Genomic DNA, 274,531 nt, shown 5'->3' with positions numbered 1-274,531 from the left:
ATTTTTTTTGTTTCTACCAGACCTGCTTGATAACTTTTCCAATGTGCTTGTTAAATTACAGAAAATAACATAATTAACACGGGATATGAGAAGTCATATTATCATCCACAATTGAATATGGCACAGAAAATGGCTGGAAAGCTACATATTTAATCAAAGGGAGACAGAAGGATTTGCAAATTGAAGAGTAATCTTGGCTTCAGATAAAATTACTGAAATCCATCATCCGAAGGTCTAAGTAGGACAAACTACAGAATAGATTTAGCTTTATCTATATTTCACACTACTGAGGAACATGAAATTGCAATTTGGATGGACTATGTTGAAACAAAAATTTGGATGGCATGTTAAATCAAGCTCTGTTGGATTACAGAAAAGAGCATAATCAACACATAGGACATGAGAAGTCATATTATCATCCACAATTGAAATAGGGCACTGAAAATGGCTGGAAAACTACAAATTTAATCAAAGGAAGACACAAGGATTGACAAACTAAATAGGAATCTTGGCTTCAGATAAAATTACTGAAATCTTAAGCCCTCATCTGAGGGTGTGAGTAGGACAAGCTACAGAAAAGATCTAGTTTTATCTATATTCCACATTGCTGAGGAACATTAAGTTGCAATTTAAATGGACCATGTTGAAAAGAAAATTTGGAAGACATGATGAATTAAGTTCATAAAAGTGGAAGGAATCTGGAAGATTATACAAGGGAGAGGAAGAGAACCAACATGGCACTAAAAGATCAATATGTATAGTTTCTTCAGATTTGACAATGATATAGCTTTTCCTGGGGTGACACACTCACTACCAGCAGTCATATATTAACAATATATTAAGATAAATTAAATATTAACCTACCTTATCTCAGTTGGCTGAGCGGAGGAGACTGTAGTTGGACAATCAATATAATTTACATATAATTTTTTTGTTATAATCTTATATATTTAGTTATAATCTTATGGTTTCCAAAGTCAATATTCTACACTGAAGGCCTGAGAGTCAGTAGATGATAAAAACTGGGCAGACAAACTTGTGGGAGTGGCATCAAAGTAGAAATCTTAGCACTAACAAATTATAAGTGGGGATGGGAGCTCATCTAATTAGATATCATAAGTGAAAACAAAAGGTAAACACAGGTGAAATATTTTTCACCAGATTATCTCATCTCATGAGTACTTCACAGATCAAAATCTCTAATCAACAGTTCAACCCTAAGTGCTGAACCAAACACCATCTTAGTTTCTTGTTTGCAGCAAGCTACATGTTAGCTTGTTGTCATTGGATGCTGAAAGAGAACTAGCCAGGTTTACAATCTGTGGTTTCAGTGTATTCCTCAGTATACATATATCCACTATGGTCAAGTATGCTATAAACATTACTTTTGTGAAATGGCCTTTACCTTCTTCACAACAGGTGCATAAATCCATAGGCACTAGATTAAGAATAAGAAATATTCCAATCAATTACAACAACACTTGGATTATTATCAGGAATACTGCAAGCAAGCTAAAACACCATCTGCTTCTCATTGTAAAAGCAGACAAGAAAAGAAGAAAAAAAAAAAGCAAAATAAAAGATAAGCAATCCCACCAATCATAATTAACTGATGGTGATCTTTCAAAGAGGACCTTCGAGTTGCCATCACAACGATGATGAAATAACTAATTAGTCAACGATACTGTGTGCCAAAAGATCTATAAAGGATGATATCACACAGAGACACGACACAGGCAGACCGACGGGAGCGACCGAGACTTGATGGGTGGTTGGGTGCGTCCCAACACTTCATTACCTGAACAAAAACAGAGCAATAGCAGATGCATCAAGCGACTGCTATGTTGAGGACATACCCCAACGTTGCAGTAGCCGACGCCACAACGACAGTAGTAAACATGAGGACATACCACAACGACAGTTCGGTTGACTGATGGCGAGTCCCTGAGTCCGATGTTACGGACAAGGAGATAGAGCACCAGGACGGCGTCGAAGATGGAGGTGATCCACATGGCGAAATCATACATCTTTGAGGCCAGCTGCTGCATGCGGGGGGGGGGGGGGGGGGGGGGGTTTCCTCCTGCTTCCTGCTGCAGATCTCGGGTCCAGGGGTCTTGGTGGCGACAGAAACGCTGAATTGGAGGACAAAAGGGGCTCCCGTCTGGACCAAGCTGCCACGAGGAGGATTGGCCGAGGCCGAGCGGTAGAGGAGGAGGCAGTGGCAACATTTAATTTAGATTAGCTGTGGCGGGTGGCAACTGCATGCTTGTGCGTTTTGTGTTGGGGGTGTGTGGGGGGTGGGGGGACGGCGGTGTTCCGGGTTTAGTGCGCGCGGGGAAGTGTTTGTTGTCTTGGTGGTTCGTGCGGGGAAGTGTTTGTTGTCTTACAAACTTTATCTATTCTAACTTTTTTAACGGTCAAATTAGCTGTTTCATTGCATTTCCGGAAGCAATGTTGTCTTTTGTAAGACGACAAATACTTCCCCGCGCGCACCACCAAGACAACAAACGCTTCTCCGCGTGCACCACCAAGACAGCAAATACTTCCCCACCGAGCGTGCTTAATCCACTTAATACATACAATTTTTTGATTTTATAGATTTTTATACATCAATCTTCGCATCATATCTTTCTTTTTTTTTTACGAAAAATTTTAAAATTTTATTTTTTATTCTTCTGTTGCACATGTGAGATTGCTGATTGAGTTGGTCGATTCGAGATCGTACATAGAGATGTCACCGATGACCTAAGAATGTATGCTTGATCGAGTCTCTCGAGGGTATATCATTGAATTAGACTCATTTTATAATGATGGTAATGATTTAATCGAACATCATGATTTGTTAAGTCCCTTGAGGTCATGATGGTTCTGTTGGATTGAATAGGTCTAACTTATTGTCCTATGTAAGTTTCCCTTTTCTCCATTCTAATGAGTGATCTAAACTCATAATTTTAATTAAATCTCTTTTGAAACAAAGAATTAAAAGAGCCTATTGTCATTAGAAAATATATATATATATATATATAATTTTTTAATTAAAAATAATAATAATAAATAATGGTTCGAATCATAACCATCTGAACTAGAATTGGAACCGAAACTAAAGAACTGTCGGTTATGATTTCAATTCTAGAACTAATCTTATGTGATTGGTTTCCAAGATTTTGCGAAACGAGCATCGATAATTTCGGAATCGAAATCGAACGGTTCTGGAACTAATTTGTGCAACAATATTGATGATAAAAGACTTACCCTTTATCTTATTTGGGCTATATGAGAATGATGCTATTGGGCCTTTTGTTTCCACATATTAATTCGCAATAGGAGCCAACGCATCACGTAATCTAATGCACGAACAGCCCCCGCACCTTATGTTAAAGTTGCGGCAGCAAAATTACAGTGGTGCAATTTCGCGTAGAAGCGATGGATGACAATTTAATTTATGTTGGGATTACGCATCGCATCAAGCGTATTGACATCGTTCCTTCCATCAACAAACGATGATGCGAGCCCCATCATGGAAGTGGACGTCAACACCTGCGCGCCGGTTCGACTCTACACCTCAGCTGCCATCAGTGACGTCAACATCCGCACACCCAGTTCAAAATGGCAACAAATATCGACCCATTCACACCCCATATCGATCGCCCGCAGCAGCAGCATCCTGATCTCAACGAAATGCTGCCACTGTCTCTTCCACCTCACGGCGGCTCGGTCGATACCGGGGTCGCTCTTATCCTCGAACTCCGTCTATCGGACATACTCCTCCTCCTCCTCCTCCACATGACAGCTTGGTCGAGACCGGGGTCCCTTTTGTCTTCCAACTCCCCAAAGTAACAGAAGATGCATCTAGCGACTGCTTTGTTGAGTATATACCCCGAAGTTGCAGTAGCCAATGCCACAAAGGCAGTAGTAGCTAGCTAACATGAGGTACATTGCAGTTCGGTTGACTGATGGTGAGTCCATGAGTCCGATGTAACGGACAAGGACATAAAGCACCAGGACGGCATCGAAGATGAAGGTGATCCACATGGCGGAATCATACAACTTGAAGTCCAGCTGCTGCTTGAGGGGTCCTCCTGATCCTGCTGCAGATCTCGGGCCCAGGGTCTTGGTGGCGGCCGAAAGGCTCGGTTGGAGGACAAAAGGGACTCCCGTCTCGACCGAGCTGCCGTGAGGAGGAGGAGTGGCCGATAGACCGAGTTCGAGTATAAGAGGGACCCCGGTCTCGACCAAGCTTTCGTGAGGTGGAGGAGGCAGTGGCAGCCATTTTAAACCGGGGGTGCGCATGTTGACATCACTGATGGCAGGTGAGGTTTCGAGTTGAACCGGCGCGCAGGTGTTGACGTCAACTTGCATGATGGGGCTTTCCTCATGCGTGTGGGTGTGCCAACCCCAAACTGCCTTCTTCGGGACTTATATCCACCTTGATGAGTGGGCTTTCCTCTCTTGGGCTGGCTCGACTGCAACGTATAGTCATGTGTCTTTACCCGACAACAAAGTCTCCTATCCTCCCACCACGGCGTATAAGTTCACGATCTTTTGGTCAATGGAAGGCTAAAGAGACCAAAGTCCTATTCTCAGATAGCTTAAGGCTGGCGAGGTCTCGACCTCCCCCTTCGGAGGTGTTTATCCCAGTGAACTTAAGGGTTCTTCGAGCCTTAAGAATCAAGTATTCCATCCTAATCAACTTTGAACTGCAAGTGCTTCGGTCAAAGCGACTACTTCATGGATGAGAGGCTCCACCACTCAACTAGTTAATCCATCGCTTGCGCCACATATGACCTTGTTATGTCGCTATGATGAGATATCCTATAAACGGGTAAGGCTTTAGATTAGATGTGGTGGGTGCTCCTACATGCTTGAGGTGCGAAATGACTTCTATGGTGGGGTGTTTGGGTTTATGGGGCTCACATCAACGATCCATCAACAAACACTGATGCCCCATCATGGTGTTACAAATCCATCGACAAACGACAGATGGAATTGTATCAGCATGATGGGAAATCATTGTTTGTTGATGTGATGGTACGTCACATTCAACTTATGGTCAGAGCAATCCCTTCATGGATGAAAGGCTCCAATACTCACCCAGTTAATCCATCGCCTATGCCACGTCGTGGTCATCCGTGGCGTAGGCGACAGATTAACTGGGTGAATGATGGAACCTCTCGTCCATGAAGAGGTCATTCCGACCTTAAGTTGACGTGACATATCATCACATCAATAAATGATGATTCCTCGTTGTGTCGATACAACAATGGAGTTGTACTAATATGATGAGGCATTATCGTTTGTTGATAGAACGATGATGCAAGCCTCTTAATTAATTATATATATATATATATATAATAAAAATATTAAATGATATAATGTTATTAATATTGATGTTATAATGCATGCATGAACTCAACATTTGGGTCGCAAAAGAAATAAAGAAATAAATATCGAGTCAAAAAATAAATAGATTTCCACACAAGAACTATGATAAGATTAAGAAACTAAAGAAATAAGGAAAATGGTGTCAATGATATAGTAGAAAAATTCATATATAATGTGAAATAGAGAAAATCGAAAAAGCTGATTGCATATATTTCCTAAGATAAAATTAGCATCGACTCGCACTTCCCCGCGCGGGCTTCAAAGAATGCAACAAACACGTACCCGCGCGCACCACCAAGACAACAAACAATACCATTAAAGAGCACGCACACGCCCACGCCCATGCACAAGCATGCAGTGCCACCCGCCACAGCTAATCTAAATTAAATGTTGCCACTGCCTCCTCCTCTACCTCTCGGCCTCGGCCATTCCTCCTCCTCATGGCAGCTTGGTCCAGACCGGAGTCCCTCTTGTTCTCCAATTCAGTCTTTCTGTCGCCAACACGACCCTGGGCCCGAGATCCGCATGCAGCAGCTGGCCTCAAAGATGTATGATTTCGCCATGTGGATCACCTCCATCTTCGACGCCGTCTATCTCCTTGTCCGTAACATCGGACTCAGGGACTCGCCATCAGTCAACCGAACTGTAAGGTACCTCATGTTTCCTACTGTCGTTGTGGCGTCGGCTACTGCAACGTTGGGGTATGTCCTCAACATAGCAGTCGCTTGATGCATCTGCTACTGCTCCGTTTTGTTCAGGTAATAAAGTGTTGGGACGCACCCAACCTCCCATCGAGTCTCGGTCCCGTCTGTCTGCCTGTGTCGTGTTTCTGTGTCGGTGTTGTATATTTAAAGCCCCTCACCATCTTTACAATGATGATATCACAAAAACATAGGATAGGATATCATCCTCTATAGATCTTTTGGCACACAGTATCGTCATCATCACGTTGTGGTGTTAAAGGTTCAGTCATTTTGGTGTTCGCCTTCAGAACTTGCTTGAAATAATATAATCAAAGAAGAAGAAGATAGGACTGATTTGATGTCCGTTTTGAAATTTATTCTTTGCTGATTAAAAATGTTGACGGTCTCCGTTTACATCATGAAGTGATATATCTTTCGCAACACGAAACATCCTCGAGAATTATAACCTTTTACGTCGCAAATGTTTCTGTCCATGTAACTGTGCTCTACTTTGTTTTAAAGAGGAAAGACAATTTTGCAGCTCGAGATAAAAATAATAATAAAAAGTTTAAAACTACTACTGAATATATGATAATTAATTAATAAAAAAGATTAATATATATATGATAATTAATTTAAAAATAAAAAATATTAAAATGATATAATGTTATTAATATTGATGTTATAATGAATGCATGAACTCAACATTTGGGCCACAAAAGAAATAAAGAAATAAATATTGAGTCAAAAAATAAATAGATTTCCACACAAGAACTACGATAAGATTAAGAAAACAAAGAAATAAGGAAAACGGTGTCAATGATATATTAAAAAATTCATATATAATGTGAAATAGAGAAAATCGAAAAAGCTGATTGCATATATTTCCTAAGATAAAATTAGCATCGACTCATACTTGAAAAGAAAACAGAACACGAATAAATATTGAAATGCAAAGAATGCCGTGTGGGCTTCAAAGTTAGAGGTTCACCACACAACTTGAAGCAAATTCTTTAAGAGTGGCACTAGAAACTAAGAACACCAAAATGAGCTTCTTCATACGGAGATATACAGGGAAAGCTTGCTCGGTGGTGGGCTACCCGGAGTCAGATCAAGTGGTATTTATAGGGAACAATCGGCTTCCTGTTTTTCTTCCCCCACCCCTAGTGATTAATTAATATAAATTATCCTGCTTTGAAATGAGGGGATGAACTAGGATCAATTTTGTGAGGATACATCACTCCAATTATATGATCTTCCTTGGTCTTTAAGGAATATGATATCATAATGCAAAAAGGTTAAGAAAATAATTATTTCAAAAAATATTCTTCATTATAGGCTTGGAGATTTCACCTTAATATATTGTGAAAAAATTTAGAAACATAAATTTTGATTAAGAAAATTGATGAATATTAAAATAATATTTTCAAAGATAAAATTTATAGATAACTCGATAGTGTGTAAATGTTATTCAAATACTCACGTGGGATTCGTTATAGATTCAATCGATACATATTTTTTCTCATACGAATATGATCCTAGAGTGACTTAATTAAAAATCGAATAATAAAATAAAATTTAAATAGTATAATAAATATAAAATAAAATAAAAATATTAATTTATTCATTGATATTTAAAGTAATGAATTAATATTATTTAGTATTCTATTTATAAAGCCTAAAAAGTGCCTCATATGTCACTTTGAAATGGTAATGTCCTAAGGTATATATCAGGGTTGTTAGCATATAACTATACTAAAATATTTTTTATAAAATTTTAAATTTTTTTAAAATAATTCTATATGTCTAATTTGGGATAAGATTTTACTCAATACATGGGCGGAATGATATGATCGAGGATATGTTAAAGGATGGTTTCACATCATGTGATCCTCTCAACGACAACATACAATCTTATAAGATACACTTGATATGGAGTATTGCATGAATCAGACATACAGGAAAAGCTCATATTATTTTGAGTAGTAATTTCCTCTGTGTTAGTAATGAAGTCGGTTAGATCCATGTTAGCCCGATGTGATTCGAATTCATGTGCGCAAGGAAAGAAAATCATCGAGGGGTTTTCTGGGTTCTCCGAGGTCCTAAGGTTGAGGTAGATTTTCTTATCCCTTTAATAGTTAAGTTAATGGAGGTGATGAATAGCACAAAAGGTAAGGATGGTCACCATTACCTCGATCTGTGAACCTAAAGTGGCTTTTATACCTAGTACAAAAAAGAGGAAATGGGAGCGCCCTAGAATATTCCTTGCGGAATAACCTATAATCATCTCTCTTGAGCTCTTGCTCCTGAAGTTGGTCTAGTACAGAAAAAAAAAATAGAATATTCTTTGAGGAACAATCTATAATCACATCTTTTGGACTCTTATTCACATGAACCATAAGAAGGAACCGTCCAAACCCTCTCCTTTTGGACTTATATCTAGCTCGATAAAGAATGGCCTTCTTGTCTTGGTGAGTTGCCACGGCCACATGCCAGTCCAGCAGGTACCCGACCGCACGCCTCCTATTACTTTGCATGCATGACAATCATTGGACGCATTGCTAACCCAATCATACACTCGATAGAAAGAAAACCAAGTAGAAAGAGTAATATTATGAGCTCATATCATGTTTTTCCACCTCTTTCCTAGGGTTCAAGCATATCTATATGATCTATAAGATTTGTTGAAGGAGATGATCTAGTTGGGAAACTATAAGGTTAACAATAGTTGCAATCTTTGTAGACATGGAATGTAGGTGCGAGAGGCAACTACAGAGAGGTGCCCTTTTCACCTCACCAAGAGGCTGTTTCGTCTCTTAATATATTTTCCTACATCAACCATGATTGCTTCTATCGGCACCTTTATGATAGGTAAGTCTTTTTCCACTGACTTCTCTTCCACTATTGGTTTTGTTGACATTGCTTTAATAGAGAAATTTTCTGCCTCTATTGTCTACGGTTCTTGTCGACACCTTTTCAATAATATAGTCTTCTACCTCTGACTTCTCCACTATGACGTCTCCTTCCTACTTAGAACTACATGCAAAGAGGCACGAAGAAAGAGGAAGGAACTAAAAAAATCAGAGTGGTATTTATAAGGGCAATTGCTTACTGGTAAGGGACCAACGTAATTGGTATAGTAGGCTTCCCCACATATTCTTAGAGAATGAGAAAAAGGATTCTCTTGCGAGGATGGAGTGTTAGGGCAAATAAAAAGTTCTTCGACTACACTTTTCTCAAATGGCCAATCCACAAGAAATACACAATAATTTAAGTAAAGAATTCTTTCTTCTCGATAATATAGTCACTCAAGTTCATGCACACCATAATCCACCCCCAATTTTCCATCAAAAAAATTTAGCAATGCAACCAACAACTTATTCTCCTTGAACCCTCCTTCCTGTGCATGAACATATGTGGATAGCCCACTATATTGATTACACTAGTCCGCCACCATCTAGTAAACTTTCTCAAGCATTGTCCCAATAACATAAGAAGTCTGCAGCCAAGCAAAAAAATTTATTTTATTTTATTTTATTTTTTAATTTTTACTTATTTTCAATTTATGCAGACTGTGGTATACTATTTTTATTTTCATGATAAATTTTTAAGAGGGTTAGTGCAGTATTTGACAATAGATAAATAAGGAACCAATGACTCACAATAGTCCAAATATCAACATCCAATTAATTGCCTTCATCATCATCATAAACCAAACCACCATTTGATTCAACGCAGCAACAACTTATCGAGCTGGTGTTGTTGGTTTCTCTTCTTTCATCTCCTCCCTTTATCACTCGACAAAGGAGTACCTTTGGAGTCATTGAGGCCTCAAATCCCACTACTGTAGCAAATACACAACTGACCTTTATATTATATGTGCAAGTACGTTGTGTTCACCTTCGCAACCCTCTTGATCCTCTATTATGACATTTACTATGTGGCCCTCATCGACCTACCATTAGTCAATCGAGGTGTCAAGTACCTCATAATAACTTCTTTTTTCATGATGTTTTCAACTGTTATTTTCGTTACTATCCTCAACATATGAATCATATGGTTGCTCGATATGCCTGAGATAGCCAAATAAAAGTATATGAGATGTATTTTATTTTTTTGATTTATTTTTTTTATTACAAGTTTGTTAAGAGAATAAGTTGTTGGTTACATTTCTAATTCTTGTAGTGTGCAAGAATTCGAGAGATTATATTATTCACAAAAAGGAAGAATGCATTGGTCATTTGAAAAGAGTGAAGTCGAAGAATTTTTTATTTAGGAATATTCTAATTTTCCTATTTTGTATGACAAAGTTAGTATTCTCACACTAGAATAGGAGGAGCTTCAATCAAGATGATTAATAAATTCAATCTAATTTGAAGCCTTTTGGTCTATAAACCTTTATACACTAATTAATAGTAAGGTTTTCGAGTATATTCTCCGAAAATAAATTTCAATATTATTTTCTAATTTCTTTTTAAAATTTTAAGGATCAAGTTACGGTTTCGTTTGTTTGGAGATTTGTTCTCAATTTCATCAAGAAGATAGAGAGAGGTGGATGGGAAGGGAGAAAGCAAGAACATTTTATAGTTGCTTGATGCATCGGGGGCAACCGTGGACTATTATATTGCACATTAATTAAAAGGGCAAGAATAAGAGAAAAAATCTTAGTTTAGATATCTATTTATAGAGCCTTAAAAATATCTCAATGGTCCCTTCCAGAGAGCATCATCCCAAAGGATATTTTTTTTATGAGGGTAGTAATATAAAATATTTTTTTAATTAAATTTTACTTTTATAAAAATATTTTCAGTGATCTATATACTTAATCTAGCATAAGCTTTTTACCTCATACTTGCCCTAGAATAATTGGATTCTAACACCTAACCAATTCTCATGGGAGGATTGATGTGAACGAGGATAAGTTGAAGGAAGATTCTATCACTTGATCATCTTAACAAGAACAACATATGGCCTCACGTAACACGCTTTGAGATAGAACGGTGCATGTATCGGATACACACAGGAAAAGCTCCCTTTATCGTATGAGTAGCGGTATCCTTTGCATGAATGGCAATCAATGGGCACACTAATGACCAAGTCATGGACCAGATAAAAATAAGACCAAATACAAAGAAGAATACTATGAGTTTGTCTCATATTGTTCTTCTCCTCTCTCTCCATAGGTGTCAACCATATCTATAAGATTTGCTAAAGGAGAGGATCTGATTAAGATATTTATAAAGTCGTGGCTAAAAGCTTTGCAGATATGTAGGTTGGACATGGAGCACCGGTGCAGTAAGCATCTGACGCATAGACAAGCTGAAGGGGTATGCCCCTATTGCCTCACCGAGCGATTGTCTCATCTCTTGGCATCTTCTTCTGCATCAACCATGGGTGCTTATGCTAACACCTCTTCAATAGGGGAATCTTTTGCCTCAGACTTCACTTCCGTTGTTACTTCCGTTGACGCCTCTTCAATAGGGAAGTCTTTTGCCTCCGATCACTCATCTGGAGTTGCTTTGGTTGATGCTTCTTCATTAAGGAGGTCTTCTATCTCCGGCTATTTGTCCGCAATTGTTTCCGCTGATGATTCTTCAACTGGGAAATCCTCTGACTTTGACTTCGTGCCCTCAAAGGACACCAAGAACGATAAAGGCAAGGAAAAAAAGTACAAGAAGAAGAATGAGAATGATAAAGACGATAAGTACAAGAAGAAAGGCAAAGAAGAAAAATACAAGAAGAAGAAGAAGAGGTGGGATTGTTGGACTAAGTTGTGTGGTCCTACGACTAGTAGGACTAGTTAAGGTTAACATGCAATAGATGGAGTATTAGTACGATTCAAAAAGCTTATGCTATTAATTTATAGGTCAAATTTGTTCTAAGATTATTCTTTTAATCTATCATTTTTATTATGCATATTAATATTTATAATATTTTATGGATTGATTATATATTTTTTTATTTTTAAAAGCTAAAATCTTCTCTATATTATTTTTAACATTATGTAGTGGTTCACTCGTTTATATTAGTTTACTCATGCATCTGTCAATTATGGTATGATCCATCTTTATTCAGTTAATTATAAATTATCATCATATATCTAGCTAATTTTGTTTTAATCTCTTTTAGAAAAATGGTGGGCTTCAATAAAGCATAGAAAATGAATGATAGGAGGAGGGAAAAAAAAAGATATATTAAAAATTATTTATTCATATTAATCACATATAATGGTTTCAATAAGGCATTGAGAATAAATATTGGGTGGGGTGGAATAAGAGATACTGAAAATTACTTATTCATATCAATCACATATAATTTATCAATCTTTCAAGCCCCATATATCTTAGTTTTTTCTAGTATGTCTTTCTCTCTTAAATACTCAATGCATTGCATTATATTATCTCGTAAAGGCCAAATCAAGATGTTGAATTTTATTAAAATTATATTTTATAATTCAATTAATTTCAAATATTTTTTATTTAATTATAAATTTTAATTTAATATTTTAACAGAAACGGAAGAATGATTTAGAGGGGAAAGAGAGGTGGATAAGAATTGGCTATGCTCTTATACTCGAGAGGGAAGTGAGGGACCTTGTAGGGTTATATGATTTTGATGTATGATTTTATTAGAATTGACAAGTATTTTAGATTTTTTTAGCTGAAAAGGAAAATGAGGGACATTATAGGGTTACTTTTATTTTGATTCTATTGAGATTGACAAGTATTTAGAATTTCTAGAGCTAGTATCCTAGTGGAATAAAGAATCCTAATATAAGAGGAAGTTCTCATGAAAGAAAAAATAATATTGATAATTATGGTTTGATTCTTTTATAAATATCTGATATATCTATGGGTTTTAGTGTGGAGAAAACAAATGTGAAGAATACTTTTGATACTCATAAGTTTCTCTCTACGGTATTTAGAGAGGTTGTCCTTTGGGGTTTCTAAAGAGGGTGAAAGAAAATGTATAAATTCTTTGAGGGTTTTTGTGAGAGGATGTGCAAGAAAATTTGTGTTTAAGTGAGAATAACTCAAGGCTTTATAACTGATCTCACATGGTGAAAATTTTAATTTTCTATATGGATATAGGGAAAGATTTATCGAACCATGTTAATCTTATATTAACTTTTCAGTATACTTTTGATTATTGATCTCTAAGTTTTCTTTTAGTTTTTGAAATTCTGCTCTCCCTCTCTAATAAATGGTATTAGAGCCCAAAAGATTAGGTGGTTAGAGATTCAATAAAAATAAGCGACAAAGATCGAAAGGAGCATAAAGTAAAAATATTTTCTTTTTAGGAGGTACGGAATAGATAGAATAGTTACCGAAGAAGAGATAATTATAATTAACAAGTATTTGAGATTTCTGGAGCTAGTGTCCCATGGGATAAGGAATCTAAGTATAAGAAAGAGATTTCGTAAATAAAGGAAACTCGAGTAATTAGGATTTAATTCTTCTATAAATATTTTATGTATCTTTAGATTTTGATACACGAAGAACAAAATATAAGAAATAGTTTTGATACTCATGAGTTTCTTTTTATGGTATTTAAAGATGTTACTCTGTTTCTAAGGAGAGTGTGAGAAAATGTATAAATTCTTTGAGAATATATGACAAGGTATATATATAAAAAAATTATACTTGAGTGGAGATAACTCAAGACCTTATAATTGATCTTACATCTCATAGAATTTTATTTTCTCAAGTAGAAATTTGTTGGACCATATTAATCTTTGATACGTCTTTGATTATTGTTTTATTATGATTTTTGAAATTCTTGTCTCTCTTCCCAAAAGATTCAACCCATTTCCCTCTCTTCTCTGAATTTTTGTATATTATATACATGTAAATAATATTTAATGTTTGGCTTATAATCCCCCTTTATTCATCAAAATTTATAAAAATGTCAAGCAGTTTGTATTATTTATGTGGAGGAAAAGTCTTGAGAGTGGGAGAAAGGTATGTGTTTAGCATACAGTTTCATTTTCCGAAACAATAAAAATTAAAAAAAATTCAACTCAAATAATGATTTTCTCGCATGTAATGACAACGCACATATATTCAACTTCATTTTGTCCTCAAATGAAATTGTGAGATGGTAAACAACTTCATTCCTCGCATGTATGACAATACACATGTATTCAATGCACAGATAATTTTCATCAATATTGTAATGACTGACATTAAACCATAAGAATTGTGAGATGACAAACAATAGTTTTATATAGATCAAAAGTAGTTAGAGATAGAATTTATGAGCATATATAATGTAAAATAATGATCATTTAAATTATTATATGTATAAGATATTTTGGAAAGTATCTTTCGACTGATATGATCGTCATGAGCTAGTCATAAGTTAAATAAGAATGTATGTATTTTATAAATATAAAAAAATAAATTATAATAAAAATATCTTATATGCATGCATATATAATGATGTGCGATATGAGAGTGCATGTGTTTTCTATGATGTAAGGTGTGAGTGTGCATATAAGCATTTGAATTATTTCAATATATAATTTTATTTCCTTATTGCACATATACTATGTTGTAAAACTATGTTTACTAAAGAAGTTGAGATGTCTATCATTAAATGTCTTATGCTAATGATTTTGAAATATTATATAAATGACATGATACATGCTCATCTAAATAAAACTATAAATGTTTATAATTTTTGAGTAACTTTTCACTATAAATCTTATTTTAGATACTAGTAACTCACATAAGTGATTGGGTAGGGAAGTGAGCACGTATAAGCCTATGAAAGTATGGATATGGACGATGACATATAAGCATTTTGTGTGTATAAATTTTGGACAAGTTATGTTTGTATATTCTTTTGACTATAGACTATAACTATAGGTGTCAAAAACAATATATACAGTATAAATTCTATTATTTTATTTAGTAAGTTAATAATTTTAATTTTAAATATAATATTTAAGTCTATCTAAGAGTTTTATAGATGTACGATATTCAGAAGGATTAATTACCCAATCAAGTTGTATCGTAATAAATCAAAATATTTAAGTCTGAACCTTAATGATAGTACACCTATCCAGTCTTTAGCCAATTCAGATGTGCGACTAAGTTTAAATGTGTCATATAAAAGATAACACAGAATATAAGAAAAATTGCAAGAAGACGATTGGCATATCAACATTTTTCACGAATACATATATAGTTTCAGAAATTAGGATGAAGCACAAGTTCTATACATCTAAGCCACAACGAATATTGGTATAGGTGATGCATCAGAACCTGGCTAAACAGCTTCAAGGTCTGTGTGGAAGAACACTGACTAAGGTTGAAATCAGAGCAAGCTACAAAACAAAGAAAGGGTTTTCCATGCAGCAGAGCCACTGAGATGATCCACAAGAAGACTAATCAAGGATGATGGTGGGCCTGTAATGGGCCTTTCATCAGGAGAAGTCAATTAGTGTCAAATGAGGCCCACCATGTTCTCATATTTATGTTTCGACTGCATCTCTCAGATTTCCTATTGAGGGGGTCTTCACCAGAAGAGTAAAATATTAATTTAAGAGATATGGGAAAACTAAAAATGATGCAGTGATATATATTTTTTGTCTGTTCGAAGAACATTTTCAAAAGAAAGGATTTTGTAACCTTTTTTTCCTTGTAAGGTTTAAGAAATAATTTCTTGCTCTCTTGTTGTCAGACAAACTCCGAAAAAACTGTGTGCAGCCCACCGATACCTCCAGCAGCAATGAAGGCTCGGAGATTTCCTGTATCGGAGACTGAGTGCACCGCATGTGTGTGTGCGTGCATGCACCCACCCATCGAACGAGGACGTGATGAGACAAGAAAACACAGGTTCCATTGTTCTTACACTTCACAGCACTGAACTTAGTTTATGTCGAATAGGTTGACTTCAGGAGGCCAATCTAAGAGAGCTGTAGAATGTCTTACTCTTGGATTTCACGTGGCTGTTTCATCGACAAACCTGCGGTCGGTCTCATCCCGCCGTGTGTTGGTGGTGTGCCACATCAAAAGGCTTCATTAATTGTCACACCTACATGATGTTGATGATCGCATTTACATAGATTTAGGTCAGAACATGAACAGTAACGATCTGTGATGTTAAAACTGTTCAGTGTGGGTTATATCATCTTTGGTCTTCCAAGATAAAGAGAATAAAATCATAGAGTCTATGGTGAGGATAAACTTTGAGAATTTGTGGCTCATTTTCCATGTCTCATTGCCATTAGATCAATTAGAAAGATTTAGACAATGATAATTTCAGATGGAACGTCGCAGGTTGGTTACAGCAAGAGTGAGGTTGACTACGTGTTCTCTTCCGAGTACAAAAAGCTGAGACTTCGTGTTCTCTTCTGAGAACAAAAAGCTGAGCCACTCCCGTCTCTTTCCCTCGGTATCCCGTCATGGGGAGAGAGAGAGAGAGAGAGGTACAAAGCGACAAATACGATGGAAATCTCGGACGGTGCTGAGGACCCTCAGTTGGGCACAGCACAGTAGCGGAAGCAGCAGCATGAAACACAGCTGTTCTCCCATGACCTCTGCTCCTCTCTCTCTCTCTCTCTCTCTGTTTAATTGCCCGTGTCACATGAAGAGGGCAATCGCTTGTGCAACTTGGAATGGGACGTCACGAGAGTGGCGCAGGAGAATGCAAGGAATAACATCCCATTATTACCTTCTTTTCTCTCTCTTTTAATGGATCCCTTGAGCTGCATCTAAAGGTAGATTACAGCTCTAAGTTGTGGTGAGATGGATGATGATGCGTGCTGTGACAATGACGAGGATGATAGACGAGTTTTACGTGTGAGAAAGTTCTCGACATAACCAGTTATAACTACAATCGTGGCAGAGAAAAGACACATCTATAATTCTTGAAGATGAGGTACTGATGGACACTTGCAACAACCAGTTAAATGGGACCAAAATAAATTCCACCAAAACACTCTTGATCTTACAAGTACACCTTGAACAAGCATTAGTGTTAGAATGGCCATCGTAAATCGATCAAAACAGATGTAATTCTCACCTTTCTGCTTGTAAAGTAAGACCAAAATATATTTGTTGTTCAGTAACCACAGCAAAATTCCTCGGAGAAAACAAGCAAAGAGGAAAAGGCAGCACTTTGCTCATTGTCACCCTGGAATGGAGCATTAATTTCCGGAAGAAATTTGAGCAAACCTTGGACTGAGAAGGACATGCAAAGGATGAAGAAGTCAGCATTTGCTAGCTGTAAGTCATAGATTCTTGACCATTTGTGACCGAATTGAATGAATGTGGCCATGATAGTTCAGTCTACCTAAGTCTACTCTCTATGATCTATCTATTCATGGCAGAGTAGTCTTATTCTATTCTGCACTTAGAACCACACATCTCAGTGTATACACCGACTTACAGTAGTCAAAACTTGCCCAGGAGCAAGAAGAAGAGCTAACCTGTTGAGCTAATTTCCATTTCAAGAGATGAGGATGCTGCCTGCACACGAAGGCCACATGCACCAATCGAACATTACAGATAACAAGGAAGCAGATCGAATGTTATCAGCCGGATTACCAGGAGATCTTCTATTAATGTCCCTCAAAATCTTTCTTAATTAGTTTAATCAGTTAAACCAACACTAAATGCTTTGATGTTGTCCTTTATGCTTAGATCTACCTCAACGTCTGGCCATTCTCGTCCATCTCTTCTATAGAAGAGCACGCTTTCTCATACTCTGTACATAAAGAAAGCCAAAGTAAATGACCGAGGGAAAAGAAGGGGACAAAGAGACATTAAGAATGGAGAAGAATTAGACTTGCGGTGCTGCAGAGAACTCTTTTCAGTGATCACGTTTCAAGGAATTTAAGATTACTTCTAGACATTGCAAGTGTACATAGGAATGCAATTATTAAGAAGACAGTGTAATGATATCATTGCAGGAGAAAGAAAGACCAAACAAAGGGAAAAAGTGAACGCAAAGATAGAAAAGAAATACAAGGAAATTGCAGAGCCGTTTTGATGGCTAATATATATACAATAAATGTGGAATTTAAAGCTTCGGAATTCTGTGGAAGGAAATGATGCCTTCGTATTCTTCTGACTGCATTGAAGGTGGCGATCTTGGCGAACAGTACTAGGCTACTATGGGAACAAGAATGGGTCTGTGGAGGGGCACTGTGGGAAGAGAAGTGTAGCGGTGCTGCCATCGAACGGGGACAGTTGGAAAGCCTTTCTTGTCACCTCCCATTCACACTCTCCCATTCATTCACATTCATTCTCCTCGTTGCTTTCCTGCGGTCTGCTTCCTTCCTCCGTTTGCTTCTTCCTCTGCCTCCTTCCTTTCGCTTTACAGATAGTAGGCGGCGTAGAGACAAAGCGCGTGAAAGGGAGAGGATGCAGCGGCGCAGGTCGACGCCGGCCGGCATCTCGACGCTGCGGTGGGCGCTAACGTGCGCCATCGGAGCTGTCGCTGTCGGTGCGCTGGTGGCCGTCCACGTGTTCCTCCTCCCCTCCGCCGCCGTCCCCGACGCCTTCAAGCTCCCCAAGGCATCTCCTCCTCCTCTATTCTTTTTCTTTTGGTTTCCCCTCCTCAAAGGAGGCTTCTTTACGTTGCTCCAAACCTAAACATTCCCACATTTCTGGCTTTCTTGATTCTTGAAAGGAGATTAGGTGACGATTTCTTGATTCTGTTCTGTGACATTTGGCCGCCTACACCGGTTATGTAGGCGTATATTTATGTATTCTTTAATCAATGACTGAATATTTTGATACGCAAAAGCGGAAAAAGATCCAATTTTTAGGACTTGGATTTATGATCCTTTGCCCACATCTATGATATGACCCGATTTTGTGGTGGCGGTGGTGATGTTTAGCAACGTGAGATTGGATACCGGCGAACGGCTAACGAGCTCGGCTGGACCCAGGAAATCGCGCATCCCCAACTCGCCAAGCTTCGGATTTCCACTCAGAAGGTAATCTTGTACTACGTGTCACGGAATGTTGCTTTAGTTATTGATGGGTTACAGCTGTTGTTGTTGTTGCATTTGGCAAATTATTATGCTCTTGTATCCCTTTTTGAGTTTTTGTTTTTTGTTTTTCGGTGTATAATGGGTCATTTATGGTCAAGAATGTGTTTTTGGCTCCTCTAATTGGTTTCACTCTCTCTATACTTTGCAGGTGGGCATCACGGTGTCAGATTCTTGGTTCGCGAAGTTGTGGAAGCCTCCGGCAAATCGTAATTTTGTGCCCTGTGTCGCTCCCAGTTCATCTTTTCTGCGTAAGGGAGCACGATAGGATTATGTCGATCTTTTGGTTTTTGTACTGTATTTTTTTCCTGCTTTACTTCATGTGATCCACTAACATTTTATTCAATTTGATATTTTTCAGCTCCTTCTCAATCGAGGGGCTACTTGCTAGTTCATGCCAATGGTGGGTTAAACCAAATGCGAGCTGGGGTATGCAGTGGTTGCTCTCTCTCTCTCCCTCTCTCTCTCTCTCTCTCTCTCTCTCACTTGACCATTTTTTTATGTTGTAACCCCTCATTGTCTACAAACAAGTTATGAGAAAGCAGCAAAGTACACCCACACAAACCTTATTAGAAAAATGTAGCAGCATGAAAAAGATATTGATGTCAATCTAGTACTTGCCCTACATCTTGGTAAAAGTATATTGAATATGTAGTTGCATGGGCCTAAACCTGTTTGCTTGCTGCATTTCCAATGTCAAGTTTCAAACTAGTATGAACAGGAGAACTTAGCATGTATGTTTCATTGTTGAGTAAAGAATTTAGCTGAAGACTCTGGTACCTTGAGCTTTGGAAACTAAAAAACGTATCCTGGAGAATGCTTAAGTCAGGTCTGTAGATAGAAGAGTATATGCTCATAAGTTAGATTATGGGGGATGGGAACAGTAAATAATTTGCAAGAAGAAAGAAATCATCGTATCATTTTCCAATTCCATATTAGTAATTATCAAAGTCGAGGAAACTCTTTTTCATTCATTAGGATGTCTAGTGCTTCTAAGACAGTCTTCTTTCTTGCTAATTTTTGATGCTTTGTTACCTAACTATGCTATTACCCAAACCTTTCTCCAAAAGATTGATGAATTGACCTAACTTGGTGATAGTCTCTGGCAAATCCAAGTAGCCCAACCGATTTCCCATGCTACCAGTGATCTTTCCTAGTGCCCACTTTCCAGCAGATCTCAAATCTATTCCAACCCATCTAATAAACTATGAGTTCTGGTTCCGTATCCCAATTACATCAACTAACCCAGAAACTGATATGTGTACCTTCATTCATGTCATCGATGCCATTACCTCCATGTTGGCTACGTTTTTTTTTTTATGGCCTCTAAATAATTTGATTGAACATAGTAAGTTTTTGTGCTAAATTTGTTATTGATGTTTTACAGGCAATCAGGTCATGATTGATGGACCTTTAGTTAATTTTGTTTGCCACTTCTTTCTTTTTCAAATGCATCAAATGAGATTCTTGGTTGTGTATCCTATTCCTTAATTAATAATATAATCTATAGCTTACACAGATACCTGTTGTATTTACAGAAAGCTATTTTGCATCGTGTAAAACTTATGATGTCTATCCTTTATGGTTTTTATTTATTTAATATATTACTGGTTGAAACCTCATGAGTATTGTCATTATGAATGGCAGATATGTGACATGGTAGCCGTTGCACGATTGATTAATGCCACACTTGTTATTCCTCAACTTGATAAAAGATCGTTTTGGCAAGATTCTAGGTACGAGTTTTTTCTTGTTTGTTTTTTATTATGTAGTAGAAGCACTTGAATTACATAGATGTTGTTGGTAAAAATCATCCACATGTGTTTGTGCTAAGAACTGTCTCTCATACATGTTCCTAAAGCTACTATAAGCATATAACTAGAAGTCACCGTCATGTGGTAGGTTCCAAACTAGTCTTTGTTATGTTTCTAATACAGTGATAAAGTACTGCTATTTAATTCAGTTCATATAGGTGAATTTGCATATGCTTAGGTGCCTCTGATGCTTTTCATGTTTATGTGCCAGCAATTTCTCTGACGTTTTTGATGAAGAACATTTCATCCACACCTTGGCTGATGATGTCGAAGTTGTAAAGAAACTACCAAAAGAACTGATGACAGCTGCAAAAGCAGTAATACATTTTCGAAGCTGGTCAGGACTAGATTACTATCAAGATGAGATATCACACGTGTGGGATAAATATCAGGTATATTTGCTGATATCTTGAAGTTCATCTCGTATCCTTCTACTAATATACAATAGTCATAAGTGATAATATTTCTAATCTAGGTCTTCTCTTGGCAGGTTATCAAAGCTGCCAAGTCAGATTCACGTCTTGCAAACAATAACCTTCCTCCTGACATTCAAAAACTTCGTTGCCGTGCTTTTTATGAGGCTCTCAGATTTGCTCCACGGATTGAGGCACTAGGAAAAGTATGTCTTTTATACTATCTGTTTGCTGCTAATTAATTCTTGTCCTACAACCATGATTTTTTTTTCTTCTTAATCTGTAGTTATTGGTGGAGAGAATGAGGTCTTACGGTCGATATATTGCTTTGCACTTGCGTTATGAAAAGGACATGCTTGCTTTTAGTGGGTGCACGTATGGCTTGTCTTCGGTTGAATCTGATGAATTGGCAAGAATTAGGTATTTTACAAAATACCAATTCTGGATTCTGGGTAGAAGTCGAATGTTTGTTTTATTCCATTAAACATGTTTCTTCTTTCTTCAGAGAGAACATTTCATATTGGAAGGTTAAAGAAATTGATCCCCAAGAACAAAGGGCCAAAGGGTATTGTCCATTGACCCCAAAGGAGGTTGGAATCTTTCTTTCTTCTCTTGGGTATCCATCGAATACTCCAATATATGTTGCAGCAGGGGCGATATATGGAGGCGGCTCTCATTTGTCTGATCTAGAATCTCGCTTTCCCATTTTATTAAGCAAGGTATGAAATGCATGGCTTCGCAAAATTCAAGAGGTAGCTTATTATGAGACTTGCTTTGGTTTAAACTCTTTTATGTTCAGGAACCTTTTCCTATGGTGGTCATATTTTGTACTAGTACACTGTTCCTTTCTACCCTTCTTCCACAAACACACAAACAATAATTTTTCAATTTCCCGCTAACATTGGCAATTATGTAACTTACGTCTGCGTTATTCAAAACTAGTCATCACAGATGAATATAAATTGTCTTTATGGATTGTCAATAACCATTAGAGCTGCACTTTGGTGGTACTTCCTACTTGCCTGAATTAGACTGACCAAACAAAAAGGTGGTTAAACATAAAGGTCTCAATTCTCTACTTCCTCTCCATTTGTAAAGTTATTTAGATCCCTCCAATATCAGTTATGAAGTGAATATTTGAACTCATCATCCTTATTCTCTTATAGAAGAATATTAGGAACTACTCAGCCCTCTAAAATTTTGTTATTAACTTCTCTACCATATTATTTTATCTTGTTAAATTTTGATGGAAGGAAATCGTTTGGCGATATATCTGAGTTAGATTAAGACATCTATCATGTTTGACTATTAGATTGTACAGCCATCAATTAATAAAAGAGTCAAGAACCACATTTGGTGGATATGCCACCAACTCTTATATTTGTAGAGATGTGTATGTTCTAAATACAACCGTGATGTTTCTGTCTAAATCTCCATTTGGCTAACACAGTAAGTGTCCTCAAAATCCTAGGTTAGACAATGTAGAGAATGTTTAAGTTAATCTACCTGAAGTTTGGATCTGAGATTCCACAAAAATGCAATACTACTAATCGGTATTGTTATAGTGACTAAACAATGCGGTGCTGTTAGATTACCATTTTCATAAAGTGCCACATGCATCTCTCTTGCTTGTCTGTCTTTGCAATGCTGGGCCATGAGGAACATGGCATGTTGTTCAGTATTGTCTTAACTCTGAAGCCCTATCGGCATGACCTGATCTTCTGATTTGGTCTTAAATTACAAACTTTGTTGCAGGAGAAATTGGCATCTGCAGAAGAGCTTGAACCTTTCAAAGATTATGCCTCACAAATGGCCGCACTTGACTACATTGTATCGGTGGAAAGCGACGTATTTGTCCCCTCATATTTAGGGAATATGGCAAGGGCAGTTGAGGGTCACCGCCGCTTCCTTGGCCACAGGAAAACAATTAATCCTAACAGGTAATATTAGGGTATGTGCGAGTGTTCCCCTCCTTATCCATGAAAGGCTTTCGAGTTTATGGAACCTTTTGTCTACCTTGCATGCAGAAAGGATCTTGTTCAGCTGTTTGATAAGATCAATCGAGGATCTCTCAAAGAGGGGAAGAAGTTATCAAATATTATTGTAGAGATTCATAAGAGACGGTAGGTGACAGTGTGAACATTATGTTTCTGTTTTCTTCAATATGGTGTTACCTAAACTATAATTTTTTGACGACAGGCAAGGTTCTCCCCGCAAAAGGAAAGGTCCCATTCCTGGCACGAGGGGTGTGGAAAGGTTTCGGTCCGAAGAAGCATTCTATGAGAACCCTCTGCCAGATTGTTTGTGCCAGCAGGAACACGAAGAGTTCGATAACTCACCTGTGCATAGATAAATTGGTATACACCGAAGCCCCATATGGAGCATCATGTCCTACACCTGATGGCTTGGCAAAAGATTGATACCCTCCAGCTAACATCCGATGAGGTGTTGGAATCTCGACATGCTTGACCCTATTGTTGGGATGAACCGATGAAGTCGATCTCTTGTTTTGCAGACTTAAAAGAGAAGCTGATGAGAAGGATTCGGAAAGCAACTACTGGAACAACTGCTGTAACAGCATGCATAAAGCAAGCATATTGGAAATAAGATGACTCATAGCACTAGTTTTCATGTTCCTATATATATATACAATTGAACAAAAATCAGCAGGGGGTGTCTCAAATCTGTACATCAACCACATGATGATCTTTCATATTTTATTGAAAAGTTCAGTTAAAACTTGATTCAATTGTTCTAATTAGTAATTATGGAGAAATCAAACCTTTGTATTTGGTTTCTCCGTTTCTTGTGATTCTATCTCTGGTTCAATTTACGCGACAAAGAGTGGTTTTCTTTAGTGTTTCATATATTGTGTACACTGTGAAAGACAAGATCTTCCACTCAAGTGACATGGCAGAACAATGTAAAACCCTTTTTTTCTGTTTCTACCAGACCTGCTTGATAACTTTTCCAATGTGCTTGTTAAATTACAGAAAATAACATAATTAACACGGGATATGAGAAGTCATATTATCATCCACAATTAAATATGGCACAGAAAATGGCTGGAAAGCTACATATTTAAATCAAAGGAAGACAGAAGGATTTGCAAATTGAAGAGTAATCTTGGCTTCAGATAAAATTACTGAAAGCCATCATCCGAAGGTCTAAGTAGGACAAACTAAGATTTAGCTTTGTCTATATATCACACTACTGAGGAACATGAAATTGCAATTTGGATGGACCATGTTGAAACAAAAATTTGGAAGACATGTTAAATCAAGTTGTGTTGGATTACAGAAAAGAGCATAATCAACACATAGGACATGAGAAGTCATATTATCATCCACAATTGAAATATGGCACTGAAAATGGCTGGAAAACTACATATTTAAACAAAGGAAGACACAAGGATTTACAAACAAAATAGGAATCTCGGCTTCAGATAAAATTACTGAAATCTTAAGCCATCTTCTGAGGGTGTGAGTAGGACAAGCTACAGAAAAGACCTAGTTTTATCTATATTTCACATTGCTGAGGAACATTAAGTTGCAATTTGGATGGACCATGTTGAAAAGAAAATTTGGAAGAAATGATGAATTAAGTTCATAAAAGTGGAAGGCATCTGGAAGATTATAAAAGGGCGAAGAAGAGAACCAGCAGGGCACTAAAAGTAGATAATAAAAACTGGGCAGACAAACTTGTGGTAGTGGCATCAAAGTAAAAATGTTAACAATAACAAATTATAAGTGGGGATGGGAGCTCATCTAATTAGATATCATAAGTGAAAACAAAAGGTAAACACAGGTGAAATATTTTTCACCAGATTATCTCATCTCATGAGTACTTCACAGATCAAAATCTCTAATCAACAGTTCAACACTAAGTACTGAATCAAACACTATCGTAGTTTCTTGTTTGCAGCAAGCTACATGTTAGCATATTGTCATTGGATGCTGAAAGAGAACTAGCCAGGTTTACATCTGTGGTTTCAGTGTATTCCTCAGTATACATATATCCAATATGGTCAAGTTTGCTATAAACATTATTTTTGTGAAATGGCCTTTACCTTCTTCACAACAGGTGCATAAATCCATAGGCACTAGATTAAGAATAAGAAATATGCCAATCAATTACAACAACACTTGGATTATTATCAGGAATACTGCAAGCAAGCTAAAACACCATCTGCTTCTCATTGTAAAAGCAGACAAGAAAAAAAGAAAAAAAAAAAGCAAAATAAAAGATAAGCAATCCCACCAATCATAATTAACTGATGGTGATCTTTCAAAGAGGACCTGCTGAGTTGCCATGCTACTTAAGAAGAGGGATTCTTCTGATTACCACACGAAATCATATAGTATCACACTCACCACAATTGCAAAGGCATTTACAGCGGATATCGAATGGCAAGAGTGGCACCTGTCTCATGTTTTGTAGCGGAAGGCCGAAATTCTTGGTGCTTTCAACTTGAGGATGCCCTTATGAAACTAAATTAATGACCTCTTCAATGATCCAAATTTCTGATCACTGTCAACTGAAGGAGTAAGCATTCTTTATGCTCTTAGTCGCACAACAATACAAGATATGTCATCTTTGCTGTCTCTGTTCAGTGCCTCAGCGGTCAGCTGCCTTGCTGCTGCTTGTGGATCTTTAAACCTTCTAGCAATATTAACTGCCTCTTCATTGCTCATAACCTAAATTATTTCATGGCAGCAACATAGTTAATTTTTATAACTGTCTGAAACTATCAAAACAATAACACAAAAGTGCTTCGGGATTAAAGAAGAAACCTTCCATATACCATCACTAGCAAGGATGAGTAGCTCGGTCTCCCCAGTAACATTTTCACAACGTATATCAGGATCTGACCGCAAATGTGATTTAAGACTCTTGTCCCCAAAGGCACGGGAAACAGCTAACTGGCCATTAACTCTTGGGACATCTCCTGATAAAAGAGGGGAAGAAAGAAGATTTACACGTAATTTCCATCCTTGCATAATTCATTGCTGAATGGCTTAAGAACACAGGTATTTCACAAACAAGAGGGGCATCTCCATTAACAAAGCTTAACTATATGAGTCTGAAGCATGAATATCCAAACTCAGATAGAGTACGAACATCCATGCTTTCGACGAGGCACGGTGGCATGAAACCAGAAGTACAGAGTATCCCTTTCTGAATAATGGAAGACGTATATGACATATGATGAATTTAAAGGAGAATAGAATGACAAAGTTAGTCAATTGTGAAAGGTTATTGATAGTTTGATACCATTACAGATGTAAATTAAACAAGCTGAGTCTGAGGACAATAAGGATTATGATGGAAAATGTATAACCAGAGGAAACTGTTCAATTAACAACAAACTTATGTCTACTGGAAATTGTTCAATAGTCAAAATTATAAATAATAGCCTAATCTATTACATGTAAACACAAGCCAAGACAGATGAATACTGTTCTGCTCAAGATCAAGTCCATTGCTCGGAAATCATGTTCAACTTCACCTCAAGCTTAAAATGAGATCATGAACAAAGACAAGCCAAGCTTAGGCTTAAATAACAATCCATCGAGTATTTGAATTCAGCTTATCTTACAAGCAAGGTCTATAAAGATTACTAAAATTGGTTTGTTTTGTCAGATGATGTGCAATTTTTCCAGAACTCGAGCTATTTTATGTGGACTCACATTTGCAATGCCAAGTTTCACAAAATGCTATTCCAAAGAAGGTTACATATTGTTGGGTATTCTATTTTGGGTTGTTCAATAAATATTTTCAGAAACTGTGTAACTGAATTTATATATGAGTCAGGATTCCTTCATTTTTTTACTTTGATGCTCTCTGGAAACATATTACCAATGTTCTAAAGCAACTGATCCTGATCTGGATTGGATCAATTGGTCTGTCTAATAACCCCCTGATATTAGGGATAGTGTCAGCCAACTAGTCCAATGTTGGGTGAGGACTAACTCGAGTCAGAGAAACAAATGTCCCAACTTTAATCTTGTTCTAATGGGAACAGTCACCTGTGACTCAAGTCTTTGGCATGTGGATAGGAAGATTAGGAGAGAAGGTTACATTCCCACCCGTTCTTCTACATGCCTCATATGACAAGCAACAAAGAGGAGGTGGGGAAGAGACGAGGAGTTTTTTTTATCTACTTTTTCTATAAATTTCTGATATCTTCGTTCTTTAGTATCAGTTCATATTTGCAGAATCTCTGATCTCACATTCTAAATAAGTGATCCAGCTAACCTTGAGAATCTTTTATTCTTCTTTTGAAATGTTGATATGTTCTTAGTCCTGAAACTCAAAACCTTATTTACTACATCAAGCTATATTTTCACATCAGCTGGTTACACTAACAAGTCAAAAATACATATTAATGCACAAGGTTGGAGGGAGATAGCACATTAGCATGTAACTGAACGTTCATAGCAAGAAAAGGACAAAACTAATGCACAAAGCTTCCCCAGTGCGGGGTCTAGGAGAATCAATGTACATAGCCTTATCCTTACAAAGAGAGAGACTATTTCTGTGACTAGAACCCTAGTCAGCCAGGCTGCCAGTCTGCAAAGGAGCATCCGTACCATAGTATCAAAGGTAAAAAGCATTATCAAAATGTTACTAAAGCATAGGCTGCCAATAAGTACCTGGCATGTTTGAGACAAAGCCACCTTTATTCTCGATACTTCCTCGTTCAGTACTGGGATCGTGATCAATTGTCAATTGTAATACCTGTTGACCTTTTGCAAGAACTGCTCGTGAGTCACCAATATTAGCAACCCACAATTTCCTGCCATTAATGAGAATTGCAGTAACCGCAGTTGAACCACCTCGCCCAAGATCAGGACTGTGTGAAAGAATTGCCTTGTCTGTTTTTTCATAGGCATTTGCAATGGCCACATCCGGATTGGTCCAAAATTGTTCCTATATCATGGGGAACAAAACATAAGGATATGCCTTTTATTTGCTTGAAGTTGTTTATAACCATGACAATAAGATATACATATTTGGCTTGAAAGCTAATGCAAAAGGTAGAAAATAATGGATAATGCACCTCTTTTAAAATATTAGTAAATAGATGCTTCTGTAAATAGGCAGGCACAATATTTCCCAAATGACCATCAAATATAGCAAATAAACCGAGCTCCTGTCCTCTCATATTAATGAACTTGGCAACATGATAATCCTCCATTGGATGATTGGTTTTCCCTTTTACAAGGTTAAATCCATAAGTAACTTTTGTGCGACCTTGAGAACTTCTCCCTTTACCGGCATCAGATGAGGAACCTGCAAACTACATAGAAAAACTTTAAGCCTAAAGAACCTGCACCAGTATGGCCCTTTTAGTAGAAGATCGTTATGGCTTGCAAGTTAAAAGTCCAGCAGAAAAGATACCAAACTAGGAACCGGAAAACCAAGGTATGGTATGAGTACACAGGCCATCAACATGAACACAAAAACACACCCAATATGCAAGTTACATCCTACAGCATATAGATAACTTCAGTTGGGACTTACGGCTTTGTTGCTGTTGTTATTGTTGTAATAAAAACTTTAACTATCCTCACATATTGGTTTCAGAGTTCAAATCATGCAGTAAGGTAGCTGAAAAATCAAAACAAGATTATCCATTGAAAGCTAATGTTTTAAAGCTTGTTTAGTGCCTATATCCTTTTTATGCACATAACAAACTTTCTCCTTATCGTGGCAGTGTTGTTCAACTTTACAGTTGGTTTTAACGTTATATCATTTGTGAAAGTAGATTAAAGCTAATAATGGATAGGCATATTTGATGAAGTAGATTATATGTGAGCCTCAACAGAGGCCTTAACATGTAAGTGAACATTCATCACTTTTATGTATATACTCAAGTTTTAGAATAGATGCATAGTCCTACAGGTGACAAGATTAAGGAGCCAGTTATTTTCTAGAAATCTAAAGGCAACAATAAATATAACTGTTGTTATTTTGTATAACTTTCTCATTTTCCACTTAAATAGATTGCATTTGGCAAATTCTCTTTGTATTCAGCTGTAGATGTGATTTGATCCAATGTTTGTAGTTTAAAGCATTATTTTAGTTTTTTCCAAGCATTGTGTATTGTTTATGTGGTGGTAAGAATGGCTAGGAGTGTGGGAACTAGAAAGAATATATATATATATAACATAAAAGAATGGACCTGCCTAACTAAATGGTTCTTGAAAGTTGAAACTATAAACCTCGAAAAAAAAATATTTTGCAATATGCAAAAGCCACTAGGCAAAAGAAAAAATAGTGGTATTGATGTCATTTTTTTTGTTTTAAAATAACATCCTAACTAAAATTCCGACAAGGCAAATCGCCTATTTCCACCTTAAGATCCTTTTTGAGCTACAATAGCCATATATAAAAAAGAGAGAATTCCACAAATGAGAGACACAAAAATGGTTGACCAGGAAGTCAAACAGTCCACATTTGGGTTTGCAAACATAACCAGCAAAAACAAACCTCTTTATCCAGATATTATCATACAACCACAGCAGTGCATTAATATATGAGGAGATAAACTGAGAAATCAGGAACATAAGAAGTAAACAAAAACAACCCACAAATAACAGAGAAAAGAAACGAAACAACACATTGTCCTTCATGTATAATTACGAATATATGACTTGAAAAAGGCATCCAGTAATCATTCTAACACATTTGCTTGGACTCTATTTTACCATTAATATGATTGAAGGACTTAGATTAAATAGAAATAGATCATCAATTCAGATGAACCAACTCTTAGCCGGACTGCTTCTAATCAAATGATCAGGGGCTTTGATACAAAGTGATTAGAGGAGTCTATCCAGCTGCTTAATCCAGTTTAAACTTCCTAAACTCCAAATCAGAAATATATTGACTAGTCTCCAAGTTAAACCCCAGAATGAAGTTTCAGTTCTAAAGAATTAAATCTGATCAATACATTGGACAACTCCAGCCCTAGACAAGCCTAGATCTGCAGCATAAAGGTTTCTTCACAAGAAAGAAGGAAATAACTTTTCAAATGAAAGCCACCAACAAAGGACAAAGCACCATGAAAAACACTGTAAAAGACTCAAAATTGTATATATATGTTTCTGGAAGGATAGAATTTATCAACTGAAATAATGAAACCATCTAAACGTTACAAACAGGACACTCTGATCACTCCATCTTTAATGCAAATCGCCAGAGATTTGTAATTTCATTAAAGATTTACATGTTTATTATCATCGGAGAAAACCTTTTGCTGTTTCAGTTGAATGCACAAATTCCACCATGAAGGTAAGCTAATTGATCATTTCAAAGGGTTTTTATACTTTTGACTTTTATATTTATTAAAAAGACCCCTTTTTTCCCGGAACAGTCAAGATTACTCTGAGCCTCGAAACTTTTGATTATATGTAGCGCCACCAACTTCGGTGACAATAACAAGAAACACCAAGCCTAACCAAAAATCAGCCACTAAGAGAGAACGAAACGAGAGGGGAAAAAGTACTTAAAACTGTTATACAACATATCGAAAGTTGTACATAGACAAATCTTTGCTCACCAACCTTTGAAACTTCAACATTTTCCTCAATAACAACAGCAAAAGGAAAACGAAGGGATACGATCGAACTAAAACCCAGAATTCCACTAACAAGGTTAAGAAAAAAAAAAAGAACGTGTACCAATTAGAAACAAGGGTTAGGGCCAAAAAGAAGAGGAGCACAACAAGAAGAAATCAGTCTGTACCAACCAGGGAGAGCAGAAACTGAAGCGATCAAGGCGAAAATATTTGCTTAGATAAGCAAATAACAAGATACAGGACTAGGTCTAAGTCTATCTCACCTGAGAGGAGGAACCTCTGAAGCAGCAAAATCTATCCATAAAACCCCAACTACCGCAGCCCGCCCCGCTAAATTCTCAACATCAAATCTCTCGCCGCTCCCAAGATTCGATTGTGGCCTCACCGCACTGACAAAAGTTTCAACTTTTTCTAAAAAGAATCCGCTCCGCGTCGCGAAAACGCGCCAAGATCGAATCTTTACTAAAGATCCGATCGCCACTACGAGAGACTGAAGGGGAGACGAGGTTTGGGGAAGATGAACTGCAGTGCAGGCATGAGAATAGTCTGAACCGGGAAGGAAAAAGAAATAAATAAAGAAAGGCGGAGAGCAGTAACAACAATAAATAAAATAAATGATAGCATGCAGCGAAATGTTGACTTTGCTGGCTGCTAATAATACGCATGCTACGTGTCCGACCCAGTGACTATGGAAAATATTTATTACTTTTTAGATAAAATAATGCACCTATACTTTTAGATTCTGGTGATAATTCACGACGTAAACTTAAAGAGTTAGGGAGATAATTGAAAGAAAGAGAATTGTTATCTTTTTGCGTATGCTTGGCTTTCAAAGTTTTCTTTCCTCGTCTTGGACCTTCAGATGAGAGTTCTCGCGTTGGTTGCCTACTCTCTCTCTCTCGTGAAGCCTCATTTCCTGGTGTGAAGTCCTAAGTGGTCGTCGATCGCAATGCTTGTGTCCGGTCCATATGGCGAAGTGGTACTACCGGTGAAGGACAGCGTTAGCCATTCCGGTTCACATATTTGCTCCACAGCGGCTAACTCAGGTTCGACTCTCATTCAGTCCCTGTAGATCCAAAAAATTAACCCATCAGTTTATTTACAGAACAGAAACTTTACAATTTAGTTTGATCAGATCTGATCAACCTATTGGATTTAAACTCACACAAAAAGTATGTACGTGTATATGCATGTATTTTAAAAACTTATTAAGATATATTGAAGGAGGCACTAGCTGAGATAACTAGTAAATAAATCATTGATGCAATGTCAACAATCTATGAAGGGGGGCATAAACAAAAGAAGAGTCACGAACTAATGATCCTGTGGCATTTGATTGAATATGTTTGATGCAGCAAAGACATGTCGGCAGTGGTATATGTTTATATTGTATACAATTTTACACCTTTCTTAATCCAATCTCAGGTGCCATTGCCTTCAATCACTTGTTTCCATGTCGATTTGTTAGTATAAGTATTGGTATTGGGTCAAAGTAGTGGATTAGGTGACTTGAGAAGTGTGTGGGGGTAAAATACTTGCTGCCATTCAATGTCTGCATTGCTTTGGAGACATTTTTTGGCAGCTTTTCCCCATATAATATTGTAGTATGCAGTAACAAAATGCATGGAAGGAAGCACTGTTTACACAGGCCACGAGATGCTGCCACATGAGAGCCTTACTGAAGTTTTCTTTGTAGTAATGGATTGAACAGATCCGATTCTCTTCTCAAAAGCTCAAGGCAAATCTGGTGCAAAACAGGCTTTAAGACGACAGAACTATCACGAATGCCTTTGAAATAGTACCAGTTCCAGGGTTCTGCAAGTTCTGCATGTGAGCAACAGACGAGAACATGAGTCACTGTGAACATGAGAGACTGGCCGTCCTCTTTCATTCTTGGATTTAAGATTCCTCTGAAGCATTTGCAATAATGGCGTGAACACCTCAGCCCTGGGAGATCTGGATTCCCTGCTGCGCCATGTGCCAGTCATATACTGAAAGCAAAAAGATGTTGATGTGTTCAGATAAAAACTCATTCTTCAGATTGTATAATTTTCTAGATAGATGACAGTGAGAGTCTATGGCGAATCTGGATGTATCACAAAGCCCTAACACAGTAGCTACAGCATGCTCAGAGCCTTCAGCTATGAACAACATGCAATCAAAAAATATAACTGAATACACAGTTTACACGATTTTTTGGAGAAGATGAAGCTCAATGAAAGAATATGCAAGAAACATATGAATAACAGCATCGTTATTAGCAGTAGAATAGAAGCTTAATAACTCATGATATGATGTTGAGAGAACAACAAGCTTGACTCAAGCATCTGCACAAACAAAGCAAGCTTACAAGTGGAAATGATGGTGCTTAGGCTGCTTAAAAGAGCAAAATAGGTTTGTGCACTGCTCATGAAAACAATATCTTATTGGAGACATTTTAGAAACAGGAGCTTTCTGAAGGTCTAAAGGAAATTAACAAAGTAAAAATTGTGGCATTGATCTGGGAAGTTTAGACTTATCATCTGTCTACTGACCAAGGCAGCACAGGACATTCATTTGGCCATTTTTGTCTACTTCACATCACAAGCATAAACAAAGAGCAACCAGAATCCTGTCTATATTAGATCTATTGTTCATGATGTCTCTATTAGAAAGCCTTGTCCACTAGTTAAGAGAAACAGATGATACAGAAAGTCAGTATGGTGGGTAAATGAGCACACAAGTAGGTCTAAGGCATTGTTAGCTTAACCAGGGATGATACAAGGCAGAAGTGGAAGAATAATCTATCTGTGCTCGCTCATTCAACAAGAAAAAGGAAGTAGAGTCTGTTCCAAACATGTACCTTTTGGATCACTTGCTACTTCATATGGATGGATCTGCAAATTGTGGCACCTCATTTTTCAGAATAGCAGAATTCCATGACTTTTATCTGATCTGTCCTTTAAGCAGGTGCTATGTTTTCTTTTTCTCTTCAATGTATTTAATAAAAGGTTACACAGAACTTCAATAAGATTTGTAAACAATAAAGAGATTAATGCCCTCTGTGGATTAAACGATGATAAGCAATTTGACCCTATGATGAATTTGCAACATGTAACACAAAGACAATAATGTAAAGCTCAAAACCTCATTCGATAATCATAAGTGGTAAACAGCAAACAAAAGAAGAAAGGAAAAGAAAAATAAAGAAACAATTTGTCCCTCCAGATGAGCCATAGCCCCTCCTATGTGCTGAGTTTGCAGCGAGTTTATTAGTTAGTGCTCATTCGACCCTCAGCGCTATCTTCATAAGCTCATATACGAAATAACTAATGGAAGCAGATGGCAGAACCTGAGAAAGAAAGAACACTCGATTATTACAGATCACTAATTAAAATATAACGAAAGAATTCCAAAGAGGATGGAAGCAATGAATGGTTCTAAGAACCACTCAGTGTGAAGTACCTGTAACAAGCTGGGAATCATGCCAGCATACAGTGCAGAGACACCACCTTGCTCAACTATTTTCATAAATGTTGCAAAAGCATTCAGTTTGTTTGCTTGAACCTGCATTTGCAAGTGTCTCCGGACTACTTCAAAGGGATATGTGGTAACTTCAGCACAAGCACCAGCTATGGCCCCATACAATAATGTCCTTACGGGGCCCAGCTCCAGTTGATCTAAGGCATTCACTTCTTCACCTTCTTGTTGTTTCATTAAAGCCAACCTTTTCATCCCTTCGGGTGAATGCAGATAAGCTGACTTCAAAATATCATACACACTATAAAAAACTGCAGCTGAAGGTGCCATGCTAACAAGTGATGGCACAAGTCCCTTGTAAAGAGAAAAGAAGCCTTCAGTTTCGACCATGTGACGAAAAACACCTATAACACCACCTAAGGCTTCCCCTCCAGGTGCTATCATCTTCGTTCGTATCTGAAATTACAAAGCTTGAGTGTAAGACATATGCATCAAGGAGAAAGCACTTCAGAACTGCCTTTTATATTTTTCAGAAATAGACTGGTTTCATGTAGATCATGACATTATCCAATGGGTAAGATATTTCTATATCAAAAGTTAAATGCAATTGCATACAAAATCAAGGCGCAACACTAAAATTAGTTTAAATCTAAGAAATAAGAATTGAACAACTTAAACATACTGTGTCCATTGGTATGCAAAGCATAGTTGCAGTAATGCCAGCTGCAGCACCCGCAAGAAACCTTTCAAAGTTTGTTGTTTCTTCATTTCCAGATATTTTAAGTAGCTGCTTTCTATATGTATCATATGCATAGAAGTTAACTGCCTTGAAAGGAGCAGTACGAAGAATGTTGACAAAATTTCCTTTCCAGAAACCCTTCAACCCTTGTGCTGTTGCAATTTTGTGAATGAGAACAAAGAGGTTGCTCTGTTCACCACGAACTATATATTCCAACTTCAATCTCTCAAGAGGCGCAACAAAGGTTCTAATCACCAAAATGAAAAAGTAATGAGATATTATAATAGAAAAGCTAACTTATTCACAGAAGTTAGCTTGTAAGATTTAAGGAAATAAAATTATTCAAGCAATTTATGGTTGAATTCAACAACTATGAGACTGGATATGTGGCTTGCCAATTGTTAAAGCTCAAACCTAAAGTGAAGATCCTCCTGAACAAGTAGATGTTCTAACAGTTCATCTATCACATTATTTGAGATGTTAATCTAGGATAAGAAAAGCTAATTCAGCAATTTCTTTCCACATAAATATGAGCGACAAATCTCTGAATTCACTAAAATTTTTAACAAATCAGCAGGGAGAAAAAAACTAAAGAAAAACTAAAGCAAAATAACTCTTCTTAGCATTGTCAATAATCAACGTATTTTTCCACCAAGAAAATTATTTACCTCTTTTATTGAAAAAGAAAAAAAATGCAAAATTCGGTCAGCAAATGATTCCACATGATAGATCCTGACAGAAAGCATACCACACAAACATTGACTTGATCAATGAGATCAGTGAAAGAACCTTCTGATGAGGGGGGCATAGACATGAACTGCCGCTAGAGTATTTACATTGTGCCAACTAATTGCCCAAGTACCCATAGAAAATTTAAAACTAGCAAGAAAAATGATATTCAATAGAAAAAATTAACATTTTGTGGGGCTATTTTCAACATTTTAGTTATCTAGCAACAAACTCTTATCAAAGAGGTCACGCCTAGACCACAATAAACATGTGACAATGTATTTGCTGGTTTTACAGTTCCCCCAAGTTACATTTATATATGTCTTTTAATGTCATACAGAAATGACATTGCTAGTTATTGGACCATGAATATAATATATAGTGCAATCGTTTTGTAAGCTTAGAATTAAACACATTATATCTGCTATGTATTTGCAATTTTGAATATGTATATATCTACTGAGAACAACTAGTTGCTACCAGAAAATGCAACCAATCAATTAAACCAGATGAGAAAGAGAAATATTTTCAAACTTAAATGCATTTTCTTTTGCAGTAAAACCATCAAAAAAGGTTCTATTGGGAAAACTCTTGGTAACCACTAAAGCTTCAAAAACGGGCTAAAAGACCAATTCATTTTGCATAAAGCAAATGAACGAAGCTATTCTCACGGGATTAAAGCTCAAGTGTTCGATATGTATAAAACATTTCCTGGTGTACCTTTGCTATCCAAAAGGATCTCAAAATATTAGAAAAATACTGTTTCTATTAGTGTTTGATGTACCACCCGAAATGGTACGAAGCGGACAGTACATACTGGTCTGTCTACCAGTCAGCCCGTTTTGGACCAGTATGTGAAACAGGCCATGTATCGGTCAGTATGGGTGATGTATCGATTGCTACGATCGAAACTTATGTTGTATCGATATATGCAGGTTGTTACAAGAATTTGACCAATACCGATCCAAACTAGGTCGAGTTTCACCCCAGTAGTCAAATTGACCATTGGGGTCTTTTTTAGGCTTTAAATCCCCCTCCCTCCCTCCCTCCCTTTCACTCGCTCTTTCTCTCTCTCACTCTTATTCACTATCTCATTCTTATAATCTAGAATTCCTATTCATGTATGCCTCATATACACTCTATGCTTATTTAAATACAATTAAATTAGGATAAAAATCCTAAATAAGATTTTTTTTAATTCTTATCATTTTCTGCCCTTTTCTAAGAATCGGTGCTGACCAGTACATATCCGTCTGTGCATGGTCCGATACCACCAGTCAGCATTGCACGGTGATCCATGGTTTCTATATGGGTTCAATTGAATAGAGTAAAGGAGTGTAACTCATGAATTATGAACTAGGTCCAAAAATCTTATGCCAAATGATCAGACAATAAATGAAAATTGGAGAGGATCTGAGTCAATATTTAATATACAAGGCAAAGTTAAAAATCTTGACAAGACACTGGTTTTGCGACTATGCCAGACAACATTGTATCGATCTGTAAGACAGAAGGTCACTACTTATACTGATTCAACTTTTACAAGCCCATCTTCTCTATGAACTGGCACATGCCTCTATTGGAACAGTTGGAAGATTATACACAGATCAAGACTTAGAAAGAAAGATACAGTACATAAAATTTATGAGTGAATCTAAAGACAAAGAAATTTGAACAATTTAAAAGATCAATGTGCAATACGGAGCCAAATATGTTCCTAAATTCCTCAGATCTGAAAAATCATAGAATGGCCATCACCTACTAGTTGATTGTTTTAGAAATTCTGTATAAAGATCAATTGCGAGCTTCTCTAACACAACAAAGCAGAAAAGTTATAAGCACAATTTTTAGAATACTAGAATGCATATTCATACTGTGATTCTCAGTGCTTCCAATTGTTAGAATTTGTTAGTATCCTTAACTTCCTTCTGGTTCTCCACAGTATAACCCCTCTGGTTCAAGCTTATGAAAAGGAATCAAAACACTCAAGAAATACACATGTTTGTAGCACCACTAAGTCTGCTAATAACATTCTTTTACAAGAAGGAAAAATAATAGTCATCTCAACTTACTGAAACATATCAGAACACATTAGTTCAGTGAATCTTAAAAAAAAAAATTCAATAACAATGCGGATAAGAACAGAACAAACAAAAAAATAAAACTTTTCAATGAAGAATAAAGAAATGAAGCATATAGAAGTCATATTAACTGCTTCAATATCACTTTTATAGAAGAGTGAAACCATTTACTTGATTAAATAAAAAGATAAATTAATGAGGCAAACTAAAAATAGAGAAATTCTCTCCTAAGTACCTTGAAACCATAGCGGCTATGGCTCCAGCCCAGAGATGCTTGGTGGTGTTCATCGCACCTGCTCCCGCCCCCTTCACTCTACTCTTATTCTTGAACTTGTTCTTCTTCTCCTCCTCCAAAACCACCACCACGCCATCCTCCTCCTTCCCTTCCAATGCTGTCTCCTCCGACCTTCTCACCTCCTTTCCCAGTAACCCCGTCGATTCCCTCACGAAACCCTCGCCCCCTTTCACCGACAAGCTCACTGACAAAAGATCATCCCCACCGGCGCCTCCCCACCTGATTTGGCCGAACGGAGCCGCCTTTCCGCGGGAACGACCCCATCTGACCGTCGGCGCGGCAGCGGAATCCGAAGCACAGGGTTCGAGAACGAAGGGGCCACCGCCGGAGAAGAGAGGCAGATCGGATGGTTCATCCGTGAAGCGGATGAGAGGGAGGATGGAGGCGTGGAAACGGACCTCCAAGCCGCGCATCGCGATGAGATGGAATACTCAGAAGGGAAGCTTACGGGGTCCGGAGGGGATTTCCAGACGAAGGGTTCAAGTTGGTGGAGAGGATGAAGCGGGAAACCATGGGATTGGAGAGCGACGGAAGGATTCGGGAAGAAGAAGAATAAAATGTGGGGGATATCCTTTGGTTAAATAGGCTTTGGACGTTCGATTCCACTGGTTTTTTAGGGGACGAACATTACATGTGGGATTGGTTTTTGTTTTTATCTTTTGTTTTCTTATGGCTTTGGAGTCTGGCGGCTTAAACTCTAAAAAGACTTTTTATTTGTTCCGATGAGAAATGAGTCTGTCGTGTATGTTTTTATGATCAAAGAGTTAGCTGATCCATTACAGAGACTGATCATCGCAATATGCAATGCAGTGAGAACTGGAATGAGTACATGTAGGTAACAAATGGAACGCAGAGTCAAAGAAGACTGAGTCAAAGAATGTATTAGGATCACCATGGTTTTGACCTTGTGATTCACGTTTCGAGAGTATGAATTTTAAGATGAGATGGGGTGGGTGTGTTGTTGTTGTCCTTTTAGAAAGGAACAAGATCTTATGCCTGCAACAATAGAACAATGGAAAGGAAGCCGGCAAAAGATCTTTTGCGCTTGTAGTTTCTACCTATTTGCAGATTAAGATGTTATCAGATAGTGTGCATAAATTAAACATGTGCATATACTTGAGAAATATGGCTACAAAAATAAAATAAAATAAAAACCGTCGAGCTATTCAACATAACATGAACTTTAAAGCCATTATCAAAAGATCAATATCTGAAGTCTAAAGGCTTAAAAAAAACTGTAGCTGAATGATGACAATTTCTAGAGCTCAAATATGTGTCCGGAGAGAAAGTACCTGTCATTCAGCATGAGGACTTTGGAGTGCAATTTGATCAACTGGAATGAGAACCTTGCGCTGATTCCACTGCAATCCCTATAGCTATAAATAAAATCACAAAATGGTATAAACTAATAGTATAAAGAACCTACTATAGGACTAATTAAACATTAGCAGCTAGCACCGTGCTATTGAACTCACAACATTTAAATAACATTAGTGGAAAAAAAATAAAGTTACAGTAGAAGCTAGTTACAAGAAAGTACATAAATTGAATAGCTTAACTTCTTACAAGCAGCAGAGCCAGGGTTTGGAAAGCATATTAAGGATTGTAAGAAAGCCACCACATAGAAGAGGCTTCAGAACCAACTAACAAAATTATTAGATTTTCTTAAATATTTACATGTTAAATTGTAAATTTATCTGAGTAGAAATTTACATCATCTATGATCTAAAAATGTAATGATTAGTCTCTCATAATAAATAGATAAAGATTAAAATTAACTTATAAAGATATGATGGATATATTACTATTCACTATAACTTAGTCAATAATTTAATCTTGATGAAATTAACAAATCAATTATCCCATTATATCAATTTGTAATAATTAATATTAGAGCCGACATAATACATTTAAGCACAATGAAATTAATAGATCAGTCTTCCCATCAAATTATGTTATAATAATAAAAAGGACACATACTATAAACAATATAGTCATAAATAAATTAAAATGCTATCAACAAGCTGTGTCAACCAGCACGAGTTGCATGGCAAAGCTAATTGTTCTGTTTGAAATATAATCAAGCTTATAAGAAATAAACCTTAATTTTCATTTTTTATAGCAGGAATAGGAAAGCAGCATAAGTTACATGGTCACTGTTGTGATCTCCAGTTGCAGGTTGCCAAATAAGAAACCTGGTTGTCATTTTCTTTATAATAAATTATGAAAGAATGATTTGTCAATGCCAGTACTTTCTCCATTTGCTCTATCATAGAAACAATGCAGTGATTCCCTCTTGCAAAACTCATAAGCCACCTTAATGAAAATAAACTTCGTGTGGAACAGATGATGTAATCCTGCAACTCCTCTACTCTTTTCAGTGCCTTAGTGGCATGAATTACTGAAACATCAAAGCTAAATCGACTTCTCAAATACTTTGTAGCATCTTTCATTCCTACTCCTACAACTGACTGTAATGTTTATGTTAGTTGGAACAGATCCAATCTCAGAGAAAACTTTTAATTTCTACCATTGTCTGCTTGCAATATGAATCAATTAAGGTGGGAAATTCATATGTCAGGACCATCTCTAACCATCTTCAAACAATTAAAGAACTCAAAGAAAATGACCTTGGTAGAAATGTTCACTTGCAAGAATGAAAAATGTGTCAATGTCCATTGTCAATTAGCCTCCTGAATCATTCCCATCATAGAAAACATTAAATAGCGGCAATACGTGTGGTCAAACATTTGGAAGATAACTATCACTTTTAACTTCGATCCTCAGTTCAGCTGTCTGATATGTCCGATCATGGCGAACATGATTTCAACCTTACATCCGTACCTTGACCCTGCCAATCGACCCTCAGTTCCTATGCTTCATTCAATTAGATTCAATCGAAAATAAGGATTACCTCCGTCCCTCCAAGGGAATCCAATTCTAATCCGCAGCTGATCCCCGCGACTTCTCCCTTTCCTGCACGAAATCACGAACAAGAACCAACCATCAGATGATAGGGTTTTCAGAGAGCACATCAAAATCGGAAGAAAGGGCGAACCACGAGGCGATCCACCTCGTGCGGCAAAGCCCTCGTAGGCGATAGATCGTGGATGAACGTGGTGGCGATGACCCAAGGGAGGAAACTTGTAGTGCGGCTCGCTCGCATGGGGTGGCGGCAGCGATTGAGGGCTCCAGAGAGGGAAGGGCATCGAGTTCCTTTCCTCTCGACACTGGTGCTGTTCTCCCGTCGGACTCCTTACATAGGAAAATGCTTTATCGGCTACGACTTCGCACACGACTCCCAAACGGTCGCAGTTGAAGCACTCGAAGAAGACAGCTAAGTCGTAGAAGACGCGTAGCTCTCTTTCATGGGACGCTTTTGTTTCCCTCTTAATTTCGAATCCTCATCGTTTTGTTATCACCTAATTTAGTTGCGAACTAATTGGGTCATATTTTATGGGCCAAACATGTTGGAACAAAGGCCTAATAACATCATTCTCATATAGCCCAAATAAGATAATGGGTAAATGCATTATGATGAAATTGAGTCGTATAGTTTCTCATTTAGTATGATTTGGGCCTCTTAAGAAGAATATTGATGTACTGACTCTTCTTTTTTATATTTTTAGAGAAAAAATAATATATGATTTCTTCGAAATCATCATAGGTAAATGAATACGAATGATGCATAATTATTTTCGTATCTCAGGAGTATAGTTGTCGATCTACCTTATATCTAGATAGGTAAATATTTATATTTTTATGATTTGCGTTTAATTCAAATACATAAACAGTTAGTTGGACTCAAATAAATTTTTTTATTTTTTTTGTTTAATAAAAAGATTAGAAGATAATTATCCACCGAAAAAAGAAAAAACAGCAAAAAAATCAAAAGAAGAAATTACATAAAAGAGATGAAAAAAAAAAAAGCTTTCTAAAATGCCAAAGACTTCCAAGAAAACATCCTAATAATTGAGAGATAGTGTGCCTATGATTGCAAGCAGCAGATGCAGGATAAGACCAATCTCTTGGTCAGAGCTTGGACATTTGTGCTACTTGTTCTTCCTCCTCTTCAATCCAGTTTTGGCACTACACTGGAATTAATTTGGTTGTGTAGGCATGAAAACCAACATTTCTGGGCTATAAAGATGAGCTCCTTTCCCCTTTTTCTTCTTTAATCTGGTCCAACGAAACCTCATCTCCACTGCACCAACCATTGTTGCTAAAGCAAGTGTTCTCTTTCCTTCAGGTAACGTGTTTGTTTGAGGTTTCATGGTCAGCAGGTTGGCGAGGGTGACTTGCTGCCATGGGAGGTTCTCTGCATCCAATAATTCAAGTTCCCATGGCTTGACAGCGGCGGGCACCATCTTTCCACGCATGAAATGCCTGGCAAAGACGGCGACGACGATGCCTGTCAGCGACACCACTTGAGAGCCAGGTGTTGCGCCATCCAAAGGCGTTAAAGTGGATTCCAACTCCTCCCTCAACCATGGATTGAAGTGCTCCAGTGGTGACTGTCGTGTCCTTCCCTTTCATGGCCCAGTAACCAGGGTTCTCCCAGCTCCAAAGGAAGGCTTCTGCAATGTGTCAAGCGTCAGCCTCTCCTGCGGGGTTACCTGAGATTAAAGGTGGAGCAGCTCTTGTTGACTGGATCAACAATGGCTGTTCTAATCCTAGAATAAGTGACTTGAGTTGCACATCCTCTTGGTATGCAGCCATAGGTTCAACTCCTAAGCCATGATGTGGTAGTATGTTTTGGATCTTTGGAAATTTGCAGTGTGATTTGGTGTCTTAGGGGAATGATACATTTCTCAGTTCATGACATATATAGTTATGATATGTTGCAGTAAAATGTGTATGCTATCACAGTGAGGAGGACACGGAGTTCGATTGTTCATGTAATTAGTTCCTCTGCTTTTCCCTTGGCCTGATATGATAGAGATCATAAGCTCATTGACAAAAGATCCATGCACGAATCTGCTGTTATTTTTAACATTTTCTTTTCTTTTTCAAAGGAAGATGCCATGACAATATTAAATCTGCAAATGTCAATCAACATCTCCTTTGACACCACATTCTATTCTAGATGAAGAGAACATTTAAGTGAGTAAAGCCTTGAGTCATGCATCAATTATTTCGCCTGCTGGAAATCTGAAAAGGAACAGATTTGATAATTAGCATTAACAAGTGAATTAAGCTGCTTAGAGAGAGTGCATTTGCAAGGAATCTAGAGTTAAGACTTGGTGATGGTGATTTTTGCCTCCATGGATCACCAGATTTATTTTGGGTGTTACACTGCCAAAGATTGGAAGCTCTCTCATTCTTGAAAGCACTTTTGATATATCCTGTTGTTAACAGTGACTCCACATTGATTCAGCCCACATTTATAGCAGTTGATTTCCTATGTAGAATGATAATGCTGCTCAGAGCATGAACACAGTGGGAGTAATCCTGTGCTTTCATCTCAAAGATGGCTGCAGGATTCCCCTTCAGCAACAATAGTTACAAGATGTGGCAAGAAATCCAGTGAATAATGATTTCAAGCCTTCTCCCAGAAGAGGAGACAACACTAGAAATGATAGGGAAGGAAAACAAAAAAGAGAAAAACTGCTCTGCCTTGAGATAATATTTTTGTCCTTGATCATGGAGAGTAAAAGATTCATCCATGATAACTGCTTGTTCATTGAGCTTCACCATCCTGGGAGGATTGCTTCCACTCCTCCAGGCGACGCAAAAACTTCAGAACCTACTCAGAACAGCAGTATTAGAATTGCTGTCATTTAGAGGAAGACAAAATGACAGCCTAAATTTCACATCACACTACTCACCTCAGCTGGTTCTCGAAGAGAAAAAGAGGCATTTGTTTCCTTTGCAATCTTGGTGACAAGAATGCCAAGGCCTTGTCCTCTATCACGCAACACCTAGGAATACAATTCAAGCAGATACATCAACCGGTTGACGTGCCTGATGCATAATCTAATGAAGACAACGAACAGTAAGATACCTTGAAAGCATCTTCGTCGGTTCGATCGTCCCCTATGTAGAATGGAAATACATCATGGCAGCCATCAAATCCTGGATGGCGAAAGGTTGATGAGCAACTCGAGTAAAATGAATGATGTCTTTTTCACTACAGCTTACCAAGAGATTCCAGTAAAAACTCGAGAGCCTTCCCCTTGTCCCATTTGATAGTTGGGCGGATCTCCAAAACCTGGAAGAAGAAAACAAGTCAAGTCATACTCAGCAAGTACACAAGTCACAGAAACAGAGCTCACAGACATGAACTACAGCACAAATGATGAACTTAGTTCTGTACCTTTCTTCCATGGGTTAGTCGCAGTTTAGGGTAATCCATGATCACTGACCGGACTTTCTCAGCTAGTAAACACCATTTCTGTCATCAAGGATGGCAAGGATTAAACTACTATATGTTTGCTTTATGGCATAAGCATATTTTGGCTTCCTATATTTTTCGGATGCTTACCTTTTCATCAACACACCGAAAGTGAACTGATAGACAGAACTTGTTGTTCTCCACTCTAGAGCCAGGGATGCTCTTTGTTGTCTCTACTAAAGACTTGTAGACCTTCAGGAAATAAAAAATGCTTAGATAACTAGGAATGTAAACCAACTTCACAGCTTCAGGAGTTAGAACAGTGGAAGATTGCAGATACTTAGAGAAATGGAGGATGATGCTTAAGAACAAATCCTTGTTGTGGAATGCAAGACATAATGGAAATCAATCTTTCCTTGAAGAGGGACTATGGGGATGGGATTCACCTCATGGATCATGGGAAGGAACTCACTGGCTGGCTGAAATAGAACATTTTGTGCCTGTATCACCAAAGATGACCATGAGGCTAAGTGAGATACCAAGATGGATTGTGGCACTGGTACATCTATTGAGCTTGTGATAAGAGAAAGGAAGACCCACCATTGCTTTTGGATGCTTAGGCCCATTGTTGGGACCTTTTATGTCCATGCCATGGCTTCCAGCATAGTGCAGTTCCGACAGCTTTACAAAGCTGGAGACCTGATCATTAACAAAAGGAAACCACCAAAAGCAGTTGTTATAGGGAAAAAGATAATGGAAGAGTCTGATCTCATTCTGATGGTTGGGTAAAAGCAGGAATGTACCTTCTCTGTGCACCTCCCACTCACGATAGCTGTTGGAAAATGGCTGGCCACCTCTCTTACTGCCTCTCTCATCTGCTTCAAGACATGGAGTTCCTTATTACCTCCATTCCAGAGAGGAGAAGAAGAGACGGTATAAAGAGTAGATGGAGCAGAGGGACGTAATCCGAGAAACTCACCTCATCGGACATGAAGGCGCGGTCGGGGTCGTCGACAATCGGCGACAGTGTCCCATCATAGTCTAAGAACATCACGATCTGCTTTCCTTTAGCTGCGGTCATGACTTCCTCGAAGTTGTCCAACGCCGAAGGGTGCAGCATCTGCGTGCGAATTCTCAGATGTTTGTTCAGAAGCCATAATAAGATCAAGCAGAAGCGCACACTCACCATCCAACTGTCATAGTCTTCTTCTTCGCGGGAGGCAAGCGAGGGGACTTCGCGCGGCGCCGCTGACTTGGCCTGGGTAGGAGACAAGGCCTTCATGGATTCGATCCATGAATTAGCCGCCCTGCCACCGCCACCGCAGCTCGCGAGGTCGAGCCGGCACGACAGCTTCGTGTACCGGGTGTAGTTAGTGCCGGAGCCAACCGCACGAGGCGGCGGATACGAAAAGCAAGGGGACGGCTCAGCGATCGCCGCTGATGTGGGCACCGCGACGGCTAGCTCCTCCTGCATGACCACATTCTGCTTCGTCATCTGGTCGTCGGAGCCGAGGGGTCTTCTGTTGCTCTGCTTTTTGTGAGGCGGCGTTGTTAGGAGAAGTGTAAGAATGGAGATTTGAAGAAAGAAGCTTGGAAAGATGAAGGATCAAAATCTTTCGCTCTTCTTCTTAGTACATGGATAACAGGAGAGAAGAGTCTGAAGTGCCTCTTCTATGGAGATGGCGAGGAGGAACGCGAGGCGAGGTTTATATAAGGATTTGAGACCAGAAACGGACAAAGAACGCGGAAACGGAGGCCAACTCAGCTTCGAACATCGAAGGGCCGGACGAGTGCCTGCCACATCATCCGGCAACAACCACGACCGCAGCTCCAGGTGGCGGACGGTGCCGCGAGGAGGACGGAGCTTGGGCCCGAGTCTAGTTTGTAAGAACCCGCCGCGTCACCACCCGTGGATTATGACAGGCGAGCTCAATCTCGCGAACACAGGGGACCTCTTCTTCCGATCCCGACTACGACCACGGGTTCCGCTACCATATAATGACGTGGCGTGCATCAGGACGCTGAATCGGGTTAGTCATGCCCTGATTCAGTCAATTGTTCCGTAAGTCGTGTCCTAATACTCTGTCACGAAGATCCTGCAGCGGTGGGAGGCAGGCCGGGTGGTGTCGCGACCGTGAGACCTTTTGCAAGTCGGTGGGACACTATTTTACCAACGCCTCCTTTTCGGTGGCAAAATTATCTAGTTTCAATGGTTATATATATATATATATATATATATATATATATATATATATATATATATATATATTGTGCCCAATAAAAAAAATAAAAAATTGGATTAGACCAATATTTACCATGATTTTATAAACCCTGCAAAATAAAATAAAAAAATAAATGATGATTTTCCTAAAAATATACCCTCATTTTTTATTTTTCGTTTAATATCTTCATTTTTTTTAATCCTAAATGCCTCTTATTGTTGCTTGTTACCCGTTATTTCTGTATCATTGTGATCACCTTCGGCTCATCACAAGATTCTATTGTTTTAGTCTTATCATTTCAACCTTCTCACTTTCACTTTATCATTTCAATCCTACCACTTATATTTTGTCGTTATCTAATAAAAAAAGAAATGAGGCGAATAATATTGGGTCAAAGTGGTAAACATGAAAGGTGAGAGAGAGAGAGAGAGAGAGAGAAAGAAAGCAACCACGATGGATGAAAGCAATAGGGTTGAAGCTATGAGACGAGACAAAAGCAACACACGATGAATGATGACAAATGATATTTAGAGTATTAAAAATTAGAAGGATCAAATGTGTAAATAAAAAAATAAGGATATCATCCCCAAAAAAAAAGGTTCAGGTTTTTTTAGGAAATTGCCCAAAAATAAAATGCACTTATGTTAAAGGGAATTTAAATATACAGGCTCTTCAGTATTTTGCAATATATTTTTTATTACCATGAAATAATTTGAATGAGCGGGTCAGGCGAAGGGAAGATTTGATTGAAGATCTACTAATCACGACCGTGTGGTCCTTGAAAGAATATTACATTAAATTCAAGACACTAGTTGATAGGTGGAAACATTAATCTTTCTTATTGCACTTTTGTATGGTACCATGCATTGGATTTAAGTCCAAAGTACTAAATGGGACCTCTCTATAGTCCCTACCTGTTTGTTGATCTCTGCACGTACTCATGTCTTTAATCTTTTGCCATATATTTAGCAACATAAATGTGGATTTATGGTCAGCCCTAGTCTAGGAAATGACATATATGAGAAGTATATATGCTCACATTTAGGGACCATAAGGTACACACATATGGGGACCATATACTTTTATGATTTGCTAGAATAAACGCTTAGGTCTTCTAATTCTAATCTTATTTTCCTAATGATAACCAAAATTTACTCTTCCATTCTCTTCTTTTCTTGAATTAAAGATGAAGTTTTGTCGCAAAGCAGCATCGGAAGCTTTGTATTCTGCCTTGAGATAATCAAAAGGCATATAAGCAACCATCACTAGAAAACCCCACACACCAAGTAGTGGTAGTACGATGAAGCTATAGTCCAATGACAACAGGTGGTGTGCAAAGCCATATATATGTATCAAAACATCTTCCATTACCGCAAGCTATACTTTGGCTTTCAGTTGATTGTGTCTTCATCTTTCACTAACCCTCTCCTTGTACCTTCTTCTGATTGCCATACCTACTTAGTGGTTGGAGGTCTCTTTCCTCAATTTCTATCACATAGGTTCTTAATTGATTACAAGCAATGCCCTGCGTAAACTATTATATCAGGATTATACGCTTTAGATTCTGATGCATTAAGTGAGTCCCTGTCATTAAACATCAGTTGCCCATGATACTGACCAGCCAAACATTAGGAGACTCGCAAGAAACTGGATAAGGAGTTATCCTGCATTTTTCGGTGTCTGTCTTTTCTCCTTTGCTAAAACCTTCCTACCTAATTACCTACTGTGATATGATAAACTTTGTTCTTCTTCCTCCTCCTCCTCCTCCTCCTCTCTCTCTCTCACTCTCTCTCTCTCTCTGAGAGGCGTTTGCTGCAGCCACACATGGCCAGGCACACCTCATCTTTTGAAGCCTCGCGAAGTTATCAGAGAGGCATCGGCACTCAGGACATGGGACCATTCATCTTCTCCAGAGCTTTTGAGTGCATGCACTCATTCTCTACATTGACTATATCAGCTACGTGGAGTATATATATGCATGTGGTCACAGCTTTATGAAGGTCACTGACCACTATGAGCCCCAAGCACATGATCACAGATGGAAAGGAAAACCATGTCAGATTAGCATGGTGTGTTAGATCCATTAACTTAGGGGGCAAGTAATGAAGACATGGCCGCAACTCAGCTACGCATATCGACCATGTCAGACTTACGTGCATGGGTTTGACCGGCCTCAGTTCATAGACTTTCCATGTGCTTATTTTGTCGATATCATTAAGTTGTATCCCTTTGGGCACTTCTTCCTTCATCTGCTTAAAATCATTGTGCACTTTATTCTACTGCCATACTTTATAGGGTTGTTGCACCAAAGTAAGGTGGTGTGCCAACTTTCGATTCGCAGTTTAATATGCTATCACGGTGGTCAAAAGCCATAGTCGGAAGTGACAGACGAAGACAAACATGCCACATCAACTCACGCGCGCCTCTAGAAGACAAATCACCTCTATATCGATGAACATGAACTTTAAAGTTCATATGGACGTCTCCTCTGCCGACTATCTCCTCGATTAAGACTTCAACCCCATGTTTGGTGTCAGGTCTGATATGAAGCCAATTGTATGTAATAAAAGTGTCAAAGATGAAGGCTTGTAGCATTATTATATCTGTTTCAATCTCTCCTGTTGATCATAATTTTGCTGGTTTCTCTTATTTAGAGACAAATCAGATACTACTTTGAGACAGTAAATCCAATGGCATATTCAGTAATCCATTATCAAATCTTTTACTTCTTATGCCTCCATGTTAGCTAGCTTTCAAGTCCGTGACTAAGGAAAACCTTTTGTATTGTCATTTGGTAAACTGCGATTATCAAGTGCATGGACTGACTACATCATATATAGTGACATGCCACTGTTCACAGCAAAGAGGCAAAGACTGGATAGAGAGCCCTAAATGTATCTTAAATATACGTTCTATTTGTTGATCATATATTTCGAGCCTACCTTTCAAAACTTGTGTATGGACCTATAAACAAAGCTTCACATATATTCCTGAAATTTCCAGAAATTAGCACTGTGGAAGAAAGAAAGAAAGAAAAGAGTTCTATTTTTGCACGAGCTTTGTCATCCCACCGAGTGTGTGCATGGGAACCGCACACAGATTCAAGGTTGCAGCCGGTGGGAGACACGCAGAAAACAGATGGAACCGAGGTGGACTTTTAGCTTCCAGATTCAATGGTGCAAACTTCTGCGAAGGTGGTCAATCAACCAAGCCATTGTGTGTTTCTGTCCGCTGTCCTAGTTTTGTTTCTTCTACGTGTAAAGCAAAAGAAGAGGGAGGAATCTGACAACCTTTCCGAGTCCTTTAAGCGTGCATTTCTCTTTTCAAAAGGTTAGGTGGGATTCGTTGCGACTCCTTTGCACATGAGAACGAGGCACAATTTGCATCAGGATGTGGAAAGTTAGGTTAAGTCTCGGTCCATTACTTACAGTGATTGACGCGTATGTGTGTGTGTGTGTGCAACTTCTGCCGAAGGTTGATTCTTAATCATTTTTTCCAGTCTCAACTCAGAAAGGGAGACTGCCGACGTGCTGTCAAGTGCTTCGCTGAGTTACACTTGGTGTTGAGTCCACTGATGCAAGTTTCTGCATGCAGCATTCACCCACCACAAAATTTATGTTGGGATGAGATCGATTTCTTCATCGATAGGCATATGACTTTAACCTAATGTTGCTACCGATGCCAAGCTCTGCGTGAAACCAGCCATCGCTAAACTCTCTCCTTCCACTCTGAATGCGGAAACTATCTGAATGCCTTGGTTCATCATTGTACATGGTTGCTTGTGCTTACCTAACCCTCACAAAACTCACAAGTGATGTTTCTACATGATCGTTTCGCTTATTTCCTGCAACATATTGACTATCTACTGTGTTTTGTGATAAATATTTTGGCATAATATTGATCACAAGCTATGCAGTGGTACTTGATTTCAGAATAACACTACGTCTCCTTTCTGGTGGTATCAGTGATCTTAATCTAGCTGCACCTGTAATGTGATCATGACCTAACAATTTAAAGGTAATAAGATCATGATATTATGTTGAGATCATGGATTCTCTGGACCACTTATGATCAACTTAATTCTCTTCATATTTCTCTCAAAAGCATCCTATAAATTCTTCCATGAGAAACATATCAATGGGAGCATGTTCCATGGCTTTATTGATGCTTATTTCCTTTAGCAAGTTCTAGACTCTATCTTCCTGCATAGGTAATTACTAGTGCATGATCTGAAGGGAAGAGAAGCATCTGTGTAACTTGAAGCCTGTCATCCATTTCTGCATCAAGCTCTCGGACAAGATTCACCATCTTGAATGCCTTATTCTCAAGTCACTTGTTATGAGAACTTCAATGTCTGTTTTTGATATGCACTTGGATTCTGAGAACCAACTTGTATGACACCAGCTGATGAAACTATTCCTACTTGTAACCAGAACTCAGACAAAGTTAATGATCTTGAAATGCTTGATCCAAAATGATTTCCTTGTTGGTGAACCAAGTTTCATGTTTTAGAAAACATATCCTAATTAAACAACTAGTGATAGAGCTATAGAGCGTTGTGATTGTCAAAACTAGCGCGCATCTCACCTTTTTCGGTCTTCAAGAATATTAAATAAAGATCATTCGAAGAAGGCTGTATAAAAGTAGTCAAAGTATATATAGCTTTGGTCAAAAGTACTTCAAGTTTGTTATGTATTGACTAATCGTAGACACCAGATCTAAATTCCCACTAATGATTAAGCTAATGAATTAGAATCTAGCAAAAGATTAGTACTAAATCCAAACAAGATCTTTCTTCTTCCTGGCGGTCCATGGAATCTTCTTCTGCATCATTGCTCTATGCTTCCATTCAAGTGTCCAATATGCAAGACTAAGAGTAATGCAATGAAGAGGAGTCTACAGGAAACCTCCTACAATTGTTCAAGTCATGATTACATGGATTCCTCTTCCTTTAACACTTACTGTAAGCATATCTAAGATGGTGAATAAGGCAGTAAGGTGATCATAGAAAGCAAAGTGTCATTTGATTCTACATGTTTTTGATGAGAAAGTAGTGGTACTTGATTCTCATCAAAGCAGCACAACTAGTCGTCCTGCTTTGAATCTTTTGACAGAAAAAAACTTATGAATTCACGAGCCATGCAAGTTAAAATCTTGACATTTCCACAAGGAACTCAGTGCTCGGAAACAAGGTCTATTTAGGTTCTATATTCCCATGCTTAGTTGTGCCCATTCCACCATCAAATCTGATTTAGGGTTTTGATTCTTCATGGCTTTATTTCCCTTTCTCGTTCTTATGAATTCACATGTCAGCTGGGGACTACCTCGTGATGTTTTGATGACAAGAGCATCAAAAGGATGACTTTATTCGATTTGGTGATGGAAAGAACAGCCATTTTTGACAGTCAGAAGCTTCAGAGTCAGCAATGGAGATCTTGAAATGGTGCAGAAGGAATTAGTTTGCATTAGAAAAGAAAAAGCATAAAAAGGGCGGTTTTCGCGTTGCTTATTGCTCAAGCTCAGAATATATCAGTATTATAGATGTAGAAGAAATCTAATTCTGACCTTTTGTGTGACTTGAATGTAATTCGAAGCCTTTGCATCAGTGTTTTGCATCTTATTCTTCTAATTCCTGATGCAATAATTTTCACATGCTTAAGAACATGGAGGAGTTGAAGTTTCAGAGAAAATTAAGATGCTCAAGTCAGGTCAAAAGCATCCATGGTGATAATGCAATCAGAGGTGCAAGAGATATGATCAGTTTACAGATCTTATTGAGGAGTCTTAAGTACATATTTAACACATCAAAATTCTTTCTGCAAAGAAAGACATGAAAAAGAAAATGACAGCAAAAAAGTATCATCTCAAGTGACAACACTTCTTCCATTGTTCAAACACTTGGATGCCAAAACCTACTTTTTAGGAAATAAGATTTGGTCCCTAAATTTGCTCATGCTTTGTGCATATGACAATTGTTTCACGTCATCATGGCTCCAAATGGGCTGGGCTTTTAGGTGCACATAAAATGAGAATATGTGGCCTGGGCTGTGTGTGTGTGTGTCTATATATATATATATATATATATATATATATATATATATATATATATAATTCTATGCATTTACTTTAGAATAAGTTATCATTTCTCAGATGTACCTTAAGATAACAATTGGCACAAGGCGAAACAGATTAACACAATAAGTGTCATTAGTGACATAACCAAGTTGGATTACTTTAGTTTGAAGAAGGTTTGGACATTTGACCCTCTCCAACCCACCCTTTAAAATCGCCTTTTTTGAACTTCAAATTGAAGTAATTAATTAGTAATAAAAAACTTAGTTGTAGAATATGAAAGGCATTAAGTGCACTTCTAAAATAAATGTAAATTAGTGTCGGTAAAAAAGTGTCATGCACAAAGCTACCGTTTGTAGCGGTAACGATAAATGTTATAACGGGAGTTGTATCGGATATACGATGCCGGTATAATATAACGGCCGTTACGCCTCGTGATACAATAACATCCGTTCCCATTTGGCGAACGCGATCCGGTTTTGGGAGTTCGAGAGGGGCGACGCGATGCAGCGGTCTCGCCTCCTCCTCTTCGGCAACATCGCCGCCCGATCCTTCTCCGGCATCCGGCCTCTCTCCTCCGCCGCTGCCGAGCCTCCGGTACAGACCGTACGCTCCTTGCAGCCACCCCCCGCCCGGACCCTCGCCGACCTCCGCCGGCGCCTCGCCGAGGAGGCACCCGCCCTTGCCGACTTCGTCTACTCCGTGGAGGTCGGGACCAAGAAGCGGCCTCTCCCCAAGCCCAAGTGGATGAAGGAGACCATCCCCGGGGGCGCCAAGTACGCCGCAATCAAGGCTAAGCTCCGGGAGCTCAAGCTCCACACGGTGTGCGAGGAGGCCAGGTGCCCAAACCTCGGTGAGTGCTGGTCCGGCGGCGAGACCGGCACTGCCACTGCCACCATCATGATCCTCGGGGATACTTGTACTCGCGGATGCAGGTCGGATTCTATGCGATTTATTTCCCCCTGTTTTCGCGTCATCTTCTCCGCAGTCAAAATTGTTCTTTTCGTCAAAAGAAAACAATTAGTGGCGTCTGCCTGTCAATTCAAAAATAGGTAGTGAAGAAATTAATTTGTGATAATAATTAATGAGAATGTGGAGATTCCCTTGTCCTAACACCAGGTTTCGTTTTTGATCAAAAACTGACAATTATGAGATGGCAATTATTGACTTGGTGGTTCTTTAATTCTTTTCTTTTTTGTGATCAGTCGGTGATTGGTTATGCCAAGCTTTAAGAAGTTTAGAACATATCTGTCTATTAGGTTTTAAGAATGAGAGCTGAGATGCAACATTCAGCTTAAAATATGATTTTGTGTTAATGATGTTTGGAAAACAGCGTGCCAGTGCACAAAGCTCCGGACAATCAGTGATCTGGGCATGATCAGATGTTCATAGCCTTATCTCCGCCAAGCAGAAAGGTTGTAGTATCTGATAAATTACCCTAAAACTGAAGGAAATATTTGGAGAGTAGAGGGCCACAATATTGCCTAAAATTTATGGAGTCATTCGTAGTAGTACAATTCTAAAATGTGGATAATAAAAATTGAGTTATCAATTAGATTATGTTTATTGGCTTTGTTTCTAGATATTGGAGAAGCTTACAGAACTGTTGAGGCACAATTAGTTGATTAGTCTAGGTGTACTGAATCAAAGTTGACAAGAACATAATTAATTTCGAGACTGGATGTGGTCTTTGGGATCATCATCACACTGAATCAGGTGACCTGATTGAATTTTTGTATCAGAATCTGTCAAAAATGGTTTAGATGCTGAAAAGAATTAAAATAAATTGGGAAGTTGCTGGAGGAAAAATTATCAAATGCACAAGAAAACCAGGAAAAAGAGAAGCCACAAATTCAAGGTAAAGATTATTGCAAGGAAAGTAAAACATTAACTTATACAATTTTTGTGTTTACATGCAAAAGGGTCAAATCATTATGCATTTGACATTAATAAACAAGAACAATGAAACGTAACATGCTTACATGCAAAGAGTTGAGATATGTGGCTTATGTCAGGTGGTATTGTAATCGGATGCAAAATATTGGAGGGGAAATTTACATTGTGGAGAACCTATAGGACCACAAAAGCCAATTCCAAGTTAGTATCTGTAAGTGGTACTTGATAATGCAAGTGGAACCTTTGGAGAAGAATTATTGATGATTTTCTGCCCAATTTTAGCTACTTATATGTCTGTCAGTTTTGGTTTGAATTCAATATATCTATTAGTTTGTTGGATTAGATCAGTCTTATGGTTCACTTTGGTTCAAGTTTGGTTTATACTATCCAATATATCTATAAATTGAATGGCCGTTTCATAAATTAACAGCATAATGATTGGTCTAAGTATTCAACACAACTGTTTTTTATGGACCTATTGGATATCCAGGTCAGAGAATCAGAAAGAAAAATACTTAGAAATCAAAGATGTAATTGAGGAGTCTGTAGCTTGTTATCCATTACCATTGTAACATTCATTGTAATTTGATCAACATTTGATATCCCTCGTAAAGTTACCTTTGCATATAAATATTTGATGTTTCTTTGATGGTTCAAAGGTGCAACACTACTCCATGGCATTTTTGTGGAGTATAACTTTAATTACCAAATAAGTCTCTCACCATATCCTTTTCAGCAATGTTAATGGCGAGTTCAATGCCGTGTAACACCTTATTAAGTCATGTTAATGGTTATTGATGTGAAATTCATTAATGACTTTGGAAACTGGTTATAACTTGTGGAAAATCTTGTTTTCATTTCAATGTAGTTAGTTTGTGTTTATGCTTAACTTCAATGAAGTTTGATCATGTTGTTATCTGTCTCCTTGTTGCCATTCTTAACTAAAATGCAGTATGGATGAGTTTTTGATCAGGAAGTCGCCATCGTCTCTATATCAATGTATTTCCTCCCGTAAACAAGGGTTAATGTTATGACCTCTTGCCTCTTCAGATTCTGTAATGTAAAAACATCACGCACTCCTCCTCCTCCAGACCCAAATGAACCTTCTAATGTTGCTGAAGCAATTGCCTCATGGGGTTTGGATTATGTGGTGATTACTAGTGTTGATCGTGATGACTTGCCTGATCAGGGGAGCAGCCATTTTACTGAAACTGTGCAAAAGTTGAAGGCATTGAAACCTGAAATGCTGATAGAAGCACTAGGTATTATTTATACTGTTCAGTGTTTGCCATGCTTTTTTTTCTAGTTTTGTTTGTTCTTGTTTATTTAGATTTCTTCCAATATCAGACGTGTGGGCATCTAGTAAGAGTATGGCATTTCTTTTTCTGTCATTGGTTAGAAAACTTATAACAGAACAACCCAAGCTTTATCACCTGTCCCAATTCGAGTTTGGAGAGGAGAGGGCTAGTCAAGATCTTGCACTAAGTTCTAGTGGACACAGGTTTATATTTCTCAGATTTGTAATAACTTTAGATATATTTTCATCAGTAATATTTAGTTGATGTTTTACAGAGTTCCTAAGTCAAATTTTGATCATGTTTGGTGTTTAAGAGTCATGATATGATTATAATACAGATTAGGTAATTTCTTTAGCTCTTGGGAGCCATATTTGGAAAATTCTAGAGGTTTTTTTCTGTATAAATGATTCCTTGTTACGAGGGATGTCAACAGAATTACAAGTGGGTGGGAATATGATGATTAATGCCACAGATAAGATTTGCAGGAAAGTGTCCTATATTTCAGAATTTTATTGGTGCAGTTTGTTATTATGCATTTACTCATGAAAAATATTTTCAAATTTATACTGAATTTTGGCCTGTAGGATATGCAAACTATGTACTAGTACTCAATTTTGGTAGGGTGTGAATATATAAATTGACTGCATTTGTTTTTTTATCTCTTGGCTCTTATAACTGATCTGATTACTGAATCCTTGATTTTCTATTTGGTAGCTCCTTGGAATTCCTGAAGCCTTAAATTTGTTATTTGCATTAATGACTATGCAGTTCCTGATTTTCGTGGAGATCCCGGCTGCGTGGAGAAAGTTGCAAAATCTGGTTTAGATGTGTTTGCTCACAACATTGAGACAGTTGAAGAGCTGCAGAACATGGTCCGAGATCACCGTGCTAACTTCAAACAATCAATTGACGTCCTTAAATTGGCAAAAGAGCATGCTCCCGCTGGCACTCTTACAAAGACGTCAATTATGTTGGGTTGTGGTGAGACACCTGACCAGGTAATCAGCACAATGGAGAAGGTGAGGGCGGCAGGAGTTGATGTTATGACATTTGGTCAGTATATGAGACCATCAAAAAGGCATATGCCAGTCTCTGAGTATGTTACACCAGAAGCTTTCGAGAAGTATCGATCTCTTGGAATGGAAATGGTACTACCTTGAAACATATATATCTCCCTTTTTCTCAGATCATATTAACTTAATAACCATTGGTAAAGATAGCTTGCCCTATTAATTCTTCGACAAGATGGTAGTCCTCTTTATCGTGCTAGATTCTCCTTGTTCTTCTAGTATATCATTTTTTTGTCTAGATCAACCTAGAGATTTTAAGGATAATGATGAAAAATACTTGTCTTAGCCATAATGTCTCCACTTATCGAAGTTACACGATGAACTTACATACAGTACTGATGTGGTATGATGCTTTGGCAGGGATTCCGGTATGTTGCGTCTGGTCCTATGGTCCGATCATCATATAAAGCCGGTGAATTTTACATCAAGTCGATGATTGAAGCTGATCGAGCTACGGCTTCCTCCACACCAAGTGATGGATCTTGAATCACAATAACATTTCACACCTGTTATCACAAAATTGAATTCCATTTTCTCTTGGCTATAAACACCATAGCTTCTATTGAAGTGCATTGTTAACATTGTTGCTGCACTTGGTTGTTGAGCAGATGCCAAACTTTGATCTCTGTAACTTCGATAATGGTTTATACTGATGTATTTTGTTGTATGTGGAAATAATACAGTGAATCTTTCTTCCTGAACTAGCACTAGTAATATGATTCTCTATCCAATCCATCGTTCGTTGACGCAATATATGCCCCCACTGTGATATCTGGTTGATTCAGAACTGGAAATTTTCCCTTTCTTCCGAACCCATATATAGCAGAAAAAGCATGAACTCGAGGCACTGAGACCAGAGATCTGTTTTAGGTTATGGGAGGGAGAATGATGATTCCGAAGCAACTAAGATCAGGATATATCACTATTTATAAGCCTGATTAATCACCAATAATAAACCATATTTTTATTAGCTTTTCAAATGATACATCAACACTTTGGAGGCTACTAAATGTCATCATTGACATCAAACAAGTTGCTGTAAACATAAATAGTGATTGGCTCACTGATTTAGATTATTCCTATTACCATAACATCCATACAGAAATGCAAACAGAATAATAGGCTGCAATATGATGCCAAATTAACGCATTAATTTTATAGTGAGAGAAAATGAGCCCAAATAAGACTCAAGCCAATCATCTACAGAAACGAATTTAATGGAACTCCGCAAAACCATCTATGCTGTGAGCTTATTGCTGCAGTAAATAAGCTGGAAATTATGAGAACGTAGCGGCAGTATGAGATATACCACCTCACCTACCAAAACCATGACACACTGCATCAAGATCACATGCAAACCAAGACACTAGCGAACGCAACGAAGAGTCCTACGGCCGACGTCGCAAGCTTTAATGCGTCGGACGATGTGGGAGCTGCAGCAGGCGCCGTCTCCGGCGGATGACCAGGAGAGTACGGTGATAAAGATGGTGCAGTTGCCCGTGATGGTGGCGCTGCAACCGATGGCGTAGGTGGGTTCGACGGTGGCGCTGAAATTGAACCCGGCGGAGGATTCGTCGGTGGCGCTGCAGTTGAAACTGACGGCGGATTCGACGGCGGCTCCGGAATTGGAGTCGCTGGGGGATTGGATGGTGGTGTTGAGATTGAAGACGAAGGCGGATTCGCGGGTGGCGATGAAACCGAAGTTGGCGGGGGAGTTGGTGGCGGATGTGCGACCGGAGGAGGAGAACGTCGTGGCACAGGGGATGATGATGGCTCCGGAGATGCCTTCGGCGGTAGTGCTGCATTGCATGGACAGGTGTCAGGTTTCTGCTATCCATCGATCACAAACATATCATAATTCTATAGGACGTGTAATCTAAAGGAAGATCTACGGAACGTATCATGTCAAGGAACACACTCCAAACCATGATCTAACGAGACACTTACACGAACGTTCGCGGGCAGCACTTACTGTGGCTGCAAGCGCAAACAACACAAAGGTTCAGGAAGAGAAAGAAGGAGAGTGTTCAGAGATGTCATCAGAGGAAGGGGAGGTCGTCGAGGTACCATTGCAATGAAGGGCTCCATTGGGAAGGTGGCAGAGACTGGGGAGGCGGGAAACGCGACTGGCGTTCACAGGCACGCCCAGGGAGGACGGCTTGACGACGTCACAGAAGCACTCTGGTGCGACGAGGTAGATGCTGAGGGCAACGAAGCAGCAGGTCCTGCCGGGACGAAGGGTTCGGTTGCCCATGTGCAGGTACGGCCGGCAGAACTTGATGTTTGTTTCAGCAAACGTGCAGTTGGTGGACGAGTGACCGTGCGACGCCATGTCGGCGGAGGCGATCGAGAGCCAGAAGGTCATGGCTGCCACGAAGAAGCGTAGCCTGGCCATCGTAGGAGGAGGAGATGAGGAGAAGTGGCGTTGGGGAAATGAGACGTGGGGTCGAGGTATATAGGAATAAGTAGGGGCGATGCGGCGACACGTGAAGATTTGAGATGAGCGTGCGGTTGAGGATGCCGGCGGAATGCTCTTCTCTCAGCTCTATCAACTCTTATCTCATCTAACGATGCTGTTTTTGGTTCTTCGACTTCCTAGCCTACAAATAATGTTCATAAGAATGATTATATTACAGTATTTGCTTCATAAAAATAAATCAAAATACAACAAAGAATTATATCATATTATCTGCGTCATAAAAATATTAAAAAAAAAAAAGAAAAATTCCGACCTGCCGGATTCGAACCAGCGACCTAAGGATATCTGTAAGTACTCCAACTACAGTCCTCCGCTCTACCAACTGAGCTAAGGTCGGCTGTTGTTATTATGGATTGTAGACCATACTTAAAATAAGGTAATCTTTAGAATCCCAAGCAATGTTAATTCCTGCATCACCAACTGAAGATTGATATGGTAGTGTTGCATCTCTGCAAATTAGCTCCTTTGTATGGTGGTGTTGCCGTGACCGACTTCTGGCACCACGTCGTGTGAAGTCCCTGTCAAGAACATGAGGTGATGATGATGAAGGAAGAAGGGAAAGCAGGTGAATCCATCGACTATTTTATAGGGTTCGACTTCTCGAGCTGCATACGGGATGCCAACGTGCAAGAACAAGATTCATCTTCTCCTTTCATTACCTCATGAACTGCAACAAGTTACAAATCCAGTTCGTTGCATTTTATTCTTAATATTATCAGAAAAGTTCGTCAAAGATAACATCATCATACAGCAGTCTTACAGCGTAGCACTGTTCGAAACGAGCCAAGCATTCCGTGATACTCCATGAGGTGACTCGAGGGACCGTCCATCATCCAACAATGTCTACAGGTCTGTATCCCTGATCGATCGAGGCTTTCACCGCGTCCAGAACCAGCTGCGTCTTCTTACTGATGGTAGGCCATTTGTCATCTGGCTTCCCGGTAGAATCTCTGATGCTTCCTGCCAACCTTGAGAACTCCTGTACCATAAGAGCCTCCTGTGGTAGACTAGCCGTGACGATATGCGTGCTGGGAAGAGGTTGCCATCCGGTTACCAATTCGTTGAAGAACAAGCCTGAACCAAATGTAAACGGAGCTTTCTCCTCCTCGAACGGAATCACAAAGTCACTGAGACGAAGGGATCCATGTGTCCCCCCAACTATGAGTTCCATCATCAAATCAGCCATGAAAGAGCACTGGAAGGTTGCCACCTTGCCGTCTTCCCAGAGAAGAGATGATCCACACGAGAGAATGACACCAGCTTCATTCTTCACTGTACCTTGGAGTGCAATTGCTTTTGTTGGCAGTTCATAATCCGCAGCCCACAGGATAGAGCGAATGCAGTACCACCCGACATCACCGAGAGCCCCGAGTGCATCGAGATCGGGCTTCACACGGATGTCATTCTGAAGGAAAGCAGGGTTTCCAGCAAACGAGAAACAGCTATGAATCTGCCATAGCAACCCACACAAGAGTTAGATCCATAGTCATAATAAAATCTCTTAATAATAATAGCAGCATGTACAGAACATAAACAGGCATGTCCGAGTTGCTGGCAGATTCATCTATTTGCAGAAAGGAACATCACATGCTATAACTCATCAGCAGACTCATCTTCCCCTCCAAGAAAAAAGCGCTTATTGACTTGTTTCACAAATTTTTTTTCCACATGACAGATAATTAAAGTAGTTCGTAGTTCAGGATTGGTACGGAGCCCCATATGACCTAGCATTTTATTTAGCCAACACGAGCCACTCACAATATACAAACACGATCATCTCAACACACCATGATAAGAAGCATGCATAGGATAGATGAATAATATGAAATTTAACTGCAATCATCTTTCTGGAAGGTCAAACAAGAGAAATATCTACAAAATTGTTTTGTGATTATAACTATAGTTGAAGCAATTTCCATTAGATAGCCTTGAAAATATGATGGGAAGGATTAAGAGTACATGGGCTTAAAAGCGGCATATAACAATGCTATCATGCAAAAACCAGGCAACCTAGATGTCTCTTCTTCAGCCCTGATACCAACCAAAAGGGTGTCAAAAGATCACATTCCAACCTATTCGGGCTGGTCTAAATCCTGATAGAGCTGATTAAACATTGAGTCAAAGGAGCCAAAAGCATGGATGGGGACATCCCAAGCACTTGAGCAACCAAGAGGAAGACCTGAAGGTTGAGAGTGTTACTTTAGACATCGAGCTAAGTTAGGAAGAGTAAAAGGATTCATTGCTCTATGAAAGAAAGAAATGTGAAAATATATACATATATATGTATTTATGTATATGAAAGAATTTAGCAGGGCATAGATAACATTTAGATATGGAAATTCTCTCTCTTTTCGGATATGTATTACACTAAACATAAGGGGTGCTCCATCAAAAGATAATCCTAGGATCCAATAATTATCAAAGAAAGAACCAAAGCAGAACATCGCCCTTTTAATCCTAATAGTCAATGCTTAACACTTTTAATCTTGAATAGGTGATTCTAATTAGATCAGGTGAAAAACTAGCATCTATCATAATACCATTATCGGATCTGTAATAATTTTAGCCTCATCTCTGTACTCCCATAGATACATTCCAAAATCCAGATACCTGTGAACCCACTAACTTTAAATTGATAGATCTGGAGATCAATGTAATCCGTTGATGAGATGAGAAATGGATCATCTTCCATGAGCAAAGTTCTCAGATTACCAGGAACAGAACAGTAGAAGACTTCAATACTAGACCCATTGCCTTGGGCCATGTAAAATATAGATTGCTAAACATACTCTCTATTGTTAGTTTGTTATGATCACTTTGCTTTGTCCACACAATATAAGTTTCAGTTTCTTTTAGGGTGAGGGGAATGCTAGGAATTAACTTAGTGAAGTCCTTGCCCCACAACTTCCAATGAGGCCCATATGCTTATGAATTGCCTCTTCCATCGGCAGAAATTGGATAGTCAGGAACCTTTTGTGCCAAAGACTGTAACTTACCAAAATGGGATTTCAGCAGATGCACACAATTGTTCATCTGACAAGTAAAGATCAAATAGGACCCCTTATCAAAAGCACCATATTTCTTTATTCATTTCATGACGATTCTCTTTGAAAGCTTTTGAAGTTGCAATTATTGAGTGTAGCATGTGGATGTAACTTGATCTGTAGTGCTTGTGAAGGGTCCTACAGCTGTGGATAACAGTTGGTGAGAAAAAATACATACTAGCTATGATGATCGGTCACCATCACTGAAACCATTTTCCGACACCCGACAGAGGCCCAAATTGACATTTTTTCCTAACAAAAAGCAGAAAATACCAGCCTAGGCAACATCAATCGGGAGAACGATCGATCCAATTAATTATAACTAGTATGTGCCATATGGAATCAAAGAATCTTTTCTTCAGCAAACAAGAAAAAGTCGAACAAAGGAATAGAAATCCACATAGGCAAATGGAACAGTCCTAAGATAAACAAGCATTCGCCATCCATGAACTACTGGCATGATGCATCAGGATTATAACCAATTTACAAGCATCAGCAAAAAAAGACTGTTTTTTGGGGATGAATAAAGATGAAAACGATCGATTGCACGATGTCTAAGCAAAGCTAGGGATTTACCGTCTTTAGCTGTCCAAAACGAGCCGAATCGGACAACAGCTCCCGCATCTTGGCGGTCCGGGGGTGGTGCATCCACATGGTGCTGTCCATGAACTGCACGCCGTGGGAGCGGCAGGCGCCGAGGATCCGGTCGAGTTCGGCGGCGCAGAGCGCGGTGGGCTTCTCCAGCAGCAGGTGCTTGCCGCGCTCGGCGGCGGCGACGGCCCATCGGAGGTGGAGGCTGGTGGGAAGAGGCACGTAGACGGCGTCGACGCCGGGGTCTTCGAGAACGGCCTCGTAGGAGCCGAAGGCGCGGACGGCGTCGGCGTTGAGTCCGTTGTCGGCGATAAAGCGGCGGGCCTTGTCGAGGGAGCGGCTACCGACGGCGACGATGACGGCATTAGGTGCCAGCCCGATTGCGCGGGCGACCTTGCGTGCGATCTCCGCGCACCCCAAGATGCCGAACCCGATCGGGTTGCTCTTCGTCGTCTCCGCCGCCATACCTCACTCTATTTCTCTGAGGAAACGTCTTGGTACGACACACGTACATACATATGTTATAGATATGTTAGTGACACTATATAAGTCACGACTTGTTCACACGTTTAAGCAGTAATTACCGAGAGAGAGAGAGAGCACCATGTGAACATATAAAATTATCCTATATATCAATTATGTTGATTGTTGATTTGAAGGAATTAAAAGAAATGCACACAAAATAATTCATTCCATCACTTGACATCTATGCCGATCAACATCACCATTATTTCGGGGTACGCTCATGAGAAGACACTGTTACGAGTGGCTATCGCTTGGCGCCACAACCGACAAAGATGCCTACCACGGAGGTTCCGGAACCACTGGTTCGGTTCCGGAACCGTCCGGCTTCTCTAAATATCCAAAATCGAACCGTTCAGATTGATCCTAAAACGAAAATCAGAACCGTTAGTTTTATCTTCGATTTTGATTTGGTTTAAATTGTTATTTTTTATTATTTTTAAAGTAAAAAATATTTTAATTTATTTTTTAATTTAAAAAATGTATAATTATAATTAGTGTAATAACTTTAAGAATATAAATAAAATTATAAAATTATAAGATTTTTAATCATACTAAATGACTCTTTCAAGATTTAAATCCAAACTAACTAACTTAATTGATTTTAAACCAAAGAATTTAACCATTAATTCATAGATCTTATTTATAGCGCCTCTAGTCGATTCCATTTCGATTTAGAGCCAATAAACTATTGGATCAGTTTGGTTTCAGTTTCAATTCGATTTAATTTTGATTTGAATAGAGTCATGATCAAAGTTAATTTATATTAAAATAACATAAAAATGATTTTTGCAATGGTCTTTACAACATATAATTACAGGACACTATTTATATCAAAAATATTTATAACCCAACACATGACGGAGTTAGCGAGGGCCAATCAACAACTAAGCCACATACTAAATCGGTATAATATAAAATATTTATTTCAATTAAATTAAATTATAAAAGATTCAATTGTTTACTCTCGACTTTCACTAACTACTTAATGTTGAATGAATTGTATCAGCAAATTAATTCGATGTTAATCTTTTTTATATGAGCATCAAATTGGACAGGTGATACCCTTTTAATCGTACCGGAAGATCCGACTATCACTGACATTTGGTAGTAACAATTATGTGTTTATCAGGATAATAGTGATTGATTGTGTGTGTGTATATTTCACACTGATATGTACTTGAACTAAACTGCATATCTCAGCAGTGGAAAAAAGATACTATGGTGTGTTGCTCGATTCTTTCTCTGTCTTGTGTGTTTGTAAACATTGGAGTAGAGTGCAGCTTTTCAGCAAGCTTTAAAAAGACTGATCAGCTTTTACTTCTGAAATGTGATGTTGAAACTTCATGGAATAGTGGATGCATCACTAGCAACATTCTTTCTTCTTCAGCTATTGGGTCACAACATATTATGAGTCTGCTGGTGATTGAAAGGAATGGATGACTGTAGCATCTATTTTGTATGCCCAAGAAGCCCATAACAGACCTCGAGATCAGACTACTGTCCAGAATATTTATATTGACATGTGTAGAATTATTGAAATATTTAATAGAATGAAATATACATGAAGATAATGTATTGTCATACTCATACTAGATTTATTAGCTTAACTGTTAAGCATTGTTCTGGAGTGGTAATACTGAGCTACTTTATTTACTGATTCAAGCATTGAACACTTTCACAAACTGCAGTAATGTCCTAAGTAGATTATAGAATGTAAATGTGACTATATGTATATAGGTGCAGTTTCCACCATGCAGTGTGCATCAAAATTCACAGTGCTTTTTCTTCCTTCTATATATATCTTCTACCACACAGGAGAAGTACGTAAGTGCATGGTTATGTCACTGATCAAACACCTCATGTGGGTATTGTCTGCGGCACAGAGAAAAAGAAAGAGAGAGGAATCACATGCAGTGCTAACAATTGTTTAGTTTAATCAAGTGTGGAGATGACTTCTATTTTGACTTGAAGCTGCTTCATTAAAATGACAGGTACACCTCTCGCTCTGGAATGATTACCATGCTAATGGTACCATAATCGACCAATATCCATTAATCAAATGGGGATTGACACTGTTCATGTACAGCTTCTTTAGCCTTTCCAAGAAGCCACTGAAGGCTCCATCACAAGAGACTTCCGCGTGACGTTTCTTCGGTATCATCATCGTCGTCGTGTCTTTGTGTCGAGCTCAAAGCACTGACCTCCTCTGTGATCAATCTGTACCACGTTGAATAGGTTATGGTTTGCTCGGAGAAGAAAGGTGGACACGGAATGAGCACGAGAAGGTGCAGGTACGTGTTACCATCGAAGCACTGACCTCCTCTCCCACGTTTTGAGGTCTTCGAGATCGCCTTAGGAAGCATGTTCCAGGTGTTCGACCGAATGCAAAGAAGGCCGGTGCCTTTGTGTCGAGCGTGGTGAGTAGTAGGGATGTCCATGAGATCCCAAAACTTGAATATGACTTGTAATTTCGAACGTGAATCTTCATTTTAGATCCATTATTGTTAGGAAATTATAGATGCCGATCCATATACATGCATGTATAATAGTGGGAGGGAGAAGTGTTCCCTCTTGAAGTAGTGTCATCAACCATGGTTGATGTAGAAGAAGCTTCAGAGAGACGAGATTCTCTCAATGAGGCAGAAGGGGCATATGCCCCTTGTACGTCCATGCGTCTCCGACACCTGCCCTTATACTGCCGACGTGTCAGTATGGTTTGAACCATCCCGAATGTCGATTTTTGAGCTGCAGTGTGTTAACCCGAGACTGACTGAGGGAGCATAGATCTCGTTCTCTCAAAGTGAAAGCCGAAGATTATTCATTTAGTTATCTGTCAGGTGCTTGCACATAGATCGAAATCGAAAAGAATTCTTAACTCGATCACTCCGATAGTTAAATTAGTAAGAATTGAAAATAAAAGAGTTGAAATATATGTGCATGAGATCCGACCCTCAGCGTTGTTTCTGGGGTGACTTTTATACATGTTGCTGTGTGTTGATGTTACATAGTTATAAATGATCATCAACATCTTTATACATAGGTATTTAAAGATCATCGTCACTATAGGTGGTCACCTCGTATGCTTGGACATGAGCACGGTATGATCTGTCCAACCCTGCTTCATTCGATATTACTTTACACCTTTCAAGTAGCTCAGGATGAGACTATGTCGCTCGATACGGTCTCTCGAGTGTTATTGGTGTAGCGTGCTGGCGACATAAATGGCAGGCGGCTATCTCATTTGATGCACGGCGTTGACCTCAGAATGCCAGGTCTCTCACGGCCTACTCTTATCCTTTTCCAACGAGATCATCTCCTTCCACGGATCGTATAGGCGGGCTTGCTACAATCCCACGGAAAGAGGAGGAAAAACATGAGACGTGCTCATAGTATTCTTCTACTACTTGTCGTCTTTCAATTTAGTTCATGATTGCGCGGCAATTAATGCACCCAATAAATGTCGTGCATGTGATGGAGACTGCTATTCTTGAAACAATGGACCTGTGTGTGCTTGATTCATGCACCGTTCCACCTCAAGCATTTCACTTTGAGATCACATCCGTCATTGAGATGATCGCGTGATTTGTAATCATCTTTTGACTTGTAGTATTAAGTAAAATCTTATCCCAACAAAAATAAATAAATTACTAAAATTATTTTTATAAAACTTAAATTTTTATAAAAAATATTTTAGTATAGTTATATTAACACCCTCATTAAAGGATATATCCAATTGGAAGAGCACTTTTAGGTTCTATATATAGAGTCATTGACAACTCTAGTTCATTCATTCAAATATTAATGAAAGAATAAATGTTTCTCTTTTTACTCCTATTTTATTTTTATTTTTATTTTTATTTTTATTTTTCTGATCATACTCATATGAGAGATAATCGACTTTTTTTATAGTATTTTTTTTTCCTAGGCTCCATAATTCGTGGCCTAATATTATAGCAAATAGGCCTAATTGATAATCGACTTTCACTATAAGGAAAATAATCATTGGGCATGAAAAAATGTTATCACTAAAACTTAAAAAGGTCACTAAAATAATTATTGATGAAATGATCTGTCACCAATTTTAGTTGACCAAGGTCTCGCGATTAAAAGCTTTAATGATGAGAAGAGTAATTAAGTATGTCACTAAGGCCTGATTAATGAAAAGAGTGATGGTAACATGATGACTAGGTTAGCATTGGTAAAATGAAAAGATTAGTGAAAAGAGTAATGGTAAAAGTTTTAGTGACAACATATTTTTCATGTAAGGGAAAAGATTGTGTTTCCCAATTCATTCATAATCTACTGCTTTGCACAGGTTACTAGGTTTTGAATAGATCTCACAAACTTAGTTTAGTAACTGAAACAATATTATCAAGAAAAGAATTTGATGACTACTTGAAGATAGCCATGTTGACTCCATTATTTTTGCAACCTCTAAATAATTTGAATGGCCATAAAGTGAATCTTTTAAGCTAAAATTGTTGCTGATGTTTTACTGGCAATTTGGACAGTTTCCACTATGACTTATCTCTCTCATACATGTTAATATATCTACAATAAGCATACATATTGCTACAAGTCACTGCCATGTGTGGTATGTTCCAAACTAGTCTTAATTTGTTCTGTCTCTCTCTGACACATGTTATTCCTACTATTTAATGCAGTTCATATATATAGGTGAATTGGCATCATCTTTTATCTTTCATCCACATTTTGTATTTAACTTGTATCCAAATTTATTTGATCTTTGTACAACAGAAATTCTTCAAGTTTACTCTTCACTCTTCTCAAATGACGAATGCATAAGAAAGACCTGTGAACTCATGTTGCATCATAATCCACTCCCAGCTTTCCAACAAGGAGATTTAGCAACGTAACCAATAACTTATTCTCCTAGCAAACTTGGAATCAAGAATCAGATTAGAAAAAGGGAATAATACATCTCATATAATTTTATTTGGTGCACAAATATAATAATTCATGATTCCCCAGGAGTACTAGGTTGAGGCTAGTGGCGTAAGAGAGAGTAGCAAAGGCCATGCAAAGAGCAACTGTTATGAGGCTAACGATGGATCGAGGAGAGTCATGTAATAAGTGACGTAATAGAGAATCAAGAGGGTGAGGATCAAGAGGGTGGCGACCGTAAAGGTGACGTAGTTGGCGCACACAGACACTTTAAAGGTCGGATGCGTATGTGATGTATTTGGATCCACGAGTGAGTTGAAAGGACCGGAGGCACTCCATTGTCGAACAAGCCAGTGGTAAGGGGGAGGAGGAGGAGGAGGAGACGGAGGAAGCAATGATACCAGCTCAACGTCCTATTGCATTAAATAATTATATGGTGGGCTGGTTTGTGATGTTGATGTAGGCAGTTGAATGATGATATCATGGTGATTGTGAACCATTTGTTCCTACGTCAAATCTTCTATTACTTTCAAAAATCATTCCATAAAATAAGAATTATACATCATAATTTATAAAAATTAAAAATAGATTAAAAAAAATAAAGATGAAAAAGAATCCTTTTAGTTGGCTTTAGGTTTCTAACTTCACCCGTACATCATAATGTATGGGTGGACAATTAAATGATAGGTTCTCTCCTAGAGCCTTCACCCTCTTTCTATCACCTCTTTCCTTGCTCCTTCTGCTGTGCCACCCCCTTTTTTTGCTTCTTCCATAAATCCACCTGCTTTTTCTTATCCTCCTATGCCCCCTCCCCCTGACTCCTTTACCTTAGCTGTAAATGTTCCTTCAAGACTCCTTCCATTTTCTATCTAAAGTATGTTTACCTCCTCTAGTGGTTCTCGTGTTGTGGCCTCCCTATCATCAGACTCCTCTCTACCTTAGATCTTTGGAGAATCGTGGGAGGAGGCAAATACACTTAAGACGAAAAATGGAAAAAAACTTGAAGGGGCGTTTACAATTAGGGTAAAGGAGTTAAGGGGAGGGGGCACAAGGAGGACAAAAAAGAGTAGATGGATCTATGGAAGGAGCAGGAGAAGGGAGAAATCATGCAACTCTTTTTCAAATAATAGTAATAAGATATTACTAGCTGAAAATCAAATCAAATAGAAAAAAAAAAATCAAGATGGAAGTAAAAAAGAAAAGTTATATTAAACTAATCAAGAGAAAAAATACTTACAGGATCTTGAGCTACTCTTTGTCCTATAGACCTGAACACTTAAGACTTTGATAGATCTACATGTTAGATGTCATCTATTTATAGATATTAAATAATAATTTAAATTAAGAGATCCTTATTTCTAAGATCCTGTCTAATCAATTTATTTAAAAGATAAATAATAAGAATATCAAATCTTTCAAAAAAAATAATCCTTTAGCACTCCCCCTTTAAATATTTTTTTAGAAGTAAATCTCAACTTGCTTTGAAGATCTTCAAACAATTCTCTAGAGAGAGATTTAGTAAAGATATTTATTAAATTATCTCAATGACCTCAATGACTCCTTGAAGCACATTCTCCTAAATAAAATGATGACAAATTAGATTTAAAGTTAATTTTAAAGTACTTTAATTATAACATCACAAAATAATCGATTTGTTAATTTTATGGTAGACATCCTCAATTAAACATCTTAACTATATACATTCTTCAACAGCAACTGATGAAACCTTATATTCTACCTCTGTCGTAAAAAGAGAGATTAATTATTATTTCTTACATGAGATACAAACATAACTATAAAAAAAAAGAGAGAGATTAATTGTTATTTCTTATATACTATGAGATACAAACAGAACTATATAAAAAAGATATAGTTAGAAATAGAACTATAATTATCTAAATCACCTCCCACGTAAATATTTACATAACAATACAATATGTACGTCTTTCTTATTAAATAATTCCAAATTAATGGTATAATTTATATATTAAAAAAATACTACAACAAGATATAGCTTGCTTAAAGATTAGATAAAATGACCTACAAAACTAATTAAAATAGTAATATTTAATCTTATAATTATTAAGCAGATAAGACTAAGTACATGAAAAGATCAAGAGGGTTAGAAATAACCTTGTCATTATTATAACTTAGCTTTATATTTATGGAGTAGAAACCTTCTTACTTTTATTAATTTCAAACTATTTTAATAATTTTCTTAGTTGTTTGAGAAATAAATATACGTTCTTTTATATTCATTACCTCTAGACTATAAAAAATATTAAGCTCCCCTAAGACTTTCATTTCAAACTATAAAAGAACAATAACATATAGACTTCTTTATTTTTTAATAAATAAGTTAGGATTTGAATAAAAAAAATAATCATAGAAATATAAGTATTAAGTAGCTTTTTCAAACTATGTTCTTCGAGCTTACTTTTAACCTATAAAGGATCTTCTTGAGCTTGCAAACATAATTTAATTTAAAAATAAAAGAATACCTTAGTAGTTATTCTATATAAATGTTTTTGTCAATTTCATCTATAGGAAAGCATTTTTCACATTAAGTTGTCAAACTTTTAATTTAAGATTAACTGCTACAGCAATCACTATCATAATAGATGTCATCTTGATCATAGGACTAAATGTTTCCTCAAAATCTTCTTCATATTTTCTCATAATCTTCTTCGTATTTTTTAGAATACCCTATTATAACAAGTCTAGTCATAAAGCGATATATACTTCTATTTAACTTATGTTTTATCTTATAAACTAATTTACAAGTAGTTAGATTTGTATTTGTAGGCTTTGGAATAAAATCCTAAGTTTTATTTGTACGAAGAGCCTTCATTTTGTCATTCATATACTCTCGCACTCTTTAATACCTTTGGTTTTATCAAAGTAATCTTAAAATCATCAATTGATTTAGAAAATAAACAATGATGTGTGCTTATATTGTTTCCAACTCTAAATATGCTGGTTTGATAATTATTATTTTTTTATTTTTTCATTCTTAGAATATTTTCTTTGGACATCATTATTTTTTTTATCATTTTACTCCATCATTAATGATGAAGAAATAATAGTGTTAGATATTGATAAAAAAATAAAAGCTAAAATCCATAGGAGCACTCGATGACAAAGAAAACTCAATCATAAATTTTGAACGTATATCATTTTCACTGTTGTGATTGATATTTTTGAAAAAAAAAATATTTGTAAAGAATAATAAGAAGAAATTTTATCTCTCACAATACCATGTATCTATGTATTTATAGATATATATATTTTTAATATTTTTTCTTTCATTATAACCAATAAAGATACGACCTTAAGCTTGCTTCTCTTTGAGTCTAATATATAAACATAACATTAGTGAATCAAATATTTTAAAATATTTAATATTTAATTTCTCACCAAACATTAACTCATATGGAGATTTTAATTTGATTAAATAAAAAATTAATTAATAATATAAGTTGTACATATCATATCTTCTGTTCATGAGTTTTTGAATAAATCTTTATACAAAGCTAATATTTACGAGTATCCATGAGATATCGAATCTTGAAGTGAGTTTACATTTGTGATTTCCTTTTTGATGGTATTCTTTTGGAGAAAAATTTATGCGAAAGAAAATCTTTACTTAATTTTTTTTTTAAGAATACTTTCATCTGTTAACTTGAACTCTTAAAATTTTGACTTTTTTTTTTAATATTTTCTTCACGATATAGATCTAAGTGAATCTTATAAAATTATTAATAAAGATAAGCATATAACGAGAAGATGAATAAAATGAAATTTGAGTTACGCCCATTAGATTATTATAAACAAGCTTTAAAGAAAAGTTATATGATGAAAATAATCGATCAAAAGGTTGCAAGTGCTTCACTATATTGACAACTTTCATAAACTTTATTATTACTAAAAGGAATAATAAAGTGGTCAGGTTCGACAACATGTAGAGAGATCGAGTTTAATCAGGACACAGATTAACTCAATCATGAGTCATCTATAGGTTCAATACTGATTTGGCTACGGGACTTAGCTGGACAATTCCAGATTAATCCACCTAGATACCATGCAGACTCACATAGAGTAAGCTGTGTCAACAGCCATGCCGATGTGGCAGTAAGCATTGCTGATATGGCAACAAACCAACTATAGTGATAATGAAATGTCCTGACGTGGCAGTAGGCATCATTGACATAGCAGATCGGTGACTACGTGCTACTCTTCGCTGATGTAACATAGACTGCTGGGGTGGTATTTGCGATGTGGCAGATCTGTGTGCACAGCAATGCAGTCTTCTGTGTCAGCAGCATCACTGACTGTACACAGCTGGTGGTGACGTGGTAGTGCTTATAGTAAGCCACGTCAATTTATCATGATGTGGCAACTGTGCTGATGTGGGAAGTGGCAAGGCAGATGTGAGCTGCAATACAGTCTTCGGTGTCAGCAGGCATCGTTGACTGTCTGCTACATCAGCAGACACAGCTGATAGGATACAAACTGATACTGATGTGGCATAAGTAACGCTGACGTGTCAGTAATCAGCGCCGCTGATGCAGACATGTGCTGATGTGGAATCTGATTTATCACAGATCAGACTGGTAGATTGCCATACGGTCTGCTGTGCAGCAGTCATGCTGAGTCGACACAGGCAAGTGCTGACATGGCAGAAGTCACCGCTGATATGGTCTAATCAGCGCTGACACGACAAGTGACATGGATCGCTTACGTGGCAGTGGATTCGAATTTCACAATAAATTCCTTAGAAAATATTCCTCATATAATAACATTAAGATCAAACAAAATAACTGATTAAAGAGTTTAATTCGAATAAAAACCATGGAATAGATCATGGTGTGAAATCAAGATCGGATATGACGCTAACATCGATCCTGTCAGCGATGTCCCTCCTCCGTCTTCCTCAATCTATAAAGCTTGATTTGAACCGGAAACATGGGCTAGATTGAGACGCCAACCTAATGCTTTCGACGATGTCCCTCTCCGATGAAACTCTCGACGAAGCGTAGGGTCGGTTCCATCCGCTCTCGCACAATCTTCTCCATCCTATCAAATCACTTGCCGTTGATGACAAATCTCAACAAAAGGTCTAAAGTTCCCTTCCAACCAAAGACATGCTTCAGACTGTTTGCAGCTGAAGATGCAGTGCAGCAAAAGATGTGGAGGATCGATTCATGATGGGTCGAGCCATCCATGTATGTGGGAGTGCATGTGAGTATCCCATCTCAGTTGAATCCATGTACGATAGCAAAAGATGTGCTTACTGTTTCCCTTGTTTCGGCCCATTCTCAGCTACTGAGGATTGGAATGATGGAGGCTCTCTTGTCAGTGAAGATTACAATCACTGTCATGTTTTTAGGAGCTTTTCTTGAGATCAGAACAGCAGTAGTCGTCTTCTAAGTTGCTAACAGAGAATGCATGTGACTGGTGGAAATAGAAGTGGTAGATGCTGTGATTGGAAGGCAATGCCTAACCTCTTGTTGCCATCGAAGACCACTGTCTTGTCTTCCTTCCTCTCACATGGGGCGTGCAGATGCTGCCAACACCTCAGTTTAACACATCCAATGTGATGAATTATAATTCATATACTAATGGAAACTTCACAGTGATCGTTACATCCTCTGTCTTCCCCGCATCTTTAATGGCCTTCACCCTCAAAACCTAGTGGTCTTAATAATGCTGATTCTAAAAACGAATGAATGATTGATCCATCCTCGATCCTTGCACACTAGTGAGAGACCGACACCCTATTATCGATCATCTTTATCTTGATCTCCCATCAATGATAAGACATGTATGATAAGTTCCAAAGCTAATGTTGGCTTTGGTATTTACCTCGAGATCACAAACTAGGCGCTGTGAAGGCTTTGCATGTTTCACTCAGGTGAAGGCTTTGCCACAAGCAAAGGAGAATGTGATGTGTGCTTGCAACATATTCTCCTTCTCCAATTCTTTTCTGATGCTGTTTAATTCTTGCTACCTCACTGGTGCTAAAAACCAAGCAATTATTTCCCTTAGAAGGATTACTTCGAACAGTTTTTGTTGCTAAAGATATGCTGGCATCATGATTTAGTCCAAAGGAAGCTGAACTGCACTATTGATTTGTTCAGTCTCAAGCCTTCTTGTCATGATAAAGACAACAGTCTCAACAAGGCATTCTGTTCATCATTCAAATGCTCTACTGCTTTGCAAGTGAATAATTATTGACATTTGCTTTCCTACAAGTGTAGGTTAGGCAGGAACATAAGTAGCCCTCTTTTGAAAATGGCATAGACTACTTGATTTGCAAGAAGGAGATGCTGCAGAACTCAATCAAGTGTCTCTTATGAAAAAGCTTAAAACAAGAGACAAAAATGGATTGAAGTATAAGTTGGGATGTGCATCAAGTTTTAATTGAGACTTGCCTTCTTCCATGATGTCATGAACAGAGAGTTCAATCTTTTGTGTTCTGGGAGAAGCATTTATTCAAATCATGATCTTTAACTTTGAGGAGTGTTTTATCAGCTGAGATAACTATAACTGCTACATGGAATTTGATTGCTTAATCATAACTGAGTCCTAATAGAACACTCAAAGCAACAACAACAACAAAAAAACCAGAATATTTGCACTTTGGATTGCCAAACTTTAGACATTGATGAACTCTGAGTAGTCTCAGCTGCAGTAAAATGGAGAATGATTCCTGAATATTGTAGAAGCAACAGTCAGTTTTAATATGCCCCAATGTTCCCTAAGACTTTCTCTAATCTCTGACAACAGACACCAATCTGCTCCAACATATCTGAAAAAATCTTTCTGATGAACATAAGTAGAATGATTTGATGAAGAAGCAGATAACATTTTTTTTCCTTATATTTAATTTGGCATATGAACATGACTAGATGATGACCTTATAATTTTATCAACATTCTTTGATAAGTTCTCCACTCTAACATCATCTTTTTATCTTCTTACAGCTTTCTTTGATCAGGCAGCACAAGAAGCCATTAGGATAACCATTTTTCCTAGCTAGCCATCACCATCATCACAAGCTAAAATACAAATCTGCAAACAAAGATTGGTTAATTGCTGTTTAAAGAGTCAACAAAGATACACATTGTCATCTTGCAGCACAAATTTCCACAAAGCCGTCCAATCCATCATCTGAAGCAGGTGTTAATTTGCCTACTGGCTTCGACAGGGAAAGGTAGAACAAACCGTACCAGCAAGATCGGGAACATTATGAACAATCAACAGAATAAAACACCAAAACAAATACAAATTCAGAAGTAATGGATACAATTCGACACAGTAGAAATTAAATTCTTCAATAATAAGATTCCATTTTAATCCCAAACGAAATCCACATTAAAACTCTGTCTTTTCCTGAATTCAATTTGCTTATTCTTGAAGCAATCCTGACAACCTTGGTAGTCTTATCAACGCATGCTTCTCTACCTTCCACAGTTCGCTCCCATGGTATCTTGCTTGACCAGCTCTTGTAGGTCCTTTTGGCTGCGACCAAGATAGATTTGCTCTGCTCGCTTTAGGTCATGTCATATGCTGTAGATAAGCATGCGTGAACTATCAGATTACCTTCTTCTTTTTCAGTTCCACCAGTAGAAACTTTCGCATGATGGGCGGAAGTTTTGGCTTTTGGGACTCTTCCCGGCGGTGCTATCTTTTATTGATCCACTTTGGTTTCTGTGAACTCCAAATGTTGGAGTTGTCTTCTACTTCAACAACTGCGGCGTTTAAGGCTCTTCTTCCGTCCATGTGTTCAACACCCGTTAAACTTCATGTCGTTTTAGGACAATGGCTCACGTCTCCACATTCAACTAAAGACAGAGAGAACGCTCTGTAATCCTTGACCCTTAGCTGCAAAGTTTGCTTGAAGAAGTCATCATTAGTACTATTATTGATGAGAATTAGGATACAGACAGGAAGAGATAAGATTTATATAATGCACCAACTAAATTTGATTGAATCTCATCTTATATCATGCAAATTTTCTTTTTCACAAAGCAAAATAACTACATTAATTCAAATATCTGATATAACATTTTCCTTGTTCCTCAGAATTGAAATATGCCTCCAAAGAAAGCTACATCTACTATTTTTGGAATACTCTCCCACCCATTTAGCACTCTTTTATTACCTTATATATATATGAAAAATTATAATAATTTTAAAATGGCAGGAGGATATATATCTATAACTCGAAACCTAATTTCCTATTAATTGAAGAAGCAAATACCTAAAAATAATTTGGCAATGAGAATATCAATGTCGAATTCGGTTAACTATCTTAGCACATCTATCTATTTTTCTAACTCATCTAAAACATGATTAAAGAGTATGATTTTTTTTAAATTTTAGATGGGAAATAAATGTTTTTTTGAGTGAGAATGAAATTAATAAGTATGATTGAGAGGAGAAGATATTTATGCACTAAGAGATTTTTTTTTTGTTTGTTCTTTGTGTCAGTGTATACTCTTGATAAAATCATAGTCATTGTAGACAAGCATGCAGCTTAGTGGGGGCATGCCATATACTAGCAATTAATTAGCCATTAGATGATGAAGACATTGAACCCTTTAAATCTCTTGAATTAAGATGTATATTTATTTATATTTGTCCATGATGATCATATATTGAGCTAATACAATCCTACTGCGAGAATTGAAGTCTTAACCCTCTTACCTCAAAGTCAAGAATTGATCTCTGAATGTTCTTTGAATATTATTCTATAAATTTTCTTGAAGAAATTTTTACATCATGCATCATATCAATCAATTCCTTTCTTGGGATTGGACATTTCACCATCCAATCCTATATAAACAACAAGTGTTGTCACACTCACTCAATGGAAGGCTTTGGATTCAACCCATCATGGACTAAGTGGTGTTGTCAAGACAGCTCAAGGAGACCATCTCATTGGTTTGGGTCCACCGAGCCCTCAAAAAATAGAAGAACACCTACCGATCTTTGAGCATTTGATGATAGTTTGTGTACTGAAATGAAGTAAAATAATCCAATTTGATGCCTCTAATATTGAGAAAAGGTAGAGAAGACAAACGTAAAGGGCTGTGAGAGAGTTTTCTTTCTCTTTGGAGGAGACGTATTTTATAGCGTAAAGACCGACTCAATTAATATACAATGATCTAAGAAAATATTTTCCATACCAATTTAGTGATGTAACAATCAAGTTAAACTATATATATTAGAATCCGTTTAATATAGATCCATAATGATTCGCACTTCACGTATCACAATATAATTGTGTAGCATAATTCCTCATGTCATTTGTCCTATGTTATAGAGCCATATATTTCATATTTCTTTAAGAAATATTGTCTATTTTTTAAGGTCAGTTTGTCTTTTTTATATTCAATTCATCTTTAGGTATGTAATATGTTATTTTTTATATTTAATTTGGACCTAATTTATAAAATATCTCTCAAATAATTTTAGAGTTTCCCCATTCGTAAAACTCATATTTTGAGGGTGTATTTATAATTTTAATATTTACATGGATATTTTTAAACATAGTTAAATTTATGAGATTTTTATTGAGAATCTTGTTTTGCTATTTACATCCTTCTAAAATGGACATATATGAACCATAAAAGATGCATATTTCGAGACACATACACGTCTTACTCATCCTTCGAATCAGCTCACCTGATGGGATTCGATCGATAGGTGACAAACATGCCTTTTGTAGGGGTCGACGGAGATCGATTTAGGGTTACCTCTATGTCGGGTCATCGACGAGGTGACAAAGTGATGTCAAACAATGAAGTGGCATTGAGCGACATCGAGTGATGACAAATGGTGTTTCTATCCATGTGTGTTAGATCGTTGAGTTGCATCTATCGAGTGGCCACTCATATCGAGTCAATGAGTGATGTTGTCGGTATTGTCATTGTCACCCTTAAGTAATGTTCTTCAAACAACACTAGATAATGTCGAGCAATGAGGAGGCATCGAGCAATGTTGGTCGATCGTACGAAACAAAAGGTAAGATTAGTAATTAAGATGTTATAAATAATAAAATTATATATATATATATATATATATATATATATATATATATAGGGTAGGAAACAAAATGGCTTCTAAATTTAATCGTAATTATTTTCTATTGGTTAACCGTGACATCTCAGGGCATGCGCTAGTCACGTTTTCGATACGCTGTCCCAACGACGCACCAACCTCGAAATCTTTTTATTCTTTTCAACTTATTTTCTCAAGAATTATCGAAAAAATGTATATTCTCACAAATAAAGAAGTGAAAAAACAAGAAGAAAGAATTAAACTTTGGAATAAGAAATTTAAAGAAACTGAGAATTTAGTAGACAAAGTAATTAAGAAAGGAGTAAGGAAGAAATTATTAAGAGTTAAAATGCCAGGTGAAGTAGAGGCCCAAAAAGGGGTCCCACTTCCCATCTTTGGAACAAAATCCATTCAATGGAATTATTAGTATATTATACCCATAATTAAGATTAAAAAAAAAAGGAGATTAATGACCTTAAATTTTGGTCTATAACGAAGCCTATAGGTGAAAGGGGAGATTGAGCGAGAAGTGGAAGAAGCGGAAGTCGAAGGGGAATAGGAAAATGGAGGGGATGTGGTAGGAAGAAGAAGAAGAAGAAGACGAGAGAGAAGTTTATTTTCCGAAAAGGGCCTCTCCTTTCATCTATTTACTCGTCTTTCCGTTCCCTCGCCTCTTGATTCCCCAAACCGATCCGTGAGTTCCCTTCCTTCCTTCGATATCTCCATCTCCCTCGATCCTCTTTGCCTCTACCAAAAAAACCAAGTTTTTTTCTATTTGTTTTTGGATAAAGAAATACGAGGATACCAAAAATTGGGTTTTTCTTGTGTTTTTTCGATCTCAGGGCTGGGAATCCGAGTGAAGTTAGGATCTTTTAGCTAATTTCTTCGTTCCCGTCGGCTAATTTCTGTCATGAGTTTCGTTGTTCTGAGATTTTGGTCTCTGGGTTCTTTCCTTCTCTTTTCCTTTTGCGTATAGAGCCTTTGTGGAATCGCGCTGATTCTATCCAGGGTTCGCATTTTTTTCGCCTCTCAGATCGGTGATTCGCCGCTTCTGTTGGTGAGCATACTGGAACGCACAAAAAGATTGGATTTTTATGGTTTTTATTTTTTTTGGTTCTTATCCTTGTAACCGATCTATGCGCAAGTATTCTAGATCACTTAGCACAGGAGACTACACAAAATCTAATTTTTCCTATCTATTTCGTTCTTACTCTTTCTTTGTGGTCCAAGTCAAGTCAGATTATACTTCGGGGAGGACAGAAGGAGGTATTTCATGGCCACTAATTGAAAATTTCAGGCTTTGATTGGGTTTGAGCTTTGGAGTTATGTTGGACGGCCGCTCTTATTTGATATCGAGGTCGTTCAGAAGCTCCCGTGAACAAGAATCAAATTGGCATTGCATGGATTACTATTTCCATGAGTCATCGGGCAACAAGAAACGTCGACTGGATGAGAAATTTGAAGAACGACAGCTAGAAGGTCAGGTTAAAATAAATAGATCACCACAGCAGCCTGAAACCCCTGATATCAAAGATATGGAGCTGCCTCTGGACGGTCCATATCACCACAGAAGCGATGGGAAGTATAGCGATTCAAACATTGTCAGCAGGCTTGGCCGGGAGCTGATAATTAGCTGCCTTCTTCACCTTTCTCGGTCAGATTATGGTGCTGTCGCATCACTCAATCGTATGTTCCGATCATTGATTCATAGCGGAGAGCTCTACCAACTACGTCGCAAGATGGATATCATTGAGCATTGGGTCTATTTCTCCTGCAGCATCCATGAATGGGATGCTTATGATCCATATCGTGAGCGCTGGATTACGGTTCCTAAGATGCCCCCTACCGAGAGCTTCATGTGCTCTGATAAGGAGTCCCTTGCAGTGGGCACTGAGCTCCTTGTTTTTGGTAAGGAGGTGAATTCCCATATTGTGCTGAGATATAGCATTTTGACTAACTCCTGGTCTCCTGGTGTGGTTATGAACTCACCTAGGTGCTTGTTTGGCTCTGCTAGCCTGGGAGTTAAAGCAATTATAGCTGGAGGAATCAATGCTCAGGGTGACATAGTAAGCACTGCAGAGATTTACAATTCCGAGACCCATACCTGGGAGACCTTACCTAGTATGAACCGAGCAAGAAAGATGTGCTCGGGGGTATTCATGGATGGGAAATTTTATGTCATTGGTGGAATGGCCAGTAACACAAAGGTCCTGACATGTGGGGAAGAGTATGATCTGGAGCGACGTTCTTGGAGGGTGATCCCTGACATGTCTTCAGGACTCAACGGTGCGAGTGGTGCACCTCCACTTGTAGCCGTGGTGAACAACGAGCTTTATGCAGCTCATTATGCTGATAAGGAGTTGAGGAAGTACAATAAAGTGAATAATACATGGGTCGGATTGGGAAGGTTGCCCGAAAGCTGTGTCTCAATGAATGGCTGGGGGCTTGCATTCCGTGCCTGTGGCGAACGACTAATAGTGATTGGTGGAACCAGAGATTCCTTTGGAGGAATGATTGAGCTCAACTCCTGGATTCCAAATGGGGAACCACCAGTATGGAACATGATTGCGAGCAAGCATTCGGGCAACTTTGTTTATAATTGTGCTGTGATGGGCTGCTGATTGATCCAATCTATTGAGACCTGTATTTTACTTTCCCTGGAGGGATTTACAAGTTCAGCTTGTTAGTGGGTGCAAAGTAATAATTCTGCCTAATGGGTGATAACTGGCTTTTCTGAAATTCCAATTGGACTGAAGACTCAGTATCTCTTGTCTGTGTAACTCCTGATCTTCATTATTTGTCTACTTTTCTCACCCTTTCATTTATTTCGCATTTGGAGGCCAATCAACAATTATACAGATATGGAATCATGCAGGATAAATTTTGTTAATAAGTTAAATCTTTGGAGTAATTTGAACTCTCGATGAATGGTAGGTTTATATGCATTGAAGGTATTGATTGCGGTTTAGTCTGTGCATTTTACACTTCCTGGTTTTGTTATATTGCATAAGATCTACAACATGGGTTGAACATCTCAACTTGCCTTCACAATCACCTGCACATATTTTATTTCTCTGGTTGGTTTAATTTTTAAACCGTGTAACCTAGTTTTAGCCATTGCATGTAATTTGTAAAATGTCATGCTATCACATGAAAATTATCATTTTCAAGTTGATAATGATTAGTAGACACAGCCAAAGAGAGGGGAATTATGATTTTAGTTGATAATGATTCTTAGTATATGTCATTGGCATAGCTAACCGAGAACATAACTAGTTAAATTATCATTTCTGTAAACTTATCAAGGAAACTTTTTGCTCTTTCTTTTGTTTGATTTGAAATATCATGGTCCATGAACATCTTTTTATTATTTGATGAATAATACAAAACTTCAAGATGCCACTTCTAGAATTTGCTACATGCCCAAAGGGTTTCCTTTTGTTCTATCATGCTTGCCTTATTGGATAAGTATTGGTTTGCTTAATTTTCATGTGTATAATGATATCTTGGGCTGTAGAGTCAACCTGAAGAGGATTAGGGAATTGCTCTGAATACATTGAAACAATGATCGAGCTTAGCTGCTATTACCCTGCTTTTGGTGTGTGTTTAGTTGTTACAAAATTGGCATTGATTTGTATTGCTACTCTTCATCAATGTGGATATGGTTGTTCTCCCGGTCGAGTGAATACACTTTGATGGTCTTTTATTGTGGTTAAACTTTCTGACCTGCGTGTTTTAAAGAAAAAATACCGTAACTTTGTTTTTTGGATGTTTTAAATATTTTATCTTGCTCAGTATACTACCAACTTGTACGGGTATTGTTTCGGTCTTTTCGGCTCTTAAATTATCATCATCAGTTTCTGCATCTCTTTAAACTAATAATGCACAGAAGCAACTAAAATACAAATAGGATGCCTAAGAAAGATCAAGTTGCATGGATTAGTATATGTGCTATGCTTGGCTTATATTATCTGCTTTTTATCTTCATTTGCCAGCCAGACTTGCAAATTTGATCAAAGAAATGAAACCATCTCTATATGCTGCAATGCACTATGAACAGATCTTTGTAACAGTGCTATTTGATCTTTGTAGTTTCCTTGTCATTGAAAAGAGGTCTTCTCTGAACATTATGGATGGTGCATTCACAATTCAAGTTGCTGCATAAGCTTAATGCAGCACATACGAAATGTAATGTGCCATCTTTAACAGCAGTTTTCTCCTTAAACTGATCTAGTAAATAAAAAATGCTGAACATTGTCATGTTGAAATGATTTTTTTGATCAGCCAAGTAAAAAAAAAATCCACCTTTACTTTTCAGCATTTGATTAAAAGACACAGGAACTTTTACCCATAAATTTGCCATTTCTTCAACTGCCTGTAGACAAGGAGATTGGGTACGGCGGTACCATCCACTGTGCCAGTCAACCAGGCGCAGTAGTATCGTACACTGTCAACCTCGTCTTCTTCGTCAACCAGACCAATCTGAGCCCTTCGGATCAATGATGAGGTGCTCCAAAAGTACATACAGCAGCACCCGGAGTTTGACGGTGGCTTTTCCCTGCACCTGCTGTGGTGAGCTCACTCTTTGGTGCTCTGCTGTAGCCTTTTCTCTGTCTCTCATGGACTCCATGAATCCAGGACCTTCGACCCTGTCATGTCACAGAGGAGACGTATCTTTGATAGCTATGACAGAAAACACACACAAAAGAAAAAGCCTTTCCTGTTACCACAGCCCATTGGCTGGTGGATTTGCTGTTGTTACAGTAACTCCTAGTCTAGTTATCTGAATCCTTAAGACTACAGAAGTTTCGAGGGAAAGAGACCTACAGATCAATGGGCACAATAGTTGTTGCCATGTGACCACTGGTTTAAGCTGAAAAAAGAGGTGCTTTGCGTTTACAAAGGAAGAGCTCTTTCTTGTGGGAGATCTCAACAACACTTGTCAGATAGAATCGAGTGCAACTCTCTGCTTAAAAGAGTACACAGTGCATGGAAGTGGAAGATATGCATTTGATGATGGAGATGTATTCATCCATAGGCTGTTCTGAGAAGAAGAGAAATGGAATTCCACTTATTCCTAACAAAGAGAGCCAGCACACTTGCAGACCATGAACTGAGGAAGTCGAAAGCAACTACTATTTTGTGTTCCCTGACCACTGTTCCGAAGAAAGATTCCATGTCCCTTGTTCATAGGTAGTTCTCATAAACCAGTGTCACTCATGCTTGGAAGATGGCTGCACTCAGCGTCCGATACAGAGTTGTCAGGTGATCCACTGTTTCCGGACGAAGATGAAGCCCAGTTCCTGCATTCATGGCCACCTGGAAATGCGGGCCTCAGATGGAAGCTGGTGTAGGATTTGATTCGTGGGTCGAGCCATCCATGTCTGTGGATTGAATTGGCCACCCTTTTGTTGGGCAGTGCTCTGATCACACCCAGCTTTGGGCTGCACCTAATCAGCGACGCATGCGAGTATCCCATCCACCCTTATTGTTGCTTTCCCCTGTTTCAGCTCATTCTCAGGTTGCTGATGCATAAACAGAGCCCGAATCATGATTGCAACTCTGTACCCTTTGGGGTCCAAATTTAGTGTTTTTTGTGTTCAGATTCAATCTAAATAATGTCTACAAACAATGTTAAAAGTTCAAACAAGAGAGAACCAAGCATACGATAAGCCTTTTGAAATTGTTCGATGCTCTGTCTGTCTCTCTCTCTCTCTCTCTCTCTCTCTCTCTCTCTCTCTCTCTCTCTCTCTCATCATCAATTCATTTTCTGATTACTAATTAACGAGTTATCCTTTCTTAACCTGAAACCCCTAACTATTCTCAAGGGGAAATCTTTCCATTTGCATGAGTGTGTCACTCAGATAGGACCTTAATACAAATGCCCATAAATCGAATGGTGGAAGATAACCTGTTGCTAAGGATTGGAGAGATGGAGGCTCTCATGTCAGTGAAGATTACTATCACTGTCTTGATTTTTAGGATCGGACAGCAGTAGTTGTCTTCTAAGTTGCTAATGACGATTGCATGTGAATGGTGGCAATAAAAGTGGCTGGTAGCGGACTTAATATGTAAGCTGTGATGGGAAAACTATGGCCTTCCTTCCACTATGGGTATGTGGGCATAAAAATTGCTACTGTTATATTTTTAATATTAAAAAATTAAAATTAAATAATAATAAATTAAAATTATAATATATACATTTTAATATCATTCAGAAAATCATTATTTGATTTATAGATGCATCATCATCAAATTCGAAAGCAACAATATCGATACCCAAAAATAATTATATTTGTATTATCCTCTTTTTCTATCCTTCATAAAACTACAAAGAGCTACCCTTTTAAGACAAGAGCGAAGGTCCAAGATGATAATCATGAGAGTCTCTCTTATCACGATCATCTCCTAAGGAATTCTATCATTGAACTTTATATTTATTGATCGATAAGCATAATTAGAATGTAATCAAATCTATAATATATATTTTCTAATTAGATAAAGCCACGTAATCTAATATTCTCCCACTTGGCCACTTAATCGATAAGATATAAAAAATTTAAAATTAAATTTTAAAATTAAAATAGAAAATTAAATTTTTATTTAAAAATAATTTTACTTAATTATATTCTAAAATTTTTAAAAAATATTTTATACATGATCATAAATTTTAAAATAAGCCAATAAATCCAATGAGTATAATAATAATAATTTATTTTGATGTACTTGAAACTACTAGAATAATTATAATTCTTAGAAAACAAAACTGCTATAATATTATTACAAAATATCTTCAACGACTTGATAATTGACTTGAACATACCAAGTCCTGAGATGAAATTATGTAGTCATAAAATTTAATTTGTGGCCTTAAGGCATATTATAAATTCAACTTTCATTATTGATAATGTAATAAGCAATTGCTTTGTACTTTTCTAAGAAATTATCTCTCCAGTTAATGTGTATATAAATCTTGAATATTCAATCACTTGAAGCTATTCTAACATGAGCATATAATCTTTCTCCCTTTATAGATATCTCATTATTTTCATTATAGCTTTTCAATGTTCCATTCTTGGATTGCTTCGATATCTATCCAGCATTTCAATTATAAAACTGATATATAATATTCTACAAGCTTAGGCATATAATAAACTTCCAACTATATATAAGAATATCCTTCATTTGATTTTTTTCTAAGTTATTTTTAGTATACTGGCTTTGATTAAATCTTTCACCTCTAGTAATTGGTGTATCATTAGTGGAATAAAATTGTATACAAAATCTCTCCAAAACTTAGTTAATATATTATTTCTAATATTATCTTAGTAATCCTTGACATCTATCTATAAATATCTCAATATCAATAATATAAATTATTTCATTCGTATCAATCATTTTAAAATTCTTCGTGAGAAACATCTTGGTTTCATATAGTAAACTAAAATCATTGCTAATAAGCAAAATATCATTCATATATAAGACCAATATTATAAATTTACTCACATTGACTTTTAGATATATACACTGATCAATAGAATTTTAAATAATACCTTTATGTGATAAATAAATATTATTTTATAAATTTAAATAATACATTTGAATAACTAAATAAATATCTAAAAAGAATAATTAGAATTTAACTATCACATGCAAAATTTTATCAATATGTCATATGAGAAAACTATAAAAAAAATTAAAATATATATTTTTTTAGGCATAAAATTAGGCTAAACATCAGTCCAACTAATTAAATTAAAATTAACCAAAGTCAAATTTTGATTAAAGTATCGAATATAAATCCAGTCAAGCGATTACAATATAGTCAAGATTAAGTTCGATCAAAATATTTGATTAAATAAATCAAATTAGTCAGTTTTATAATTAAAGACATAAGTTAGAACTATTTAATTTTGAAGGGGTAAAACTATAATTTTATTTGAGATATATAATAAAAATATTTAAAATTAAAAAAGTAGAACTATTAAAAGGTCATGAATTAGAATTAAAAGGTTTATAAGGCAAAACTATCATTTTAACGGTGAAACCCTAATTTTTTTCTCATCTTGATCGTCTCACACATCCAACCAATGACCTCACTGATCATCGGGCTCATGCACGGTTGTTCTCATTGGGCATGTGTTCCTCACTAGCAAAACAACTTTGCGGCCATGCACCACTGATGGAGTGCTGCCAATCGTCGTCCCACCATACAACTGTGCATATGCGTGAACTGGTGACCCCACACGATGGCCACAACAAGTGGCTTTGCTCATGCGTTCACAAGATGACCCTATCGGTCATTGCAATTGTTCTTGTTCACTGCACAACTAATGAGAACTCTGGCCTTCGGCATCTATTCAATGTTGGTCATGACCAACAAACATAGTAGTAGTGGCATTACTATATATATTAATCAAAGGCAATGCTGCAACCGTCGCAAGTAGCGACACTACTGTAGTCACCTACGATGAAGGCAAGTCGGCCATTGTAAAGCTGCTGCACACAAGCAATCAAGCATGTGATCGCCCCCGATTATTGCACCCCACCGTACTTTCATTGTGTAAAATAACACCTATATGCAACTGTTGCCACAATGACTATTGGAGGTTGGCGCTCTCAATAATATTATCACTAATAACAAGCTGTCAATGGTAGTCCAATAATCAAATTCACAGAATACCGCAATGCCCATAATTAAGTGACCAAACGGATGAGATAAGAAAGCAAATCAACAAAACGATAGATTATTCAAACATCATAAATAAAGATCGAATAATACCTTTTTAAAGTAAATAGTACTAATAAACAAGTCTAAATATAAAACAAATTTGATGTACATTTATAATCTAATATATTTGATCTCAAAATATGATTTTTTTTTATAAATTATGAGCATAAAATCATAATTATGCTACTATAGAATACTTTAATACCATAAATTGAAATTGAAGAATAATAGATCACATTTACGATGTATACTCTTTGATATCATTCTGAAAGCTTTTATCTGGTCTGCAAGCATAATGTCGTCGAATCCGAAAGCTACAGTGATATCAATATATAAGGAGAACTATACATACATTCTTGTTTCTTTCTACCTTTCATTGGACCTCGATTCATAGACCATGTCACCCAACTCCAATTATTCAAGAAGTTTTTTCAGTTAGAACATCATGTGACTTTAAGCGTAGGGATTTGATTTTATTCGAATAAAAAGACTAAGACTAAATAAATAAGAGCTCCTCAAAAAGAGGGGTAATAACCTTTTCTTAGGATTCGGATAATTTGTAGTGGCCCCTATAAGTCAAAGAAAATAGGATCAGGGCTAAGAGAGATTGATGATAGATTTATATCTCCATATTTCATTCCTAGGAAGTACTATTATAGGCGAGGGCATATAAAATTGATAATTATGAGAATTTCTCATGTCAAGATTATCTTCTAAAAGATCTTAGTACGATGAAATTTTATTTTTATTAATCGATAATCTTAATTAAAATCCAGATATATAATATAATATACGTTACCCAACGTATAGCTAGCAGTTTAACTCATCCAACGTGGAGAATTATAATTCGTTGCCAATCGAAACTTAACAGTTACTGTTACATCATCTGTCTTCCCCGCAGGTTTAATGGCCTTCACCCTTGAAACCTAGTGGCCCTATGCTTTAATGCGTCCTGCAACTACCAAGCCAACTACCAACTGACCAACCTACCTCCATTTGTGACATCAGTACAAGGTAAACCGGACCTATTTAATGGTCTGTGAGCCTCAACTCCGGCCGGCCGAGTGAAGCGGGCCACTGACGTCGCCTCTCCGCCGTCCACCTCCATATGGAGAGGTCATCATGTGGGCTACCAAAGCTTGCATGATATCTTTCCCTGTGTCCTTGATCGCCATTATTCCCTGTAGTGTAGCACCGAGTTGTGCTCACGTTGGATTGTTTGATGTCTGAGGACAGGGACAATCCTGCAGATCCACAAGACATGGCGGCTACTGTAAGAACATGGAAAGGAGGAGGCGTGCATTCAAAGCAAAAGGGACATAGAGCATCTTCCAGGTACAAAGTGAAATGGTTAAACAGCCAGCACTGCCGCCATGCTTCATAGGGGTTGAGGTTTCTCTTGTTTTACCTGAGTCGTAAGGAATGCATCTGTTCGACAAGTGAGGGTGGGAACACTTCCTGCCTCCATCGGCCACCATGGGCCAGTGTTAAAGAAGATGGACCCTGTTTCGTTGACATGGTGATCAGACGTGTAGGCCATGGAGCCTTTCCTACTAATACTCTAACGAGCTTGGCTTCCTGAGATCTTCCTAGCTACATTTCTTCTTCCCTCCCTAGCGAGACCATAGCTAGAGAAGAAGAGATACAGCAACATGTCGAGCCGCAGATCGAGGATCACCGGCAAGGAGATCAATGAGCTCGCCTCTAAGCTGCGGTCTCTGCTCCCGGAGTCTCGCCGCAGGAACATGAGCCGGGTAATCGATCAAGACCCAAAACGCCACCTCGGCCTCCTTTATGTTTGCCTGCCTTTGACGTAACAACGCATGCATGCATGCATGCACGCAGGTGTCGGCGTCCAAGTTGCTGAAGGAGACATGCAGCTACATCAAGAGCTTGCACCGCGAGGTGGACGACCTCAGTAGCCGCCTCTCCGACCTGATGTCGACGATGGAGACCGACAGCCCTCAGGCCGAGATCATTAGGAGCATCCTCGGCTCCTAAGTTTAGCCGATCTAGTGTTGTATTATGTAGACGATCTCAGGGACTTCCCTGGCTGTGCCTGTCACCCTCTGTAATATGTATTAACAGCATCCAGTAGCATTGCTTGTGCTTGATGGCGTTTAATGGTCTGGTTTGAGTTGCTTTTGATAAGATAGCAAACACTACTAAGATCAAAGCTACTTTGGCCTAAAGATGTGAAGATGACGAAGGCAAGAAGCATGGCGAGCTCAAGCTGGTGGCAGTACTGGAAGAGACGATAGCTCGACGGGGAGGGGCCGGCCGGTCCCACCTATACTGGACGACCGTCACGTCTGGAGGACGTACGTCAAGTGAATGGAGAAGTCAGCATGCAGGGAGACAGGAGAATTGAAGACGCTCGTTCGATCAACATCAACATCACTCCTTCCTTGGTGGAGGAATTAATGACGTCCCCAGTCGCGTGATCTTTGCTCCTTTGGCTCCTCAATGGATTCAGTAGGGTGAAGCGCGCAGCAGCAGAAACAGGTACCAGTTCGCAGGTAAACGCAGTTGCGCCATCAATTACCTACGTAGATGTCAAAGAATATTCACGCGTGAAGGAGATTAAAAACAACACTAAAAATAATTTGGTGTTTTTAAAATATTTATTGAGTGCAATATATAATTTAATACTTTAGATTTTAGGATTGAATTGGTATGATCTTATATACGAAGTGCTACTAATTTAATTCAGACTATATATATATATGTGTGTGTGTATGTGTGTGCGCGCGTGTGGTGCGTGTGTGTGTTTGTGTGAGGGAGAGAGAGAGAGGAGATTACATTTCTATGAAGTTCCATGTATTGATATGGCAGAATTTATCATGGATCACTGTGGGGGGAGAGGTGGAAGGAGAAAGAAGAGGAAACGTAGGAAGTACGAAGAAGATCTAAGTCCATTTTGAAGTAGCAAGTGATCAGGAGAACTGGACAGATGATGAAGGATGTCTCGGACGCATGTCTTCTTGTTCTTCCTACCATGATAGTACACTCCATTACTCTGACCCTGATAGACAGTAAACAATACAGAAGAGAAGACTGTAGCAAGCCGTTCATTGTTCTTCTTCCTTGTTGAGACAAAGGAGAAGACCAAATCAAGGGCCTTCTACACAAGAGTCTGCCATATTACAATTTGGATTCTCTTCCATGGACTCAAGTTGGACCCAAGTATCATTGGTTTGATGTTGGTCCAAACTAAGAAGACCCACCAAGAATTTTGAGGTCTAAGATCAGAGGTCAAAATATATCTTTTATTAAATAATTAGTTTACCTTAAGAAAAATCAAATTTTCAACTACACTATTTTGACCTTTAGCAAGTGTTTTTGTGATCAATGGGCTCACTCATTTGTGAACTTTATAATATATTGATTTGCTTTCCTATATCCTCCATTTTTACTCTCACAAAAAACAAAAAGAACCCATTGGTCACCTAATCTCAATGTGATAGGTGCATTGTCTGTTTATTGTAATAAAAAAAAGTTAAAAATAAAAATAAAAATATTTTTCTTGAGATTTGATCGATTGTATTTATAAGAAAAATGCTGTAAGCTTTCTTGTGGTTTCAAATGCTTATAAATGGTCCCAACCCCTCGTATTAATTTGTCGAAAAATATTCATGTATGAGATGATCAAATGGGGAGAGTTCAAATTCGTAAGCATCTTGTGGTGCGATTCATCTCCATTCGGTCGAGTCACAGCTTGATCTAAATAACCTATTTCATCTATCCTAAACACTTTCCTGATTAATTCTCATTCATTCAAATCAATTTTGATGAGATCCTGAGTTCCAATGGTGTTTTGCATCTAAACCTGAGGAGGAGGAGGAGGAGGAGGAGGAGCAGCAGCAGCAGCAGCATTTTTTCCCCTAAACTTGCTGCTTTAATGTGCATCACCGGCAAACAGTGGGTGCTCAATCAATGTCTGCCAACCTGCATTGAGATGTGTCCACTATTTCCATGTTTGCAGAATTATTGAGGAACATCTACTCCCTGTACAATCCTCCAACCCCCATCAGCTTATTATGCACATAATTATTATCATCATTACTTCCAAGAATTATCCACCGCTTCTTTAGGTTGATAGAATTGCTGTCTCTTTCATCATCCTCAACGTTACAAGCTGTTCAATCATACATGTACACACATACTCCACATTTGTTCTGCTACTGCTCACATCTTCTTCATTACTTGGCTGATTTCAACGTGCACAGGCAGTAGGATATGAGAAGGAACATCATCTGTCCTTTGTTCTATATAGACCACCATGTACTACCTCGATCTCCCCTTGACACACACGCACAATACATGTCCTACCTCACCCACCAGCGTTCGTGCGAGTCATTCTGCAACTCCTTGTGAGCTTCCACTGCCGCTGCAATGGAGCGCTTCCTTCCTTCCGACGAGATCTTGGCCACTGTAGTGCCCGTCGTGGTTTACTGGGCGTATTCCGGGGTGTATGTGATGCTCGGCTCCGTCGACAGGTACCGCTTGCACTCGAGAAAGGATGAGGACGTCAAGAACTTGGTCTCCAAGCGCGACGTCGTCAAAGGGGTTCTTCTGCAGCAGCTCGTGCAGGTTGCTGTCGCAGTCCTCACCTTTAAGGTAGTCGTAGTAATAGCACACAGCATGACTGCATCGTCCGTGTGTGTCCGCTTCATGGCGAGCTGGGTGTTGTTTCTGTAGATCAGCGGAGATGTTCACGGTGCAGGCGGCGCGAACGGTGGCTCCAGTTCATGGCTTGTGCTCGCGAGGCAGTTCGTCGTCGGCATGTTCGTCCTCGACACATGGCAGTACTTCTGGCATCGGTTCATGCACCGCAATAGGTTCCTGTACCGCCACATCCATTCATGGCACCACCGCCTCGTCGTGCCCTACTCCTTCGGAAGCCAGTACAACCACCCAGTGGAGGGCTTGCTCCTGGACACCTGCGGCGGCGCGCTGGCGTTCGTCGTCTCCGGCATGTCGCCGAGAACCTCCATCTTCTTCTTCTCCTTCAGCGCCATCAAGGGCATAGACGACCACTGCGGGCTGTGGCTCCCCGGGAACATCCTGCACCTGTGCTTTTGGAACAACACGGCGTACCACGACGTCCACCATCAGTTCTACGGCAACAGGTACAACTTCTCGCAACCGTTCTTCATCACATGGGACAAGATCTGCGGAACTCACATGCCTTACAAGCTGGAGAAGAGGCCCGGCGGTGGTCTCCAAGCCCGGCCGGCGATGCCTTACACGAGATCGAAGAGTTCAGTGCGATAACGCACTGTAGCTATCACTTACTCTCGTCATCGTCTTCATGCTTGTCGATATGATCGCGGGTGATTCCTCGTGCAGTCAGTAGCACATCAGTCCAATGACTGCTTATATTGTTTCTCTTAGAAAGAATAATTCCAGTGTGCTTGACACATCTTACGTCAATTTTCACTGTTTGGACCACCATTACCGCTGACTGAATGCAGAAACACCGTCATGGAGGGCACAAGGCGATGTTCTAACATTCTGCAGTACTTCATGCACCTACCTCGTTCTCTGCAAGAATAAGCCCTGCTGATGATGGCTGTCATGGAGGAGAATGCACTTATCCGGGAACAGGTTCCTTCAGAAAAGATGGGTGTTGTCTAATTCTCTATCATAATTGAAGATCTAAGAGGAACTTTAATATTTCCTGACTTGTCAACTACAAAGATCTTTGTTTCGATCTGGAAAGGACTAGCACACTACATATATATATACATAGTTTGCAAGGACATAGCAGCTCAAGAGGCTACTCTGTCTCCTGCCTTACCGTGAAGGCAGATCCACCTATTGGCTGCAACCATCACCAAATCCAACATCTTACTGCATGAAACCCAGCATTATGATTTCTCATGGAAGTGAACAAGATGTTGCCAAATTGCACGCAGTCTATATTCTTAGGCAATTTACTGTGAAGTGCATTACATTCAGCTTTTTACTGCATGAGTGTCAATCTTTCTTAGATATTAAGGATCAATCTTTCTTCTTTTCATTTGGTATATATATAATCAAGTATTAGTGTCAGAACAGAAGTTTAAGAACACATAAGGGCGCAGAGTATTGTTTACCTCTTGTATGATCCCCCTCCAAACTCTCTCATTCTAAGTAGCTAACCCTAATCTAAGAGACCATAGTTGATGTTGACATGACCTAACTGGTGGACCCCACATTTCGGGTTGGTGAGCGAGAACCTACGGCAGAAACCTGTGGGGCACAACATTTCCATGCAAACATACTTCATATCAGTGATAAGATCCACATGGAATGGAGACAATACTCATGGCATCAGGTTTCTATTTATTTCTTCATATACAAAGTTACCAAAAAAAAACAAGAATGACCTTTCACAATAGAAGTACAATCCCTTCTTGAAACAATAACAGTTCATTACTAGAGAGCAATAAAGAATGTAATATAAATAACCGTGCACAAGAACTGTGATTTCTCAACGGACATGTAAGAGCACTGTGTACACTGGCCAACCCTTATGGTTTCCAATTCTATGGAAGAGCTCACGTTTGGTAAGACTAAAGTTATATTAGATAAGCCCTTGGTAATTGGCATCATTAACTGGCACGGGTAATTATGTAATGACCTTTCTCCAAGTCGTATATAGTCTTCATTCGGGGACGCCTCCATTTGGACACCAACCAAGCAGTCAAAACCAGCAAAGCAGAAGCCACAAGAAGCAGCAACACTAAGTCGCCATGGATCATGGCTGTCACCCAGCCCGCATTTTCTGAACTCTTTGTCATACTCTGCACAATATAAGCTCCCAAAGCCCAATTGATTTCCACGTCTCCCACCTGATTTGTGTACTCAATCCTGCAGGAGATTTGAGAGCATCAAGATGTTTGCAAATTGATAAAGTGGGTCTACTACACGAGACACTGTAGATAACACGTGGTTAGACTTAAGTGCTCTTGTAGATAATATTTTAACACATACAGCACAGTTTGTATTCTTTTCCTGCTTCCATTTTGTCTTCAAAAGGAAGATTTTTATCCTCAATAATTTTTTGTGTGACAATGTTGCTATCTTTTAATATTTAATCAAGAAGCCAAAAGCATTTTGTTGAATTAGAACATCAGAATACATCCTGAAGATGGAGCTTCTTTCAACATAAATTGCAGCATATGGACTATTTGCGGCAGAGAATTTCAAGTCAAATGACATAAATCATACAGCCAAATAGTTCTAGTATAATTGTGTCGATTCACCTAGAATTCTAGAAACATGGAAAATGAAAATTCTAGAAACACTCGAGACTGTGCATACCTCTTATCATCCAGAGGAATACCAAAACTGTCATGTAGTAGCGCCACTATATATGCTGCAGAGAAACAATACTGAGACAGGTCTTCCTCATCTGCAGAATGATACTTCTTTTTAGTCTTTGACCAGTCTTGTTCACAATATTCCTCCCCAGCATGCATCATTTCGGATAGTGATGACGTTGGACTCAGACCAAAAAACTAAAATCATTTAAATGAAAAAACAATTAGATTTTTCAGATCAGAGACTCCAAGTGCAAAATCAGGCTTCCTAAGTGCCCTACAGGACATCTCTAGTTTTTGCCAGTCCTAAACCTTATATACAAATGGTAGAACACCAGTGTGCAAGCAGGTCTTGGATGACTAAATTATGATAAAGTCTGATACATAACAAAAATATAATTTTTGAAGAGCTACAAACCTTTGAAGTGTAAAAGAAATTTTCAGTTGCTATGAAGTTCCCTTGCATCTTAGGTATGAAAGTTGATCCCAAGTGGCACAGCTGATAGAGGCAATTATCTGAAGATCACAAAGATAATCTAGCAGTCTAGCTTAAAAATTGAAATAAGGAAGTACCAAAATATGTCCAGATCATACAAGACTGAATAAAAATTCATCATAAATACTTTTACGTGGTGTTGTTACAAGTGTACAAATTTTCTAAAGTAAAAATATAACTATGGTGATTTCAAAAGCAAAAATTTGATTGGAAAAGGCAAGGTGAATGAGGCTAAGGATATAATTGTCCCCATCATCGCCCGGTTTGACCAAGTGAATGACAGGTATTTATTGATCCCTTGACATGGTAAATAAAGGTCCTGCTAGCTCAAGAAAAGCGACAGAGAACTGGAAAATAATCAAACAACTTGGCTCTTCCAACCCTGATTTCTTTTCTCTAGCTTCCCCCCCTCTTCTCCTTTGTCCTCCTTTCCGACAACCTATGGTGGCAAGACAATGGAGGAGGTAAAACAATTGACTGAAGCTCAAACCTTTAAAGCCCTAATTTGAACCTGAGTTTAGGGGCTCAGAATCACAAGCAACATTTCTAGAGTAATGACAGAATTTATAGCACGAAGCAGCTCATTAGACAAAGGCATGTCACGGATATAGAACTGTTAGTGTTAAAGTCAGTATAGGGGCCAATAAATGCCATGCAGTGGCTGTCTTTGCACAGGTGGCTTCACAGCATAAGGTCCCCATCATATGCCATGGTAGTCACAAGTGCCCTCTTCATTCTAGCACTGCCACAGCTGCTTAATACATTTCCAAAATAGATTCTCAAATATAAGTGTAAACTTTCACCACATAATCAAGACCGTGGCCCACTGCTACTTCATTCCCGTCAAACAAATCTTGATTGGTTATTATCTGTATTTATATGAATTTCACTTTTCAATAGCCAAAAATATGAACCACATATGTGGGTGCATACTAATATGCATAACTCTGTAGAACAGTCTACAAGGATTCTGAAGACATGAAAGATGTTAGAAAGGAACAACAATGTGGCACAGGATTTTAAAATCTGAGTTATTTATAATCAATCACCATATGCATGTTACCTCAGGTGAAAGGAAAGGAGAAAAAATACTTCATATAAAACACATGCATTGGACATGATATAGAAGAAGCAAGAGCAATCTTGCTACCTTTTTCCTTTTGCAGCAGACTTAATGCAGTGGACCTACATTCTGAAAAGTTGCCCCCTGCATGTAAAACCAGTTTATGGTCCAGATATGTATTGATGACATCAGGGAAAAATGCTAATGATCACTCACCATGAGAATATCCTTTAGGGGAGCAGGGATCGACAAGAGTTCCCTCCTGTCTAGACACGTCAGCTGCACAGAGAAAAAATATGCACCATTCAACATAATTTAATCGAGTCTTTTTTAACATCAGTGGGACCTTGCTGAATGTTGTGTTGGCAGTTAAATGAGAGTTCCTCTTTTCACATTCCCTAGAAGCTACATATTCTTTGTTAATCAATCTTATAAAGCTAAAGGTACTTCCTTGGATTTACTAGAAAAAAAATAATCTTTTCAGCTGTTAAATTGCAGAAGAGTGAATTTTTTTCAATTTTTTGACTCACATGTTTAATATTATACGCCTCTTGATTCAATAAAAGCCTCATAATCAAAAGTTCAGCACATAGAAAGAAATAGAGTGCAGCCAAAGAGATTGCTCTTACCTATCTACATTAACTCAACATTATGCACTGGAGAAACTAGTCATATCAATAGCATTAAGTTAGGCAGAAATAAAGTTTCGTATGCCACTGCAAACAATTGCTAACTGCTACCTAATTGCTAATCGATTTTATCAAGAAACATCAATGTAGATTTCAAAGGCACCAGTAAACTTTGTCCCTACTGAAGTGTGTGAGGTTTACCAAAAAAAAGAAAAGAAAAAGAAACCCATGTTATCCAAGTTCCTTAGCCAATTATTTTATCTTGATGCACTCATTTTCACTTCGGACAGAAGATTACCTGTGTTAGTTAGTCCTTGGGCTACATCTACACCACTTTAGTGTAAAGAATACTGAGATAGCTAAAAACTTACATGTTTTTATGTCCCTTGAGTTAAGCAATTTTCGTAGTGACTCATGAGCAGCATTCTGCAAAATGCATGAATCAGATATAAATTTATGTCAAAAAATCAACAAGATAACCATCATTTGGGTTTGTCTGGAACTCAATTATGGAGCCAACCATCATGCATTTATACATCATTGATATTTTCCTCAACCTCTACTGAGACATTATAGTAGTTAGTGCACCATTGCACAGTTGATAGATCTCATGTTCAAGTCCATATGAAAGTGTCTTATACATTATTTAATGTAATGAATGAAAATTATTTTTATCAAAAAGATTAGTATTTTCCTCAGAATCACAGCAGAGAAAGAAAATGGAAAGTGACTTATAATGATCTAAATCATGCAAAATGAGTTAACTATTATAGATTTCTTGTGATATTGCATATAGGATTCATAAATACTTTCATGAAGGGGAATAAATACTTTGGCATGTCACCTGTCCAAAATGGAGAAAGCTGTTACTGTAGAGATTATATGTGGTTTTCCCAAAAGTCAGCATGCGGGAGAACTCAGAAGGCAATGTTTCACTTGAAACAAATGTCACCTGAAACAAAACAATTTTTTAGCAATAAAGATTTCCATCTCCAATAGAGAAAACTAGATCAAACATGACAGTTCCACGTCTAAAATAACAACAATGTTCTCAGAAATATGCCCTTGCACAATTATATTTGACTACCAATATATTAGAGACTCAATTAACCACTCACTCAGCTATTAAGAGAGGAATATGCATAATCAGTTTTCATAATGCCTCTTGAGTGATACCTCGATTCTAGCTCGTTAGCATCCTACTTATAACAACATATTTTATGACATGGAAAAGGAATCCCCAAGATGTCAACATTTGCAATCGTCAGTTACATCAATTTATACTTAATTAACATTTCTTTATTTGAAGCTGAAATTATTGTGCAGTTAAACATTTAAGAGTTTGTAGATAGCCCATTTAGTTTAGATTGTTTGATTCTAAAAAGAAATTAATCAAATCACAAAAGATTAAGGTTGAGGTTAGATCTCTTCACAGGATGATTTCTGCAAGTTGGTTGCAATCTATCATATCATTAACGTATTCTCAATAACTCCACAATCTGCATGACTTCATATGACAAAAAGTTCCAAACATTGAAAAATAACACCAAGATGATTACAAAAAATTCCAAAAGTTTAACCTGTGCAGAAGCTCCGCCGAGTTCCATTATGCCAGTTGTCTTTTCAGGATCACCACCTAAACTACCAAGTGCATAATTTGCAGCAACCCAAGCATATGTTCCTTCATCAGACCCTGTGACATATATTTACGTGGATCATAATGACATGAATTTGTTACTTGAATTCAATAGAATAGCCAGATGAAGAAACCAACAATAAATGTCCTTTGAGAAGACAAAATGTATAACGTATCAAGATCTAAAAATTCATATTTGCTGCATAACAATTGAGAGCATATGAGGAAAACATCCCGTCCGAAGAAATTGATCAAATACCTGGTATCACAGTTGCCCATTCATTTTTGAATCGGAAACCCGATAGCCGCAAGACCCGCCTGCAAGACTCCAGAATCCTCTCCCTCGGCCCCATGTCGACCATTCTCAAGCCCGCGGTCGCCATTAGCCTGACTTCCGTATGCCTCCACCGGTCCTTCGCCACTTTCCCCTTGGCGAACTCCAACAGCTCCTCCAACAACGCCCCGGCTCGCTCCGGATCCCCCGAGAACGCCGACAGCCCCGGGGTCACCCTCATCACCGCCGTCGACCCGGGAACGAGTGACGGAATGGCACCCGACTCCCCCTTCGATCCGAAGACGTGGATCCGAGTGCCAGAACTCCCGGCGTCTATGATGATCCCAAATCGAAGAGGAGGAGGCGGGCTCCGGGAGGCAGCGGCGAGGTACACGAGCACGACGAAGACCACCGACGAGGCGATCGAGAGCCATAGGCTCCGGCTGTGGGGCTTTTGGGCAGAGGACGGGTTCTTGGCCGGGAATGAGAAGAAACGGGCGGCGGGAGGGCGGGTCGGGAACTTTGGTGCGTCCATGATGGGCACCACCAACCAGGGATCGGGTGGCGGAGGCAGGAGGCAGATCTAGGCTTCCCCTTCCACCGCCTGGAGGTCCAGCTCCGCCGCCACCACGAACACCACCTCGACCCCCTCCTTTCGCCGGCGAGGAGAAGAGGCCGTCGGGACTTTGGAAAAGGTCTTGTTTAATGCTGCTCCTCCGTCCGCCTTTCTTTCATATGGCCCGGTCCACACAGGCCCAGTGGTTCATTGTATCTAATTACATTTATGCCATAAACTTAGAAAAGGATTTATTATCATCAAAACAGGTATATATACGTATATATAACAATTGCATGACTTCCCTATAAATATTATATATATATATATATATAAATATAATTAAAGTTTGGATGTGCCCTAAAAAACCCAAATCTTTTCTTTTGCATAGGGCTCCATGTTTCCCTTTTTTTCAATAAAATAAATTTATAATGATAAAAGTATCTCATATTATATATATATATATATATATATATATATATATATATATATATATATATATATATATATATTCACAACCGATATGAGCTTGATGGTGGTGTATTTTATTCATTTATTTAGATAGAAAATTCAAACCTCACCTTATACATTTTCACGTAGGTGTTAGTTAACTAATTGGTAAAAATCTTATTATATTATTATAAAATTCTTAAAGCTTTAATTTTTTGACATGGTTATAAAACTTGTAATTATATTAATCATGATAATTGAAACTTCAAATTTTGTGCTTATTTCATTTCTGAATGCTATATTTTCCGAACACAATAATAAAAACTTAATGTATCTCTCGATGTTCTTGGACCGAACACAATAATATTTTCCGAACACCAGGAGCGAATTGTTAGGCCGAGAGACTTTACCTGAGTCATTGGTTCTTATACTCCTCAATCAATGTGAGACTAAATGATCTTATTACAGTAGCTAATAGATTAATAGTTTAGATAGCATAGTAACTAGTACTTTAAATTTAAAATTTTGATGGAGTAATTAAATTTTTATTATTTTTATCAATTAAAATCGACAGATTAAGAACCAAACGGACAGTTCCTAAAAGAGAACAACAGTAGCATCAGATGAGCATTCAATCTCCACTGGACTAGCAGTAATGTTTCTTCAGCAAAACTCACTAAAAGCCACATAAATTCACTGTTACAGCAGAAGACAGATGATGGGCAGAAATCTCTGCAGGTTCTCTAACCCCCGATTGTTTGAATGATGGTGTTGTGCCACGGGTCTGAAAGATGCTGCAGGAGGTTCTCAAACGGGCCTTTGCCGGTCAAGTTGTGCTGAATGATAAACGCCAGGAAGGCCAACATCGCCAGTCTCCCTGCAGAAGAAACAGGACAAGAATCAGCAGCTGAATCCTCGATCACTGCTATGTTGTTGCAGTGGCGAGCAACACTGTTACCATTTGCGAGCTCCTTCTCCTTGGCCTCAAGCGTGGGAGCGAAGTTGAGGGGGTTGAAGATGCCTCCGGGATAGCCAACCTCGTTTGGCGGCAAGCTGTAGCTCTTGAATATGGGGTCCTGGTTGACGCTTCCTGGGTACTTGATGTCCTGCCACCTTCTGATCTCCACGTAGTGGAACAAAATGAACTCGATGACGAAGAGAGTGGAGGAGGACGCGAAGTACTCGGCCTTGCCGGCGTCGTACCACTCCGGCGCGTTGATGATGCCGATCTTGGTCAAGACCTCCGGCAGTAACATCCCGGCCACGCCGAGCATCGCCCAGCGCCCGTTGACGAGCTCCGCCTGCACGAACCACTTGAGGTTCTCGGGGTCCTCGGCAAGCCCCAAGGGGTCGAATCCATTGTCACCTGCCAAGCTGCGTCATGGAATCGCCACGAGATCATCAGTCTAATCTACATCAGCAAGAGCATGAAACCATCATCGGAAGTTGTATGGAAGAGCAACCTGCCGTCGAGATAAGCCGGCGAGGCGAGGCCCGGCAGCCATTCACCCTTCTTGGCTTCCACTTTGACGGACCTGAAGGCGGAGGACGGCAAGGATTTGGCCGCAAGTTCTCTGCTCAGTTTGCCGGAAGACCCTGTCAGGAATCCTGTTCTCAAGCTGCAGGGCCGGCGCAAGGCGGCAACCGAAGCCTGAGTTGAGACTGTGGCCATCTTTAAACCAGTAAAACTCCGGCAGCCTGATGGTTTGGCGTTCGTGTTGCTGGTGGAGTGCCTACTCCATTGCTATGTATACCACAGGAGAGATTTCCTATGGCCGTAATCCGGCTTTGTAGGATTGCGTGATTGAGCTGGCCAATGAGAAATTGAAGCATTATCCCTCCTTATCTGATGGCCAAATCCAAGAGATCTATTGGTGGAAAGACATTGGTCAAGAGAAAGATGTTGGTGTTGGCCCCATCTGATGCCACTTCTGTGATCCATCTTTGCTGCTACAGTGTGCGCATGACACCATTAGAAGCCACAGAACATCTCAAATTCTTTGGTAGAAATGAGCAATCTTCTTATCGATCATCTGTTCTTCGTGAGTCAAATAAAGCTTTCTATCAAATATATAACAACACTAATAAGAACAATGATATGTACTTGAATGAGACCACTGGAAAAAAGACACATACACTCGACATGTAGACAACAATGTCGAACCTCACATGCCAGGGGTGAAGGGAACTCCGGTTTTTGGTAGCCACAAATTGCCACCAACGAACGGAGTTACTGTGAACTCGTTAGCTTGCGCTGCCGTCATAGTTTTCACCCCCTTCCACTTGACTCTGTTCTTGGTGGACGATCCCGGCCCGGTGTTTCGGTACTCGGAGTAGAAGATGGTGTCCGGCGCCGAGTTCCCGCTCCACGGCAGCCACCCCTTGGGATCGATGATCCCCGCCATCGCCGACTTCATGTACACCGTCACCGCGTACGGCTTCCATGGCCGGCCGAGGTATATTCTCACTCCCGCGACGTTCCCGTTGGGCTTGATGCTGCAGCTGTGGATGGAGATGCCGGTGTTCTGGTTCGGGTCGACCCTGCCCTGGGCGGTGATGGTGTCCGGCTGCCCCGCCATGGGGGCCCTCGGGAGGATGTTGCACCTCTGGTAGACGACGGCGGCGTTGCCGAAGATGAAGTCGACGGTGCCGGTGATGTCGCACTCCTGGAAGAACTGCCGGAGAGAGTGCGAGTACAGCGTGTCCTGGAACGCGTCGAAGGAGCAGAGGTAGAACACAGACTGGTCCGACTTCGACATCATGGCCACCGCCTGGTGCTTCACCGCCCCGGCCGTGTTCCGGATTCCCATGTCTCGAGCTATGAATCCCTTCCCGAACACGGCTGCGCAAGCCAAAAGAATCGGTGTGAATCGAAGTTTGGACTACACATTAATATATGCTTGCGTACCCAAGGTTGCCGTCTGGAACGTAGGCGTTCCGTCGACGACGTTGCGGCTTCCGGTGATGATGGTCGCCGCCTTGCCATCGCCGACCATCATGACGTTCCACAAGGTCTTGTCGACCTTGACATTCTCCTTGTACACCCCCTTCTTCACGTAAATCACGGTCCTCTTTCTGCTCTTCTTTGGCACCGCCGCCAGCGCAGCCTTGATGGTCTTGTATCTGCCCGAGCAGTCTTTCGCGACGACGATGTCCGCGTCCTTCCGCACGTCAGTGCTCCAGAGCAGCTTACGGTCTTTCGACGACAGCCACGCAGGAAACGCATCCCGATCGTCGTTCAAAAAGCTCATCAGTCTTCGTAGCTTGAAGCGTCTGAAGAAATTGGTGAACTCGGTGAAGATCGCAAGCGCATTGCTTGCGAACTTGGTGGAGTTCGCCAGGCTTTCAACTACAACAGTCTTGACAGCCGGTAAGGCGCCCTCCATGTCTTCGATGCACGTGTACTGATCTGTAATGGCGGCGCTCAGCCATGTCTTGAGGTCATCGACGGTGTCTTTGGCCGTGAAGTTGGTGACAGACAAGGTGTCGTTGAGGTGGTCGATGGCGAACCCCATGAGGTCCTTGCATTCGGTAAGAGCGGCAGCAGTGTAACTGTCGAGGGACTCGTTATGCGCGACAGAGTCGAGAGCGGCGGAAACCTTCGAAAGCTCGTCGATGGTGATTTGCACGGCCAGCTGGAAGATCTTCACCGGGTCGAGCGTGCTGCCGTTGGCCAACGGGCCAAGGGAGCGGACGCACTGCTCCTGGTACAATGTGGCGCCGCAGGCGGCCTTGATGGACGAAGAGAACGTGTTACCAGTGTCGTCAGGGCCGCGATCGTCGGACCTACGACTGGCCGCGGAGACCGTGGCTGCCACAAAAACGGCGATCAGGATGAGGGCCGAAACGCCGATGACGGCCATGCGGCGCGCGGTGGCCCGGCGGGCTTGGAGGGCGGCCGCATCGATGCTGTCATCAGCCCGGCCATAGCTTCTGAACCAAGCCATGAAGGAGCTCGATTTGTGGGAGTAGTAGGAGGTGGGATGTGAGGACTTAAACATCACCATGGATATATATATACCTGCAGGCCAGTACCAAGGATCAAAGATCCATCGATCATTGATGGGGTGTCATCAACCAGAACAAAGTGTGGGGAAACGACAGGTTCGGATTCAGGTGGGCGGTGCTCGCTCACGATGATGGAGAGAATGAAGCATTTCGCAGAGCCGCTGTTTTCATGTTCCATCTGCCCAAAGAATAAGACTGTGAGCTGATCCAAAGAAAGATTTCAGTTGGATTTAGTTGCATGAAAAGAGAGACAAATATGTTAGAACCTGTTCAGATTTCTTATTCAATGCTGCATGCTTGGCTGGTGGTCAACCCAGAAAAAAGTTCAAGAATGTGAGATAGCAGCAAGAAAGAGACTGGTCTGCTTCAAATCCATTGGAAAGCTAAAGGAATTAGCTCACATCTAGCTGGATAACGCAACGTGGAAAACACTATGAGAGGTGGAAATAATGTGGATCATGCTCTTAAATCCATGGGTACACTTGAACCCATGGAAGCTGATACAATTGGTGCTGTATCACATACAGCTAAGTGTACGCTCACGGGCGTAGAAGAAGAGTTCAAAGTTGCTGTGCATTTGTGAGCATCTGGTCAAACCTTCACACTCACTATCATATAAAATCATATTGAAAACTTACGGAGAATTACTGAAGTGAGAGATGTGGATGCAAGGTGGCAGGAGTGTTGCCCTGTGAACCATATCTGAAGACCAAACAAGAAATCTGACAAGGATTCAAAGTGTTCATCTTGCTGACAATAAAATTTAGAGAAACAAATATACAATATTGAAACTGTAAAAGGATTGACAATGCAAAAGTTTTAGATTGAAATTAAAAAAAGAAAAAAAATGAAAATATTATAGAAATTTCTCAGCCCAAAAGAACTTGCAGCCCATTAAGTTGGCCCGAGGGCCCAATAAACCGGTTCCTGAGGCTCATCGAAGGCCATCCGATTGCCTCAAGATTCGCTTCCCAAAACCCTAACCCCTATTTCAATTCTCTCTCGCTCTTTCTCTCTCGAGTCGCGCCAGACTTCCGTCGTTAAAGCTCCCCGAAACCCTAATCGGTTGGTTGGTGATCGGGTGTTTCTCCATCTTCTTCTCGACGAAGAAGACCTAATTGACGCTTCGTCCGGTATGTTCTTGGTCCGCAGAAGCGTGGTCTTTCGTGTGATTCCTGTGTCATTGACGAACTCGGCAAGGACTTGTAGACATATTGCTTAAAAGGAAAATTCGAATTTGTTTTTGTTCTTTGATCCACCTTTTCTCATATGCGAGCGGTTCCGCTTTTTGATCTATGTCGTTGTTCACCTATTCGTTCTTGTTATATCAAAATTAGAGATTGTAGGTGAATGATTTTTTCCCCCTTGTTTGCTTTCCCTTTTTGTTCTGCTTTGATCTTATTGATTGTATTTGCGCATGCCAGTTCAGTTTATATGGGGAAGAAGCGTAAGCACGCTGAGGCATCTGAAGCTCCCAAGGAGGAAGTAGCCCAAGAGAGACCCAAGCGCACCCTTTTAGGATGGAAGGATGGTGTTCCTGAGAAGCAGAATAGTTCTCCAGTCTTTAGGAACAGAGAGAAGGTCCTTGTCACATGCTCACGCCGCATAACGTATAGGTAAACTGTTACGTTTGCTTCTTTGTTTGTCGAAGTTACTGTGTATTTATACGAGATTTTGTTAATTCGGCATGATGGTGCTGAAAGGTATCGGCATTTGATGTTGAACGTGGTGTCCCTCTTGCCTCACTGCAAGAAAGACAGCAAGGTGGAGTCCAAAGAGAGCAAGGGGGCTACTCTCAATGAGTTGATTGAGCTTAGGAACTGTTCCAGCTGCTTGTTTTTTGAGGTAGAAGCCATATCACATTCAGCAACTTTATTAACCTGTCAATTCTGCTCCTGAACTGTCCGCCCAAAGATTTAATGATATATAGTGTGTTACTAATACCTCATTTCAGACCTTGATTATCCGCTTATATGAGCAACCGTGTTACCAATCTAGAATTGTATACAATTCCTGCTTGCTGAATCGTGTTGCATTTGTTAAAGAAGAAACTAAGGAGCACAGTCTAAGTTGACTGGATCTGGATCTCACTCTTTGTCTTTTATAAATAACAACATTTCCATGTTATTGGCTGACCATTGTCATATTTTTCTGTATATAGCCTATTGTGGATAGAAGTTGGTTCTGTTTCTTTAATATACCTTGTGTTCAAGTTTCTTTTTTAATTATTGTATTTTCTCATTAAACATGAAATACATTTAGGATCATCATTCTATTTCCTTTTATCACACTTGCAGTATTTCCTATCTAATTTCTGCTTTATTCGTATATGCCAGTGCAGAAAGCAGAAAGATCTTTATCTTTGGATGGTGAAGTGTCCAAGTGGACCTTCAGTGAAGTTCTTGGTTAATGCTGGTAAACAGACACTGATCTCTTATAATCCTTACTGATAATTTATGTAAAACCTCTAAACATCTACTTTTTATTTTATGTCATATGATCATTTTGCTATGGACTTTTACAAATCTCTTTCGTCTTTCTTGAAGTTCATACAATGGAGGAGCTGAAGCTTACCGGAAATCATTTGAAAGGATCACGCCCACTTTTGACATTTACCTCGAATTTTGACAAAGAACCTCGCTGGAAGCTTATCAAGGAAATGATAGTCCAGGTTTGCTTTGTTTCTTCTGATGGAACTTTTTTAATTTTGGACAGCTCATATTTTACTGTCTTCTTGCCTTTACATACTGTGAGATTTATAAATATGTGATTTAGAGCACACTCTAATTGATGGTAGCAAATGTTTCTTGTATCCATGTAGCTTTTTTTTTTTAACCAAGAAATTTGTATGTAGCTGAATGAAAACTTTTGTGTGCTTAAGGATAGATAGAGCAGCTGCCATTTTCAACTGCTACTCATCTGTATATAGTGGACGGTTATATATCTCGTTGCTAATGTTGTAACTTGGTACTGTTTGAGTTGTATCGCTATTTCTGTTTCAGACTGTACGTATGGTTTTGTTCTATTTCTCCGTGAAGCTACTGTTAAGCTTTGTAGCTCCAAGAATGGTCAAGAGTCCTGTCCTACTGATCATGCATCCAAGTGACAGTGCTACAAAAATTACTCTCATGTTAATGATAATCAATTGGTGGAGACATTTCTTTATGAAATCATAATGATATTGGTCAATACTTAGAGCACATCAAACTGTGGTGGTTCTGTACTAAGAGTTTGCTATAACCTTGTATTCAGCAGGAAAAGAGGATCATTTTCATGATACTTAATATGTAGAAAATTTCCAAAAATTGGTCGAGGAGAGATGGCCATAGATACAACTTAGGAGCACATTATGGAGAGTGTAGCACAATATGGAGAAGTAGTTGGAATTTTTTGTTTGAGTTCTTCTTGTTATAAACTGCAAGGAATTATATTCTATAGTGATTTTGTTTCTTCTGACAATTGTGGTCGTTTAATTTTGTTTTTGTTGTTGATAAATTACTTCTCTATTTTTGTTATCTTGATGGTATTTTATTTTAATTGCAGATATTTGGTACTCCAAAGGACCAGAGAAAAGTAAAACCTTTCCATGACCATGTCTTTGTCTTTTCAATTGTGGATGGCCACATTTGGTTTCGCAATTACCAGGTAATACGTTGTAATGGGGATATATAGGAGACCTTAAGACATTTCCATTATGGTTTATGCACTTATGACAATGTTATCATCCTCTTGCAATCTATATTGATAGTTGGTTTTAGATTGACACAGCTATTCCACGATGAAGCGTTGCTTAATTATCTTCTCCTAGAAAATGTTTTTCTGTTAGCACAAAACCTTCTTCTGAACACCAACTTAAATCTTTTTGTTTATTAATGAAGCTATTAGTTGATTTATGATATACTATCCAGAGAAGGTTACCTTATTTGGAGGCAATTCTAACATTATTGTTTAATCTAGGTATCTACATTATAGTTGCATTCCTTTATCTGATATTATTTAGATAATTTAGTTTGTTCGATGTACTTGTTGCCATTGGATGGTCCTGTTTGTAGTATTTAAATTTTGGTGTGATTTATGGCTTTATTCTAATTTAAGTGGTAGTAACAAAACTATAAAATGCTCATATCAAGCTGGTCATTCTAAATTCTATAAAACACAGGCGGCTAACTACCGTATCTTAGTTGTAATATGTAAATTCATATGCAATGGCAAATGGAACACTATCTTTAAAGCTTTATTTAAGCTACAAGCTTTGAGTGACTTTGGCCTGCAGAAGGTTATATGTTTTTTTGCCCCCTTTTTTACACACAGATTTCTGTACCCCATAATGAGACAGATAAGGTTGATCGTGGAGGTCTGGACAAATTGACACTTGTGGAGGTATATAATTGCTTTTATGTTTTAAAGTATGCAACAGAACTTGCATATTTTCATCAGTGATGACATGACAATGATTGGAAGCAGGTTGGCCCAAGATTTTGTTTGAACCCAATCAAGATATTTGGCAGCAGTTTTGGTGGTCCAACATTTTATGAAAACCCATTCTACATTTCACCGAATCAGGTAGTTATTGTTTTCACCCTTGCCTTGTGGTAAAAGTACTTGTTCTTCATGTTTCTTTGCTGAATATGTCTGAAAATTTTGAGGAAAATCCAACATCAGAATTCTTTCCCCTCATCTGGATTATAGTTTTGTGCTATCATGGCTAAACTAGGAAATAGTTCCGAGAAATTAAATACGAATATTCTGAAATTTTCACTTCTTTCACCCAAAAGAATAATGACCTTTGTTTTTTAAACCCATTTCTTTGTGAGTCATGGTTCGTTGGTGTCTCCCATTATAATATCCTTGCTTCATGTCATTGTCATAGTCTAATATAGCAGCTACGTTTCTTGTTGATGATCAATTATGTAATTCCTAAATAAAAATTTTGTTCCCCTTTAATGGTGATCTCATTGAAATATCTTACCTAATTGTTGCAATAGAACATTTGAAACATGAGTTTTCTACTTGTCTTTTGCATCAATTTTTTAAGTTCTTATGGAAGACATTGGACAATCTTTTTACTACCGTGCTAAATTTGCCCCTTCTGGATTTAATGATACCATGATATATTTTGGTTCCTGAATCTTCTGTTATTATTAGCTTCCTATATGTAGAACCGACTGACTAGCATGTTGTATATGCAGATAATTAGTTCCTTATTTATATCAAGAAAGCTGAAATATCCCAAGATATAGAAATTATTGTCAAGCTAGATTTGTTAGATTTCACATCTTTGATCGACTCGTGCCAGTTCTTTGCTTACGTTTGTAAGCTTTATCTTTGATCTCCACCTAGTTTTGCAGCAGTGACATAAATATAGATGCTCATAATCACCAAAATGATACCAACCACAATGTCTGTACAAAATCAGGAAAATTGCCTTCAGTCCATCTTGTTTTGGTTTTCATTGTGGCTTCTTAGGTTTGTGTTTTTACTTTTTCTTAGTAGAGGTCTGAACTTTGAGCTATCTAAATCTGTTCCAATTCTTATATCATAGTTTTGCTTGGTATTCACTGAGTTGCTTCGTTCTGCAACTAGATCCGTGCACTAGAGAAGAAGAAGAAAGCTGGAAAGTATTCGAAGAAGGTGAAGGCCAAGAAGAGGAGAAAGATGCATGAGCTCTCCAACCCATTAGAGCCTGATGAGTTCGCAGATCTATGGAAGGATTGATAAATGCACGCGTCCATGTCACTGTGCACTAGGAATCCAAATCCTGAGTTGTTTTTTCTGCTGCAATAACTTGCAAAAAGATGGTTTGTTTTAATTTTGTGGAATTCTACTATTAATTGGTTGAATTCTGAGGGTGTGAAAATGCAGCAAAAAAAAAAAATCCAGATCAAGGCAACATTATTTATTTCTCTAATGTTGTTTCCATTATCTTCTTTTGCAAAAATTTTGGTAATAGTATATTTATCGCAGCAAATTTTAGTGTTTCCTCTACATTCTATTTCCTGATTTGGACAATGGCATCTAATTAAACTGCATACAATAAAGAGATTATTGTCTTAAGAGCCAGTTATGAATGAATCTGTAAGCATTACATTTACTGGGCATATTTAGGAAGAAGAACATGTCATATTTAGGAAGAAGAAGATGTCATATACATGGCAGAGAGAGAGAGAGAGAGAGAATTCTGTAAGGATTTTCTTTATTGTTACTACAGATTATCAAATTATAAAATGGAGAACCAAAAATGGAACCAAAAGCCGAAAACCTCCTTTTTTCTTTCATGTTCATAAAAATATGGACAAAACAGTATCTGTTGATCAACGAAGCTGTCATTTGCAGCACAAGATTTTGAGAACCATAACATGACAAATGGAGAACTAAAATGGAACAAAGCAACACTGTCATACCTTTTGTTTTCTTTTCATGTTGATAAAGATATGGCCAAAACAGTGGTTGTTCACATTAACAAGGCTGAGTCAGAATTCAATATCATTGATCTATCAGCAATTCTGATAAATGGAAGCTAACACACTTCTATTTTAAGATGACTATAACCAGAAGAACAATGATTGGAACATGTCTTTTATTCAATACTTGTGGAACATTAAATTTTGGGTGTGATAGATTGGATGATCATTTTAAATATATAGAAGAGTTTGAAGACTGACAAAGATACCTACTTTCCATAAACCAACTCTTTGTCGGCCAATTGGTGGAATTAGGTGCAGCACTTCATGAACAAAATAATATATTTTTTCATAAAGCGTAAGCTAAAATACAATACATAATGTAAAAAAAATTAAAAGAAAATAAAATTTCCCTAAATGATATTTTTTCTATACTTTATGGCCCATGTGAACAAGCTAATAATTCTTTAAAAGAAAATAAGATAAATTGCAGTAAATGATGACACATACACTTTAGCAAACAAAAATAATATAGATGATGAAAAAATAATATAATATAAATATAAAAATTTAAATTTTATGGTGCACTTTAATAAATAAAATAATATTTTTATATTTAAAATAAATATTTAATGAATAATAAGAAATTGCTTTAAAACAATTTTTATTAAAAAATTTTTATGTATGGCCCATGCAGGTCTCGAACCTGCGACCTTCGCGTTATTAGCACGACGCTCTAACCAACTGAGCTAATAGGCCAGTTGAAAATTTATTTGACTTATAGATTATTACTTTAAAGACTATGCCTTGGACAAATATATTTAATTTTTTGAAAAATAAGTAAGTAAATTTGATAAAAACAATCAAATAAATTGGACAACTCTCAGTGTCACAGACATGATTCTGATTCTCTTCAAATAAATCAACATCTGCAGTGGAAATGCCATACACAATTCTCTATCCAACAAAGAGCACAATAATACCGAGCAGAGATGACAAGGTAACACCCTCAACTTATCATAAATTTCATGCAAATACTTAGAAATGGAACATTACTTTCTTGCAACAAATCAATGGCATGTGCCATCATCATAGTCCCAACCTAAGACCACAAACCTTCACCTCCTTACAACAATTCCTTGCGATCATAAGTCAAATTTTCATCAATGTTCTTTGTCAACATCTACTTCATCTTTAACTTCAGCATTGCACTTTCTCCCTACCTCAACAGAAGAATTAAAGCTTTCTGCTGCAAACTCCAATCTCATATGAAAGAGAAGAATTCGAGGATTTGAATACATTCATATCCAAATTCTCCCAAGTCTTATTTCATATATTAGAATAGATGATGAATTACAGTCCTTATTTCACCATCATATTTAATTTAAATTATTTCACCCAAAGCTAATAAAATACATTGAATCCTTTCTCAAAGTCTTCTTTCGGAATATCAGAACACATCATGAATTAGGATCCTTGTTTCAGCCAATATTTAATTAAAAATATTTCACCCAATCCTTTCCTAAGAGTAAGCTTTTGATACTAATGATCAACCAATCAAAAATTTTTATCTTAAGGTCCCTCCTCATGACCTATTGCAGTTGTAAATTCCCTTCTCACTAGAAAGAGATGACTTCTTGAATCTGAAATCAAATACTTTTCTCAAATTTTCTTTCACAATATTAAACCCTATTTCACCCAATATTTAATTTAAAATATTTCACCGAATCTTTTTCAAAGGGTTTAAGGTTTTTTGGGATTAATGATCAACCAATAAAAAATCTTTATCATAAGGGCCCGCCCTCCACTTGTTATTCGATCAGCAAGGGTGATCAAGAATCATCAATTCCTCACCGAATCCACATTCCCTAAAGATTTCCCTGGACGACTTGTCGTCCCCATCAATTTTGGTGAGATCAGATTCTTCAGCTCGATCAGTGCCAAGAACCATATCACCAGGACATGCCATTGTGATCCATCTAACTAAATCTCACACACAATTACATAAGGATGGGAAGAAACAACTCCTGAAGAACTAATGTTAAAAATCTTGCGAAACCGTGATAGGCACAAATTCCTCAGGTTCAGTCGTCATTCGAGAGAAGATTTCTTGGGTTCTGAAGATCCAAAAGCTACCTGTTGTTCCACTCTAAACCCCCTTTCAAGATGCTCATTTCGAACACTACTTCGCCCTTTCGTTTGAGAAGATGACGGAACAAAGATCCAATCAAGGTTCGTTGATGTAGAAAAAGATACCAATTTTCACAAACGAAACCCATTCACAAGCAACGTAGCCAGAGACGATGCAGAAATGGGAAGCATTACCTTCGAATCCATCGTAGAAGGGAGGATGACCGATCGAGATCGCTGGATTTCTTGACGGGTTCAACCATCGCTTCACCTGAGACGATGATGTGATGGGCAGAGAGAGAAAAGGAGGAGAAGGCTCATATATATATATATATCATTAACATCTCACATCGGACGGCTGATGTTATCTCATCAGACCCGATGGAAGATTAGACCGTCCGATCGAGATTCGCCCATAATTGTTCCCGCCAGTCTCACATCTTCGCCGCAACTCGGCCGAGTTGGGACGGGTCAAAAGACAACAACACAGGGCCGCAACTCGGCCGGTTCGAAGGCCATTATTAGGCCTTAAAAGCTCCTTAGTTTTAAGAAAGTAGTAAATACCAAAAAAAGACAAATTATGATATAAGGTTTTACTTTTCCTGAAAACTATTTCCTCATGTTTGCAAGGTGTTCTTGCTATATTCCATAGCCACAAAGCTGGAATGTGAATGTGACCACAACAATGGGTAGACAAACCTTAATGGTTACTGATGAGAATTGAACTGCATTCGGATTCTGCTTGATACTAGAATGTGTTGCATCTAATGTTGGATTCCTTTGGCAATGTCGTTTCCTATGTTTGGGTGTTCAGCATAGCAAATCTTCATAGAAGATATTTTGTCAAAACCACTAAGCAATTAAGTGGGTAGCTAATCAAGGTTCAATGGTTGTGGCAATTTGTAATCTTCCTGCTCCATGGAAGATACAAGAAGGGTGTTCATGGTTTATGGTATGGTCAGTTACATCATAATACAGTGAAGCAGATTCTTACTCAAATGATTAGCAAGTGGAAGCTGCAAGGGAGCAAACTACATGTTCCCAACTTTTCAAATAATTAAAATATATATCTGATATCAATTTCGGTATTCCATCAAATTGGCAGTACCAATTTAAAGCAGTATTTGCCAAAAGTATGCTTGTTCAGAACCATAAAATACCAATCAGTTACATCTTATGGTGAGACTTCTACTGCCACATTTTTCATGATCTATAAGCTAGTAGTAGAATAAAGCTTGAGAACCATGAATAGAAGATGCAGAAGCTAGATTGCAGAGAACAAATGATTAATTAGAATATTTTTGGAAAGTATCAATCAACTGAATCCAAGTAAACTTTAACTTGCAAGTATACAAACACTCACCACCTCTCTCTGACAATTCACAGAAAACTAAGTTGCTAGCACCACAAATTGGTGAATGTAGAGTTAAAAACTTGTCTGTAACTCTATCGGCAATCTTAAGAACAAATGAGGCAACCTTCACAGATCCAACAAACTGTTGGTAAAGCTCTCAACTAACAGCGGCTGCAACCATGTTTGTTTGTCGCAACTGAAGAAAGAAAGAGCAAATCAATCACTTGTCTAACCAGATATCAAGGTGTCTATTCTAAATACTGCCATGAGATGTTAGTCAGATATCAAGTACAAACAAATGCAATTAAGAAAAAACATCATAAGTTTTTTCATGTAATATGTAAAGATTGGGAAAAGAATATGACAGATAGACTATAACTTGAAGGATAAAATTACAATCATGTTCATAGATCGATCAAAACACCCTTATCCACTATTTCCTATCTTCATCTTACACGATACTTTCTCCCTACCGTACTATACCATGAGTCACCTCTTCCTCTTGTCCCTCTCAATCCCCAATTTGAGTTAACTGTATATAACAATAATAATAACAATAACAACAACAACAATAAAATTGTAAGTCTCAACTATTTAAGATCAGCTACATGGATATTTTACCGTCATTGAAATTTATAAAAAAAATCATATATTTATTTTAGTTCAAAGTACTTTGATTTTTATTTAGAGTCTCTATTAAAATCTTTTTAGATCTTCCTCTATCTTTCTTCGTACCATTAGTATTAATTATTTCATTTCTTCTCACTATCATATTCGGAGGGCTCCTAAGCACATGCTTATATCATCTTAAACAATTTCCTCTTATCTTATCCTCTATCGAAACAATACCTAATCTTTTATAAATAAAAATATTTCTTTTTCATCTCAACAACAACCAAGAAAAATGAGAAAATAATACAAAATCAACCAAGAAAAAGATGGCTGAATAATTTAATAAAAAATTTACATCTGAGTGAAAAAATAATAAAATTAATGATCTATGCTGATCATAACATTTATAATAAATGTATACACAAAACAACTTTGTCAGAGAAAGCAATATAGCCAGTCATAAGCCACCAAAGTTACCAAAGTAACTCTTTCGAGGGAGCTGGTTCATATCATAGCTCCAATGCTTATGAATGTGAAAGGCTGTTGTACATAATAAATTTCTATTTGGAAAGATTGACAGTATATCCGTCAACCCCATCTCTCCAAGAAAAAAAAAAAGTGGGTTTCAGAGGAGGATATCATTCTGTTCACCAGAGAAAATCAAGTATATAGTGTCTTTTTCAATGCTGATTTTGTTTATTGAATGAATACCACAACTATCTACCAAGTTGAGAAAAGCATTGAAACACCAAAAGTTCTTCCCCGTCTACTTTCAGATAACAAATTCTGGTCATGAAGACCAACATCAAAACCAAAATAGAGAAATCATATTTAACAATTTGGGCCTTCAAGTGCAGAAATAGTAAGGCACAATGAAGGAAATATGCTGGAACAATGGTTTCCTTAAAGAAATAGTTCACATATACCTTTGTGCAGTTAGCCAGTTACAACTTTTGTCCAATCAATCCAAAAGCTTCAGGTGGCCAGACCTAACATTAACAAAGAATTTGTAGGTGCAAATTCAATAAGTCTTGAGTGCAGAATGCAGAGGATGGCAGAGGAAAATCAAGATTCTAGTGATTAAATCCATGTTTGTACAACCTGTAACAGTTTCTTTTCATACTCATGATATTATGTTTAAAGATATCATATCTTCAGTCCAAATAGATGAAGACTTGCTAATGAGAATAATATCACCACTACAAGATTCACTATGCAACTCAATATGAGACAAAACAAAGCAGTGGTCATATTTAAAATTCAAACCATTATGTTATGAGCAAAAAATTTATCAACTCCTCATATCCTACCATTTCACTTACAGTATGTTAACTGCTACAACAATAAGTATGTTAACTATTGGCACCCTATGTTGGAATAACTCAGGTGTTTGCATTAGGTTCAGTCTGCTTTTAACATCCAAGAATTTCCTCTTCTCAATATATGCCCAAGTTTCATACTTAGGCATCGAGCAAAGTTATTATTCTTCAACTGTTAGACCATTTTAGACCAGATTTGTTTATGGCTTGCCATTGTTACAATGATATAAACCTGATTCAGCAATCCATCTTAGGAAACACAAAATACCATGGACAACAATAAGAAATCCATCCTGTCTATGATAAGTGGTCCACGAAAGAAGAAAGGTCCATTGAATATGGCTACATTACATTTCAATCTTTATGTTTGTTCCAAAGGTACATAATATGGTCATTAATTGTGTCCCTACTTAACTGATGAGATTTGGCACTAACTCAATGAAAATATTCTATAATATATGGTTAACAATTACCAAGTTAGAATGTAGTATGATAATAGACCAAGTTAGTTCTGAAATGATAAAACCCCTTACTAGGAAAAGTGTTCCCATTCCTATCCTATTTTACACTTCAATCATTTAAAGGAAGATTGAAATATTTACTAAATGATTGTTTGTGTGACATCTCGGCAAACTACTAAAAAATGAGTTCTTGCGAGTCTAGTGTGATCATTTCCTTGAATATCTCCTTTATAAAGTATAAATGAAATCGATTCTGCATCAACGGACAAGTGAACAAGGAAATTTAGTCAACGATTATACCAAACATAAGTTAATTAGCATGCTGATAAAATCTCAAATCCAACCAGATAAAGCAACGAATATGCTACAGACTTAACAAAGCCATTTCTAGCCTAATATAGTTAACCTGAAAAACCATAAATAACTTTGGGTAGGACAGATCATTTGTAGCGCTCACCTTACAAAAAGCTCTCCCTTGGATAAGCCCGTAAGGTACAGGACCGAATTGCCTCGAATCTCTTGAAGAATATATGTTATCTCCCTGCACCCATACATGGCCTCCCGGTACCTGCAGCAGATAGACGAGCACCACCTAAAAAATTAGATCTTTGTACCCAAATGACAAAACCCCTGGGCAGATAAACAGTAGAACCCAGTAAAATTCATGGCTTTAGACACTAAAGTTCAAGGAGAAACCCATAAAAATCGCAACTATATACCCACCACGACTGTCTGAGACGCGCTCCCGCGAGCGGGATCGATGAGGAAAGTGACGGCGTCGCCTTCGAGCCCCAGCACCCGCTTGGCGACGGTCTTCCTCGGATTCTCCGGCGACAAGAGGATGACCACGTCCCCAACGGCCAGAGATCCCCAGCGTGGCGAGACGCGCTCCACGGCAACGACGTCGCCGGTGAGATTGATGGTGGGCAGCATACTCGGGCCGCGCACCTGCCACCCAATAAGCCAAGTGGACGGTGACGAAGACGAGCGCAAAAAAAATACGGCGAGAGGGAGACGGTCGAGGAGGGACTCACGAAGGCGATGCCGACGACGTAGGTGTTGACGACGTGGACGAAGCAGGCGGCCTTGAGGACGAGGACGGCACGGTCGAAGGCCTCCTCCCGGATCTCCCGCCAGGGCACCTTCCCGAATCGGGCGGCGGCGCCGCCGAGGAAGGAAGCGATGCGGCTCCCCGCGGTCGACATTGGGCGCGGGCCACGACGGCGCTGCGGGAGCTGTGATACGCAAGGGCACGCCGTCTTCCCCATTCTTATCATCATCATAATATCGTAATCGCACGAATCTCGATGCATGTCACGAGCTGTGCACCTGCTACCCATTTCCGAACCACAAGTAAATATTGGGCCATAAATGGGCTCACATTCAACCGCACTCTCAACCAACTATATATGAGCCCATATTTGTGGCCCATAGGCTTCTAATCTATTCGCTAATAAGCCCATATTTTCCTATTTCATCGCTTTGTCGCCTAAAATTCCAATTCTCCCTCTAATCCAAAAGTCAGAGCTGAAGAGCTAAAGCGGATTAAACTATAAGATGCAAAGCTCTCGATAATGTTTAATTACATGCATGTCATTCATCCATTAACTTCGAGAACAAGGAGGAAAGGCATCTGCATCAATTATTCGTATATTTGTTTGACTTATCCATAATGGCAATGTGGTTAGAACATGCTGCTGCTCCTGTCTTGATGTTCATAACGTGGGAAGATTTGATTCCTGCAATCAAATGATTTGTGATTAAGGCCGAGACAGATGATGTTAATGCCGCTAATTAGGTAATTAAATTGACAGCGTCGGAGGCGTTATCGTGCTTTGTCTCGTCGTCGTCGACATTGTTTAATTGTTGAGATTACATTAACATTAGTAAACAATAAGAGTGATCAAACTCAGAAGAAGAAAAGGTTATCTCTAAGCAAAACAACAAATGTAGGGTCGTCACCTACCCTATGATTTTGGCATCTCAACTATAATATTATAAATCTATTTAAAACACTATAACGAAGATAAATGAAATCGAAACCCAATGAAAATTATATAGGATTTTAAATATGTATCCTAATTGGTTTAGTAAATATTTTTAAATAAATTTATGGGCGTGCTAAAAATTATTTTAAACTTATTCAGATATACGATAGTCGATAATCTAAATCTTCTAAACGAGTGATTGAACTGATTCATAACACAATAACAAATGAACGTAACGTCTAAAGAGGTAATGTTTTGATTATCTTATCAAAGAAAAATTATAAATGAGGAAAGGAATGAATTATTTTTTGAAAAAAAAGAAGAAAAGGGCACCTTAATACCAAAAGTAAATAAAAAGGGACAAAATTCGCCTCATTTTATAGTCCCAGCAGAAGGTAGTAAACATTTCGGAAGGTGATCAGACCTCCCACAGCAACGGCAGTACGGTGACCGACGGTGATGTTAAGAAAGATTTTAAGGTGTTTTCTCATCAATTTCCGTCGGCTTCATCCTTATGGTGATGGGTAAGCGTAACTAGTAGGGGCTCGGACCCACCGGAGTACGGTGACTACGGTCGTCGTTAGAGTTCCCACCTCGAAAGTTTTCCCCTGGATTGAATCATCTTCGAATCCTTCTATCTTCCCAATGGCATGCGGTAGGCATACCGGAAAAGAAACCCATCCAGATGACTATCCTACTGTCCTCCGACTCTCGTCTTATATTATATACAATCAAAACAAATGGCATAAATTATGCACATAAAAATATTGCACGATCGTTGCAAACCTGAGGAAACTGCTGTTCCAACCACTAACATGTATGAACGTGGGAAGAACTCCTGATACATGACAACAACCAAGTTAATCCTTATCTTATCCTATACTATGATGCTTTTATAACATTAATATTAAGGCAAGTAACCTTTGAATTCATCTAAGAGAATTAGCAACCATCTGGATTGCACAAACAAGACAAAATCACATTTTATCAGTATTATAAAGGAAGAAACAAAATATGGCCCATACACATCAGTCAGAGAAAATAGAATGTTAGGGACAATAGTTACATCTCCCAACAGATGGAATAATTCCATTTACTTGATCAAGCTGGTCCATCTTGTGAAAGGTGAAGCATTTTGGAAGGATATGTGCATGCAACCACAACTCTGATGTGGGTGCACATGAAGACTTAGCCCCATTCATCTCTAAGATCTCTATATATACAGGGAGGAGTCTTCCTCTCTCCTTCCTCGCTCTTTCTCGTATTCAGACAACTCTATATATATTGCATGCATGTCAAGCAAATGGCAGGGAAGCTCGGCAAGCTCAAATGCATGCTGAAGAGATGGCATTCCCGCAGCCGCCTCCACGCAGGCAGCCCCTCTGCGGCGGTGCGGTCCCACGACGACGAGAACTCTCCGACCGACCTCCACCCTGTCTACGTCGGTAAGTCCCGCCGGCGATACCTAATCAGCTCCGACCTCGTCGGCCACCCTCTCTTCCAGGTCCTCGCGCAGCGATCCGTTAACCCAGACGGTGGAAAGGTCGTCGTCGATTGCGAGGTCGTGCTGTTTGAGCACCTCCTCTGGATGCTTGAGAACGCTGAGCCGCCGCCCGAGTCCATCGACGAGCTGGTGGAGTTCTACGCCTGCTGCTGATCGGCTGATCCATCCATGCATGACCGCTGTCGAGTGCTATCCGCATTAGCCATTTCAGTCTAATGCGAGATGATGATGAGAGTTGTAGGGTCTGGAGACTTGTGAGAGGACATGATCCACCACGACCACGTCTCCTGTTCATGGCTTTGTACATCTTCTGATGTAATGTTCCCCTACAGATAATAAACTTAGTATATCAATCTGTGATGTCACACACAATCTTCTTTGACGTTAATCTATGTAATCTTTATTTACTTGACTCTTACATAACTTTGAAGTGATACACATGTCGATAGCAGTTATGCAAAAGGTTCACAAGAAGAACAGAACACAAATGATCCAAGAAATCAAAGACTAATATATATATATATATATATATATATATCCAAGCAGCTTATAAATATGTTCATGTGATAACTTCAATTAATTGTCAATTAGCAAGGATTTAAGGAAGTATTTTGAAAGGTATTAGATAGACTTGGATAGCATGAAAGAAAATATGGTCCAACAATAGCATCAAGAGACCTACTAATGGATAGACATCTTCAAATTGTTCTATGAGCAGTTCATGTGGAATTTTAATAGAGACCTCCAAAGCATCTAAAAATCTACCAAAGACAAGGAAGTAGATGTTGGAATTTTAATAGAGTCCATGTGGAACCACAAAAGTTCATTGCGACCACTTAGCTTTCAACATCTTCATGGAGGTGCTGCACATGGTCTCTGGTGGCTCCGTGTCTCTGCCCTACCAAATGCTATGTTCCTTGCCACTTATCCACTTCATGAGCTGAATCTGGAGAACACACTTGGTGGTGGCACAGAAGATTGCAGTCTGATCTTTGTTGTTTCTGCAATGGGAGAGGAACGAGACATGAGTAAGCGTGCAGCAGAAACTGGTAGGAAGTATGTGCTGATATTGATAAGTTACATTCTGAAGGATACAAAAGACTGCAAAATTTCCCAAATGAAAATAACAACTTTTTTCATAGAAAACGATGACGCACAAGAGAACGACCAAGTTGTTCCAACTGGATCAGTCGGTGAAAGTTCATGCTTCTCTAGTGAATCCAGTCAAATCTATCTGTAGTTTCACCTGAACACTAGATCAGATAGATTAAATGTTCTAGAAATCAATGCGATCTAAAGTAGGGAGTAGTTCAATCCAGTAACAAGAGCAATTAAATCAGATTTGCAAATAACTTTGATATTTGCCGCCGATGGCAAAACCCAAATAGGAGAGCTCACTAATCTATATAATGACCAGTCGAATGCCAAGATTGGATGCCATATACATGTTCCTCTGATTCAGAGTATGGCTGACTATTTAACAGAAAATGCACACAGCATACAGCCAAATTATGACCTTACTCTCCATGACAACATGAATGATAACCATAATAGAGGTAGTCTACCTAGAATTTGCATGAACTCATTGTACCATCTTACTTTACCCAAACAATAGTTGCTTATGATACAAAAATTTTCTCAATGCCTATCTCAAGGCACTTATAAGGAAATTCTTCTTGCTACCTAAGACCTTGGTCCATGAGCTTATGACACAACCTGAACAGAAAAAACAAATTATAAAAGATATGCCAGTTGATACTCTTTTGGAGAAAAGGCAACTCATCATCTGAATTTGGATAACTGGCTTAAATCATTTTATATAAGAATTTTAAACTACTAAAACAAGCAAAGCAAACTCAGATGATCCAGGTGGTGGGAGTTGTCTGTGTCTCGATGGACTTGATCACTGATCTGATTGATTGTTCACATGGGACCACTCACCACTGAAATAATGGTTGGGACTGCATGTTTGCAGCTGATTCCAACATAATGATATCAGAACAAGATTGCTCATAATATACAATCTGAATCATAGGCATCCATAAATTTAGAATACAAACAGTCACTATTAAAGTGCGATTGAGTAAATTTCACGCTGACATTTTTATAAAGCATCTGTCTTAAATGTTGGATTTGGTTATGGATTCTAGTACCAGCTCCAAAATAATCCAAATTGTTTGACATGCTTTATGAATCCAAATTGCTACTGAATGATTGGCTCTTTTTCAATAATCGATCCATCCTCTCTGGTTTGCTTGGATAGTAAGAACCAACATGCAATTTGAGAAGCTGAGATTGCAATCTGCTTATTCAAGCAAGTTTCTGGTGCAGATCTGTTTACCAAACACAAACTCAGTTCACTGGTCCCAACAACTGCTCTAATTAAGCTTTCTTCTGAATTTTCTATTATTACTAAAACTGCAACTCTACTGATTAGAAAGTGTCAATCACCAATTGAGTTAATCAAATTTGAACTTTCAATAATTTCTTCATTTGCTGTCTGTTCTGTTTTGACTGTAACAAATTATCATAATATAAAGATTGATTTTAATATTTGTAAAACAGTTTCTGCAAATTAGGAGTTGCCTTTTGGGCACTTTTGTTGTCGACTAATTAAGTCAATTTCTTCCCATTATTTCATCTCTTTGGCCCCTGAGAACATTCTTTTCAGGTCTGTAATAGCTTTGGCAGGTCATCCTCTTTGGTCCTGCAACATGTACTAAAGGGTAATATGGTGCCGATTGCAGGTTTAGCCTCACTGGCAAGTTAAACTGTAGATGTCAGTTATAGTGCTTTAAATCCCAAGTAAGATCTTGCATACACATGGATTTAACACATCTTTGAGGTTCTACTTCGTCAAGGGCAATGACAAAAAAAGATCAAGGGATTCAAGAAGAAACATTTATGTTTGTAAAACATAATGTTGACAAAAGAAGATCATCCAAAAACTTAAACCAGAACAATTTTAAAGCAAGAAAGGGTATAATTGAAGTACCTACCTTCGTCCGAGCAATCCCACATGCATTACAAAGAGTCCTTGGTCCTTCAGGTCCGCGGTGCATATGTGGTGTTGCATTCACACCGATGCCACACCGAACAAAGCTGAACAAGTGAAAATACAGCTCATTGTTATATCATATTGACTTCACAGTAAAAAGGGACAATCAGAGTGTGAAAATCTGCAACATGATAATGGCTTCTGCCAATAGTTGTTTCCTCAATGGAATCAAGTTACAAACCAGCGATGGTGCAGTGAACAGATATCTAACAACCATAATAAATGGATCTATAAGCTACCTTCAGAAACAGCTAGCCACAATTATACACTGCACATATCATCAAAGTACTGGCACTTGCTGTAGCATTCATGCTTTGTCTTGGAACATTTCTCTCACAGAGGAGACCTAGCCAAGAATTTTTGTAGTTCATAGTTGTCATACAATGTGCTAAAAATATTATGGATAATAGCTTGATCCACAAAACTATTATAAATTGGAAAGAGAAAATGTGGATATTTAAAATAACACCCATTATAAACTATTACAATACCAATAACACCTATGGAATGTGGATACTTCAAATTTCTTACTGTGCCTAATGATTTTGCAGGATAGCTTTTGGATGTGGCAGCTACTTCCATGAAGTATCTGGTTTCTTTATATAATTATTACAAGGTTCAGGTACTAACATACTTGGGAAATACTTTGTGTATACTTCCTGGAAGAAGTTTGTTATTAAGATGTTTGTCTTCAATATCGTCTGTTATTGTTTATTGACTATGATTAATGAAGCTAAAGTAATGTTCTCTACCATAAAAAAGTTTTAGCTTCCTTTTCTATATTGTCAAAGTATTTACCACTAGTCAAAGTTTCATTCATGATGAATATGTTGGGGATGATAATTAATTACTATATAAAGATTAGGTAATCCAACTAGAAAAGAACATCAAGATTTGTCAATATATCTACAAGTATTTTTCAACTGGCCTCAAACTCACTCATGTTGTTAAGGAAAATTCTCGCTAAGATATGCAAGAAAGCAGCTCTGAAATTAAATTGCATGCCAATGCAAAGCTCAAAAGGAAAAAAAATAAAATAAGAAAGTCGTATTTATCAAATATTTCCAACATGCAATTCCTCAAAAGTTATATCAACAGTCATCAACAAGGTCCATCTTCAAGCTTCAAAAACTCAAGAGAAACCAATATACATCTTCAAGCTTCCAACGAGAATCAGAATCAAATGCTCCAAGATCATATTTTTATGCACCTGGGGGGACCCTCGGACGGATCATCGCCGGTATTGTAATGCGCCTCAAGAACCTGCTCCTGCTCGAACTGCATCCGGAGATCCCCGCGGTAAGGCTTCACCAGATCATCCGGCGGCCAATCATCAAGGACTCATGTCACTTCTCTCTCACGCGATCCATCATTGGGATAAACAGAAACAAAAGGGAGGAATTTTAATCTAAACCCTCTTGGAGCAAGATTCCGTATGAAGAGATTCCTCCGGGGGAATCGAAATCCCACGTCGTAATCGGGTCCTAACACGACGTAAAGACGCTTCGATCCGACGGAATTAAGCGTTATGGTGCAAAAACCCCGAGGAGGAGGAGGAGGAGGCGGAGGGGAGGGCGGAAATGGATCAGCTGAGAGGCGTCGCCCAGCGAGACGCCAATACCACAGCAATGGGACCCTTAGGGACTGAAACGTGGCTCTCCGTTCTCTTTCCACGAATGAAATGTGGACGCGTGTCGAGCACTTCTGAGAGGGTTATAAGGGTTTTAGGTTTGGCCAAAGGATTCGGAGCGCGAATTGGATCAGCGGCAGAGATGAGCGTGATGAAGTTCTGCCGCGGATGGTTAGTTCTTCCCATCTAAATCATCACCATTGTCGTCGTCATCTCGCTACTACGATCTTTCCTGTACTTCTGTTCTTTTTCTCCAGCAACAATGTTCTGTATCCGAAGGAGGACAGGGAGCAAAGGATCCTCCTCTTCGCCTGCCGGAACTGCGATCACCAGGTGGGTCTGCCCTCACCTCCTCTTTAATCACTGTTTTCCCGGCCAATTTGGATTCGAAAGGTTCCAAGGGGCGAAGAAGTTGACTGGCCTTCTTCCCTAGCTTTTCGTCATAATCGTATCCACCCATCCATCCTAATGCTTTAATTGTCTTTTCTCTTCGTTGATAGGCTGACGAATCCTATTGACCTGGTGACTTTTAGATTTAATACGAGATGTTCGTGCCTGCCTACCCTTAGTTTTTTTCTCTATTAGAGAAACTAGTGGATGATCCGCATGCCAGATGATAACCTACATGAAAAGAGTGCTCTGTTTTTGACAAGCCATGTGTCTATGAGAAAATTTAATCCTTTTTTGCCAGGGAAGAAGGTCTCTGATGGTATAAATTTGAAATAAAACTCTCTTTTACATGTAGCAAATAGCATGTAGGTTGTGGAGAAATACATTTGAACATTCAAGTTGAACTACTGCTAATATATAAGACAGTTGCTATTGGCAACTTATTAGTTCATTTTTGAACTTTTGATATAGATTTTAGAACCGCTTTCTGGTTCAGTCTGACATAAGCATATTATGTTTTTCTTGCAATGTGCCTGAAAAATGCTATTTTTACTTTATCATGCCATGGTTGTGGTTCTCACTTACAGAAAAAAGAATATGGCTTCATCTGTTCATGCTTTGGTATTTGCTATATTTAGCAAAATGAATTTCACACTGTAAGGAAGCTTAAATTTGTAGTAATCAGATAAAAGGCAGAAGGCTGGGATGATAATTAGGACTACAAGAAACACTTGCTGTTAAAGGTTTCCAAAAACAATGATACAACTTGGATGCGTCTTGTACTTGCCGTGAAATGTAATGAAAGGTGTTTGTTGAAATATAGCAGGAAATTATGACAAAGACACCAGAAAACCTCATCAAAATGAGGATATAGCCCTTTATTAGTTTGTCCACATCAAAACTTAAGCCTTTAGTTTGCCTTCGGACAATGGCTTTTTTTGTTGTTTTGGAGCAGTTGTGCATGTCTGCTTGGCTTGTGATTAAATAAAGTAGTATGGTTCATATCTTTGATAAATTGTTCGATGACCTAACTATGTTGGTAGAGCCATGTAATAAAACTATTTTTATTCAAAAGTGTAACCTAAGCATCACGAGTTTCAGCATCGAGCATGCATTAGCTTTGTTATGTGAGTATGTGTGCAGCTAGACACAGTTGTGTTATGCTGTCGCTTCTTGCCATTGGGAAAACAAGGGTTACTCATGGGGCTGATCGATGTCTAAAGGGATGAGTTTGGTTTGCGGACGAAGTAATTATGGTTGCAGAGAGAATGAATCTACTCCAAAACGCGTCTTTCTTTTCCTCTTTGTTAGGCATCCCACAGGAAAAAAGAAGTTTCTTTCTTTTTCTGTTTCTGCATAGATACTCAGAACGTCTTGAATATTGTTACTTGTGTCCAAATTTCCAAGGTCTTCTTCATGATTATAGCATTTCCCATTATATAGCCGTTGCTCCATGATATCCCAATTAAAGGTTAGAACCAACATCATTCTCAGTGTTATGATAACATAGAAAGCATGGATATGTCATCATTTTCTGCCAATATCTTGGCAATCTAGTTAATATTGAAATTATCTTTGACTTTGCTGGCATCTTGGTAGAATTTCTGACCAAGTATTTGTTGTATTCCTCCAAAGGTATCTTCTCTGTTGGCCAAAATGACCATGAAAGCCACTAGCACAATGCCCCAATATCATATCATTTTTCCATGCAACTTATTTCATTTTGGAGAAGCAACCATCATGCAACAGAATGTCCCTTGCTTTTTGTCATTTTATTCTTCATAAAATGAAACAAAGAAATAAAGTAAAGCAATAAACCCTTTAAGGAAACAAATTCCACTACTACATTGCACACAGTGACCATCAATAGGGCTGTACATCTAAGAACATCTGCCACATGAAATGTTGTTTATGCTTCATATTATAGTTGATGCCTACTGTACCCCAAAATAATGAATTTACTCTATGATTATAGTGAGATTGGCAAAGGTAGAGGTTCCTTCAATCTACGTGGGTCAACTTTTAGTTAATATGATGAGCCATTGGATTTTCCGATGCATTTAGACTTTGAACATAATGCATATCGAATGATGAGTAGAAAAGGACAATCTATTTGCTTCAGTTCCAGTTTCTTTTAACTGCAGGCTAGGAATTGAAATTGTCATGCTATTATAGAGTTACTTCTGATTCTTGTCTCTCCCTTGCTAATCTTTCTATGTCCTAAATTTGCATTATTTGTAGCTGATGGAATATGTGAACTGATAGCCCAATTGGTTATTATCAGTCAATCTTCTGTCGGTCAGATTTTCTTTGTCTGTACTGTACAAATTTCTGTTTTAACACCATAATCATTGTTTTCATAAGTGCTTATTTCAGTCAGTCTTCTGTTTGTTGAATTTTATATCTGCATTGTACAAAATTGCATTTAAATGTCATTAATCATATTTTTTGTAAGTGCTTATCTCTCCTTGGGGATTGTTTTCCTCGATGTTTCCTTGCCACAGGAGGTTGCCGATGACTGTATCGCCTATAGAATGGAGATAAATCATTCTGTTGGTGAACGCTCTCAAGTGCTACAGGATGTAGCAGCTGATCCAGCTCTCCCTCGCACAAGGAATGTCAGATGCGCAAATTGCAATCACCCAGAAGCTGTATTCTTTCAGGTTAGATATCTAATAGTTTGTTGCTTAAATTATTGCAAGTGATGGCATCTATTCTGCTTATTGGACATTACTGCTAGTAACCTGCTGAAGAGAACACGAGGATGGGCAAACCATGCTCCTACATGTCGTTTGCTTATAACTGAAAAAAGTTATGCTCCTAGTAAACTTTAATAGATCATTAATGCATGATCTGATTTAACTAATATTTTCTTTGGCATTATGTGTTTTCTGGGATACATGTTTGCAGTGCTGTAACTACATAGGCCGTCTATTTTCTTTGTTTGATTTTGTTAAGGATAGAGAATTTAGTGTTGTTGCAGCCTACAGTTCAATATAAAGAACAATACCAATTTAAAAGTTGGGCTACTAATTGTTTCTCAATCTTGCTTTTGTTAATTTTGAATCTCTATCAGATAATAAGATGGCTAAAATGTCTTTATATCAAGATCATTGAAGAGAAATAAGTACATCCCTTGTGAAGAAAAATTAGACATTTGAACCGTACTCAATATTAGTGGCATAGGTTGATATGTGCACATGTTATTTGCTTGCTGTATATATATCATGAAGTCACTAAACCTAAAGCTCTTCAAGCTATTCATTGATTCTGTTTGACCTTCTATTGTATACTTTGTGTCACATTCAACAATTAAAGGAGGCATTTCTATAATTGATGTTTCAATATGACACTTCAGCTGCTGGCAAAAACACTGAAATTGTTTGGTATGTTGTTTCATCTCACTGTGATCTGCTTCTGTTATTATGTCCAATTAGTTCGAGTTGGGGTCTTCCAGCATAAAGCACTTTCTTTTTTCCGTACCTTGCGTAAATAGATGATGTCAAATATTTTGGAACATGTGGTAGTTAGAAATGACCTGGACGTAATATGAGGTACACCAAGTAAGAAATTGTTCTTGTTTCAACTTTGGACTTTTGAGAAGCGGACAACAAGGTAACTTGGTATTTGGTGTAGAAGTACCAGTTCTAAGAAGTTTGATTTTTCATTGTTTATCATTAATATCTTTTATCTGCATCTATGGGTTGCTGATGCTTGATACTCATAGTGCATTCTATAAAATGACTGTTTGCCTCCACTTATCTGCATTGTTTGCCTCCATTAGATTGTCCTTTAAAATAAAATGACTCTCTCCATTAGATTTGTCATATTAAGTTGCATTCTACATCCACTTATCTGTATGTCTGAAATTCTCACAAACTGGAATATGTCCACTTTTCATCAAGGTCATGAAAAACAATGGAAGATTCATCATTGCCTTATGTTATAATCTTTTATTTTCTTTTCACTGTCAATCTATCATCATGTTCATCAATTTTCTTTTTATCGAATTTCCATCATCTTTCTACACGTTTTCCTCGCCCATCAATAAGTACACGTTCTTGTATTTCACTGTATCTGCAGATGTATCATGGCTTCAGTATACAACTTTTGGACTTTTTTCATGAACATGTTTGGTTGTTCTCGCATGTTGTCATTAAACAGTTGCTTCAGCCGTGATTATGGTTAGACATGGAGATGTAAACAAGGCTGCCACAATAGTATGTTGTCACTCTGATCCTTAAACTTATAGGATATATGTGATTTACTTTGCTCTGGGAGTTCTATGTGCTCTTAGTTAATAAGTGCTTCCATGGCTCCTATCTTATGACAGTTAATGTAAAGCTTGGTTATTTTGTAGGCACCATCAAAGGCGGAGGTGGGCATGGCACTGTTCTTCATTTGCTGCAACCCAAACTGCGGGCATAGGTGGAGAGATTGATGAGGTCGAAACCAACCTGCCGTTACTGCTTGTGCTAACTCAACCCCAGATTGGATAATTGGATCAAATTTGCTATCCTATTCTGGTTTGCATATGAGGTTTTCTTCTGAACATGCATCTACCAGGACATAGAAACTTGGATGGTTTTACTACTGCTAAAAGAGTATATATGCAGAACCAGCATCTGTAGCTGTCTACATTCTCTTATCTTGCATGGGATGGCCTTTCTGTGCTCTTAGTTTTACCAGGTTGGATTCACTTTGGATCCGAACTTTTTGGATTTGGGTTCGGATTCGTGATTGTTGTAGCTTATCGGATCAAAAATCGAGGATCCGAGATGGACTTTTGGATTATCGAGCTCCATTTTTTTGAATCATAGCCAACTCCATTACTCAACTTAAAATGTTTTTTTTTCTCATCCTAATGTGTATTTATTGATGTTCTATGTACGTTTGGTATTAGGAATGAAGTATTTTATTGCACCATAACGCAACTACACACATGTTTAGATTGCAGAACTTTCGCGTTGACGGAGTCAATGGACCAATTATGAATGCGTTCATGACTTCTACATGGGTCCGCGTGATCGATACATGAACAATAAATCTGTGTGCCTCATGTTGTGTCATCATGATCCCTTAGCAAATAATATGTGCCTTACGTACTTCGATGGCTGAGGGTAATAATATCACTTAGCATGGCTTAACAAACCATGTCACTTAACATGGTTGAAGAATAGATGTGTATGCTCTTTGTGGGGGTGGCTGTGTTGTTCGGGGGGTATCAACCATGCTAAACCGACCGTGGCTTGGCCAGTCATGCTAAATAACATTGGTCCTGTCACTGTTCGACGGCAGCGGCGTCCGCGATCTCCCCGATGAGCACCGCCACATCCGCCATCTCCGGCCTCTGCTCCGGGTCCGGGTCGACGCACGCGGCGCCGACCCTGAGGAGCCGCACCATGTCGCCCGTCGAAGGGTGGGATGCGATGACCCGGTCCAATAGCTCGGCCTCCCGCTTCTCCGCGATGGCCGACGCCGCCCACTGCACGACGTCGGTTCCGCCCTTGGTGTTGTTTATGTACTGCGACGGGAATTTTCCGGTGATCAGCTCCAGGATGACGATCCCGAGGCAGTAGACGTCGGACTTGGGCGACACCAGGCGGTGCTGTGTGCCCTCGGGTGTCCGGTAGGAGAACATGACCTGCGACGCCTGCGCCGCGCCGACCAGCGCAGCGAGGCCGTGGTCGGTGATCATCGGCTCGAAGTCGTCGCCGAGGAGGACGTTGGCGGACTTGAGGTTGCCATGGGGCACGTCGAGGGAGGCCAGCTCGGCGTGGAGGTACGCCATGCCGCGCGCCATCCCCCGCGCGATCTTTAGCCGCGTCGGCCAGTCCAACGCATGGTAGTTCGGCCCCCGATCCCCTGGCCATGTAACCGATGAAACAACGAACAGCGGGTGCTTTGGGGAATTGAAGGGCGTCGCGTGTGGCATACCGTGGAGCACGTAGCGCAGGCTGCCCATGGGGACGTACTCGGAGACAATGAGCTTCTCCTCCTTGCGGTAATGGTAGGCCAGTGGTGTGAGGACGTTGGGGTGGCGAAGCTTGCCGATCCGCCTCATCTCCCCGTCGAAGGCCTCCTTTCCGATCCGGTTCGCGTCCCGCATCCGCTTGACGACGACGGTCAAGCCGTTGGCCATGGCAGCCTTGTAGGCGGATCCGAGGCCGCCATTGCCGAGCACCTCGGCGGAGGCCTTCATCATGTCCGTAAGGCTGAACGCGCCCTTATCTTCGTTGATCATGACCAGCTCAGCAGCCCCGCGCACGGCCGCCGTCCCCGTGCCTCGTCTCGACCCGGACCGCTTGTGGCTCGATCCGGACTCCTCCGCCTGCTTTTGAATCGAACCAGGGACTTGCGGCGGTGCAGCTACAGCAGCCGACTCCATAGCCTCGGCGGAGGCCACCATGCTGAGCGCATCAAATTTGTCCTCCCGCCGTCGTCCGCGCAATAACGTGACTATGGCGATGAGGGAGGCCACCGCCACCGCTATCCCGACCAGGATAGCGAGTGTCTTTCCGAAGCTACTCTGCTCCTTCGGCAGCTCCACCATGGTTGGGGCCGGGCTCGTTGTGGGGCAGGGGGTGGAGCTGAGAGGGGGGCCGCATAGATCCGGATTTCCCGCAAAAGAGGAGGCGTCAAAGCGAGCCAGGGAGGCTGGAATGGGTCCGGTGAGGCGGTTGTTGGAGGCATTGAACGACTTGAGAGAAGAGAGGTTGAGGGAAGGGATGAGGCCGTCGAAGGCGTTGTCGTCGAGACGGAGCTCGGTGAGCTTGGTGGCGTTGAAGATGGAGGTGGGGATGGGCCCTGAGAACTGGTTATGATCGAGCCAGAGCTTCTTGAGGCGGCTCATGGAGCTGAAGACCGCGTCGGGGATCTCGCCATCGAAGCGGTTGTGGGAGAGGAAGAAGGACCTCATGGTGCGGACGCTCGCGAGGCCCGGCGGGAGGGGACCGGAGAGGTTGTTGTTGTTGAGGCTGACGGAGCGGAGGCCCTTGAAGTGGGAGAGGGCGTCAACATTGATTGTACCGGAGAGGCCGAGGTTGGCGAGGCGGAGACCTATGACGATGCCGTGGACGCAGATGACTCCTAACCATTGTGAGGGGGGGCCGCAGGGAGGGGTGGAGGAGGACCACGAGGAGAGGGCGTCGGCGGCGTCTTTGAAGGAGTCCTTGAGGAGGTGGAGGGCCGTGGCGTCCGTCATTGAGGCCGCCGTCCCATCTGCAGCTGCCGGCTGCGCGAGGACCATCAGGTGGATCAGAAGGTAGAAGACGAAAGCAAATGCCACCTTCGTCTTCCTCATTCTTTCGTCAACTCTTCCTTCGGTTATCAGCCTCTTGTTTTTCTTCTTTAATTCGTTTGCTTTTTTCATGGTGGTGGAGAGAGAGGGAGGAGGACGACGGAGAGTCGATGGTGGCGGACGAAACAGGAGATGCTAAGTTTAGATTGAGAAGACAAAACAAGAAAAATTAAAACGTAGTGTGAGCTAGAATTCGTAGGTTGACACGATTAACGACGAGGTCAAACTTGGAACCTTCAATTTTGTTCAGAGCTGGAATGCGGTCGGCTTCTTTTCACTATGCAGCATTATATATATATATATATATACATATATATGTATATATATATACATATACATATATATATATATATACATGTATATATATACATGTATATATATATACATATACATATATATGTATATATATACATATGTATATATATATATACATGTATATATATACATATACATGTATATATATATATATGTATATATATATATATACATATATATATATATGTATATATATATATACATATATATATATACACATATATATATATACATATATATATATATACATACATACACACACACACACACCATTTTTCTAAAAAGAATCCTCATTTTGAGTTTTTTTTAAACATTGTTCCTTTTCGATTTTTTTCCCCATTAATTTAAATATGTATTATATTAGTTTAAAAATAATATCACTCAAATAGAAATAAAAAATAGATTTTGATCAATACAATAAATATACTATAAAATCTACTTAACATTGTAAATGATTCAAATGGATCGTTAACCTCAATCAATCAATTACATGTTTAAAAATATGATATCATAATGATCTATAAGCAATAACAATCAAAACAATATAGTATGATATAACTTAGTGTTTTTTTAATAGTTTTATAGTGTTTACAATACTTAATAAAAATGCTATAAATGATATTTTAAAATATTATAAATGAGAAAAATAAAAATATCGCAACAATTCGAAACTAATGAAAAGTTTTTATAGGAAGAGTTGACAAAGGGGTAATTTGAATAATTTTAAATTAGAGGATCCTGTTTGAGAAAAATCAAAAAGTAATGTTTTTTGGAAATCACTATATATATATATATATAATGAAACAAAATAATATAAATATTTACTCATCACAGGTATATTTAACAAAGGTAAATTGTTAAAGAGTCATCCTCAAAAGTTGAGAGAGAGAGATGATGATGGATGGTTGGTGCTACCCTCGGTGATGAGAGGAAGAAATCCATGAGCTACCCTTCTAAAATGTGTGTCATACCTTCCCTGGTTGCTATTGATCCTACGGGAGGAATAGTCAGCAAGCGATCCATGAAGCTGATGCCTATTTGTTCATTGAGAACAGGAGCTGGAGGATCAGATCGAGGAGAGTACAAAGGGGTGGCCTGAGAAGACAGAGCATGAACTTGTCAAGCATGAGCTTGTTCGGATACACGGCTGTGATGTTCGTGACGAGATGCCAAGTAGTCGGTCCTTGCATTGCACCGAGTGCAATTTTAATCTATGACCAAAATGTGCATCTAAGAAGAACTACGAGGAAGGAAGACGAGGAACACGGTGAGGAGTGGGGGGGGTGACAGAGAAAGGTAATGTGCGTGGTGGACAGGTTTCCCGAAAAGTCTGAATCTGCTTTGTTCATCATTGTTTGTGTAAGTTGTGCGTGGATTGCAACAACACGAGAATTGTGGAGTTAATGCAGTATAGTGAACAGAAGTTGTAGCTTTTTGAAGACTCCTTGGTCATGCATCTTATTGCAAATTCGATCTTCAGAAATGGAAGTATCCTCTTGAAGTCAGATCAGCAAGAAATCATCTTTCTCGTTATGAAGGATGCACAATCGTTCACGCCAACATCCGTCATCAGAGGATTCGTTTAACATGATGCTGCTGAGACAGGTCAGTATGCCTCCAATGTATTAGAGCTCAATGCCTAGATCTGGAATACTGCTGTTCATGGCAATCACTGTCAATGTAGCTGGCTTACCTTGCAAGTTTGGCAATTGGGCACATCATCAGCCTCTTTAGATGCGATAGCTACGAAGCACAGAATCCACAGAGTCTTTACACCTTTGGTCATGGCTCATAAGCTTGATCAGCAGACTGATTGATTGGGTTTTCTGTCCAGAGAAACAGAGCAGGGGATATCACTGTATTTGTCATTGGGATTAAATTGGCATATTCTTCTCACATCTTTGTCCGTTTTCTTATTTGTTTGGCAGCACCAAGAAATCACATCTGCTAAATATAATTTCTTTCTGGAATTGCTTGCATGTATTATTGCTGATGCAGCTCCCAATTTGAATAATCCAACCACAAGCCACACACAGACACAAGAAAATCCACAGCAGTGACAGCCATGCTATACAGAACAACCAGAAAGCTCAGAATGTATTACCTTATCACAAACATGCAGTTCTTCACACAGCCAATCCTCAAAAGAGATTCCAGCCCAGCTGATGGATGATAAAGTAATGTGTTGGGTCACCACTTTTCCTAAAAGCTCATGGAAATGGCTCAACTTTATGAATAAAATGAAGTCTACTGACATTTGCGAGTGGAATAGAAGAAGAGGATGAGGAGAGGATTTGATCTACTCTGTTATAATGATTTAAAAGTAATTTACTAAGGTTAATACTTTTCCATACACAACATGATCCGATAAAAAGGCTGATGACTCTCACCGATTACCTCTCGCATGATCAATGATTAATGGCCATCTCTCTGACTTGTTGGGGATCTTGAACGGTATCTAAAGAAAGATCCACTGCAATCATCCTGTTATCCACCACCTGCTTTGATCTACTCGAGCCAAATCTAGAAACAAGAAAAAGTCCATGGAGACCGATCCACCAGTCACCGGTCTTTGGCTCCAGAGAATATGCTAATATCCTGGAGCATGTTTTGATTTCACTGTCTCCTTAAAGACTCTCTCTTTTCCTTTCACTCCTCCTAACAAGCTTAGCATATGCTTCCAAATATTCCTCTCCTCCTAACCTCACCCAACACCCCCCCCCCCTTCTCACGCTTTATCACTTCCCCTCCCCCCCCCCCCTTTGTTGGCTCATGCATTAGAGAAGAGGAGGTGAGAGCCATGAAGTTTGGCAAGAGGCTCAAGAAGCAGGTGGAGGAGAGCCTCCCCGAGTGGAGAGACAAGTTTCTCTCCTACAAGGACCTCAAGAAGCTGGTCCGGCTCACCTCCGCGGCGCAACCTTGTTCCAGAGTGGAGGCTGAGTTCGTCCAGATGCTGAACGCTGAGATCGACAAGTTCAACGCCTTCTTCGTCGAGCAGGAGGAGGACTTCATCATCAGGCAAAGGGTGGGAGCCAGCTCGATGCATTTTAGATAGCATGTCATGATTCATATATAGGTGCTGAAAATTTGATCCTTTTGGAGGCAGGAGCTACAGGAGAGGATCAAGAGAGTGATGGAGGACGATGGGACTGGAGGGAGCCAACCGTCGGAGATGGAGCACGCCAAAGAGATGTCAAGGATTAGGAAGGACATTGTGAACTTCCATGGGGAAATGGTGCTGCTGGAGAACTACAGTAGCATCAATTACACAGGTCATTACCTTACCAGATTCAAAGCCATTTACATCGGATTGTCTGCATTCCATAAACTCCTTAACCAAGTCAAAAATTTCCTTTCTCTTTTCGCCTGAATAAAAAGCATTGTTCAGCAGAGAAGAAACAAAAAAGGTTTTAGAAGAGTTGGCCATTGCAGGGCTAGCAAAGATCTTGAAGAAGTACGACAAGCGAACAGGGAGAGTATTGAGATTGCCGTTCATCGAGAAGGTCTTGAAACAGCCCTTCTTCACAACAGACCTCGTCTCGGAGATGGTCAAGGAATGTGAAAGAACCATCGAGCTTGTGCTTCCGGTTGCTGATCGTGGGCAGTCCGAACAAGGAGGGAAGGGGGCGTTGGTGGCAGCAGAACAGAGCGTCTTCAGGAACACGATTGCAGCGTTGATGACTATGCAGGAGTTGAGGAAGGGAAGCTCCACTTACGGTCACTTCTCCCTGCCTCCTTTGAGCTTGCCTGATCTCCAGCTTCCTTCTCCGATTCCTATCCTCCAATAGCTTTGCTTAAGAACACCCTCTTCACTGTAAAAAATCAGGCTAGAACGTGAGAGTTTAAGCATGGATACAAAATGAAAAGGATGTTTCGGAATGTTAAGATCTTAGAAAGTAGAGACTGTCATGATATCATCTCTATCAAATAGTTTGATCTGATTGTGCATAAAACTATCTCAGTAGCTAAATCTTAAAGCAGACAAGCATTTATAATGTGTTCCTCATGTCATGGCACAGGAAAAGTAGAACTAAAGCTTCTCAGACTGACATCAAACTATGCTCTTATTTATGAGAATTTTGTAGATGAACTTATTCCATGGATTAAAAACATGCATATGAAATATGCAGGACCTCACAAGTTCTAAAGTTTGTATAATCTATGTGGTGGTAGCTTCATTAGGATTAGATAATCTACATATCTTTCATAAGACAAATGGTAGTGTCCCTACCAAGAACTGATTCTAAGCTAACACTACCATTATAAGAAACAAAAGTTGGCATCAGAGTAAACTTCTCTTGTGAATATGCTGACTGTTTTTCACTTATTCCTAGTGAAATATTATATCACAACTGCCTTCCAATTCTAAAAAAGAAGAAGAAATCACATAAAGCAATTGCCTTCAAGTGGAATTTTAACAAGATTAACATAATAAGATTGTTAATCAACTTAACATCAGCTGCATCAACTTAATTTGAATTTATTCTAAACGTTAATTCTGTACTGAATGGTTTTTCACTTGTTGACTTTATCAGTTGCAGATCAAAACTTAGATTTGGTAACGGAATTTTCATGGGCTTTCTTGTGATCTCTTGTATTAATATTATGACACTCTGATTTATTTCTGCATTGAAAGTGGATTGGAATTTGAATTGATTTATAAGATCTATATTATTATTAATTTGAGCTTAAATGTTTCAGGTCCATATGAAATTAATAGGCTAATTATTTTATTGGATTGGATTAAATCATAACAAATAATATCAAAATCCATCAAATATTGGGCCGGATCAATTATCCCATTGGGTCCATTATCTTTTAGTAATCATCCATGATTTTCTTCCTTAACATAAATTAATTATCATAAATAATATATTATTTTATTTAAGATTCATTTCCTAAATCACGTGGATAAGTTAAGCAATTTGTTAATCAGTGATATAATTTTTAGAAAGTAAATAATGTAAATTTTATTTTTTATATGAATCATAAGAAATAAGTGTTATAATTCTATCTTTGTGGATTAAATTAAAATTAAAAATTAAAATTAAAATTAAATTATTACTTACCTTTTAGAGAAAGCTCACATTCTCTAATGTAAAAGATTCTCTCCCTGATTCCTTATTAGTAGTGGGAGGATTTAGGAAAGGATTCCCTAAGGAGAGCTATGATATTCTATTTTTCTTTTCTTATAAGTTTTTATTTATATTTTAAATTTTTTGATATTATAATTATTATAATTTATATGATGCATAATAATATTTTAATTTTAAAATTTTATGATTAATAAATAATGATAATTGAATTATAATGTTAAAAATATTTAATTAATTTAATAATAGTTTTAAATTTATTTAATTAGATATTTATATCTTTCAAGGAATTATGATAAATTTTATATGATTTAATCAATTTTAAATTTGGAATGAAGATTTAATTTATTAAAATAATAAATTTGAGGTTTGTAATATTTTGAATTTTTTTAAAAATATTAACATCTAATTTAATAAGAGAGGTCAAATGGAGGTTTGACCAGCTCACGTGGGTAAGTATAGTCTAGCACATGTGATCAAGCATAACCCAACTTAGTGGTTATATATTATCTATATAATATGGTTAGGTACAACCCAACCTATGTGGTTAAGCATGATTTAGCCCATGTGATTAGGGATGCTCTAGCCCATGTGACTAAGTATGATTCAGCCTATGTGGTCAGAAATAACTCAGCCCAGGTATAACTAAACCAATGTGACCAAATATGATCCAACTCATATAATCAAGCACAATATAACTCATGTAACCAAGCATAACCCAACTTATGTGGTTAAATATGATCTAAATAATATGGTTAGGTATAACTCAACCTATGTGGTTAGGCATAATCTAGCCCATGTGGTTAGGGATACCCTAGCCTATGTGACTAAGTATGATTCAGCCTATGTGGTCAGGCATAACTCAGCCCACGTAGTTAGGTATAACATAATCAATGTGACCAAATATGACCCAACTCATATAACTAAGCGCGATCTAACTCATGTGATCAAGCATAACCCAACCTATGTAACTAGGGATAGCCTAGCCCATGTAGCTAAGCACAAGCCAAACATAACTCAGTTTAGTGGTAAGACTTAGCCCAACTCGAGTGAGAGTTAGTCTATCTTATAAAGCTAGGCCCGCCAAACTATGTGATTAATGCTAGACATATTATCTCCCTTCTATCCAACTTATTTTACCATCACTTAACTTATTACTTGGGATAAGTATCTGCGACACATATAATCCATCCAAGTTTTAAGTAGTTGTTTAGTCTTAATTAGCACTATATACAATAGTTCAATTTCTTCTTTTATTAGTTTGAGCTAGTTAGTTGACTGAATCAAACAAGTTTGATTAGTTTAGGTATTTCCATACCGATTTTATAAATATTTGAAGTTGATTTTATTATGGGAGTTTGGTTCAAGCCAATTAGGCTATTCCAATTAGGATTCTAGTTGATTAAGAACTATTGAGAGATTGATATCTAGTGTCTTTATAATTTAATGAACTTAAAATTTTTATTGATTTTTTAGATTATTTAGAAATAATTATTGATTTTTTAGATTAAATCGATTATATTGATATGATTGTTATCATTACTATATGGGACTATGCTTAGTGATCCATGTTGGAAGTACAATATGTGAAATGAGTTATGGGTCTATCATAGTATAAAGCTACTAATGAACATAGTCTAGTAGGTCACACATTAAACATGATCTCTTATAATATATTATCATGCTACTTTTTGGATGTATGCAGGAATGATGAATGTAAATAAATAATCATGGTTGACTATATATCCTTATTGAAGGTAGGTAAAATGATTCTTTTTAAGGATCGGCAAGCCATCAGATGTGATGGTTAGCTGGTTCCTCTATTTGCTATTGGGAGAAATGTAACCCTACTTGAGGAGGTGAGGGATACCAATTTATCTTCTATTAGGAAGAATCCATCCCATAAAGTATGTCTCTTCATCCGCTATTGGAATAATGTACTATCGAGTATAATATTTTCCTTTGTTACTTGAGTGTCATGTGTGTCATCGAGATGTATTGCATGTGATTAATATATGATTTTTATTTACTACATAAGAATTATCATTTTTTTACGTGAGTTTTATAATGAATTAATATATTATTTTTTTATATTAAATTATTAATATTTATATAAGTTTTATGAATATTAAAGATTATTTTTATAATTTTTTGAATATTCTTAGAGTATATGTGGTTACTATTGTGTTTTTTATCTTATATTAATTTTTAAAATATTACACTATTTTGTAATAGATCTTATGGTTACGTGAAGGAGACTTTTTGTCGTTTGAGTAGTTGTGATTTTTTTTCAATTAAAAATATTTAATACTATAAAGATAGGTATTTGAATTTAAAAATAAAAATTCTTTTATAAATTATAAAAAACGAAACAATAATTTATTTTTATGTAAATTTGGGATGTAATAATTTAATAATACTAGAGTAATGGTTTTGAAAATATGTTGGAATATGATATCCTAGGATTATAATATTATATGACCCAATTGATTTTTAAGATTTAGATTTTGGACTGAGTAGCGTAAATGAAGCATAAAAGATTAAAATTAAGTTGTATAGAGATTTAAAGTTGGTTCAACTATGTATCAATTAAATTAAGTTTGATTCAAGTCAATTGAGCTATTCTAATTAGGTTTGTGGTTGATTAAAGACTATTGAGATATTGATGCCTCATCTCTTTAAGATTTAATGTAATTAAAAATTTTATGTGAATGTGTCAGTTGAAGATAATTATTAAATTTTTTATAGATTAGATTGATGATATTCATGTGATTATTCCTATATAGTATATATGACTATATTGATTGACCCACATTGAAAGTATAATATGTGAAAGAAGCTACATGTCTATCATACTAAAGAGTCACCAATGGGCATAGTATACTAGGTCATACATCAAATATAATTTTTTATAATATAATATTATACTATTTCTTGGATATATATATGTATGAATGGATAAATATAAATGAACGATCATGATTAATTATATATCCCTATCGAGGACAGAAAGAGCAATTCCCCTCGAGGATTAGCGAACTGTTAGATGTGATAGTTAGACGGTTCCTCGATTCACTATTGGGAGGAATTTTGTTCCACTTAATAGGTGAGAGATATCATTCTATTCGTTGTTGGGCCATTCTATCCGAGTATAATATAAGTTCTCTTCGTATGATACAGGGAGGAATTCATATATCTTTCAATTCACTGTTAGGAGAATGCATCATGAAGTGTGATATACATATTTATTATCTGACTGTTATGAATCTCATCGAAATATGTTAGTGATTGATATGATTTTATTTATTAGTATAAGAATTATCATTATTATTTTGATATATGAGTTTTATTATTAATATATATTTTTTTATAAAAAATATTAAAAAATATTTTATTTTTTTTAGAGATTCCTATCCACATTAACGAGTGTGGTTAATGATATGTTTTAATCTTATATTTATTTTTAAAATTTTTATTATTTTATAATAGATTTTGAAAGTGAAGTTTTTTGTGACCCTATTAAGAAGATATAATTTTTCTTAAGTTAAAAATATCTAATATTATAAACACAGATATTTGAATTCAAAGATAATTTTTGTATAAATTATAAATAATGAAATGATAATTTATTTTTTAATATAAATATAAGATATGACACTTCCATGCGGTTGTGTCAAAGAGGAGACTCTGTTTCTTTGGTTCTGTTCTCCGTGTGCTTCCATGGCAATCTTCCTTTTATATAAAATGAAGAGGAAAGAGAAAAAGAAGTATCAACTCTTTGGCGAAAGCTTAAGCTAAAAACACAACCACCACCATGACATCCTACCTGCTGCAGAGTACACACCATGTTGTTAATTTATCTTTCTTTGTGCTTGTCTCAATCTTAACGCATGTACTCAACCATTATCCGACCAATTCAACAGTGGGTGATGGAGTGGATTTGGATATATCTAATTCAATTCATCTTATTTTTTCTTGAAAGAATGCTGAAAGAACAATGGAGATTCGACCCAAAACAGAGGAGGAATTGAACAGAATCTAATCTAATCTTCCAACCAAAGCGTCATTCATCATGTGTTGTTTCTTGCATTTCTATCGTCATATCCGTTCAATGGTCGGGAGGAATCGAAAGGTTATCTACAACGATCACAGCAACAACACACGTCAGTGTCGGATTTTTACCTCCACCTCTTGTAGCAGTAGAAAAGACAGGCGGCGTGTTGGACCGAACACCATGTCCGGTCAACAGCACGCTCACAAAGTCGTCGCCTGCGCGCCAAACTGCAAGTCCTGCGTAGACGAAGTCCGAACCGGACGCGTCGAAGATTAGTGCTGAAGAAGAGGAAGAGGAAGAAACATTCTCGGCTCCTCTGCTTCCTTTTCCAACCCAACCGTTTGATGGCCAGACGGGGCCTCCGACCAACCGCCGCAGGAGCAGCACCATGACGCGCCTGAGCCGGACGGCGCTCGTCCGCTTCGATTTCCGGTGGGCCCGCGTCCTTGGCATCGCCTTCCTCCGCCGCTTCTTCCGCGCCGTCTGGAGTCACCTGCTGTCTTGCTCGTCGCTCGGCGGGCGCGGCCGGTACCGCCGGCTCAAGGCGGGCTTATCGCCCTCCGTCCACCTCGTGGTGGTGGGGGAGGAGAAGCCGGTCACTGCAGCCGCCGCCGCTGTGGGGCGTGCGGTGCCGTGCGAGGACGTGGAGGCGGATTCCGACTTGGTGACCTTGAAGATTAGCCTCCTTGGCGACCGCCATATAGGGAAAACAAGCTTCATGGTAAGAAATTGCAGCTGTAGTGATTGATTCATTGCCTGCTCGATCTCTAATTAGGTTTCGCTCTGATTGCCGTAGATCAAGTATGTGGGGGATGTGGAGGAGCAGAGGGGGCTGCAGATGACAGGATTGAATCTGATGGACAAAGTTTTGGTTGTTCGTGGAGCGAGGATTGCGTTTAGCATGTGGGATGTGGGAGGTGAGAATCTGAGATGTAGCTTGTCAATTTGGAAGCTTTAGACCATCTGTATGGATTGAATTGTCGATTTGGGCATTTGCTTGTAGGTGATGACCAATTTCTGGATCACGTCCCCATTGCCTGCAAAGATGCTGTGGCGATTCTTGTTATGTTTGATCTTACCAATCGTTCTACCCTAAACAAGTCAGTATTCTCTCTATCCCTAAACAAGTCGTTTAAGAATAGAATTCTATGAATCAACATGTGAACTGCAACTGATGGATTTACTGGTTTCTTCTCTTTCAGTGCCATTGACTGGTATCAAAGAGCAAGAAAATGGAACAAGGTACTGTAGCTTTTTCCCATCTGTCTTCCTTTATTACTTGCAAAATTATAGTGTTTTGGTACTTTGGATTTGTTGATTATGTGCATGATCAGTACATATTTCTTGTCATTTGACGGATCAAGCTAATTTTTCCTTTTTTTTCCATGTAGACAGCAATTCCCATCTTGATAGGGACGAAATTTGATGACTTTGCTCAGCTTCCTCTTGAAATGCAATGGACAATCGTGAATCAGGTGATCTACACTTAATTTTCAGTACTTTTGCTGATAATATAAATTTCTATAGATGGATTTCCCTATTGCTTGATGTGCAAATGTCTTAGATAGATTACACCAAGCCGCTTATCTAACATGGTTTCATGGTTGAGACTAAACTACTATGAGGAATTTAGACAAGAAAGGGTAAATTACCTGAGACATTTGACAGATGGAGATCTCTTAGATATGCGGATATTATTGCTTCAGAGAAGTTGGAATACATAACCAAAAAGGACAACCAAATAATTCTGGTGAAGCAAACCTGTGACCGGGAGCTAAAGAATTGCCCTGAACATAGTGCCTTGTGTGTCTGATCTACAAATTGCAGATGATTAGCTCTTTACAGTCTTCATTCTGAAGATGGCCAATCAGATCAGTGGGTGTCTTTGGGATTGCTAAATGGGGTCATATTCTTTATGCTTCATAATTTGTTCAAGTACCATTTGTTAGCTGGCCAAAGTCCTGAAGTCGGGTCTACATGAGTCTGAACATTGAGTATGTGCAACTGGCACTCTAAAAGTTCTTGTATGATTGCTGGTGCCTCTACAGAATACTCATGTCAAACTTAAAGAGAAGAGGGACAATGGCATCATTTGGTTGTCATGCAACCTTGTTGGAGATATTTCATGTGCCACCTAAAACAAGATAACGATTGAAGCTAAAAAGATGAAACACAAGAACCAACTTTTTTTCCAAAGTGTTTCAGACATCCATATAAAGAGAAAAGAGAGCTTACATGGAGTTCCTTCTGATGGAGTCCTTTTCTCTCTGTTTGGATTGTGATGCTTCCACATGACCAGGTCATAAAGTGACCTTTGTGATTCAGAATGGACCATTCCTTTTCTTGTGGATGAAATGATCACATTCGCCTGTGACAATCTTGAACTAGATTACTTTTCATCAAAAATGACATCCAATCCAAATGGAATGGACACAGAAGAAGAATAATCTTATGAAATGTTCCATTTGGGAAATCTGAAACTCATGCTGTTCTGATAGAATAAGTAGACTTGACTATCAGTCTGATCCTTGTTCAGATTTTTGTTTATTGTTGGATGATTAATTGTATATTTTGATGCTGGAATGAACCAAGTAAAATTCTTTTCTTTTTTTATTTTGGCAGGCCAGAGCATATGCAAGGGTGATGAGAGCATCACTGTTTTTTTCGAGTGCCACCCACAACATAAATGTGAACAAGATTTTCAAGTTTATCACAGCCAAACTCTTTAACGTGCCTTGGTCACTCGAGAGAAACCTGACCATCGGAGAACCTATTATCGACTTTTAGGGTTCTCATTTTTCCTTTGCTTTCTTTTTTTTTTCTTTTTGCCTTGTATGCTGCATGGCATTTTGTCTTGCGCGTGTAAGATTGTACATAGAAAATACTGCTGAGACAGAGGGGGAATGCTATCAAACTCAACTGCTATCAAACTCATGTTGAGTTTAACCCTTGAACTCCTCCTGCCTTTTTCATCACGAGTAGTATCGAAAAATTACTTGGATCTGACTTGATGCTGAAAAAGAAAGGACTTCTCCAATCCTTGACATAGATCAAGCATCTAGAAGACATACTGTATGTGATCCCTCTATCAATTGAAGCTTCATATCTGGCGGAGTAGGATCCTTAATTGCCTGAAACCTTAAATAGCATCAATGGAAGTCATATTACTAGATCTTGAGACTTACTAGTTTGATGTCTCTGAGGCTCTTTCACTTCATATTTTTTAGCTACAAATGTGGTAAGGGTGCTTCATTACAGGGAGAGAAGGGGAAGAACAGTATAGCTAGCAGGTGCAGCGACAGTAACATTTGTCAAAGAAATTGGTAGCAGATTGACCACAGCTTGTGTTTGTGAGGCATTGTGAAAGCATCAAAATGTGAAATGAGATGTATTAGCAGTGCTGCAACTTTCAGCATATGTATTTCAAAGTAGGAATCCATCGAACAAATAAATGAAGGTGAGATACAAAGACAGTGTGTAGACATACAAGTGCTACGTACAATAAATGCATTGAATGCTGTCTGAACTCGAACCCTCCATGCGCAATAGGAGGTGAACAATTGAAGAAGACAGCATCCTGAGTCTTCCATCTTAAAATATACTCAAGAATATTCATCAACATCTTTTTCCTTCCCATCAAGACTATTTCATATTGGCAACATACAAATGAAACTAATCTACCTAATTTACGCATTGATGGGTCTCTTAATAGAGATTCACTAGTGCTAGGATATAAATATGGTGAAAGAACGATGTTTGATTAAAAGAATAAATTGATTTTTTTTTAAGGTTATGCATCAAACTGTATGGTATGATTTATCACTTTCATTTATCATATCAAAACAGATTATCCAGATTGAGATGAGAATATAGATCCGAGGAGCATCTAATATAATAAATTCTATTTTATCGTATATATTAGTAATTAATAAGATCATTTAATCTCATATTGATTGAGAAATATAAAAACTAAAGACTCATCGGTCTCCGTTATCCTTAAAAGATATTTTTTTAAGTTCATATGTTGTGAAAAGATAAATTATCGTACCAACCGACCAAATGGTCCTTATCAATAACTAATAAAAAATTATAATAACTCTATGAACTATAATATAAGAGGACAGGTAATCACCTTCCCAAATATATAATATAAGAGGGCCGACTTTATGCATTCATCTTCAATCAATATACATCATAAATATATGTACACCATCAAGAAAGAACTTGGAAAAGTGGCAAGCCAACAACCTACACCTAATCGATACAGCACTCGTCTCTCTTTGCACTGACCTCAGGATCTCCTACCATACCATAATAAGAGAGAGCGTATACAAACATTGTTCCCTTGGTTTTAGCGAGTCTCTTCACGCAAAGGGCAAAATAATAATAATAATAATAATAATAATAAATAAAAACAACGACAGAGAGACCGAGTTGCGCGGCGTTGGAATTGGTCGCGGTTTTTTCCATGTCTTAATTTAAGCCTCTTAATCACTTAAATTAGCGCAAGTCCACGCGAGGCCATTACGGACCTGTCCAATCTCCTCAGCTATACGCGGGTGTCCCCTCTCCCTGGCTCCCTCCCTCCCCCTTCCCCCTTATCAATCCCTCTTCCGCCCACCGCTTGATCTGGGTCCCTTCCTCGCGGCGGTGCGTGAAGCTTGAACCTTTTTGGAGTTCGATCGGTGATCGAGGGGGTTCGGGGGTGGGATCACCGGTTCTTGTAGAAGAATTTGTGGGTTTCTTTTGGGAGTTTGGTGTTGGCTTTCGTTGGTGAAGGTCGATGATGTGGAGAGACAGCGGAGTTCCGGCGGATTCTTTCTACGAGGCTCGGACCGAGTGCGCCGAGGGTCCCAAGAGCAAGTTCAAGATTAAGGTCTGGTTTGGTTTGATCCTTCTTTCCCTTGATCTGATTGTACAAAGGAAAATTTTTTGGGTCTCTTGATTTGGGTGCTGGCTCAAGACCTCTTCCTTTTCTTTTTCGGTGTCAATTGGAATCAGGACGTTTTAGCTTTCCCGAATGGCCAGCACTTAATAACGAACATCCATCATGTTGAGCTCATCTTAGATATTCCCTTCCTTTGCGATCGAAGATAGACTTAGGGGGTTGAATGCTAAACATTGTCTGGAAGGATTTAATTTTGCCCATTAAATACTCCTCTTTAATCGGAGTATGTGATATATGAAGCCACACGTCAAAGAAATCATAACAATTTTGGTAATTTCAGAACTTGCTGAGGGAGGACATTAGGCATGTTCACTGTTTCTCTCTTTAGCGAATTCAGGTGGGTCCTGCCCTCTTTTTCCTCAAAAATTGTTTCTCTTTTTAGCATTACCAAGTCACTTGAAAGTCTGTGTGACGATCGTGTGATTCATATAGGCAGAATGAAACCTTTCCAAGAATTGTTTTCAAATGGTTAGTTTTTCAAAAAAATTAACATGAAAGACCATTTTGAGTTTCATTGTTTTTATCCTCGACCATCTTTGTCTATAAATGTTACGGATACTTCCCTTAAAGAAGTTGTTCTAATTTGTTCATGTAGGCTGGAAAGACTCTAAGTGCACGAAGATGGCATGCTGCATTCACTCCAGAAGGTTGCTTGGACATTGCTTCGGTCCTCAGTCGGATACAGCGAGGGGTATATATCGTCTTTTCCTTGTATGCCAAGCATGAATAATAGATTAGAAAAATTACTCTATGCTTTTTTACTCAATACACCAATACCATCTCCATGATAGGCTTTTATTGGCATGATGTTACGTATTCATGTAGCCCCCTATAGTTCAAGGATCATTTATCCTACTTTAGCTTGTTAAATGTATTTTCAATGTTGATGTATTACTCGGCTGTTAATTGTACAGTATGTCTTATGGACAATAATATTATCTGATGTCTAAAATTGATAGCCATCTGAAAATATATACACCAATTCTTTCAGCAGTTAGATTCATTACAAAATGCAATCTCAGGATTCTTCCAGATTTAGAAAGACAAGGTTTTCTACGATATTATTATTTTCTTGGGAGTGGCTTAATAGTAACATAATTATATAATTTTCTGATGCTGATAAACAAAAGCATATTGAGAATATTTGCACATCTGATGTTTGAAAGGGACCATAGGATCTCCCTTTATGAGAGAAATGGTGAGCCTCCTGCTCTTTTAATCAAGGCAGTGCTTCTTCTGAAAAAAGAAAGGTTTAATGTTTCTTGATAGCCATGTGACCTATGGGTCTTCTGAACAATTAGTCTAAAGTGTTATCCTTTGAGATAGCACCTTTGAGATTGCAAAGAAATAATCTTTATCCTTTGAGGTGATATGCACAAGGAGGTTTTGTGGCCAAACAATGGAGACATGAGTTGATAGTCTAGTTCTTATCAGTTGGTTAGGGTAATTGCAGCAAGCATCTGGGCATTAACTGCCATTAAAGATAATATGCCATGATGCTGGCAGTACACAAGGCACAATCAGCAATGAAGAAAGAGGGAAAGAAAATATGGGAAGAAGAATTTTTTTCTTGCACCCTCAGAAGTTAGTACTACTATGAGACCCATCACTCTCACTATTATGTTACTTAAACAATTCTTAAATGTTAATGTCACATGCCAGCTATGCTAATGGTTTAATGGATTTTGAATCTTGTAGAAGTTTATATCTAAGCTATGTTAGTGCTTCTTTAATAAGAAATATTGGTGATTTGTCTCTCTTTAAATATTGAAAACCATGTCGCTAATGTGGACCACACTATATTAACTTATAACCGGTTAAAAGCCAGCTCAATGGTTGGCTTATCAGCTGACACCATAGGCCAATATTGCTGTCTTATCTTTATCATCAACTTCACCTTGCCTTCGAAACACCTCTTGACATCATTAATAGTTCAACATGAAGACCTTTTCTAATGAACAAAGTGTGCAATCAAACCATGCAGTTCAGTGATTTGGATAGTCTAATTATTTATTTGACTTTTATTGACCTGTTTTGGTAATATCTTAGTATCAAGGGGTCAATTTGCATCCTCATTCGAAGCAAAAATAAGATACCTGCTGAGATATAAATACTTGTGTCTTTAATATAACTGACTTCGTAAAGTTCTCTTTAAAATTCTTCCTTGATTAGGGTGTTCATCCTTCAATACGAGGAGAGGTCTGGGAGTTTTTAGTTGGATGCTTTGATCCTAAAAGCACCTTTGATGAACGAGAGCAGCTGAGACAACATCGGAGGTAGCACTCGTACTTGACTGTAACTAGTTAATAAAGGAAGATAGGGATGGTTGCATGTATTATCTGTTTAATTATGCATTTAGCATACTACAAATGTCGTACGAGTTTGTTTTGATGAGCAAGTATCCTTTTGAGGATTCTGGCTTCCATCTTTTCATAAATATCTTTTCCATGCGGCTGAGACAACTAACCATAAATGTTGTACAAGTTTGTTTTATTATCTGTTGTTTCTTTTTTTACAATTTGTTTACTCAATGTTTTAGTCTTCAACTATTTCCTTAGTGTAAAATAGCGTTTAGATGATTACGAAGTGCCATTCATGAGAATTATTGGTTAGATAGGCTTCATCTCTGCTCTATTGAGTGACACAATCTTACAGAAGTTGCATTACTCTATATAAATCGTCATCAGATTTCCTTTAGCATGGCAATCTATTATCTGTATTGCAAGCATTTTTAAATTGTGAAGCACTTGACTGGTGACAGAAAAAACGAGTTCTGTCAGTACGCTGTGGTGATGCTTGTGACCTTTTAACCATTTTGAATAGCAAGTGGTGCCTTCCCAAAAGAAAAGATAGGTAGCCTCCATATGCTTATGCTATGTTATGGTTCTACTCCTGTTCAAGCTGTTCCATAGCTTTGGCTTTACTGGGAATTAAGAAGCTTTTTTTTTATTTAATTGTCAAGCATTTCCATTCTTGTATAATAGTATATTATTGGAGTGTTAGTTTTGCCTTTGTACCAACCTAAATTGGTGACAACTCTTTTTCTTGTGATGATATGTCAGCAGCATAGCCCAATGATTATAATAGAAGAAATCTTATCATAGGCTTGTTCCTACTTGAGAGATTTTAGACCATGCAAAAGGTTTTTGGGGTGAATTTTCTGTTTTCTTTTTGGATGACACAATGCTAGTAATTGTCGTAGAAGAACTTTCACAAGTGAAAATAGAAATGCTTATCAGTAACCAGAAACAAGAATATAGTAGCCACAGCTTGCCCACCTGCTGATCAATGGATTTGGTACATGCCATTGTCTGAGTTTCAATTCCATGCTGACACGTGGATGTTGACGGCACAAAACTGACAGAGTTTAGTATTTCTATGCTCTCCAGCTTAAAAGATTTCATTTGTCATGCAGAGTGCAATATGCTAGATGGAAGGAGGTGTGCCAAGAGTTGGATTCTCATGTTGGCAGTGGAAGAATTATCACAGCTCCAGTAATCACCGAGGATGGTCAACCTATTCAAGATCCTTTAGTTCTCCAGGAAGCCAACCCCAGCCATATTCCATCTTCTAGGGAACAAGCTACTGGTGGTTCTGAAAGCAATACACATGTTTGTTTGGATAAGCAAATAATTGAATGGAAGCTTACACTACATCAAATTGGTATGAAGTAGCACTTTCCTCAGTTTTATGTTTCTTTAAATGTTGTGTCATATTCTATTTCTAGCATGCTATTCTAGTCATTTTACAAACTTAGGTGACATCATATCTTCCCTAGTTGGGCCCGTAAATGTACAGGATGCGGATTACAAAATGAGCAGATTTGGAGAAATTTGGTTTGACAAATTCTAGAAAGATGAATTTGATCCATTATGGTGGTGGTTTACTTTAGACTAGATATTTGGCTATGGTGCCCAAGTTCAAGAACTAATTCATTTTGAAACAATAATAATAAAAATCCTTTATCTAGACACTCTTAACTGTTGTGACTTTTGCAAAAAGAAATAGAGAAAATATATACAAATTAACAAAACTTTTGAGAAGCTGTTCCATATTATTATTTAAGAAATATATTCTTCGAGAATCATTTCATATAACACAATGAAAACTTCTGCTTAACTGTTATATTAAACTTACCTGACTCGTGAATTTATACTTGTTACTACAGGTCTTGATGTGCTTCGGACAGACAGAACTCTGGTGTTTTATGAGAAGAAAGAAAACCTTGCAAAGCTTTGGGACATCCTTGCTGTTTATGCCTGGATCGACAAAGATGTTGGCTATTGTCAAGGTGGTAACACATTCAACAAAAATTTGTTTTTTTTTTCACTCTTATTTTATTCCATAGACTCTCATGAAATGTTTACACTTTTTGAATAAAAAAAAAAGGAGCATGCCCTTAGTTTCATATGAGGATCATGCTGAAATGTTTCTTCTCTTCCTTTTTCTTTTTCTCAGTAGGAATTGGCATGGTGTTCTTGTCTAATAATTTTCACAAAATTGCTAATATAGTTTGTAAACTTAATATCAGGGATGAGTGATCTTTGCTCGCCAATTATAATTCTTCTTGAAGATGAAGCAGATGCATTTTGGTGCTTTGAGCGTTTGATGCGCAAACTGGTATGTGTATTGGTTCCTACCTTGCTTCTAATTTATCAGTCTTTTGAATAATGCTGCAGCATTTGAGGAATTTCTGGCAAGCACATATATCTCCCAAATATTTCTCATTATATTGAGCTGGCCTTGAAGGATAGATTGTAGTATATACTATATAGATCCTTTTTTCTATTGTTCTACAATATGCTAGAATGCGAGATACTGAAGTCTATTAAACAAATATCTAGTCTGAAATGCAGTGTTATAGACTTCCTGTTCTGCGAAGATGGTTCTGTCATCAACAGAATGTCCATACTGGAAACATAGCCGAACTGTAAACTTGGAAACCATGGATGATAACTTACTGTGCTTTCATGTTTGAATTGACAAATTAATATTCAGTGTTTATGTTTGATAACAGTGAACTTTGGGATCTAGGAAGAAAATTGTCATATGATCTTCCAATGATAGGACTTAATTAAACTAATGGAGGTCAGATTTTTCTCACACAGTACCTCATTTTGTGGTCATTATATGGCTTTAAAGGTCCTAGACTTGTGATCTTGCTAGTGATATGTAGCTCTCTGTCTTAGTCTATCTTCTTCCAGAAGTATCTAGCATACATTCACTATTATTTATCAGGATCTGATGCACATTTGATTAATATATCCTAGAAATTAACTATTTTTGTACTGAATTAAAATGCTTCTGGATAGTAGTTTTCTTTGACACTCTTCTTAACAAGCATTTTGATCGGTTTGCTATTTGAAATTTTAAAGCGAGGAAATTTCAGATGCACTGAGAGATCTGTTGGGGTGGAGAACCAACTTCAAAGTCTTGCATCAATAACGCAAGTTCTGGACCCAAAGCTTCATCAGCATCTAGGTATATGACACAAGTTAAAGTAGAGCATAGTTGCATTCAGAATATTGTATTATGTGCATTAAGATATTTGGATAAAAGTAAATATTTGCTTCTTCTTTTCATATTTGCTCATCTAAAACTCTCAACATCATAAAGTAAATGTTTTTCGTATGTTGTATGTTTTGGACACATCACTTTGCAGATACCGATGAAAAAGTGATTGATGAATGATTGCCAGGAAATATTAAAATGTTATTGAATACTACACTGAAGTTTGCATTGTCCACAGTATAAAATCAACATTAAAATGGTAGCACTGAAGTTTCTTTTATTGTTTTTTTTTTTCTTCTAAGGTTGGCTATTATCAGTTGTATGGTTAATCCTATGTCTTTGGTGTTATGGCTGTCTCATTGTTTCTACTTTTTCCCCATTAATGGAGGTGGTAATTCAATTTGTGTACTTGTTGAACAGAAACACTAGGTGGAGGTGATTACCTCTTTGCGGTTCGCATGTTCATGGTATTGTTCCGTCGAGAATTATCCTTTGGAGATTCTTTGTATCTTTGGGAGGTATTGAACTCCATAATTAAATCTCCTTGAACTGTATTCTCATATGTCTATGTGGTTCATAACTCCATTCGCTGTTGCCAAAATTCTTTTGTGGCATTCCATGTGTTTCACATTTTCTCTGAGTCTACGTTATCTCGACAATAAGCTTCTGCTTTTATATGGGACATGTTTGTTCCTTTAATTAGAATTGGAAGTCAAACTGTTATAATTAAATACACTTGTCCAAATGTATCTCTGATTTTCCATCTTAAGCAACTATTAAATAGTTAGAGTTGCCTGTTTTTGGAACAATTACAGGTCTATTTGTTCAGAAGGTGGTTGCTGATTGATAAACTACTTATTTCTTAACACTATAACTTCCACTTATTTCTTAACACTTTATAACTTCCTTTGAGGTACTAGATGCTTTTTCTTGTGCTATATGGATGTTATACTGTGTACAAACATGATAAGGAATTAATATAGAACACAAATCCAATAAATTCTCAGATTGAAGCTATTGATAGTAGCTCCTAAAGTTAATACATATGGCTTCTTGTGGATTGTCTTCCACCACGCTGTTGCTTATATTCGCAGATAGTTATATTCCTTTCACTAACACCTTCGTTACCTACTTGGCTACATAATATTAGCTTTCACAGAGGAGACTTTATTGCTGCAGTAAAATTTGTTGCTATCTAAATAAACTAAGAGCCCAATAACTTGCATGGAGCAAGCTTAGTCACATGGTTCAAAGCAGATGCTTTGCTAGTAATAGTCACTAGATTTATGTAGTTTATTTTTTTTGTTCCCAATGTAGGACCATAGGGTACCAGACACTTTTTTCATGTTTAATGGTATAATTTATACACTAATGATATATATGAACTTTTTTCATACAGATGATGTGGGCTTTAGAATACTATCCTGATATGTTCTCTATGTATGAAGAGCCGGAGTTGGCCATTGAGAAGAATGAGACGTCTAAAGGGAAAGTTAAGTCAATACGTCAATTTGGGAAGTTTGAAAGGGAGAATATCAAGAATGGATCTAAAGGCTCTGAAACTCCTTTGCCAATCACAGTTTTTCTTGTTGCCAGTGTTCTCAAGGAGAAAAGTGCAAAGCTATTGCAGGAAGCACGTGGTTTGGATGATGTTGTTAAGGTAAGGAATTACACATCTCTATTGATATTCAATGGCTGCTTAAAGTTAATGACCATATATATAAGCACAGCTAACTTATTATCTGGAAGGCAAAAACACACAATTTTAAAAGTATTTTTATTATCTGAAACAGGTTCTTTTCCCATTAACCAAACAGTTTAAAATTTGGTCTTCATTAATGAAGTTTAAATGGGCATTAACTAAATTTAATTGGTCATTGTGACCACCCATTCCTTGATAACAATGAATATATTGATGAAGCTATTTTCTTATGTGTGCTAAATACATAGGATTCTCCAAAGTGATTGACATATACTTTCAAGATTAGACAAAGTTAGTGTCAGTTTGCAATGCAAATATTGAGAACTGAAGGTTTTATCAAAGTAGAACCAGAAATAAGTAAATTGATCGTTAACTAGTGATAGAATATAGTGAATAAACTGAGTTGCACATAAAATCAGCTGAAGAGAGAGATTTGGAACTTAAAAAAAAGGAACTCCAGTTAAATTGTTGAAAGTGATCAGTACACTCCTACGAAATAAATTATTTGGATATGGAACATCGATTTTATATAGTAACTGAAAAGTAGATTGAAGGCCCACCAATCGCTAACTAGGAATGGTGGGTTATCCAAGAGGCTTTCTTGTAGGTAAATGGTTGTGGTGCTGCTATGCACATGAAGGCTTAGTGCATCATGTAATACACATATATAAGGAACTCAAAGGAAGGGATTTGATAAAAAAAACTATAAAATAGATTGAGTGAAGTATTTTGTCTTGTTCATTAACATTCTTCACATATTAAATATAGTTAAAGTTTTGCAAGTCCTTACAATTTTTTAGGAGAGAACACTATTACTCTACTTTCCTTATTTAACCCTCAGTTGATGTTGCTTTGGTTCAGATTTTAAATGACGTAAGTGGAGATTTAGATGCAAAAAAGACTTGCAGCCATGCAATAAAGCTTCACAAGAAATATTTAAAAATGGTAAGCAAATCTTTCAAGTAGAATGTATTATGTTTATTTTTGTCTTCTTGCATTTAGTTGTCCTTGATTTTCTTGGTAATGGTGACAGTAGAGTACCATATATATCTAAGAAGCATGTTCCGCTTTACATTTTATCAATGCCATGGTGACAAAGATGATAGTTAGCACATATTAGGCCTGCCTTTAAGATTAGAATGCTGGACTACTAATTTTAAAAACACAAGCATTCAGCAATTTCTTTTTGGGATAGAAGTACATCTTACTAGTTGTGATTTCCTTTTGATGTTATCGAATGTACTTCATTCGTGCTCATTTTTTAGAACAACACCTTTTTCTTTGCTTCCTTTAATAGAAAAAGGAACATCAGAGGACACATTGGATCAATAATGTTTGCTAAAGGCAGTCCAGTTTTATCTGACCATGTAGCTGCCTCTATTCATGGACTTATAGGGATTAATATTTATCATCATTATGGTTTTCCATTAGATATCATTTTGTTTCATGCTTGTTCCATGAAACAAAAGAACCATTCTTGTTCCATGCTTGACTTTGTTTCTGGTAATTAATGATGGACAGATTTTCCATAATAACCTTATTTTCTTTATCTTATTTTAAAAGTCATTTTTATTCATTATAGTAGTACTATCTTGTTTATGAGTTGCAATTTATATCCTATAGAAATCGTGGGAAATTTGTCAGGATAGTTTTACATTTACATCACTATCATATCACTCTTGTTTACTCATAATTGTATGTGTTGCAATTTTAGCCTTTACTGGGTAAAATCTTGTGATAGAAAGTGAACTTTAGAAAGCTCCTGTATTTTATATCTTTAGACATTATTCCTGAAGTTGAAAAACCCAGGTTGTTTTTGGTACTACTATACTTTTATTCATGTACAACAAACACCGTGAGAGTATCTCAATCATCAATTTCCTCTATGAGTTTATCTTTATTAGATTGGAAATATGTTCTAATGTGATATCTGAAGATACCATTGTTCCTGTGACCTCTCACAAATGCAGGCCAAGAAAACATAGTTTTTGGTGCATATAGATTCCACAGATAGGGTTGATTCCAAGCAGCATCACCATGCGAGGTTTACTTGACTTGATGAATAATAATTGGACGGAGGCCATCTCACTTGATCTGAAGCTTTCTGGAGTTATGCTTCAACCTGTTGTTGATCCTAATACATGTAAAACCATAGTCACATGCCTCATGTGTTCATCCAAACAAACCATCATAGTTGTACCACTCTCATCGATTTACAAGAAGCAAACTTTTGATGATTTATCAACTGTAACAATATCTGATTAAAACAAGCAAAATAGGTGATTTATGGCTGCATTTCCAATCTTTGTTGTCTTCTTCATCGGACTCGTAACTTCTTCCTGTAATGGTTACAGTCATATTGCTGATCACCGATGACCAGTTTGTATGGAGGAAAACTTGTTGCGGACAAGAACTAGAAGTGCTTACTCCTTAGAGAGGTCATCTGTTGTCATATTGCTCCCAGTGGACCATTGTCGTATTTCTTTGAAGTAAATTTGGTCAATTCGGTATAAAATTGACTCAATCTTTCGCAGCAGTCTCCCAAATTAATTAGTCTCATGCAGTGACTGATTTAGGGAAAAGAGAGATGCCGACATAGTGTTTTCCCCATCTAAGGGGACACGTGATAGGGCGATCGCAGCCATCCGTATTGCGATCCCACCGCCATCGAGATCGAATGTCTTGTGCCATCGTGTAGCATCTGCATCGTCCATTTCGCTTTTAAGTTCACAGAGGCGTTGATTTGAGACGATGTGGTATTGATACCGTCATGTCACGGCCATCGAGGAGGCCACATGATAAGGCGATCGCAGCCGTTCACATTGCGATCGCATCGCCATCGCGTAGCATCTGCACCATCCATTTTGTTTTTTAGTTCACGGAGATGCTGATTTGAGGCGATGTAGTATCGAGACCATCGATGTCGCGCCCATCGAGGAGGCCATATGATAAGATGATTGCAGTCGTCTATATCGCGATCCCACCGCCATCGATATTGAATACCTTGTGCCATCGCGTAGCATCTGCATCGTCCATTGGGCTTTTTAAGTCGGAGAGTTGTTGATCTGAGGCAATGCAGCATCAGACCATCTTTTCACGACCATCGAGGAGGTCACATGATAAGGCGATCGCAGCCGTCCGTATCGTGATCCCACCGCCATGGAGAGAGAGTGCCTTGTTCCGTCGCGAAGCGTATGTACCGTCCATTTAGCTTTATAGTTCGGGGAAGCGTTTGATTTTGTGAGGCGATGGCATCGAGACCATCGATGGCTTAGCGACCTAAGTACTCTTACCGCGGCGGCCGCCGCGGAATAGATTTCCGTGGTCAATATTATTATATAAAAAAATCGAATAATGTGATCCATAAATAATAGAGAAGGGGGCGAATGAGTAGCCACAAAATCTTCTTCTTCTTCTGCTTGTGATTGCAGCGACAGGCGTGTTCAATAACCTCTGCGAGGTGATATATCAAAGATCCGATCTTTTCTTCCTTGTTTATGTCGACCAAAAATATCCCTTCTTTGATGCGTTCGATTGGCTGATTCGGTCATGAACTCAAGGGCTTTTACGGTTGTTTTGCTGATTGATTTGGATTTGTGGTGTATGTCTTGACCTTGTTGACTTTCCTTCTGGTGATCCTTTTGGTATCCGATTCGATTTATTCAGACTGGTGCCGCCTGATGGGATTCCCTGCGGATCAGCAATGGAACTTTTTATTGGGAATATAGGTTGTTTGGTGAAACCTAGCGGGTTAAAAGATACAAGAGAAAGATATTTCTTTGAATCAAAATAGATTAGTTTGTTTATTTCTTTTTTATCATGTTTATGTTTGAAGGGGAATATCACAAGCAAAAGAGACTGGTTTTAGGGACAATGAACCATTTTGAGGATCTGAAGTTTGTTTTAAGGACAAAACTAGTCATTTTACTTTGCTTATAGTTTCTGCCCATATGGCAAAGATACAAGAAAGAATATTTTGTTCTGCCTTTTGTGGTATTTTAGTTTGTGTATGTGCTGTGAGTTAGAAAGCTAGTAAAGATCCTCTCTGAGGTGTTCTTCGTTATTGCTCTGCTTTTTGTTGCATCACTTGAACCCTTTTGTTATCTGAAGCAATAGTCTGGTGCACGTTGTCAATAGTTTTGGTGGATGTTGATCAATATATTATTTGATGCCAGCATATCCGATATGTGAACTAAATTGCATGAATCTGACTTGATGGCATTCGAAATAGGGCTAAAGATGTGTATTTTTGTACGATAACATACTTCACCCTTGCATTTTTTTTTTCTTCCATTGATATTTCTGTTTTTGAGCCTTAAATAAAAAGAGAAAAGGATTTCTTTTAACCTCTTTGAAGATCTTAAAACATTAACCAAGATCGAGTGAAGCAGTTGCAAAGTTTATGTTAGATGTAGGCAATATGGACTGGACAACATTCTCTAGAAATGATGATGGATGATGGCTCTTTCACATTTTCATAAAATGCTTCATCACCCCATCACCCCCTATAAAATACATTGGATGTTAGTTTAACTCTATAGAATGTAACATTTTTTACACTGTTCTTTAGCAGCTGAAACTGTGATGGTAACCACTATTGCATCCATCTGAGAATGACTATATAATTTTTTTTTCTAACCTTTGAGTCTGCCTGATCATATGCAGCTATTTTTTATTACATAGTAACTCAGTTTTTCATCACATCTACTACCATTGTCAATGGAAGCAAAGCCTTAATAAGTTAACTTTGTTGCTTGTATGCCTGAGTTCATTTTCTCCTGCAGCTATGATTTGTCTGACGAGTCATCCTTTTAGAGTGCTATTGTTACTTCTGTTGGGTCATTCTGTTAGATTTAGTTGCATTGTCTTTTCTAAGTTCTATGCTGTTGGTCATTTGATTGAACCCAAAAAAGATCTATTTTAATAAGCTCATAGTTTGTCATGATCCCCATATGCATGACTTCTTTTCAGTCCTTACAAATGCACCTGTGTACTAATAGCTGACTGAATGATCTTCTCCTGAAGCAAATGCAAAGCATTATTCTCTCATTGTCAACTGAATGTTAACAGTTTCTAAAAATTGCATGATTTTCAGGTTTGATCAAAGCCAGTTAGTTTTTGTTCGGTCATTCTCTAACCAGTTCCAGTGTTCATGTCTGATCTCGACGCCCAGATCCCAACTGCTTTTGGTATGTTCAGAAAGTCCTACCACCAGTCCTTGCAGATTCGTTGCACAAATAGGCAAATGTATTTATCATGCTACAACATCTTGGCAACCCTTTCTGTTCTGCTGTAGATCCTTTTGCTGATGCGAATGCTGACGACTCTGATGCTGGAACAAAGGAGTATGTGCATATTCGTATACAGCAACGGAACGGCCGGAAGAGTCTGACCACAGTGCAAGGATTGAAGAAAGAGTTCAGCTACAACAAGATCTTGAAGGATCTGAAGAAGGAATTCTGCTGTAATGGTACTGTGGTCCAGGACCCCGAGTTGGGCCAGGTATTGTTTTTCCACTTTTGTTTGATGTGCTAAAATTGAGGGCTAACTTTTGACTAATGGAATGTGTTTTTTATTTTTATTTTTTTCTTAAGGTCATTCAACTTCAAGGCGACCAGCGGAAGAACGTTTCCAATTTCTTAGTTCAGGTACTATTTAGATTTGGTCACTGTGGAAAAACTATATTCTGTCATATGGTGGTGAAATGATGGTATGTCTTTTGTCATTTTTATTGTGCAGGCAGGGATTGTGAAGAAAGAAAACATTAAAATTCATGGTTTCTAGGTAGCTGCACACCGGGCTCAATAGCTTTCCATCAAGACATACATATAGCTTGTTTCTTGTTGCATGCATTAAGACTTTGCTGTAACCATAGGAGCCCATCCCCGGATGGCTCTGGGCTCATCTATATAAACCTATTTGTCTTAAGAGCTTATTATGTTTGGATTGTGAAGAAAGAACATATTAAAATTGATGGTTTGTAAGTAGCTACATACTGTGTGCTCAACAGCTTTCCATCACGACATACCCATCATATAGCTTGTTTCTTGTTTCGTGCTTTAAGACTTTGCTGTAACTAGGAGATCCCTGGATGGCTCATCTCTATAAACCTATTTGTGTTAAGAGCAGATTATGTTTGGATACTGTTGTTGCAAACTTGAGGCTGATGTTTACTTATTAGTGTTTGAGTGATGATGTTGAAGTATGTCTGTGTTCTTACCATCTACCTTCTTGTTGTCAGTGCATTGTGAACATGACTGCAGCTACTGAAAACATCGAGCTTTCAAGCCTTTTGGGTGTATGCATATGAATTGTTCATGGTGTTTCATTTGACTTGAACTAATGCTTCTTCATCCTTTCCTTTCGAGTCCATGAGTCGATTGTGTCACGCTAGATGACCTGCCGCCACGTATCTCGGCGACCAGCTCTTCTCCGCCATGGGCACAAGCCCGCCAACCTCTTCCTGGACTAGCTCGGTGTACCGAATGACGAGGCCGATAACTGCGTCGTGGTACGCCACGCTCTCGTTCCACCGTCACGAGCCGCTGCTTCGCCCGCCCCAACGTCAAGTTCTTCAACACGGTCGCCGCCGAGGACCGGATCGTCGAGGAAGGCCGCCTCAACATGAACGCGGCGGAGGATAACAGCGTCCGCCTCATCAGGGAGGTCGTGCCCGGTATGATCGTCGCTGGCATGGAGATCACCGAGATCGACAGAGCCCCAAGAATGGTATCAAAATCCGATCTTTCTTCATTATTTAGATGCAAGATTTGTTATTTCAATTATCTCGATAGCAAAGATTTAATCTTTAAATCATTCGTGTCAACGATTCTCTTCATCTCATTTACTTTAGGGAGAAGCAGAGCTTGCAGAGACGAATAGGGGCCGCCGACCTTTGGGCGATGATGATCCGGGCAGAAGGCATTGGAGCTTCATCTCCAAATAATTAGATATGCATCAAATTTTATGCACTATATACACCGCACATCTCTCTCTCTCTCTCGTGTCTCTCTACGTATCATCCTACCAGTTTCAAACTCCTTTCTCTGTTTTCTATTCTTTTGTTTCTTGGCACCAACAAGTGGGATATGAGGGACTCAGCTGTCTTCTTCGCATCAGTTAGGATCATCAGAAGCGGTGGTGGTCATCCTGCCCATAGCCATGGTGAAATAGACTAGTATCAGTGTTCCCATGCAGGACCTGCACCCAACGCGCCGATTTGCAGTGACGATAGGGAAGCAATTTCACCGCTTAAAGCTTACAAGCATATACTGACGACACGAAGCTTACAAGGAGGCGAAGACGAACAGGACTCGTCTCGGATTGCACCACCGCGACGGCCGCAGTCGGCCGCCTGCTCTCCTGCATCGCCCTCTGGCCGCCGCGATCGCCACGTGTACCGTTCTTGGATGTTCGTCCCTCCCTGTGGGCCCACCTGCGCGGTGTTGTTTCTCTGGGTAATTTCTTGCCATGGCGAGCGAAAGACGACTTCGACCTCCGATCACTGCCGTCCATGAGAACGAAAGGGACTACTCACCTACGGATGACAACGCGACGGATTGTCTTCCTCCGCCACCGCCCGCCTCTGATCCATTTCTTGATAGATTCTTCTTCACCTCCTTTACCTTCATGATTGTAGACATCAATTAAGCTTAATGATGCATCCCTCTTCCAATCCATGATGCTAGAAGGGAAAGGAGGATGAGGAGATCATCAAGAGAGTTACAAGCGATCGCGGGCTCGCAGAAGAAGGCTCCCACCGATCAGCTGCATTAACGATGAGTTCTTCGACGTTGAGAGCGACGAAAGCATCTCCCGGTTTACTGCTATCTTCACCATCGAAATCCATGCCCGAAGCGTGCAGTTTCGACTCTTCGACAGATGCAGGCGACTCCGAGAGATCCTCTTCAGATTCCTGTGGATTACTCATATCTCTGATTACAGTATCAGTATGCATGAAGCAACGAAACCAAAGGGAATCAGCAGACTCACCAACTGCAGCGTATCCATTTGTTGGATAGCTGAAGGCATGGCTTAAGACATCTTCTTAGAAGACCTCTCACTTCGTCTAGTGCACAAAAACCAGAAGAGCAAAAACCAAAGAGAAGCATTTTGATGCTCCTTCCCACGCCATCCGGTCACAATCAATCAATTTGGTGTGCCAATGACTTGGGAACTACACATGATTTCGACCAGGGCATATGACAAAATGTGATTTGATTTGAGGTGTATATTAAAGCTGTTCCTTCATAATTAAGGGAGTATAGCAACAGTAATATGATGACCGACAAAGTGCATTTTTGGTAGAGAATCAATTGACTGACTCGTAAGTTGATAATCTCCGTGTGTTAATATTTTGATATTAGAAGGATAGTTGGATGTCGTAGGAATAATTTTCTACGACTTCTCCTAATGAGCGCTCCAGTGAGGAGGCACTATCGATGGCCCCTAGCCCCTTCGAGTAGAGAGGATATGTGTCTCTTTCAACAGAATGATGCATCAACCTCGGCCTAGATGCCAGAGCCCTACTGGCGTTTTCTTAATGACCCAAGACTTGTCCCTCTTTGGCTGGGAGTGAGCTTTCTTTCCTAAGCCTTGCTCAGCAGGTCCAAACCCTCACTAGCGTGATGCAAGTCATCGTCCCACTCCTCCCTCGGTTGACGCAGTTAATGATTTCGGCACAACAGCCTCACTCCCCCTTCGGTCGTTGGCTGCACATCCCGCATTTGAAGCTCAATCGGAGAGTCCACGCCTCACCTTCCAAGAACCTCCTCAATAGGAAGTGACCGATAGTGCCGCACTACACCCTTTGACAATGGCGCTCTTCCAAGTTGCACCCAAACTCTGCTAGAATCCGAGGCTTAGTTTGTTGATTCCTAGGAACACCTGATAAAGGCATAGCTCTAAGCCATAAACTAGAGGTTAGATGAGGTTCAGCACGAACTCTAGCACCCCCATAGCAATCTCGACATGCCCCACGTATTCTTCTTTATTCAGAGCATTCAGGAGGAGCCCATCCCGACCAGCTTTCACCTTCCGAGTTTGGAAACCTTCGATGGAGGCTCTAACCCTGTAGAACACACTACGTTCCGGGCCCAAATGTTTATATTTAACACTTTGGATGCTTTGATATGTTAAACGTTCTCGATGACACTAAGGTGGGTCGGTACAGTCGCCTCAAGCCCCTTTCAATTACTTCTTTTTTGCAACTCACCAAAGAGTTCGAGCTCCACTTCCTTACTAACGTGTGACCAAAGCCCTCAGCTAATGTCCTACTTGGGCTTAGGCAAAGGGAGGACGAGCCCCTGTTCGGCTTCATCACCCAATTTGTCGGGGAGATTCAAGAGATTCAAGATGTCCACCCCTCATTAATAATCCAGGTCTTCATGATGGGCCTAAGGCTTGCCCACTTTTTCTGGTTGTTGGTCGAAAGACCTCCAACGACTATCCCAGAGATGCTATAGAGGGTCAACTAGTACACATTAGCCAAGGCCATGATATCGGGACACTAGGAGGAGGGAAGCAGGAGAGCACGCCATGAACCTCGGTCTCGACCCTAGAGTTATCTCGGAGAAGGCATCCTTGAACAAATGATTGATGGGAGAGAACCGGGCCACTCCCTCACAACATGACGAGGACAGAGATTTTTCTCTAAATAAAGGAGAAGGGCCTACTAAAGGAGCCTAGACCCATGAGAGGATCTCTAGAGTAGAGAAACAAATCCAAGTACTATCGTTTTCACCGTGACTATAGATATGATATCAAAGAGTGTCGGGATCTAAGGTATCAGATTAAGGAGCTCATCAGGAAAGATCACTTGACAAGGCACATAGGCCAGCCCCAAGAGCATTTGCCCCATCCCCGAGGATCCGTGGAAAAGTAGATTGATGTCATCTTTGGGGGGCACACTTCTAGAGGTGAAAGCTCCTCGGGTTGGAAAGCCTACGCTCGGACCTCCTTAGAAAAAACCTCAAGGATCAAAGAAGCGCCTAGGATCATCTTCGGAGAAGAAGATGCATGCCACCTAGATCCCATCCATGACAATGCTTTGGTAATCTCTGTTTGGATGGCCAATGCTCTTATCAAGAGGGTGATGATTAATACTGGCAACTCCGTCGACGTGCTTTATCTCGACGCCTTTCGGAAGCTAGAGTTAGCTATGAGTGACCTCTCTCCAATGTTGTCCATGTTGTTAGGATTTATAGGGGACCTCATCTCCCCCTCGAGCACAATCACCTTCGACGTCACCTTTGGTAAGGAGCCTCGATCTAAGATGCTACCTGCCAAGTTTGTAATGGTAGACTTTTCTTCTACATACAATGCCATCATAGCCACCCCCTCCTCAACTAATTGGAGGACGTGGTCTCCATGTATCACATGATGATGATTAAGTTCCCCACCCGGGATATCATCGGTGGAGTACAGGGTGACTCTCAAGAATCTATACACTGCTACTTGATGATAGTTTCACTTTCCAAGAAGAAAGCAAAACCAGCGAAATCCTAAGAATCCTCTCGCTACAAAATTGCTAGTCATAGGTACCCTGCAAGCCAATCATGTGAGTGATGACATGTGTGACATGATACACATTCTTTTTGCTTATTATATTATTTGATATTTTATCACTTTATCTTGCATATTGCATATATTGTGATGTATGTGAATCCGTGCAATGATAATCGGATCGTGATGAGATCACGATAATAATACTAATTTGCCTTTAAACATAAATCCTAAATAATCTCGGTTATAGGTCACTCAAGAGGGACATTGAATGATCAGATAGACTAGTGTGTTATACACCCGTTCATATGATAGAGGCGGCTGGTCTCATAGCTGCTTGTGTGAGGATACTAGGGATACCGCATAGTTGCTTATTGGAGAATGAGTTCACTAATTGATCTGCTCACAGAATGTTGGATGATTGATGATACCTTACTGTCAGACTAGTGGTGTATCTGATTTTTAGACTTGAAACACTAAGGATATCCTGTATGAGTACTCTACTCTTTGATACCCATCGGGCAGTAATAATTGTTGCCCCTGTTTCCTTCATTTACGTCAATAAATTTGACATTGAATAACCACTCTAAAGATAATAAGATAAGGCATCTTTCATATCTAAAAACTATCACAAACGTAGCCAGTAAAACAATTCTATGTGATTAAACACAATAATTCTATGTGATACCACTATTCGAAAATTACAAATCAGCATCTCATGCACAACAAAATATAAAAACAAAATCCAGATTTTCCAAAGTCAAGTGCTTAGTCATTGTGCAAGAGAAAATTGTAAAACTAAAAAACCGCACGTATTATGTGAGAAGTGTTACATAGGGAGATCGTATATCTCTAAAATTTCTAGATTTGATAGGTGGATGAAGGAGAACTCACGTACTCTTCTTTATCGGTGATCCATATAGCAAATGTATCGACGATGCTCCTCAGATTGTTATAGGATCCCTCTCTCCACGCATACCACAAGGCAATTAGAGCTAAGGAGAAGGAGAGGAGACTGAGGAGAAAAGAAGGGGTGACCACTTGAAGTTCTAGCCTATAAACCATGTGGTTTCCCTATAGGACAACATCAAGGCCCCAAAAGTCAAAAAAGAGGTCGCTCGAATCGCTAAATGGATCAAGCTTCCAACTTACGAATGATCTTTGCCATCATTAAAGATAGTGTATAGCGAGACTCCCAAGTGGCTCACCACCTTCCAACACCTCACCAATGGCAAGATGCCACGATAATAATGAGGCAAGCCACAAGCCTAGATCCACTCTCTCACCCAAGCGATCAAATTAAGACTCGCAATAATGAAAGTCACTAAGACAAATCCACTTTCCTATCTATGGTAGTTGAATCGAGATCCGCTATGACGAAAGTCGCTATGGTGGACTGATACTAATACTCCCGCTACGGTAATCGAATCAAGACCTGTTACGATAGAAGCCACTATAGTGGACTTATACTGATACTCCTACTATGATGGTCGAATCAAGACCCACTATAACGGACTAATATTGATACTCCCGCTATGGCGATTGAATCAAGACTTGCTACAGAAGACGATACCAATAATTTCACTACGATAGTCAAATCAAGACCCACTACAGTGGATTGATTCTAATACTCTTACTACGATAGTCGAATAAAGACTCGCTATGGTGGACTAATATTGATACTCCTACTACGATAGTTGAATCAAGACTCGCTATGATGGACTAATACCGATCCTCCTGCCTATGTAGTCAAAGCCAACACCTGCTATTGGGGACTTATACTCCTGCTCAGACGTTCGAGTACTTGTCCCCAGAAGCAGAAGAAAGAGTAGGCCCAAAAGAAAACTCAACCTTCCATGTGGAAGGGGGAGGCAAAATTGGACAAAGAAACCTCCCGAAGCAGAAAGGGGAGGTCAGAAAATGAGAGAGTGAACTTTCGTACGAAAGGGGGAGAACGAAGATAGGGAAAGAGGAAAAGAGAAAAAGGTCTCTTAAGACAACACCCATTTAAAACAAAGATCGCCCCAATAAGAAAGCACAACCCATCCTAAATGGGCTTCACACCAACCACCACGATGCCAACAGTGATCACGTCACCATGCAAGAATGCAAGAAAAGTGACCCTTCGAGGCCTCAATTCAAAATTTTGAAAAATGCTTTTCCGAGGGGGGATGGGTGATAGGGATGAATCCTGGCACTCCCCAACTCCCCTTATAAACAACACCTAAATGAAGGCCCGAAGCCACCTACTCCTTGCAACCATTGACAAGAAGTCACATCACCTACCCTGACTTCTCGAAGTAAGCCCGCAGAACCCCTCAACACCGATCACGCAACCGAGAAAATAAACCTAGCCTCACTTTAATGGTCGACGGCATGGTGTGGCTTCGCCAGCCTTTTCTTCCAAACGAATGACGAGGGGACCAAGCCTTTGCCTGACCCAAAGAAGCAAGGAAGCCCGACCGGAGGCATCATCCCGATAGTCCCTAAATACTACCCCTGGGAGCATGCATTAAATGTTTTCACCACGCTGGGTAAGAGGAGCCTCAACGAAGGCTTGTTCGCTCCACCCAACACCAAAGTATGAAAGTCATGCCCGGGGCCAAGTCGGGATAGACATTCAAAAGACACTCTTTACTCTCTTAACTCATTTATTATACTATTATCTTCTTTCCTTTTTGCTTTCTTGACTTAAGCATCAGAAGGATCAAGCCAATATATCCTTGGTGCAGGCCTGTTGTGCAGGGTCATAGCTCGGAGGTGCAGTCAGAAAGCTACCCAGTAAAGGAGATCACCCAACTCTCAAATCAAGTTTCATCGCTCGAAGACTGAGTCGCTCCTAGTGCACTACCTCTTCTTTCATCTTGCTTACTATGTCTGCCCTCCACATCATCTAGGAAAAGTCACTAGAAGAGATCTATACTTTTAGTAGAGAACCAAGGGACCAACTGACTAGTTGACGGTTAGGTGTTAAGAGAAGGTAAAAACTATTTATTTCCTTAGACAAGAATTTGATGTGGATAGAAATTTAAGCACCACAAATAAATTTCTTGTAAATTTTTTTTCATACTTCTATAATATCCGATCAAACCATATATTATCAATCGGTTGACATTTTGATGATCATGGTGCCACGTAAGCATGCCTCAGAAAGAATTTCCAAGAATGTTTCTTATTATTTATCCTTGAACAAAGAAAAGAAAGACTACTTTTGTTGATTTAAATATCGAAGGTATTATAGTATAGTTTTAAAAGATTTTTCCACTTCAAAGAATTTCCGTGGTGATAAAAAAAAGATGAGAAAGTACAATAATCTTAGTTGCACGATATTTGATTTTTAAACATGATAGCTTTGAAAATCCGAATCATATTAGGTTACCTTTTATCATATGAGGTTGACAAATTAGTTTTTATACTAATATAGCACGTGATACATTGTTCCACGCCATGATATCGTTAACAATCACCATTACAGACACTATATGATGATGACCTTCACCGTCAACATTTGTATCTTGTGAACATTATAATTAATAATCAATATTATTATATATTATTAGTATTATTGTCACCATCATCATTAATCATGATATCTACCATAGTACCATCAAGTTACGGGCTCCTAACTAAATCGTGATGATGACGATATCACTCTCTTCGAAAGAGGCATCATGTAATGTAATCGTGCTTGTATGTCGATGTAACTGATATAGGAATCATCATATTCTCAGTATCTTCATCATCATCAATCATGACATGGCTTGAATGCTAATTCTACTCAGCCTGACATGGCCCCGCATATGATATGGGCTCGATCAAGGTGAGATCATGGCGGAAATGCTATTTTCACGAAATTTTCTTTTCTTTCTGAAAGAAAAAATGTTAATAGTTAAGTGTTATGAATACAGACTTGCCCGCACTATCAACGTGAAGAAGTGAAACAGATTAGAGGGTCGGTCTCCTCTCCAAAAGTAAGTAAATCTAGAAATTCGAGTATGTGTGGTCAGTCAATTAATTCTCTTTATATAAATTTTTAAAGAGATTAAGAAAAATTTAAATACCATTGATAGTATTTAGGATCTATCCTAGAGTGTAATCATCCATAATTTTTCTCCTAATATAAATTAATTATCATAAATAACAGATTACTTTATTTATATTATCAATTTCTTTGTTTGTATAGTATGGTTAAGAAAATGATTAAAATTATTATTAATTAATAATTTTATTAATTAATTAAATTATTAATTGATTTATTTTATAACATGAATTTAGAAAGTAAATAGTATAAATTTTATTTTTGTGTGTGAACCATAAGAAATAAATATTATAATTCTATCTTTATATATGAAGGTAAAATAAAAATTAAATTACTGTTTATCCTTTGGGGGAGATGTTATATTCTCTTATATAAAAGAATTCCTTTGCTCTCATTTCTTATCCAGTATGGCAGTGAGAGTATCGAGAAGGGAAACCTTGTGAAAAGATAGGATCCTTTATGTTTTTCTAATCAGTTTTAATTCATGTCTTAAAATATTTGATATTAAAATTATTAAAATTTTATACTATATAATAATATTTTAGTTTTAAAATTTTATTAATATTAAATAATAATAATTGATTTGTGATGTTAGAATGATTATTTTATTTACAATAATCTCTTAAGTTTAAATAAAATTTAAGATTGATTTAATTATCAAAATTTTGGATTGACATATTAGTTTTAATTTATTCAATTAAATATATATATTTTTTAAGAATTATGTGTGAATATGTTTGATTTAATTAGTTTTAAATTTAAGTCCATGAATGTAAATTATATAATTTATGAATTTAAATTACTTTTTAATAATTAAAAATATTAAAATCTAATAAGATGGATCAAATTAAGGGTCCAACTTATGTCCAGTTGATTGATTAGATTAGCTCATGTAGCCAAGTATAACCTAACACATGTAAAATATGACCCAACTTATGATCAGATCCAGTCCATATGACCAAGTATAATTCAGGTCATATGATTAGATATGACCCTGCTCATATGACTAGATATGATCGAACTTATGTAGTTATGCATGATCAAACTCATATGGTCAGATACGATTTAACTCATATGGTCAAATATAATGCAACTTATGTTGTCAAATATGACTTAGCTCATATAGCCAAGTATGACCTAAACATATGGTTAGGCATGACCCAACTTATGTGACTTAGTATGACCCAACCCATGAGTCAAGCATGACCTAATTCAATGATAAGACTCAGCTCAACTCATGAGTGAAGCTCAGCCTAACTATGTGACTAGTGTTAAATACATTATTGCCCCTCTATCCAACCCATTATACCTTAATTTAATATATTACCTATGACAAGCATGTGCGATGCATGTGCCCATCTAAAACTCAACCTATTTCAATGATAAGACTCGGCTCAACTCATAAGTGAAGCTCAGCCTAACCAAGTATAATCTAACACATGTAAATAGACATAACCTAACCTATGTGGTTAGGTATCAACTAACATATATGATTAGATATGGTCCTGATTAAATATGACTTAACCTTGTGATCAAATATGACTTAATTCATGTGATTAAGTGTGACCCAATCCATGTGACCAAGTACAGGTCATATGATTAGACATGATCCAACTCATATGACTAGATATGATTGAACTTATGTAGTTAGGCATGATCAAACTCATATGATCAGGTACGGTCTAACTTATATGACCAAATATAATGCAACTTATGTTGTCAAATATGACTCAGCTCATATAGCCAAGTATGACCTAACCATATGGTTATGCATGACCCAACTTATGTGACTTAGCATGACTCAACCCACGAGCCAAGCATGACCTAATTCAATAATAAGATTTCGCTCAACTCATGAGTGAAGCCCAGCCTAGCTATGTGACTAGTGTTAAACATATTATTGCCCCTCTATCCAACCCATTATACCTTAACTTAATATGTTACCTATGACATCCATGTGTGACTCATGGGTTGATTTGGTCTGGACTAGCATTACGTTAGTTTAATTTTTCTTCTTTTATTGATTTGAATTTGTTATTTAATTGAATTATATTGGTACTACGAGGAAGTTGAGGTGCACACATGTTTGTAATTAAGTGCTGCACATTTTTCCCTCCTCAGACATACAAATATTATTGAAGCTTCTTTTCGTCATTTGCGTGTTCCAAGAACGGGTTACCGAAGAAGTGCAAAGCAGCACGTCAATGAGTTCATCCCACTAAAACAACAATAGAGAGAAATATTAGCAAACGCAGGCATGGCGAGAAAGCCATGTTCGTTCTCCTACGAAGATGCTTCACCTCAAAGCCCACACGCCACTTGTTTGCATTTTCCTGACGTAACCCATTGCTTATGGCGGTGGATTAATTAGGGTGAAGAAGCTTCGGTCTAACTCTACTCTCCTACTTGTCTCATACATTACTTTCCTTTGCCTATGGATTGCAAGTGCTGCTACCACTAATATATATACTACTATATTAGTTTAGCGAATGTTACTTAATTAGTTAAGATATATTATATATTTAATTATATTTTAATTATGATTATCGATCAATATAAAATTACTTATGACATGATTCTTTAGGAAATAAATTTCATATGAGGGACTCTCCAACTTTCTTATCATATACCATTTGCTCTCGTCTATAAATAGAAAAAAATCTTTTAGCAATTGCATATGATATAATATCTATTCTCAATATTCTTAAGCTTAAGCGAATTTAGTTCTTCTTACAAATCAACATCGTTATAGCTCTTGAATTCTACGAAAGTGTGTTTATAAATCAAACAAAGATTTTTTGAATGACATAGAAAGATATGTAATCCTGATCTTGATCTATCATTATTTGATTTTAATTTTAGATTAATGCCAAATCAAAACTATTTCTACATAAATTAGATTAATGAATATTTGATGAATATTATTTGTAACTTATATATTTAAGTTTTATTTGACTAGTAACTATCAAAGTAACCTAGGATGATAAACCTATGAGATATGAATTATAATAAATATTTTATTATTTATAAGATATTATAAATTATAGTTTATATTATTATATTGGTCTTGTAGTTGATAAAGTGGTATCGATCAATAATTTATAAAATTATATTAAAAAATTAGTCTAATAATGTTGTGAAACTTAAAGCATTAAACATAAATATGGATAAGACTTTTCTCACGTAATTCATTCTTAATTCTCTTCCTCATCAATTTGGCTCATTCAAGATTTTCTATAATATAAAGAAGGATAAAAAATGAGATTTGAATGAATTGTTTAGTATATATATTCTAGAAGAATTAAGGTTAACATAGGAAAGATTTTATAATATTTAAACTACTATTCGAGGAGTTGGTAATAAGAAAGGAAAGTTGAAGTGACACCTTTCAAATAAATTTGTGAGGTTAAGAAATGCCAAGTAGACTAATAAAAAGAAAGTTTTCATAGTGAAAATATTTCTTTTGTGTGAAGAAAGAATATATATATAAAGGACTATGTTAAATGTAAGATTTGGTTCCAAAGAAAGATATAAATATGACCTTTGTATATTTTAAATCAAATATTATAAATGTTCCTTCTAATATTTAGTAAATTGATTCTAGTACTCCAACTTATATTACTAGTAATATATAGAAATTTTTTCACTTTGAAAACTAAAAAAATATGAAAGATTTGTCATTATGAAACATCTTTTCAAAGCGAAAGTGAAAACATTAGGAACCTATCACTTGCACGTAGAGATGAATTATCTTATGGATCTTTTAAACATAAGCTATATTTTTAAAAATTTAGTTTTCCTATTTAGAATGATGAGTTAGAATATTATCTTTCTTTTGAGAATGATAAACTTAGTATAGTTTATAATTCAAGAGATATTATTCTTGTATATTTTATTAGTTATCCAAAAATTTTAAGGGATATAGATTTTATTATCCTTATCATAGTTGAAATTAAGAGACCATAATAGTATTTAGAAACTCATTGAATTATCTAATATTATAAAATAATTAATTATAAATGGATCTTTAAGATAAAATATAACTCAAAGGGTAATATTAAATGATATAAGACGAAACTTATGTCTAAAATTTTTTTTGAAAACGAATGTGTTGACTATAACGAAAATTTTTTTTTTTTCAGTTTCTAAAAAGGACTCATTGAAGATTGTAATGACCTTAATAGTTTGTTATGAACTTAAGTTACATCATATGGATATAAAAATAATATTTTAAAATGATAATTTAAATAAGAAAATCTATATGGAACAACCTAAAGGATTCACAGAAAAAAAAAAAAAGTTAAGCTTATAAATATAGAAAAACTATTTATAGCATTAAACAAGCTTCTAGACAATAATATATAAAGTTTCATAATACTATTACTTTTTTTAAATTAAAAAATGATATATATATATATATATATCCAAGCGAGATAAAATACTTAATAGTTAGAGAAATAGTCCAAAAACAATAAGTGTCAATTAAGAATCTAAGTACCACTTTGATGATTACTAATCTATTTACTAAAACTTTACAGCTTAAAGTGTTTAAGAAACATGTTCTTATAATAGGATTTATAAGCAACCCATAAAAGGTATGATCATGCATATTTAAGTAGATAATATTATTGATATTTTTTATTTAATTAAAATTATTTAATTTTACTATCCAGTTTATATTTATGTTTAATCATTATGACTTGTATTGTTTTAAAATTCATAATTATCTATGAAATGCTTTTCAAAATCTTCAAAACAAAATTAGGCAAAATTATTTTTAAATAAATTTTATTTTATTTATTTTAATTTTAAATTTTTTATATCTTATCAATTAATGGACTGAATAAGAAAATGATAGATTATATAATTCTATTTAATTAGGTAAGATATATTATAAATTTAATTATATTTTAATTATGATTATCGGTCAATAAAAAGTAAGTACCTAAATTAATTGGAGGGATTCTCTTACTTTATTATCATAAACCTTTTATTCTCGCTTATAAATAAATAATACCTAGAGATACACATAATATGATATCTATTTTCAACTTTCATAAGTTTCTGTTCGCTTATAGTGGTTTGTGAAGGATAAAAATAAAGAAGAAGATGAGTTTAATTTTTATTGCAGAACTGCATTGTTCTAGCTTTTGGATCGTACGATGATATATTTGTCGATCAAATAAAGATTTTTTGAATAATATTGAGAGGTGCGTAATAATGATCTTAATCTATTATTGTTTAATTTTGATTTTGATATTAATTTTTTACATAATAATAATATAATTATAATTTTTATACTTACACATACTGATTCGGCCATCCTCACATGACCAAAGTTTGCTTGGTCTTCCCATGACCCTTTTTCAAATGAAACTCTTAAGCAAGATGTTAGATCCTTCTCACTTTTCATGTCTTTTGATAACTTCTACCCAAAGCTTATAGTACTTAAGAACAGTGGTAAATGCATATATACTAGCAAAAACATCCCACCAATTGTAATTAAATTGAGGTTGGATTTAGGGTCTGTTAAATCAAGCCATCACATTCCTAAGATAATTGACCTGTTAATTAAACAATGGCATGTTTTATTCCAAGGGCTTCCGATTGAAACCAGTGAGGCATTCAGGACCACAGAATCACTAGGCTGTATTATCTATGTTACCTAACATGATTTGACCAACTGTGCTAAATAGTATTACTTGAGCAAACGTAGTTGACCATCCCAAATCAATTCAGCGGAATACAGCTTGAAACAAGAATTGGGCCGTGGTATGTGGCTTTAGATATAATAAATTCGACTCACAAAGGCAAAGGCATGTGATGCACAGCCATAATAGATTAACAACAAGTGGGAGGAAGACTATTCTTGAAAAAGTCAATCACAGTATAATTCTTTAGATTCATCTTTTAAGTATCATCTAGTCCATGTTTGGAAACAAGCATGTTCTTGTCGTTAATGAGCAGTAATTAACGGGCGCTTTAGATCATTCAACAAGCCTATCATGGTCGTGCATGTTGGATGCGTAGTTAATATACAGCTGAAGCCTAAAGAACATGAACGGTCATCTCTCTCTCTCTCTCTCTCTCTCTCTCTCTCTATGTATCATGCATGAACAGCCCGATTCTGTCGATCCCAATCCTTCAGAGTAAAGTCAACTGAGTGGACCAAAAGTTAATACAATCTCTCTCACCAACGGAACTTTCCAGAGACAATATCTAAGGATTAGAACTTTCCAGAGACAATATCTAAGGATTCTTCGGAAGGAATAAAAGCGAGGCGTAATCCAACCATTCCGAGGCACCCACCAGTGGCTATATAAGGGCTCGCTCTGAATCGCTCCACAGCATCACAAGAATCAAGCACGATACTTGTGCCCACAGTGATGGCTTCCAAGGCTCTCTTCGTCTTCTTCCTCCCTTTGGTTCTCTCTCCCTTCTTCTCAGGCTGTGCGGAGGCCCAAGGCGGCCTACGTGTTGGGTACTACAACCAGAAATGCCCTAAAGCCGAGGCCATCATTAATGCTGAGATGAGGAAGATCATCAAGTACGCACCAAGTCTTGGCGGTCCACTGCTGAGGTTGCACTTCCATGATTGTTTTGTAAGGGTGAGTGTTCTTGAGGCACCTGTGTGCATTTTCCAAGGATCAACGCGGCTAACCCAAGTTTTCTCTGCATGCAGGGATGCGATGCTTCAGTTCTACTGAACTCTGCTAACGGGCAGGCAGCCGAGAAGGACGGGATTCCGAATCAAAGCCTCGGAGGGTACGGCGTGATCGATGTTGTGAAGGTCAAGCTCGAGAAGGCTTGCCCAGGGGTCGTCTCCTGCGCCGATATCCTCGCCCTTGTGGCCAGGGACGTGGTAGCTTTGGTAAGCCAATCGAAACACGAAACCATATGATGATTTCAATGACTGCTTGTCTAATGGCTCTCTCTCTCTCTCTCCGCCTTCAGAGCAAAGGCCCTTATTGGCAGGTACCGACTGGGCGAAGAGATGGCACGGTATCGATCGCCAGTGAGGCCTTTCAGCTGCCGCGACCCACCGACGGAATCTCTCAGCTGATCCAAAATTTTGCTGGCAAGGGATTAAGTGTGCAGGACCTCGTAGTTCTATCAGGTAAGCGGACTCTGGATTTAAGTCTGAGCTATTCATGTACAGATTACTAACGATACTGTTCTTCTTTGCTGAGTAGGTGCACACACGATCGGGGTCTCTCACTGTTCCTCCTTCTCCAGCCGCATCTACGGCTCCGATCCCAGCATCGACCCCAAGTACGCAGCAACGCTAAGGATGAAGTGCAAACCCAAGGACCTGACCACCCTCGTGCAGATGGATCCTGGGAGCGTCACCACGTTCGACACGGGGTACTACAAGCAGGTGTCGGGGAATAGAGGGCTGCTCAACTCCGACGCGGCTCTGCTGCAGAACCCGCAAACGAAAGCGTACGTGCTGCGCCAGGCGACTGGATCTGCGTCGGAGTTCTTCAAGGATTTCGGCGACTCCATGGTCAAAATGGGGAACATTGGCGTGCTCACCGGCGCAGCGGGACAGATCAGGAAGAAGTGTTTTGCTGTTAATTAGCTTCGTTGATTTGCTCTAACAATAACGGAGGAGATCCACCAGTGCATTGGGTTCCTTCTTTCGAGAATAAAACTCAGCTTTTTATAATATTCCACTTGTGTCTTGTTTTGATCTTTGCATGCCGTAATATATGCATGGCAATGGCTGCATCACGAGGAGGAAGTAAGATGGAGTGGTATACGTGAGAATGGGCTTTCATATGAATCCAATTCAGGAATATAAACTACAATCTAAGAACTTAAGTTATATAGAGTGTACAAATGGAATCAAAAAATCAAATCTAATTGGAATCGACCCATCTAGAATCGATTCAATCCTATAGACCAATTTAGAGAAAAAAGAAAAATAATAAATATAGGATTGAGCGTTGATGGAGAATACAATGTCAGCTAACATGTGATTGTAACGTGGGACCCGAGTCACCCTCATTGTAATCCAAATCAGAAATATAAACTATGATTTAAGAACTTGAGTTATATAGAGTATTCAAATGGAATAAAAAAATCAAACCTAATTGTAATCGAACCTGCAATCCTTAGGTTATATAGAGTGTTCAAATGGAACTAAAAAATCAAACCTAATTGGAATCGAACCCACAATCCAATAGATCAATCTAGAGAATAAATAAATAAATAAATAAAAATACAAAGTTCAAAGTATACCAACATAAGATTTCTCATCTGTTATCTATTATGCTAAGAAAGGCAATCATAAGCTTTTTCTCATTCATTATGATGAGAAAAATAATCACATGCTTTCTTTTCATCTATAATAATGAGGAAGGTAATCACAAACTATATTCTCATCATTTAATATATATAAAAAATATCTTAAACCTAAAACTCCTTTTGAATAACTCAAACTCATATTTAGGGATCTCGGTTTACTAATTTGAGTATGAAAGAGGCCAGGTCGGGAAATCTCTCCCGACCTCAGTTTTCATGTAGGTGACACCTTGGGAGCATGATATTCCTACCTCGGAGATACCTCGTACAATTTTATGCATATGAGTCTAAACCACATCAAGCTGACAAAGATATCAATGATATTTTTCCTAATATTTTGGCACTAGAAAGGGGCCCCAAAGTCATAGAAACGTCCACATATTAACCCTTTCAATGAATTCTTGAGTGAGGGAGCCTTTTTTGTATGTGGATGTAAACATTTCAGCTCAAATGTTGACATAATATAGGCATCTATTCAATAACCCAAGCCTCTTACTCCCAGAGGTAATTTCGAGCCACCTACTCGTCCCCATTAAAGTATTTTTGAACTTCACCCAATAAGTACAAATGTTAATGGGTATAATGCAAGTTGTTATTCCACTCTTGCCCTAGCTAGCCTAACAAGCAATGCAACTATCTCGATTGTGGTTAGTAATTCAATTGCCACTAGTACTAGTGGCCAACAAAGAGACCCTAATAAAATAAAAGGGGATAGCAAAGTGATACCTTACCCTGGTTCATAGATAAGATATCCTTGTTCAACGATAAACCATCCCAATAGTAGAGGCCAAGGACATCAACTATGGCAACCTACTTGGCCACCATAGTGTAAGAAAATCTAAGGGTGACATCATATGCGTAGCGGAAGAACAGAAACAAAAATCTTATAATTTCATAAAAGGTTTCATCATCATACGAAGATCGGTGTGCAAAAACCTACGAAACTAAAAACTACATATAAGATAATTATGTTACTTAGGGAGATTATATATCTCTGAAATCCTATAGATCTGTGGGAGAGAGGATGAAAGAGGTCAACTATCCTCCTCTCTAGCAATGATCCACATGATAGGGGTTGTGAAGACACTCCTTGAATCCCTACCCAAATCTCCGCATGCCCCAAGTGAGGGGCTACTAGTTGAGGAGGAGAATGAGAGAAGAGAATAAGAGATGATAGCCAAAATGGTCTAGTCCATAGCTCTTTAGTTCCCTCCTATTTATTAAGGCTGTTTATCAACTTAACCTTAATGGATCCTGTCATATTGGATATTGGATCTTCATCTAACTACCTAAGCCTCTTAAATTAATGGGTCTCTATCCAATAATATCTAATTGGCTCTTATTAGATCTTATTCATATGATCCAATAATTCGGGGGCTTATTAAGTATCTAACAAGATAGGGGCTCTTGTAGATATCTCACATTCGAGCATCTACTTGTCATAACACCTATTATATGTATATAACCCTCTAGGTCCAATATCAAGTTGGTCATAAGTCATATCTATTAGAACTCATTTTGGCTCAGTAAATTATTATTAATTCACTCAACTCATTGACTACATATATATTCTGCCACTACGTTGTAGTCCTCAAACGATATAGGAGAATCCAATCTTTTAGACATGTATGTCCTTAGATATCATATATCTATAGTCTTTCATCCATCTAATAACCCAGAGATCACATACCAGGTATGGTGCTGTCAAACTCATATAGTTTCTACTTGAGTCTCACTCTAATCGGATTCTCTCAAAGAACTCTTTCTTTCTTAATCTGAATGTCCCTGGTAAGGATTTCTTAGAGGATGCTTTTAATGGGAGGAATTCTCTTAATAATTTATCCTAGACCCTTTGCTCTCGCCTATAAATAGATATGACCTTTAGGGACTGGATGATCGATGTTACGCATCTCATAGAAGACATAGTTGAGGGATACAATCTCTCTCTCAACCCTCCCTAACCATCAATCTAAGTGATCTTATGAAAGAATAGGAAGAGAGGAAAATAATCTAGTTCTCTTTACATATTGACAACAATCTTGGATCTAAAGACGGTGCCTTTGCAGATCACACGGAGATCCCTTTTTTAGATGACATTAAAAAGTATGTATCATAAAACCAGATCTAATATTATTTGATTTCAATACTAGTATAAAAGATTATTTTTTATATTTAATATATTCTATTATAGATTTTATGCTAACAATTGATATCAGAGCTAGGTTTTTGAGATCAAATATATTAGATCTATTATTTTTGTTTGCAATACTTAAATGATCCATATTTTATCGATCTATATTCCTATCTATTTTGTTTTGTACTTTGCTTGCTAGTAATGTTACATTTGTTGTAAAGGTGATCTCCAATGATAACGAGGTAGTAATGGTCGTCACCGACTTTGCTGCGTACGACCAACGAATCAGATGGCAGTAGGCAATTTACGCATCGTAGCATCCATCACACAAGTGGCAGCCACTTGTGGGCATAGGCCAAGTGCTAGGCTGATCACGCAGGAAGCCGCACAAGTGGCAGCACACATATGCGATGGTCACACATGGGCAGAACCCATGTCCAAGCGACGACCGTGCATCAATAGTCCTTGTAAGGTTGGTTGCCACTCCTGATAATTGGTTATGTTAGATCTGAAATTTTCAGACCTATAAATCTAGTATCATAGAGTGGAGTACTCATACATGACATCTTTGGTATCTTAGATATAAAAATCAAATACATCACTAAGATGACGGAATCATTGTATGACAATAAGACATTATCAACTATCTAACATTTCGTGAGCAAATCAATAAATGAACTCATTCTCCAATGAGCACTTGCATTATATCCCTAGTGTCCCTACACGAGCAGCTATGAGACCAATTACCTCCATCATATAGATAGGTATACAGTACACTAATATGTCTGGTTATCTCGATGTCCCTCTCAAGTAACATATAACCGGGAATATTTAAGATATATGTTTAAATGTGAATCGGTCTGGTTATCATGATCTCATCATGATCCGATTCCCATTGTACAAATCCATGGACATCACTATATATATATATATATATATATATATATATATATATATATATATAATGATAAAATATTAAATAATATAATAAATAAAAAAAAGTGTATATCATGTCACACATGCATCACTCACGTGACGCTCATGGCGACAGCGATGGTAAAAAGTGTATGACACCTATGACTAGTATGTAGCTCCCGAGCTACATCAACCAGGACTCTGGAGGTGACAGCGATGGTAGAAAGTCCTTCACCCTCAACTAGCTCTTCAAGCACATTGGTGACGCTCATGGCGATGTTGTTGAGATTGATGGCTATGCCTCCCCGAAGCACAAAGTCCTCGAGCTTGATGACTTCGCCCTTGGAGCGTGAAGAAGCATTAGAAGTTGTAGCTCTTATACAAGAATGACCTCACCATCACTCTCGCAACCAACCTTGAGCTACCAAAGGCAATCTCCAAGATCAAGATTCTATTGAATTCCATCTTTAACAAGGTGAGGGAAGGGGAGATCTTCATAGTGCTGGAGTTGAATGGCTCTAGCAAGTCCACTCTAATTGATGCCTTTGAGAACTATATCATGTGGGAGAACCTATAGGGTCCCATCACTTTCAACAACGAGAAGCTTGAGGGGTGGCTTCTCGAGGTGATCTCTACTTACGTTATACAAAATGACATTCTACAGCCCATGCTCATCATGAAAGAGACCTTGATATTCTCTATAAAGTTTCGACTACCATAGTTGAGAAAAACATGACCCACGTAAAATAAAATCTATCATGATAAAGGGAGCTCCCACAATAATAGGAGCACTTGAAATCCATCGTAATAGAGGAAGGACTCGAAACCTGTCGTAATGGGAGAATCCAAAATCTATCACGGTGGAGAGAAGACTTGAAGTCCATTAACGTAGGCAATCTGGTTATGTATAACTTGTCTCTTGGATATCATATGAAAATCACATGTGTTAATTAATGATATCCTCCCTGTCAAATAGTAAAGTTCTTGAAAAAACGAGATACTTTCCAACAAAAAATTAAAAATAAGTGTTTTCTTAAGAATTGGCCGAATTAAGTTCATTTTTCAACGTCAGCGTAACAACCAAAGACAAGAAAATACAGCATGATGTGGAAAGTTATAATGTAATCAATGCTTATTGTTGTGTACACAGATGCACAGAATGAATGGTCAACGCCCTAAGCATCAAAGAAGGGGTACAACTCATATCTTATATTACAGCTGCCGCCTACCACCCTTCCTCCTCGCTTCCCATCGCAGCAGCTGGGAAGCTCACCAATGACGGCTTCGAGGCACTTCTTGCAGTCACCGCCAGATAGATCTTTCGTACACTGAACCAATCCGTAGAGCTCTTGCGACTCTCCGATCTCCATCTCTCCGGTGGCAAACAACAGCGGCGAGATGTACGCCTTCTGCTTCAGCCTGTTCATCAAGTTCTCCACCTTGCCATCGAACATGACAGCGTCAGAAACGTTCTCCCTGTTCCACATGTAGAACCTATGGTCAAAGTCGATCTCCCCGAAGAACTCGACGTCCGAGTACCGCAACATGCACTCATCGAACCATATGATCCCGTCCTTGTTGTTGGGGCACAAATCGCGGACTCGTGCGCCGGCTGTGCGGACGCACGTCGTGCACGCTGTGCTCTTGATGTCGCCCCGACACAGTGCGAGCCCGTTCGCCCTAGCACCGCCTTGGCCGACGGAGCCAAGCGCGAAGCCGATGGGTGAGGCTTTTGTAGCAAGCATGAACATGAGTTGACGCAAGTTGTCGCCGAAGGCGTCGTTTGCCGTGTAGTTTCTAGAGGTCGAGCAAACAGCGTAGAGAGGATCGACTGCGGCGACGCCAAATGATACGTGGAGGAGAAGAGCCAAGGAGAGGAGGCGAAGACGAGACGACGACGACGACGGAAGGAGATGCATGTTGTGAGGAGAGCTGTCGAGTACTTGTTCGGAAGGGCAATTCTAAAGCGTTTTATAGGCGAATGTGTTTGAAAGCGTCATGAGGTCAAGCACAAAGATGCAGAAGCTTTCTTCGACGAAGGGGTCCAACTGCGGATAGCTAGTCAAGTTGGATATTTCTTGCATGGAAAAAGTCAATTGATTCGCTTGGATCAAAGAGTAGGTAAAGGTGGTGTTTGGAGCAATGATTATTTAATGATTTGATGATTGAGATGCTACATGTGATTGAGAATTGTATGAGAAGAAAGCTCTGTCATCCACTTCTATTCTTTCCATTGTAGACTTATTATATTCTCCATTCCTTCCATGACCAACTGATGAACACATGCAAAGAGACGATACTTCGAGAGAGAATAAGAAGAAGAGAGAATAGACCAGATTTTTTGTTTGTTTGGATCAGTAGAACAGACCAGAAACGAGCGACTGCTTAGAAATCTATTCTTTCTGTATTAAAGAAAATGAGATCTAGAAAGAATCAACAGATTAAATTGGTGTTTTGTGATGGCCAAACAGCAAGAAAGATGCTACAGACTAAACGGACAAAGATAAGAGGCAGGCGAGTCTGTGAGATATAGTAGAATAAGATCTTCCACTAAAGTCCAAGGTAGGTCGGTCGACACCCCCTCAGAAGATGACGGCACTAGACCCATCTCTCTCTCTCTCTCTCTCTCTCTCTCTCTCTCTCTCACTCGCTGTAGGGCACTAGTTTGCGTAAGCCTCATCAACTCCTGCACAGGCTAAGGGATTTTGACCATCAATGGATGGATAAAGAAACAAGAAAAAGGAGGACAAATGCCACGCTTCTACGGATGGAGTGCATTCTTTTTACTTTTTCCTGAGGATAATTGCAGGGAGTCAAGAGAGCATTAATCTCTCTGAAATATGTGTATTATTGCGGTTGGGTAATTACTTCTGAGATGATAATTTTAGAAGAAACAGTAATTACTCTGTTGAGCAGTTATGGATCACTTGTGCAAAAAACAAAATTAAGGATAGCATGTTTTTCGAGAATAGAAAGTTTAGTGGAAGTAAAATATGTTCAATTGTATAAGATAAAAGAAGATGAATAAATAAAATAATCTTATATTATTATGAAGAATTTAAGAAGATAGATTATATATATTAGATGTAGCATTCAATCTATATGTTTAGATTAAAATGATATCAAATTTGAGATCATTTGGATTGGGACCCACGAGGAAAGGACGCGCAAACACTAAGCCCACGTAAGTCCGTCGTGAACACTCAAGCCGTTCCCCAAAGTCACGAAAGACGCACACCAATATTAACGGTGAACTATTACTTCCCCCTCCTTCCTTGAGGAGCTCAGCAAAACACCACCATGTCCTCCTCCTCCTTGGCTGCCTCTCTTCCATTGCTGCTGTTAGTTCTGCTTGTAGTAGCTTTGAATCCCACCAAAACCTATTCCCAGGATGAACCCATCCTCACGGACTGCGGCGACACCAACTACACCGTCCCCGGCCCCTTCGCCTCCAACCTGGCCTCCCTCCTCTCCAACCTCACCTCCTCCACCAGCGGCTTCGCCACCGCCGTCTCCGACGCCGCCTCCCCCTCCGCCGCGGCCTACGGCCTCGCCCAGTGCCGCCTCGACGCCACCCCCAGCCAGTGCGCCTCCTGCCTCAACAGCTCCGCCACTGCCGCTCCCGCCCGCTGCCCCCTCCGCACCTCCGCCGCCGTCCGCTTCGACTACTGCCTCCTCCGCTACTCCGACCGCGACTTCTTCTCCCAGCTCAATGACGACAGCATCAACCGTCTGATCAACTCCGAGAACGTCACGGACCCGACGGTGTTCAACAGCCGTTTGCGGGACCTGATGTACGACATCGCGTCGCAGGCGGCGGCCAAGACATCGAGGTCCGGGGTAGGGATCACCAACTACTCCGACTTTGGGAACATCTACGGCATGGTGCAGTGCACGCGCGACCTGTCGCAGGATGATTGCTCGTTGTGTCTCCAGCAAGCGTTGGCATTCCTTCCCTACGGTAGGATAGGGGGACAGGTGGTGAAGGTGAGCTGCGCTGTTAGGTTTGAGATCGCGCCTTTCTTCTCCTTCTCCGTCATCTCTCCTCCGCCATCGCCACCGTCGCCTCCTCCGTCGTCGCCATCAGCTGGCACCAAGTCTGGTAAGTCGATCAACAAGTGAAGTTTCGTAGAGGTTCCTACTTCGTCCATGTTTCCAATTTTGCCAATCAGCACCAACCAACGAAACAATCAATTTAGTCAACATGGAAAAGTTGGCATTCATGCCATGATTTTTGTTGCATCGTTGCATCTCTTTTCCATGGTCAACAAAGAAGACCTAAAACGTGGGGAATTGCTTTTGAATAGTCTTGTCACCTTTCCACCCATTCAACAATGAAAAGTCTCATAGAACTTTCAAAGATCACTTTAATCGTAAATTAGGAAACATAAATGTCACCTATTATATGTTCATTAGGTTTACATTCTCAAGATGTTTTCTTTGCTTAAAGATCTTCACATATGAGAACTTTTAAAGATCTCAAGGGTTTAAATATGTGCACATATAACAAGACTAGTGTCTAAATTTTGATTCTTAAGCATCAGTTTACAGTTAATCACTTCCCTTTTTTTTGTAGGAAAAAGCAAAAACACCTCGAGAACAGTTCTCATCATATCCATTCCTATCGCTGCTTCAGCAGTGCTCATCGTTGCCATTTGTCTCTGCATACGACGAAGCAAACCAATTAAAAGAAGACTTCGTAAGTTGCAGCAGTACTATTATCTCTGAACACAGAGATGATCACTGTTTTCTTCTCCGTTTAAAGCCTGTAGTCATGTTGAATCTGTCGTAGCAGGGCGCAATTACGAAGAAGTCAGAAGTGTGGAATCTCTACTATTTGATTTGGCCACACTTAGATCTGCCACAAACAACTTCTCTGATGCAAATAAGCTTGGAGAAGGTGGATTTGGACCAGTTTACAAGGTGCCCATTCGTCTCGAAGTCTAAAATTGCTGCATGAGGAAGCAGTTGACTAGTTTATGCGTTTGATTTCATCTGTCCTGTGCAGGGAACACTTGCGAATGGAGATGACATAGCTGTGAAAAGGCTTTCAAGGAGCTCAGGACAAGGGTTGGTAGAGATGAAGAACGAAGTGATTCTCGTTGCTAGATTACAGCACAGAAACCTTGTGAGATTACTGGGCTGTTGCTTAGAGGAGGAAGAAATGCTTCTCGTCTATGAGTACCTTCCCAACACAAGTCTTGACAAATGGCTATTTGGTATGTCTCTATGTAAAGGATAAGAACATCTCCTAAGCTCTCACGGCAAGTATATAGTCAACCTCTTCTTTCTAATGTCAATGGAGCAGATCCTAACAGGAGGGGGTCATTAGACTGGGCGAGGAGGTACAAGATAATTGAAGGGATCGCTCGTGGTCTCCTCTATCTTCACGAAGATTCACGACTGAGGATAGTGCATAGGGATCTCAAAGCAAGTAATATCTTGTTGGATGGGGAGATGAACCCTAAGATCTCAGACTTCGGCCTCGCGAAGCTGTTCAACATCGACGAGACGCAGGGGAATACTAGCCGAATCGCCGGTACATAGTAAGTAGCATTTCTTGTTCTCATCCTGCGAAGAACGAACTCTTTATCAAAACAATGATGTCTCGTCGATTTCATCAGTGGATATATGGCACCGGAGTACGCAATGCATGGGTTCTTCTCGGCCAAATCAGATGTGTTCAGCTACGGCGTGCTAATTCTGGAGATCTTGACGGGCCAGAAGAATAGTGGTCATCAGGGATCTGGGAGATTTCTAGACCTGCTCAGCTACGTAAGAGATCATATTTCCCTTACAGATTACGATAGCTTCAGTGCCTGACACAGTTGATCGATGCCATAGGTCTGGAGCCATTGGAACAGAGGGATGGCGTTGCAGGTGGTCGACCGAAGCCTGCACGAGCAGTACGGACCACAGGAAGCACTGAGATGCATGCACATCGGTCTGCTGTGTGTCCAAGAAGAGCCGGCGGAGAGGCCGGGCATGGCATCTGTGGTGCTTATGCTCAGTAGTGCCTCTGTCACTCTCCCCACCCCTTCACCACCTGCTTTTTACGTCCATGGCAGCTCGATCCAAGAGGCGGCGGATCTGCTCGAGGCAGACAGGGCGGCTCAGCTGCCTGTAAAAGAAAGATGGTCGGAAAATGAAGTCTCCATCTCTGAGATGGAGCCACGATAGTAGAAGCTGTTGAAGAAGAACATGTAACTATTATTTCCCTTTTCAAATAATGGAAACCGTCGTTCCACCGTTGTATGAATAAAAACTGGCATCAATCTCTCTATGTTTCCATAAACCACTAGTGAAGAACTATTGGAAGTTATTATGCTTCTACAATAGTTTAGTTGAGTTTTTCAGGCTAATATGTGGGCACAGTTATTTTGTGTCTTGAACGTGACTATTTTCTTCTCATGCGGATTGGATTATTCATTTCGGATATATTTGGCACGTGCCTCTATTGTGGCCTTTATTGTGGTATATTTCTTTTCACGTAAATCGAAATTTTTTTATTCATATTTCTCGAGCACATTTAACATGTACCTTTATCATGATAGGATTTTTCTTATGCTGATCAGGTTTTTCTAATTCACTCATCTCTAGCATATTTGGTCAATGTCTCTATTGTAGTAGATTTCTTTACACGTGGGTTGTGTTATCTTCACTCATGCATCTCAGGCACGTTTGACCTGTGCCTTTATTATGGTGGGTTTCTTCTTACACGGTGAGTTATCCAGATTCACGCATCTCAAACACATTCATTCTATGTCTCTATTGTAACAAATTTCTTCTCATGCAGATCATATTTCTCTGACTCACGTATTTCAAGTATATTTTGCATGTGTGTTAACCGTGATAGATTTCTTCTTACATGGGTCAGATTTTTTTAACTCATGTATCTTGGGCATATTTGACATGTATCTCCACCACAATGAATTTTTTATCATATGGGTTGGCTATCCTCGACTCGCACCTTAGCAACATTTGGCATGTGCCTCGATCGTGGCAAATTTCTTTTCATATGAATTATGTTTTCTCAACTCATGCGTCTTAGACACATTTAGCCCATACTTCTACCATAGTAAATTTCTCCTCATGCGGGTTAGGTTTTTCCGACTCACATATCTCAAGTATATTTACCTTATTCCTCCTACATAGCGAATTTCTTCTTACATAAGTCCAAATTTTCTAACTCATGTATCTCAGGCACATTTAGCCTATATTTTCACCATGGCGAACTTCTTCTCATGCGAGTCAGGTTTTTCTGCCTTACATGTATTGAATACATTTGACCTGTGCTTGCACCATAACAAATTTCTCATCACGTGGGTCAGGTTTTCTCAACTCATACGTCTCGGGCACATTTGGCCCGTGCCTCTACCGTAGTGGATTTCTTCTTACATGGGTCGAGTTTTTCCAATTTACATATCTCGACTACATTTGGCATATGCATTTATTATAGTATATTTCTTTTCATGTGGGTTAGATTTTTCGACTCACGTGTCTCGAGCACATTTGGCACGTACTTCTATAATATTTTTGTCATAGTAGATTTCTCCTCAGGTGAGTCAGGTTTTTCCGACATGTGTCTCAGGTACATTTGGCTTACACCTTCACCATAATAGATTTTTTCTCACATGGGTTAGGTTTTTTTGACTCATGCATCTTTGACACATTTGACCTACACCACCATCATGGTAGATTTCTTCTCATACAAGTCAAGTTTTTTGGTGTCACGCATCTCAGACACATTTGGCCTATGCCTCTGACATGATGGGTTTCTTCTCATGCAAGTCAAGTTTTCCCGACTCATAAATCTCGGTTACATTTGGCATATGCCTCTGTCATGGTAGATTTCTTCTCATACAAGTTAAGTTTTTCTAACTTACGCATCTTAGACACATTTGGCCTAAGCCTCTGCCATAGCAGGTTTCTTCTTACGCATTTGAGACATTTGGCCTATGTCTCAGACACATTTGGCCTATGCCTTCCTCATGGTAGATTTCTTCTCATACGGGTTAAGTTTTATCGACTCATGCATCTCGGGTACATTTGGCCTATGTCTCTATTATGGCTGATTTCTTGTCATAAGAGTCGGGTTTTCTTTACTCATGCATCTCGAATACATTTGGCCTGTGCCTTCTTTGTGACAAATTTTATCATGTGCATTAGGTTTTCTCAACTCATGCATCTCGAACAAATTTGGTATGTTCCTCAACCATGGCAAATTTCTTCTCATGCAGGTCTAGTATTCTCGACTCTCACATCTCGAGTACATTAGGCTTACGCCTTTGTCGTGATAGATTTCTTATCACTCGCTTCAGGTTTTCTTAACTCACATCTTGGGCATATTTGGCCTATGCCTCTATCATGGTGGATTTCTTCTTTGATCAGGATTTTCTAACTTATGCGTCTTGAGCACATTTGACCTATACTTTTATCGTGATGGGTTTTTTCTCAAGTGGGTCGGGTTTTCTCGACTTATGTGTCTTTGGTACATGTGGCCTATGTCTCTATCATGGTGGATTTCTTTTCATGCGGGTTTGATTTTCTCGACTCATGCGTCTTTGGCACATTTGGCATGTGCCTTCGTCATAGCGGGTTTCTTCTCACACAAGTCAAGTTTTTTTGACTCGCGCATCTTAGGCATATTTGGCCTATGCCACTGCCATGATGGGTTTATCTTCACGCGAGTTGGGTTTTCCTAATCTAGGTATCTTAGGCATATATAGCCTATGCCTCTACCGTGATGGATTTCTTCTAACGTGGGTTGGGTTTTCTTAACACATGCATCTTGGGCATATTTGGTATGTGCCTCCATCGTTTTTCTCACTCTGGTTGAGTTATCTTGACTCACGTGTCTTAAGCACCTTTGGTCTTTGCCCCTACTATGGCAGGTTTCTTCTCATGTAGGTTGGGTTTTTCTTATTCACACAAATTAGGCATAATTAGCTTGTACCTCTATAGTGGTGGATTTCTTCTCATGCGAGTCAAGTTTTCTAACTTACGCATCTTAAGCACATTAGCTTATGCCTCCATTATGGTATGTTTTTTCTCACATAGGTTGTGTTTTCCCGAGTTATGTGTATCGAGTACATTTGACATGTGCCTCTATAATGACATATTTCTTCTTATATGGGTTAGGTTTTTTTGACTCGTGCATCTTAGCCACATTTGACCTATTCTTCCACCATAGTGTATTTCTTTAGTGAATCGAGCAAGAGGGCTTGAGCCCCATTATAAAGGCTTGAATCATGAGTTCTGACAGGTGTAACTCATGACCAGCTTGGTATTAGGCCTAGAGAGTCACACACATATATGGTAGATAATGCAACAAATAGAAGATCAGATATGAAATAACCCTTATTTTAATAAATCCTTAGGAGAGACTCAATAGAGCTCAGAATGGTTATTGGATGAGGATTTAATATCCATTAAACTAGGGGTAATTGGATGGAGATCAATGATCCATTAGGGTTAATTAAAGGATGCTCTTTATAAATACGAGTTGAGGCTAAAAGAGTCATAGGCTAGACCTGTATTATTGTCAACCTCCTCATCTTCTCCCCCTTCTTCCTCAAACCAATTGCTGCTTCTTTAGTGTGAGAGGATAGCAAGAGGGACCGATCCCTCCTTATACGCTATTGTATAGTAGTGTGCGATCACGAGGAAAGAATGTGCTATGCGAGGAGGTGCATTATTGTTGTGTCCATCATGTGGATTACCACTAGAGAGAAGTTTGTGAGAGCTCCTTTATCTATGGACTAAGATATGTATTCTTAGGGGATATATGAGTTCCTTTAAGTGAGAATGTCTCACACCTTTATGCAATTTTTGGTTTCTCGAGTTTTATGCTTTAAATCTTGATCACATAAGATTGCTTTAAGAAACTAATTTTTGATTTTATTTTTTACTACACAAGTGATGTGCTCCAAGGTTTCCCAATAATGTCCCTATCTCCCCTTGATTGAGCTCAAGCAACATCGCTATCGATGGCTTTGGGCATACATTCCTAACAAAGTAAAGTTCGAACTCCTTTATCAGCTAAGTGATGGAGCCAAACAAGAGTGGCTTCAAATGAGTGTACCACTTCGTGTTAGGCCCCTTAATGCTATCGAGAATGTATGACACACTCGAGTATTCAAGAGATCATAGAGGGACATTTGAGCATGAAAGATGACAATGTGCATAACTAAATAGGTATTGTCAGTCGTGATAGGTTCTTCTTGGATACTCTAGGTTAATGGAGACCAAGAGGGTAACTCATGTTTTGTTATTCTACGATAGTTTTTACGTTATGCCTAAATGTTTGATGATAATTAATTATTAATATATATTTTTATTATTGTATTAAGAAAATAAGATTTAGAAAGAATCTACCGACTAAATTGGTGTTTTGTGATAGTCAAACAGTAAAAAAGATGCTTCAGACTAGAAGGACAAAGACGCAGGCGAGTCAGTGAGATATATAGTATAATGTCTTCCACTAAAGTCCAAAGGTACATCGGTCGATACTCCCGTAGAAAATTACGCCACTAGATCCCTCTCTCTCTCTCTCTCTCTCTCTCTGTGCGTATCACTATTTTGCGTAAGCCTCGTCAACTCCTGTACTGGATGCGGGATTTTGACCATTAACGGATGGATAAAGAAACAAGAAAAAGGAGTATGAATGCCACGCTTCTACGAATGGAGTACATTCTTTTTACTTTTTCCTGAGGATAATTGCAGGAAGTCATGAGACATTAATCTCTCTGAAATATGTATATTATTGCGGTTGGGTAATTACTTCTGAGATGATAATTTTAGAAGAAACAGTAATTACTCTGTTGAGTAGTCATGGATCACTTGTGCAAAAAAAAAAAAAAAAAATTAAGGATAGCATGTTTTTTTGAGAATAGGAAGTTTAGCGGCAGTAAAATATATTCATGTGTACAAGATAAAAGAAGATGAATTAAGAAAATAATCTTATATTATTATGAAGAATTTAAGAAGATAGATTATATATATTAGAAGTAGCATTCAATCTATATGTTTAAGTTTTTAGATTAAAATGATATCAAATTTGATGTACGTAAGTCTTGTTCTGGACTCATCTATTTTATATTTCTAACACACAATACAATTTTTTTTTAGGTGTAGCATCAGTAAGCAACATAAATAAGTCATATTAGAACAAAGACATCTGCTAAAGAAAAAATAGATATATATAGTGTTAGGGAAGAGAAGACTTTTAAACTAAAATAAAAATATCATAGATCAATAATCAAATAACATGTTAGAAAACTGATGCAAGATTAACATGATTAAACGTTTTTTACTTACGTTTAAAGAAAAAAAAAATCAAATTCTTCATAATAATTTTCTCATACCTTTTTCCCTAATAAAATCTAGAAATATTTCTCTAATTAATAGTTTATTAAATTATTGAAAAGATGGATTCGTTATTTATGGAGATATTTAAGAATTTTTTAGTGTTTGACCCATATGGAATCATACCGTCATAACTCGATTTGGGTCTGGTTTAATACCATAGAACCGTTGATTAATTTGATTATAGTTCGATTCGATTATTATTCTTATTATTATTATTTGATTTCGGTTCGAATCTAATCATATTTTTCATCGAGATCTAAGATGGAAAACAACGTGATGAGTCCCAACCGTCAGTCAACTCACTCGCCCATCACCGTGTTATTGACTCAGCCCGACAACCGCGTAGCAACGAACCTGCAATACCTCCGCCCTCTCCATTAAGCTCCATTAAGACCGAACATCCACAAAGTCCACGTCAATCCGTCGTCAATACTCAAGCCTCTTCCCGAAGTCACGAGGACGCACACCAATATGTACGGTGAACTATTAATTCCCTCTTGTTCCTTGAGTAGCTCAGCAAAGCACCACCATGTCCTCTTCCTCCTTAGCTGCCTCTCTTCCATTGCTGCTGTTAGTGCTGCTCGTAGTAGCTTTGAATCCCACTAAAATCTATTCCCAGGCTGATCCCATCCGCACGGACTGCGGAGACACCAACTACACCGTCCCCGGCCCCTTCGCCTCCAACCTGGCCGCCCTCCTCACCAACCTCACCTCCTCCATCAGCGGCTTCGCCACCGCCGTCTCCGACGCCGCATCCCCCTCCGCCGCGGCCTACGGCCTCGCCCAGTGCCGCCTCGACGCCGCCCCCAGCGAGTGCGCCTCCTGCCTCAACCGCTCCGCCACTGCCGCTCCCGCCCGCTGCCCCCTCCGCACCTCCGCCGCCGTCCGCTTCGACTACTGCCTCCTCCGCTACTCCGACCGCGACTTCTTCTCCCAGCTCGATGACGACAGCCCCGAGTTTCTGATCAACTCCCAGAACGCCACGGATCCGACGGTGTTCAACAGCCGTTTGCGGGACCTGATGTACGAAATCGCACCGCAGGCGGCGGCCAGGGCGTCGAGGTTCGGGGTGGGGATCACCAACTATTCCAACTTACGGGACATCTACGGCATGGTGCAGTGCACGCGCGACCTGTCGCAGGATGATTGCTTGCTGTGTCTCCAGGAGGCGCTGGCTTTCCTTCCCAACACCTACGGTAAGATAGGGGGACAGGTGATGAAGGTGAGCTGCGCTGTTAGGTTTGAGATCCTGCCTTTCTTCTCCTTCTCCGTCATCCCTCCTCCGCCATCGCCACCGTCGCCTCCTCCTTCGTCGCCATCAGCTGGCTCCAATTCTGGTAAGTCGATCAACAATGAAGTTTCGGAGAGGTTCCTACTTCGTCCATGTTTCCAATTTTGCCAATCAGCCCCAACCAATGAAACAATCAATTTAGTTAACATGGAAAAGTTGGCATTCATGGCATGACTTTTGTTGCATCGTTGCATCTCTTTTCCAAGGTCAACAAAGAAGACCTAAAACGTGGGGAATTGCTTTTGAATGGTCTTGTCACCTTTCCACCAATTCAACAATGAAAAGTCTCATAGAACTTTCAAAGATCACTTTAATCGTAAATTAGGAAACATAAATGTCACCTATTATATGTTTATTAGCTTTACATTCTCAAGATGTTTTCTTTGCTTAAAGATCTTCACATATGAGAACTTTTAAAGATCTCAAGGGTTTAAATATGTGCACATATAACAAGACTAGTGTCTAAATTTTGATTCTTAAGCATCAGTTTACAGTTAATCACTTCCCTTTTTTTTGTAGGAAAAAGCAAAAACACCTCGAGAACAGTTCTCATCATCTCCATTCCTATCGCTGCTTCAGCAGTGCTCATCGTTGCCATTTGTCTCTGCATACGACGAAGCAAACCAATTAAAAGAAGACTTCGTAAGTTGCAGCAGTACTATTATCTCTGAACACAGAGATGATCACTGTTTTCTTCTCCGTTTAAAGCCTGTAGTCATGTTGAATCTGTCGTAGCAGGGCGCAATTACGAAGAAGTCAGAAGTGTGGAATCTCTACTATTTGATTTGGCCACACATCTGCCACAAACAACTTCTCTGATGCAAATAAGCTTGGAGAAGGTGGATTTGGACCAGTTTACAAGGTGCCCATTCGTCTCGAAGCCTAAAATTGCTGCACGAGGAAGCAGTTGACCAGTTTATGCGTTTGATTTCATCTGTCCTGTGCAGGGAACACTTGCGAATGGAGATGACATAGCTGTGAAAAGGCTTTCAAGGAGCTCAGGACAAGGGTTGGTAGAGATGAAGAACGAAGTGATTCTCGTTGCTAGATTACAGCACAGAAACCTTGTGAGATTACTGGGCTGTTGCTTAGAGGAGGAAGAAATGCTTCTCGTCTATGAGTACCTCCCCAACACAAGTCTTGACAAATGGCTATTTGGTATGTCTCTATGTAAAGGATAAGAACATCTCCTAGGCTCTCACGGCAAGTATATAGTCAACCTCTTCTTTCTAATGTCAATGGAGCAGATCCTAACCGGAGTTAGACTGGGCAAGGAGGTACAAGATAATTGAAGGGATCGCTCGTGGTCTCCTCTATCTTCACGAAGATTCACGACTGAGGATCGTGCATAGGGATCTCAAAGCAAGTAATATCTTGTTGGACGGGGAGATGAACCCTAAGATCTCAGACTTCGGCCTCGCAAAGCTGTTCAACATCGACGAGACGAAGGGAAGAACTAGCCGAATTGCCGGTACATAGTAAGTAGCATTTCTTGTTCTCATCCTGCGAAGAACGAACTCTTCATCAAAACAATGATGTCTCGTCCACTTCATCAGTGGATATATGGCACCGGAGTACGCAATTCATGGGTTCTTGTCGGCCAAATCAGATGTGTTCAGCTACGGCGTGCTAATTCTAGAGATCGTGACGGGCAAGAAGAATAGTGGTAATCAGGGATCTGGGAGATTTCTAGACCTGCTCGGCTACGTAAGAGATCATACTTCCCTTACAAATTACGATAGCTTCGGTGTCTGACACTGTTTATTGATGCCATAGGTCTGGAGACATTGGAACGGAGGGATGGCGTTGCAGGTGGTCGACCAAAGCCTGCAGGAGCAGTACGAACCACAGGAAGCACTAAGATGCATGCACATCGGTCTGCTGTGTGTCCAAGAAGAGCCGGCGGCGATCCGGGCATGGCGTCTGTGGTGCTTATGCTCGGTAGTGCCTCTGTCACTCTCCCCACCCCTTCACCGCCTGCTTTTTACGTCCATGGCAGCTCGATCCAAGAGGCGGCGGCGGATCTTCTCGAGGCAGATAGGGCGGCTCAGATGCCTTTAAAAGAAAGATCGTCGGAAAATGAAATCTCCATCTCTGAGATGGAGCCACGATAGCAGAAGCTGTAGAAGAAGATGTAACTATTATTTCCCTTTTCAAATAGTGGAAACCGTCGTTCCACCGTTGTATGAATAAAAACTCGGCATTAATCTCTCTATGTTTACATAAACCATTGGTGAAGATCTGAACTGTTGAAAGTTACGAGATTTCTTAGTTCTTGATGAGTCATATAAAGCTGGATAGGAATGAAGAGATCTGCCAACAAAGTTACCAATTGCCGAGAGCAGTAATGCTGGTGACTGATAAGAAGAGACAAAAGTGAACATTATAATTACCCTCTGGGGACTGTTCATCCCAAATCATTGTTGCCTGTGTGTGGGTCATATGGGCTTCGTAAAGATCTCTCTCTATAGGACAGCTTGGATGGAAGTATGAGGTTGAGACTGTGCAGCGCACATGCCAAGAAATCAGTGCTCAACGAGGAGGCAGACCACATAGAAGTGCACGTGTCAGTCGTCTATTGGTTTCAGCGCTATCCAAAACCGTGCCTGGGTGGATAAGGTTGCCCTGTCCGCCGCCAGTTTCCACAATCTGCAGCAAATAAAATCCCATTACCGTCGCTGATTCCGCAAAGGAAGAAGACTACACACAGGGGCAGGTGAGGTGAGCAAATGGCGCAGTCTCTGGCTTCCGTGGCTGGCTTACGCGGCGCCTCTCAGGCGGTGCTGGAGGGAAGCCTTCAGCTCAACGGCTCCAGCCGGCTTCCTGCGCCCGCGCCCCACCACCGCGTTGCCGTTTCCCGGCCCGGCCTGGCCGTCAGAGCCCAGCAGGCTCCGGCCGAGGGCGAGGCCACGGCTCAGAGCGGCCGCCGGGCCGTGCTCGGGCTCGTGGCCGCTGGGCTCGCCGGCGGGTCCTTCGCTCAAGCCGTGCTCGCCGAGGCCAAGTCGATCAAGGTCGGTCCCCCGCCTCCGCCCTCCGGTGGACTCCGTAAGTTCTCCGGACCTCGTCATTCCTCTTCTCATATACTGCTTCGGAAACACTTATGCACTGACTCGATCTACGCATGTATATCCAATAGCTGGGACACTAAACTCTGATGAACCGAGAGACCTTGACCTGCCACTGAAGGAGCGGTTCTTCCTGCAGCCACTCGGGCCGGCGGAGGCCGCGGCGAGGGCCAAGGAGTCAGCCAAGGATATCATCGGCGTTAAAGAGTTCATAGACCAGAAGGCATGGCCGTACGTCATGAACAACCTCCGGCTCAAGGCGGAGTATCTTCGCTACGACCTCAACACCGTCATCTCCGCCAAGCCGAAGGAGGAGAAGAAGCCACTCAAGGAACTCAGCGGGAAGCTCTTCGCTACCATCAGTGAGGTAACTTAATCTTGTTTGGTCGTGTATACTCTAACGTAGCCCTAATTCCCTGGTGTCTACGTGCAGCTTGATCATGCAGCGAAGATAAAGAGCAGCTCGGAGGCGGCAAAGTACTACGCAGCGACCAAATCCATACTGGATGATGTCATTGCCAAACTGGGCTAGAGAGAGAGAGAGAGAGAACTCAGTTTCTGCTGTGTTTTGTGTTTCTGCTGTCTGTCATCCACATATGTAACTTCTCGTAAATGGACATTCTAATTATGCGTTGTGTCGCTCTGGAACAGCGTGGAAGAAGAATAATTAAACTCTTGTGTCCTTTAATGCTTGTCTTAAATAAACAAAACACATTAAGGAAAAGGATTATAACCTCGCATGAACTTTTAATCTCCGACATAGATGGCCCGCTTTGATATTGACCGTTACGGGCCGGGCCAAACCGGACCGAGCCGACCTATTCTGACCGACTTCGTCCCCACCGCTTCACGCTCAGCAACTTTCGATCTCCGCCGTCGCTTTTATCAACATCTGACGGTAGCCCGGATCAATCCGTGTGCTCCCACGTCATTGGCTTCCGTCCCGCGTCTGGTGCATTATATGGACGAGCTCATCGAAGGAACTTCTCACCGTACTCGCTCGGCTGTAGCTCGCGCGATCGCTTCTTTACTCGTCGTCGGGATCGTTCTTTCTTCTCGGGAAGCTGCGAAGAGCAATGGCGGGGAGAGGGAAGACGCTGGCGTCGGCGGCCGGGAAGAAGGGAGCGTCGAGGAGCAGCAAGGCCGGTCTCCAGTTCCCGGTCGGCCGGATCGCGCGGTTCTTGAAGGCCGGCAAGTACGCCGAGCGGGTCGGTGCCGGCGCCCCGGTCTACCTTGCCGCCGTACTCGAGTACCTTGCTGCTGAGGTTCGTTCCTTCTTCTTCCTCTCGTCATTCAATCTTGGGTCGCTTTGTTTAGGGTTCGAAAGGGGAAAAGTTCCTCTGCTGGGAGTTGATTTCGTCTGAAGTAAATTAAGTTCATCGATCATTATGGCATGAAAATTTAGGTCAAAGTTGAGCGGTTAATACGTAGTCGAGCACTTAAAACCCTCTCTTCTCCATGATTTCTTACCCAAAAATCTCTTTTTTATGACCGACTGATTTGATCTGGGCAGGTGTTGGAGTTGGCAGGCAACGCGGCGCGGGACAACAAGAAGACTCGGATCGTGCCCCGCCACATCCAGCTGGCGGTGAGGAACGACGACGAGTTGACGAAGCTGCTGGGCTCCGTCACCATCGCCAGCGGTGGCGTGATGCCCAACATCCACAACCTCCTCCTCCCCAAGAAGGCTTCCAAGGCGTCCGCCGCCGCCGGCGAGGACGAGAGCTGAGCCGGCCTCCGCGATCAAGAAAATCGAACTGCTCCGGCGTCGTGCTCTCTCTAATTAGGTGTCGTAGCTTCGGACCATTGTGTAGGACCCAGGTAAATTATTAGCGATGTGAACTAGCCGTAGTAGTAGGTGAATGATGTGCAAATAGAGTTGACTGATGGTGTGACTGTACATTCGAGGTAGCCGTTCGTGAGAAATGTCTCTGCTTCGTGGCATGTGAATTCTTGCCGTGTAGATGATGATTGCCATTGTGGTTGAGCCCGCTCTGCGTTTCGTCTCTGTGATACCAGCCTCAGTTTGCTTCTTCCCCTGCTGTTGCCACTGGAAGCAGTGTCTTCTCCCGATGCCTTGTGCCATCCCTAGCTTTCACGACTTGCGATAAAGCTTGAACCACGAAGCTCATGGATGGCCGTGGCCCGGAGCCTGGGTTGATGCACTTGTGTGCCACTGCTCCTATGTTGTGCAGTTCTTCCGCGTTGTATGCTCCACTCAGCCGAGGGTCCACGATTTCGTCCCAACCTGCGGTACCCTCCACATCCATGGCTGCCTGATTCATCCACACGAGTATTAGCACTCGGGGAGGAAGAAGACTTCATTAGATGCTATAATTTCCATGCAAGGGGGAGAAAAACCCATATTTCTTCCATTGCAGCAAATTTTGGTGTGGTTGATGAGAATAAGAATCTAAATGGAGGCGTCTTACGAGCTCGACGTAGTCCATAAGACCTTGTTGTGGACTCCTGCCAGCAATCATTTCCAGAAGCAAAACTCCGAAGCTGTAGACATCACTTTTTTTTGTGAAGATCTTTGATGATATGTACTCAGGATCAAGATATCCGAAAGTTCCCTTGACGTTAGATTTCTGGTGGTTGACTATTGCTTCTCTAGATAGTCCAAAATCTGCAACCTGTTCGTGGAAACAAGTTAATTAGATTCGTCAAGAAGAAAGAAAGAGGGTAATGGGCATATATGGATGTCCAGCATATCACAAAGCATGGATTGGATGATTCAGAAGAAATAAGGAGATCAAATAAGAAAACACGATAATTACATATGTGAGACAAGATCAACACACGAGCTGTGAATGTGCAGTGCTTTTCCATCTCCAAGAGACAGGATTGTTTCAAATGTATCTTGAACCCTCCCATCTTTTGCAAGATGTTTGTCAGCTCAGCTGCACAAACATTAAAAACTTAGTAGATTTCATGTTAAAGGCATGTTCTTTTTTCCTCCCTTACTGTCCCATCTAAATTTTATTAACAGAAGAAACTTCCATGATTTGTCAATCAATTATATTTCTCATCAACAGCTGAAGGAAATAAGTTGGAGATTAACGTAAAGAATAAATATGGCAAAAGTTTTGAAAGACAAGTATAAAGTCATGCAAGAGTTGATTTCGTATTAACACAAAATGCAAATCCAGAAATTCACTGCTAAATATATCTAAATATCAGAAAATCATTTTTCATGCATGAAATAGGTACCCAAGAGCCATGAGATGTCTACATACTCTTGCTCTCATGGACTGATCCAAAAGTACATTCGACGGCTTGATATCACGATGCACAACCGGTGGAACTGCCTGCATCAAGTAGTGGTATAACCAAGAACATAGTTACAATTTCTTAGGGAAAGTGAGTTTTGTAGTTCTAGTATGTCAAAGAATTAGGGACTATTTCATATTTGCTGGTGGCATAAAAAGTTAAAGACATGTTAGAGGACAGGGCAAGATGGTATCGAACAGGACTGCTGCATATATGAAGCTTACACCATAATGAAGATACTCCAAGCCTCTTGCAACATCTAGTGCTATATCAACCCTCAAAGTCCAGTTCAGTGGATCATGTTCTTCACCTGCAAATATTGTGGAATATTAACTAACATGCCAACATAGACGAAAAAAGGTTTTTGTACTGTATCACAATATGTATCAATGCAATCAAAGGATCAATGACTAATGAATTTGCTGGATGATGCCATGTGTCCATGGATTTGGATGAATGGATTCCGTAAACCTGCATTTTCCTGTTTTTGATGATTCAGTTCATACCAGTCTCTTTTGCATCTCAAGAAACATGCCTCATAGTCAGAAATAGTTATAATTTTCTGAAAACTCATTTTATTATGCATATAGACGTTTGGTACCATATCACTATTGACTGATTGAGAGTTCAGTAGATTTTAATGTTTAGCGATAAATAATCTAGAACATAGTTTCATTATCCACTAACAATAGGGAGTTTATAAAGAAAGTTGAAATTCAACAAGTGAAAAATATTAGATAACAGAGAATCTCCAATATGTTTTGTCATACAAAAATTTGTGATCAATGATATAAGGATATAATCTACAACATTAGAGGCTTCACTACTATCTAGTAAAAAAGTTAATGTAATACTCACAATACAAATGAGAAGCAAGACTGCCATTAGTCATGTACATGTATACTAGCATAAGCTGGCCTTTGTCAGCACAATAACCTAGCAAATTCACCAGATTACGATGATGCAATCTCCCAAGTAGCAAGACCTGCATCAGATGCAAGAAAAATGAGAAAAAAATTGACACTGTTACAGCCTGGGTATGACAATTTATTCCTCAAAAGAGTTCTCCCGTTAAAGAAACAAAGAAAAATTTTAAGATGTCTGTCCATACAAAATTTTAGGATTCAAGATAACTGGGTCATATAAATATGAATATGCATTGCCAACAGTTTTTGGTTCTTTTTTTCATGGATTCCTTGCTAGTTGACAATAACTCTTAGGATTGATGTTTTAAATAACTTAACCATTTATTGTTGTAAAATGGAATTGTACCTCGCATGTTATTTCATCAAATTTTCAAAGATGCCAGGACTGAGGCATGACCAAAATTCATGAGGAAGTAGAATTTGAATATGACAAGCAAAAACAAAACAAAAAATGACAACACAGTTATATTTATTAGCAAATGTATTTTTTAATGATCTCATGATTCTCATTATATGAGAGAAAATGTTGAGCAAAGTTTGCACATGCTGACAAACATGCATTAGAACTTTTGAAGTTAAAACAAGTATCAAGTTGCTTATGGTTAACCATAGAAACTGAAAGGAAAAGGGAGGAAGAAAGATACTATGATGCAAAACTACCTCTGTTTGAAATTCCTGCTCCCCTTGTTTTGAATTGGTATCAAGCACTTTAACAGCAACTGTCTCCCCAGTAGACACTGTAGCTTTGAAAACTGGACCAAATGCTCCCTGACCTATCACTGATGTGAACTCACATGTTGCCTTCTGCAAGTCTCTGTGAAAATATGAGAATAATGATGTGAAACTACAACAAAGAGGGCTTAAATAGAGAACAGCTTGGTACAGCTTGTGTAATATCCATTGTAGAGAAATAACATGCATAATTAAACATTTCAGCAATATTATTTGCTAAAGCATTAGTCATTCAGCTTTTCTGTTCAAAAACATTGCTAATTTTCTCACACTCTGCAATGTTAACAATGTGAAAGAAGAAACACCGATAAAGTTGTCAATCGTTGCTTGGAAATTGGCTACATAAGTTTAAAAGCATTCATGTGGTATTGAAATTAAGTACTCCTCTTCCATGAAAATACGTGCAAATTACATCACCACCCCAGGATTACCTACTTGTGCAAGCAGAATATGTGCCAAAATTGAGTAGCAACTGAAATTAAAGGGGAAATTAGAAGGCCTCATAATATTAAAAAGGCATGTACTTATTAGCTAGGATGTTATAAAGGAGCCAGGTAAAAGACCTGCCATTGTGGATTCTCAAATGGCATTTCAGACACCTGTTTCCATATTACCCTGTGGAAAGGTGTCCAAAATTTTCAACATCTTTCAAGATGCTTCAAAAAGAGAAATAATGCCACAGCTATATGTTTGGTTTTTAAATAATGATAGTCAAGAAACAGCTATTCCATTTTATTAGTACTCAAGAATGACTGGCAGAAAGATGATTGATGAGCAGCCACTAGTAACAGCAACAGTAGACATACTTGATTAAGGTTTAAGCAGAAGGCTGCTAGCATATTTAAACCAATCTGAGAACTAAATGTTTATTATAGCAAACTAACATACGAAGAGAAGCTACCTGATTATCTATCAGCTAGTTAGCTGAAAAATTCCAATGTCTGAATTCCAAATGTTCAATGTATCCATGCTTGTTATGTAATAGAAGAGCTTTTAAAATCAAACTATTTTCAAGGAACAGATGGAATTTCCAGTCAAGATATTGTGAGACACAGGCAGAGCACCGTTGGACACATTGCATGTAACTACAGGATCAGATACCATATTCAGAACTAAGTAGCATTCAAACATTAAGAATGTTGACTTGCAGATGGTGTTCAGTGAACCAGTCGACTGATCTGCAAGGCATCACATTCAGATTTGTTGAAGAACCTAAACGATAACAAATGGACTGAAAGATGAAAGTACCTGTATGTGTACTTGGGTATTCCAGGAAGCAAAGATGCAGGATTCTTCTTGCACGTGCCATCCAGCCACACAGACGTGCAATTTGCGTGAGGGACAACCGGTGATTCTTGACCAACAGTGGAGTCTGAGAGTATCACAGCATCGACACCATTCGTGCGGATGGGAATGGTGGATGCCCTCCGCGGATTGTCCTCCAACAATAGCAGATACCTACAGCGACACTTGATGCAGATAAAAGCAACCAAAGCCAACATCAAACTGATGAGGACTCCCATAAGCATCCCCATGATCAGTTCTCGTGACGCTTCTTTCATCTTCCCCACTCGCTTCTAGTTGAGCAATGTGTAGAAGAAAAGCTCCGGTCTCTATCGGTATCGGAAAAAACAAATGCGAGACAGATAAATCCAGCCCATATTAGCTTTTCCATTCACATTTTCCATAAGCAGCCACAAAGCAGCTCAAGAACCAAAATTTAATTTCGTGTTTTGATAAAAATGATTGCGAAAACGATGGGTTTTGATGGACTAAACGAGTAAAGAAGCAGATTTTCACCTCCCCTCTTTAGGAGCGAGAAGAAACCGATGAAGCGGTGAGGAAATCGGAGAGATGGAGTGGGAATGGAGAAAGATTAGGAAGAAATAAGTCCGCAGAGAAAGCGAACCAACCAAAGCCCGACGGCGGGGGATCGGCGTCCTTTGCTTTGTTTATTTACGTCAAAAGGCACTGTTACATCTGTTGTTTGACGAGAATGCCCTCGCCGCCTTGGCGTCTCTTCGGTGTCCATTTCAACAAGAGAGGGGTGTTTTAGGCAGATGATGGAAAAAGATCGGTCCGGATGGGTGAACGGCGGATAGCACGTGCAGGACATTTAAAGCTCGGCCTGCACGAATCACCCCCCCATCTCCTGCCGTCGATTACGCCTCGAGATCCGCACACGCATCCTATGGCAGTGATTTAGTTTCACTATGATCGGAAGGCAAGGAGGCAATGATACGATGATACCTGAGAAAGGTTCCACAGCATTCGATCCATCCATTGCAAGCATAGGAGATGCCGGTGGCCGATCATTTCACTATGATACAACAAGAAAAAGTCAGTCCAAGAAGGAAAGGAAACCAATGCAAATGCTTCCTCAGTAATGAGAGAACTATATGTTTTTTCTGTAGAGTAGAAAACATAATGATATGAACAGTAGCGAACTCACACTGTCATACAGCTACATTAGCAGGCGTTCGATCAACTGCAGCAGCATCGTGCCAATCTCCACCAGATTCAGTCACCTGATTAAGTGCTTTAGATCAAAAAGAGGATCAACAGTAAAGCTTTGACAAGAAGACCAATTTCAATTAAAAAACACTTGTATGAGAAACGGATAGATGTGTTTAAGTTATATAAGGTCCACAGCAGAGGAAAAAACTGAAACATCTCAACCCAAGAAATAAATGTCATCATAACTTGCATTTGAATGCATTCCAATCCTAGACAAACCACAAAACTAATTTGCAGAAAGAAGAAACCATCAAAGTCATATAATCTGAGGCCAAGAAACACTAATTCATCCTATGAAGAAATCTGAGAACCATTCATTAGCTTTCTCATAATCAGTAGACTGACTTTAGGATATGTTAAGTGTGTAGTTAGAGAAAGTCGTGTCCTTCATAAAATGCACTAATTGGATGACCTCTCATTAGCAGACCACAGGATTACCCATAAAATAAATAAACCAAATCAATATCCTGCGCTACATTACATGTTTTAACATAATTACATCAGTACACCATATGGGACACCAGACGGTGTTGGATGTCTAAAAGCATTGTCACAATTCTGGAGGCCCAGATGGGAATTGACCCCAACACATGGCTGGATGAGAGTGTCTGGAGCTGAGAAAACCTGCATGAAAATGAAAGAAAGCACTCAGATCAAAATATATAATCTCTTCAACTCAAAGCATGAATGAAATTATTCAGTCAAAAGACCTGGTATACAATAAATTTAAACATTCAAATAAAAGATGTCAATAACTTTAATTGGCTGTTTACAAACTCTTGTCACATTATATCAAATCTTTTTATTAGAGAAACATTATAACAAATCTTATTATCAAAGCAGGTTTGGAGTAAAACAGGATAAACATGAAGGAGCTTAAAATGAAGAGAATTAAGTATAATTTAAGAATCTGATGCAATGACCAGTCTGGTGATCTAGGTACTGAAAGATGAATAAATGAATGGCTCGCAATGCAGCTAAGTGTGATAAATCTACACACTAAAAACAACAATCTCAAATATTTTAATAAACAATTTGCTTGTGTATCTGTACCATGGGCTGGATTTTCCACAAAGATTGCTTGATTGGGTTTATCGTACTGCAGACTTTCAGCTACTACACTTTCAACTGGATTTTGTAGTCGATCACATGGTGCAGGAATCATAGCAGCTGTCTCAAGGGGTCTTGTCTGCAAAACTTGCTCTAACTGATTACTTAGAATATCTGACTGGCTTTCAAGGAATGCATATGAATCCAAAGATTTGGCTGCATGTGCTGCAGTTATACTGAAAATGCGGCATAGAAAGCTATTACGTTTTGCTAGTGATGATTGAGGATCACCATCAAACGAGACTGCAAATTTTTCACTTAAACATCGCGTCTTAGCATCCTTCCTCCACCTCTTCAGAATGTACTGTGGGGGAAGATCTTTGATGTTCCGGGAATCTAGTACTTTTAAAACATGACAACATTGTATCCCAAGACACTCAAACTTCTTGCAACTGCAAGTCACAGTACCATCTACAGAATCAAATTTCACCAAATGTTCTCTGGGTTTCTCCTCAGATGTTACCTTGTATTCAGATATTGTCCCAACCTGGCCACAACTATATAAAACACAATCCATGTATAATTCAAATTCCCTTTCAAACATTTTGTATGCAGCTGAAGTGTAAGCATTTGCAGCTTGCCTCAGCATGCGCATAGAAGGTGATTTTTTGGTACTCATACTGGCACTAATATCAGCCTGTAGCTCGGCACATCTTCTTTCAGATAACATTCTCTCATAACTTTCAAAAAAGCTTGGAAGTTCTGTTTCGATGACCAAAATTTTCTTTAGCTCAGTACCCATGCTCTCCTTCTGTTGGACGCTTTTCATATCTGCATAAAATGCTTCTCGTCCATACACCAATGCCCATTTCTCTCTTTCATCGAATAGCTTATGCAACCACTGATTGTCTTTAAGTTCATACTTGACACACATTGTTTCCCATTCTTTTAAGAACTCTTCCTCTTCTTCACAATCAAAGAGGCATCTGCAAAAATCATACACCAGAGTTCTTGATCCATGGAATGCTTGACTTAGTTGCACGGCAGCATTTTGGTAAATATGCCAAACACAGAAGCGATGATGTGTGCCTGGCCAAATTGCAGCTATTGCCTCGCTCATCATTGAACAACGGTTTGTTAGAATTGTCCTTGGCTGTTTACCACTCATTGCTGTCTTAAAACTCTCAAACAGCCACTTGAAAGATTCTATGCTTTCATCATAAATCAATGAAGCACCAAATATAACAGTTTGTTTATGATGATTAATGCCAGTAAACAGTGCAAATGGCCTGCCATACCCAAGTATCTTGTACGTAGTATCAAAGCATACAATATCACCAAAGTAATAAAAGTCCATCATAGACTTTGCATCAGCCCAGAAGAAGTTTGTCAAATTATCATCCTTGTCAACTTGTACAGCATAGTAGAATGATGGGTTATTTTCTTGCATCTTTTGCAGATACTCCAATGTAGCACCTGCATCACCTACTTGAATAGCCTTCAAACGCTTGGGTTGTGGATAATTTATCTTATCTGAAGGAAGCACAGTGCTACTATGATGAGTTTGTACTTGCTTGACGTGTGCATCATCTGCAGATTCATCAGCTGTGTCTGAAACATGATCTTCACCATTTTCTATAGTCTGAGATGTCAAAATCTCAGTAGATAGAGAAGCTTCTAGCTGATGGTTATGGTATGTGACAAATTCAGTTACTTGATATTTGCCAGTAGGTGTTATTCTAATCACCATACAGGCAGGACAACCAGTTCTGAATTCTGGACGTGGTTTCTTCACCCTCTTTGCTCCTTTCTTTTGCTCACGGAATCCTTCTCTTGAACAAACAAACATCCTTCTAGTGATCACATTTTCTGCATTAACTGTCACACTTGCTCTTCGAACACTAAATCCTATCCTTCCAGCATACATGCTGTAGAATTCATAGGCCTCATCTTCGGTTTCAAACTCCGGTGTTCTTACAGTGTCATCCACCAAATCAGCTCTTGCAACACGAGCCTTTCGTCTCAGCTTCTTGGCCCTCAATGTGTGAATAGTAGACACAGTTGCAATTTGATGGTTGTGGTTGGGAACAAATTCTGTCACACGATATTTGCCATTAGCTGTGAGCCTGATGGTCATGCATGCTGGACAACCAATTCTTGTTTCCGGTCGTGGACACTTAGCCTCTTTTGCTCCTTTCTTCTTCTCTCGAAAGCCTTCCCTTGAGCACACAAATGTCCTCCTAGTGATGATATTTTTTGATGTCCACAATGTTGATCTTCGGACAATAAAACCCACATTTTCAGCATATGTATTATAGAAGTCATATGCATCATTTTCACTGTCAAACAGCATATCAACCCTAGGCACATATTTCGCATTACTAGCATCCCCAATTATCATAGGCTCAGCACCTGCCATGTCCATCATCTTTTCCTGTCCATCCATATAACAGAATTCCTGTTAAGATGGGGAAGTACTTGGTACATACAAATAATGCCTCCTTCTAGGAAGCAACATAAGGTATAATAACAGAGGTTTTCTGACAAACTCCAACAAAGAATGCATTTCCAGGAACAACTATATTTTCCTTGAAAAAAAAAAAAGCCATAAACAGTTGTGTGGTTTTCCCCATAAGTAAAAGGCTCATCCTATGAATGTTTAGGTCAGACAGCACATAAACTGAAGTTTCAAAAAGAAATATTTAAGAAGCAATCAATGCCTCATCTACAATAAATATTTTTCTTTCTACTTGGGAATTAGCACTATTTAATTTTAAAAGGTACAACTGCAAATGAAGCAATTGAATGAGAGAAAACAACTGTCTCTTATTGTAGCATCAAAGATCTGTAACTCCAAAATTATGATGATCATGTTTTTCAGCCAGAAATATTTCCAGAAGCAGCACTAAGAAAATGTTTTTCACATTTTCCAGCTCAAAATATAATCAAGTAGAAGATTACTCATAAATTGGATCCTGAAAATTGATATTTTATAAATCAATGGCATGTTCATCATCATGTTTCTTTTCTGTCACTGTCAATAACTCTATTATCTAACTCCAAGTTTGATTAAATATCTCTACAAGAACTTCTCAAATTGCAAGTTAAACAACTCTGCCAACACATGCTACCAATTATGTTTGTGAATCCTAACTTACTTAGCATCTGTGAAATCATTTGTTGAATAAATGTAAAATTATTTCTCTGTGACCCCTGGAAGGAAAAATAAGATAATCAAACAAGGAGGGAAGGGCAAGTACCCCATGACAATTTTTTTGCACTGACGAAAGTTCTGAAGCTGATGGAATAGGCGGTCGAGCAGCCCATGGTGTAGCCTGAGACAATATGACAAGAGGCCTTGGCCATGTATGCACCAATGGTTGTCCTGTAGTTGGATGGCCACCACCCTGTGCAGGTGTAACAGACTGCAAAGGAGTAAAAACTATGGCAGGGGCAACAAAAGTTTTTTTATCGCTCTTCATGTTGTATGCCTGTAACCATCAATCATGTAGATCTGCTGTTTCTGCCTTTCCTGCAAGTAGTACTTCCAATCAGAACAATATTTCTGCTCACAGTTCAGTTTTTTTTTTTCATTATTGACTACACAGTACTCGTTGACAAAATGATTATGAATATCTAAGAATACTCTCAAAGTATGATATTGTGACATTGAATATAAGGTCCATTGTCAAAAGACATGGTTTCTATAACCTAAATCATATAAACCACAATGGATGACTGGTTATTGTTTATAACAACAATTGTGCATATGACATACGATGTCTCATTGGTGAAGCCCCTATTATCCCATAAGACACCTACGATGTCTAGGTATCAATTTTGCTAATCTAGACCGGCCATACTTTTTTATCCAATCAATGAATAAGAATTTTCTGGCATCAACTTGCTTCTGCTACTTGTTGAAGTCTCCTCAAGCATGATGACATGACAGAAAAGCTCCTGACTAAATTAAGGGATATAATGCCATTTTGAACCTTGCTCTTTTGCTGTTTTGCATTTCTAATATTTCCATGTATGATTAACCCATCACATACAAAATGCGGCTTCATCTTGCAATTATATCCCACCTCTACACCTCATCTTCACTTTCCACATGAACGTTGATTTGCTGATAGCAACCTCCCGTGACAGTCTTGGGCATGTGTCCTGACAGCAACAACTGAAACATATTATACACTGATTATTTTTCATGCAATATGCCTCTGCTTCAAATTTTAATCTCTGTGGAAGAATGTATTGAGATTCAAATGCTGATATTCTAAAATTTCCGCTTTAACATTTATCTAGTAGACAAATAACAGAGCTATTGAATAATGCAAATTTTTTCCTGCTATCTCTTTGTGAATGTTAGTCAAGATTAGGCCTATAAACTTCTACAATTACTTCTGCTCATGCAGACCCAACCCTTGAAGATAGTATAAAAATTTGTCAATGTACGCATTCACTCAATTGTCTTTGTTCTAAACAACCAATTTGATAAACAAGAATTGTTGGTGGTTCATAGATAAGACTTTACTCTTCAAAAGGGCTTTAATCACTTCACAATGCCATATGTTCCATTTCCCAATTATTATTATATATAATAAACTCAATTGACCCCAATTAAGAGCAACATAGGTGAATTAGATCAATCCCAACCAATAATGGTTCCAATAGCCTATCTAATATCACCAGAGGAATCTAGGACATTGAAGGTTTAGGAGTGACAGAGTATAGGTTCATGGAAGGCCAAAACAAATAGCAAGATTCTAGAAGACAAAATTTGATGGCTGATAAAAAAGAAACTTCACTGTTGTACATGAACTTGCAAAAAACCAAGTTATTGCACAGAACAGGGCAGTTAGAAGATGGCATCATACTGCTAGATGAGAAAGAGGGAACAAATGAAAAGACAACCAACTTTTGATGCAACCTTTTACAATTTCATATCTTTTTTCAACTGACAATTTTCAAGACTCTAGTTATTAGAATCACTCAGAATAGTGAAGGAAAAAGAAGGAGAAAGGAAAAGGAGGGTGGTTTTTGTTTTTGGGGGTTTCCTGCTCCATTACATGATCAAGCAGTCACAATCAGGGATAGAATGACTACTAACATTATGTTTTCCACATTTATTCAATGAGGCACCCTATGTAACAAAAACTGCAGCATAGTATAAAAAGGAACAAGGACCTATAACCACAAATGAAAGTTAAATATTTCTTCGACATTTATATTACTAAAATAGACAGTCGTAAAAGAAATTGACTCACAACAAGAACAATTCTGAATAATTTGAAAATAAGTAAACCTAGATTTAGGTATCACTCAATTGACTAGCGTTTGGCTTGTCCAATCCAAACTGATTTTGTACTTTATATGTTGATCTAATTAAAATCCTCCTCAACATTACTATCGACACTATTTTTTTCTAACTGGTTGGACATTCATGAGATTATATTATAGGAATAAAGAACAAAATATATGCTGAAGACTATAAAATAAGAACTATCTGCTGCATTAAAGTGTATCTCAAAGAAAGTGATGCACTAATGGTACTGATTGACATGTTCATGATAGCAAATACACGTTCTTTTTTATTCAACCTTGATTCCTCCACTATAAACAATGAATTAGCCAATTTCACCATGGCAGGGGAAACTTCTAATAACGAAGTGCTCCTACAGTTTAACCAAGTTAAGCATCACCAGCTGACAAGCCAGCTGGATGCATGATGGCTTAACACTAAAAAGCCAAAACTCTACTTCTCCATGAAACTCTTATTCGAGTGCTTATCTTCTTCACCCTTCCATACTATAAACCTTATTCTTTTTTTTTTTTTTCATTTTCCCAATATGTGCATTGCATTGATTTTTCTTTGTTTCGATTGACTGACGTACCAACTGAGGAGGGCGTATGCTTCCTTGATCTAAAAATTTGACGAGCACAGAAAAATGGCACGTCCATGTTCCAGCTCTCGTGTGTTAGGCACTGATTCTCTTTCAGGCCAGCAAGGACAACGACATGGATTGAGATTTAATAGTGGGAAGAGACGATCAGATCCTCGCATTCAATGAATTAAATACCTCAAAAGTTCATTTTTAGGCATCTCCAAGTCTGTTTCTGCACTCCAAGAGCCTTAGCACACCGCTGCAGAACGAACACCCGCAGGACTTATGTTCTTCTATTGACAACAGCAATAACGACGGTAGAACTTCCAGAAAACGCAGCTATCTCGAAGGATCCATAGATGAACGAGAACCCTAGAATCCAGAAAGAGGGAAAATAGGAAAAGAATGATAGAACGGAGCTATTCACGCGGGTTGGAGGTACCTTGGATCGTCGCCGAATTGGGGGCGGCCGGAGGCGTCGGTGTCCGTCGCCGACCGCAGGTGCGCCGCCGCAGCGGCGGCGGGACCGGAGGGTGGGGAACTCGAAGGAGGCGGGTTTAGATGGGAGGCAGCGGCCCTCCCCCTCTCTGGATCTTGTCTCGGGGTTAGTTTGGGAAGAGAGAGAGCTCGGGTTGGATACGGTGTAGGGATTGGGGTGGCGGATTTGGCTATACCTTATTCACACCCACCCACCCATCCGCATTTGGCTGTTTCGAAAACGGGTCGGATCTGTCTCGAACCCGTGCTTCATCAGCATCCGAACTCGGCCCATCTGAGGCCCATTTAAATGGAAAAGCATCTTCCCACCATCCAATGGTCCTTCTCCCCATCATCCACCGTACACCTACCTGCGTCACCCGATCATGCATCGTCCGTCGTCATCATCCGCAGAATAAAGAATCCCTCTCTTCTCTCTCGCCTCCAATTTGTATCGGAGAGGACCCAATCGGGAAGAAAGAGGAAGAAGAAGCAGAGAGGAGGGTCGGAGGAAGGGGGAGGAGAGAAGCAGAACAAGATGTCGAAGAAGAAGTCTTCTTTCAGCGGATCGACGACGATGACGCTCAAGGACTTTCATGGCGGCTCCATCCCGTCCCAGCTCCCCCTCCCCTCCGCCCCCGGCAGTAGCGCGTACTGTTTCTTCGATCACCTCTCTTCTCTTTCGCCTCTATTTAGCACTGACACTACTCTTTTCTTTTCTGATCCTATGAATCTGAACCCTAATCATTTTCTTCTGTTGTCTTCCTTGTTCCTTTTCCCTCTGCAGCTCCGCAAGGCCGCTCGATCGGCCTGCTGCATGGGGCACCACGGCAGCTGCAGCCTCTGGCAGGTCTGACCACCACCATCACCTCCTCCGCCCCCGTCCCGGATCTGCGGGCGCCGCCTCCGCCTCCGCCCGCGGCCTTGACGAGCGGCCTTCGGCACTCCTGCCCCATCCACCCCACATCGGCCGTCACTTCGACGAGGACGAGCGAAAGCCCTTCGATGCCTCCTCCGCCCCGCGCCGCACCCCCGTCTCACCTGACAACACCCTTCGCTCCCCACCGCCCTCCAGATCTGACCCTAAACGCCCCATCTCGAGCCCGGTGTCCACCCTTCCGGCCCCCGCCCCCGCCCCCTCCTCCGCCTCCGCCTTCGCCCCTGTCTCCTCGCTTCCTTCTCCGTCCGGCAACATTGGCTCAACTGCTTGGGGTATGAGGAAGGAGGTAGGAAGTGAGCCGCTGCCTCCGTTGCCGGCCCAACCCACCGCCCCGATGTGGTCTGCTTCAAAGCTAGCACAAGCCAGCGCGGTTGAGAAGGTGTCATCAGGCAGGTGGCAGTTGAGGACCCCCGAGGTGGAGATTATCAGATCCCAGGAAACTGAAAATTTGGATAGGAGATTTGAAGAGACGGCTCGAATTGTGGTTGGTATCGATCCGGATCGTGAGACGGAGAGGCCGAGATCAGTCTCCTCTGTGGTGGCCTATGCGGACGTCAAGGAGAGGATTATACAAGGATCTTATACGGATAGGGCTTGGGATCAGGAGAGAGTAAGATCTCCAATACATCCTGAGATGAAGGAGAGGAATGTGGCAGGTTTCTCTTATGAAGGGACACGGCCAGCATCCAGTGATGGGAGATTTGGTGGATCAAAGTTATATCAGCAAGGTGGTGTGGAGGTTTCGGAGCGTCCTAAGTTGAACCTTCTTCCGAGGAGAAAACCACAGGAATCTCCAGACATTCAGGCTAGGGATTTTGATGACAAGCAGGTACACTTTGATCTTGTGCTTTTTGAGCTTAGCAAGTATCATCCATGTGGTTACTATTTGAACATTCTTATAGGTATATCAGGCTCCTGTGAGCTTAGTGCAAGTGCAGAATATACATGAAACTCATGTGAGTATGAATCTGCCAACACAAGGATCAGTTGGAGCAGACGAGGGGAGTCGAGTAATTGAGCGTCCGAAATTGATATTAAAGCCTCGTACCCAGCCTATCGAGCTGTCAGATGGAAATGCTGATAAGGAGAGGTCAAAAATCTCATTTTTTGTCAATCTTCTGATTTCATTCTTTACGTTATCTACCAGGATGACTTACTAATGGCGACTAATCTGTTTGAGAAGCCAACATTTGCTTTATATTTGGTTTGTGTTGTCCTGTAAGCAGCTGATTGACTTACTTTGCCATCATTAGATACTTTATTCATGGATGTCTTTCCTTGGTTAGCTTTATGCACTTTTTATATGAATGATTAGTTTATAAAGATATTTAGCCAAGGAACTGGGAAAGCTTAAAAGAATATGACAAAAGCTGTTTTGTGCAGCTGTATTCCATAATCTGAATGTCATAACCTTATTATTATTTTTATATATTTGAGAGACCAGGTATCGACATGTTAATCTTGTAACTTGGAGATGATGTTATTCATGTCATTTTTCGCTCATGCATTTGTGTTAAGTAGATTATTTGATGGTCTTTGTGTATTCTTCATGCTGGTTTCATAATCATCTATTGTCAATTTCAACTTAAAAATCTTTTTGTTTCTTTATATTTACCATTTTATTGTTGTTGTTTCGTGTTCCTTTTATTTTTCATTTTCTTTATCTACAATCCCATTAATGTATTATGAAGTCAAGTTTCTCTAGACAGTTCCCATGAAAGTCATCTAACTTCCAAGGAAGAAAAGAGTTTTTTATGTTGATTACACTTTTGATCACTCTTATAATTAATTATATATTCATCTTTAAAAAATATGTGAAAATGTTTATGGTTCAAGAGGATATGGGAAAATGTTGAATAATGTCTCCTTTTTATCTTTCATGTTTCTGTAATCCCTATATGTCCTTTTGTTCTTCTCTTTTACCTTTGTGATCACTTGTCACCTCTAAATTATTTTACTTTGATGTTGATTCTTGAATTACTTTGTTTAAGGTCTTCAAAGTTTTTGTTCGATCTTAGAAGCTATTCTCATTGGCTTGAGTGTAGGCACACAGTACCAGACACATTTTTCCTTGAAACAATTTTTATATTGTTAATTTTGTTGGTTAATTTAACCTCTATTCGAATTCTCTTAATATTTACCAGTTGCAGTTTCTATCTCACTCTTTTATTTTTCTTCTTATATACAAAGTGAACCTCAGGTGCTCCTATATTTTCTAAATTGTGTCCCTATTTATCAATTTGACCAATTTGACATGTATTTCATTTGAAAGAATGAAAGAAGAATAAAAGAATAAAAGGTCGAAAAGGTAAAAAAGAGAAGAGAAAGAGAGAGTGGAGGACATCGGATGGGATGGGTGGTAGGAGGTACTGAGGAGTAGTAAGTGGAAGAGATAAGCTGCACTTCTATTCTCTGTTGTCACCTCCATTAGCTGATGTCATTGTTGTTTGCTATCATTTCCACCATCTCCACCGCTCACTATTGCCCATAGCTGGTCTATGGAGCAAAGATCCTTGTGCATAACCTATTGATGGAGTCAAAGAGACTTATTATGTATGATTGACATAATATAATACATTATATAATTTAGAATGTAATGATAAACATAATAGATAACTTTTAAATTGAAGTTGTATTTAATAATTGTATATAATCATATAAAAACATAAAAAATTAAAAAAAGTAAAAAGTAAATTATATGGGAAAAATTAAAATTATGTGCTACTTTATTTGTTTGTTTTAATTCTAAGTTATATTCTTGAAATATGTCAGCTTGTTGATGTCAATCTTATTGCTACTAGCCGATTCCAACTATGAAAATTTACAAATTGGCTTTGGTACACAATATGGGGCAATGCAGAAACTAGAGTATTAGTCATATTAGAATCTTGAGCTTTTATTAGATGTTTTTACCACTAAATTTAGAAGACTGAGAATTCTAAGTCTGGAAGCAGGTGAATTATCTTAAGATCTATCTTTACTGAAGATGAGCTTGGTTATAAAATGTTTGTAATAGCTGTCAGTATCATAGAGCTTCGATGTTGTATTAGCTTGCTTTGTTGGTTTATTTTTTTATCTATGTTAGTTTTCCTAAAATTCAGCAAGCATGATGCTGACATTTGTCAAATTATTAACTATTCATTTCTGCGGTCTTAAATGTTTTTTATTCTATTCTGGATTATGAATATTGTAGTAGGAGTTTTGCCCTAAGAAAATTACACCTCATGAAATGTCAGAGAAAAATCTGGACTGTGTTTCACTATTTGTGCATGTCACTGCTTCATCTCTATTTATTCCTGTGCATCCATTGTTCCTATTTCTTTCTAACTGTACTGATTCCTATGTTTAAAATCCTTATTTCATGAGGACTATGGAATAGGATTTCTTTTCTCCAACTCCAACAGCAATATAATGAGTGAGAGAGACATAGGGGAATTTGTCTATGCTATCTAATTGTATCTCTTCTTGTCCTAATTTGCTTTGAGAAGCTACATAATCGTCCTCTAAAATAAAGGTGGCCTAGCGCACGAGGCTTCCCTCAATACAAGGTTGGTGGAGAGTTAGTTGCTAAACTAGAAATCTTATTGGACTGCTTAATTTAAAAACTTAACTGTATATACAGGCACTTAATAGGTCCTAGCATCTGTAAGTTCTGCTATTTTTGTTGATCCAATTTCTTAGACACACACATGTCTAACTCAGCTGTGCCCCGTGTATCAGGATCAATTTCTTCTACATTTCAAGTATTTGATCTTAAGGAACTGTTAAAAAGGAAATCTTAATGAACTGTTGTCTTCTTTTCTTTTGAAGTTGTGCTTACACATATGTATATATATGTACAAATATATATCATAGATCTTTATCTCACAACTGCCTGAGTTTAAAAGAAATGTTTCTCTTTTATATTATCTAATTGCTCAATGCAGCACATGGGTCTCTAGGTTGTTGGGATATATGTACTGCCTGTAAGAAAAGACAGAGATGCAAAGGAAAAGTTCTGTTGTACTTTAGATTCATAAATGCGTGCCTTTTTGTTTCTTGTTGCATTTTTTAATCTATCCAGACCCCTTGATGCAGAGGCAAAGCATCGCTGTATCTGTACATGCCTTTTGTGTCACTCTTGTTTCACAAACTTAAATTTTCTAACTGCTATGGACGGTGCAGTGATCTGATTAGCAGTCTTGCATTTTGTTTTCTGCTGCAGGCAAACTGTGTTTGGCGGAGCTCGACCACGAGAATTGGTAAGTTACTGTCTTGGCCTTTGTTCAGTTTGGTGACACTCTTTTTGGCTCCAGTGCATAAGTGATTCCTCATTTTTAGTACTTTGAGATCCTTTTTTGGAAACATAGCTGGTGTTGAAAATTTTACAGGTCTTGAAGGAGCGTGGAATCAATGTTGCAGCTAATGATGTTGACATGAACACACCACCCAACAGGTAGCATTTGTTTCTGATGAATTTCTATCTAGTTGCTTGTTTCATCAAATTTAATGAAAAAGTAATGGCTTGTCTAGAGAATGAAGAAAATTTTCATTGGCTTTTTGCCACTCTTAGCTTCAGTCTCGCCATGGAGTGGGTCTTCTGTTATAAACCAAGGAACAATACATCTTTATGAATGAGGGGGATTGACATGCTCAACTTTTTTTGTAATGTTTTCTAATGATTTGCTCCAATCTCTTTCCTTATATTTTGGGAATTGGGCAAAATCATGAAATTGTCAATATTCAGAATGTTTTGCTAAGGCGTAGCACAGAAATTTCATTATGTTAGCTACTTGCAGGAAAATCAGTGTGCTTCAACTCCATGGATACCATAACAACAACAATAAAGCCGTAAATCTCAACTATTTGGGTTCGGCTACATGAATCTTTCGCTGTCATCGAAATCTATAAAAAACCATATGTTTAGGATCTGTAAAAAGTCATATATTTAGTATCTATAGATCCGTTACATCTAATATATCTAATTTGTTGTTTTGTGTCGTGGTTACTTCAACTGGTGGTTGCATATAAGCTTTTAATTTCATCTTAATTCTAGTATTCTGTCGAGTGGTTTTACTGTCCTTTATTTTGTATTTTTTTCTGTTGGTTTTTGCTAAATAGTCTATGCTTGGTTTTAGACCATGGTTCATGGTATTTTGATTGTTTCGCTATACTTGTGTAATTTTCTTGCACATTCGATTAGTGTTCTTTCATATTTACAAAGTATGATATGTTGGTTTATTAAATTAAGTAGCTTTTTCAAGTTCATTTATCTTGTTTTCTGCTGGCTACTGTAGGGCTAGGAATGACCTTCCAAGGACTGATTTAAAGATTGAGCCTAATGCGACCATCCAGCTTGGAGATAGAGCTGAGAGGCTCCCTGTTGAACAAAGGACTGGCAAGGATCTCGAGAGAAAAGGCTATCAGCCAGACACTGAGAAAGTAGATCTGCAGAAGGCTTCATGGAGAAATGATAACCGGAAGAATACCCGAGGGAACGAGAAACCACTTGAACAACCTCGTGCAGATACTGACACCTGGCGCAAACCTATCGAGCAACCAAAACCTGATATCCTGGCACCTCGCTTTGGGAAGGCAGCCTCTGCACTGGAGCTTGCACAAGCATTTTCAAGGTCTGTATCTGATGCCAGGCCAGAAAATCGCTTTACAAGCCAGAGGAGCATTTCTGGTCAGTCTCTGCGTCCATTTTCTCGGTTGACGGATACCAGGGAGGTCTACTCAGGGCCATCCCAAAGGCAGATCAATGGCTATTGATCACTTCTTTAGCTCGAACTGTTGAAAGAGAAGTGATCATCGTCGAAATGGTTCCAGTCTAATCCACTGTGGTCTCTGCTCTCACATTATTCAGTCTCTTTGTTACACCTATCATTTTACTCGGCAACTAGATGGCATGCCATCTTGATTGATAGTGAGCGATGGTTTAAGAAGTCATCCTGCTGGAATCTTTGATTTTTTTTTTCGGATTAAAGACTTGCATGACAAGTGCAGAAAGTGTAGTTCTACCAATGCAGAAATTTTACACATTCCTTGGAACTTGACTGTAGGTTCATCCCCATAATTTTCAGGTGCTTAAGCAGTACATATGGGAAATGATCTAAAGGCTTGTTGCAACCTGAAACTTTTGTCAAAATCATCCTCCTGCTCTCTGCGTGTTGATTGCTACTCAATTGAGTCTATCAAGCAATCGTTCTGTTTCCAACTTGTTTTGATTTCGGAGATATCCTTTTTTTATTTCCATTTCTCGACCCGATGTGAGAAATCATAATTGTTTTGTTTTCAATTCTCCTACCATGTCTTATTTGTCAACTGGAGATTGCTTCCTTTTTCTCTCTCTTTTTTCCTGTATGAGTTATGCTTAGTCAAGAACTGCCACTCTCTGCTAAGTTACTAGATATTCCACCTGAAGTGCAGGATGGTGGCGTTGACGCAGATGTTCATGTTGACATCCATGTCAGAGTCAATTCAGTCTTCGTGTCAGCAATCTCATTGTGGACTCACGACGACAAATCTCATCACCACAGTATGGCCTTCTATCGCATCACTTAAACCCAAGCACGATTCTTTTTGGGCAGATCTCTCCTTAAATACGAGAACCAATACTCCTCATATATGTGGCTTGCTAAAGAGGAAAAGATTGCAGATTAAAACCAGCCCAGGAATGTATATACAAAGTGGCTTTTTGCAGGGAATTGGAACGCACAGAAAGGGAAACGAGAAAACGGTGAGGAGAAAAAGGATCGATCGATCGGTCGGCATCATCTTCCATCTTCTTCTTCTTCGCCATCAAAGCTTTCAGAATATGAAGGCAGTCGGAGCAAACGCGGGCACAGCCGTCGTAAGTACTCCATAGTGCCTGAACACATCAATTACATGGATTTTACTTGAGACATTCTTCAGAGAACAAGATTGCAACAAACATTTTTCTCATGGATCATTCATGGAAGAACCAAAACACATGCACATTTACACCCTCATTCCAGATGAATACAAAAAGTAAAGGACATATCTCGTGATCCATCAATGAAGTTGAAAAGTCCCAAAGGGGGGAAAAGCAGGGAACATAGTGACCCAACCTAACTTGCAATAGAATGTTTTACCAAGATTTGTTTTGTTGCTGTGTCTAGTGAATGCTATTGAGGGATGGTGGTGGTGGTGGTGGTGGTGGAGGTGGTTGTAGTATTAAAGAGCGGACAGCCCAACCACCATTCATGTTCACGACTTTTTCTTTCCACCAGGTTGTAGGTGATAACCCCACACTTTTTCTTGTCCGATCCTTCGTCTTTAATTAACTTTTTTAATGGTAAAAATTTACCCCCTTTTTTTAAATTTAAATTGATTATTGTTAGTCATAAGAGTTCTTTTGGATATATATAAATATATATATATATATATATATATTCTATATTAAATATGTAGTGGTGAAAATGTTAGTTCCAACTTTACTATAACATGAATATTAAAGAATAATGAACATTTTCTAAAAGGCAACCTTTTATTTAGTGGAAGGAAGGTTACTTGCGGGCATTAATGAGAAAAAGGTATCTCATTTACATTACCATTTCTATAATTTTTAGTATTATCTGTGTGCACTGTGACCGGAAGAGGAAGGAGGAGGAGGAGGAGGAGGTATCTCTACTACAAGGCTTCGAAGAAGGTGGAGACTACTGCAACAGGGTTCTGTGTAACTATGGGAAACGATGTCTTCTTCCTACATCCTTCCATCAATTCAGAGAGAGAGAGAGAGAGAGAGAGAGAGTGATTAGAGTACCCGTAGTCGTTCTTGAAGGGGCTGGGGATGACCCTGCTCGGGGATTTGGCTGTGGCCTTCCGTGGCCCGCCGCGGCCCTCGGCCGCCCCATCTCGCACCACGAGAGCCCGGTCCTCCGAGATCGCCACCAGCGAAGGCCGCCACGGCGACGCCCTCCTGCGGCGCTTCCCCTCCCAGTCCTTCGCGGCCGCCCTTTCCCTCGGCTGCGCCGCCGCCGCCGCCGCCTCCTGCCGCAGGGCTCTCCGGCCGCAGGGGAATTCCAGGAGCCTCATCCCCCACCCCCTTTCAGATCAAGACATCACCGTTTACTCTTTCTCCCTATATATATTATGGACGGGACAGCTCCTCATTGCTTGGAATGACTAAAAGACCCTTTCTAAGTAGGATTCTCTTTTCTCCGTATCTGCGGCTGAGATCCACCGTACTGGCCGAATCTCTGTTCCCGACCCTCCGATCACGATCCTACATCGGTAGCTCTCCTTAGATGATGATTGCGTCAGCTGTAGACACACACAGCAGACGCTTGACCCCGTGAACCATCCCGAGTCATGCACACGCGCCCACAGCACAAATCAACAGCGCGAGCACATGGACGAAAGCAGGTCCAGTTTCAAGGTCACGGCGATGGCTGGGGTTGGATAAGCAAGAAGACGGGCTTCGTTGGCTGTGAGGAAAAGCAAAGTGGCACGAGAGAGGCAAAGGGCAATGGAGGAGGAGGTCATGCTCCACGCTCTACAGCGAAGAGATGTACTGATGACACCCTTAGCTCCCAGCAAATGAATTAAAATACAACCTGAAACAGCAGCAACTACTGCTAAGTGTATGTGTTCTTGTTGTTCATGCATGTGACGAGTTCTAATGAGCCACCAATGTAATGGATTCCACACGGTGCTGCAACATGGTCACCTGGCCGAGCTGTCGACGGGGCTCAGCATGTTTCCACTGCATGACCATCTCGTATTAATTAGTCTTGAGAGGAAGACACTTTTTATCTCTTCATTAAAGGTGTTCGAACTTCAAACATGATTAGCATACGATCTACTTCTGCTAGCAATATTACAGGTGTGCGAACATCTATCATGGACCCAATATTCTCCTTCGAGTTTGTCATGAGCTTGATACTAAGTGATGACTAGATTTGGTACGGGTTTATGATGCTCAAGTTAGTGCTGAAACAATAGAGGATTCAGAGTTAGAAGAATGAAGTATCTTCTCCTGTTATTGGCATCTTAAGCACACCAAATGCATGCGAGAATAGTTATTGGCCTTCAAAGTAGCTCCATTAGTGAATGATCAACCTAAGGTTTGGTTGGTTGCTATCTATAATTGCGAAAAGGGAGCCTCGACTTCTTCACATGCACATTAGGACTGAATAGATAGAAGAAGATGGCTGACATTACAATGTTATTCTTCCCACTTGAAAAGGCTGTTTTATTTTCCCAAAACACAGACACGGAGAGAGAGATAGAGAGATACCAGTCCAAGAAAGGGTGACCAATATCCAATCGAACACAACATAAAGCTTATGCAAGTTGGGTTTGAAAAGGAAGGCAAAGTACCCACTATCTTCTCCATGATTAAAAAGGTGACACAGGAAATATTCATCCAGTCATGTCTGATATAATCAGCCAACAGAAATGAGTCCAATCAATAATTCAATTACATACATATCAATTTTATATAAAATTTTGAAGGAATATTATTTTCATACTACAAAATAATTTTCTACCCAAAACCTCCTCCTTTCTCTCTTGAAATTAAACTGAGCATCGGAAGGACTTCGTCGGAATTAAATCGAATGGATCTAAACATCACCGGTGTCCATACACCACGTCAAAAGGAAAAATATGTGGTATAGAAAGACATTCGGAAGATGTTGCACAAGTCGGCGATGGGGGATTCCACTCACAATAGTATTCATTTCAATCGCCGTGTCTCTTAACGTCTTCAACACCTGTCTCATCGACTTCGAAAATCTCCTCATTGAAGACGTTTAGATTTCAATGCCTATACATCACGAACACATTATTTGTTGGGTTCATGCATGCATGCATGCAAATGGAGGGTGAGTAATCCACCGAGAGTGTATGTCATATTCATAGGTCTATTTTACGCACACAAAACCTGGGATTGGGGGCTCTGAATCTGTCACGTTTGATTCACTTAGTGGACGTATCTTGCTTTAAAGTATTTGACAGTAAAAGCTGTAGGTGAAACCTTATCATCCCTCCTCCGAAATGAACTGGCAAAGATCTGCCACCCACTCGACTTCTGCTTTTGTTCCAGATGTACCACGAGATGCAGCAACAAGTTGTGCCAGTGGAACTCTGCCGACAGGACCTTTACTGGATCTTTGCGAACGCAATTTGTGGAGCGTCTGAACCAGTTTCGAGAAGAGCAAACTGGATGATGCATCAGATAGATTCTTCGCTTCTAGGGCTTCTCTAGGGTTACTCACCACACTCTTGTTCGTCGCTGCATGGCTACAACTGCACTCTTTCTTCTCTTGTCACGGAGTCATGGACAAAGGGACTGTATTAATCCTTTGTTCTTGTGCGTTGGGGACTTGTGGGATATGATTTGGCCACTAGCGTCTTCCTTTAAAATATCTCGACCAGCAGTCAGCTATATAAAAGGCTTATAGCTTCTTGTTTGTGGCTGACGAATCCTTTGATAGATTCTGCACCAAGAAAGGATAAAAGAAGACAAAACATCAACATGGTTTAGTCCCGAGTAGATCTGAACATTTGAACTTTCCCAATTGGCATAAACTACTGTGATGGTGATTAATCACCCAGCTAAACTATTTAGTATGGTTTCCGGGCAGCGTAGTGTTTGAATCATGAGAAACTTTGCCCATACAAGTCAAGGGTTTTTGAGTTTGGAGGTAGCTCAGCGTGAAAGATGGATGGCCGATGTGGGAGGCTCAATCGGTCAGATTCGATCCCAGCTCGATTTATGCAAGGACATTCATCTGATGTGCTCTCCGAGTCCAGATTTGAGGGCCGACATGAGTTAGAATCAATGTGAACTAAACGATGTTTAGGATGAGAAAGGTCAAACCTCGAATTATCTTTTATAATACGTCCCCATTTTCAAATAAAAAATATATATTACACTTAATAAAAAAATAATATTTCTAGAATATTTTCATTTTAATGGATGGCATGACGGCTGAGAATTTTTGGCTTGGCTAGGAAGCCATACGTCAAATTATGATTCTGATTAAAGGTAAATATTTCTCATAAGAAAATCCTCATTTGTTAGAATTATTGCATCATCACCTCCAATATGGACACATAACTTAAGATTAGGATGCACATATCGAAGGTTGTTTGATGTGTTGTTCTCCTCAACATCGACTCAAAAAATGAGAACTTCTGTACCATCGTCCCTTTGCCTTGCATGTGATATTGAACAAGCTGTAGCCATTGCTCGCACCTTTTTGTGGTGCATGTGTCTCTTGAAGAGAGAGAGAGAGAGAGAGAGATGCAGCTTTGGCAAATGACTTCACATCTGGACTAGGAAGAAACAGCTGAAAGCTGATGAACACCATAGCAGGGCTGCTTCTTCTCCTTCTGCTTGGCAATTCTTATTACGTGACGGTCGCATTGGGATGTGGAGTCTGTGGAAAGAAGGTAAAGACTTCGAACGAGTTGATGTATCATTTGGTCGATTGCTTCCTGTAATCTAAGGTGTCGAAGTGCACATAAAGATATTGGCTTTTTCGGTGTCCAGGAGCCACCAGCCGACACACCAACGATGCCTCCATTGACATTAACGTCAGAGCGAAAGCGTTCTCTTATGGGATCCTGTATGACCGGGTTTTGTGCCCACAAGGCAAACATAATACTCATCCGATAAATGACGTGTCACGCACTTGGATCAATCTACGTAGCGTGTTGACTTTAATCCTCCTCATCCCTTCCCTTTGGATCAATCTTCCCAATGAAAGGAAAAGGTTTTGATAGTGGTTTTATTAGATGCTCGATATAATCTTATGTTCCACGTTGTTGCTCATTTTCCTAGAGCAAATGTTTTAGGAGGAAACTAAATCTCAATACACGAAAGAGTTTCATAAAATAAAAAAAATTCTAATAATTATGTTTGATTCTTTTATAAATATTTTATATATTTTATTTTTATGTTTATGTGAGAGAAAAATGTATCATTACTTCAGGATTTATAGAATTTGTGCCTAAGTGGAAAGAATTCGATGGTCTCATAATTGATCACATGACAAAGAACTTAGTTTTTTTGTATAGATGTATGAATAAGAGTTAACGAACAACTTATTAGAGTTTCTTTGATCCTCATTTGGTCAATCTCGTCTCTAGTCTTGAGCATAAAATCATTCGCGCATGTACCATTTTGATCTCTCTCTTAAGATTTGATTTTTAAAATTTTCTTTTGTTTTCTTTGATCTATTTTTATTTGAAGAACATATTCTAAAGTTTCATCTGAATATCTATTTATTTTTTTATTTATAAAATAAAAGCGAGTGCATTAATTTATCAATAGACAATATATGTGTATACTTAGCTTCTTATACAGCAGTATAAATCATATCAAATTTTAGATATAAACTTGGTAAAAGTTTTTCTACTATAATTTAACCTTTTATATATTTACCATAAGATTTTATTTTGTTTACAAGAGACTTTTGAGAAAAAATAGATTCAAAATCAAAATTTAAAGTTTTGCATCTTTTACTTTGTTTGTGCATCTAAGCACACTTTTTAATATTTTTCAACCTTCTATCAATGTTGATGCCATCAAGATTGAAGAAAATAAGGACTCTTGTATCTTTTTATATATTTGTATTCATTTGATCTTTTTAATCTTCAGTCTTCTAGATCATACTCAATAATTTTTTTTATCAAATTTTATAATCATTATGAAATAAATAGAGTTTTTATTTTAATAATCCAAAACTGATCATTTTCACCATTAATGATTGAAAAAAAAAACTGATCATGGATACTTACTCCAATACTTACCATTTTTCTTTTTTTCTTAAATATACTTTTATTTTAATCAACATACTCCTATTAGTCTTTTTCGAACCAAGCTCGGAAACCACACTTATTGAATTTCTTTTTTTTATAGAACTTTAGATAGAAGGGAAAGAAAATAGTAAAAAAAAATCTAAGTACTTTCAATCTGTAGTGCTTTGGATTGATAGAAGAATATATATTTATATTAGCTAAAAATAAAATATAAGTTTTTTAAATAATAAAAAATCTATTATATCTCAATAAATCTTTTTATCCTCATCTATTTATTTTAATCTAATTTTTTTTTTTATTTAATTTTAATTAATCTTATAAAAAAAAACTTTTATCTTTTACATTGTATATCCATTATTTCATAGTTTTGACTATAATTATAATATTTATTTAGATATGGAGTCGATGGAAAGAAGGTTAGTGGATGGGTCAATGAAGCAGTCGTCACTTTGTGTGGCCAAAGTCATGAGATGCACAAAGGTGGGGCCTTCGTGCATTCAAGAGCGACAAGAAGACGGACCAACATTGTCATCGGTGGTGGTGGTGATAGTAGGCGATGACAGTGCTCTCTTGCCGTAACTAAGACAACCAACTTTTGCTATGGCAAGAGTGTTGGGAAGCAAGATTGAAAAAGGAGTGGAGAGAAAAAAAATAGCATAATTTAAAGTATAAAAAAATTTATTAAGAAAATCTTATTACAGTCTCTTAATTTGACTTGGTGGTCTATAAGAAGAGATCACAACCCCTCTTATGGACTCATTACAATCTTATCTAAAATACATATCTTAAATCAATTAAATTCTTATTTAAGCATCTCCTAAATCAATAAGACTTATATCTTAAAGACTCTCACACAATGCTAATATATCTAATTATAAGTTTGTCGTTTCAAAATAAAAAATTCTCCAATGACGTAAAAATATTTGTAGCCTGATAGATCAATACTATAGGCTTGTTAGAAAATTTTCAATCTATTGCTTGAGTGTTTATCGGATCTATTAATATATTATTTCAAAAAATATAAATTCTTCATCTTTGGTCTCTCTTAATCAATTCTTATCTGATTTTGTTTTCAAAATTTACAAGTTCTTCGACTTCAGCAAACTTACGTCCAAGAACTAATCCCCCTCTCAATTTTGAAATATCTTATATAATGAGTGACCTTCACAGTAACCATATAAATTTGTTTTTCTTGTATAAAAAAATATATATATTGACTACACAAGAACATAAAATAATGCCGTAGCAAATCATGCATCTGCTTCGACGACTTTGTCGACGTAATTCCACAGTTAACATGTCAACGTGATCATCACTCATATTTCATGTACCAAAACGTTCGAGACTCTTTCTATTGGACACGAGGTTGATTTAAAATTTTTAATTCATTTGAAGTCGACCTCTCGGTTAAAGTCAAACGTTTGAATTGACCGAGTGAGACTCCAAGAGTGAAAAGTCAAAGTCGTAAATAAACAATAATGTCCGACAAATAGGGGGGCCTTCGAATGTGTCTGAAACTTAGCACTAGTGATTGGCGATGGCCAGGAGGATGACGAAGGCCTCGGTGCTTCTCTACCTTCTCACTGCTTCCATCCTCTGTTCCCCCGCCATTGGAGGCGACACTGTCACACCCAACCGACCTCTCGTCGACGACGGAGGAACCAGCTTAATTTCCGCTGGTGGCAGCTTCGAATTGGGCTTCTTTAGCCCCGTCGGTTCTACCAACAGCTACATCGGCATATGGTACCACCGCATCCCGGTCCAGACCGTGGTCTGGGTTGCCAACGGCCAGCGGCTGGTCACCGGCACCGGCCGTTCTGGAAAGTTGTACACGGACGGAGCACTTGTGATCACCAACAGCAGGAGTCAAAATCGAGATTTCGTTGGGAATTTGAGGGTTTGTCGCAAGTCTGTATATTCGTCGGAAGTTCTGTCGGAATTGACCGAGAAGTCCAGAAGCTTGCCAAAAAAGCTCATCGGAACTCACTAAGAAGATCGTCGTAAAGTCCAAGAACTTGCCGGGAGTCCATTGGAACATTATCGAAAAATCGTCGGAAGTTCACCGGAAGATTGCCGGAAGCTCGTCGAAAGAACAATTGACATACCGGACCAAGATTGCTTAGTTAATATCTTAAATTATTATAGTTAGACCTTAAGTTGAGTTATGATTGGAAGGTAATCCCATTAACTCAGTTATAGGCCAACTGGGCCCTTAACAATGCTGAATTGGACCGGTTGAAATAGCCCATTTAGCACCTGAAGTCACGATCGACGATGGCACCGCCATAGCACGGTTGAGCTCTGTCAAGCAGTGGTACCGCCCAGACTGAGTGGTAGTATCACCCAGTGTCAATCTACAAGCGACCAATAATGACGGTGGTACCGTTAGTACCTCGAAATCTGAGGATATGATATTTTTTTGCTCCAATTCTGAAATCATTGGGGCCTATAAATATCCTACCCTTTTCTACATGAAAAGGTATAAAAGTGTGAACAAAATATTGAAGTCTTGTGACTATCCGAGCAGCTTTGGAAGAGCTTTGATTTCCTGACGGACACACTTCTGCCAAGCATGAAGATCGGATGGAACCTGACGAGCAGGTTGAACCGCAACCTCACGGCATGGACGAGCGTCAACGATCCGACGCCGAGTGAGTACGACATTGGTTTCGACGTGCACAGGGTTCCGCAGATATTTCTGTGGTCCGGGAGCTGGCGGTACTGGCGCGGGGGATCATGCAATGGCCGCTAGTCCAGTGGCAACCAGGAGATAAGACCGACAACTTTTTCGACGTGTTGTTCGTGATAACTGTTAGTGTAAATAACTTTATGTCGTGGCCTCGGGGCCGACGCGGCTTGGTTCGGGTCCGAATGCACGGGGATCTTGCACGGCGTCCCTCGGGACAGCTGAGGTGGCCTGAGGGTGGTGGTCCGGCCGGGACGTTGCGTCGGGAGCGAAGCTTTTCCGTAGCGCCGGGAAGATGCAACCCCGCCCTTGTACCTGCACGCAGGTCGGGTCGGAAGCTCGGCCCGACCCCTCCGACGATCAAGTTAGATGATGTGAAGGGAGTTTGTTAGTCAAGAAGTGTCCCCCCCTGCTCGTTGAGAGTGCAAGGGTATTTATAGGGAAGCTTGCCGTGGTTTGATGTGCCCGCTTGCCGGGGCAAATGGTGGCGTCTGACACAGCCGTTGTGTGGCGTGTAGAACTGAGCTTGCGCGGGTGTTAATGCACCTTGGGCAGTGTTTTGACCGGGTACCATCGCGCCGACCGATGTGTGAGGCGAGGACGACGTCAGTCGAGTCTTATCGTAATTACTATCCCCATCATATTCTCCCCCCCCCCCCCCCACCCCCCCCGGAAAGAAGCTATGCGTCGGTCGTTGTAACGGGAGTCCGAGGCATGGCTTTAGCTTTCCGACGACTGGCCGCGTGGGCGCGGTCTCGAGGGCACGAAGCCGAGGAGCACGACGTAGGCAGGTTGGCCGCGCAGGTGTGTCTCGGGAGGAATGGAACCGAGGAGCACGACGCAGGCGGGCTGACCGCGTAGGTGTGTCTCAAAGGCATGAAGCCGAGGAGCACGACGCAGGCGGGCTGGCCGCGCAGGTGTGTCTCGGGGAGCATAGAGCCGGCCGACGAGTCGGGCTATGGTTTGGGTCGTGCTGGTCATCTGTGGGGCTGGTTGGGCCGGCGAGTCGCAAGTCGGAGGTTGAACTAGAGCGACTTGGGCTATGGTCTGGGCTGGCGAGTCGCAAGTCGGAGATCGAACTGGAGCGACTCGGGCTATGGTCTAGGCCGGCGAGTCGCAAGTCGGAGATCGAACTTGAGCGACTCGGGCTATGGTCTGGGCCGGCGAGTCGTAAGTCGGAGATCGAACTGGAGTGACTCGGGCTATGGTCTGGGCCGGCGAGTCGCAAGTCGGAGATCGAATTGGAGCGACTCGGGCCATGGTCTGGGCCGGCGAGTCGCAAGTCGGAGATCGAACTAGAGCGACTCGGGCTATGGTCTGGGCCGGCGCAGCTATGCGTCGATCATTGCAATAGGGGGGAGTCTGAGGCATGGCTTTGTCCTTTGGTGCCGTAGTAGTCTCAAGCGACACAAGGTCGAGCACGTTCTCGGGCGGGCAGGCCGCGGCGAGGGAGGCGGTCTCGAGGAGCATAGAGCCGAGGGGCACGACGCAGGCGGGCTGGCCGCGCAGGCGTGTCTCGGGAGCATGAGGCCGAGGAGCATGACGCAGGTGGGCTGGCCGCGCAGGCGTGTCTCGGGAGCATAAGGCCGAGGAGCACGATGCAGGCGGACTGACCGCGCAGGTGTGTCTCGGGAGCATGAGGCCGAGGAGCACGATGCAGGCAGGCTGGCCGCGCAGGTGTGTCTCGGGAGCATGAGGCCGAGGAGCACGACGCAGGCGGGCTGGCCGCGCAGGCGTGTCTCGGGAGGAATGGAGCCGAGGAGCACAACGCAGGCGGGCTGGCCGTGCAGGTGTGTCTCGGGAGCGTGAGGCCGAGGAGCACGATGCAGGCGGGCTGGCCGTGCAGGCGGGCTGGCCGCGTAGGCGTGTCTCGGGAGCATGAGGCCAAGGAGCACGACGTAGGCGGGCTGACCGCGCAGGTGTGTCTCGGGAGCATGATGCCGAGGAGCACGACATAGGTGGGCTGGCCGCGTGGGCGTGGTCTCAGGGGGCACGAAGCCGAGGAGCACGACGCAGGCGGGCTGGCCGCACGGGTGTGTCTCGAGGGCATGAAGCCGAGGAGCACGACGCAAGCGGGCTAGCCGCGCAAGTGTGTCTCGAGAGCAAGAGGCCTAGGAGCACGACGCAGGTGGGCTGGCCGTGCAGGTGTGTCTCGGGAGCATGATGTTGGGAAATCATTGGGGGCGACATCATATGCGCAGCGGAAGAACAAGAAAACAAAATCCCCGATTCCCAAAAAGATGTTCGTCGTCGTGCGAAGATTGGTGCGCAAAATCCGCAAAAACACAAAAACTGCGTATAGAGATTGTGTTACCTAGGGAGATCGTATATCCCTGTTTCCTTGCAGATCCTTAGGAGAGGGTGAAGGAGGTCAAGCGTCCTCCTCTCTAGCGGTGATCCACACAGCAGGGTTGCGACGACGCTCCTCAAAACTCCAGGCCTACTCTGAGGTGGAGAGGGAGAGGAGAATAGGAAGGGCAAGCAAAGTCTCTAGCCTATGAGGCTGTGAATCCCTCCTATTTATAGAGATCCCGTGTCAAAACCCTAATGGGTCCTTTCCCTAGTGGGTATTGGATCTGCATCCAATAAGACAAGGGCTCCGTCGGATATCTCATATCCGAACCTCTACTCATCGCAATGCCTACCATATGTGTGTGACCCTCTAGGCCCAATATCGAGCTGGCCGTGAGTCATACCTGTCAGAACCCTTTCTAACTAAGTGAATTATTATCTCTGTAATAATTCACTCGACTCATCGACTACGGAAGTACTAGGCCACTACGCCGTAGTCCCCAGACGATACAGGGGAATCCAATCCATTGGACCTGTCTGTCCTCAGTTACCATGTACCTATAGTCCCTCATCCATCTAATATCCTAGAGACCGTATATTGAGCATGGTGCTGTCAGACCCATACGGTTTCTACTCGAGTCTCGCTCTAATCGGATTCTCCCGGAGAACTCTTTCTCTCTCAACCCGAATGACCCTGGCCAGGGATTTGTCTGAGCAAGAACACATGGGATATTCCTCTCATGATACCGAGAGTGGATGATCCTCTATCGACACTCAATAGCCCTCGTAAGGTCGACTACCACTCCCAATGACCAACTGTACTAGATCTGGGAACAGCCAAACCTATAAGTCTGGTATCAAAGAGTGGAGCACTCATACAGGACATCCTTGGTGTCTCAAGTCTAAGAACCAGATACACCACTAGGACTACGGAATCGTTGTCTGACAATAAGGCATCATCAACCATCCAGCATTCCGTAAGCGGATCAATCAGTGAACTCATTCTCCAATGAGCACCTGTACTGTATCCCTAGTGTCCCTACACGAGCAGCTATGAGACCAGCTGCATCCATCATATGGACGGGTATACAGCACACCAGTCTATCCGGTTATCACGATGTCCCTCTCGAGTAACCTATGACCGGGATTATTTAGGATATGTGTTTAAAGGTGAATCGATCTCATTATCGTGATCTCATCACGATCCGATTCCCATTGCACAAATCCAAGGACATCACAATATATATGCATTTATGCAATAGTTATAAAGTGATATACGCCAAAATATAATAAGCAAAAAGATTCTGTATCAAGTCACACGTGCCATCACTCACGTGATTGGCTTGCTGGGCACTTATGACTAGCAATCTCCCACTTGACCTAAAGCCAATCACCTATGTGTCTGATCCCCATCAGACTCCTGTGACGCTCAAAGACAATCTGAGACAATGGCTTTGTTAGTGGATCTGCAATGTTATCTTCGGATGGAACTCTTTCCACTGCTACATCTCCTCGGGTCACGATCTCTCTGATAAGGTGGAACCTCCTCAGAACATGCTTAGATTTCTGATGAGACCTAGGTTCCTTCGCTTGAGCAATTGCCCCGTTGTTGTCGCAATATAGGGAAATCGGCTCCTCACTATCCGGCACGACTCCCAAATCTGTGATGAACTTCTTCAACCAGACTCCCTCCTTTGCTGCATCTGATGCAGCAATGTACTCCGCCTCTGTGGTCGAGTCAGCAGTGGTATCTTGCTTGGAACTCTTCCAGCATACTGCTCCTCCATTCAAGGTGTACACATACCCTGAATTCGACTTGCTATCATCGACATCAGACTAAAAACTTGAGTCAATGTAGCCTTCAACCTTAAGGCTATTACCTCCATATACTAGTAAAAGATCCTTAGTCCTTCTCAAGTACTTAAGGATACACTTTACTGCTTTCCAGTGCTCCAAGCCTGGATCCGCCTGATACCTGCTCGTGACACTCAGAGCATACGCTATATCAGGCCTAGTACATAGAATGGCATACACGATAGACCCTATTGCTGAGGCATAAGGTATCATATTCATGTTTACCCTTTCTTCTGGTAGTTTTCCATGTCAAACCTTTTGACAATGGTTTCTATGTACCTGGACTGGGACAAGCCAAGCATCCTCTTGGATCTATCTCTATAGATTCTAATCCCCAAGATATAAGATGCTTCTCCTAAGTCCTTCATGGAGAAGTGTCTAGATAACCAAGCCTTTATTGTGGATAGCATTCCTATGTCATTCCCAATGATGAGGATGTCATCCACATATAACACCAAAAAGGTGATAGCGCTCCCACTTACCTTTCTGTATACACAAGGCTCATCTTCGTTCTTAACGAAGTCATAAGATCTGATTGCCTCATCAAATCTTATGTTCCAACTTCGGGAAGCTTGCTTTAGTCCATAAATGGATCTAAGCAACCTACACACCTTATCTGGGCAGTTCTTGGACACGAATCCCTCAGGTTGCATCATATACACCTCCTCCTCCAGGTTCCCGTTGAGGAATGCGGTTTTCACATCCATCTGCCAGATCTCATAATCATAGTGTGCTGCAATAGCCAATAGAATTCTGATGGATTTTAGCATTGCTACGGGTGAGAAAGTTTCGTCGTAGTCAACACCTTGCCTTTGACGATACCCCTTAGCCACTAGCCTTGCTTTATAGGTCTCTACCTTTCCATCTACTCCGATCTTTTTCTTAAAGATCCACTTGCAACCGATGGGTACAATACCTTCGGGTGCATCAACTAGGTTCCAAACCTTATTGGAGTACATAGAATCCATCTCAGAATTCATGGCTTCTTTCCACTTCCCGGAGTCTATACTCATAATAGCCTCCTCGTAGGTCTGAGGATCAATATCCTCTACATCCTCTGCTCTAATATGTCCCACATATCTCTCAGGAGGATGGGATACTCTATCAGACCTGCGTAAAGTTGAAAATTGTGTATTAGATACCTGAACAGACTCGGGCTGTAGAGTGGTGCTTGAGCTTGGTTCCCTAACTTCGCTCAACTCTATCATTCTCCCACTGTCTCCGCCAAGAATGTGTTCCTTCTCAAGGAACACTGCTATCTTAGCTACAAAGACCTTTTGGTCCTCGAGATGATAGAAATAATACCCACAAGTTTCCTTGGGGTATCCCACAAATTTGCATCGCTCTGTCCTTGATTCTAACTTATCGGGGTTGTGTCTTTTAATGTGGGTAGGGCAGCCTCAAATCTTAACAACCTTAAGATCAGGCTTCTTCCTTTTCCATATCTCATATGGTGTAGACACTACCGACTTAGTTAGAACTCTGTTCAGAAGGTAAGCTGCGGTTTCTAGGTCATATCCCTAGAATAAGATGGGTAGGTTAGCGAAACTCATCATGGACCGTACCATATCTAATAATGTACGATTTCTCCTTTCAGAGACACCATTGAGCTGAGGTGTATAAGGAGGTGTCCATTGGGATAATATCCCATGGTCCTTGAGGAAGTGAGTAAACTCTGTACTTAAGTACTCACCTCCTCGATCTGATCGAAGAGTTTTGATACTCTTTCCAGTCTGGTTCTCCACCTCATTCTTATACTCTCTGAATTTCTCAAAGGCCTCGGACTTGTACTTCATTAAGTACACATATCCATACCTTGAGAAATCATCAGTAAATGTAATGAAGTAGGAGTAACCTCCAATGGCATGAGTTGACATGGGTCCACATACATCATTATGTATGAGTTCCAACAACTCAGTGGCTCTCTCTCCAGTTCCACTAAATGGAGAGTTGGTCAGTTTTCCACGAATGCAAGGCTCACAAGTTGCATATGACACATAGTCGAATGGATCTAGATATCCATCATTTAGCAACTTTTGAATCCTTCTTTCATGGATGTGACCTAGCCTACAATGCCACAGGTATGCACTGTTCAACTCATCTCGTTTCCTTTTGGACACATTTATATTCATGATATGTGGAGTGGTGTCTAACATAAATAAACCATTATGCAATGTTCCTTTCGTGATGATCTTATCATCTAATAATATCGAACAACCATTGTTCTCAAAAACAAATTTATATCCACTAACTGTTAAACATGAAATGGAGATAATGTTTTTGATAATAGAAGGAACAAAATAACATGCATCTAATGCAATAAAAGCTCCACTAGGCAGATGTAGGGCGACCTTGCCAACAGCTAATACAGCAACTTTTGCTCCATTACCCATCTTGAGGTCCATCTCGCCTCTCTCTAGTCTCCTAGGCCTTGCCAGAACCTGCAACGAATTACATATATGATAAGCACTACCGGTATCTAATACCCATGTGTTATCATAAGAGTCTGACAAATGGAGACTGATCATGAATGTACCTGAAGCTTCATCAAGCTTTTGTTTCGCCCTTTCTGCAAGGTACTCTTTGCAGTTTCTCTTCCAGTGCCCATCTTTACCACAGTGGAAGCACTGGCCTTTGTCCTTTGTTGGGTCTTTCTTAGCAACCTTTGCTTTACCTTGTTTGCCCTTGCCCTTTCCCTTCTTAAGGGACCTTTCTGCTTTCCTTTTCTTTCTGGTCTCACCAGTGTAGAGAACTGGCTTCTCTTTCTTAATAGTACTCTCTGCCTCCCTCAACATATTGAGGAGCTCTGGGAGAGTCACCTCAAGCTTGTTCATATTAAAGTTCATTATGAACTGTGAAAAGGAATCTGGTAGGGACTGAAGCACAATGTCCACACACAAGTTATCCTCTAGGACCATTCCTAGACCTGTGAGTTTCTCTATCCACTCAATCATCTTTAGGACATGGTTCTGAACCGGTGTCCCCTCAGTCATCCTAGCGCGGAAAAGGCTCTTGAATATCTCATATCGTTGAGTCCTTCCCTGTTCCTCAAACAATTTACGGACATGTAGGAGAATGGATCTGGCATCCATCTTTTCATGTTGTCTCTGTAACTCTGGAGTCATAGAGCCCAACATATAGCACTGAGCAAGAGTGGAGTCATCAATGTACTTCACGTAGCGAGCGATCTCATCCTCGCTTGCCCCTTCTTCGGGCGTAGGCATCACTGTATCAAGGACGTACACGATTTTCTCCGCTGTGAGAACAATTCTCAAGTTACGGAGCCAATCCGTATAATTTGGACCAGTGAGGCGGTTGACATCAAGTATGCCACGTAAGGGATTTGAAAGCGACATTTTCTGAAAATAAAGATGTAGCAAAAATGAATAACATGCAGATTTTGCAAGAAATAAACTATCAAGATATGGACTTCTATCTTAATATGCTCCCACTATTTTACTAACGAGTCACGCGACACCCTCAGCACGTGAAACGGAAGTCTCCGGCAGACTTCTAGTGGGGATCAGGATCCAATCAGCGTCTTAGTGTAACCTCGAGGGACTCGACCAATCACACTAAGCCTAAAAGGTAGACAACTCTTGCCGATCACAACTCCTTGTGATTCCCGTCCTGTTCGGCCTCCGAATCATCATGGCCTCGAGGGACTCGACCAACCGGTGCTCGGTTAAGTCAACACCTTCGTTACAAGATGAGTCTGATTTGATGATATACCCTCGAGGGACTCGACCAAGCATATCATGCCCTCAGGTCACCGGTGACATCTCTATGTCGTAAGCAAGATAGCGAATCGCGATATAGGTGAGTCTCGAGGGACTCGACCAACTCAACCTACACCGGGATTCGGTTCCTACTCATAACGATGGAAGGCCACGTGGGTCAATCTAATTGCCTCACGTTTACCGACTTAATATTATCGAGAGATGTTTCTATGATTTGGTCTCCTAATATGACATGTCACACATATACATATTTAATATATATCTACATCGCATGCAAATATATATACATATCTAGTATGTGTATAAGCAATCACACCAGATGATCATGGACCACAACCTAATATGATTAGGCCCGAGCCAGTAGGCCTAATCACTCACATCAAGATCTATGTGTGCAATGGTGCATCTCCATGCCTTGTGATCGTCCATCTCGTCCTCGTCGGTTCCGTCGATATCTTTGATGCATCTCCATGCATCACGATCGTCCGTCTCGTGGGTCCCGCTATGGCTTCCACGCTCCCGCTGCGCCTCCTCATGTGATTACAACTTAATCATAGGCACGCAGGCCCGACAATAAACGAGAAATATAATGGAGGTTCGCAGACCTCAATAATAATAATCACAAGTACACACATCACACGGTCCATGATCATCCGTCCACTCATCATACATCACATGTATAAATAATCATCATAATGTAGGACTACTAGATAATAATAAAAATAATAATCAACTAAACCTTTTAATTAATTAATATTTTCTGAAATCAGGGACATGTAGGGAATTTCTCAATTCCTAAGGGTATTTTCGTAATTTGGACAAAAGACAGAAACTGGAATTTATCAAATTCATAGGGGCAAAACTGTCTTTTTGCCCAAAACCCTAATTCCCCCTCTGCTGCTGCCGCCGTCGCCACCCTGCCGGCGGCGCCTGTGCGGCGGGGCGAGGGCACTGCCCTCGCCTGCAGGCGGCACGCCCGCTGGCGGCGACGCCGCTGCGGGTGGGCGCCCCCTTCGGGCGCCGCTGCCTCCGCAGGCGGTGCTGTCCCGCCAGGCGGCCGCCCCTGTGAGGGGGGTTTCGCCCGCGGGAGTAGCGGCGGCAGGCGTCGCGCGTCGCTGCCCTGCGGCGGCAGGCGTCGCGCGTCGCTGCCCTGCGGCGGCAGGCGTCGCGCGTCGCTGCCCTGCGGCGGCAGGCGCCGCTTCCTTTCGGCGGTAGGCGCCGCTGCCCTGCGGCGCCTCTGCCCGTGGGTTGCCAGCCCCGCCGGCAGCAAGCCTGCTGCAAGCAGGCCGCCGGCCGGCTGCTGCAGGCACAGCGCTTGCGCATGCGCCGGCGCTGTGCTGCCTGGCTGCGGCTGCGGCTGCCGCTGCAGGTGGCTGCAGGCATGCAGATCGAGGGCAGCAACTGTTGTTGCCCTTCCTTGCTTTTGCGTCAACGATTTTGACGTCAAAATTCTTCCTAAACACAATACACGCAGTTCAAAACCAATCATTCGCACGAACAACCTGGCTCTGATACCACTGTTGGGAAATCATTGGGGGCGACATCATATGCGCAGCGGAAGAACAAGAAAACAAAATCCCCGATTCCCAAAAAGATGTTCGTCGTCGTGCGAAGATTGGTGCGCAAAATCCGTAAAAACACAAAAACTGCGTATAGAGATTGTGTTACCTAGGGAGATCGTATATCCCTGTTTCCTTGCAGATCCTTAGGAGAGGGTGAAGGAGGTCAAGCGTCCTCCTCTCTAGCGGTGATCCACACAGCAGGGTTGCGACGACGCTCCTCAAAACTCCAGGCCTACTCTGAGGTGGAGAGGGAGAGGAGAATAGGAAGGGCAAGCAAAGTCTCTAGCCTATGAGGCTGTGAATCCCTCCTATTTATAGAGATCCCGTGTCAAAACCCTAATGGGTCCTTTCCCTAGTGGGTATTGGATCTGCATCCAATAAGACAAGGGCTCCGTCGGATATCTCATATCCGAACCTCTACTCATCGCAATGCCTACCATATGTGTGTGACCCTCTAGGCCCAATATCGAGCTGGCCGTGAGTCATACCTGTCAGAACCCTTTCTAACTAAGTGAATTATTATCTCTGTAATAATTCACTCGACTCATCGACTACGGAAGTACTAGGCCACTACGCCGTAGTCCCCAGACGATACAGGGGAATCCAATCCATTGGACCTGTCTGTCCTCAGTTACCATGTACCTATAGTCCCTCATCCATCTAATATCCTAGAGACCGTATATTGAGCATGGTGCTGTCAGACCCATACGGTTTCTACTCGAGTCTCGCTCTAATCGGATTCTCCCGGAGAACTCTTTCTCTCTCAACCCGAATGACCCTGGCCAGGGATTTGTCTGAGCAAGAACACATGGGATATTCCTCTCATGATACCGAGAGTGGATGATCCTCTATCGACACTCAATAGCCCTCGTAAGGTCGACTACCACTCCCAATGACCAGCTGTACTAGATCTGGGAACAGCCAAACCTATAAGTCTGGTATCAAAGAGTGGAGCACTCATACAGGACATCCTTGGTGTCTCAAGTCTAAGAACCAGATACACCACTAGGACTACGGAATCGTTGTCTGACAATAAGGCATCATCAACCATCCAGCATTCCGTAAGCGGATCAATCAGTGAACTCATTCTCCAATGAGCACCTGTACTGTATCCCTAGTGTCCCTACACGAGCAGCTATGAGACCAGCTGCATCCATCATATGGACGGGTATACAGCACACCAGTCTATCCGGTTATCACGATGTCCCTCTCGAGTAACCTATGACCGGGATTATTTAGGATATGTGTTTAAAGGTGAATCGATCTCATTATCGTGATCTCATCACGATCCGATTCCCATTGCACAAATCCAAGGACATCACAATATATATGCATTTATGCAATAGTTATAAAGTGATATACGCCAAAATATAATAAGCAAAAAGATTCTGTATCAAGTCACACGTGCCATCACTCACGTGATTGGCTTGCTGGGCACTTATGACTAGCACATGAGGCCGAGGAGCACGACGCAGGCGGGCTGGCCGCATAGGCGTGTCTCGGGAGGAATGGAGCCGAGGAGCACGATGTAGGCGGGATGGCCGCGCCGGTGTGTCTCAGGAGCATGAGGCCGAGGAGCACGATGCAAGCAGGCTGGCCGCGCAGGCGTGACTCGGGAGCATGAGGCCGAGGAGCACGACGCAGGCGGGCTGACCGCGCAGGTGTGTCTCGGGAGCATGAGGCCGAGGAGCACGACGCAGGCGGGCTGGCCGCGCAGGCGTGTCTCGGGAGGAATGGAGCTGAGGAGCACGACGTAGGCGGGATGGCCGCGCAGGTGTGTCTCAGGAGCATTAGGCCGAGGAGCTCGGCAGGCAGGCTGAGCCATGTAGATTAAGAAGATTTTAAGCCACGAGCCGAGAGGGGGTCAGGTTGATACCAGACCTTGGCTCGAAAAAGGCTGTAGGGCTTGGATTTCTTTTCATGAGAACTACATGGGGTAGCCACCGCGGGTGCTTGACCTCTGTCATGGAGCCCGCGGTCGGGGGTCGTCCCTTCTCCTCATGGTTGCCCAGGCCTCCGCGGCGATGTAGCGGTTAGCGCGCTGGAGCATCTCTGGCACCGTGGTGGGAGGTTGCTCCGCGAGGGACCAGAGGAATCTGGAAGGTCGCATGCCTTTGATGAACTCCTACACTAAGAGAGAGAGGGGTGAGTGTCTGGCTGACCCTGGATTTGCGTGGCAAATCGATCCAGATAATGTGAGAGGGGCTCGTCCTTCCTTTGTTTGAGTCCGAGGAGTAGTGTCACGGAAGGCTTCGGTCGTGCATAGGCCACAAAGTGGAGCTCGAAGTCTTCGACGAGCTGGTTGAAGGTAGCTATTGTTCTGGTCTTCAAGCCGCCATACCACGAGTGGGCAGGCCATCTCAAGGTGGTAGGGAACGCTCTGACGGGCGAGGTCCTGGAAGGCCTCAGATGACACGGGTGTCGAGTCAGCTGGGGTGCCATCGTGTCACGGACAAACTTTGAAACAGGGTGTTTGATGTAATGCTTATGTATGTCCGTGTCTTTTGGCATGTTCATGCCTTGTACAGAATGTAAAGGGGCGGCCGAAGGCTTAATAGTCTCATTTTAGTTGGGTTGGTGGCCTCTTTAGGCTTGTAAATAAAGGTTGTGTCATGTGGACACGTGCGAGAGCTTTTCAGTCTATAATGGACCATTTTACCCTTTGTTGTGCCACTGTTCAGAGCTTGTAAAGTCTGTTTGTATTTTGCATTGTCTATGAAGTGTTTTTCGGACATGTTTGCTTGTGGATCCCGATTGAGGCGTTTTCTTTAACCCGTTCTCTCTTTTGTTGGTCCTAAGAGACAATGGGAGGCTTCGGGGAGGCTGACCTTTGCGGACGGACGCGCGAGGGTGCCGCACGACTTAGGCAAAACCAGCTAAGTCCGTGTCATATGGTATCAGAGCGGGACAAGCACTCATAGAAACACTTGACATGCAAACGTGGGGGACCTAGCGGGGCTGCGTTGAGGGCAGTCAGCACACGCGCGACCGTTTGAGGGAAAACGGGCATGGAGATGTAGGGAAAAGGAGTCGCTCAGAGGAGCGGGCATCTGAGTTTGGCATTCAGAGGAATGGCCAACCCTTCGCGCAAGAGGCACCACGAGAACAGGCAAGCTTGGAAGAATTTGGAGCGCACAAAGGTTGGGATGGCTGAGTTTGAGCTACGGCTCAACGTTGACAACTATACTTGATGGTGCTCTAGGCAAGCGAGGCGCTTGGCAAGAATGAGACCATGCAAGGTGGAATGAGTTGCTCAACGACCAAAAGAGTCATGCAAAGCTCACAGAGGTGAGGGGAATTGCTAACTCGAAGAATTCGGTACTCATGCATGGGCTTGTATGCGGACGATGGAATGTTCGTGGCCATCCCAAGGTAGTCGAGACTCGGCGCCATGGAGCATTGAAACTTTCTCTTCGGCATGCGAAGGATACGTCCGGAGGAGGCTGAAGTGTGCAACGAGTTCAGCATGTTGCTAGGCCTTGAGGGGTGCAGCGGTGGCTGTATTGACGTGGAGGCGCAATCTAGCAAGTGCGTTTGCAAGAGGCAGAACAATGCACAGTTTGTTCAGCAGATCGGAGTAGTCCAAGGGGATGGTGGTCTCCGAAACGAAGAGAGATGTTGCTCCAACGGGATAGTTATCCAGGAGGGATAAGTCTCGGCTCTCCAGAGGGAGAATCATGTGAGACGGACTTCACATGTTGAGGAGGAAGTACCTCATAAACAACAACTCCACGAAGCTCAATGGACCGAGCAAGCAGCGAGGAGTTGTCGCATGATCTCGCTCGAGAGAATGCATTGGTGGATGCATTGCGAGATCAAGTGGGGGAGCGACCTAAAGCAACTTAAATGAAGGCACACTTGGAGTCGATGTGGAGATCGGACTCAAGGGAGGGCTGACCCGTGGAATGGTGGGAGCGAGGGCCACCATCGACTCAATGCGAAAACGAGGAGCGGAGCAACTTGGGTGTAACTTGGCAAAGTACCCAAGCCGCATGAAAGGAGCCAACATAGAAGTTGGAACATGGAGCAGAGGCACAGTGCTTTCCTTAGACGGAGGTCAAAGACATGGACTCTTGCAGAGGCAAGAGTAGGATCATGTTGTTCCATGGGCCATTCATTCTGTCGGAGCAGACTCATCTTGCATGGTGCCAAAGACGAAGAGAGCTTCGGGGCACATGCACCTTATCTCGGAGGAGCATTTGATGGAGGAACTAAGGCGACTCAATTTGCGGAGGCGAAGTTGAGTTCAGAAGGCCTTAACACGGGGCAAGAGGACGCAGAGGCGGGTACTCTTGAAGAATATGCCACAGTGTTGCCATTCGAGTTGCTATGAAGGAAGCGGTGCGCAGCGGAGATTGTGCTGGTAGGGGCAGAGGCCCAGGATCCAGACAATGGTGCACAAATTACAGTGAAGTCGGTGGACTTCGGGAGCTACTAGGCGACGGACTGTCCTAGAGCGGTGCTTCATCTAGGTGTGACCCAAGAGTGGGTGGATGAAGGTCGATTGCCAAAGGAGCGAACAAAATCGAAGGTGGAGGAGACCCTGCGATGTATTGGCAGAGGCCACACATGGAGGGTTCACAATTCGAGTTTATTCCACAAGGATCAGAATGCAATGGAGATGTCACCAGGAGGCGACATGGTGCAGCGGATCGTGGTGGAACAGTTCGTGGCAATGCGACACACACGACATAGTCCCGGGAGGGACTCGATCATATGGAGGTATGATCGGGAGCTACTGGGAGCTCCACTTCGGTGAACAACACGACGACAAGAAGGGCTATGGATTCAAGGAGTGAAGGCCATGGTACCACAGAGGCGGGTCTTCCGGGCGTGCATCGAATTTTGCATCGGATGAAAACCTTAGTCATCAGCATATGGGGGCTGGGTTCCACCAAGGGAAAAGTTCGAATGCAAGTACCAGTGAGTTCCATGGGAGGGACTTGATCATGCAGAGGTATGATCGAAGCAGCTGGAGAGTTGGACTGCTCCAGAGCTTATATTCGCTTAAGGGAGCCCGACAAGTCAGAGGACAAGGTCGAGTAAGCGAACGTTGCTACCAAGGAAGCTAAGGAGAACAGAATCGGTGCAAACCCTACAATGTGATGGCAGAGGCCATGCATGGGAGTTGCAGTCTGTCTTTCCATCGACCAAATGGACTGCTTGGAAAACACAGAGGTGTTGAAGCAAGGGGTCGAAAGGGGCGAGGAAGCGACGACGAGTCCAGAGGGACTTAGCTACCCAAAATCAAGCAATCAGTTAGAATGGAGGTGGACTCGGAGGAGTGTCACGGAGGCATATCTACTGATTGTGAAGAAAAGGGATGTAGATGCGAGGCGACGGATAGTAGTGCCATGGGCATGGCAGCGCCATGGTACCGCAGAGGCGGGACTTCCGTGAAAGTCATTGATCCCTTGCTCTCATGGAGGGAGAGCGCTTGGTCGTGAAAGGGGCCGAGGAGGTGGAGAATGCAGAGGCAATCTTCAAGTACCGAGACAAGGTTGAAGGGCAGAGGCCGAAGAACTTCGTAAGACCGGTGTCAACAAGTTTCTCATCAAGATAGCCGTAAGTGAAGGACTTCGGGTCATGCAAGAGTGCACGACCAAGGAACGAAGCAAGCAGTACGCGGTGCTGTACCTTTGCTACTCAGTGGAGTAGGCGGCAGGGTTGATGGAGAAGATGGTACAATCCCAGAGGCGACCTCATCTATCATAGAATTACTCCAAGTTGGGGTGAAAACTTCCTGCATTCCAGAAGTTCAATGGCATTGAGAAGGTGAATCACAGTAGCTAACTCAACGCAAGGAGTGCAAACACTTCAAGTGCTTCAGAAGTGTGAGCAAAGAGCAGGCGAAGGCCAGTAACCAGCTCGATGCATGAAGTACAACCTCGAGAAGGCGGGCGAAGTCAAGTAACCTTTGCCTTCTCAACTCTTAAGAGAATGGGCGAAACGGAGTACCCTAATTCTCTTATCTATCCAGCAGAGGAGCTCTGCATATGTTCAAAGACCTTTCGAAGATAATGGAAGATAATAGTTGTCAAATCCTCACCAACGGTGATCAGTGCTACTGAGAGTAGATTGTTCGCTTCATTTCCCAACGAAATACCAATCGAAAGCGGAAGTGATGCGAACCTACTTGGATGTGACAACTAACTGAAAAAAGAGTCAATGAGCAGATGTTGTGGAGGAAGGACCCAAAACTTCAGAAGTTTGCGAGGCGATGCTCGTTAAAGCTCCAACAAGCATCCACCCAATTCAAGCAGCATGTGGAATTTTTGAGAGACTGGCGCAGTAAGGATGGTCTTTTCCTTCATTTTGGTGGATTCGCAGGAATCAACGAGGATCAACACAACTCAGCCAACCCCACACCAGAGTCAGAGTCATTGGCGAGTTGAAGCAGCATGGCGGATCAAAGGTTCGACTACTCAAAAATAGCAGCGGAGAGCAGCTGGGAGCCAGGAGGCGCATTGCAGCTCGAGCAGAAGATTGAAGACTCAGCAAAGGCGAAGAGTTGCAGTGTTCACAAAGGCTTCGACGAGGACGTCGAAGGGATAAGTGGGGGAGAATGTCACGGACAAACTTTGAAACAGGGTGTTTGATGTAATGCTTATGTATGTCCATGTCTTTTGGCATGTTCATGCCTTGTACAGAATGTAAAGGGGCGGCCGAAGGCTTAATAGTCCCATTTTAGTTGGGTTGGTAGCCTCTTTAGGCTTGTAAATAAAGGTTGTGTCATGTGGACACGTGCGAGAGCTTTTCGGTCTATAATGGACCATTTTACCCTTTGTTGTGCCACTGTTCAGAGCTTGTAAAGTCTGTTTGTATTTTGCATTGTCTATGAAGTGTTTTTCGGACATGTTTGCTTGTGGATCTCGATTGAGGCGTTTTCTTTAACCCGTTCTCTCTTTTGTTGGTCCTAAGGGACAATGGGAGGCTTCGGGGAGGCTGACCTTTGCGGACGGACGCGCGAGGGTGCCGCACGACTTAGGCAAAACCAGCTAAGTCCGTGTCAATCGGGCGGCGACAAGCCCGGGTCGCTGAATATTTGCCAGTATCGTTCGGAGGTCGTGGCGGGGTGTTCGTCACGATGGCCTCCATGCAGGGGATGGTCCCTCGAGGCTTCGGTCGGGAGCGACCTGTCAGCCGTGGGCTCGTCTGAGTCGCTCGGGTGATGACCCGATATTCTGGGCCCTCCTTCTAGCGCCAATCTGTTAGTGTAAACAACTTTATGCCATGGCCTCAGGGTCGACGCGACTTGGTTCGGGTCCGAATGCATGGGGATCTTGCACGGCGTTCCTCGGGACAACTGAGGTGACCTGAGGGCGATGGTCCGGCCGGGACGTTGCGTCGGGAGCGAAGCTTTTCCGCAGTGCCAGGAAGATGCAACCCCGCCCTTGTACCTGCACGTAGGTCGGGTCGAAAGCTCGGCCCGACCCCTCCGATGATCAAGTTAGATGATGTGGAGGGAGTTTGTTAGTCAAGAAGTGTCCCCCCCTGCTCGTTGAGAGTGCGAGGGTATTTATAGGGAAGCTTGCCGTGGTTTGATGTGCCCGTTACGTGGTGTAGAACCGAGCCTGCGCGGGTGTTAATGCGCCTCGGGCAGTGTTTTGACCGGGTACCATCGCGTCGACCGAGGTGTGAGGCGAGGACGACGTCAGCCGAGTCTTATCGTAATTACTATCCTCATCAATAATAGTTAAGATCTCCCGATAACAAACTAACAACAGTTGAGATCTCTCCAACTCTGTCGAAGAGATGTCGTAAATCTGTTAGGAAAATCTTAAGGAGGATTCTTTTTTCTAATATGTATAAATAAAGAGTATTGTAGTGTTGCAACTCAATGCATTCTTCTCATTTGTATTTTATTTCTATCGGTTCGTGGGGGGCGCCCGCGAGATCGTGTACGCGTTCTACATGCGCGACCCCTCGGTCGTCTCGAGGCTGGTCATGAACCAATGCGACTTCTCGAGTCGGGCATCCTGCAGAGCTGTGGAGCGTCTTCTGGTCCGCGCCCAAGGACCAATGCGACAACATGTTGTCGCCCTGCGGTCCCTACGGCGTCTGCTACCCCAGCGAGTCGCCGATATGCAAGTGATTGCAGGGGTTTCACCCCAAGAATCCCAGGAGCTGGAATCTAAGGGACGGGACGGACGGCTGCGTGAGGAACACGGCGTTGGACTGCCGGAACGGGACTGACGGGTTCATCACGCTCAGCAGCGTAAAGATACCGGAAACGTCGACGTCGTTGGTAGACAGGAGCATGAGCCTGGAGCAGTGCGAGGCTTTGTGCCGGACGAACTGCTCCTGCAAGGCCTACGCCAGTGCCAACATCAGTGGAAGTGAGAGCAGCAGCAGGTGCATCATATGGACGACGGAGCTCACCGATATCAAAATGTACGACAGTGGTTCAGGACAAGGTATCTATGTCAGGCTGGCGGCTGCCGACCTTGGTGCGTTCGATCACTCTAGATCGCAGTCTGCATGAGGAATTAATCTTTTATTGACTTCACGAGATGACGTTTATCTTTCAGGCTCTGAATCAAGCCAGTCTCACCGGAATCATGTGGTCGTGATCATCATCGTAGTCTCTGCTCTGGCAACCTTTTTCCTACTTTCTGTTGCTTGCTTCGTTTGGAGAAGGAAGAAGAGAAGAAGTACCATCAACACTTGTCTTCTTCTTCTAATTAATTTGTGAGATATACTTTATACCGGTTCAATTTGCTTCACAGATCCCTACATTGACGAAGAAACACACGAACAGGACATGGACCTACCACTATATGATTTGGACACAATAGCCGGCGCCACCGGCAACTTCTCCATGGACAACAAGCTTGGTGAGGGCGGTTTTGGTCCAGTATACAAGGTATAAACGAGCTCAACAGGGTGAAGGTTCGCCAAATTCTCTACTATTGGCAGTCGATGTGCGTCAAGTTAATTGGCCATTGAATGCGATGATTACAGGGTAAGCTGCGGGAGCTACAAGAGATAGCTGTGAAGAGACTATCCGAGACATCCACGCAGGGCCTGGCTGAGTTCAAGAACGAGGTAACGCTAATTGCCAAGCTACAGCACCGTAACCTCGTCCGGCTTCTCGGTTGTTGCATCCAAGCAGGGGAGAGGATGCTGATCTACGAGTACATGCCCCACGGAAGCTTGGATTCCTTCTTGTTTGGTTAGTTAATCTTTCATTCACTACTTCCACTTTCAATCGGAGCTCTCTCAGCTAAAGAATGAATGATGCTGAGACAAGGATAAAGGTGCATTGTTGGACTGGCAAACACGGTAAAACATCATCGTGGGGATTGCTCGAGGCCTTCTGTGCCTCCACCATGATTCTAGATTCAGAATCATTCACAGGGATCTGAAATCTATCAACATCCTTCTTGACAAGGATCTGAACCCCAAGATATCGGACTTTGGCATGGCAAGGATGTTTGGAGGGGACGTAACAGACGCAAGAACCCGGAGAGTCGTCGGGACGTAGTATGTGCCAACTCTACATCTTACCTCAAGCTGCACATAATGCGAATCTCTCTTATCAGCTTCCCTAACAATGCAGTGGATACATGTTTCCCGAGTACGCCATGGACGGAATCTTCTCGGTCAAATCTGACGTCTTCAGCTTCGGTGTTTTGGTGCTGGAAATCGTAAGTGGCAGAAAGAACAGAGGAATCTATCAATCTTCACACCACCTAAATCTTCTAGCACATGTAAGTGCACCAAAATGTCATCTTTTACATTATACTTCCACTTCAATGCATACATAATTCTGAACCTTAAATACGAAATCGATTTCAGATATGGAGTCTTTGGAATGAAGGTAAAGGGTTGGAATTAGCGGATGCGTCAATGGGGCAGTCGTCGCTTCCCGTGACCGAAGTCATGAAGTGTATAAAGGTGGGACTTTTGTGCGTTCAGGATCGACCAGAAGACAGACCAACGATGTCTTCGGTGGTGGTGATGTAGGGCGGTGACAGTGATCTCCTACCGCAACCAAGACAACCAAGTTTTATCGTTGCAAAAGATCCATCTGAAACCAATTCATCTACAAGAAAGCAAGACTCGTCCACAAACCACGTATCGATGACGATGTTGGAAGGTCGATGAGATGGATGTAAGGGTAGAAACTTACTCACACACTCCCGAGTGCACGATGACCTTGGCGGAGAAGCAGAGCAAAGTAGCTGCTGCTTTTGTCGATGTATGAATGTGATTTAGCCAACGCAATATCCAACCCCAACTATCTCCTGCCATATGAGAAGGCTTCCCAGACTCTCCTTGGAGTTGGTGACATGTTGTTGCAGATGACGACGCCATGATCGGCTGTCGAGCTCTCAGTTTTCTGCACAAGAAGATGAATACTAGCGAGCGTCATAACCCTCCAATGTTGACTCAGAGGATGCTGTTGCATCCGAGAAGGAACGAGATCGTCGTCGTCGTCGTCGTCATCGTCATCACTATTCCAAACCACCTAAATTGACATGGTGAGCGTGATGGAATCCCGTCCATGGACGACCGACTTGAAGGAACACTACGCATCCACTCCATCTAGAAGGTCACCCCACGGCCAGGAGTTGGTTGATGCATGCGATTACGTCATCCGAACATTGCTGGACTCCATTTCGTGCCCCAGAAAGAGCTAAACAGAATCAACTGTGTTGACTGTTTTTACTGATCGCGTATCCAATCAGTTGACTTCGACTTGAACGAAAGAAAGCTTCCTTGTAATGTTTTCCATACGATAATGGATTCATAAGAGTTAGCCTCCAAGAATGTGTAGTAGAGTGTTGAGTCCATCACGTTATCTACGATAAGCACTCCATCAGTTGGCTTTACTTCAGACCTTTAATTTAACCCTGCGTGGCTTTAAGAAATGCTTGGCCGGAGTCTACTTTTAACCAGTCAAAGAACAAGAACGAAGGATCGCCAAGTGAGTCCACCGTAGCCATTTGCCAAGGTGTGTGAATGGATGTCTTGGTGGATGTTGCACGCTGATGAAGACATGTCAGCTATAGTTTTCTCTCTTCAATGCGCATTAGACATCTGTCACGGTCGATAGACAGAATTTAAGGGACCTTCCATAAAGCTAAGCATTCTGCAACCAAATGGTTTTCGTCGCACGTCACTTGGCTATGGACACCAACATCTTCTCTCTTCCGGTCCTTCTTCTTCTTTCCCTTCTCTTCTCTCAACCTATCCGTCGCTCTTCGGCAAGTGATACCATTTCTATCGGTCAATCTCTCTCTGGAAGCCAGACGATGATCGCAAAGGAAGGCAACTTTGAGCTTGGTTTCTTCACTCCAGGTAACTCCGGCAACTCCTACATAGGCATATGGTACAAGAAACTCCCGGGGCAAACTGTTGTTTGGGTGGCAAACAGAGGCAACCCCGTCTCCAACGCCTCCGGTGCAGAGTTGCGTCTCTCCGATGATGGCAATTTAGTCGTCCTCAACAGCTTCAAAGTCCCCGTCTGGTCTTCCAACTCCACCATATCAACCTCGAACGCCAGCGTGGCGGTCCTTCTCGACACCGGAAATCTTGTGCTGAAAGATGGGTCGAACTCGTCCACTCTACTCTGGCAGAGCTTCGATCATCCCACCGACACATGGATGCCAGGTGGATGGCTTGGAGTGAACAAGATCACAGGGGAGTACCAGAGAATCACCTCGTGGGAGAACCCGGAGAACCCTGCGCCCGGGCCTTTCGCTCATAGCATGGACCCTGACGGCTCCAACCAGTATGTTCTCCTGTGGAATAGATCTGAAATCTATTGGAGTGGCGGGCTCTGGAACGGCCAGTACTTCACCGGAGTCCCTGCAACCAAAGAAAGCACTGTGTTCAACTTCACCTTCGTCGACAATCGTGACCGGAAGTTCGCTACGTACACGATCACCGATAGTGCTTTCATAACTCGCTTCGTGATCGACTCCGCCGGGCAGGGCATGCAGTGGTTCTGGCTCAACACGACCCAGGAATGGCAGACAGTCTTCACGCAACCATTAGCTCACTGCGATGTCTATTCTCTCTGCGGGCCCTTTGGTATCTGCAACCAGAAGAGCTCCCAACTCTGCCAGTGTCTGGTTGGATTTGTGCCGACTTCGATCCATGAGTGGCAGCTGAATGACTGGAACTCAGGATGTAAAAGAAGAACTGGATTACAGTGCGGGAATCGAACCTCGGACAACGGAGAGAAAGATGGATTTCTGTTGATGCCCAACGTGGGATTGCCTGCCAACCCAAGGAGATTGACGGCTGGAAGTGATAAAGAATGCAAAGCAGCTTGCTTCAGCAACTGCTCGTGCACCGCATACTCCTTCCAAAATGGATGCTCGATTTGGAGCGGGGCTCTTCGGAACCTTCGGCAGTTTGATGACGGTGACAGCGAGGGTGGCGGTCCTCTTTACATCCGCCTTGCCTCCACCGATCTCCCCAGTTCGAGCGGTAGTTCTCATAAGCTGACTACAGGAATCGTTATAGGAATAGCTGCTGGAGGAGTCGTCATCTCTTTTTTCGTCGTCTTCGTCCTAATTTGGGCTCGTCGAAGAAGGAAAATAACCCAAACGTCAAAGCAAGCAGATGCTTCTTTGGTCCCATTTCCATACAGCGATTTGCAGCGTGCCACCAAGAATTTCTCTGAGAAGCTGGGAGGTGGAGGCTTTGGCGCTGTCTACAAAGGTACTCTGCCGGATTCGGCCGCGGTAGCCGTGAAGAAGCTCGAAGGGCTCAGGCAGGGCGAGAAGCAATTCCGAGCCGAAGTGAGCACACTGGGTGCGGTTCAGCACGTCAATCTTGTTCGTCTTCGTGGCTTCTGCTGTGACAGAGACGAAAGGCTTCTGGTCTACGAGTACATGCCCGGCGGTTCTTTGGACTCGTATCTCTCGGGAGACAACACTGCGGTTCTAGGCTGGAAGCAGAGGTACCAACTACTTCTCGGGATCGCAAGGGGATTGGCCTACCTCCATGAGAGCTGCAGGGAACGCATCATCCACTGCGACGTGAAGCCGGACAACATACTTCTCGACGCAAACTTCTGCCCCAAAGTAGCAGACTTCGGCATGGCGAAGCTGATGGGGCGCGACTTCAGTCGGGTGCTGACCACCATGCGCGGAACCGTAGGCTACCTCGCGCCGGAGTGGCTCTCAGGCCTACCCATCACCCCCAAGGTTGACGTTTACAGCTTCGGCATGATGGTCCTCGAACTGGTGTCGGGAAAGCGGAACTCGTCGCACTCTGATGGGGATAGCGGCGCAGCATTCTATCCTTACTGGGCCGCGAAGCAGATCACGGAGGAGAACACACTGAGCTTGCTCGACTCCAGACTGGAAGAAGCTCCTCCTGATGAGGAAGAACTAACCAGAGTGTGTAGAGTCGCCTGCTGGTGCATTCAAGACGCGGAGTCGCAGAGGCCTACGATGGGGCAGGTTGTGCAGATTCTGGAGGGAAGCTTGGAGGTGAACAAGCCGCCGCTACCGCTGGGACTGAAGATTCTAATGGAAGAGGAGGGCAAGATCGCGTACCAGTTGCTTTATGCTGTACTCTTCCATTCCAATCGTTATAGACCTAATTAAATGTTTGTCCATTTATCAAACTATATACAGAGAGAGACAGAGTTATCCCTATCTGAGTTCCATCTCTCTCTCTCTCTCTCTCTCTCTCTCTCTCTCTCTTTCTCTTCGTATCAAATTGGCATGAAAGATATGGTTGAAATAACCAGCAATTTTCAACCTAAAGTTTGTCATGTCAAATTATTCAAGGCCTCAATCAAGCTGTGGATTTCTGATATCTTACTGCATTTTGGTCCGAACTTGACCTAAGACATATCATCTGGAGCTACTGTAGTAACTTTGTTTAGTCTGAGTCGTTGACTTATAATATTAAAATTAAAATTAATAATAATATACACATCAAATATGTATAAATCTATCTGATGATCACAGTAAATCAATAATCTCATTCAATGATTTCATCATCATCAATAATTATACAAGACTCATAGATAGATAGATATATATTGTGTGTGTGTGTGTGTGAAAATCACTTAAATACTAATTGACATCAATTCAACATCCAAGATATATATCAAATTATTTTTATAAACAAAACTTATAGATAAGCAGGCCTGTTTCTTGATTAATTGTCTCGTCGTCAAGCAAACCTGTTTCTAAAAATATTTTGTTTAAGATTTTGGTTTCTGATTTCGACCATGATAGTTTTAACATTTTTCTTTACAATTATCTATGGTAAGAAAAGCTAGGAATTTGACGAGCTAAATAATTATTAACTCCTTTGTGTCATTGTTTTTTTGTGATATTTATTTTTTTATCAGTAATTATGTTGGTGATATATTATAATACCCATTACTTTTATATGATTATTATTTTTAAGCAATGGTTAGGAATAGAACATTCATTAAACTTTGTAAGGAAAGATGTTTAAGTGTAAATCACTAGCTTAGATTATTTAAATTAAAATTAATGATATTATACTTATCAAATCCTTATAAATCAATTTTTATCTACTTTTAATGTAGATTAAATTAAAAAATCATTAATCTCATTCAAAATTTCATCACTAATGACTATACAAATCTCATAGATATATATATATATATATATATGACAATAACTTGAATGTTAATTGGCACGTCAAATCATACTTTAACATCCAAAATATATATCAAATTAGACGAATAGACTCCTTAATGTTGAAAGTCCTTCTTGGAATTGTAATGCCACGGCCAATGGAAATGTCAAGAATAGTCCAACACTATAATCCTATAGGTGCAAGGCCAAAACCATAATAAAATCCTCTTCAGACCATTTATCACATAAGTCAATCAATAATTACTTCACCCATAAAATATTCATAATTTATTTAATAAATTAATTATATAACTTAGTCAATAATTGATCCATTCTGCTTTTGCTATATAACTCTAAAAAATTAAGAAATAATCATATGAGCAATTACAGACTTAGTAAACATCGTTATTCACATACCAATCAAAATTTATCATAAATATATATTTAAAAACATATAAACTCTTTATACATTCAGCATATTTTTTTAAAATATGTATTGATATCAAATATTTTCTTTATGCCAATATAATTTATAAAAAAATTAAAATTTATATGTATTTTAGAATTGAAATAAAATGCATGAATACTTTTCAGAACGACATACATATATTTTAAATCACATAAAATACTTATGATACTTTTCTGATTAAGACACAAGTACATATATTTTTATAATAAAAAATATATGTATAGCTATTGTCATATATCAAAGCATATAATATTATATTACAAAGACTATCATTTATATAAATGCCGTTAACAGGTTATAAACATAAATATATATAGTTAAGGTGTACATATTAGAATAGAAGTCATAGTAAAATCAATAGCTATGATCATAAAATAGTGCTTAGAATTATGCTTAACTTGCATGATATAGGTAACATATTGTTAAGGTCTAAAAGAAATTAGTTCCTAAAATAAATTCTAATGTATAAACCCTATTAGTAGGGTCCAGATTATAATCATGCTAGTTGGACAACTATAATGTCACAAAAAATAATATATTAATTTTTTTTAAAATAAAGTTTAAACAATTTTTTTAATATTATTTCAAAGCTGATGCAATCATAGATCATTTTTAAAAAAATATAATATTAGATATATATTTTATATAAATTTAAATAAAACTACCTAAAAATTTATAAAATAATAAATAGCAGTTCAAAGTATATACTTTCTCGAATTATCAAAAGTTAAATTCCTTTGCAATACTTTTAAATAACAAAGATTTGTAAACCAAGTCAAGCATATGCATTTATTGATTCCAAACATATGTATTAATACTTACCCAAATTACATAACCTCGACACAAGCGTATAATTCTGATACTTTGTTTTATGTTCTTATTCGAATCCTCTATATATTTTCTCTAATTGTTTATTTTCTTTTTCTCTTCTCTCTTCTATTTCTCAAACCTCTCTCTTGTTTTTCCTTCTTTCCTTCTTCTCTCTCTACCTTCTCCCGTCTCTTCTCCTTTTTCTTCTTCGTTTCCCCCCCGCTCCAAATTTTCTTTCTTTCACAACTCTGTCATCAGAAAAGGCCAAGAAATTGCCAAATGCTTCCATTATTATTTTGAATCGTTGACCTCGGATGATAAATCCCTGTGATCTCCCGTTGACATTCTCATAGTTTCAAAGTCGTCGAGCACAATGCACGGCTGTGCGTGTGAGGGCCACACGTACGGGTGCTCCAAGACACGCATGCATCTTCGCCATGGCGTGCAGTGTTATTATATATAGAACACCCGCACTTTGATCTGTTTCACATGTATGGCACCGACCACAGTTTAGCCGATATCTCATCTTCTTATTTCCTCCTCCAAAGTCATTAACATTGCTCTCACCTCTTACTTATCCTTAAAGCTAGTGATTAAGATAATGCTGATGAGACGGAAGAAGAAACAAACAATTATAATAGCTTTGTGCCTCCCCCACGAAAGTCCTCTCCTAATTCACATATTCCACCACCATATTAAGCTTCGTGGGTTTTGTGCCCACGAAGGAAAACATACTACTCATTGATAAATGACGTGTCACGCACTTGGATCAATCTACGTAGCGTGTTGACTTTAGTCCTCCTCATCCCTTCCCTTCGGATCAATCTTCCCAATGAAAAGGAAAAGGTTTTGATAGTGGTTTTATATGATGCTCGATATAAATCTTATAGATATAAATTTTATAGGAGGAAACTAAATCTCAATAAACGAAAGAGTATCATGAAGAAAAAAAATTTCTAATAATTATGTTTGATTATTTTATAAATATTTTATATATTTTTAATTTTATATCTGTGTGAGAGAAAAATACATAATTACTTCATGATTTATATGATAGGATATATAAGAGAATTTGTGCCTAAGGAGAAAGAATTCGATTATTTCATAATTGATCATATGATGATGAATTTAGCTTTTATGTATAGATGTATGAATAAGAGTTGCCGAACTACTTATTAAAGTTTGTTTGACTCTCATTTGATCAATTTTGTCTCCCGCCTTGAGCATAAGATCATGTACCATTTTGATTTGAGATCTTATTTTTAAAATTTTCTATTTTCATTTGAAGAACATGTTCTAAAGTTTCATCTGAATATATGTTTATTTTTTATTCATAGACTAAAAATGAGTCCATTAATTCATCAATAGACAATATACTTGTATACTTAACTTCTTCTATAGTAGTAAAAATCATATCAAATTTTAAAGATAAACTTTGTAAAAAAATTTCTATTAAAATTTAATATTTTAGATCTTCACCATAAGGTTTCATTTGATTTACAATATAAGAGACTTTTGAGAAAAAAATCGGTGATAGTTTTGAATTTATGTCGAAAAATTTAAAGCTTTGTATCTTTATCTTGTTTGTGTCGCTAAGCAGACTTTTTAAAATTTTTCAACTTTCATCAAGATTCAAAGAAATAAGGACTTATGTAGTATATAGAAGGCTCTTGCATCTTTCTATATATTTTCATTCATTTGATCTTTTTGATCTTCAGTAATATTAGGATCTTGTAAATTATACTCAATAAATTTTTTTTTATCAAATTTTATAATCATTATAAAATAAATAGAGTTTTTATTTTAATAATCCAAAAATAGTAAATTTTACCTGTCACTTACTCTAATACTTGTCATTTTTCTTTTTTTTTAATATACTGATTTTTTTTAAAATCACATACTCCTATTAGTCTTTTTTTCAAACCAAGCTTGGAAATCACACTTATTGGTTTTTTTTTTTAAGGAACTTTAGGTAGTAGGAGAAGAAAACAGTAAAAGAAATTGAAGTACTTTCAATATATAATGCTTTATAGTGCTTTAGATTTAGATTGATGGAAGACTACCTATTTATATTAGCCAAAAGATAGAATATAAATTTTTTAAATGATAAAAAAATCTACTATATCCCAATAAATCATTTTATCCTCATCTATTTATTTTAATCTAATTTTTATTTATTTAATTATAATTATTTAAATTAATCTTATCAAGAAAACACTTTTATCTTTTACATTGTACATCCATTACTTCATAGTTTTGATCATAATTGTAACATTCCTTTTAGATATGGAGTCGATGGAAAGAAGGTTAAGGGTCGGAAGCAGTGAATGGATCAACGAAACAGTTATCATTTCCTGTGGCCAAAGTCATAAGACGCACAAAGTTGGGACCTTCGTGCGTTCAAGAGCGACCAGAAGATAGACCAATGTCGTCATCGTTGATTGTGGTGATGGTGGGCGATGACAGTGCTCTCCTGCCGTAACCAAGACAACCAACTTTTGCTATGGCAAGGGTGTTGGAAAGCAAGATTGAAAAAGAGTGGAGAGAAAAAAATAGCATAATTTAAAATATAAAAAATTTATTAAGAAAATCTTATGACAATCCTGTCTTAATTTGACTTGGTGGGCTATTAGTAGAGACCACACCCCTCCTATTTATAGATGTTTGGACTCATTGCTATCTTATCTAAAATACATATCTTAAATCAATAAATTTTTATTTAAGCATCTCCTAAATTAAGACTTATATCTTAAAGACTCTCACACAATGCTAATATATATAATTATAAGTTTGTCCTTTCAAAAAAAAAAAATTCTCCAATGACGTACAAATATTTGTAGCCTCATAGATCAAGGTTTTCGGTATCATAACTATAGGCTTGTTAGAAAATTTTCAATCTATTGCTTGAGTGTTTATCGGATCTATTAATATATTATTTCAAAAAATCTAAATTCTTCGTCTCTCTTAATCTATTAATATATTGTTTTCAAAATTTATAAGTTCTTCACAAACTTACGTCAAAGAACTAATATTTGTAGTGCTTATAGAATTTTATACAAAAAACATTAAGATTTGATATTGAAGTTGCATAGCACATATTATATATATATATATATATATATATATATATATATATATATATATATATATATATATATATATATTAAAATCTGATGCAAAATTAGCATTAGATTTCAACTAAACATTGGTTTTAATGGGATTCAATCGTTGATTAATAACTACATCATACAACTCATTGTCATCATCCAATACTATAATATCATCGTCTTCGTCAATATAAGCCATTATCAACTTCTGAAATAAACTTGAAAAGATCAAAAATCTTTTTTTTTTTATCTAATTTGTCATGATCTGTAATATCTTTATAAGCATCGAACCATTTAAGTTTATTCTCATACCTCACCTTGATCACATAATCACATTTGTTTGGTGCATCACTGATAGATTGACATGCAAAAGGTAAATTCTCAGATTTAGTATCTCCGCCTACTAATAATTAGCTTGTTGATGCTGCCTTTTTAAATAGAAAAAATCTCATAATAATAACACCGAAAATTCCTTTTATTGTTTGATCTATTATGTTTTCTTTTCAGTTTAGTTAGAGATATGGATTCATGGAAATCATCTATGAAACATACCGGAGGAGGGTTGCCTCCCAGCTTCTCATTTATGTGAAGGATTGTACTGAAATCATCTTTAATTATCCAGCAGGGTACGGAGATTGCTTGTGATAACACATGTAGTTGCTGCTATAGTTCTCTTCGAACAATAATCGAACACATTGCGTAAATAAAATGATAACACAGCCTGAATGTACTCTTTGAAAATATTTAATTTACTTTGTAATGCATTCCCAATATAAGTATTTTTGAGATTTTTTAATTTATCCTCATGTGACCGTAAAGAACCAAATAATTTACTAACATATAATTTTGATAGATCTCTTTTTTATCGTTCAATAGAACAACTACATTGATTAGAAATTAATTTACTATATCTTTTCATTTGATTTACTTGCTTCCAAAATAAATTCTCAAAATTTCTTTCAAGAACTTGAGGTCTAATAGTTAATATCTTAGAATTAATACTCTTGCTTCAAGATCACCTGAGCCTCCTTAAAATTTATTATAACAGAAATTTAAAAAAATATATTATCTTACCAACTACTGCTCGAAGGGAATAATCGGTTCTTTAATCTTCCAATGATTTATAGTATATTTTAACATATAAATTAAATTTTTATTTTTTCATTCTATTTTAAATAATTGTCTCGATCGAAAAAATGGTGTGGACGAAAGATCGCTAACTTTTAAGTAATTTAGTCCAACATACAATGATCTCACGAACACCTTAAGTCTCAAACTGATCTTGCCGTAGCAAATCATGCATCTGCTTCGACGACTTTGTCGACGTAATTCCACAGTTAACATGTCAACGTGATCATCACTCATATTTCATGTACCAAAACGTTCGAGACTCTTTCTATTGGACACGAGGTTGATTTAAAATTTTTAATTCATTTGAAGTCGACCTCTCAGTTAAAGTCAAACGTTTGAATTGACCGAGTGAGACTCCCAGAGTGAAAAGTCAAAGTCGTAAATAAACAATAATGTCCGACAAATAGGGGGACCTTCGAATGTGTCTGAAACTTAGCACTAGTGATTGGTGATGGCCAGGAGGATGACGAAGGCCTCGGTGCTTCTCTACCTTCTCACTGCTTCCATCCTCTGTTCCCCCGCCATTGGAGGCGACACTGTCACACCCAACCGACCTCTCGTCGACGACGGAGGAACCAGCTTAATTTCCGCTGGTGGCAGCTTCGAATTGGGCTTCTTTAGCCCCGTCGGTTCTACCAACCGCTACATCGGCATATGGTACCACGGGGAGTTAAGGTTAACTCCGTCTTCATAAAAAAAAAGGAAAGATTGTTGAATCTTAAATTTTGATGATAAAATTAATTGGTAAATTATTTGATCTAATCTATATGTTGAGAAAAATGTGCAGGATTAACTACGATAACGGTAAGACATAAAGCAGATGTTAGGCTGGAGTCAAAATCGAGATTTCGTTGGAAGTTCGAGGGTTTGTCGCAAGTCTGTACATTCGTCGGAAGTTTTGTCGGAATTGACCGAGAAGTCCAGAAGCTTGCCAAAGAAGCTCATCGGAATTCACCAAGAAGATCGTCGTAAAGTCCAGGAACTTGCCGGGAGTCCATTGGAACATTGTCGAAAGATCGTCGGAAGTTCACCGGAAGATTGTCGGAAGCTCGTCGGAAGAACAATTGACATACCGGACAAAGATTGCTTAGTTAATATCTTAAATTATCATAATTAGACCTTAAGTTGAGTTAGGATTGGAAGGTAATCCCATTAACTCAGTTATGAGCCAACTGGGCTCTTAATAGTGCTGAATTGGACCGGTTGAAATAGCCCATTTAACACCAGTCACGATCGATGGTGGCACCACCATAGCACAGTGGTAGTACCACACAGTGTCAGTCTACAAACGACCAATAATGACAGTGGTACCGTTAGTACCCCGAAATCCGAGGATATGATACTTTTTGACTTCAATTCTGAAATCATTGAGGCCTATAAATACTCTACCGATCCGAGCAGCTTTGCGTGGCAGAGCTTCGATCTCCTGACGGACACACTTCTGCCGAGCATGAAGATCGGGTGGAACCTGACGAGCGGTCTGAACCGCAACCTCACGGCATGGACGAGCGTCAGCGATCCGGCGCCGAGCGAGTACGGCACCGGCTTCGACGTGCATGGGGTTCCGCAGATATTTCTGTGGTCCGGGAGCCGGCGGTACTGGCGCGGGGGATCATGGAACGGCCTCCAGTTCAGTGGCATCCAGGAGATGAAGACCGACAACGTGTTCGACATGGTGTTCGTGGGGGACGCCCGCGAGATCGTGTACTCGTTCTACATGCGAGAATCCTCGGTCGTCTCGAGGTTGGTCATAAGCCAGTCGGGCATGCTGCAGCGTTTGGTGTGGATCGAAGAAAGTGAGATGTGGAGCGTCTTCTGGTTCGCGCCCAACGACCATTGCGACAACATGTTGTCGCCCTGCGGCCCCTACGGCGTCTGCTACCCCAACGAGTCGCCGAAGTGCAAGTGCTTGCAGGGGTTTCACCCCAAGAATCCCAGGAGCTGGGATCTGAGGGACGGGACGGACGGCTGTGTGAGGAACACGGCGTTGGACTGCCGGAACGGGACCGACGGGTTCATCACGCTCAGCAGCGTAAAGATACCGCACACGCCGACGTCGATGGCGGACAAGAGAGCATGAGCCTGGAGGAGTGCGAGGCTTTGTGCCGGAGGAACAGCTCCTGCAAAGCCTATGCCAGTGCCAACATCAGTGGAAGTGAGAGCAGCAGCGGGTGCATCATATGGACGACGGAGCTCACCGTTATCAAAATGTACGACAGTGGTTCAGGACAAGATATCTATGTCAGGCTGGCGGCTGCCGACCTTGGTACGTTCGATCACTTTTGATGGTAGTCTGCGTGAGGAATTGATCTGTTATTGACTTCACGAGATGACGTTTATCTTTCAGGCTCTAAAGCAAGCCAGTCTCACCGGAATCATGTGGTCGTGATCATCATCGTAGTCTCTGCTCTGGCAACCTTTTTCCTACTTTCTGTTGCTTGCTTCGTTTGGAGAAGGAAGAAGAGAAGAAGTACCACCAACACTTGTCATCTTCTTCTACTTAATTTGTGAGATATACCTTTTACCGGTTCAATTTGCTTCACAGATCGCTACATTGACGAAGAAACACACGAACAGGACATGGACCTACCACTATATGATTTGGACACAATAGCAGGCGCCACTGGCAACTTCTCCATGGACAACAAGCTTGGTGAGGGCGGTTTTGGTCCAGTATACAAGGTATAAACGAGCTCAACAGGGTGAAGCTTCGCCGAATTCTCTACTATTGGCAGTCCATGTGCGTCAAGTTAATTGGCCATTGAATGCGATGATTACAGGGTAAGCTGCGGGAGCTACAAGAGATAGCTGTGAAGAGACTATCCGAGACATCGGCGCAGGGCCTGGATGAGTTCAAGAACGAGGTAACGCTAATTGCCAAGCTACAGCACCGTAACCTCGTCCGGTTTCTCGGTTGCTGCATCCAAGCAGGGGAGAGGATGCTGATCTACGAGTACATGCCCCACGGAAGCTTGGATTCCTACTTGTTTGGTTAGTTAATCTTCCATTCACTGCTTCCTCTTTCAATCGGAGCTCTCTCAGCTGAAGAATGAATGATTCTGAATCTGTAATCAGGCAAGGCTAAAGGTGCATTGTTGGACTGGAAAATACGGTACTACATCATCGTGGGGATTGCTCGAGGCCTTCTGTACTTCCACCATGATTCTAGATTCAGAATCATTCACAGGGATCTGAAAGCTAGCAACATCCTTCTTGACAAGGATATGAACCCCAAGATATCGGACTTTGGCATGGCAAGGATGTTTGGAGGGGACGACACAGACGCAAGAACCAGGAGAGTCGTCGGGACGTAGTACGTGCCAACTCTAGATCTTACCTCAAGGTGCACGTAATGCGAATCTCTCTTATCATCTTCCCTAACAATGCAGCGGATACATGTCTCCCGAGTACGCCATGGACGGAATCTTCTCGGTGAAATCTGACGTCTTCAGCTTCGGTGTTTTGGTGCTGGAAATCGTAAGTGGCAAAAAGAACAGAGGAGTCTGTCAATCTGCACACCACCTAAATCTTCTAGCACATGTAAGAGCACCAAAATGTCATCTTTTACATTATATTTCCACTTCAATGCATACATAATTCTGAACCTTAATTACGAAATCGATTTCAGATATGGAGTCTTTGGAACGACGGTAAAGGGTTGGAATTAGCGGATGGGTCAATGGGGCAGTCGTCGCTTTCCGTGGCAGAAGTCATGAGGTGTATAAAGGTGGGACTTTTGTGCGTTCAAGCGCGACCAGAAGACAGACCAACGATGTCGTCGGTGGTGGTGATGTTGGGCGGCGACAGTGCTCTCCTACCACAACCAAGACAACCAGGTTTTATCATTGCATCTGAAACCGATTCATCTACGAGCAAGCAAGACTCGTCCACAAACCACGCATCGATGACGTCGATGTTGGAAGGTCGATAGTGAGCTGGAAAGCTTTTGCGAGGGTCAGAAAACGTTTGTGTACACTAAGCATTTTGGTTTTGGCTTAGGATTGATGTGAAGACTAATCCGAATGCAAAAGCTCTTTGAGTTCGGAGTCATGGGAATTAGAGAATAGTTTATGGTGAATATAATAATCGAAACATATCAAGACTTCTTCCTGCCTCCATTCGACCCACCCACATTAATTAAGCGGTTGGAACATATCAAGACGTCATTGAAGTACTTTGTTTAGCTTGACGATGAAAAACTATTAAAATAGTGACAATCATGGAGTTCCTACCTCATTGTGGAGTTCGTAAAATTTTTTTATCGCCTTCTCTGCTGGCTGCTTTATAGAATTTGATCTTTGCCTTCAGAAAATTCTGTCTTCTTCTTCTTCTTCTTCTGCTCCCTCCCCGCTAGAAGGAGATCAATCCGTAGTGGTTGAGTCTCAATTGAGGACGGATTCCTTAGAAGACAATGAAGAATCAAATGTTGACCCTTGGATTTGAACACAGTATTTTAACCTGATTAGAAAAAGTCATCGGTTAACCGACGCCGAAGACGAAGGCGGCTGACCCCGTCGTGTCAACACATGCCAGCTTGAAGTGATGCGTCCACCATCACGTCTACTTAGAATCGACGGTCACGATGCTTCAACAAATGTCCTCAAGCCCTAATGGTGTGTCGTTTAGTCTAATTATTGTCTTGGAAAGATTGAGAACAAATTGACTAAGTTTCATCTTGGCACAAATAATTCATCTAATGTTGCCATTACACATTTAACGACTCTCTATAACCTTCAAATTATATTACTTAAATAAATTAAATACAATGGTAGGCTAAGGCTAAATGTAGACGTACGAGAAATTTTATCAAAGGAATTAATTTAAGATACTAAAACCATCATGGATATGTTATGCAATCACTAGTATTTTTTATCTTCTTGTACTCGGCAAAATTTATCCTCTTATCCTAGATTACCTATGGAAGTCCCCATTAATTAAATAAACCTTTCGCTTTAGAGGTAATCCCATATGCTGTGAAGTCCATGAGAATGGGCAAAAACCTTCAGCTTCATGGATTCACAAGTGAATTTTATAATTCCTACTAGTCTTCTTTTTCCAATCATTTTTAAAATATTTTTTTAATACTTTTATGAAAATGTTACTTACCTTTAGATTAAACTAAGACATTACTAACCTTCATCTAGTTAAACAAATCTATCAATATTACAAACTATCACCCTATCGCTTTATCAAATATTAATTTTTTAATTATTAACTTATTTTTTAATTTATCAAATTTAGAGAGATATATGCTTTTTTTAGTAATTTATATTTCTTACTAATTATTTTAAGTTTATCATATAAGTCATCAAATGTATTAAATAATTATAAAGATATTTTGGATAAATCATATATAAAATAAAACTTTTGCTCAAATAGTCTTTTTTTTTCATAATATATTTTACATGTCATTTTATAAGTCATTAAAGATCTAGTTCTTCAAAAGGATATTTATTCAAATCCTTTACTTTTTAGATATTTGTTACTTTTGGATCTCAATTTTTAGAAAGAGATCTTAAAATCTTATTTACCAATTCATGATTAGTATAAATTTTACTAAGAAAATTTAAATGATTGACAATATTCGTAAAATGGGTGTATATATTACAAATGATTTCGTTTGGCTTCATTTTAAATAATTCATAACTATGTACCATAACGATCTAAAAATACATATCGAAATGTGTTTAACTTAAAATGTGAGGGGGGGTAATGAGCAACTAAATCAGTTAGTAATAGCAAAGAAAAGTATAAAGAGAAATACAAACTAGATTTATAGTGGTTTGATCGTTCTGACCTGCGTCCACTCCTGATTCCTCTTCCCTCGAGACCATTGACTTTTACTACTAATCTTCTTTTCAACGGACGAAGATCAACTACTCTTATCACAACCCTTCTTCTTTTCATAGGCTTAGGAGAGAACCTTTACACCTCTCTTCTCTTTTTAATAGGCTTAAGAGAGAACATTTACATGTCACATTTAGATAAAACCTCACACCTTCATAGTATAACCTCTACACTCAATGAGGAAGAGACTCAATACTTTTAAAGAGAGTTTACAACACTTTTATGTTCAAGAATTTCTACTCCATTAAGCAAGCATAAGTAGGGTATTTATAGACTCCAAATGACTTCGAAAATGAAGCAAAAAATTTTAAATCCTTGAATTTTTGAGGTACTATCATTGGCTCTAGGTCCAAATAGAGCCTCCGAATCTAGGCTCTAGTGGTACCACTGTTGACACTGGGCGGTACTACCGTTGAGGTTCCTAGAAAAGTATAATCTGTGCTTTTCGACTCTCGAGTGATACCATCGCCTGAGCCTGGCAATACCACCACCAAGCCCAACTCGTTGGCCTTCCAACATTCCCAATTCAACCATAGTTTAGTCCATAAACTATTGAAGTTTTTCTTATATCACGTATCTTAAACGTTTATTAGTCCATAAACTCATCAATTGATTTTATCACTAAAATTTGGGATTCAATATCTTGAACATAATGTTTTCCAGTACTATGTTCCTCAAACTTAAGAGGCTTTTACATCACATCATGTTATTTTTATCAAGTCTACCTTTCACTTTCAAAACCATGAGCCCTGAGTAATACAAACCACTTTAATAACCATATCAATAGATTCATATGAGTACACCTTAGACCGTCGGACACACTTATCACAATGTCAATCAGTAGTTATCTTCAAGACATACACTTCCTTATCACTCTAGTTTAGCAACACTTCACCCATCTATAACTTCTCCATATACTTCTCCTCAAATTCATCTCATAATGCGTAATACCCTTGGCACTACAAATGATATCTTTGTCCTCTCCTCGCCCAAGTGACACCAAAGTGTATCAGCTTGATCATTTACATGTCAATAACTCTCCACCAATTTTAATACCTTCAACACAATCCAATAATATTAATATTGGGAAACTTTATAGAGCATCACATGTGTAGCAAAAAATAAAAACAAAACTAGTTCTCAAAACAAAAATATTGTATCATCGACCCGGAGCATAAAACTCAAAATGATAAAAACCATATCAAGTGGTTGAGATGTTCTTACCGATAGGAGATCGTTTATCCCTTAAATTACATATCTCAGTCCGTGGGATGAAGGAGCTCTCACAAACTCCTCTGTAGTAGTGATCCATATATAATGGACATAACAACGATACACCTTATACAATGAGTTCTCTCCTCATGATCGCACACCACCAAGCATTAGTAGTCAAAAGAGGGGTTGACTCTCTTATTGTCCTCTCACACCATAGAGGGGCTCACGATTAAGAGAAAGATTGGAAGGAGGAGATAGGACTATGATGACTATATGGTCTAGCATATGACTCATGAAGCCCTATCTCATATTTATATAGAGCTTCTATTGCTAACCCTAATGGATATGTCTTATCGAGTATTTGATCCACATCTAATAACCACTAGCTTAATGGATATTAGATCCAAATCAAATAACCACTCTAGGCTCTATTGGATCTCACCCAATAGATTTATTAAAACAAAGGCATATTGAATATCTTATATTCAATCCTCTATTTGTCGTATTGTCCATCATGTGTATGACCCCTCTAGGTCTAATACCAAGCTGGCCATGAGTTGCATATATCAGAACTCCTTATGACTCAGTGAGTTATTATTCACATAATAATTCACTCAACTTATCGACTATAAACGTACTAAGTCACTACACCATAGTCCTTAAATGGTATAGGAGAATCAAATCCATTAGATCTGTTTGCCCTCAGTTATCGTGTATCTATAATTCCTTATCTATCTAATATCCTAGAGATCGTATACCAGGCATGGTCCTGTTAGGCCCATATGAAATCCATTGGAGTCTCACTTTTATCGAATTCTCATGAAGAACTATTTTCTCTCTCAATTCGACTTTCACTCTTATCAGATTCTCTCAATCTGATTAACACTGACCAGTGATTTATCCAAGTGAGAACACATGAAATATTTCTCTTATAATACTGATAGTAGATGATCTTCTATTGATACATAATTACCTCCGGTATCAAAGAATGAAGTACTCAAGCAAGACATCAATGATGTCTCAAGTCTAAGAATCAAACACTATACTAAGACTACGAAATAGCTATTGAACAATAAAGTATCATTAATCATCTAGCATTACATAAACAAATCATTCAGTAAACTCATTCTCTAATAAGCACTTATACTATATCCCTAGTGTCCCCACACCAGTAGTTATGAGACCAATTGCCTCTCTATCATATAGATAGGTATATAGCACACTAGTTTGTTCGATTACCTCGATATCTATCTCAAGTAACATATACTAGTTATAAGTGCACTACAAGTCAATCAAGTGAATGATAGCACGTTTGACATGACACGCATTTTTTTTATTTTTTTTATTATAGTTTTTTTCTCATTTTATATTATTTGTTATATATATATATATATATATATATATATATATATATATATATATATATATATATATATATATATATATATATATATATATATATATATATATATATATATAGTGATGTACATGGATCCAGAATTAGATTGTGATAAGATCATGATAATAAGATCGATTCGTCTTTAAATGCAAACCCTAAATAATCCCGATCATATATTATTCAAGAGGGATATCGAGATAACCAGAAAAATTAGTGTACTATATACTCATTCATATGATGGAGGCAGTTGGTCTCATAGTTGCTCGTGTGGAGACACTAAGGATACAGTGTAGATGCTCATTGGAGAATGAGTTCACTAATTGATCCGCTCATGGAATACTAGATAATTGATGATACCACATTATCAAATAGTGATTTTGTCTTCCTAATGGTGTATCTGGTTTTTAGACTTAAGACACAAAGGATGTCCTATGTGAGTACGCAACTCTTTTATACCGAACTTATAGGCTTTGAAGTTTCAAATTTAGTACAATTGGATATGGTAGCCAATCTTACGAGGACTATTGAGTATAGATAGAGGATCATCCACTCTCGATGTCATGAGAGGAATATCTTATGTATTCTTGCTCAAATAAATCCTTGGCCAAGGGTCATTCGGATTAAGAGAGAAAGAGTTCTCCAAAAGAATTCGATTAAAGTGAGACTTGAATAGAAATTGATGAGCCTAATAGCACCATGCTTAGTATATAGTCTCTAGGATATTAGATAAATAAGAGATTATGAGTATATAGTAATTAAGAACATATAGGTCCAAATGATTAGATTCTCCAATATCGTCTAGGGACTACAATGTGGTGACCTAGTACGTTTGTAGTTGATGAATTAAGTCAATTATTCTTGGAGATAATGATTCACTAAGTCAAAAGGAGTTCTAATAAGTATGACTTATGATCAGCTCGATATTGGACTTAGAGAGTTACACAAATATAATAGGTGTTTCAACAAGTAGAGGTTCAGATATGAGATATCTATTGGAGCCCTTATCTTATTATATATCCAATAAGCTCCTTAATTATTGGATCCTGTGGATGATAAAAGTCAATAAATGATTATTGGGTAGAAACCCACTAATATAAGAGAATTGGGTAGTTTGATGAAAATCCAATACCTAATAGGATAGGATCCATTATGGTTAAGTTGATAGAATGCCTCTATAAATATGAGGGAATTAAAGGGCCATAGGCTAGCCCTTTTTTGTTGTTACATCATATTCCTCTCTCCCCCTCTCCTCATTAATCAACAGTCTCTATTTAAGGCATATGAAGATTTGAATAGCAATTCGATGAGTGTCTTCGCTGCCCCTATCATATAGATCATCGCTAAAGAGGACAATTGACCTCCTACATCATCTCACATATATTTGTAAGAATCAGGGATATATGATCCCTCTAGGTAACACAACCATCTCATATCTGGGTTTTAGTTTTGTGGGTTTTTACACACTAATCTTCGTAAGACGATGAAACATTTTTATAAAAATATGGGATTTTATTTTTTTTTCTTTCACTTCGCATGTGATATCACTCCTAAATTTTTCAACAATCTATAATCAAGAATATTTATGATCTGTACTTAAAAGTAAATTGGTCTCATTATCATGATATCATCATGATCCAATTCTCATTTTACAGATCCAACGACATCACAATATATATTTATAACATAATATAAAGTGATGAAATATTATTATTAATATTAACTAAAAGAGATTATGTAATGTATCACACATGCTATTATTCGTGTGATTGACTTATAAGACACCTATAACTAACAACCATTATATCTGAACATCACATGATAACACACTCTAAAAATGATATTTTTAAACTATATCAAATTCCTTACATTCATATTATCATAAGCTTTCAACCTAAACTTATTGACCTCACAACCATCATCTAAGCTTACAAATCTCTACACTATCACAAAGCTATGTGTGAAGAATACGATACCCTACTCCATAATGTCACATGACTCTTGTATTATTTCATCACACATACAATATCATTGGGTGTAAGTGGATCTTTCATATTAAGCAAAATTCAAATGGATCCATTGTTATATAAAGTACGTCTAATAGCCAAAGGGTTTCACCAATGATCAGATGTTGATTTCATAGAAACACTGAGTCCAATTGTCAAACCCATAATAATCCGGCTCATCTTGAGTTTGGCTATTACTTAAGGGTGGCACATATGTCAACTAGATATTAACAATACTTTCTTACAATGAACCTTAACTGAAGTTGTCTTTATATAACAACCTCATAGCTTCATCCACCCTCAATATCTAAGCTATGTTTATAAACTACGAAAAGCTATTTATAGATTTTAATAAGCTCCAAGAGCTTAGTATATACCATAGATTTTACATCAAAGATCTAGGAACTTTAAGTTACTTTATAGGAGTGAAAATAATATTTACATCTTTTATATTTTTCTTATATTAAAAGAAGTACGTTCAAGATGAATATACAGAATGCCAAATAAGTTACAACCTCACTCTCCTATTGAATCACTCAAATTATATAATAATAGCCATACTACGGATCTTATATAGTACCAATAAGTACTTAGTTTCTTACCATACTTATTTCTTACATATCTAGATATCTTATTTGCAGCAACAAATTATCATAATTTATGCATTGGCTTTTCACTATGTATTGATCTATAGTAAAACGAGTCTTGCGGTATCTAAAAAGCTCTCGGCCATAAGATTTTTTTTCATAAACACTCATTACTTCATCTTTATGCCTTCATCGATACTGATTAGGCAAACAACATTGATGATAGTTAATCTACATCAGTCTACATTATCTTCTTTAGAGCAAATCCAATCAATTATAATTTGAAGAAATTAAAAATAACTATAAGATCTACCACTAAAGTTTAATACCGAACCATCGCTAACATTGCTGTAGAACTCAACTAGGTCATCAATCGACTACAGGAACTTGACATCACTTTCCAATCTACTCCTACAATATACTATGATAATATCAATACCACCTACCTATGTACCAATCCATTATTTGACTCATATATGAAATACATTGTTGTCGACTTCCACCTTGTAAAAGATCAAGTTATCAGATATCAACTATATGTTTCTTACGTATATACTTTCAAGTAATAAACTCTCTCACAAAACCTCTCACGCATACAATATTTCAATTACATCGCTCTAAGATTGATATTATTGATAAAAACTTAATTTTATGAAGGTTATGATAAAAGATCATGAAGATAATGACATCCTTATATTCCTTGTGTTCTCAAATCAATCAATGATTTAAGAATCAATCATAAATTTGAGTACTTCATCTAATTGCATTTGAATATATAATTAAATAAAATCTATTACTCAAAATTTATATAAATATTTATTATCTTAATAAATAAAACAGATTCTTTTCGTAATATATTTCTCAATTGAAAAATGATGCATTGCTTCGACAACTATGTCTAGGTAATTTCATAGTTAACATCTCAATGTCATGACTCATATTTGATGGATCAAAGAAGTTGGAGACTTTTTTTTATTGGATAAGAGATTGATTTAAATTTTTTTAATTAATTTGAAGTCGTCACTCAGAGAAAGTCAAAATTTTGAATTGACCGAGTGATAATCTAAGAGAGAAAAGTCAAAGTGTGATTGGTGATGGCCAATTTGTCTGACGGATAGCGCTGCCTTCAAAATTTGTCTGAAACTTAGGACTAGTGATTGGTGATGGCCAGGCGGATGAGGAAGGCCTCGGCGCTTCTCTACCTTCTCACTGCTTCTATCCTCTGTTCCCCCACCATTGGAGACGACACTGTCACACCCGCCCGACCTCTCGTCGACGACGGAGGAACCACCTTAATTTCCGCTAGTGGCAGCTTCGAGTTGGGCTTCTTTAGCCCCGCAGGTTCCAGCAACCGCTATATCGGCATATGGTACCACCGCATCCCGGTCCAGACAGTGGTGTGGGTTGCCAACCGCCAGCGGCCGGTCACCGGCAGTTCCGGAAAGCTGTCCTTGGAGACGGACGGAGCACTCGTGATCACCGATGGCAAGAACTCCACCGTCATCTGGTCCTCGGGCTCGCTGGTCCTTGGGAACCCAGTGGCGCGGCTCCTCGACAACGGGAACTTCGTCGTGGAGGAGGAGGGCAGTGACGACGACCAGAGCAGCTTTGCTTGGCAGAGCTTCGACTTCCTGACGGACACGCTTCTGCCGGGCATGAAGATCGGGTGGAACCTGACGAGCGGGCTGAACCGCAACCTCACGGCATGGACGAGCGTCAGCGATCCGGCGCCGGGCGTGTATGCCAACGGCATCGACAAGAACGGGAATCCCCAAATATTTCTGTGGTCCAGGAGCCATCCGTACTGGCGTGGGGGGTCATGGAACGGCCGCCAGTTCGGTGGCGTCCAACAGATGATGACCGGCAACGTGTTCGACAAGGAGTTCGTGGTGGACGCCCGCGAGATCGTGTACTCGTTCTACATGCGCGACCCCTCGGTCGTCTCAAGGCTGGTCATGAACCAGTCGGGCATCCTGCAGCGCCTCGTGTGGCACGAAGACAGAGAGATGTGGAGCGTCTTCTGGTCCGCGCCCCAGGACCAGTGCGACTACAGGTTGTCGCCCTGCGGCCCCTACGGCGTCTGCTATCCCAACGAATTCGCGATGTGCAAGTGCTTGCAGGGGTTTCACCCCAAGAATCCCAGCAGATGGAGTCAGAGGGATGGGACGGATGGATGCGTGAGGAACACGGCGTTGGACTGCCGGAACGGGACCGATGGGTTTATCACACTCAGCAGCGTGAAGATACCGGACACGTCGACGTCGATGGTGGTCAGGAGCATGAGCCTGGAGGAGTGCGAGGTTTTGTGCCGGAGGAACTGCTCCTGCAAAGCCTATGCCAGCGCCAACATCAGTGGGACCGGGAGCGGCAGCGGGTGCATCATATGGACGACGGAGCTCACCGATATCAAAATGTACGACAGTGGTTCAGGACAAGATATCTATGTCAGGCTGGCGGCTGCCGACCTTGGTACGTTCGATCACTTATCATGGTAGTCTGCGTGAGGAACTGATCTGTTTTTTACTTAACGAGATGACGTTTATCTTTCAGGCTCTGAATCAAACCAGTCTCACCGGAATCATGTGGTCGTGATCATCATCGTAGTCTCTGCTCTGGCAACCTTTATCCTGCTTTCTGTTGCTTGCTTCGTTTGGAAAAGGAAGAAGAGAAGAAGTACCATCAACGCTTGTCATCTCCTTCTACTTAATTTGTGAGATATACTTTTTACCGGTTCAATTTGCTTCACAGATCGCTACATTGACGAAGAAACGCACGAACAGGACATGGACCTACCACTATATGATTTGGACACAATAGCAGACGCCACCGGCAACTTCTCCACGGACAACAAGCTTGGTGAGGGCGGTTTTGGTCCAGTATACAAGGTATAAACGAGCTCAACAGGGTGAAGCTTCGCCAAATTCTCTACTATTGACAATCGATGTGCGTCAAGTTAACTGGCCATTGTATGCGATGATTACAGGGTAAGCTGCGGGAGCTAAAAGAGATAGCTGTGAAGAGGTTATCCGAGACATCGACGCAGGGCCTGGCTGAGTTCAAGAACGAGGTAACGCTAATTGCCAAGCTACAGCACCGTAACCTTGTCCGGCTTCTCGGTTGCTGCATTCAAGCAGGGGAGAGGATGCTGATCTACGAGTACATGCCCCACGGAAGCTTGGATTCCGTCTTGTTTGGTTAGTTAATCTTCCATTCACTACTTACATTTTCAATCTGAGCTCGCTCAGCTGAAGAATGATTGATGCTGAATCTGTAATCAGACACGACTAAAGGTGCAATGTTGGACTGGCAAACACGGTACAAAATCATCGTGGGGATTGCTCGAGGCCTTCTGTACCTCCACCGTGATTCTAGATTCAGAATCATTCACAGGGATCTGAAAGCTAGCAACATCCTTCTTGACAAGGATATGAACCCCAAGATATCGGACTTTGGCATGGCAAGGATGTTTGGAGGGGACGAAACAGACGCAAGAACCAGGAGAGTCGTCGGGACGTAGTACGTGCCAACTCTAGATCTTATCTCACGGTGCACGTACTGCGAAGCTCTCTTATCATCTTCCCTAACAATGCAGTGGATACATGTCTCCCGAGTACGCCATGGACGGAATCTTCTCGGTGAAATCTGACGTCTTCAGCTTCGGTGTTTTGGTGCTGGAAATCGTAAGTGGCAAAAAGAACAGAGGAGTCTATCAATCTTCACACCACCTAAATCTTCTAGCACATGTAAGTGCACCAAAATGTCATCTTTGACATTATGCTTCCACTTCAATACATACATAATTCTGAACCTTAATTACGAAATCGATTTCAGGTATGGAGTCTTTGGAATGAAGGTAAAGGGCTGGAATTAGCGGATGCGTCAATGGGGCCGTCGTCGCTTCCCGTGGCCGAAGTCATGAAGTGTATAAAGGTGGGACTTTTGTGCGTTCAAGATCGACCAGAATACAGACCAACGATGTCGTCGGTGGTAGAGATGTTGGGCGGTGACAGTGCTCTCCTACCGCAGCCAAGACAACCAGGTTTTATCGTTGCAAAAGATTCATCTGAAACCAATTCATCTACAAGCAAGCAAGACTCGTCCACAAACCACGTATCGATGACGATGTTGGAAGGTCGATGAGATGGATGTAATGGTAGAAAGTTATTCACACACGATGTCCTTTGTGGAGAAGCAGAGCAAAGTAGCTGCTGCTTTTGTTGATGTATAAATGTGATTTAGTCAACGCAGTATCCAACCCCAACTATCTCTGATTGTATGAGAAGGCTTCCCCGACTCTCCTTCGAGTTGGCGACATTTTCCAGATGACGACGCCATGATCTGCTGTCGAGCTCTCACAAGAAAACGAATACTAGCGAGCGTCATAGCCGTCCATTGTTGACTCAGAGGATGCTGTTGCATCCGAGAAGGATCGCGGTTGTCGTCGTCGTCTTCATCGTCATCACTATTCGAAACCACCTAAATTGACATGGTGAGCGTGATGGAATCCTCCCGTCCATGGACGACCGAATTGAAGGAACACTACGCATCCACTCCATCTAGAAGGTCACCACACCACGGCCAGGTGTTGGTTGATGCATGCGATTACGTCATCCGAACACTGCTGGACTCAATTTCCTGCCCCAGAAAGAGCTAAATAGAATCTTCCTTGTAATGTTTTCCATACGATAATGCATTCATAAGAGTTAGCCGCCAGGAATGTGTAGTAGAGTGCTTAGTCTATCACGTTATCTACGATAAGCACTCCATCAGTTGGCTTTACTTCCGACCTTTAATTTAACCCTGCGTGGCTTTAAGAAATGCTTGGCCGGAGTCTAGAAGATTGATCTTTTAACCAGTCAAAGAACAAGAACGAAGGATCGCCAACAGAGTCCACCGTAGCCATTTGCCAAGGTGTGTGATTGGATGTCTTGGTGGATGTTGCATGCTGATGAAGACATTGAAGCTATAGTTTTCTCTCTTGAATGCGCATTAGACATCTGTCACGGCCGGTAGAAAGAATTTAAGGGACCGTCCATAAAGCTATCCATCGCTCTTCCGGTCCTTCTTTCCCTTCTCTTCTTCTCTCAATCTATCCATCGCTCTTCGGCAAGCGATACCATTTCTATCGGTCAATCTCTCTCTGGAAGCCAGACGATGATCGCCAAGGAAGGCAACTTTGAGCTGGGCTTCTTCACTCCAGGTAACTCCGGCAACTACTACGTAGGCATATGGTACAAGAAACTCCCGGGGCAGACTGTTGTTTGGGTGGCAAACAGAGGCAACCCCGTCTCCAACGCCTCCGGTGCAGAGTTGCATCTCTCCGATTATGTCAATTTAGTCGTCCTCAACAGCTTCAAAGTCCCCGTCTGGTCTTCCAACTCCACCATATCAACCTCGAACGCCAGCGTGGCGGTCCTTCTCGACACCGGAAATCTTTTGCAGAAAGATGGGTCGAACTCGTCCACTCTACTCTGGCAGAGCTTCGATCATCCCACCGACACATGGATGCCGGGAGGATGGCTTGGAGTGAACAAGATCACAGGGGAGTACCAGAGCATCACCTCGTGGGAGAACCCGGAGAACCCTGCGCCCGGGCCGTTCGCTTAGTGCATGGACCCTGACGGCTCCAACCAGTATGTTATCCTGTCGAATGGATCTGAAATCTATTGGAGTAGCGGGCTGTGGAACGGCCAGTACTTTATCGGAGTCCCTGGAACCAAAGAAAGCACTGCGTTCAACTTCACCTTCGTCGACAACAGTGACCGGAAGTTCGCTACGTACACGATCACCGATAGTGCTTTCATAACTCACTACGTGATCGACTTAGCCGGGCAGAGCAGGCAGTGGTACTGGCTCAACACGACCCAGGAATGGCAGACAGTCTTCACGCAACCATTAGCTCACTGCAATGTCTATTCTCTCTGCGGTGCCTTTGGCATCTGCAACCAGAAGAGCTCCCAACTCTGCCAGTGTCTGGTTGGATTTGTGCCGACTTCGATCCATGAGTGGCAGCTGAATGACTGGAACTCAGGATGTAAAAGAAGAACTGGATTACAGTGCGGGAATCGAACCTCGGACAACGGAGAGAAAGATGGATTTCTGTTTATGCCCAACGTGGGATTGCCTGCCAACCCAAGGAGATTGACGGCTGGAAGTGATAAAGAATGCAAAGCAGCTTGCTTGAGCAATTGCTCGTGCACCGCATACTCCTTCCAAAATGGATGCACGATTTGGAGCGGGGCTCTTCGGATCCTTCGGCAGCTTGATGATGGTGACAAAGAGGGTGGTGGTCCTCTTTACATCCGCCTTGCCACCACCGATCTCCCCAGTTCGAGCGGTAGTTCTCATAAGCTGACTACAGGAATCGTCATAGGAATAGCTGCTGCAGGAGTCGTCATCTCTTTTGTCGCCGTCTTCGTCCTAATTTGGGCTTGTCGAAGAAGGAAAATAACCCAAACGTCAAAGCAAGCAGATGCTTCTTTGATCCCATTTCCATACAGCGATTTGCAGCGTGCCACCAAGAACTTCTCTGAGAAGCTGGGAGGTGGAGGCTTTGGCGTTGTCTACAAAGGCACTCTGCCAGACTCGGCCGTGGTAGCCGTGAAGAAGCTCGAAGTGTGCTCAGGCAGGGCGAGAAGCAATTCTGAGCAGAAGTGAGCACACTGGGTGCGGTTCAGCATGTCAATCTTGTTCGTCTTCGTGGCTTCTGCTGCGACAGAGACGAAAGGCTTCTGGTCTACGAGTACATGCCCTACTACAGACTTCGGCATGGCGAGGATTCGATACCCCTCCAAGGTAGATGACCTACTGTAGACCAACACTAGTTCTCAAGCTGAAGCTTCACGGTTAAAGACGAACACCTTTTATGGTAGCTTTATGCTGCACTCTTCCATTCCAATGCTTACATACTTCAAATCGTAATAGACCTAATTAAATGTTTGTCTATTGATCAAACTATATACAGAGAGAGAGAGAGAGAGTACTCTTTCTCTCTCTCTCTCTCTCTCTCTCTCTCTCTCTCTCTCTTTCTCTTTCTCTTCGTATCAAATTGGCATGAAAGATATGGTTGAAATAACCAGCAATTTTCAACCTAAAGTTTGTCATGTCAAATTATTCAAGGCCTCAATCAAGCTGTGGATTTCTGATATCTTACTGCATTTTGGTCCGAACTTGTCCTAAGACATATCATCTGGAGCTACTGTAGTAACTTTGTTTAGTCTGAATCGTTGACTTATAATATTAAAATTAAAATTAATAATAATATACACATCAAATATGTATAAATCTATCTACTTGTGATGTAAACTAAATGGGATGATCACAGTAAATCAATAATCTCATTCAATGACTTCATCATCAACAATAATTATACAAGACTCAGATACACACACACACACACATATATATATATATATATATATATATA

At 39.7% G+C, this 274,531-nt stretch overlaps 35 protein-coding genes, 2 long non-coding RNA genes, 2 other non-coding genes and 2 pseudogenes across 60 annotated transcripts; 23 read left to right on the top strand and 18 right to left on the bottom strand.

The window, feature by feature from the left end:
• The first annotated feature begins 18,034 nt into the window (after positions 1 to 18,034).
• LOC135585930 (O-fucosyltransferase 7-like) lies at positions 18,035 to 24,047 on the top strand. The gene is made up of 12 exons (XM_065177975.1): positions 18,035 to 18,592; positions 18,919 to 19,017; positions 19,223 to 19,322; positions 19,433 to 19,500; positions 20,719 to 20,807; positions 21,097 to 21,277; positions 21,376 to 21,504; positions 21,585 to 21,718; positions 21,804 to 22,017; positions 23,054 to 23,238; positions 23,326 to 23,421; positions 23,498 to 24,047. Exons 1-12 carry the CDS (start codon positions 18,440 to 18,442, stop codon positions 23,649 to 23,651), a joined length of 1,602 nt encoding a protein of 533 aa, XP_065034047.1. The 5' UTR covers positions 18,035 to 18,439; the 3' UTR covers positions 23,652 to 24,047.
• A 1,335-nt stretch (positions 24,048 to 25,382) lies between these two features.
• LOC135585365 (probable protein phosphatase 2C 10) lies at positions 25,383 to 33,872 on the bottom strand. Of its 3 annotated transcripts, none has more exons than XM_065178012.1 (7): positions 33,727 to 33,872; positions 32,687 to 32,875; positions 31,148 to 31,950; positions 28,362 to 28,601; positions 27,955 to 28,231; positions 26,092 to 26,246; positions 25,383 to 25,995 (listed from the first exon to the last, which is right to left on the bottom strand). In XM_065178012.1, the coding sequence occupies exons 3-7, from the start codon at positions 31,184 to 31,186 to the stop codon at positions 25,855 to 25,857; spliced, it is 852 nt and encodes a 283-aa protein (XP_065034084.1). In that variant the 5' UTR covers positions 31,187 to 31,950; positions 32,687 to 32,875; positions 33,727 to 33,872; the 3' UTR covers positions 25,383 to 25,854. The 3 variants fall into 3 exon arrangements, with proteins under 3 accessions (XP_065034084.1, XP_065034095.1, XP_065034089.1); XM_065178023.1 differs by having other exon boundaries at positions 28,362 to 28,594; XM_065178017.1 differs by lacking the exons at positions 31,148 to 31,950; positions 32,687 to 32,875; positions 33,727 to 33,872 and adding an exon at positions 31,056 to 31,143.
• Positions 33,873 to 33,992: 120 nt separating this feature from the next.
• Positions 33,993 to 41,453, bottom strand: LOC135666411 (probable mitochondrial adenine nucleotide transporter BTL3). 4 transcript variants are annotated; one of them, XM_065177983.1, is made up of 7 exons: positions 41,246 to 41,451; positions 41,102 to 41,163; positions 39,480 to 39,563; positions 38,128 to 39,245; positions 35,026 to 35,329; positions 34,329 to 34,799; positions 33,993 to 34,215 (listed from the first exon to the last, which is right to left on the bottom strand). In XM_065177983.1, exons 4-7 carry the CDS (start codon positions 38,598 to 38,600, stop codon positions 34,147 to 34,149), a joined length of 1,317 nt encoding a protein of 438 aa, XP_065034055.1. In that variant the 5' UTR covers positions 38,601 to 39,245; positions 39,480 to 39,563; positions 41,102 to 41,163; positions 41,246 to 41,451; the 3' UTR covers positions 33,993 to 34,146. The 4 variants fall into 4 exon arrangements, with proteins under 4 accessions (XP_065034055.1, XP_065034049.1, XP_065034059.1 ...); XM_065177977.1 differs by having other exon boundaries at positions 41,261 to 41,451; XM_065177987.1 differs by lacking the exon at positions 38,128 to 39,245 and having other exon boundaries at positions 41,261 to 41,453.
• A 737-nt stretch (positions 41,454 to 42,190) lies between these two features.
• LOC108952626 (uncharacterized) lies at positions 42,191 to 43,026 on the top strand. Its single transcript, XR_001977681.2, has 2 exons — positions 42,191 to 42,436; positions 42,542 to 43,026. It is a non-coding gene; the product is annotated as an uncharacterized LOC108952626 (long non-coding RNA).
• Positions 43,027 to 43,507: 481 nt separating this feature from the next.
• LOC135666431 (probable trehalose-phosphate phosphatase 6) lies at positions 43,508 to 46,188 on the bottom strand. Its single transcript, XM_065178001.1, has 11 exons — positions 45,708 to 46,188; positions 45,501 to 45,641; positions 45,325 to 45,396; positions 45,122 to 45,220; positions 44,968 to 45,021; positions 44,672 to 44,773; positions 44,504 to 44,581; positions 44,329 to 44,398; positions 44,192 to 44,262; positions 44,016 to 44,108; positions 43,508 to 43,933 (listed from the first exon to the last, which is right to left on the bottom strand). The coding sequence occupies exons 1-11, from the start codon at positions 46,014 to 46,016 to the stop codon at positions 43,868 to 43,870; spliced, it is 1,155 nt and encodes a 384-aa protein (XP_065034073.1). The 5' UTR covers positions 46,017 to 46,188; the 3' UTR covers positions 43,508 to 43,867.
• A 7,095-nt stretch (positions 46,189 to 53,283) lies between these two features.
• Positions 53,284 to 57,780, top strand: LOC135666401 (lipoyl synthase, mitochondrial-like). Its single transcript, XM_065177964.1, has 4 exons — positions 53,284 to 53,750; positions 55,762 to 55,973; positions 56,778 to 57,157; positions 57,440 to 57,780. The coding sequence occupies exons 1-4, from the start codon at positions 53,320 to 53,322 to the stop codon at positions 57,563 to 57,565; spliced, it is 1,149 nt and encodes a 382-aa protein (XP_065034036.1). The 5' UTR covers positions 53,284 to 53,319; the 3' UTR covers positions 57,566 to 57,780.
• A 665-nt stretch (positions 57,781 to 58,445) lies between these two features.
• LOC135672196 (non-specific lipid transfer protein GPI-anchored 11-like) lies at positions 58,446 to 59,474 on the bottom strand. Its single transcript, XM_065180653.1, has 3 exons — positions 59,147 to 59,474; positions 59,005 to 59,056; positions 58,446 to 58,878 (listed from the first exon to the last, which is right to left on the bottom strand). Exons 1-3 carry the CDS (start codon positions 59,472 to 59,474, stop codon positions 58,446 to 58,448), a joined length of 813 nt encoding a protein of 270 aa, XP_065036725.1.
• Positions 59,475 to 59,805: 331 nt separating this feature from the next.
• Positions 59,806 to 59,895, bottom strand: TRNAY-GUA (transfer RNA tyrosine (anticodon GUA)). The gene is given in 2 exon segments: positions 59,806 to 59,841; positions 59,859 to 59,895. It is a non-coding gene; the product is annotated as a tRNA-Tyr (tRNA).
• A 288-nt stretch (positions 59,896 to 60,183) lies between these two features.
• Positions 60,184 to 63,709, bottom strand: LOC135666392 (uncharacterized oxidoreductase At4g09670-like). Its single transcript, XM_065177955.1, has 2 exons — positions 63,179 to 63,709; positions 60,184 to 61,008 (listed from the first exon to the last, which is right to left on the bottom strand). The coding sequence occupies exons 1-2, from the start codon at positions 63,656 to 63,658 to the stop codon at positions 60,388 to 60,390; spliced, it is 1,101 nt and encodes a 366-aa protein (XP_065034027.1). The 5' UTR covers positions 63,659 to 63,709; the 3' UTR covers positions 60,184 to 60,387.
• Positions 63,710 to 79,201: 15,492 nt separating this feature from the next.
• LOC135666383 (F-box/kelch-repeat protein SKIP11-like) lies at positions 79,202 to 81,659 on the top strand. Its single transcript, XM_065177945.1, has 2 exons — positions 79,202 to 79,385; positions 79,989 to 81,659. Exon 2 carries the CDS (start codon positions 80,017 to 80,019, stop codon positions 81,310 to 81,312), a length of 1,296 nt encoding a protein of 431 aa, XP_065034017.1. The 5' UTR covers positions 79,202 to 79,385; positions 79,989 to 80,016; the 3' UTR covers positions 81,313 to 81,659.
• Positions 81,660 to 88,991: 7,332 nt separating this feature from the next.
• LOC135672609 (transcription factor ILI3-like) lies at positions 88,992 to 89,540 on the top strand. The gene is made up of 2 exons (XM_065181107.1): positions 88,992 to 89,176; positions 89,268 to 89,540. Exons 1-2 carry the CDS (start codon positions 89,075 to 89,077, stop codon positions 89,421 to 89,423), a joined length of 258 nt encoding a protein of 85 aa, XP_065037179.1. The 5' UTR covers positions 88,992 to 89,074; the 3' UTR covers positions 89,424 to 89,540.
• Positions 89,541 to 91,615: 2,075 nt separating this feature from the next.
• Positions 91,616 to 93,339, top strand: LOC103982846 (sphinganine C4-monooxygenase 1-like). 2 transcript variants are annotated; one of them, XM_065181106.1, is made up of 2 exons: positions 91,616 to 92,015; positions 92,124 to 93,339. In XM_065181106.1, exons 1-2 carry the CDS (start codon positions 91,818 to 91,820, stop codon positions 92,697 to 92,699), a joined length of 774 nt encoding a protein of 257 aa, XP_065037178.1. In that variant the 5' UTR covers positions 91,616 to 91,817; the 3' UTR covers positions 92,700 to 93,339. The 2 variants fall into 2 exon arrangements, with proteins under 2 accessions (XP_065037178.1, XP_009398168.2); XM_009399893.3 differs by having other exon boundaries at positions 91,621 to 92,042; positions 92,124 to 93,331.
• Positions 93,340 to 93,720: 381 nt separating this feature from the next.
• LOC135666371 (probable apyrase 6) lies at positions 93,721 to 99,572 on the bottom strand. Its single transcript, XM_065177940.1, has 9 exons — positions 98,816 to 99,572; positions 98,501 to 98,613; positions 97,765 to 97,872; positions 97,292 to 97,346; positions 96,508 to 96,570; positions 96,379 to 96,435; positions 95,151 to 95,248; positions 94,734 to 94,930; positions 93,721 to 94,280 (listed from the first exon to the last, which is right to left on the bottom strand). The coding sequence occupies exons 1-9, from the start codon at positions 99,363 to 99,365 to the stop codon at positions 94,022 to 94,024; spliced, it is 1,500 nt and encodes a 499-aa protein (XP_065034012.1). The 5' UTR covers positions 99,366 to 99,572; the 3' UTR covers positions 93,721 to 94,021.
• An 862-nt stretch (positions 99,573 to 100,434) lies between these two features.
• On the bottom strand, positions 100,435 to 101,580 carry LOC135666361 (chlorophyll a-b binding protein 4, chloroplastic-like). Its single transcript, XM_065177939.1, has 3 exons — positions 101,300 to 101,580; positions 100,795 to 101,210; positions 100,435 to 100,713 (listed from the first exon to the last, which is right to left on the bottom strand). Exons 1-3 carry the CDS (start codon positions 101,506 to 101,508, stop codon positions 100,580 to 100,582), a joined length of 759 nt encoding a protein of 252 aa, XP_065034011.1. The 5' UTR covers positions 101,509 to 101,580; the 3' UTR covers positions 100,435 to 100,579.
• A 145-nt stretch (positions 101,581 to 101,725) lies between these two features.
• On the bottom strand, positions 101,726 to 103,843 carry LOC135672195 (probable pectinesterase/pectinesterase inhibitor 46). The gene is made up of 2 exons (XM_065180652.1): positions 102,745 to 103,843; positions 101,726 to 102,678 (listed from the first exon to the last, which is right to left on the bottom strand). The coding sequence occupies exons 1-2, from the start codon at positions 103,841 to 103,843 to the stop codon at positions 102,002 to 102,004; spliced, it is 1,776 nt and encodes a 591-aa protein (XP_065036724.1). The 3' UTR covers positions 101,726 to 102,001.
• A 995-nt stretch (positions 103,844 to 104,838) lies between these two features.
• Positions 104,839 to 109,743, top strand: LOC135666338 (ribosome biogenesis protein BRX1 homolog 1-like). 2 transcript variants are annotated; one of them, XM_065177932.1, is made up of 9 exons: positions 104,839 to 104,977; positions 105,269 to 105,460; positions 105,548 to 105,689; positions 106,181 to 106,259; positions 106,391 to 106,515; positions 107,388 to 107,489; positions 108,156 to 108,224; positions 108,309 to 108,407; positions 109,428 to 109,743. In XM_065177932.1, exons 2-9 carry the CDS (start codon positions 105,279 to 105,281, stop codon positions 109,557 to 109,559), a joined length of 930 nt encoding a protein of 309 aa, XP_065034004.1. In that variant the 5' UTR covers positions 104,839 to 104,977; positions 105,269 to 105,278; the 3' UTR covers positions 109,560 to 109,743. The 2 variants fall into 2 exon arrangements, with proteins under 2 accessions (XP_065034004.1, XP_065034005.1); XM_065177933.1 differs by having other exon boundaries at positions 104,866 to 104,977; positions 105,274 to 105,460.
• A 1,187-nt stretch (positions 109,744 to 110,930) lies between these two features.
• TRNAI-AAU (transfer RNA isoleucine (anticodon AAU)) lies at positions 110,931 to 111,004 on the bottom strand. Its single transcript has one exon. It is a non-coding gene; the product is annotated as a tRNA-Ile (tRNA).
• A 2,657-nt stretch (positions 111,005 to 113,661) lies between these two features.
• On the bottom strand, positions 113,662 to 117,379 carry LOC103982850 (mitochondrial ATP-independent inner membrane protease subunit 1a). 2 transcript variants are annotated; one of them, XM_065177903.1, is made up of 5 exons: positions 117,156 to 117,378; positions 116,845 to 117,069; positions 116,579 to 116,689; positions 115,268 to 115,330; positions 113,662 to 113,925 (listed from the first exon to the last, which is right to left on the bottom strand). In XM_065177903.1, the coding sequence occupies exons 1-4, from the start codon at positions 117,324 to 117,326 to the stop codon at positions 115,286 to 115,288; spliced, it is 552 nt and encodes a 183-aa protein (XP_065033975.1). In that variant the 5' UTR covers positions 117,327 to 117,378; the 3' UTR covers positions 113,662 to 113,925; positions 115,268 to 115,285. The 2 variants fall into 2 exon arrangements, with proteins under 2 accessions (XP_065033975.1, XP_065033985.1); XM_065177913.1 differs by lacking the exon at positions 115,268 to 115,330 and having other exon boundaries at positions 117,156 to 117,379.
• Positions 117,380 to 119,067: 1,688 nt separating this feature from the next.
• Positions 119,068 to 124,023, bottom strand: LOC103982852 (uncharacterized). The gene is made up of 3 exons (XR_010509757.1): positions 123,882 to 124,023; positions 122,613 to 122,715; positions 119,068 to 120,614 (listed from the first exon to the last, which is right to left on the bottom strand). It is a non-coding gene; the product is annotated as an uncharacterized LOC103982852 (long non-coding RNA).
• A 173-nt stretch (positions 124,024 to 124,196) lies between these two features.
• On the top strand, positions 124,197 to 129,625 carry LOC103982853 (DNA-directed RNA polymerases II, IV and V subunit 9A). 3 transcript variants are annotated; one of them, XM_065177928.1, is made up of 5 exons: positions 124,197 to 124,472; positions 124,559 to 124,634; positions 127,196 to 127,354; positions 128,856 to 128,911; positions 129,052 to 129,625. In XM_065177928.1, the coding sequence occupies exons 1-4, from the start codon at positions 124,252 to 124,254 to the stop codon at positions 128,868 to 128,870; spliced, it is 471 nt and encodes a 156-aa protein (XP_065034000.1). In that variant the 5' UTR covers positions 124,197 to 124,251; the 3' UTR covers positions 128,871 to 128,911; positions 129,052 to 129,625. The 3 variants fall into 3 exon arrangements, with proteins under 3 accessions (XP_065034000.1, XP_018680382.2, XP_009398177.3); XM_018824837.2 differs by having other exon boundaries at positions 128,775 to 128,911; XM_009399902.3 differs by lacking the exon at positions 128,856 to 128,911 and having other exon boundaries at positions 124,237 to 124,472.
• Positions 129,626 to 129,770: 145 nt separating this feature from the next.
• LOC135666304 (pollen receptor-like kinase 3) lies at positions 129,771 to 132,227 on the bottom strand. The gene is made up of 2 exons (XM_065177897.1): positions 130,629 to 132,227; positions 129,771 to 130,556 (listed from the first exon to the last, which is right to left on the bottom strand). The coding sequence occupies exons 1-2, from the start codon at positions 132,061 to 132,063 to the stop codon at positions 129,973 to 129,975; spliced, it is 2,019 nt and encodes a 672-aa protein (XP_065033969.1). The 5' UTR covers positions 132,064 to 132,227; the 3' UTR covers positions 129,771 to 129,972.
• Positions 132,228 to 135,044: 2,817 nt separating this feature from the next.
• LOC135672608 (SPX domain-containing protein 3-like) lies at positions 135,045 to 136,191 on the top strand. Of its 2 annotated transcripts, none has more exons than XM_065181103.1 (3): positions 135,045 to 135,331; positions 135,413 to 135,578; positions 135,685 to 136,191. In XM_065181103.1, the coding sequence occupies exons 1-3, from the start codon at positions 135,107 to 135,109 to the stop codon at positions 136,092 to 136,094; spliced, it is 801 nt and encodes a 266-aa protein (XP_065037175.1). In that variant the 5' UTR covers positions 135,045 to 135,106; the 3' UTR covers positions 136,095 to 136,191. The 2 variants fall into 2 exon arrangements, with proteins under 2 accessions (XP_065037175.1, XP_065037177.1); XM_065181105.1 differs by having other exon boundaries at positions 135,048 to 135,331; positions 135,739 to 136,191.
• Positions 136,192 to 141,600: 5,409 nt separating this feature from the next.
• Positions 141,601 to 144,407, top strand: LOC135666300 (septum-promoting GTP-binding protein 1-like). The gene is made up of 6 exons (XM_065177882.1): positions 141,601 to 142,174; positions 142,250 to 142,370; positions 142,457 to 142,553; positions 142,656 to 142,695; positions 142,845 to 142,928; positions 144,076 to 144,407. Exons 1-6 carry the CDS (start codon positions 141,842 to 141,844, stop codon positions 144,238 to 144,240), a joined length of 840 nt encoding a protein of 279 aa, XP_065033954.1. The 5' UTR covers positions 141,601 to 141,841; the 3' UTR covers positions 144,241 to 144,407.
• A 1,567-nt stretch (positions 144,408 to 145,974) lies between these two features.
• LOC103982856 (rab GTPase-activating protein 22) lies at positions 145,975 to 155,916 on the top strand. Its single transcript, XM_009399906.3, has 11 exons — positions 145,975 to 146,329; positions 146,997 to 147,092; positions 148,574 to 148,677; positions 149,817 to 150,064; positions 150,570 to 150,692; positions 150,933 to 151,021; positions 151,777 to 151,882; positions 152,333 to 152,430; positions 153,312 to 153,572; positions 154,476 to 154,559; positions 155,585 to 155,916. The coding sequence occupies exons 1-11, from the start codon at positions 146,237 to 146,239 to the stop codon at positions 155,597 to 155,599; spliced, it is 1,317 nt and encodes a 438-aa protein (XP_009398181.2). The 5' UTR covers positions 145,975 to 146,236; the 3' UTR covers positions 155,600 to 155,916.
• Positions 155,917 to 156,923: 1,007 nt separating this feature from the next.
• Positions 156,924 to 159,755, top strand: LOC135666285 (protein translation factor SUI1 homolog 2-like). 2 transcript variants are annotated; one of them, XM_065177856.1, is made up of 5 exons: positions 156,924 to 157,074; positions 158,710 to 158,803; positions 158,911 to 159,116; positions 159,209 to 159,262; positions 159,354 to 159,755. In XM_065177856.1, exons 2-5 carry the CDS (start codon positions 158,767 to 158,769, stop codon positions 159,396 to 159,398), a joined length of 342 nt encoding a protein of 113 aa, XP_065033928.1. In that variant the 5' UTR covers positions 156,924 to 157,074; positions 158,710 to 158,766; the 3' UTR covers positions 159,399 to 159,755. The 2 variants fall into 2 exon arrangements, with proteins under 2 accessions (XP_065033928.1, XP_065033933.1); XM_065177861.1 differs by lacking the exon at positions 156,924 to 157,074 and adding an exon at positions 157,083 to 157,215.
• Positions 159,756 to 160,551: 796 nt separating this feature from the next.
• LOC135666273 (uncharacterized) lies at positions 160,552 to 161,743 on the bottom strand. Of its 3 annotated transcripts, none has more exons than XM_065177845.1 (5): positions 161,607 to 161,743; positions 161,341 to 161,529; positions 161,152 to 161,239; positions 160,905 to 161,049; positions 160,552 to 160,814 (listed from the first exon to the last, which is right to left on the bottom strand). In XM_065177845.1, the coding sequence occupies exons 1-5, from the start codon at positions 161,643 to 161,645 to the stop codon at positions 160,730 to 160,732; spliced, it is 546 nt and encodes a 181-aa protein (XP_065033917.1). In that variant the 5' UTR covers positions 161,646 to 161,743; the 3' UTR covers positions 160,552 to 160,729. The 3 variants fall into 3 exon arrangements, with proteins under 3 accessions (XP_065033917.1, XP_065033922.1, XP_065033912.1); XM_065177850.1 differs by having other exon boundaries at positions 161,341 to 161,548; positions 161,607 to 161,737; XM_065177840.1 differs by lacking the exon at positions 161,607 to 161,743 and having other exon boundaries at positions 161,341 to 161,604.
• A 12,732-nt stretch (positions 161,744 to 174,475) lies between these two features.
• LOC135672607 (peroxidase 1-like) lies at positions 174,476 to 175,841 on the top strand. The gene is made up of 4 exons (XM_065181102.1): positions 174,476 to 174,764; positions 174,839 to 175,027; positions 175,111 to 175,273; positions 175,350 to 175,841. The coding sequence occupies exons 1-4, from the start codon at positions 174,543 to 174,545 to the stop codon at positions 175,736 to 175,738; spliced, it is 963 nt and encodes a 320-aa protein (XP_065037174.1). The 5' UTR covers positions 174,476 to 174,542; the 3' UTR covers positions 175,739 to 175,841.
• A 4,776-nt stretch (positions 175,842 to 180,617) lies between these two features.
• On the bottom strand, positions 180,618 to 181,466 carry LOC103982860 (antimicrobial ginkbilobin-2-like protein). Its single transcript, XM_009399911.3, has one exon. It carries the CDS (start codon positions 181,429 to 181,431, stop codon positions 180,688 to 180,690), a length of 744 nt encoding a protein of 247 aa, XP_009398186.1. The 5' UTR covers positions 181,432 to 181,466; the 3' UTR covers positions 180,618 to 180,687.
• A 1,296-nt stretch (positions 181,467 to 182,762) lies between these two features.
• LOC135666221 (cysteine-rich receptor-like protein kinase 44) lies at positions 182,763 to 185,834 on the top strand. 2 transcript variants are annotated; one of them, XM_065177791.1, is made up of 7 exons: positions 182,763 to 183,614; positions 184,089 to 184,215; positions 184,285 to 184,435; positions 184,521 to 184,731; positions 184,821 to 185,058; positions 185,137 to 185,287; positions 185,357 to 185,834. In XM_065177791.1, exons 1-7 carry the CDS (start codon positions 182,813 to 182,815, stop codon positions 185,690 to 185,692), a joined length of 2,016 nt encoding a protein of 671 aa, XP_065033863.1. In that variant the 5' UTR covers positions 182,763 to 182,812; the 3' UTR covers positions 185,693 to 185,834. The 2 variants fall into 2 exon arrangements, with proteins under 2 accessions (XP_065033863.1, XP_065033869.1); XM_065177797.1 differs by having other exon boundaries at positions 182,765 to 183,614; positions 184,089 to 184,211; positions 184,308 to 184,435.
• Positions 185,835 to 191,363: 5,529 nt separating this feature from the next.
• Positions 191,364 to 194,713, top strand: LOC135672194 (cysteine-rich receptor-like protein kinase 10; annotated as a pseudogene).
• A 141-nt stretch (positions 194,714 to 194,854) lies between these two features.
• LOC103982870 (oxygen-evolving enhancer protein 3-2, chloroplastic) lies at positions 194,855 to 195,881 on the top strand. Its single transcript, XM_009399929.3, has 3 exons — positions 194,855 to 195,218; positions 195,310 to 195,605; positions 195,672 to 195,881. Exons 1-3 carry the CDS (start codon positions 194,903 to 194,905, stop codon positions 195,768 to 195,770), a joined length of 711 nt encoding a protein of 236 aa, XP_009398204.2. The 5' UTR covers positions 194,855 to 194,902; the 3' UTR covers positions 195,771 to 195,881.
• Positions 195,882 to 196,180: 299 nt separating this feature from the next.
• Positions 196,181 to 197,201, top strand: LOC135666258 (probable histone H2A.3). The gene is made up of 2 exons (XM_065177827.1): positions 196,181 to 196,503; positions 196,752 to 197,201. The coding sequence occupies exons 1-2, from the start codon at positions 196,315 to 196,317 to the stop codon at positions 196,965 to 196,967; spliced, it is 405 nt and encodes a 134-aa protein (XP_065033899.1). The 5' UTR covers positions 196,181 to 196,314; the 3' UTR covers positions 196,968 to 197,201.
• LOC135666234 (calcium/calmodulin-regulated receptor-like kinase 1) lies at positions 197,091 to 202,701 on the bottom strand. Its single transcript, XM_065177805.1, has 10 exons — positions 202,622 to 202,701; positions 202,420 to 202,489; positions 201,970 to 202,358; positions 201,418 to 201,782; positions 200,098 to 200,251; positions 199,370 to 199,496; positions 198,736 to 198,821; positions 198,478 to 198,549; positions 197,671 to 197,874; positions 197,091 to 197,514 (listed from the first exon to the last, which is right to left on the bottom strand). Exons 4-10 carry the CDS (start codon positions 201,729 to 201,731, stop codon positions 197,260 to 197,262), a joined length of 1,212 nt encoding a protein of 403 aa, XP_065033877.1. The 5' UTR covers positions 201,732 to 201,782; positions 201,970 to 202,358; positions 202,420 to 202,489; positions 202,622 to 202,701; the 3' UTR covers positions 197,091 to 197,259.
• Positions 202,702 to 202,980: 279 nt separating this feature from the next.
• LOC103982867 (protein FAR1-RELATED SEQUENCE 12) lies at positions 202,981 to 210,278 on the bottom strand. Of its 7 annotated transcripts, none has more exons than XM_009399917.3 (6): positions 210,067 to 210,278; positions 209,820 to 209,996; positions 207,825 to 207,916; positions 206,997 to 207,268; positions 203,740 to 206,170; positions 202,981 to 203,310 (listed from the first exon to the last, which is right to left on the bottom strand). In XM_009399917.3, exons 4-6 carry the CDS (start codon positions 207,216 to 207,218, stop codon positions 203,237 to 203,239), a joined length of 2,727 nt encoding a protein of 908 aa, XP_009398192.2. In that variant the 5' UTR covers positions 207,219 to 207,268; positions 207,825 to 207,916; positions 209,820 to 209,996; positions 210,067 to 210,278; the 3' UTR covers positions 202,981 to 203,236. The 7 variants fall into 7 exon arrangements, with proteins under 7 accessions (XP_009398192.2, XP_065033828.1, XP_009398193.2 ...); XM_065177756.1 differs by having other exon boundaries at positions 207,732 to 207,903; XM_009399918.3 differs by having other exon boundaries at positions 207,825 to 207,903.
• A 264-nt stretch (positions 210,279 to 210,542) lies between these two features.
• On the top strand, positions 210,543 to 217,079 carry LOC103982865 (uncharacterized). Its single transcript, XM_009399916.3, has 6 exons — positions 210,543 to 210,752; positions 210,889 to 211,870; positions 211,944 to 212,131; positions 215,246 to 215,282; positions 215,412 to 215,476; positions 216,318 to 217,079. Exons 1-6 carry the CDS (start codon positions 210,640 to 210,642, stop codon positions 216,793 to 216,795), a joined length of 1,863 nt encoding a protein of 620 aa, XP_009398191.2. The 5' UTR covers positions 210,543 to 210,639; the 3' UTR covers positions 216,796 to 217,079.
• A 572-nt stretch (positions 217,080 to 217,651) lies between these two features.
• Positions 217,652 to 219,111, bottom strand: LOC103982864 (uncharacterized). The gene is made up of 2 exons (XM_009399915.3): positions 218,810 to 219,111; positions 217,652 to 217,894 (listed from the first exon to the last, which is right to left on the bottom strand). The coding sequence occupies exons 1-2, from the start codon at positions 219,079 to 219,081 to the stop codon at positions 217,834 to 217,836; spliced, it is 333 nt and encodes a 110-aa protein (XP_009398190.2). The 5' UTR covers positions 219,082 to 219,111; the 3' UTR covers positions 217,652 to 217,833.
• Positions 219,112 to 225,355: 6,244 nt separating this feature from the next.
• Positions 225,356 to 226,570, top strand: LOC135672193 (S-locus-specific glycoprotein S13-like). Its single transcript, XM_065180651.1, has 2 exons — positions 225,356 to 225,715; positions 226,346 to 226,570. The coding sequence occupies exons 1-2, from the start codon at positions 225,356 to 225,358 to the stop codon at positions 226,568 to 226,570; spliced, it is 585 nt and encodes a 194-aa protein (XP_065036723.1).
• An 18,133-nt stretch (positions 226,571 to 244,703) lies between these two features.
• Positions 244,704 to 246,581, top strand: LOC135666242 (G-type lectin S-receptor-like serine/threonine-protein kinase SD1-1; annotated as a pseudogene).
• Positions 246,582 to 247,075: 494 nt separating this feature from the next.
• On the top strand, positions 247,076 to 249,755 carry LOC135666205 (G-type lectin S-receptor-like serine/threonine-protein kinase At2g19130). The gene has a single exon (XM_065177778.1). It carries the CDS (start codon positions 247,088 to 247,090, stop codon positions 249,521 to 249,523), a length of 2,436 nt encoding a protein of 811 aa, XP_065033850.1. The 5' UTR covers positions 247,076 to 247,087; the 3' UTR covers positions 249,524 to 249,755.
• Positions 249,756 to 256,505: 6,750 nt separating this feature from the next.
• LOC135672192 (uncharacterized) lies at positions 256,506 to 271,245 on the top strand. The gene is given in 16 exon segments (XM_065180650.1): positions 256,506 to 256,729; positions 257,360 to 258,122; positions 258,125 to 258,320; positions 258,402 to 258,524; positions 258,600 to 258,736; positions 258,835 to 259,045; positions 259,130 to 259,367; positions 259,444 to 259,594; positions 259,683 to 259,977; positions 268,261 to 269,574; positions 269,656 to 269,778; positions 269,854 to 269,990; positions 270,089 to 270,299; positions 270,384 to 270,621; positions 270,698 to 270,848; positions 270,937 to 271,245. Coding segments are annotated over 16 exon segments (4,821 nt in total).
• Positions 271,246 to 272,158: 913 nt separating this feature from the next.
• LOC135666162 (G-type lectin S-receptor-like serine/threonine-protein kinase At2g19130) lies at positions 272,159 to 274,270 on the top strand. Its single transcript, XM_065177738.1, has one exon. The coding sequence runs from the start codon at positions 272,716 to 272,718 to the stop codon at positions 273,760 to 273,762; it is 1,047 nt and encodes a 348-aa protein (XP_065033810.1). The 5' UTR covers positions 272,159 to 272,715; the 3' UTR covers positions 273,763 to 274,270.
• The last annotated feature ends 261 nt before the right edge of the window (positions 274,271 to 274,531 follow it).

The sequence above is a fragment of the Musa acuminata genome, chromosome BXJ1-4 (assembly GCF_036884655.1).
Source record: "Musa acuminata AAA Group cultivar baxijiao chromosome BXJ1-4, Cavendish_Baxijiao_AAA, whole genome shotgun sequence".
In the NCBI taxonomy this organism is placed as follows: Eukaryota; Viridiplantae; Streptophyta; class Magnoliopsida; order Zingiberales; family Musaceae; genus Musa; species Musa acuminata.
This window is presented reverse-complemented; position numbering and strand designations above follow the sequence as displayed.

What these genes read in the sequence shown, in the direction of transcription:
- LOC135585930 (XM_065177975.1), top strand. Translation starts at nt 18,440, where the DNA reads ATGCAGCGGCGCAGGTCGACGCCGGCCGGCATCTCGACGCTGCGGTGG. An exon ending in TCCCAGTTCATCTTTTCTGC is followed by an intron (nt 19,323 to 19,432) that starts GTAAGGGAGCAC and finishes GATATTTTTCAG; the next exon opens with CTCCTTCTCAATCGAGGGGC. An exon ending in AAAACAATTAATCCTAACAG is followed by an intron (nt 23,239 to 23,325) that starts GTAATATTAGGG and finishes CCTTGCATGCAG; the next exon opens with AAAGGATCTTGTTCAGCTGT.
- LOC135585365 (XM_065178012.1), bottom strand. Translation starts at nt 31,186, where the DNA reads ATGGATAGATTTTGCTGCTTCAGAGGTTCCTCCTCTCAG. An exon ending in TCAGAGGTTCCTCCTCTCAG is followed by an intron (nt 28,602 to 31,147) that starts GTGAGATAGACT and finishes TTTTCTATGTAG; the next exon opens with TTTGCAGGTTCCTCATCTGA. An exon ending in CTAGTGATGGTATATGGAAG is followed by an intron (nt 25,996 to 26,091) that starts GTTTCTTCTTTA and finishes GAAATAATTTAG; the next exon opens with GTTATGAGCAATGAAGAGGC.
- LOC135666411 (XM_065177983.1), bottom strand. Translation starts at nt 38,600, where the DNA reads ATGCGCGGCTTGGAGGTCCGTTTCCACGCCTCCATCCTCCCTCTCATC. An exon ending in TTTGCATACCAATGGACACA is followed by an intron (nt 34,800 to 35,025) that starts GTATGTTTAAGT and finishes TTGTAATTTCAG; the next exon opens with ATACGAACGAAGATGATAGC. An exon ending in TGATTCCCAGCTTGTTACAG is followed by an intron (nt 34,216 to 34,328) that starts GTACTTCACACT and finishes TTTCTTTCTCAG; the next exon opens with GTTCTGCCATCTGCTTCCAT.
- LOC135666431 (XM_065178001.1), bottom strand. Translation starts at nt 46,016, where the DNA reads ATGACGAAGCAGAATGTGGTCATGCAGGAGGAGCTAGCCGTCGCGGTG. An exon ending in GTTTTTACTGGAATCTCTTG is followed by an intron (nt 44,263 to 44,328) that starts GTAAGCTGTAGT and finishes TTCGCCATCCAG; the next exon opens with GATTTGATGGCTGCCATGAT. An exon ending in CTCTTCGAGAACCAGCTGAG is followed by an intron (nt 43,934 to 44,015) that starts GTGAGTAGTGTG and finishes TGTTCTGAGTAG; the next exon opens with GTTCTGAAGTTTTTGCGTCG.
- LOC135666401 (XM_065177964.1), top strand. Translation starts at nt 53,320, where the DNA reads ATGCAGCGGTCTCGCCTCCTCCTCTTCGGCAACATCGCCGCCCGATCC. An exon ending in AATGCTGATAGAAGCACTAG is followed by an intron (nt 55,974 to 56,777) that starts GTATTATTTATA and finishes ATGACTATGCAG; the next exon opens with TTCCTGATTTTCGTGGAGAT. An exon ending in GATCTCTTGGAATGGAAATG is followed by an intron (nt 57,158 to 57,439) that starts GTACTACCTTGA and finishes ATGCTTTGGCAG; the next exon opens with GGATTCCGGTATGTTGCGTC.
- LOC135672196 (XM_065180653.1), bottom strand. Translation starts at nt 59,474, where the DNA reads ATGGCCAGGCTACGCTTCTTCGTGGCAGCCATGACCTTCTGGCTCTCG. An exon ending in TGGAGCCCTTCATTGCAATG is followed by an intron (nt 59,057 to 59,146) that starts GTACCTCGACGA and finishes TTGCGCTTGCAG; the next exon opens with CCACAGTAAGTGCTGCCCGC. An exon ending in AAGTGTCTCGTTAGATCATG is followed by an intron (nt 58,879 to 59,004) that starts GTTTGGAGTGTG and finishes CATGCAATGCAG; the next exon opens with CACTACCGCCGAAGGCATCT.
- LOC135666392 (XM_065177955.1), bottom strand. Translation starts at nt 63,658, where the DNA reads ATGGCGGCGGAGACGACGAAGAGCAACCCGATCGGGTTCGGCATCTTG. An exon ending in GTTTTGGACAGCTAAAGACG is followed by an intron (nt 61,009 to 63,178) that starts GTAAATCCCTAG and finishes TTGCTATGGCAG; the next exon opens with ATTCATAGCTGTTTCTCGTT.
- LOC135666383 (XM_065177945.1), top strand. Translation starts at nt 80,017, where the DNA reads ATGTTGGACGGCCGCTCTTATTTGATATCGAGGTCGTTCAGAAGCTCC.
- LOC135672609 (XM_065181107.1), top strand. Translation starts at nt 89,075, where the DNA reads ATGTCGAGCCGCAGATCGAGGATCACCGGCAAGGAGATCAATGAGCTC. An exon ending in GCCGCAGGAACATGAGCCGG is followed by an intron (nt 89,177 to 89,267) that starts GTAATCGATCAA and finishes GCATGCACGCAG; the next exon opens with GTGTCGGCGTCCAAGTTGCT.
- LOC103982846 (XM_009399893.3), top strand. Translation starts at nt 91,818, where the DNA reads ATGGAGCGCTTCCTTCCTTCCGACGAGATCTTGGCCACTGTAGTGCCC. An exon ending in TCGCAGTCCTCACCTTTAAG is followed by an intron (nt 92,043 to 92,123) that starts GTAGTCGTAGTA and finishes TTGTTTCTGTAG; the next exon opens with ATCAGCGGAGATGTTCACGG.
- LOC135666371 (XM_065177940.1), bottom strand. Translation starts at nt 99,365, where the DNA reads ATGGACGCACCAAAGTTCCCGACCCGCCCTCCCGCCGCCCGTTTCTTC. An exon ending in ATGGGCAACTGTGATACCAG is followed by an intron (nt 98,614 to 98,815) that starts GTATTTGATCAA and finishes TATATGTCACAG; the next exon opens with GGTCTGATGAAGGAACATAT. An exon ending in CTCAAGGGACATAAAAACAT is followed by an intron (nt 96,571 to 97,291) that starts GTAAGTTTTTAG and finishes TTCTCTGTGCAG; the next exon opens with CTGACGTGTCTAGACAGGAG.
- LOC135666361 (XM_065177939.1), bottom strand. Translation starts at nt 101,508, where the DNA reads ATGGCCACAGTCTCAACTCAGGCTTCGGTTGCCGCCTTGCGCCGGCCC. An exon ending in CCGGCTTATCTCGACGGCAG is followed by an intron (nt 101,211 to 101,299) that starts GTTGCTCTTCCA and finishes TCCATGACGCAG; the next exon opens with CTTGGCAGGTGACAATGGAT. An exon ending in GGAGAAGGAGCTCGCAAATG is followed by an intron (nt 100,714 to 100,794) that starts GTAACAGTGTTG and finishes TTTCTTCTGCAG; the next exon opens with GGAGACTGGCGATGTTGGCC.
- LOC135672195 (XM_065180652.1), bottom strand. Translation starts at nt 103,843, where the DNA reads ATGGTGATGTTTAAGTCCTCACATCCCACCTCCTACTACTCCCACAAA. An exon ending in GTTCCAGACGGCAACCTTGG is followed by an intron (nt 102,679 to 102,744) that starts GTACGCAAGCAT and finishes TGGCTTGCGCAG; the next exon opens with CCGTGTTCGGGAAGGGATTC.
- LOC135666338 (XM_065177932.1), top strand. Translation starts at nt 105,279, where the DNA reads ATGGGGAAGAAGCGTAAGCACGCTGAGGCATCTGAAGCTCCCAAGGAG. An exon ending in GAAGTTCTTGGTTAATGCTG is followed by an intron (nt 106,260 to 106,390) that starts GTAAACAGACAC and finishes TCTTTCTTGAAG; the next exon opens with TTCATACAATGGAGGAGCTG. An exon ending in TCTACATTTCACCGAATCAG is followed by an intron (nt 108,408 to 109,427) that starts GTAGTTATTGTT and finishes TTCTGCAACTAG; the next exon opens with ATCCGTGCACTAGAGAAGAA.
- LOC103982850 (XM_065177903.1), bottom strand. Translation starts at nt 117,326, where the DNA reads ATGTCGACCGCGGGGAGCCGCATCGCTTCCTTCCTCGGCGGCGCCGCC. An exon ending in ACGTCGTCGGCATCGCCTTC is followed by an intron (nt 117,070 to 117,155) that starts GTGAGTCCCTCC and finishes ATTGGGTGGCAG; the next exon opens with GTGCGCGGCCCGAGTATGCT. An exon ending in AAGGGAGAGCTTTTTGTAAG is followed by an intron (nt 115,331 to 116,578) that starts GTGAGCGCTACA and finishes TGTTAATGTTAG; the next exon opens with GTCTGGCCACCTGAAGCTTT.
- LOC103982853 (XM_018824837.2), top strand. Translation starts at nt 124,252, where the DNA reads ATGGATCAGCTGAGAGGCGTCGCCCAGCGAGACGCCAATACCACAGCA. An exon ending in ATGAAGTTCTGCCGCGGATG is followed by an intron (nt 124,473 to 124,558) that starts GTTAGTTCTTCC and finishes CTTTTTCTCCAG; the next exon opens with CAACAATGTTCTGTATCCGA. An exon ending in GCCGGAACTGCGATCACCAG is followed by an intron (nt 124,635 to 127,195) that starts GTGGGTCTGCCC and finishes TCCTTGCCACAG; the next exon opens with GAGGTTGCCGATGACTGTAT.
- LOC135666304 (XM_065177897.1), bottom strand. Translation starts at nt 132,063, where the DNA reads ATGAAAAAAGCAAACGAATTAAAGAAGAAAAACAAGAGGCTGATAACC. An exon ending in CCTGCGCTACGTGCTCCACG is followed by an intron (nt 130,557 to 130,628) that starts GTATGCCACACG and finishes TTACATGGCCAG; the next exon opens with GGGATCGGGGGCCGAACTAC.
- LOC135672608 (XM_065181103.1), top strand. Translation starts at nt 135,107, where the DNA reads ATGAAGTTTGGCAAGAGGCTCAAGAAGCAGGTGGAGGAGAGCCTCCCC. An exon ending in ACTTCATCATCAGGCAAAGG is followed by an intron (nt 135,332 to 135,412) that starts GTGGGAGCCAGC and finishes TTTTGGAGGCAG; the next exon opens with GAGCTACAGGAGAGGATCAA. An exon ending in CAGTAGCATCAATTACACAG is followed by an intron (nt 135,579 to 135,684) that starts GTCATTACCTTA and finishes CTGAATAAAAAG; the next exon opens with CATTGTTCAGCAGAGAAGAA.
- LOC135666300 (XM_065177882.1), top strand. Translation starts at nt 141,842, where the DNA reads ATGACGCGCCTGAGCCGGACGGCGCTCGTCCGCTTCGATTTCCGGTGG. An exon ending in TAGCATGTGGGATGTGGGAG is followed by an intron (nt 142,371 to 142,456) that starts GTGAGAATCTGA and finishes ATTTGCTTGTAG; the next exon opens with GTGATGACCAATTTCTGGAT. An exon ending in GAGCAAGAAAATGGAACAAG is followed by an intron (nt 142,696 to 142,844) that starts GTACTGTAGCTT and finishes TTTTCCATGTAG; the next exon opens with ACAGCAATTCCCATCTTGAT.
- LOC103982856 (XM_009399906.3), top strand. Translation starts at nt 146,237, where the DNA reads ATGATGTGGAGAGACAGCGGAGTTCCGGCGGATTCTTTCTACGAGGCT. An exon ending in AGAGCAAGTTCAAGATTAAG is followed by an intron (nt 146,330 to 146,996) that starts GTCTGGTTTGGT and finishes TTGTTCATGTAG; the next exon opens with GCTGGAAAGACTCTAAGTGC. An exon ending in AGCGTTTGATGCGCAAACTG is followed by an intron (nt 151,022 to 151,776) that starts GTATGTGTATTG and finishes GAAATTTTAAAG; the next exon opens with CGAGGAAATTTCAGATGCAC.
- LOC135666285 (XM_065177856.1), top strand. Translation starts at nt 158,767, where the DNA reads ATGTCTGATCTCGACGCCCAGATCCCAACTGCTTTTG. An exon ending in CCAGATCCCAACTGCTTTTG is followed by an intron (nt 158,804 to 158,910) that starts GTATGTTCAGAA and finishes GTTCTGCTGTAG; the next exon opens with ATCCTTTTGCTGATGCGAAT. An exon ending in TTTCCAATTTCTTAGTTCAG is followed by an intron (nt 159,263 to 159,353) that starts GTACTATTTAGA and finishes TTTATTGTGCAG; the next exon opens with GCAGGGATTGTGAAGAAAGA.
- LOC135666273 (XM_065177840.1), bottom strand. Translation starts at nt 161,571, where the DNA reads ATGCATACTGATACTGTAATCAGAGATATGAGTAATCCACAGGAATCT. An exon ending in CTGCGAGCCCGCGATCGCTT is followed by an intron (nt 161,240 to 161,340) that starts GTAACTCTCTTG and finishes ACAATCATGAAG; the next exon opens with GTAAAGGAGGTGAAGAAGAA. An exon ending in CGTCGCGTTGTCATCCGTAG is followed by an intron (nt 161,050 to 161,151) that starts GTGAGTAGTCCC and finishes AACACCGCGCAG; the next exon opens with GTGGGCCCACAGGGAGGGAC.
- LOC135672607 (XM_065181102.1), top strand. Translation starts at nt 174,543, where the DNA reads ATGGCTTCCAAGGCTCTCTTCGTCTTCTTCCTCCCTTTGGTTCTCTCT. An exon ending in TCCATGATTGTTTTGTAAGG is followed by an intron (nt 174,765 to 174,838) that starts GTGAGTGTTCTT and finishes CTCTGCATGCAG; the next exon opens with GGATGCGATGCTTCAGTTCT. An exon ending in CCAGGGACGTGGTAGCTTTG is followed by an intron (nt 175,028 to 175,110) that starts GTAAGCCAATCG and finishes CTCCGCCTTCAG; the next exon opens with AGCAAAGGCCCTTATTGGCA.
- LOC103982860 (XM_009399911.3), bottom strand. Translation starts at nt 181,431, where the DNA reads ATGCATCTCCTTCCGTCGTCGTCGTCGTCTCGTCTTCGCCTCCTCTCC.
- LOC135666221 (XM_065177791.1), top strand. Translation starts at nt 182,813, where the DNA reads ATGTCCTCCTCCTCCTTGGCTGCCTCTCTTCCATTGCTGCTGTTAGTT. An exon ending in ATTAAAAGAAGACTTCGTAA is followed by an intron (nt 184,216 to 184,284) that starts GTTGCAGCAGTA and finishes TAAAGCCTGTAG; the next exon opens with TCATGTTGAATCTGTCGTAG. An exon ending in GATTTGGACCAGTTTACAAG is followed by an intron (nt 184,436 to 184,520) that starts GTGCCCATTCGT and finishes TGTCCTGTGCAG; the next exon opens with GGAACACTTGCGAATGGAGA.
- LOC103982870 (XM_009399929.3), top strand. Translation starts at nt 194,903, where the DNA reads ATGGCGCAGTCTCTGGCTTCCGTGGCTGGCTTACGCGGCGCCTCTCAG. An exon ending in TCCGCCCTCCGGTGGACTCC is followed by an intron (nt 195,219 to 195,309) that starts GTAAGTTCTCCG and finishes TATATCCAATAG; the next exon opens with CTGGGACACTAAACTCTGAT. An exon ending in TCTTCGCTACCATCAGTGAG is followed by an intron (nt 195,606 to 195,671) that starts GTAACTTAATCT and finishes GTCTACGTGCAG; the next exon opens with CTTGATCATGCAGCGAAGAT.
- LOC135666258 (XM_065177827.1), top strand. Translation starts at nt 196,315, where the DNA reads ATGGCGGGGAGAGGGAAGACGCTGGCGTCGGCGGCCGGGAAGAAGGGA. An exon ending in TCGAGTACCTTGCTGCTGAG is followed by an intron (nt 196,504 to 196,751) that starts GTTCGTTCCTTC and finishes TGATCTGGGCAG; the next exon opens with GTGTTGGAGTTGGCAGGCAA.
- LOC135666234 (XM_065177805.1), bottom strand. Translation starts at nt 201,731, where the DNA reads ATGAAAGAAGCGTCACGAGAACTGATCATGGGGATGCTTATGGGAGTC. An exon ending in AGCAGGAATTTCAAACAGAG is followed by an intron (nt 199,497 to 200,097) that starts GTAGTTTTGCAT and finishes CATCTGATGCAG; the next exon opens with GTCTTGCTACTTGGGAGATT. An exon ending in ATCAGTCCATGAGAGCAAGA is followed by an intron (nt 197,875 to 198,477) that starts GTATGTAGACAT and finishes TTCCACGAACAG; the next exon opens with GTTGCAGATTTTGGACTATC.
- LOC103982867 (XM_009399917.3), bottom strand. Translation starts at nt 207,218, where the DNA reads ATGAAGAGCGATAAAAAAACTTTTGTTGCCCCTGCCATAGTTTTTACT. An exon ending in TGCAAAAAAATTGTCATGGG is followed by an intron (nt 206,171 to 206,996) that starts GTACTTGCCCTT and finishes ATGGATGGACAG; the next exon opens with GAAAAGATGATGGACATGGC. An exon ending in TGTGGAAAATCCAGCCCATG is followed by an intron (nt 203,311 to 203,739) that starts GTACAGATACAC and finishes ATTTTCATGCAG; the next exon opens with GTTTTCTCAGCTCCAGACAC.
- LOC103982865 (XM_009399916.3), top strand. Translation starts at nt 210,640, where the DNA reads ATGTCGAAGAAGAAGTCTTCTTTCAGCGGATCGACGACGATGACGCTC. An exon ending in GGAAATGCTGATAAGGAGAG is followed by an intron (nt 212,132 to 215,245) that starts GTCAAAAATCTC and finishes TTTCTGCTGCAG; the next exon opens with GCAAACTGTGTTTGGCGGAG. An exon ending in GAGCTCGACCACGAGAATTG is followed by an intron (nt 215,283 to 215,411) that starts GTAAGTTACTGT and finishes AAAATTTTACAG; the next exon opens with GTCTTGAAGGAGCGTGGAAT.
- LOC103982864 (XM_009399915.3), bottom strand. Translation starts at nt 219,081, where the DNA reads ATGAGGCTCCTGGAATTCCCCTGCGGCCGGAGAGCCCTGCGGCAGGAG. An exon ending in CCCTTCAAGAACGACTACGG is followed by an intron (nt 217,895 to 218,809) that starts GTACTCTAATCA and finishes TGATGTGTTCAG; the next exon opens with GCACTATGGAGTACTTACGA.
- LOC135672193 (XM_065180651.1), top strand. Translation starts at nt 225,356, where the DNA reads ATGGCCAGGAGGATGACGAAGGCCTCGGTGCTTCTCTACCTTCTCACT. An exon ending in ATTTCGTTGGGAATTTGAGG is followed by an intron (nt 225,716 to 226,345) that starts GTTTGTCGCAAG and finishes CTATCCGAGCAG; the next exon opens with CTTTGGAAGAGCTTTGATTT.
- LOC135666205 (XM_065177778.1), top strand. Translation starts at nt 247,088, where the DNA reads ATGGACACCAACATCTTCTCTCTTCCGGTCCTTCTTCTTCTTTCCCTT.
- LOC135666162 (XM_065177738.1), top strand. Translation starts at nt 272,716, where the DNA reads ATGGACCCTGACGGCTCCAACCAGTATGTTATCCTGTCGAATGGATCT.